Source organism: Pan paniscus, chromosome 8, assembly GCF_029289425.2.
Source record: "Pan paniscus chromosome 8, NHGRI_mPanPan1-v2.0_pri, whole genome shotgun sequence".
NCBI lineage: Eukaryota > Metazoa > Chordata > Mammalia > Primates > Hominidae > Pan > Pan paniscus.
Genome location: NC_073257.2, coordinates 60,298,971 through 60,542,763, shown reverse-complemented (window position 1 = coordinate 60,542,763; position 243,793 = coordinate 60,298,971). Strand labels below are relative to the sequence as shown.

The 243,793-nt window shown below is 41.2% G+C and overlaps 2 protein-coding genes across 41 annotated transcripts; both read left to right on the top strand.

Moving 5' to 3' along the window:
* Window positions 1-332: 332 nt before the first annotated feature.
* On the top strand, window positions 333-127,634 carry FRMPD2 (FERM and PDZ domain containing 2). 10 transcript variants are annotated; one of them, XR_010113176.1, is made up of 32 exons: window positions 333-628; window positions 23,495-23,620; window positions 25,972-26,129; window positions 30,314-30,379; window positions 32,811-33,002; window positions 34,671-34,803; window positions 35,478-35,565; window positions 37,047-37,179; window positions 38,617-38,688; window positions 42,870-43,044; window positions 51,868-52,015; window positions 52,688-52,826; window positions 63,005-63,160; window positions 68,183-68,368; window positions 73,736-73,892; window positions 82,218-82,428; window positions 87,845-87,945; window positions 89,492-89,584; window positions 90,256-90,363; window positions 90,455-90,571; window positions 94,079-94,284; window positions 96,936-97,040; window positions 99,140-99,233; window positions 100,125-100,210; window positions 101,985-102,132; window positions 103,870-104,084; window positions 106,385-106,483; window positions 111,417-111,760; window positions 117,478-117,537; window positions 118,729-119,010; window positions 119,400-121,971; window positions 124,323-127,634. XR_010113176.1 is itself a non-coding variant. In XM_063607368.1 (31 exons), the coding sequence occupies exons 1-31, from the start codon at window positions 604-606 to the stop codon at window positions 119,428-119,430; spliced, it is 4,251 nt and encodes a 1,416-aa protein (XP_063463438.1). In that variant the 5' UTR covers window positions 333-603; the 3' UTR covers window positions 119,431-124,316. The 10 variants fall into 10 exon arrangements, 9 of the variants coding, with proteins under 9 accessions (XP_063463438.1, XP_034786411.1, XP_063463439.1 ...); XM_063607368.1 differs by lacking the exon at window positions 124,323-127,634 and having other exon boundaries at window positions 63,008-63,160; window positions 119,400-124,316; XM_034930520.3 differs by lacking the exon at window positions 124,323-127,634 and having other exon boundaries at window positions 119,400-124,316.
* Window positions 127,635-134,537: 6,903 nt separating this feature from the next.
* Window positions 134,538-225,353, top strand: PTPN20 (protein tyrosine phosphatase non-receptor type 20). 31 transcript variants are annotated; one of them, XM_003809044.7, is made up of 11 exons: window positions 134,683-134,774; window positions 155,694-155,850; window positions 163,933-164,027; window positions 167,225-167,322; window positions 169,864-169,976; window positions 188,304-188,455; window positions 191,273-191,363; window positions 207,577-207,911; window positions 210,686-210,901; window positions 222,942-223,004; window positions 223,707-225,353. In XM_003809044.7, exons 2-11 carry the CDS (start codon window positions 155,817-155,819, stop codon window positions 223,770-223,772), a joined length of 1,263 nt encoding a protein of 420 aa, XP_003809092.1. In that variant the 5' UTR covers window positions 134,683-134,774; window positions 155,694-155,816; the 3' UTR covers window positions 223,773-225,353. The 31 variants fall into 31 exon arrangements, with proteins under 31 accessions (XP_063463753.1, XP_063463751.1, XP_063463752.1 ...); XM_055092751.2 differs by lacking the exon at window positions 134,683-134,774 and adding an exon at window positions 145,647-148,629; XM_055092752.2 differs by lacking the exon at window positions 134,683-134,774 and adding an exon at window positions 145,647-148,629 and having other exon boundaries at window positions 223,605-225,353.
* The last annotated feature ends 18,440 nt before the right edge of the window (window positions 225,354-243,793 follow it).

The window sequence follows — 243,793 nt, the reverse complement described above, 5'->3', positions numbered from 1 at the left end:
AATTCCTTTCCCCCTTTCTCTAACCACATTTTTCTTGCTTTCTCACAGACAGATCCAGGTTATCATTTCCTCCTGCTGCTTTCACATGGTTCCCTGTCCTGTTGGTTGCAGGTCCAATGTCTGACACTATGAAAGGGCATGGAGGACTCTTGAGTTGATGACACTAAGCCTCTGCTCTGGGGCTGCCCCCAGTTCCTTACAGAGCTCTTTCTTTTGATTGGGCCAGGAGATAAAGAGACATCAGCGTAAAAGCCCTGCTGAGCAGCAATCCCATTGCCCTCAGTGGCACCTAATCCACTTGAGCTCTTCCTGGCTCTCTCACGGGTCACTGGCTTTGAGGACGCAGGCTGCTGGGGTGGCAGTGCCTGCTAACAGGCCAGAGACTGCGCAGGACCCAGGGAATGAGAGTGGTGGCAGGAAAGGGAAGGGGCCTTGTTGACTCACTCGCTGGGCAGCAAGTGCTTAGTGACAAGCAGTAAACAAAGACAGCGGCAACAGTGCTGGTGGCAGGGAGCTCCGCGGACAGACTTGCAAGAGACCCCTGCTCCTTGTTGGAAAGTTGTCCCATGATGAAGGCCTAGACCTGGTCACGGAGACTTTTGGATGCAGCCTTTAACGAAGGATGCAGGTATTCCTTGGCATCATTCAGTTTTCTCCTATAAATCTGGTCAGGGAAAGGGCAAACTTCTTACTGGGTCTAGGTATCCGGAATAAGAAGAACACAGCTGGGCAAGGACCTGTGTCAGTGCCCTTTGTGGTATTATTTGGAGTATTATTTGTTCCAGGCCATTGGCTAAGCCTGATAGACATTGTATTTGTTTTTTAGCAATAAAGAATGGGCTCAGAAGAGAAAACATGGACTTTAGAATCAGACCACCCCTTGTTTGAATCACTGCTTTGCTATTCAGCATCTGTGCAAATTCAAATGACTCTTTTAACTTTCCTAAGACTCGTTTTTCTTACCTGTAAAATGGGGATAATAATGCCCCATGCGTTACGATGTTGCTGAGGATTCATGGGGTGACACGCGTAAGGCACTTAGAACATACTTGGAGCATTTGAGTAGCCCAGTAAATCATGGCTGTCACTATCTTTCAGAAGCAAGTGTTTTGGTTATTGCTTAAAGAGTATCAGTGGTTTAAAGTAAGAAGACTCAGGGTATGCCTAGCTGACTTCCAGAAAACAATGGAAAAGAAATGATTCACCTGGCTTTATTTGTATGCTTAAAGGAAAGAAAAAACTCAGTTGAGGTTTTCAACAGTGTAAACAACTTTTTTTTTTTTTTTAAAGCAACAATTGAGTTCAGAGATGAGTCATGTCTATTTCTCCTGGCTAAATCCTGTGATTTGCCATAGGCTGTAGCTGAAACCAATTAAGTAGTTCATTAATTCAACGAGAACTTACTTGGTATCTCCTGGGGCCACATGCCAAATGCTGGGGATGTCTCCCCCAGCCCAGAGGATCTTCCGGGTTGTAGGACAGTGGGGGTTGGGGGGCAGAATGCTGGACCTGCATGAAAACTGGCGGTGATAGCAAGTGCCGAAATGGAGGTGGCACGGGCTCCTGGGAGAGGTGTTGCTTGAGCATGGCTTTAATGCTAAGCGAACACTAGCAGGAGTTGGGAGCAAGGGGATTGGAAAAGGCATCCCAAGCAGAGAAAAGCACATGCAAAGGCCCAGTGGCATGAATAAGTAAAGCATACTCTGGGAACAGCAGGCAGTTTGGCCTAACTTTAGTAAAGTGGGAACAGGGGAATCTGATAAGAAAGGAGGCTGCAGAGGTGAACAGGGGAGAGCAAGGAAGGCCTTCTATGGCCCAGAGTTCACTCAGAAGGTCCCAGATAGGCACTGGTAGTTTTAATGAAGGATGTGTCGTGTCTGCATTTAATATTAAGAAGATTAATCTAGTAGCAATATGGGTGTGGGATTGGAGAGGATGAAACCTGGAATGATGACAGATGGCCTAACCTAAGAAAACAACAGTGGGATGTAGAGAAGGGGAGGTCTCCAAGCTGGTGCTGCCAGCACTGTGAGCAAAAACAAATACATATGCATCTAATAAGTTCATTATAAATTTTACTGATATGAAGGATGTATATTGCACAATTTATAAGTAATAAAATATAAAATACTCTTTATTACAAATTCTATATAGCCATTTGATTCTCACAGCATGCATTTGTTGATTTTTGCTGAACTCTTATACCCTTGGTCAGCCTGTTTGCAATTGACCACCGAATGTAGTTCCAATATGAATGTTGGTTGATATTTTTGTTTACATTGACAAGTAAGAAGAAAGTGAAACAATGAAGATGATTGTCTTAACTTCACTCATCTGTCAATGACATGAGTGACTGCTGGATCAGATCATAGTTTTTGAATTTGGAAGAGTGTTTTCCCAATTTTTGTGTTATTCACAATGTAACAACTATGGACACGACACACTTTTAGGTTTAATCTGCATGAACATTTTCTCCATCACTTTCTTAGTTTTCTTAGGGAATGAAAAAACAGCAAACCAAGCCCTAATTTGTAGCTTTTCCCAATTTTTGTGGTATAAATACTACCACCATGGCCAATCACAAGCTCCCAATGTGATATCGCTGAACACAAAGGTGGAAGGGCTGTGCACCAGCACACCATTACACAGTATTTCCATCATAGAAATGTATTTCATTTAAATAAGTTCCAAAGCACAGACAACAGTAAAATGCAGTAAAATAATTTGGAAATGGTGAGTTTCAACATATTGTTAATATAACTTATTTAATTGGAGATTTTTATAATACTTTTTGGTAATGGCTGTGTTTAATGACCAGCTTGCAAAATTTCTGGAAATTTAACAATTGGCTCTCACAGGCCAGTAGGAGCCTTCTTCAGCATATCACAGAATCCAAGAAAGGTTTAAGGAGCAGAATACAGAGTGGTGAGAAAATGACTCATGGGTGCAAATGAAGGGGGCACGAAAGGAAGAATTAGGAAGAATACTTCCTTCTCTCTGGGGATGAAGCTGTCACTCACCAAAATGTTGGACTTATTAAAAAGAACACCATGAATAGATGACTATGAATTCAACTGCTTAGGAATAGCAAGGGCTGGGGTGTGCAGCCCAGGACAATGCTACCTGCAGCTCCATTAGTGAAGTCATTTCTGGTCTGAAACCCCAGTTTTGCTGGCTTGTCTCTAGCCTATTCCCTGCCCTCTCCATATACTCAGTGTTCATAATATGAATAGCTAGGATTTATTGAAAAACTGCCATATGCCAGACACAATAACTCATGGTATAAACGAGTAAAGAGAGGAAGTAACTTGCCCACGGTGAGGTGGGATCAATCCAGCTCTGACCTCGGAGCCTGCTCTTCCAGCCAGTATGCTTTTCTATTCTCATTCCCCTCCTGAGTTGTATTCACCCTGAGATGTCAGTGTTTTTAGCTGCTTTCCTGGCAGAGGTCTGCTTTCGAGGCTGATTCCTATTCCTCAGGCTTCTTTTTACTGGTCGCTGGCAGCTCTATTGTTAACTGCCCTCCCTTTTTTTTTCTTGCCTTGGCTGTAAGCCCCCTTATTCCTGTATTTGCTTGAGCTATCATAGCCCAACATTGTTGGAAATAGAGTAGGTAGTGAAGGGAGGCAGGAAGGAGATGTGTAGAATGGTGCACAGGAACCAGTTCCAGGAGGGCTGGTGCCAGGCAGGAGGCAGATCAAGTCTGAGCTGTCAGAACTCACTCTTCCATAGATTCAAGATGGGTTAAACAGTGTCTGGCTAGAGAGTAAATGTATTAGACATTTTTAAAAAGTGCCATCTAGGAATTTCTTTTGTTTCTTCTATCAGTATCATTTTTGTATGATGCCAGTCCAGAGTGCAGGCAGCATCTGAAGTATTCACCTGTTAATTTACTGAGTCATTCAGCCAGTGGGGGAAGAAGGAGCTCCAGATGCGAGTGTCCCCACAGAACCTGCAGAAGGACAGGAGGCAAGGGAGGTGTGGTGCATCTAAGGCTGGAAAAAGGCCATGGGGGAAAGAGGAAGCTGCTAGAGATCCATCCAAAGCGGTGGGCCTGAGGTCCTGTAAACCTTGCTCAGGATCTGAGCTGATCCTTTGGAAAACAGAAAGTGGCTGAAGGTTTTCACGAGGTGTGACATGGTCAGATTTGTGTTTTAGGAAGAGGACTCTGCAAGACAGAGAATGGATCAGGGCAGGGGCAAGGTATGGTTGTAGGAAACCATTTTGTATAATTTACATTTCAGTGGTCATTCAGGGGAGGGTGCTGGTGGCTTAGACCAGGTCAGTGGTGGTGGGGTTGGAGAGAAACAGGCAGATTTTAGAGAGATTTTGGAGATGGTGATTAAAGGGCTGGGAAGTTGAGGGATGGGAAGGAGACAAAAATGTTGTCTGAATGTTTGGCTTGAGGGGTTAGGTGGTGGGAATGCCATTTGCTGTATTCAAATAAGAGAGGTTGAAAGAGGAGGAGGTGGGGGGAAGGTGAATTCAGCTCTGTACATCCAAGGGGGTTGTCTAAAGGACATCCTGGGATCACCAAGCGGGAGCTCAAGAAACGGGTCTGAGCTTAAGACATGGCTGTGGAGGGGATGGACTGACGGTTGGTAGCTTTGGAGCATGTAGAGTGATTTGAAGAGGGGGCCAGGGCAGAGAGAAACCCAAAGACCACTGACATTTGGCATTGCCTTTATTCATTGTTACAAATAATACCATGGCAAATATCTTTGAATATACATCTTTGTCAATTATGTTCTTGGCATGAATTCCCAGAAGAGGAAGACCCTGATGGCAGGAATGGACATCCCTTGGCTTTTGATACAGATTGCCAAACTGCTTTACAAATCAGCTGTCGCAAATTGGCCACACATGAGTAAGGTCTCTGAGAGGAACAGTGTCATTGCCACCTCATGGGCACTGAGCGCTCATCATCGAAGCCCACTTGAGGGATGAAAATGGGCCTCGAGACCACGTCCACTAGCAGCTCCTTGGATTATAGGCAGGAGTGGACAGTTTTTCCATATTGTTTAATAAGGAATCACCGTTTCTTTTATGACTTTTCTTAGTCTCACTTTCTCAATTATCTACTGCTGTTGGGCCCATAAGATTTTTCTCTCTGATTCTTTGCACGGAAATAGTTACTTTCGGTTTGACCTTCATCCCTTATCCCAGCTGGCTGTATAGCTCTTTGTAGATATCACTGTGGGAAGCAACTTCCTGACTCAGGGCCTGAGGAGGGGTATGTGGTAAATAAAGCCCAGGAGAAGAGCTTGAGACCAGAGTCCTCTCCCTGAAACCACTCGGAGTGGGATTCTGGGCAAGCCTCCACCCTCACACCTTGGCTGTCTCCCATTTCCCATCTGTGCTACAGCAGGTCTCCTGGGTCTGTCAAGTGTGAGTTAAGGACCCCCACTTCACTAACCAGTATTTTTAATGGTCTGCTCTGGATGGATTAATTTGACTGAATGAAGCTGCTTCACTTCTAGAGGAAAATTTTTAAACAAAGCATTCACCCAGTGGGGTTTGTGACAGGGCGAGCCACTTCTCAACCTGCATTAGGCTGGGAACCCACGGACGGCCTGGCCCTGCCTGAGTCCCATCAGCCAGAGGTTTATCCCTCAATCATCACTGCAGGAGGAGAGCACTGCTGTGCTCTCCGTGAAGGGGGAACTCTCAGGCCTGTTCAGCTTCTGCATCCCTCTGAAGGCTGCATTTCAGTGACCCTGGCCAACCTTGTATAGGTACCACCTGCCCCACCAGCAACATCCACATGCAACACGCCTCTGTGCATCCTATTTCCTATATGCTTAGAAATGTTCCCTAGGAGGCAGAGAATTGGCATTACTGGGACTTGGCAAATACATGTTCTCAATTTTGATAGATGGCTCTGAAAAATCTATACCAATTTAATTCCCATGTTAATGGGTGTTATGAGAGGGCCTGGTCTGCAGCCCCCACCTTGCTAACATCAAATATTTAAATTTTTGACCCTCTTGATAAATTCTCATTGCTGTTTTGTTTTCCCTGATTTACTAGAAACATAGCAAATCTTTTCAAATATTTATTGAGTAGTTGTATTTTTTCACCTGTTTATTTCTTAAATTAAAGAGTTGTTTTTTTTCTGATTGATGAGTAAATAGTAATCCTTTTGCCATTATATATATTTTCTCCTAATCTGTTGCATATTTTTGTTTACATTTAATTTTCATATATGGTCAGATAAGAAGTTGCAAAGAAGTTGCAAAGAGCACAGAGAAGTCCCTATACTCTTCCTCCAGTGTCCCCCAGTGATTATATCTTACCTAACTACAGCACAATGGCAAACCCAGACATTTGACATTGGTACAATATGTGTGTAAAGTACTATGCCACTGTAATACTTGTGTAGATTTATGTAACCACTACCACAATCAAGATACAAAACTATTCTATCACCACAAAGATCTCCCCCAGCTCCCATTCTACTCCCTACCACTCTGCTCCTACTATCTCTGAGATCAGTCTCACAAGCTGTGACCTTTTGATACTGGTTTTTCTCATTCAGCCTAATGCCCTTGAGATCTAACCAAGCTGTTGCACGTATCAATAGTTTGCTCTTTATTGCTGAGTAGTATTCCATGGTATGAATACACCACAATTTGTTTAACCATTCGCCAAATGAAAGACATTTTGACTTAACAGTTTTTGGCTATCACAAATAAAGCTGCTATTACAAATAAAACACACACGTTCACATGCAGCTTTCTGTGTGGATATTCATTTTTTTTCCTCTGGGATAAGTGCACAGAAGCACAATTGCTCAGTTGTATAGTAAGAGTATGTTTAGTTTTTCTCTTTTTTAAAAAGAAACTGACAAACTCTTTTCTGAAGTGGCTGTACCACTTACATTCCCACCATCAACTTAGAAGAGATCCAGTTTCTCTGTATCCTCATAAGCATTTGGTATTGTCACTTTATTTTTTTTTCCTGTCATATAGGTGGGGAGGGATATCTCATTATAGACTTCATTTGCCTTCCCCTTATGGCCAGTGATGTTGAACATCTTGTCATGTGCTTATCTGCCATGTGTGTATCTTCAGTGAAATGTCTTTCCATGCCATTTGCTCATTTTTCTAATTGGATTGTTTGCTTTCTGCTGTTAAGTTTTGAAACTTCTTTGTAGACATCCTACATGTGAGTACTCCATATTAAGCATGGCACCTAAACCTACTTTCTGCCTCTATGGATTTGTTTATTCTGGATATTTCATATAAATGGAATTACACAATATGTAGGCTTTTACATCTGGCTTCTTTCACTTTAGCATAACGTGTTCAAGGTTCATGCATGCTGTAGCATGTATCAGTACTTGATTTCTTTTTATGGTTGAGGAATGTTCCATTGTATGGATGGACCACATTGTGTTTATCCATTCATCCCTTGATCGACACTGAGTTGTTTCCACTTTTTGGTTATAAATAATGTTGCTATGAACATTCACATATATTATTTGTAGAAATATCTATTTGAGTCCTTTGCCCATTTTGAAATTGGATTGTTGGTGTTTTTGTTATGGAATTGTAGGAGTTCTTCATATATTCCAGTTGCTAGACCCTTATCAGATTGATGATTTGCCAATATTTAATATTTTCTGCCATTCCGTGGATTGTCTTTTCAGTTTCTTGATAATGCCCTTTGATACAGAAATGTCTTTTGATGTCTGTTGTCCGATTGGGTCATTTCTCTTGTTCTCTTCTCAATCCGTGGATTCTCTACTCAGTCTTCTCCATTCTGCTGCTCTGCTCAGTCTTCTCCATTCTGCTGTTGAGCCCACCCATAGTGTTTCTAATGTTGGTTACTGTATTTTTCAGTTCTAAAATTTCCGTTTGGTTCTTTATATTTCTTTGTTGAGCCTTTCTATATCTTTGTTTTAATTGTGCTTGTCATTGCTCACGAAAATCCTGGTCAGATAATTCTGACATCTGAATCATCTTGGTACTGGCTTCTGTTGTCTTTTTTTACTCAAGTTGAGATTTTCCTGGTTCTTGATATGATGAGAAATAGCGACTGAATCCAAGATGTTTGGGTACTATGATATGAGACTCTGGACCTTACTTAGAGCTTCATTTTTAGCAGATGTTCCCTGATACTGTATGGACAGAAGGGCTCTGCTTCATTACTTCCGGGTAAAAATGGAAGTCTAGACCCCCCACTCAGTCTCTCTTGATAACCTTGAGGGCAACTTGTTGTGACTGTTCTGGCTTCCCTCTAGTCCTCTGCTGACACCACCCTTGCTAGGAGGGTCGGGGACACCTTATTACTGCTCCTCATGCAACACGTCAGGGGATGCCTTGTTACCACTGCATGGTGGTAAAAGTACTGACCCTCTCTTACACCTTCCCTGGCACCACCCCCGTGGGGAGGCCAAGGGGCATCTTGTTATCACCAGAGGAAGGTGGAAGTCTAGGATGTGATGCAAGTCACCACTAGGTGGGAATGAGAGTTTCAGCTCCCACTTGGCCTTCTCTGAACTGACTGTGTGGAAGAAATGACTGTGCCTCATTATAGCTGGATGAATGTAATGTCTGGGCTCTCCCTAGGCCCTTGCTGACTATTTGTTGAAAAGACTATCTCAAGACTAATTGCCTTTGCTCCTTTGTCAAAGATCAGTTAAATGTATATGTATTGGTCTATTTTTTGACTCTGTTTTGTCCCTTTAATCTATTCGTGTATTCTTTCACCAACATCATATTGTCTTGATTAATATACCCTATAATAACTCTTTTTTCTCTTTTTTAAATTGAAGAATGCATATTAGAAGTTTTTATTTTTTATTTTACTTTTTAAACTTTTATTTTAGGTACAGGGGTACATGTGCAGGCTTGTTATATGGGAAATCTCGTGTCACCAGGGTTTGTTGTACAGATTATATTATCAACCTGGTACTAAGCCTAGGACACAATAGTTATTTTTTGTGCTCCTCTCCCTTCTCTCAGTCTTCATCCTCAAGTAGGACCCAGTGTCTGTTGTTTCCCACTTTGTGTCCATATGTTCTCATCATTTAGCTCCCATTTATAAGTGAGAACATGCAGTATTTGATTTTCTGTTCCTGTGTTAGTTTGCTAAGGATAATGGTCTCCTGCTCCAACCATGTTCCTGAAAGGGACATTATCTCATTCTTTTTTATGGCTGCATAATATTCCATGGTGTATATATACTACATTTTCTTTATCCAGTCTACCATTGATGGGCATTTAGATTGATCCCATGTCTTTGCCACTGTGAATACTGCTGCAATGAATATACACATGCATATTTCTTTATGATACAACGATTTATATTTCTTTGGGTATATACCCAGTAGTGGGATTGCTGGGTCAAATGGTAGTTTTGGTTTTGGCTCTTTGAGGAATTTCTACACTGATTTCCACAATGGTTGAACTAATTTACACTCCCACCAACAGTGTATTAATATTCCCTTTTCTCTGCAACCTCACCAGCATCTGTTATTTTTTCTTTTTATTAATAGCCATTCTGACCAGTGTGAGATGGTATCTCATTGTGGTTTTGATTTGCATGTCTCTAATGATCAGTGATATTGAGCTTTTCTTCATATGCTTATTGGTTGCATGTATGTCTTCTTTTGAAAAGTGTCTGTTCATATCCTTTGCCCACTTTTTAATGGGGTTGTTTGTTTTTTTCTTATGAATTTCCTTAAGTTTCTTATAAATGCTGGATATTAGACCTTTGCCAGATGCATATTTTACAAATATTTTCCCCTACTCTGTAGGTTGTCTGTTTACTGTACTAATAGTTTATTTTGCTGTGCAGAAGCTCTTTAGTTTAATTAGATTCCATTTTTCAAGTTTTGCTTTTGTTGCAATTGCTTTTGGCATCGTCGTAATAAAATCTTTGCCAGTGCCTGTGTCCAGAATGGTATTGCCTAGGTTTTGTCTTCCAGAGTTTTTATAGTTTTGGGTCTTACATTTAAGTTTTTAATCCATTTTGAGTTTATTTTTATATAATTGTTTAAGGAAGGAGTTTTGTTTTAATCTTCTGCATATGGCTAGCCATTATCCCAGCACCATTTACTGAATAAGAAGTCCTTTCCTCATTGCTTGTTTTTGTCAGCTTTGTTGAAGATCAGATAGTTGTAGGTGTGTGGCCTTATTTCTGGGCTGTCTATTCTGTTCCATTGGTTTATGTGTCTGTTTTTGTACCAGTACCAAGCTGTTTTGGTTACTGTAGCCCAGTAGTGTAGTTTAAAGTTGGGTAGCTTGATGCCTCCTGCTTTGTTCTTTTTGTATAGGATTGCCTTGGTATAGTAACTCTTGAAGTTGGATAGTTGGATCAGTCCTACAACTTTGTTTCTCTTCTTCAGTATTGTGTTGTCTGTTCTAGGTGACTTGTTTTCCCTTTTCATTTAAACTTTAGAATTAGTTGTTGATATTCACAAAATAAATTTCTGGGATTAAATCTACAGACCGAGTTGAGAATAAATGACATTTTAACAATATTGAGTCTTCTCTCAGTGAACATAGAATACTCTTCCTTTATTTAGATTTTAAAAATATTTAAAACAAATATTTTTATTTCTTTCATCAGAATATTGTAGTTTTCCTTATAGGGATCTTATACATATTTTGTTAGGTTTATTTCTACATACTTCATAATTTTTTGGTGTTAATATAATAATTGATATTGTGTTTATAATTTCACATTTCAGTTGTCATTGCTGATGTTAATTAAAGTCAAAACAGTTGAGTTTTGTGTATTAGCCTTTTGTCCTGCAATGTTTCTATAATCACTTATTAGTTTTAGGAGGTTTTTTGTTCATTATTTGAGATTTCATACATGGACAATCATATCATCTCGGAACAGAGATAACTTTATTTCTTTTTTTCTAATTTATATACCTTTTATTTCCTTTTCTTGTCTGATTACATTAGCTAGGACTTCCAATGGTGAGAGGGGACATCTTTGTATTTTTCCTGATCTTAGCAGGAATACATCTAGTTTCACACCCTTAGGTCATGTGTTGGCCGTAGATTTTTTTTTTTTACATATTTTAAAAAGATTAAGTCGAAGAAATTTCTTTCTATTCCTGGTTAGCAGAGAGTTTTTAATCATGATTTGCTGTTGGATTTTGTTAAATGCTTTTTCTGTATTAATAAATTTGATTATATAATTTTTCTCTTTAGTCCATGAAAGTGGTGGGTTACATTAATAAATTTTCAAACCAGCCTTGCATACCTGAATTAAATTTCACTTGGTCATGGTGTATGATTATATTTATACATTGTTGGATTTGATTTGCTAATATTTTGAAGAGTTTTGCATCCTTGTTCATGAAAACTATTGATCTGTAGTTTTACTTTCTTGCAAGATTTTTATCTGGTTTTGGTATTGGGACAATTATGGCCTCATAGAATGAATTAAGAAATGTTCCCTCTGCTTCTATTTTCTGGAAGAGATTGCAGATAATTAGTGTCATCTTTTCCTTAAATGTTTGGTAGACTTTAACAGTGAAATCCTTTGGGCCTGGTGCTTTATGTTTTGGAAGGCCATTAATTATTAATTCAATTTATGTAATACGTATAGGCATACTTAGATGATCTATTTCTCTTTGTATGAATTTTGATAGATTTTCACTTTCAAGGAATTGGTCCGTTTCGTCTAAGTCATTACATTTGTGGGCATATTATCCTTTTTAATATCCATGGGATCAGTAGTGATGGCCCTTATTTCATTTGTGATTTTAGTTATTTACATCTTCTCTCTTTTTTTTTCTCTCTTGGTTACTTGGCTATGGGTTTATCAGTTTTGTTGTTGTTTTCAGATAATCTGCTTTTAGTTTTGTTGATTTTCTCTATTGTTTTTCTGTTTTCAATTTTATTGATTTCTGTTCTAATTTGTTATTATTTGCTTTCTTTTATTCAGGTTCATGCTGTTATTTTTTCTGTAGTTTACTAAAGGTGGAAGGTTAGATTATTAATTTTAGATCTTTCTTCTATTCTAATATATGCATTTAATGTTAGAAGTCTCTGTATAAGTGCTTCCTTCATTGCATCTCACAAATTTTGGTAACTTGTATTTTCATTTTTGTTTAGTTAAAAATATTTTTTATTTTATCTTGAGATTTCCTTTTTGACCCATTTGCTGTTTAGAAGTGTGTTGTTTAATCTCCAAATAGTTGAGGATATTCTGGCTATCCTTCTGTTATTGATTTGCAGTTTGGTTCTACTGACAGAACCAAATCTCCATGAGAGAAATCATACTTTGTATGATTTCTGTACTTTTAAACTTGTAATCTCAGCTACTTGGGAGGCTGAGGCATGAGAATTGCTTGAACCCAGGAGGTGGAGGTTACTAGTGAGCCAAGATTGCACCACTGTACTCCAGGCTGGGCAACAGGGCGAGAACCTGTCTCAAAAATAAATACATAAATAAACATAAATAAATAAATCAATAAAGTTTATGGCCCAAACTGTGATATATCTTGGTGAATGTTCCATGTGAAACTGCAAAGAATATGCATTCTGTTGTTGTTGGATAAAATAGCCTACAGCCATCAACTAGATCCAGTTCTTTGGCAGTGTGTCTAGTTTAACTACGTCTTTACTGATTTTCTGTCTGCTGGATCTGTTAATCCCTGATAGAGGGGTGCTGAAGTCTCCAGGTGTAATAATAGATTGTTTATTCCTCCTTGGCAGTTCTACCAGTTTTTACGTCATGTATTCTGATGCTCTGTTGTTAAGTGCATATGCATCAGAGATTGTTATGTCTTCTTGGAGTATTGACCTCTATCATTATGTAATGCCCCTTTGTATTCCTGATAATTTATTCTGAAGTCTGCTTTGTCTGAAGTTAAGATAGTTACTTCAGCTTTCTTTTAATTTGTGTTAGCATAGTATATCTTTCTACATCCTTTTAGTTTTCTTAAAATTAATCTTTTTATTCTTCCCTTTACTTTTAACCTATTTGTGCCTTTCATATTTAAAGGGGATTTCTTCTAGACAACATAACTGGGTTTTATTTTTTAATCTACTCTGTCAGTTTCTGTCTTTTAACTGGCATACTTAGACCTTTATATTTAAAGTGATTATTGATGTTGTTAGATTAATATCCACTATATTTATAACTGTTTTCTATTTGTTGCAATTGGTTTTTGTTTCTTTTTAAGATCTTCCCGTGTTTTTCTGCCTTCTCTAGTTGTAATTGAGCATTTTATATTATTTTGGCATGTAAGTTATACTTCTTTTAAAAAAATATTTCTAGTAGTTGCTCTAGAGTTTGCAGTATACATTTACAACAAATTTAAATCCACTTTCAAATAGCTCATGTGTAGTACAGGTACATATTACAGAGTAATACCCGTTTCTCCCTTCCAGCCTTTATAACTGACTGGCATTTATTTTACTTATTTATAAGGCATAATCACCCAAGATGTTGTTGCTATTATAATTTGAAAAACAGTTATCTGTTAGATCAATTAAGAATAAGGGAAATAAATGGCTTAAGATCTGAGTTTCTCTTCTGTATCATTTTCCTTCTCTCTGAAGAACTTTTAAAATTTCTTGCAAGGCAAGCCTACTGGTGACCAATATACTCAAGAAGTTTTGTTTGTCTGAGAAAGTCTTATTTCTTTTCACTTTGAATGGTAACTTTGCAGTATACAGAGTTCTAGATTGGTAGTTTTTTTACTTTTACACTTTAAATATTACGTTCTACAATCTTTTTACTTGAACAGTTTGTGAAGAGAAGTCCATTGTAATTCTTATCCTTTTTCTGCCATATATGTAAGTTACATTTCTCTCTCTCTCACTTTTTTTTGCTGGGGAATATTAATTTACCATTATTTTTGCTTTTTTAAGTTTAGGGTTACATGTGTTTTTTTTATTTATCTTGCTTGATGCTTTCCAAGCTTCCTAGATCTGTGATTTGGTGTCTGTTATCAATTTTGAAATATTCTCAGCCATTATTCAAATTTTTTCTATTCTTTTCCACCTTCTCCTTCTGGTATTCCCTTACACATATGTCACACCTTTTGAAATTGTTCCACAGTTCTTGGATATTCTGTTCCATTTTTCTTCATTCTTTGTTTTCTTCACATTTCCATTTGGGAAGTTTCTACTGACACATCTTTAAGCTCCTTGATTCTTTCCTTGAAGGTGTCCAATCTACTGGATGAGCCCACCAAAGGCATTCTTCATTTCTCTTGCAATGCTGTTGATTTCTAACTTTTAAGAAATTTTCTATTTTTAGAATTTCCATGTCTCTGCTTACATTTTACCCATCTATTCTTGCATCTTGCCCACCTTTTCCATTTGAACACTTAGCATATTAATCATAGTTATTTTACATTTCTGGTATGATAATCCCAAGATTTCTGCTATATCAGAGTCTGGTTCTTTCACTTGTTTTATCTCTTTAAACTGAGTTTTTTGTTGTTTTTATACATGACTTGTAATTTTTTGTTGAAAGCTGGACATGATGTATGGGGTAATAGGAACTGAGATAAACAGACCTTTAGTGAGAGCATTTATGATTATCTGGCTAGTAGTAGTGCTGTGTTTACTGTTTGCTATAGCTGTAGGTATTATAATTAATTTTATGTGTCAATTTTAATGAAGCCATGGGCTGCCCAGATGAAATGTTATTTTGGAACGTGTCTGTGAGGGTATTTCTGGGAGAGATCAGAGTTTGAATTGTGCTATGGGCAGGCATCATATAATCTATTCAGGGCTGTAATAGAACAAAAACACAGGAAGGAGACACTCATCCCTTTTTCCCTACCCAGCTTGAGCTGGGACATCTCATCTCATCTCCTGCCCTTGGACTGGGATTTACATCATTGGCTTCTGTGGTTGTTAGGCCTTCAGACTTGGACTGAATTATACCATTGCGTTTCCTGGGTCTTCAGCTTGTAGATAGCAGATTGTAAAACTTCTCAGCCTCTATAATATATATCTATCTATATCTATCTATACATATATGTATATAGATCTATCTATCCATATATATATATAGATCTATCTATCTATCAATCTATCCATCTATCTATTCTTAGCCATTATTACCTTAAATGTTTCACATATTTTTCTACTCTTTTCCATTTTCTCCTTCCGGTGTCCTTTTACACATATGTTATACCTTTTGTAATTGTTCCACAGTTCTTGGATATCCTGTCCAATATTATATATTGGTTACATCTATATCTATATCTATACATCTTATTGGTTCTGTCTTTCTGGAGAACCCTAATACAGTAGGTATCTGAGACTTCAATTTTTTCTGTTGTTCTTGTTTTTCTCTCCCTTCTTGTCTTTACCTTTTCCTAGAAACTCCTTCTTAAGTAGAATCTGGGCCTTGCTGTTCTTTAGCTGTCGTCTGCTGTTCTTATGCAGGAGTCCTGGTGATGAGGTGATAAGGTGGGAGAAAAGGGTATGTACTTGCTCTATAAGTCTATGAATAGTGAGTCTATTACCCCAGGCTATGATCTTAGCTTCCTTCTTCTTAAGATTAAAAAAAAAATGTGTATGTGTGTATACTCACACACACACACACACACACACACTTACACACACACATTCATGTACTACTGGTTCTGTTTCTCTGGAGATCACCAACAGATTATGAATACATTACATATTAATCAAACATCATGTGAAATCGTTCTTCTTATATACAAGTCACTAGATTAATAGCGCATAATACTTTAAATTTAAAGGTTCGAGACAAAGTTGCTTTTTAAATTCAGAACTTTAATAAATTGAAGACCAATTTAAACCCATATAGCTTTAATTAGTCTTGTTAGCTCAAAACCCCAGCCTTCCACTTTTGCAGAAATTTAAATTTACTAGCTGTGTGGCTTTTGTGACCTTAAGTCAATTAAATTCTTAGTTTACTCATCTGGAAGTGGGGATCGTTTTTGCCTTTTTATTTTTAAGGATTTTTGTGTGAATCACAGAAGTTTATGAAAACTCTGTAAGCTGTAAAGGGCTACTCTCCTTAGAAGTAATTATCATCAAGTATAATTGGTGAGGATTCAACTAATTCACACTGCGGTCACATTACATTGTAACTGGCCCTGAAGCCTTAGAGAAGGACAGGTGGGGCCATGGAACCCAGGTGGAACATGACTGCATTAATAACATTGAATGATGCTCTTGACATTTTACTTCAATTTTTCAGATTATGTCAAGAAGACAGTCTGCTCAGAAATAGACTTTACATGTTTCTAAAACTAATTGCTTCTTTCATAATGAAAAATCATGCCCAGGCTCAGAGCCTTTTGAAGGCAATTTTATTTGGCAATAATTCAATAATTTTTATAAAATAGTTATAATTACCTTCTATTTACATCTGATGATACTAACTTTCCATTTACTATAATGATATGTAGTATCCTTTTAAAATAAATGCATTTAAATGAAAAAACTTGTCTTAATTGTACAAGTGAGATGGGAATGTGGCAAACACTGGGAAAACGGGATGTAAAAGATTGAAGATGGGAGAAACACTACTCTAAAATGCTCTGAATGCTGAAAAATATTTCTCTGTACTAGTGTGCATCCTCTCATCTACGAATGCAAGATGCCACCTTGGAATCCTGAAGAGTGGTAGGGTGTTCTCTAGTTGCCTTTCTTGCATTAGCTTGTTCTGTTTTTCACACCCACCTTGTAAGGTAGGAGTCAACATCTCCGTTTTGTAGATGGGGAAATGAGATGTGAAGAGTGTCCTTGTTCAAGGTCATACTGTGTCAGTGCTGTAGCCACTATTTAAATCAGGGGCTGTGGGGTAGAAAACAGAGCAGGGAAGGGTCTGTGTGGAGAAGGTGATAGTGATGCAATCTCAGCATCACTCACTCACTCAAGGTCAGGCTCTGGGAAGCTGACTGTGAGAGAATTCCGGAAGATAAGAGCCTTGACACCTTTAACTCTTTAACTAGGGCCTAGCAGAGGCAGGATAGTCTTTTCCTCCTTCGGGGGAAAAATGCAGTTTGCCTTCTGGCAAGTTTTCTTCAGATCTCTGGTTCTGACTGTGGGCAGATGGTTTTTAATAAATGTCCAGAGGGAGAAGGAATGAAGAGAGACCGAAGGAACAAAAGGAGAAGAGAGGAAAAGATCACTCTGAGAGCTTCGATTCCTTGGGAGTCCCACATTCTTCCTGGTTCCTTCCTAGGGTGTCATGGAGATATTTGAGGCATTTTGCTAAGGTTGAAAATGGGATGTTTATAGCATCTCAACCCTGGCAGACAGATGGAAACAATTAACACCATATCTTAAAAATCCCATAGTTGGAAGCTGCTCAGCAGTCCTGATGTTTAAAATCCCTTTCTGGATGGTTGGAGCAGAGACAAAAAGAGACAGGAAATATGATGTGCTCATCACCTTTTATGTGCTGAGCACTTGGGCAGTTCCATGAGGTCGCTGCTGCTGTTAGCCCTATTTACCAGATGATAAGACTGAGGCTCAGAGAGGTAAGTATGTGCCCTGTGCCCAGGGTCAAGGAGCTAAGAATTCAACCTCCCAAAGCTCATGTCTTTTTCAGGCAAACAGGTAGAGAATGTTGAAAGACAAAGAGCCTGGGGTGGTCTGAATAAAGCCTCCCTCTAAAAAAAGATAAAGGTTGGCAGGGTGTGGTGACTCACACCTGCAATCCCAGCACTTTGGGAGGCTGAGGAGAGCAGATCACTTGAGGTGAGGAGTTAGAGACTAGCCTGGCCAACATGGCGAAACCCCATCTCTACTAAAAATATAAAAATTAGCCTGGAGTGGTGGTGGGAGCCTGTAATCCCAGCTACTCAGGAGGTTGAGGCAGGATAATTGCTTGAACCTGGGAGGCGGAGGTTGCAGAGAGCCGAGATCACGCCACTACACTCCAGCCTGGGCGAGAGAATGAAACTCTGCCTCAAATAATAATAATAATAAGTAAATAAAAAAAAAAAAAAACCGTAAAGGTATCCACATCCTGATTTGTGGAACCTGTGAATGTTACAGGCAGAAAAAAAAAAAAAAAAGACTGGGAGATTTAAAACAGAAGAGGAGAAGGCGATGTGACCACAGAGGCAGAGACTGGAGTGATGTGGCCACAGCTGAGGAATGCGGGCAGATGGCAGAAGCTGGAGGAGGCCTGGGAAGGATTCTCCGTCAGAGCCTGTGGAGGGACCATAGTCCTGCGGACACCCTGACTTCAGCCCAGTCAAACTGATTTTGGATTTCTTGTTCCTGGAACTGTGAGATAATAAATTTCTGTTGTGTTAGTCTGCGAGGTTTGTGGTAATTTGTTATAGAAGGCACAGGAAACCATACAGGGCCTCAAATAGAATCCTGAGGGACAACATTTCAGGGACCATGAGAGGGAGAAAGAATGCCGAGGAGGTGAGGACAAACCAGGAGTTTGGAGAAACAAGGAGTGTTCCAAGGACAGACAGTGGCCTGGTCCCCTGACCCATGAGGCCAGGAGTTGTGTGACTCATCCCCATCCTGCAAGGCCTCCTCTGCTTCCCTTGGTTCCATGCCTTCTCTTCCTGGGCAGTGGCACCTTCGGCTCCAGAGCTGAGAAGGTCCTTAGGGACCTCTGAGACCTTGGTCCAACCTCTGTCCCAATGCAGGAGTGTCTCCAGGGCATTCCAGAGGGTTGTCAATCTCGCTAACCAGCCACAGATGAAGGCCAGAGGTCATGGATGGTGTCTTGATGGAGAGTTGGGGAGGGGAGATGAATGAAGGCAAAATACCGAAATGTGACCAAAATCTCACAGTTCAAAAGCCACTATATAGTCAGTCAATCAATATACAATTAGGGATAACAGAGATCCTTACTTCTTCAGAAGCCAGCACTTTACAAATGCTGCAAAATATCTTGGCAACTAATGCATACGGTGTGCCGCCCGGGTGAGGTGGCTGATCCCTGCAGCTGACACTCGGGGATTGACTGGGCAGCTGTCTAGGGGACAGGGACCCAAGGGTTCTTCCTGGGTTGGGGGGCAGGGAGCAGATGCGAGCTTTGCCCTTGATTAAAACCATCCCCACTTACAGGACTGGTGAAGATCAGATAAGCTAAGGTGTTTGCAGTCAGCCCTCTGGAACTCTCCCTTCCTTCTAGTTAATACTCAGCCACAGGCCAGTGTCAAAAGGCTTCTCCCTGGCTTTGCAGTGTGGGTTGCACGTGCTCTGCAAACTAGCAGGTAGGCCAAGATTCATACTGCTCCTACGCCAAAATGCAAACTCTTTTTCTTGGCCTAAGAGATCTGCAGGCAGATGGGACCCGCCCACCTCTCCAACTCCACCTCCCACCTCCCTAACCCTGGCTTACCGCCCTCACCTCCCTCACCATGAGCAGGCTTCTCTCAGTTCTTGGAATCTGCCAAACTCTGTTGTGCTTGCTCTTCCCTCTACCTGGGAAGTTTTTCCCATGGCTGGTGCCTTCTCAACTTCCAAATCTCAGCTTCAGTGACACCTCCTGGAAGTGCCTTCCTTGACCACTTCAGCTAAGATGTCCCCCACACCAAAAGCTTGTTATCGTGCATTGCCTTTTCTTACTTCATTAGTCTATCACTCTACAGAATTATTTTATTTGCTTACCTTCTCGTTGGCTGTCTCCCTCTGCCCATCCCCATGACTCTCAGGGTAGGTTGTTAACATTGTTCCTCATTCTACTGGTAGTACAGAGCTTGAAATATACCAGATCCTTGACGAGTATTTATTAAATGTGGTAATGGCTGAGGGAAGGCTGTAGGGATAGCCTCACAGATGAAGCTCAGGGCTGCTGTTGCCATGGCACATGGGAGAGGGAGGCCCAAGTGGAAGCACTAAAGATCAAGGGCAGGGGAAAAGATTCTAGCCCAAGGCATGCCAGGGAGAGGGGCTGCTACAGGCTAAGGCCAATAAAAGCAAGTCCTGGCAAACAGGATGCTCCTCAGCCTGGAAACTCATTGGAAGGGGCCCAAAGAAGCTTCTGGATGGCCTAGTGGGATCTCCAATGGCAAAGAAGACTTCTATGCTACTAGATGAGCCCGGAAGCCTTCAGATAGTGGAGTCAGTATAGAGGGTCAGTCTATGTAGGTGAGATCTGAGAAGGTGTATGAGAGATAAGGGTAGTGGAGGGGCCCCCCCAAAATGCCCATTGACTGGATGCTTTCCCAGAACATCCTCAATGTCAGATCTCTCTATGCAATGGGATCCCTGCATCCTTTACATAGTTAATGATCCCCTTTTCAGTGCGTGATACAGCCCACCAGACCATGAAAAACTTGGAGAGGAGCCCAGAGGCCTCTTGGTGTGATGGCTAAAGGCTAATGACTGTTTCATAGCCTGAGATTACAGGCCCCATAAAGTGCTTCACAGCATTTCCACAGCCAGCATAATATGGTGGGGAAGAGCCCTGCCTCTGAGACCAAGAGCGTAAACCCAAGTCCAAGCTGTGTGACACTGGCCAAGTCACTTAACCTCTTTGTTCCTCATCTTTAAAATGGGCATGACGATGGCCCTATTTCAGAAGGCTGTCATGAAGCTTAAATGAGTTAGCACATAAAGCACTCTGAACAGTGCCTGGCGTACAGTAAATGCTATGGAAGTGTTTGCTTGTATTGTCATTCAAGGAAGTAGCAGTGGGCTTTGAAATAGTGTTCACAATACCACACAGAGATAACAATGTTAATTGTGAGTCCAGGCTGGTTCTTGAGGGCTGGTGGGCTAGTGTAGAGAATTATCTTACTTCATAATCTATCACAAGCCCAGTGTGATGGAACACGGTGAGGGAGGTAAGCAAGGGACAGGGAGGTGGGAAGTGGAGTCGGAGAGGTGGGCAGGGCTCATCTGCCTGCCAGACCTCTCAGGTCAAGAAAAGGAATTTGCATTTTTGCCTAGCAGCAACACAAATCTTGGCCTACCTGCTAGCTTGCAGATTATTCATAACCCACACTGTAGTCCTGAGGCCAGCCAGGGAAATTCAGAGCTCTGGATGATTCCCAGGCTTCCTGCACTCTTCAGAAACCAACTTGCCACTGCGGACATATCATAACATTCCACTGTAACACTGTGGTTGGTCAGGCAGGGAGTTGGTGCAGAAAACTGGAATGCACACATTTCCTTCTGCAGAGGGATCGTGCTTGTGCATTGGAACAAGCATGACAACTTTTTTTTTTTTTTAATTGAAAGGGTGATGAGTAATTTCCTGTCACTGACTCCTGGATCATGGTTATATTTGATATGGAAGTTGTGATCCTGACACGTCCAATAACAAAAACAGCAACTTCAAGCCTCTAGTGACTCTTAGCTTTAACAAAAAGAAGGGTGCTTGATTGGCAAACCCGATCAGTTATGTGCTTTTCCAGATGTTGGATGCTCCTTTTAAAAAAATTCTGATAGGAGAAAAAAGGGTTCCAATCAAAATACATTTTTATTGTCTTTTACATTTACCTATGTTATTATCTTTACGGGTGCTCCCATTTCTTCATGTGGATTTGAGTTACTGTCTAGTGTCTTTACATTTCAATCTGAAGGACTCCATTAGGATTTCTCGGAGGGAAGGGTGTGCTAGCAACAAATTTGCACAATTTTTGTTTATGTGAATAGGTCTTAATTTCTCTTTCAGTTTTGAAGGATTGATTGCTTTGTTGTCTACCAAATTCTTGTTTGACAGTCTCCCCTCCAAGTATTTTGATATTGGGTGGGGTTTTTCTAACTGCTTTGTGCCTTGAAAAAAATGCATTAAGTGTTTGAGGCTGGTGTGGCTAGTTAAGACCATACGTCATCCAACTGCCTTTTGGTCTCCATGGTTTTTGATGAGAAATCAGCTGTTCATTTTATTGGGGAGTCCTTGTTTGTGATGAGTCCTAAATATTTTCTCCCATTTTCCTCCATGAAAGTTTGTAGTTTTATGTTCTATATTAAATCTATGATTCATTTTGAAGTAATTTTTGCATAAGGTGCAAGATTTAGGACCATGTTCAGCGTTTTTCCATGATGGATCCAGAACTATTTGTTGAAAAGTTTGTCCTCCCTCCATTGAATTATTGTACTGAAATAATGGTCTTCACTATCCACACCAGCCTAGAAGACTTTTAATGCATTTTTGTCTAGTCATAAAGCAATTTAAAAAACCCCACCCATTCAATATTTTATTTTGGGATTTAGAGATTTTTTGTAAGAATCATGGTCTTCTTCTTCCCCCTTCTTATCTTTAATAAGCAACCTTTCACTGTGGCTATAGAGAGTTAGAAAAATGTGGTGGAATAGGAATGCCTAGTCCATAAGTCTCAAACAGTTTCTAAAGAGAGAGGAGAGATAAAAAAACGAAAGAAAAGGAAAGGAAAAGGAAGGAAAGGAAAGAAAAAAGAAAAGAAATAGTAAAGAAAAAGAGAGAGGGCCTGGAGTTCAGCTTCGAATTCATCACTTTTTACCTGATTACCTTGGACTTATTTCCTGTCTGTAAATGGAAACAATAGTCCCTTCTTCACAGACTCCTTGTGATAAGTGACGGCTCACAGGTCAAGCTTTCTGAGGGGGTCCTGCTGCGGCTCCCTTTCTGCCCCAGGGAGAGGTAGCAGACCAAGCCTCTTTCTCCTGAAACCAGCCTCTCTTCCTGAGGCTGGAGGAGGCTGGTAGCAGAGGTGTCTGCAGGGAGCTGGGCAGCTGGGGAGTAGATCTTGGATTAGTGTGCCAATGGGGGATGGGGGTGCCTCTATGTGCTCCCCATCTAGCGCCCGACACTGCACACCCGCCCTGCTTGAGCTCTGGCTGTAGAGAAAGATCAGTGAGGATGTAAATGGATTAGGAAAAGTCCGCCTGGCTTCTTCCAGTGCCACTCAGCGCCTGGGTCTCTGGAGATTAGTGGGTGGCAGCTTTGTCAGGGAGATAGACATTTAAACATCAGCTTTGGTCTAAAGGCCCTGCTTACCAGAAGAGAGGGAATAGAAGACTAGCCCTCTTGAGCCTCCTCCAGTTTCTCTGTGAGGCTGCCACTTTCTGAAACGTGGGGCTTATACTTCTGTCTAGTGAGTCGCTCTGGCACTTCAGGCAGGTGCTGGAGAAAGGGGTGGTACTGGCACCAAATCTGACTCTGCATGTGGCAGCCAGAGATGAAAGATGTGAATCATGTACAGCAGGCAAAAATGTTAGCTAACTTCTCCAGAGAGAGAAGGAGAGGAGGCCACACACTACCCAGGTGTGGGTTACTCTCTGCAACAGCTCGCACCCAGCTGGGAGGTGCTGTTCTCATGTTTCATTTGGTTGTTCATTTATTTATTCATTTAACCTTTCATTTGGGAGTTTTATTGTTTGTTTACTCATTCACTGAGAACCGACCAGCCAACCTGGTCAGTCCTCCAATTAACATTTCTTTAACTCCTCTGTGTGCTTGGCTCTGTGCCTGACCCCAGGGACCCAGGTGCTGAAAACACAGTGCCGGTGTGCAGTAGTGGCCGGACCATGCCTGGCTGCGCCAGAGTGGCGAGTACGGGCCTGGACATGTTCCTGGACATTGCAGAGGCCCTGTCACATGCATGTCTTTATTGTAGGCATGAACCTGTCCTCTGTGACGCTGGCCAGCGCCCTACAGGTCAGGGGTGAAGCTCTGTCTGAGGAGGAAATCTGGTCCCTCCTCTTCCTGGCCGCTGAGCAGCTCCTGGAAGACCTCCGCAACGGTAAGAGAGTGTTTGGGGGCAGTCAAATCACAGGGAGTTGTATGTGAAGCTTCCCACACAAACACAGTTCTGGCTGCTGCTGCTTTTTTAAAAAAAATTTTTTTCTTATCAACCTCTGAGAGCACAGAACAAGGTTGCTGCTGCTTGATCTGTGATTACTCTGAGGTATTAGAATGAGTAGAAGAATAGCACCTATCCTTGGAGCTGCACTGGGAGGGCAGGCCTGACTCTTGGACCCATGCCATGTGGCAGAGTCAAAAGAAAGGCTTTGCTTCTGCCTTGGTGTTGCAGCATTTCCAGGCATGCAAAGCTGGGAGGATTTAGGAAGAGAGTGGCTGCAGTGCTATGGGCGTCTAACAGCACATGGGCTGTCTCTGGGCATAACCAGAGATTAGAGGCAGGGGGTGGTCACCCAGGACACCCCTACACTCTGTCCACCAGATGTTGCACTAGTCTGTGCCCCATCAGAAGGCAGACCTGGCCGGGCACGGTGGCTCACACCTGTAATCCCAGCACTTTGGGAGGCCAAGGTGGGCAGATTACCTGAGGTCAGGGTTTTGGGACCAGCCTGGCCAACATGGTGAAACTCCATCTCTATTAAAAATACCAAAAAAAAAAAAAATTTGCCCGGTATGGTTGCGCTCGCCTATAATCTCAGCTACTCGGGAGGCGGAGACAGGAGAATTTCCTGAACCCAGGAGGCAGAGGTTGTAGTGAGCCAAGATTGTGCCACTGCCCTCCAGCCTGGGCAACAGAGCAAGACTCATCTCAAAAAAAAAAAAAAAAAAAAAAAAGGCAGACCTACTCTATGTTCTAAACAGGGGAGGTTAATAGAAAGAATTACTAAACAGTGTTTGAAGAGCAACTGTAAGGCATAAGAAAATGCTGGTAGGGTGTGGTGGCTCACTCATGTAATCCCAGCACTTTGGGAGACTGAGGCGGGTGGATCACCTGAGGTCAAGAGTTCAGTACCAGCCTGGCCAACATGGTGAAACCCTGTTTCTACTAAAAATACACACACAAAATATTAGCCGGGCGTGGTGGCGTGCACTTATAATCCCAGCTACTCGGGAGGCTGAGGCAGGAGAATCGCTTGAACCCGGGAGGCAGAGATTGCACTGAGCTGAGATCGCGCTATTGCACTCCAGCCTGGGCGACAAGAGCGCGAAACTCTGTCTCAAAAAAAGAAAAAGAAAAAGAAAATGCTAGTGGGTCTCCTAAGGCTGAGGGCGGGTACCCAGTGAGGGATAAACTTTGAAGGGAAGCCCCCTTCCCTGTTTGGGGTTCAGATCTGTGGGAGGAGCTGTGCTTGCAGCCCATGATGATGGTAGAATTTGCTGGTGTGCCCTGCCAGAGGTGGTCTGCAGTCATGGCCCAGGCAATAGCCACCGGTGGCCAGGTAGGGAGCACGCACTGCAGGTGGGGGTTGGGGCGACCCTTTGGGGTGTAGGTGGGCTCAGGCGAGTCACCTCTCTGGAGGTTGGTGTGGGCAGGAGGGCCGCTAGAGTCCTGTGTAGATTTGAGAAGGTGGTCACATGTCAAGTTCCAGCCTTGAGGTGGCCAAGTGACCTCACATCCTGGGCATGTGTTCTGTACAGAGCCCGACCTCCAGGTGGCCTCACACTTGCACTAAACTCCAGACACTGCGGGAGAGATAAGGCCTCCTGTAGTGTCTCTTCAGAGCCCTCTAATGAGAAAGCTGCACACTGTGCTCTCAGTACAGGAGAGACCTAAGGAAGCGGTATCCAAGGATGACTATGGGGCTCCTAGGCATTAAGCTCCAGAACAAATGCTGAGTACCCACACTCAGGTGTCAACTCACAGGTCACACGTGCTTGGGGGCTTCAGTGCATACAGCAGAGGCTCCTGGAGTGAAAGATCACACATGTTCTGTGAGGGCGATGGGTCCCAGCGTGGGCCTATGGAGGAGGCTGTGCACCTGTGCCTTCAGCGTCATCTTCTCCCTCTTCCCCACCGTGGAGGTTCTGATGAACAGCTATGGAGCTCCCAGAAGACCAGCTGCCTTGGATCCTGGTCTGTCTCTAGAGAACTCAGGCTTGTGCTAAATTCCAGGTGTGCCTGACCCTCTCTTTACCTTTTACCTTGAGACTCTTGGGCCACAGATGAATTTAGGTGCAGGTGCTAACTTCCTGGCCATGGCCACAGTCACCTTTTATTATACATGTTCCCATGCATCAGGGTTGAATTTATTCTGTTCCATATCTCCTCTGGGTCTTGCTCACATTCAGTCCCAGAGATGGGTACTGCCAGGCACCTGCTGGGCACAGTCCCATGCTGGCACCCCAGATGGAAGCTCTGTCTCTACAGCTGCATCACTGGCTTGGTTTCAGATTCCTCGGACTATGTGGTCTGCCCCTGGTCAGCCCTGCTTTCTGCGGCTGGAAGCCTTTCTTTCCAAGGCCGTGTTTCTCACATAGAGGCTGCTCCTTTCAAGGCCCCTGAACTGCTACAGGGACAGAGTGAGGATGAGCAGCCTGATGCGTCTCAGGTAAGCTGTGCAGCTACTCTGCAACTCCTGAGTCCTGTGCCCTGGGAAAGGCCTGTCCCAGCGGCAGCCTCCCCAGCTCCCAGCTCAGCCTTGCAGAGCTTGGTTCTCAACACCAAGCCAGAGTGGGTTTCAAGAGTTTTATTCCCAGGATTTCTTGTCAACAACTTACTAGCTCATGGACAAGGGCAAGTCCACTTCTCTGAGCCCCAATTTCTACATTGGTAAAATGGGGTTAATGTGGCTTAATTGATCAGGTTATTATCAATATTCAAAAAGAAGTGTTGAAAAGCTGTGGTTAAGTGGTCTGGCACATTGTTACCATTGGCAGTATGTAGCAAGACACCTCAAAATGACCCAACACATCCTCAACTAGGAATTTATTCTAAGGCACAAGTAAAGATAAATTTAGCTGCAGCAATGCTGATTATTGTATTGCTGACATTAGTGATAAATTGAAAACAAGCTAAATAGTGAGTGGGAGAGGACATGAGACAAAACACCATTAAAATGAGGCTGTAGAAGCTTATTTAATGTATTGAAAAGAAATTCAATGTATGTGCACATAATATTATCCAAGTTTGGTTAGAGAGGAGGAAAGAGAGAGAGAGAGGAAGTTCTAAAAATACATACACCAAAGTGTCTGCGGTGATTGTTTCTGGATGGCAACATCAGTGGAGGTTTTTGGTTTTTCAACAATGGACATGTTTTGCTTCTGAACAGCAGAAGTTTCCAGTAAACATCATTTTTAATTTCAAAGAGAATTTTAATTCTCTCGAAGGAGAGAATGGTGCAAGGCAGCCACACAACACTGGATGGGGGCATGGTGGGTGTTTCCGCAGAGAGTTCTGTTTCTTCTTCCTCGCCCTTTCATGAGAAAAGTGCAGATGTGAAAACGCTGCTACCCTCGGGAGGCATCCTGGAATGGGAGCTGCTTTCCCTCCAGGCTCTGAAAGGCAGAGAATGGGGATGTGGTGGTTTCCAGATTTGGTTTGTCTGGGTCCACATGTCTGTAAGTCAGCCCACAAAAGTGAAAGCATAAGAGTTCCAGTTCCAGTGACCCCAGCTCCAGCACCCCCTCCCCCCTGCAATCCTGGAAGTCACTCTGGCATCCAGGCCCACATACCTTCTTACACTGCCAGGACCCCAGGGGTGAATCACTGATTCCTGGATTGGACACAGACTTGCGTCCTCTCAGGTCTCTTTGGGACTCTTGGCTCCACCTACACCGAGTTGCCTCTTATGCCCTGGACTCAGCTAAGATGTCACATATTGACCCCTGGGACTGGGATTTCTGTGTGACGGCTAAAGGACCACGCCAATGCAACCTGAGAATGCAGGGGAGTTACCTTCTTATGGGGGAAACTTAGCCAGTGGTAAATGAGAGTCTGGAGGGGACCTAAGAGGATACGTTTTCCCTCCTCTTTCTTTTGTGGATGGCTTTGTGCTGTGCAAGCCTTGCAAGCTTTCTAGAGAAGTCCTGAGTGCTAGGAAGCCCTGTCTGCTGCACTTCAGGCTGTGCTCTGTTGCTTGTTGCAAGGAGATGGCCAGCATTTTGACCCTGCATATCACATTGGTCCCTGTCTCCCTTCCCATTTTCTCTACACTGTCATTGCCCTGGGCTTGCAGCCCCTGAGTGAAGGGTCTGCACTTAACCCTTGCCTCAGGCTCCACTTTCTGATGTACCTGAGCTAACACAGATTTGAGTGCTCCTGGGGTCCTTCCCTGACCATCCGAGTACTCACTGGTTAGGATCAGGCATCACCCTCCTGATTGCAGGTTGGCCTCCATTGAGTACCTTGTGAAGGCCCAGTCACTTCTCTGCCCAGAGCGTCTTTGAGCTGGAAAATAATATGTTCCTTCCTCCTGCACACTTTCCTCCAGGCAGAGGCACGAGGACTCCAGTAGATTCAAGACTAATAGGTTGAGTTAAGAACTGGCTAAATGTATTGCTGAGTCCTGGCCAGGAAGATGAGAGTGAGTGTGAGCTGGAAGAGATCCAGTATGAGAGGGACTGAGCTCTGAACTAACCAAACATTGGTTTAGCGCTCTAGGCATATGAAGCATGGCAAGTGGAGTGGGCTTTAAGGGGCCAAAGCTACCAGCCTCAAGCCCTGTTTATTAGGCAAGGAGGCAGAGTGACCAGGTAACTTGATCTCTTTCAGCATGTCTAACACTCAGTTCTGTTCATCACTGTTCTTTTCCATTCATTACAGGCTCCTCTCTTCATCCAATTTGGCATGGGTCCATGAGGGGTTGGTTGGGCAGCTAGGAGCTAGGAGAATGGTCCCTGGACAGGCTGTGCTCAGAATCCTCCCCCAGTCCTGGGCCTCGTTCTGGTGCTGGGAGGGTGTACCCGGACCCCTCTCCTTGGACCAACATCTGCCCTAAACAGTGCACTGACATATTTCCCCAACTACTTGGCATCTTAGCCCCAGGTGCAGGTCAGGTGGAAGGTGTGGGCAGGTCTCTAACTACAAGTCATCTGTGCTGCCAGTACCCCATCGTATGCTCATGGCAGACATCACCAATCAAACATGGTGTTCTTTCCCACTGAGCCAGGAGTTGCCTTCAAAATCCTTCTCACCAGCCTCTACTGGCAGTGTCTACCAGTGAGCTGAATTTAGAATTTTGGATGAAGCCTTTTGTCACTGTGGCCAAGGCCTTGCCCTAAGACACTTTTAGACAGAGCCCTTAGAATCCAGGTGAGCTCCCAGGTGTGGGTGGTGCCTCTGGCAGTGCTCAGGATGCTGGAACTCTGTCTGCACTTCAGTCCCTGCAGCTCCATGAGTCTCTATGCTCCATTGTGCTAACCGTGTGGGAAGACCAGCCTTGAGGGTGGCAGTCACTGCAATTGGTTCTGGGAGCTTGTTGGGTTAATGAGAAAGAAGTGGCTGTCTACCAAGCCCCTGCTCTTCGGGCCCTTTCTCTGGAAATGGGGGTGCAGCTTGTGAACTTTCTTGCATGGTATCTATGCACGTTCATCTGAGGGGTGGGAGCTGGTTTCAGGATATAATTTCAAACAAAGATGAGAACTAATGAGTTGTCACAGGTGACATTGAACACGTCTTGACCTTGAGATGTGAACAACCAAAACCAAAAACTAAAACCACTTGTATTAAACCAAGTGGGGGCCCAAATAACTGTGTGTTTTTACATGCAATGTTTCATTACCTCGTTGTTTCCTTCTAAAATCCCAAAAATCATTTCCTGAGAAGAGAGATCTTAAGGGAAATGTGCCTTGTCAGTTGTAATAGAAGCCCCACAATAAACACCAACTGACATTGATTGAGGACTGGTATAATCCAGAGGCCATGTAGACAAGTGGGGACAGTTAAAGTACCTATGTCACAGGATTGCAGTGAGGACTAAATAAGTTTATATGGGTAAAAGACTTAGAACAAGGCTTGGTATATTGTAAGTGCTCTATGTCCAATAATAATATTGGTAACAATAATAATAGTTAATATTACCACCTTCGGGTACTTTTGACTTGATCTTTATTAGAATTCAGGCAGAATACTCATTTTTAAGATGAAGAAACCGAGGGTCAGAGATGTCAAACAATGCTCTTCCCATGACATCATTTTGCTTCTTGACAAGATATGGTGCTTTGTAATCAGGCTGAACTGTAATGTGTCATGGAAACAGAAGGCCTAAAATACAATGGCCAGGGCCAACGATATGGTTGTTAGTTACTAAACAAGAGGTCTAGGGATTGGTCAGCAGCCGTTTCATGTCATCAAGGATCCAGGCTGTGTATTTCCATTCTACCTTCCCCAGTGGCTGGCTTTCTGTCCTATGCTTGCTGCCTCATTGTCACGGAATGGCTGCGAAGACTCCGTGTATCAATCACATCAATTTTGAAGGCAGGAACAAAGGGGAAAGCGTGGGGCCAGTCACATGTGTCCTTTTGTCAGTAAAGCAAAAGCCTTATCAGAAGCCCCCTAACAGATTTCTCTCACGCCTTTCACCAAAACTGAGTGTCATGGTTTCTGCTAGAAAGCAAATTTCTGGCTTTCTAGCCTCCGGAGTAGGAGGTAACAAGGGTTAAGGGAGTTGCAGATGGTGCTAGACTAGCCAGACAACAGTGTCTGTTCATGTGGAAATTGGATTGTATTTTTCTTGCAGAGCCATGGAATAACAGAGATGATTGAAATCTAATCATGTACTCTTCTTTTGGGCAGATGCATGTCTATTCTTTAGGAATGACCCTCTACTGGTCAGCAGGGTTTCATGTTCCGCCACATCAGGTTTGTAAACAAGATACTCCAAGTCTTGCCGGGCTATGTCTCTGGGTTTATTTAGTGGTTTTCTCCTGGGCAGGGACCACATTTACTGAGCACACATAATGCCACTCTCCCCTCCTCTAGGTCCTAGGCAGGCATTGAGAACTCATCACACAACTCCTTCCTGCTAGTGCAGAAACAACCTCAGAATCCCACTCAACATAGCACTCCAGGCAGCCACAATTTGGGACTGGCAAGCAGGATAAGTTTGGCCATCTCCGCTCAGAGGAAGTATTAATAGCAAGCTAGAGAATTTTATAGACACTGAAGATACAGATTTACATATATTTTAAAAAGGCTTTAAAACAGCCCTTCCCAAAGTGAGATGCTTCCCTGAAAAAGGCTTCTGGGCTCAATAGATTTGGGTAAATGCTCCCTACAATATCTCCCTCTCAAAGATTTTTTAGAGTCATTTTTTAAAAACTACAAGAAGGCTTAAAGCTTAGAAACTTAACTTTATCCTGGCTGGCCATGGTGGCTCACGCCTATAGTCCCAGCACTTTGGGAGGCTGAGGCGGGCAGACCACTTGAGCTCAGGAGTTCGAGACAAGCCTGGCCAACATGGCAAAACCCTGTCTCTACTACAAATAAAAAAATTAGCTGGGTGTGGTGGTGTATGCCTATAGTCCCAGCTACTTGGGAGGCTGAGGCATGAGAATCGCTTAAACCCCGGGGGCCGGGAGGGGAAGGTTGAAGTGAGTGGAGATCAAACCACTGCACTCCAGCCTGGGCAACAGAGCAAAACCCTGTCTCAAAAAAGAACTACATAAAAATATCCTAATATTTTACACAATTTTCAACTACAGAATGGAAGTGTTTGTGTACATTTCCATCTGATACTATAACAATTCCTTAGAGACTGGTGCCACAAGAACACATGCTGGAGAGCCCTGCCTAGCTGACCTGGCTAGACTGGATCCCTCCCTCCTGCTCCCTTCCTTCCTGCCTTTCTTTCTACTCACCCCGACCCTCTCCAATTCAACATCCGGGCTCTTCCTGGGTGGTCTTTCTAAGAGACCAGCTCACGACCACTCTCACATGCAACCTTTTGTAACGCCTCACTGGCCATGGGGTTGCCTTCTGACTTCTCAGTGAGACACACCTGGAGCCTAGGGTAGGGTTCCTGCTCCTGTCTGGTTCCCCTTTGGCACTCTGCCATAATCAGGACCGGCTTCCTGGGTGTGTGTCCTGAGTGTGTGACCCTGTGTCATAGCACAGGGTCCTGCACTTAGTTTAATGCTCTGCTATCACTGTCCTGGAATTCTTAATAATTTTGAACAAGGGACCCCACATTGCTATTTTCCCCCAGGCCCCTGTCCTGCTCATAATCCCCTTCCCTTCAGATGCATGTCAGCTCATCTGCATCTTCGTGCCTTTGTACACACGGATCCCTTCACCAGCACCTCACTCCCCACTTTCCTCTTGGTTAACTCTAGCCTTGGCTAAGCCCCTTCCTCTACATTAGTGCCATGGCCTGTGCTTCCCAAGGTCAAAGTCCTTGTCATCCTCTATGGTCTTTGTCTCTTTTAGTGACCGTCTCTCTCATCACACCATTATTTTCCTGAAGGCAGGGACTGTATCTGGTGTGGCTGTGCAGCACCAGGCACAAAAGACGCCTGGATTTACTGTGACGGCAGGACTCAGCAGCTTGGCTGTACACAGAGATAGGTGCTCACAGCTGATGCTCCCCAGCAAGAAGCCGTAGTGCAGCCTTTATCTGGAAAGTGACCTGCAGTGTGGGTTGAGCTTGAGAAAAAGTCTGATTTTGAATCTGAATTTGAGGACTTTCTCATATGAATTGTGGTCATTTAAATGCATAAGGGAAATGCTTATAAGATGCTTCTGTTTTCTTTTGCTCGATGTGTACACGTGACATAAAGTTCAACCAACAACGATTGAGCATTTGTGCTGACTGCTGGCTGTTCCGAAGTGAACAGGAATAGGCCACAGTCTGTATGTTCCAGGAGCTCACATTCCAGGGGAAAGGCCAAGTGAGACCCCCTGAGTGATTGGATACAATGACAAGCTGCGCAGGTGAACTTGAGTGAAAGGCTGACCTCTGGTTTGATTTGGGGTGCTTGGCACAGGTGGAAATCCATCTTGTCAAAGCATCTATTTTTCATGAGCATTCCAAGCATGTGCTTGGGCAGAAGGATGTTCTGGTTTAGAAAGCAGCAGACAACACAGAATTGATGCAGAGATGATTGCTCTGCACTTTGCGGCCTCAGTGATGGATCTTGTGTCTGTCCTTAAACTCTGCAGAAGGGGCAGGCATCTGCTCTGGTGCTTGTGGGAACACCCGTTTCCATGTCTCCAAGGCCTGCCTGACAAGGTGCTGGCCTCGTAGCGGCAGCTCTGGCTGCTCTCTCCTCTCACCGGCCCTGTCTGCCTCCAGCCCCTGCAGCTCTGCGAGCCCCTGCACTCCATCCTGCTGACCATGTGTGAAGACCAGCCTCACAGGCGGTGCACGTTGCAGTCGGTTCTGGAAGCTTGTCGGGTTCATGAGAAAGAAGTGTCTGTCTACCCAGCCCCTGCTGGTCTCCACATCAGAAGGCTGGTTGGCTTGGTTCTGGGTACCATTTCTGAGGTCAGTAGAGAACCGTGCTTTTCAAGCAGTAGCCGCTGGTCATGTGTGGCTATTAAAATTTGAATTAGTTATATTATCATTAACTAAAATAAAATAAAAAATTAAATTAATCAGTCACATCTGTCACATTTCAAGTGCTCAGTTGCCACTCGTAGCAGATGATGACCCTATTGAACAGGGTGGATCTAGAACATTCTTGTCATTGCAGTTCTATTGGGCAGTGCTAAGAAAGACCTTTAGGCCAGCCCCAGTTTGTCACATGGCTAAGACCGTTGACATCTTTGCAAGTGCGTCCTTACATAAAGCAATAATGTTTAGAACCCATGATTCAGTTTTCTTATCAAAATTCAACTCTAGGTTCTGCACAGAAGCCTTCCCTGACTTCGATTTTGTGGTCCCTGGGTACCCTCCCCTCTGCTATTTTATACCTATGGGGTGTCCTTTGTTGTGCTTGTCACACTGTGCTGCTTGCTGCCTTGTGCACTCCACAGAGTGCAGCAAGGGGCCTGGCACATGGGAGGCATTTGGCTTAGGTTGGATTCCCTCCAAGCTAACCCAGAGACAGGGATTCTTGTGCAAGTTATTTACTGGGGAAATGTTCCTGGGAGAGGGGAGTGATGGTAGTACAGCTGACAAGTTGAAGGATATAGTCTCAGCTGGAGACAGGCCCAGCCTGGCCCCCTGGGGAGCTCTGTTGCAGGAATGGCACCATGGAGTTGGTCCCCCATGAGACCTGAGTGGAGCTGGGATAGGATGGGCAAGTGAGGTGCCTAAGGCACAAAATGTAAGGAAGTTTGTATTTGGGAGGAACCAGAGACAGGTAAGCTAGAGGCCAGTTGAGTGGCTGCACTTGTCCAGGGACAAGTTGGAGAGCTGAGAGCAGGATTAATGAGGGCCCATGTGGATGGAGATGAGGGGACAGCAGGGTGGACCATGGCAACAGTCAATCAGAGAAGGCCTCTTCCATCAGAGAAGGCCTCCTTCTTGGACCCCTTCTCTCTTGGCATAGGAACATGTGGCTCCTATGAATTGAGCCAGAGGATTTGGTGGGGGAAATGGACTATATTTATTTGAAAGATACTGAGGTCTACCATCCACTGGTGTGCCATTGTCCTTGGATAGACACTGTAATGACCTGCAACATTTCCATCAGGGATCTGCAAGGTAGATGTCAGTCACATATGCAACATTCATTGGCCACTGCATTAGGTGTGCTACGGTGGTGCATAAAGCACACAGAGATGTTGGGGGAGACAGACAAGCAGCACACTCATGGAACATGATGCAACAGAGCCAGGTGTGAGTGCAATGATAAGGGAAGGTGATCAGAGGGCAGAGGTAGAGAGGCTTAGAAGTAGAGAGCACACAGCTCTGGGTCTTGTGGGTACAGAGGAGCTTCTGGGGAGGCTGTAGCCACAGAGGGAATGCATGAGCAAAGGCACAGATGTGTGTGAGTGTGCAGGTCTGGAATGGGGAGTGAAGTGCCTTCAGGGTGCATGCAGGGGGTGGGCACAGAGCACATTCTGGGTGCCAGAGAACACATCATTAGGTCACCGGGTAGGGCAGACAATTCCACATTGATTCAGTCTGACAGCCAGTTTGCATGTATCTGTAAAAACGCCCCCTCCTTATCTTGGGATGTGGATGTGTGATGCACTTGCCCCCCAGGTGGAGAAAAGAGTTGTGGAGGAAAGCTCCTCTGTGCAGCAGAACAGAAGCTACCTGCTCAGGAAGAGGCTGCATGGGACAAGCAGCGAGAGCCCAGCGGCACAGGCCCCGGAGTGTCTGCATCCTTGCAGAGGTGGGTACGTGCCCTAAGCAGTCCCTGCGTGGGCTGATGGTACCCATTCTATTGTTTCCTGCCCTGTATGGGCCACACATCCACATTGTGATGGCAGAGAAAGCCTATGTAAGTGCCACTCTTTCAGGAAGCCCCTGAAGGGAAGGGGCTGAGCTTAGGACTCACCTGTGTTCCCAGGAAAGTCTTATTTGGGGACACAACTTAACACAGTTATTTATATCAGATGAAAACTTTAAAAATGAGTTCTAACTGTCCAAGTTGAGAAAATCCAAACTGAAACAAACAACAAGAAAAGAAAAACTTGATTTTTTTTTCAGTTATTGTTCTGGGTGTGTTAAAAGAGTGGTTTTTGGAATAATCTTCAAATCTACTGTTCTCTACTTTTCAACTAAATCTGAGCTTTTTTTAAAAAAAAATTAATGTTATTGTTTGTTGTCTCTAAAACAAAGTGCACCTTGCCATTAGGCTTTATCTTCCCTTGTAACCCTCCCTCCAACCCTCTGTAACTGTCATTTCTGTTTTCTACATGAGGAAACAGATTCAGAGAGGCTAAGGAATTTCACCAAGGTCACACAGCTAGTAAGTCATGATGCCATTCATGCTCTGAGATGCCTGATTTAAGAAAGCCGTGATCTTGGCTTCTGCCCATACCCTCTACCATGCTTCTTGATTAGTTTCAGAAAGAAGCACGGAGACCCAGAGCTCACCAGAGCCCCATTGGAGCACCTCGACACACAGTCACTGCAGCCTCCTTGTTAACCGGTAAGCAGCAAGGCCTAAAGGGTGCTGTGAACTTGATGTGAGACATAGGTGTGGGGGCTATGGTACCTTATTTCTTTACTGATTATTAGTAAGAAGCCTCGTGCTCCTCCAGAAAATGCCAATGCTATTCCATTAACAGATGAAGAAGCCACATTTAAGCAGATCCGAAGCCAAGATAATGAGGGGCCTGGTGGCAGCTGTGCTGTCAGGGCATCCTGTTTCCTCTGGGAACCATACTCAGTCCGAGTGGCGGAGCAACAACATGCCTCAATATTGTTGCCATTATCCATTGCCATACCATGCTGCATAACAAGCAACCACAAAACACAGTGGCTAAAAGCAACAATTATGTATTTAGCTCATGATTCTGTGAGTTGGTCATTTAGGCTGTGCTCAGCTGGGAGGTCTTCTAGACTCTGCTGAAAGCCTTCCTGCCTTTGTGACTATCTTCAGCTCGGCTATCCAGCTTCTCCTGGGGGGTGAATGGCCATTGTCTGGGAAGCTCTGGCTCTCCTCCACGAGCAGGTCAGCCTAGGATTGTTCTCGTGACAATGGCAGAACTGACAGAGAGGAACTGAGAGAGAGAGAGAGAGACAGAGAGACAGAGAGAAAGAGGAGAGAGAGGAGAGAGGATGGCAAGGTGCATAAAGCCTTCAGAACTGGTCTTCCATCATTTCCACTTCATTCTGTTGGCCATATCAAGCCTAAAGGCCAGCCCCATTTCAAGGAGTAAGAAATAGACTCCATCTCTTGATGGCGGGAGGCTGCAAAGTCGGATTGCAAAGGGTGCAGATCAGGGAGAAGAACTGTGGACATTTTTGCAATTGTCTAACTTAGGATGCTTGAATCAGATCAAAACCTAGATGGGCTCATATCTTCCTGGACCTGGAACGGTGTTTATTTTGAAGTTTGGGTGATTTATTTATTCACATAGTGACTTGTTGAGGGCTGTAACAGTGTCTTGTCATAGTTGATGTCAAATCCACAGCTGGCGCCCTGATTGGATATCGTAGAGTTTATCTTGCAATACTTTTTCCTGCCATTTAAAACTTTATTTTCCCAATGAAAACAATTTTTACCCCCTGATTCCTTAAACAATATATTTTATTGTCTAAATATTTTGAACAACATATCCAATTCTAAAGAAGCCAGAACTGCTGCAGTCCCATGACCTGCTGGGTGGTTGCTCTAGACCTGGGGTCCTGGCACCACAAACAGAGAGGTAAAGCCATGGGGTGGAGAAGTCGACTGTGCCTTTTTCCTCCAACCCCACCCCACCCCAGTGGCTGTGCAGCCTGGCTTCTCCAGGCCTCAGCTTCCCCCACTTCAAAAATGGATATAACTCCCCCATAGGCGGGGGAGAAGGTGACATGCATCAGTGGGTGCACCCTGCCCAGCTGAGCCCCTGTGCGGGGGATCTTTCATGCCATGGAAGCCCTTGGCATTGCTAAGTGCTTCACCCCTTCTCAACCCCTGGCCAGCGCTCTTCCAGGAGCAGATCCCCAGGACCAGCAGGAGGGCCGGAGGCTCAGCTCTGGATCTGTGCACTCGGCAGCAGACAGCTCATGGCCAACAACTCCTTCTCAAAGGGGTTTTCTGCAGAGAAGGAGCAAGGTAAGCAAAATAAGACTGAAGGGCACTCCTCAAGGAGGCTTGAGCAGGGAGCTGTGGGTGGCTGGCACGGTGGCTGAAAATGGGCAGGGTCTTCTAGGGGACAACTTCCCTGGGCTGAGGTTTATAGGATTGGACTAACATAAACCTGAAATTTGCAACTTAGGGCATAGGCATTCACTGAGTGGCCTCACTGGGGAAGGCTCTATGGGGGACGCTGTATAAGATGTAGGGTTGAAGATGCTGGGTCCCACCCTAGAGGAAGCCACCGGTGCGCACGGTGGTGGCAGAGCATGCTACATGATTCGAGAACTGACAAGGCAGAATGTGTTTGGAAGGGGCCTTCTGCACAGGTGAAAGGCAGGAGCACAGATCCAGGGCCACAGGGAGGGCTTCTATAGGGAGGAGAGGGTTATCCTTCCAGCTGGGTAACCCTAAGAGGGTAATAGGGTTAGGGGGAATGTGCCTGTCTGTCTGTCAAAGTTAGTTAAGGTCCCTTGACTGAGCTGAGCTCCAAATAGCCTCAGGATGTCCCTCTTCCTGTTTGGCCTATGGTTCCCATACCCTGGCCTGGCCCGCACTGTCCTCCTTGGCCCTTCTCTGGCCTCCATGAACTTGGTGGAGGGCGTGAAGAGGGCTTCTGAGAGGCTTTGTCCACCTCCTTTGGCTTTTCTTCCTGATCACTCACTAGAGATACTTCTATTGGGAACTCTTGCAGGATACAAGTCACTTCTGGGCTGGAATTTTGGCCTCTTGGGACAAGAGTCCTGCTAGGTACCCTTGGGGGCACTATAGAAGCCCTACCCAACCCTATCTCTTGCTGGTTATATGACTCAGGTGAGCTTCTTAAGCTTTTTTTTTTTTTTTTAAAGGTGAGGAGCCTCAATTTCCTCACCTGTAAAATGGGTTGAGAATATGCACCCCACAGGGGGATAGCTGGGTCTAGCTAGCGATGGGTATTGCAGTGTTTTCTGGGTCAAGTGTAATACAAACACACTGAGAACAAGAGGTGCCCACTAAGCTATTGATTCAACATCTAGAGCTAGAAAACATTTCAGCTCATCTAAATCTAAAAGTATTTTTGTTTTTTCAAGTATTTTTATTGCATTTATATTTATATTATACATTTTATACTTTTGATACATACAAAAGATGGAGTTCTGTGTAAATTATGAAACTTATAATTCACCCCGAACACCCCTGTACCCAACTTAAGAGCCAGAACGTTGCTGATACCCTATACCCACCTGTAAGACTTCTGCTCCAAGATGTACCATTCAGCTGGGGCCTCAGCCCAGGTCAGCCCCATCTTGGCCTGTTTCCTGCTGGCTCTGGGGAATGCGTGCTGGTGGGGGCTGCAGAGGTGCATCATGGGGGAAGCCCAGACCCAAAGCCTGGAATCTGTTGTCTTCTCTACCATATGTGACTGTTTTCCTCCAGTTTTCCAGGCCAGAGTTCATCCTGTTGGCTGGAGAGGCCCCGATGACACTACATCTGCCGGGATCGGTTGTGGTAACTACTGGGCTAGACTGGGCAGGGATGGAGGGTGGCGAGGGAAGTGGGCAGTTGCGGGAGGCCAATTGTGTCTGAATGGGGTCTCACATGGGAACACCCCAGTGGCATTCAGTTTCCCCCAGACCTCTGCCAGAACCATCACTGCCTCCCACTGCTGCTGTTTTCCCTTCAGCCTGTTAAAGGGGCCCCACGTGACTTCCAGCTGAGTCCTGCTGGCCCTCCCAGCCTCAGCTAGGGAATGCTGTGAAACATCTACCAGGTGCCAGGCACTATTCTAGGCCCCCATCTATGCTGTGAATGAAACAAAGTCCTTTTCATGTGGAGATTACATTCTAGAAGGAGGCGGCAAAGACAGACAAAGACATAAATATAAAAGAATGCCAGGTAGTGATTTGTGCAAAAAAAAAAAAAAAAAAAAAACCAACAACGAAGAAGGGAGGAGGATGGAGCATGGCAGGTGGTAGGAGGGAGAGTATGCTCTTTTAGATAGGAAAGTGGCTCTGGGGAGGCATCTTGTGAACAAAGACTGGGTGAAGACAAGGAGTGAGCCTTGTGGGCTTTTCAGGAAGGGCAAATGCTGTGTGGGCTGTCCCTTCCCTGCCCCAGAGCCTGAGCACGTCCCCTGCAGAGCCCCATGTGTGGCTGGTCTCACCCTGAGCTCCCCAGAACATATCTGTCCATGTTCAGGCCCATATCTCTGTTGTCCAGGGCCCAGTTGGGGCCGAGAGCTTCTCAGTCAATGTTGAGTATTTGGATGTGAGCCTTTCCCATCTCCCCAACCCCCAGGGCTGGAAGCGCACACATTGTCAACTTGGCTTTCTGGGCCTCTGCTCAGGGCCTCCGGGAGGCAGGGCTTGAGTGGGGCATGGCTAGAGGCTCTCCCCTCCCAGGCTCCTGCATCGCCCTCCACTTGTCCTTCCTGCCCTGAAGAGCACCAATGAGCCCACCTCTGGCTCACTCCAGCAAAATCCCATTGAATCCCAGCTTCCATGCACCCCCCTGTCAAGGGGATGCCTGTTGCAGTGCACTGACATCATTTCCTCTACACCTGAGTCCTGAAAGTGTTGAAGCAAACTGGTCAGTGCAAGTGGGATGCCTGCCTGACCGGGGCCTCCAATTCCTATGCAATGACCACCTGCATCAATTCATGCAGCACACACTGACGGGCACCCACTGTGTGCCTGGTCCACCTGCATGGGCACAAAAAATATGAAGTGGGATGATAACTTTTACACCCCAGGTATGCAAGATTGAGTTACCCAAAGCATGAAAATGCTAAAGCTAAGGAGGCTGGTGTGTGAGGGGCTGGGGTGTCAGGGTGGCTCACTCTGGGGGTCTACAACCTTCTGAGGACACTTCCTGTATGGGGCTTGCAAGTCAGAGGGCCATGGCCTCCTCAGCCCAGTCCCACCTCTGCCCATCCCCTTCAAGCCACCTGCCCTCAGCTGAGGGGAAGAAGGGACAATTCACCCAGGGACCCCTTCCTGACATCCCTGTGGTCACATGGCTTAGGTGACTGGAGACTCCTCTACCCACCGGGTAGATGGGCCAGACCTGCTGTGATGGGGGCCAGCTTCCCCCGCTCTGCAGGGATGCTTGTGCAATGCTTAGGTACCAAGACTCCAGGCGATGGGAACAGTGCTATTGTCCCAGTTCTGTCCGGGGCGAGCATCTTGACCTACACACCAGGTCTAGGAGCCTAGTTATAATCCTCAGAGGGGACCTTGGACACTTGCCTCTAGGAAGATGCAAGAAGGGTATGAGGGTGACTGAGGGCTCCCTCAGTAAAATACTTTTTGGACCTCTGTCCCTTACCTGGGAAACAGGAGGTCCCATTCCCAGGGTTTCCTGTGTCACTCTGTCTGGCTTGGGCTGGAGCATTTGCCCCTGTTGCTTTAGCCCCTCCTTTCCTGTCCCCAGGGTTCTCAGTCAGTGTAGCTCCCTATCTCTCCCTCCAAGTGGAGTTCTTGGTACACACACCCTTTCCTTCTGCTTCCCTGTGGGAGTTGGGAACAAAACAGATTCCCCTTACAGCATGGCTGTCCCGTGGGAAACACTGGCAACTAGGCTCACTGAAACATGAAGAGGCAGCACCCTGTGTTCAAAAGCAGCCACCATAGGAACTAAAATATAAAACGTTTTCTTTTTTCTCTATATGTGCTTTCTCTGTCTCATCATGTCATGGTGTTTTTATTTTTTATTTGCTGTTTAATGTCACATTCTCTTGGGCATAGGGATATTCACAAGGTGGACAGAGACCCTTGCAGGTACCTGGGACCCTGCCCTGTGACTTTGCCACACCAGTTGCTGGATCCATGCACCATGCCCCAAGCAGGGTGAAAAAGCCCAAGCTCCCTTCCCATGACTCTGCTGTCTCAGCCCAGACAATCAGTGGTCCCCCAAGGGGTTACACCCTTTGCATGGAGATGCGTTTGGTACCTGGCTTGGGAGCTGGGTGGGTGAGAGGCTTGTCCCTGCTGAATTGCCCAGGGAAAGAGCTTTGGTGCTCCTGGCCCAGGGTGGCGACAGCCACTGTCATGGTTGCTCTGACATGCCTTGGGTGCATGTGCCTGCTTGGGACCTTTCCTCCACCAGCCCCTGAGGAAGGCATCACTAGGGGGCAGTGAGAGCCATGGCTGCCCTCAGTGGAGGGCAGCAGAGGTCACTGTGTGGGGAGGATGAAGGGGCAGGGGAGGCTGGGCAAGGCATGGGGATTCAGAGAGCAGAGGAGTTGGCAGCCAGAACCCTCCAAGGAGGAGGGGAGGCAGGACTGCTGAAAGTCAAAGCTTTGTATACTCGCTCATTGTCCTGGGGACTTCACTCAGAAAACACACACTCCAAACACAACTATTAAGAGTGTCCAGAGGGCAGCTTCAGAGCATTGGACCCAAGCAGGGGCCCATCATGGGCATACGATTCATCACTGAGGGCCTGGGCAGCCCTCTCAGGAAGCAGCTGGGATTTCTGCAAGGGAAAGAAGCGGGTCAGACCTGCCTCCCAGCCTTCCTGGCTCTCGCAAAATCACCTTGGGAAGCTTTACTAGATATTGATTTCCTAGGCCTTGTGCCAGACTGACAGAACCATCTTGGGAGTGGTCCCCTCACCTCTCAGGTGACTCAGGTGTGCAGCAAGTGTAGGAACCAAGGTGGCGTGGAGTATGCCTGTGTGATCAGCCCTGCCCAGCAGCATGTGTGAAACCCCCTCCCACAGGGTCCTCAGATCTGCTCTGGCCCCTGGAGTGCATAGGCTGCCCCTGGGTGCCAGGAGTGTCAGGGTATGACCACAGGCATGGTCTCGATGGCACTAAGGCCACATATGCTAGTGTCTGTCCATGACTGCCTTCTAGAGAGAACTTCCTGGGGGAGGTCCAGGCTGGGCTTTGGGACATGGGGTTACTCAGGAAGAGCCACAGACAAGGGCTCCAGAGCCTGACCTGACAGATCCATAAGAGTTTGCCACGTGGGGAGGGAGTGGAAGAGCCCTAGGGGCAGTGGGTATCATATGTGCAAAGACACAGGCAGAATGGCCCAGGCGGCTGCCTGGTGATGAACTATCCAGGAGGCTGAACCAAGGCAACAGTGGTCTGGGTGGGGCTGTGGTGGGAGATGAAGAGGCAGAAGGCAGACTCTGGAGGCTCTTTGGCTCTGCCGACCCATTTCTAGAGTCTAGGTAATCCCCTTGCTCCAGCTCTGTCTCTTCATTGGATCTGCACCCACCCAAATTCTCTCTGAAGTTTAGAATTAATTAACCTGTGCTGTGCTGGGACCTGGGGAGACAATGTCAGATCGACAGATTGATCCAGGGCCATATAATTCATTGATGAGGGCCCTGGGTGACCCTCTTAGGAAGCAGAGCCCAAGGGGCAGCTGGGATTTCCGCATGGGAAAGACATCAGTCAGACAGGCCTCCCAGCTTTCCTGGCCCCTGCTGAGCCTGGCAGAAGGCTCAGATTTGAGTCCAGTTCCTGCCTTACAAACTGTGCAAACCCTAGGCAAGACTCTTACCATTTCTGAGCCTTAGTTTCTCATCTGCTGCATAGGAATTGTAAATATACTTATCTTTTAGAGTTGTCAATTAAATGAGACAATGTGTGTAAAGTGCTTAGTACAGTAACCAGCGCACACTAAAGGCTCAATGACTTATAATTGTAGTATAATTGATACTATTGTTGTTTTCAGACCAAAAAAGGGAAATCCTATTTGGCTCTCAGGGACCTCTGTGTGGTCCTGCTGAACGGGCAGCACCTGGAGGTAAAATGTGATGTTGAATCAACAGTGGGAGCTGTCTTCAATGCCGTGACATCCTTTGCCAACCTTGAGGAACTCACCTACTTTGGCTTGGCGTATATGAAAAGTAAGCATCTCTTGGGCAGCTCACAGCTGGCCTGGTGCCTCTGGTAACTCGGGTATCTGGGTACCTGAGCTCTGTTTCTTCTGGGAAAACTGTTTGAGACTTGGGTGCCTCCCTTTGTATGCCTAGACATTAGTCAGCATGACGAGGGCTTCAAGTACTCATGGATAAAGCATCAAGCAAGTGCAGAAGGTTGTCAGGAAATAATGAGTGTAAGATGTGGGTTTCTGTGGCTTGCTGGATCTGGTTGATCGATCTCAGGGCACTGAAGTTAGACAAACAAGCAAATGTTAAAAGCATTTCCATCTAATGATGCAGGACTAATGGGGACTTAGTACCCTGACCCTAGGAGCTAATTAAGATTCCATTCTAAATATCCAAGAAAAAGGGTTTCTATACCCTCTTCCCTCTCTGACGTTCTATTAGAGACTCTTTATTTCTGCTGTCGACCTAAAATGACAGTGGAGAGAGACAGGCTCTCCAAAAAATGAGTGTATTTGGGAATTAGCAGGAGATTGCAATCTAGGATCCACATGCCATAGTGAACTATAGATGCATCTAAGGAGGTTGGGCAAGGGCAAGCCTTTATAGACAAAGAGAGAAGTACATGTGAGTTGTTTTGAAACAAAAAGGTGATTGGTTCCAAGGGCTTATTTCAGGAGTTGACACCAGTTCATTAGTGAAAACAGTGTCAGGCAAGTGTTCTTGTGTGAGTGGCGAGCTGTCCTTGTGCTGCTGGCTGTCCTTGTGTGACTCATGTAGCAAGCTGTGGTTTGGAAAAAGTTTCTATGGTATTTTTCATTATAGGCATAGAGCATGAGTGACCCTCCCTTATGGCCTCCCAGCTCCATTTTAGTAGGGTTAAATATAAGTGACTTATTTTGGTATTGATAATGTTTATATTTCTCCCTTTCGATCAAGTTATTGCTCTGAAAGCATCACTGTTGGATCATCCTGTGGTTAGGTTTTGATTGTTCCTCGGTGCTGGGATGGACCTTTCCTGGTTGTTCTACTCTCACATTGAAGGGAAATGACCAGCAAGTAGGAGTTGATGTAAAAACGTCTTTCAGCTTCATTTAAGCAACATGGAGGTTTGGAAGGAGTGGCTCTGAGGCTAAGTCTGTCTGGAGTTCATTGTTCTGTTTCATAGGTGTTGGTTGTCATTTCGAAGCACTAGACCAGCGTTGGGCATTTTGGTGAACTCTCTATGTAGCCTGCACATCAGGCAGGAGACTTGTTCCTAGAATTTTACATTGAGTTGTTGTTCAGCTTCAGTTTATAGGGCTTTAGGAACAGAGAAGTTCTTGTTCTTTGTTCTTCAGATACTGAAGGAAGCAAGAAGAATTCAGGGTCCAATTCAGTCTACAGGTAGATTAGAAACACACAAAAGCAATGAACAGGGCTACAGTCAGATAACAGGTGTAATACAATTTTCACCTTCCTTTAGAAGCATAATTTCTTTTCTACAGTTACCCCCATTTTTACTAAAGATAATCACAATAAGACAAATTTGTTTACTAAGTAAGTTTAGCCTCATCAAGTTTGGCCTTAATGCATAAGTGCATCAAGAATAGTGGTTGACCATGTAGGCTCCTTTGAAGCTTGTTCTGCTAGAACTTTTGATAAGAATCTCAGCCTGACTTTTAAAAGTCTCTCAAGGCTAGGAGGCCAAATCAAGACAAACCTCAGTTTGGCTGAAGTAACTTTATGTGCATTTTCAAATATGACATCCAAGTCAAAGCCTTAGTAATATAACCATTTGTAAGTATTGTATCCTGTTATAAAGAGAGCATATTTTATTGAACTTATATAAATAACTATATTATCATAAAAATAAGAATGCTTATGGATAGTTTTAGAATTCTGGTTGGATCAGGAAGGGAGAAAAAGCAAATATTTTAATTTTGTTCACAAGAGTATACTTTATTATATTGTTGTAAACTATAGATAACATACAAGGAAAAAGTTTCCTTAAATCTAGAAAACAAAACATTTAAAGAACCAGTGAAATTTCAAGTAAAAATTATAAAAACCCATTATTCTTTTTCATCCGTTCATTCAGCCTCATGTAATTAATTCTTGTTCTGCTTGATCTTTGTTAGCAGTTTCACAAACTCTGTTTCTTCTTTAGTGTCCTGGACATTTTTCCTTAGTCCAATGGTTTGATCTTGAAGTTATCAGAAACCTGTAACTTGTCAGAATTCTTTCCATCCTTTCTGTGAACCTCCTTGAATAAAAAGCAATTTTTGGACTGTAGCTGATTGCAAATGCGTTTAGAAAAGTACCAACACCATAACATTCCATGGATGATAAGGACTTAGAATGGCCATGGTTAAAAATCTGAAGAGAGTTTATTATAACCAGCAATTTACAGATAAATTTCATTGTTTCTATGGCATATATCATTTTAACATAATAACCAAATATTATACTAAGACATATCGGAATTCTAACAATTTTGTACAATTTTAGGAACATTTATATCAAAACTATATTTATAAATATAACTTAAAGATTTGGCACCACTTATTATTGGATAATGTTTCCCATGCATTTTAACATATTGAATAAACCCAATTAGTTTAACACCTCTTTTACAAGGTGAGGGACATATCCTTTGTTGCTTCCAAGGGCCCAGCTGGAAAGACCCAAAGTAAATTCAAGGTCAAAAAGACTCAATTTAGAATTTGATTTTGGGAAGCTGTCAAAACTGTCAAAAGGTTTAAAACCCTTGATCAAAGTAGAATCACTGGTCACTGTAAAATAATTGTCATTCATTTAACCAGAGTGATAATTAAAATTCTTCAAAAGGCAAATACATAATGGTCAAAACTTAGCTCTTTGAATATTGAGAAGATCACTTTTTTAAGTAATAAAAGAGCTAATAAAATACAGCACAGAGCACAAGAAACTATTCTGTTGAAACACAAAATTTTTGTTTTCTAGGCCAATTACTAAAAAGTTAAGGAAAAACATATTAATATTAACAGTAGAGGCTAATACTGTAATATAACTGTATTTTATTAACAGAGAAGACAAAATAATAGTTTTGCACAAGTATGCTATTGATATTAAGGCTCAATTTTAGAAAAACATAAATAAATACTTTTCTTCTAATTTTAATTATCTTGATCACAAAAAATTTCTTTCATAATATTCATCTTCCATAAACCTTTTGCAATTTTCTCAAACCATTTATAATGTTCTTATTCAGTTTTATTGATATCACTTTTTTCTTTATTTATTTGTTTTGAAGCAATCCTCAACTAGCCTCCAACTAGAGAAAACTACTTTTTTAAACAACAACAAATAAAAACACATTCTCATATCTTCCTTTTAACTTTTCTCACCCAAACATATCTTACATTTTTGTACACTTTGTGTACAGAATTACATTTAGTAATTGGAATTTAAAATCTCTTGGTAACTTTAATTTCTAGTGAAAACCAGAAAACTAGAAAGTAAGCAATCATAAACTGCCTTTTACAAATTTGTGAAAACATTATTTTATAACACCTAGAAATATATGCTTCCTCATAGCACATTTTTTCAGTGTAGAATAGAGCATTTTAATTAACAGACCCAAATATCTTTTGTTCCTCTACAATGAGGAGACAAAAGTATATAAGCTTAAACTTATGTTCAACAACTAATATTTCAGCATAATATCTTATTTGGAAGTGGTCTATTAAATGAATATTCATCATTTCATTTAACTTACTATAACTGTAATGTTTTAAGTAACCAAAAAGATTTTATAAACCATTTTAAGTAGATATATCTTATAAAACATAATCATTGTTGAAAAGCTTAATTATACTCTATTTCATTTATATTTACATTTATTAATTCACTTGGTTTTAACAATTATGTTTGAATTGTTTATGAAAACTCCATAAGACATGAAACAAATGTAGTCATTATCTTACGTTATTTTTATTGTTAGTAAATCAGGCAAGTATTAAAAAATACCACAGAAGCAAAGAACCTAAAAGTTAAAACATATGGCTTTTTTTAACTCTCTTTTTTCATTGTCACATTTGTCGCACATCAAGCAATTTATTTTTACTGTATGTTTTATTCTTAGGTTACATTTACAATTTTACCATCTTAAACATACATACGCTTTTGCTTGATAAATCCAGATAGAAGAAGTCGTATGTCTGTATTATGTTTAATGTTGACAAGTCTCCAAACATGACTATTTTAATTGAACCAAAAAACTTAAACTAGCTTCTATATTTACCAAAAATTATACCAGATCACCTCAACTCAAAAAACATTTAGGTTAGTTCTGTTTTTCTGAGAAAACAGTTAATTTATAAAAGTGTTTATTTTCTTCCTTCAAGCCAAATCTTCTCGCATGTACCAATAGGACAGTTGTTCATGATGAGGGCTCTCTAAAAATACTTTTAGATACAAAAGTCCAAATATCCAAAGGTATAACCACTTCAATTGTGACTCAAAGCCAATAAGCCTTTATGTCTTAACCATGGATACGAGAGGCTTCCACAAAAAGAGCGTGAAAAATGCAGTACCCCCCTCGAGATCCAACATCTCTCCCAAAGACGAAAAACAAAGACCTTACTTGTTAACAAGGTAGTGGAGGTTGAAACAATTGAGACAAATTCCCCTGGGAGCTGGCACTCTGGGACAAGGAGATGCTTCATGTTTCAGACTCCTAGCCAGCTGGCTTGCCATCTGATGCAAACCTGACAGTCTCCACCACCCAGCTGGTGGAGACCAGAGAAGATATCCTCACTGGCTACAGAGCTCTTGAGACATAAAACAAGATGAAAGGAGAGTCTTATTGTAACTTTTATTCTTGTGGTAAATCACACAGAAGACAGAGATTAAAAAACAAAAAAAAAGAGCGATTTCTGTTAGAACCTAGAACCAAATTCACAAGAGTCACAATTCAGAGAACATCCTTACAAATGTTTTTCTCCTGCCAATTCAAATTTAGAAAAGAAGGGACAAGAAAAAATTTTTACCTTCTTCTCTTAGCTAGGCACTATCCATAGATATTTGGGAAAGCTGGCTTTGGAAAGAATCCCCCCACCTTTTGCAGGCTTTTGTCAGGCCTCTCAGCATCTCATCCATAGGCTGGAGTGAGTGGGGTGTCCAGCCTCTTAGGGTCCCATCCTCATTGCCAGAAACTGTAAGGACGGAAAACTTCCACTTCTATCCTTTATCCTCACAGGCTCCAGCTGTGTCTGAGAAATAAACTAACATAAGAAAGATCAACAGGAGAAAAGCATAATAAATGTTTTATGTGGCATGGGAGCCCCCATAAGAAGATGAAGACTCCACCAAATTAGTTACTGGGTTGGACAAAAAACAGTTAATTGTGAAAATGGGACTAAATTATGAGGAGACTTAAAAGATCAGAGTTATTCCAACAAGGTCTGTATGGTATTCTGTGTCTAAACTTCTTGTCCTTGAAGATAAGGATGTTGCCTTTCCTTCCAGGAGAGGGAGGATGACTATCACATGGGAATTTCATCTTCTTTAAGAAATAACACAAAGGTCAAAGTGGCCAATTTGCACCTGCTCTTAAAAGTGCGCTTAAAAGTGCCTTTAACTTAAATAGCTGATAGGCCCAAATGGCATATTTTAACTTCTTTATTCCACCCATCTAGAACTTCCCTAGAAGATTCACATATTAAAAAATGACTTCGTGGTCATGGAGAGAAGAATTAGGTTAGTAGCTGAGCAGTTTGGAAAAAAGAGGAGTTCGGCTAGAGGAAGACAAAGAGGAGGAGGAATTGTAGATAGGGGAGGGAAGGTTCTGGAGACAAATGAGTCTCAGCTAGCTTTGAGATATTTGCATTAAGGCATTTTTGAGTCCTGAATGCGTTTTGAAGCCTCAAGATGCCAATTGAAATATGTGCCCCATTCAAACTGACCTTATAGCTGCAGTCTTCTAATTTTAATTCTAAGGAAAAAACAAGCTTGGGCAGTTCAAATGATCTCCATCTGGCCATTGGAGCTCTAAATTATCTTTGGTATAATTTGTCCATAAGCTTAAAAATTCATGGGGTGAATTATGTTTGGAAAGTCTATGTGATGCCGATTTAAATTCTGTACACAAACAACCAACACCAAAAGAGTACACATCAGAAAGGATGCCAAATCCCCTACAAAAGTGAAACCAAAAGAATACTCAGAAGAAGGACCATGTCCTTCAGACCTATAAAACCAGATCTCGAATCAAGTCAAAGCAAGCCAAAATGAGGGTGCTCAAATCCAAGGCAGAACTTAGCACCAGCAGAAAGATGATTCCTGGAAGCAGAGAGCACAATGGACTCCAGTGGGCATTGCACGTGTTCTGTGGTCACTGGTATGGGAAAAGGCTTGTCATTTTTGGATCCCACATCTCTAACACCAGGTTTTGCCAACCTAAAATAACAACAAAGAGAGACAGGCTTTCCAAAGACAGAGTTTATTCAGGAATTAGCGGGAGATTGCAATCCGGGATATGCATGTTCTAGAGGACTACAGGTGCATCCCAGGAGGCTGGGGGAAGGGGAAGCTTTTAAAGACAAAAGAGAGAAGTACATGTGAGTTGTTTTGAGACAAAAAGATGATTTTTTTCTAGGGGCTTATTGCAGGAGTTGACATCAGTTCATCAGTGGAGACAGAGTGTCAGGCAAGTGTTCTTGTTTGAGTGGCTAGCTGTCCTTGTGCGGCTGGCTGCCCTTGTGCTGCTGGCTATCCTTGTGTGACTCATGTAGCAAGCTGTAGAATGGAAAACATTTCCTGTGGTATTTTTCGGTATAGGCATATGCATGAGTGCCCCTCCCTCATGGCCTTTTGGCTGCACTTTATCAGGGTTAGACATAAATGACCTCATTTTGGTATTGATAACTTTCACATCATTACTATAAATACCATGCTGCCACAGCTGGATTTCTTTAACCACTGTGTGGAGGCTGAGCTGGGATCACACTGGCCTTCTGGCGAAATCCTCTCCCTCCCAGCCCATCTGGCTTAGGCGTCATATCTCAGTGTTCCTCTATTTTCCCATTTCCAGTAGGAAAAGCTCACGAACTTGTATGATTATTCTTTGTACCAAGCAGGGCTGGTGAGAGCATGTTCTTATCCCCATAGTTCTCATCAGACCTTCTAAAGATCTCTCTCACAAATAAGAACAACTGTTATATGCTTTGATGTGATCAATTGATATTTGTTTGACCTTTCATAAACTGTGAATGCAGGTGTCTTTGGGAATTGTGTTGTTATTGATCCATAAAATGCAATCTAATCCAATGTGCTTGCATTGTGAGTGCACCTGCACTCACAAATCCACTTATCTCCTACCTGCCTTCTCCCAATCAGGTGGCCATCCTGAGCCCCTCCCACATGGACAATTCTACACCTGCCTAGCTAGGGTCATCTTGGGGAAATCACTCAAAGGTGACTACCTCTAGGGTTTGGATATAGACCAACTTGGGAGGGTTTACCAACCAACCTTTGGTGGGGAACTGCCTATCTCTTGGGGAGAATTCATCCTAAGGGAAGGGTGAGTCCAGTGTGGGGCATCAGATTCAGCAGTAAGGGCAGAGGCAGGTGGCAGAGGGGATGGAGGTCTGAGTGTGGTGTGGTGACAGCTGTTTAAATCCTGGACACCCCCTCCCCACCCCAGCATGCATAGGCATTGGGAGAAGAGGTTGGTCACCAGTTTAAAAGTTCTGCCTTCCAAAACTGGGCAGGACTCCTGCGCCCAGGCAAGCTGCTAGAGAATGCTTTGGGCTGAAAGGGTGGAGCACTGAGAAGGAGGAGCCACTTTGAGTGTGTGGTAGAACAGGGCAGGGGCAGACCTGCAGCAGTCCCCAGGAGTGGCCGAGGGCACTGGAGGGGTTGAGCTTTGCTGTGAAGAGAGCAGAGGGGTGGGGGAGGGGCCTTCAGTGGCTGGGGCTGATTCAGTCTCCCTCCCAGGGGTACTGGAGGACACACTTGCCAGGATTTGAAGTCCTGAGCTTGGGTTGGTGGAATTTTCAATCTGGAACCACTTGGGTCAAAGGGCAAATTGACTCCACTTACACCATGCCTTAGGCAGCTGAGGCTGCTCTAACAAAATACCACAGAGGGGATGGCTCAAAAATAGACCCTTCTTTCTCACAGCTCTGGAGGTTGGAAAGTCCAAGAACAGGGTTCCAGCTGATTTCCATTCCTGGTGGGGTCCTCTTTCTGGCTTTCAGAGTTCTCCTTTTCACAGTGTCCTCACATGGCTGAGAGAGGAAGCTCTGGTGTCTTCCTCCTCTTATAAGGATGCTGATCCCATCATGGGGGCCCCACACTCATGATCTCATCTAAACATAGTTACCTCCTAAACACCCCACTTCCTAATGCCATCAGATTGGGTGTTAGGGTTTCAACATATGGATTTGGGAGGACACACATATTTGGACTGTAGGATTCCATGGCTGGGGAGGAGGGGGTTGGTACAGCTGAGGTGGAGGGTTCTGGCACATTGCACAAACTTAGTCAAACTCCTTTCCTTGGTTTTCCATTTTACACCCATGAGATGATAGCTGAAGGCAGATATTAAGCGACATCTTGTAAGATAAGATAACTAACGGTATTTTCTCCTCTTGGTGTTGAGTTTTCCTTATTTGACCCTCTCCTCTTTGTCTGCTCCTTCTTGACACCTCACGACCCCAACAAAGGTTCCTCGCTACCAGGTACGCAAAGACTTACCTCCCACTCCTGCACTCACCCAGCTCGTGTGTGACACTCTCGGTAGGGCTTAGGGCTATGAGTCTGAGAGATGGTGCAATCCCTACTGCTTCTCCTTCCACACATGCTCTATTTCCATTTCAGGCAAAGAGTTCTTTTTCCTGGACAGTGAAACCAGATTGTGCAAAATAGCTCCTGAAGGCTGGAGAGAGCAGCCTCAGAAGACCTCCATGAATACCTTCACACTCTTCCTGAGGATAAAGTTCTTTGTCAGCCACTATGGGCTGCTCCAGTGAGTGCTGCAAACCTGTTCATTTGTTCCTTAAGGGATTTATGTATGTCCAGGCTGATGGAGAGGTAATGGATCGACAAGTGCTTTGCAAACTGTAAATTACATACAAATAACAATAGCTATTGTGGTTGGTTTTCTGTTGATTGGATTCTGATCAAGATAGAACAAAGGAGGAAAATCAGTTTTTTTATGCAGGCCCTGGTCAGAATGAGAATATGCCCTTTTGTTTCAGACATACTCCACTCAAGGTCAAAATTCTCTGTCTGTGACCCCAAAATGCCCCCTCACCCCCAACACACAACTCAGTAGCCCAGTCATGAGGGTTGGAGGACAGAGACATGGGTTTGCAGTTTGATCACTGCTTCTTTATTTCTTTGTTTATTAGAAACACCACCAAACTGGTTATTAGCTTCCTCACTCAAACCAGAGCAAGAAACACCTCTGTAAGTTTGTATGAAGTGACTGGTATAGAGTGGCCCTAAACGAGGGGCAGGAGGCATGGTATAAATGCAGGAGACCACACTTGTCTTGCTGGCATTGCCTCTGAATTCTATTGAGTTGCATCTCGTCTTCCCTACTTTTCCAACTTCCCACACTGAGAAAACCCACTGGTGCTAACATTCTCCCTTTCCCTTAGCAACCCAGCCCTTTTTATTGCTACTTCTTTTCCAGGCACAGCCTGACAAGGCACCAGTTTTACCTGCAGCTTCGGAAAGATATCCTGGAGGAGAGGCTGTACTGCAATGAAGAGATACTGCTGCAGCTGGGGGTCCTTGCCTTGCAGGCTGAGTTTGGCAATTACCCTAAGGAGGTAGGCGTGAACACCAGGGGCCTTTGTGTGGGGTCACTGGAAAAACAGTTACAGGATGAGGGCATGTGTTAGTAATGTGGAGACTCTGCTTTGAGTATTGTTAGCATCTACCAGCTAGATTGGAGTAAACTACATTTATCCATCCATCCATCCATCCATCCATCCATCCATCCATCCATCCACCTATTCATTGATTCATCCATCCACTCATCTACCTATTCACCTGTCTATCATTCCATCCATCCATCCATCCACCCACCTACCTATTCATATATCCATCCATCTATCCATCCATCCATCCATCCATCCATCCATCCATCCATCCATCCACCCACCCACCCACCTATTCATCTATCCATTGATCTATCCTCCCATCCATCCATCCATCCACTCACCCACCCATCTACCCATGCATCCACCCATCCATCTACCTATCCATCCATCTACCCACCCAGCCACCCACACACCCATCCACCTATTCATCCAGAAAGCATTCACTGAGCACTCTTTGCTAGGCTCTGGGAGGCACAAAGATGAATAAATCCAGTTTATACTCAGGAATATAGTTCTAGTCTAGTTCTAGTCCAATAGGTACCTCCTAAAGACAGTAATTTACTAATTTATTGAATTCCTATCATAATCACCATCATCAATAGTAATAGCCAACCTTTATTTTTAAAATTTATTTATATTAATTTATTCATTTTATTTCAATAGGCTTTTGGAGAACAGGTGGTGTTTGGTTACATGAATAAGTTTTTTAGTGTTGATTACTGAAATTTTGGTGCATTCATCACCTGAGCAGTGTACACTGCACCCAACATGTAGTCTTTTATCCCTCATCCTCCCAACCCTTTCCCCAAGTCCCCAAAGTCCATTGTATCATTCTTATGTTTTCACATTCTCATAGCTTAGCTCCCACTTATGAGTGAGAACATATGATGTTTGGTTTCCCATTCCTGAGTTACTTCACTTAGAATAATGGTCTCTAATTCCACCTAGGCTGCTGTGAATGCCATTATGTCATTCCTTTTTATGGAATGAATGGATAAAGAAATTGTGGTATATATATACATATACCACTCATTGATTGATGGGTATTTGGGCTGGTTCCATATTTTTGCAATTGGGAATTGTGCTGCTATAAACATGCGTGTGCAAGTATCTTTTATGTATAATGACTTCTTTTCCTCTGGGTAGATACTCAGTAGTGGGATTGCTAGTTCAAATGGTAGTTCTACTTTTAGTTCTTTAAGGACTCTCCACACTGCTTTCCATAGTGGTTGTACTAGCTTACATTCCCACCAGCAGTATAAAAGTGTTCCCTTTTTACCACATCCATGCCAACATCTATCATTTTTTGATTTTTTGGTTATGGCCGTTCTTGCAGGAGTGAGGTGGTACCACATTGTGGTTTTGATTTGCATTTCCTTGATCATTAGTGATGTGGAGCATTTTTTCATATGTTTGTTGACCATTTGTATATCTTCTTTTGAGAATTGTCTATTCGTGTCCTTAGTCTACTTTCTGATTAAATCGTTTGCTTTTTTCTTGCTGATTTGTTTGAGTTCTTTATAGGTTCTGGATATTAGTCCTTTGTTGGATGTATAGATTGCAAAGATTTTCTCCTATTCTGTGGGTTGTGTTTTTACTCTGCTGATTGCTTCTTTTGCTGTGCAGAAGCTTTTTAGTTTAATTAAGACCCATCTATTTATCTTTGTTTTTGTTACATTTGCTTTTGGATTCTTGGTCATGAAGTCTTTGTCTAAGCCAATATCCAGAAGGGTTTTTCTGGTGTTATCTTCTCAAATTTTTATGTTTTCAGGTTTTAGATTTAAGTCTTTGATCCATCTTGAGTTGATTTTTGTATAAGGTGAGAGATGAGGATCCAGTTTCATTCTTCTGTGTGTGGCTAGCCAATTATCCCAGCACCATTTGTTGAATAGGGTGTCCTTTCCCCTCTTTATGTTTTTGTTTGCTTTGTCAAAAATCAATTGATTGTAAGTATTTGGCTTTATTTCTGGGATTTCTATTTTGTTCCATTGGTCTATATGCCTATTTTTATACCAGTACCATGCTGTTCTGGTGACTATGGCCTTATAGTGTAGTTTGAAGTCAGGTAATGTAATGTCTCCAGATTTGTTCTTTTTGGTTAGTCTTGCTTTGAATAGTAATAGCCAACCTTTATTAAAAGATCACTATGTACCTGGCATTTACCCAGACATTGTCGATTTATGTTAACTCACTTAGCTCTTGCAGCAACATTGTAAGTTGGTGTGATAATATCATAGAGTTGATATTATCACTCAATTTTCTAGAAGAGTGATCTGAGGTTCATGTGGGTAGTACATTGTAAAGTCTAAATTTGAGCCCAGATGTGTTACTCCAAGGCCAATACTGATTTTTCTGGGATACACTCTTCTCAAATGGCAATCCTAATCTTGGCCAAGCCCTTGCCCCTGCAGCAGAATCATATGCAAGTTTCTTTGATTTAACTGCCAATGATAGTCCTCTGTTACAATCCTCAGGGAGTTAATAGTGTTAGTAACTTGTTATTTAATTTTCAGATGCCTATTAATAGGGAAGGATTATGCTAATGTATTTACCTACCTAATTATGATTTAAAATGGGGACACAAGGCAGGAAGGAGAAACCAACCACTTGAGCTGTTATGACAGCAGTGTAATTTTGCTGTTGGGGTTTATGAAGCATTTCCCTCATCTCTTGCGCATGTTCTGGATGAAGGGAAAGGCTTGGGAACGGACCTCAACAGAGACCGAGCAGTGTGACCCAGCAGTGTGACATGACATCTGAATGTGGAGTCCATCTCTGGGTGTATCAGTAGGAGCAGAGAGGAAGGAGCAAGGGAGGGGAAGTTTCCACCAATCTCTTCCCTGGTGACCTCCCAGCCAGCATGCTGGGCTTTACCTTGGAGAGCACTCACCACTGTCATGTGACAAAAGCTGGGTGCCACTGGGGAATGCTTAGCTTGGAGAAGAGATGGTCTTCTTCAAGAGGACTGCATGAAGGAGGAATTCACTGCTAAAAAAAAAAAAAAAAGAAAGAAAGAAATGTTAACCACACGCACTCCACCCTTCTGCCCCAGAAATCTTCAAAAGGACCTTTAAATCCTTGAGATCCTAAGAACTGGCATGTTACTGAGCCTTTGAATGCCCTTTCCCATAATGTCTGCACATCCGTCTCAACCTTATATACCTTTCAAGGTCAGTACCAACCCCCTAGAGTTCCTGGCCCCACAAGTGGACCCTCTGGATACTTTTTCGCATCCTCCCATACCTTTGGCCAGCACAGCTGATTGGACAGCATTCTGTTGATTAGAAGTGATAGAAAATCAAGCTCAGGCTGGCTTGAATAAAACATGTCATTTATTGTCTTGCAAAATTGAAGGGTTCTGGTTCTTTCTCAGCCTCCCAGCATCCCTGTGACAAGCTTCCAGCCCAATCACTCTTACTTTGGAGCCTGGGTGATAGGAACTCACATGATGTCAGTAGGACTTGGGCTTCTTGTGTCTCTGAGCTGTGCTCTCCTCTGTCACATTTGCCTTTCATGGCTTTCCAATTCCACTTTCCAGGTTCCAGCCCTGTGCAAGAGAGAGAGTCTCTCCCTTGGAAATGGCATGGAAATCCTGGGCTTCTTTCCCATTGGTGCTGATAGAGTCATGTGCCCACCTGAAGCCAATCATTGTGTAGGGAGATGTTATGCTTTGATTGGTTAGACTTGAGTCTAACCCCATGGTCACCCTAGGAGGCAGGGATAGAGCTCACACTGCCAAGTGCATAGACTGAGAGGGAGGAAGGATGGTTTCCCATTTCCTCCTTCAAAAAGAAGGTGAATAGTCACATGTGGCCAGAAATACATGTCCACCACCAGTGGGCACTTAGTGGTCAGAGATGCTACATCATTGGTGAATAAAGGAGCCATGTTTACCTAAAGTTCTAGTCTGCTACGTCATCGGGGTCTGGCCTTATGTTATAGGCTGAGTCTTGAGCCCCCAAATTCATATGTAGAACCCCTAATTAACAGTATTTGGAGTTAGGGCCTTTAAAAAGGTGATTAATTTGAGATGAGGCTGTTAGGGTGGGCCCTAATCCAATCTGACTGGTGCCCTTATAAGAAGAAGAAATTTGGACACACAAAGAAACACCATGGAGGCACAAGTACAGAGGAAAGGCCATGTGAGGACACAGGGAGAAGGGGGCTTTCTGCAAGCCAAGGAGAGAGTCCTTGGGAGAAACCAAACCTGCAGAAGCCTTGGTCTTGGACTTCCAGTCCCCAGAACTATGAGAAAATGAACTTCTATTGTTTAAGCCCCCTAGTTAGTATTTGTTATGGCAACCCTAGTAGATTAGTACACCCTGAGTCTGAGAAGGAGGAACAGTAGCCACCACTGGGTGTGGACACCTTCGCAGAGTTCTGTGTCTTATTCCTCACAGGGTATGTGGGATAGAGAGGGAGGGCTGTGAGTGACCTTGGTTATAACTTGCCTGCCTTGGTTCTGGAACTGGATTAAAGAGCAAGGACAAGCCCAACAGTTAAAACAGTGAGAACAGTGGGTTGTAAAATTTTTTTTGCCATGTCCCATGGATAAATGGACATTAAAACCCAACACGTACACATGTATATAGAACAGAACTGAAGCAAAAACCTCAGGAAATAAGGAGCATCCTTTCTATATGCAATGCACATTGATATCTCCTATTATATTCTCATTCGTTTTAAAAATGCTGATTATGGGCCCCTAAATTGATTCATAGCTCACCAATTGGTTACAGACTGCGGTTTGAAAACACTTCTCAGACTCTCCCAACATTGTCTTGCTTTCCTCCCGGTACAGCTTCAGAAGGCGCTGCTGTGTCCTGGGGTCTTCAAAGTCCCCGTGTATTCCCTCACCCTGCTGGGTTTTTGTTCACAGCATTTGTCATCATGTGGGATGATGAATTCATTTTATTGGTCATTAGCATAGAAAACACCTGAGGGTAGGGGTGTTTTTGTCTGTTTGGTGTAGCCATTTCTCCAGCACCAAAGCAGTACTTGAAGCGCAGGGAGTTTGTTCAAGAGCTGTGAATGAATGGAGTTGAAACTCCCGGACTGGAAGACACTACAGATAACAGTAATCCATCAGAACATCAGCAGCTGGCTTGTCAGGGGACTGTAGTTCAATTCCCGTCTGTCCCCTCTCCTGGGACTACCCTGGTCCATGGATACTGGAACTTCACTTTCTGCCCCTGACACTGCCCCAGGGAGGCAGTGTCTCAGAGCTGGCCTGGCCCCCTTAACCTCCTCCCTGCCCTTTTGACAATCCCTGTCACTGCTTACCCTTGAACTCCTTCCTGCCCTCAGTACCCAGGCCTGGGGCCCTTTTCATGCCTAGGCCAGCTTCGGGTGGTGCTACATTGGGGAGTCCTGGGAGGAGGGTGCTCTAAGCTAGGAGTGTCCCAGTGAATCAGTTGACATTCTTGCTGTGGCCTCTGATTCAGTAGCTATATGGCCTTGGCATGTTTTCTCTCTGAGCCTTGGCTTTTTCATCTGCAAAATGGAAAATAATCATCAATCTCTTGCAAAACTGCTGTAAGGGTGAAAGATGGCAATTCATGCGTGGTATCTAGCATGTGACAACTTCTGCTTGCAAGCTTTCCTTCTACCTCCTCCAGCATTATAGTGCTCTGATATAAAATGACACAACTGCTAACCTTCAGTCTGTAGATTCAGATACAGGATGTCAAACCTGAGTTTAACTCTAGCACTTAGAGTTGTTGAGGACAGCAGGCCAGATCCACTGGAGGCAAGTGGGAGTTTGAGTAATAGTCTGTTACTCAGACCTGGAGTCAGTTCAGCAGAGTCTCTTGCCTCAGGGTTCCAGGGGCCCAGACCTGTCTCTATGAGCCTATAATAGTCTAGGTTCTCTAGAGAAACAGAACTGATAAGATATCTATCTATTTATCATCTATCTATCTATCCATCTATCTATCCATCATCTATGTATCTATCATCTGCGTATGTATCTGTCTATTATCTATCTGTCATCTATATGTCTTTCTGTCTGTCTATCTAGAGATGTATTAGAAGGCATTGGCTCATGTGGTTATGTAGGCTGAGAAGCCTCAAGCTGTGTAGTTAGCAGGCTGTAAACGCGGGAGGGCCAATGGTGCAGTTCCAGTCCAAGCCTGAATCCAAAGGCAAGAGAAGAACTGGCATGAAGAGAGTCAGGCAGAGAGGAGCTGCTTCTCTACAGGAGGGTCAGTCTTTTTGTTTAATTCAGTCCTTCAACAGATTGAATGAGGTACACTCACTTTAGGGAGGGCCATCTGCTTTACTCAGTCTATGGATTTAAGTGTCAGTCATGTCCAAAAACACCCTCACAGTCACACCCAGAATATTTGACCAAATATCTGGGCACCCCATGGCCCAGTCAAGTTGACACATAAAATGGACCAGCACCAACACTCCATTATGGTGCTTTCCTGTGCCCATCCAGTTTCTGACTGATCTCACCCTGCTTCTGGCTTAGTGTCATCTCATTCTCCTTCTGCTTCCCCATCCCCAGATCCTGCCAAGCCTTAACCTGTCTAGTGCCCTGAGGACATTTCTGAGGTGCTCTCTGCTGCCCCCATGTGGCCCCCAAAGGCAGACCTTTTTCCTTTCTCACGTATGTAAAGGCCAACAGCTTTACACAAACCCATTCATTTATACAACCACTTAGTCAGTCTTAATTTATGGGAGGCCTGCTCTGGGCTTGGCACCATTGAATTCTTAAATCAACCCGGAAAAGCCGGTGCTATTTACATTTGCCATTGAGAAAGTTGTGACTCTGTGAGGTTAGGTAAGCTAGAAAGAGCGCAACCAGGGCTCACTTCACATTGCTTTGCTATATGCCAGGTGCTGCAATGGACACTTCAAAGGTCATTGAGTGAGGCCTCAGAGAGGAGAGCCCCTCTCTGTGTCACTGAATGGGCAAGAGGAGAAGTCTGGCCTGTCCGCTGCCTGAGCCTCGGTGGCTGTGAAGCTGGGTGGGGGCCACCTGTTATATCTGGGAAGACTTAGTGTGGCCTCCTAAGGGGCTTATGTTTTGTTTGATAAATGGTTCTGGTGCTGAAAAAAAATAATTTGGAAACCACTGTTGTGAAAGATTGGGAGCCCCTGAAGAATTTTAAGCAGGGAAGCAACATGATTACATTTGCATTTTAAAAAGGGAGACAAAGACAATTTAGTATAAAAATAAATCTCCTTAATCACATCATCACAGCAGAATAACTTTCCTCTGGGTGCATTCTCTCCCTGCCTTGATCACATGCGGGGGTTTTTACACAGTTGTGAACTTCACCACATTCAATTTGCATTCTTTCTCACTCAATGGTACATGTCCTCCGGTGGCCTTCCTAGTGATCCTCTGGAGTGGCAGCCTGCCGTGCCTTCCCAGTCTTCCTTCACTTCTTCATTCTTGTATTGTGGGGTATTCACCCAGTAGCACCATGTAAGTGATAACTACTATTATTATCATTTAAATTGCATCTGATTTTTCTGTTTTATAAATGCCATAAAAATAAGTGTACTTGACCGCAGAGCTTTTTCAGTCCCATATGGACTTTTCTCTTGGATATATTCCTACCAGAAGGATCCTGGATCAAAGATCCTAAACACTTAAAAAAAGTTTTAATAGACTTTAATGTTTGGAGAATTTTTAGATTCACAGTAAATTTGAATTGAAAATACAGGGATTTTTCATATATCCCTTGCCCCTCTACATGCACAGCCTTCTCCTACAGACACCATAAAAATCCTGCACCAGAATGTACATTTGTTACAATCAATGAACATACATTGACACACCATTACCACTGAGAGCTCATAGTTTACACTGAGGTTTACTCTTGATGTTGTACATTCTATGGGTTTTGACAAATGTATAAAGACATGTATCCACCATTATGCTATTGCTGAAGTCAAATAGAATATGGAGATGAATCTCTAAATTTAAAACAATTTATTTGGGAAGCAAGAATTGCAGTTTGGGGTATACTCACAGACTGGGTGGTCTTTGGTGTGTCTCACGAACAAAGAGAAGGTTGGGATTTTTATTAGGAATAAAAATGTTATAGTTTTGAAAGAAAACTCATAAGCACTTGAGAAGCTTTTGGGAACTGAAAACTGATTGGTAAGTGACAGTGGGAGGTAAAACAAGTCTTAGAGTCCCAGCAGATCTTTTCGGCAGCTACTAGGTAAAACTGGTCTTAGGGTTACAGCAAGTCCTTTCAGTAGTTGGGCTTATGGAAAAATTTAATTCTTGGAGCAGGTGCTATGTGCCCCGAGTTCATTTTCTTCCTGGCTCCCGGTCTCTGATTTAGTTGGATATGACAAGAATTACTCAATTTGTATAACCAACTTTCAAGTATCTTACAGAGTAATTTCATGGCCCTAAAAATCCTCTGTGCTCCACTTATTTATTTCTCCCTGCCTCCAAACCCCTGATCTTTTTATACTTCCATAGTTTTGCATTTTCCAGAATATCATATAGTTATGATCATACAGTAAGTAGCCTTTACAGATCTACTTCTTTCACCTAGTAATATGCATTTCAGACTCTTCCATGTCTTTTCAAGGCTTGACAGCTCATTTTTTTTTTTTTTAGCACCGAACAATATTTCATTGTCTGGATGTAACAGTTTATTTATCCATTCACCCACTGAGGGACATCATTTGCTTCCAAGTTTTGGCAATTATGAATAAGGCTGTTATAAACATCTGTGTGCAGGTTTTTGTGTGGACATAAGTTCTCAACTCCTTTTGGTAATTACCAAGGAGCAAATTGCTCGATCATATGGTAAGCATATGTTTAGTTTTATGAAAAACAACCAAACTGTATTCTAAAATGGCTGTACCATTTTGTAATCCCACCAGCAACGACTGAGAGTTCCTGTTGTTCCACATCCTCACCAGCATGGTGTTGCCAGTGTTCTGGAATTTGGCCATGCTAAGAGCATTCTAAATGCTTTTTTATGCACTAGCCTGCTGAACAATATCTCTCTGTTTGTGGTGGAGCTGAGCTCAAAACCAGCATGGGCCAGCACCAACCTGAGGATTCTTGGTCCATGGCCACATGGGGACATGCTACATCAGGAGTGTGGGAGGTAGTGGACACTGTGCTCTTCCCTTCAGATACCCCACTCAGGCCAACTCATTCACCCCCAGCCCCAATGAGGCCAGATTCTCCCAGCTCCCACCTGCCTTCCTCATGAGTAACTGCCCTCAACTGGAGGGAAATGGCTTGCCCAGGGTTAGGCTGGGAAAGGCTTCCTGAGACCAGGACATGTTGATCTGGGAATACAAAGGCAGGGTCAGCTTCTCCCTCTGCCTGATCCTGCATTCCTCATTCTGTATAGTGGACCTCAAGATCACTCCTGCATGGACTTCTGCAGACTTTTACCTGCCCCAGAGTCTGTGTTCAGGGAACTCACCATCAAGCAGTGAGTGATTCCACCTGCCACCCTCTCCTGGGGGGATGCAGCCTCAGTCTCCCAAAGAACAGACTTGATGAAGGTGGGCTGGGGGTATCCAGTCTCCCCCTTTCCAGGGGGCTACTCCTTGAACACCTTCATGTGCAGCAATGATGCCAAAGCTAAGACCTCCTTGGTGAGAAGAGATAATGTTCTGGGAGTCCATGTAGACAGAAATGCTAAATGAATTAAAAAAAAACAACATAGAGTTTTAGGGCCAGGGTTTTGCTAGGCCTTTTGGTAAAGTGTAGCATCGTGGAAAGTGTGAGGGTTTGGGGTGAACACATCTTGTTTCTGTCACTTCCAAGTGGTGTGATCTTTGCCCTGTTGAGTGACCTCTCTCCTTGCTTGTCTTGGCAATGGCAATGACAATGCCATCTTCAGAGTATTCCTGTGAGAATCAGAAGAGCCTTATGTGTTCTGTGAACTACCTGGCATAAAAAGGGGCTCAAAAACAGCTCCTTTACTCTCTCTTTTCTGTTCATGTCCTAGGGTTTGGCCCCATTTTTAATATAGTAGAAAATAATATCCCAGGTGGGCACCTCGAGGAAGTGTCTTTCTCTGGCGCCCTCCTGGAATTGTGACTACAGATAATGTTTTCATTCCTCTCAGAGTCCCCCGGCCAGTGTCTGGATTGTGCCCTTCCCCTCTACATCTTACTTCCAGCAGGTGGAGAGTAAGCCATACTTTCACGTTGAAGATTACATCCCAGCGAGTCTGATCGAGAGGATGACCGCTCTACGGGTCCAGGTCGAAGTCTCAGAGATGCACCGGCTCAGCTCTGCACTGTGGGGAGAGGATGCTGAGCTGGAGTTCTTGAGGGTAAGGCCTTCCTGACCTGGAGAGAGGTGTTGGTCTTCAAGGGAATGCAGCCAGCAATCCCCTCCAGAGCCTTCTCAAGGGGCCCAGGTGTGTGCAGACCCACAAGGAGGCATGAGCAAGGGTGGAACTCTAGGAGGCAGGGAGGGGCAAGGAGAGGTTTCTGGAAGCAGCTGGCATTGGAAATGACCCCAAAGAGGGTAGGATTTAGTGAGCTGGGTGGGTGTGGTAGGGCTTTTCCTCATTTTTTATTTTATTTATTTATTTTTTTGAGATGGAGTCTCGCTCTGGGATTACAGGCATCTGCCACCGTACCCAGCTAATTTTTGTATTTTAGTAGAGACAGGGTTTTCCCACGTTGGCCAGGCTGGTCTCGAACTCCTGACCTCAGGTGATCCACCTGCCTTGGCCTCCCAAAGTGCTGGGACTACAGGTGGGAGCCACTGTGCCCGGACAAATCTTAGATCAGCATTCCAGACACTTTCCTCCAAGCAGGGAGACCACATTTCTTATAGTTGACACATAGGACAACGGAAGTACAAGATCAGCACTTGAGCCAGAGAAAAGCCATCACAAGACCCTAAGTTTGCAGCCCTGCAGGCAGCAGTCCTCAACATAGCACAGCTGCTGTGGCCTGTGCACAGGAGTGCAGCTTGGGCCCACCGTCTCTTCACCAGCGGGGCAAAAACAGTGGCACTGCAGTCTCCCCGTGTGGGCACACACAATGATGAATAGTCTTTGCTACTCCACAATCTCCCCTTGCTGTGGGCCAGGCACTGGGAAATGGAGACAAAAAGCACATGCTCTTTGTCCCCAGGAAGCCCTACGTCTTGTGGGGAGGATTGCGGTCTACCCACAGACACACAACTCAATAAACACTCAATGGAACAAGAACAATACCAGCTACTCTATGTCAAGATGTGGGGACCAGGGAGAGAGTGGCTACTCTGCCTGTGCAGATACAGCTGGGGGATAAGTGCGAGGACACTCGCAGCTTCCCCAGGACGGGATACAAGCTGGGCCATTTGATTGGGGGAGCAGTTTTAAAAGGAAGCTAGGAGATTTGTGTATTTCTCTGTACAGAAGTCAGGTAGAAATATTCCATCTGTGTTTTCTTGCCCTTAATTGAGATGGGTACTTGAAAACAGAACAGCCAACATGAGGTTGGGCCTTTGCTTTTCAGCTGGTCATTTTGCAGAACTATCCCTGTATCTAACATAGTGTAGCCTGCAAGCGTTTCATTTGAGAAGCACTGGCGAAGCATGATCAGGGCACTCCATAGTCCGGGCTGCACACGTGTTCCCTGTCAAGGGGACGAAGCATTCCCTTGATGAGGGACCAGTGGGGACTTCAAAGCCATCTGATAATGAGTGGTCACAGAGCCACAGAACTGCAGAACCCAATCTAGAGGCCAAGGACCCAACCCTGTGGCAGATGTCTGCAGGATGGACGCTACCTTCTGGCCTCTGCCCAGACCCTGACTTTGAGTGCTGAGCTCACTGTCAGGGTCCCTCACTTCCTGGTTGAACGATGAAAAATGATTGTAAAAGAAACTACCAGGCTGAGAAGCAAAAATACAGAAAACCATTTTTTTCCCCATTCACAGAAAGCACTGAATAGATTTGATTCCATTTACATGTAATCTTTATCGGTTTCAAGGAGCACTCTTGCTTTTGCAGTTTCCCTTGGTAAACTGGTTGGGGTTGTTAATGCTGGTGTTGCCTGCCTGTGGTACAGAGAGATAAACTAGACAGGGCTTTGTCATCATCCCCAGAGCACATTGGGAGCCTCTCATTAGGATGAGGGTTTGTTAAAGGTTTTCTCCCCCTCCCTGATTATAAAAGTAAACATTTCCTCATAATTCTGCCGCCTGGAGATAGCACAGTTACATTTAGGTATATTCATCCTTCTCTCTTTGTTCTGTGCATTCATATATATATGTATATGCATAGATATTTAAAATTAGCTTTATATTATACATGCACTTTTATGTATGTATATAATCCCATAAATCTAAACATTTGAAAACTTCTTTTGAATTAACATATATTGTACTCTAATTTTTTCTCTCAATGCTCTATTGTTTAACGTATCAATGGTTTCCAATATGGGAGTATTTAAAACAATACTGAGATTAGCATCTTTTCCATATAAATCTTAGCTGTATTTCTGCTTCATTCCTTAGGGATAGAATCTCATAAGTGGAATTACAGGGTGGAAGGTAATAAACATTTTGAACGTTGTTGATATATATTGCTAAGACACCTAGTGCAGCAGTCATTTCTGGACATTTTCCATCTCTTCTACTGGGCTATAAATGCCTGGAAGGCCGTGGATCCTCAGTGCCCATCACAGAGCCCAGTTACTACTCTACAAGCAATCACTGGATTATTTAAATATAGCTCCTCATGGCTCTTGTTTTTCATTAGAAAAAGGAGAAGACCATTATTGGGAGGCTAGCTCTTGGTCCCCAGTTCACTGATGACTAACTCTGACAGTTCAGCACCTTGTACTAGCCACATACTGGGCAAAAGTCCAGTTTGGGAAGCGCTGAATACCGTAGTCTGTCTGTAGATTCACAACTATATTAGCTTATTAATCTCAGAATAACCTGTTTAAGGTGAATTCAGTGTTTTCCTAACTTCCTCAACCATGGAGCCATTTTCCCACATAGCTGTGGGTTGTTAATATATTATTAAAATATTTTTTTCTTGCTATTGAAATCATAATGATTGTATCCTGTAGTTTCTTCCACTTAGCATTATAACAAATGCACTCTCCTGATAATTACAAATGCTTTACAAATATCCTTGGTAAAGGCTGCCTGATAATCAATTTTAAGACAGTACTGTTTTTAGGAAATCGTTTACTGCCAGGAGCTGGTTTCCCCAAATCACCCCACAAATCTGTACTGAACAGCATTATGAGAAGGGGTTGTCCTGATTATTCAGCATATTTTCTTAGGGTAGATACCCACAGGTGGAATTATAAGGTCAGAGAAGATGAATTCTGAACCCCTTGATGAATATTCAGAAATAACAATCCATTTGTTTTGAAGAATGTTCAATGCAGCAAGGGATGTGTGGCTGGCAGCCAGGAGTGCTTGGTCCCATCTCAACTTCGCTACCTGTTGTAAGGAAGACAGGCCTTGTAGTAAGATGGCCCAAAGCACATGGAGAGGAAATGACCCTCTGAAAGGACACCCAGCAATAGCAATGCAAAGGGGGCCAGGAGAAGCATCCTAGGAGACTCCCTAGCAGACAGCAAATGGAGGTAGACATCATTATTTTATTGTTTTACAGATTGAAGATGTCATTGACAACATTAAGTATGTTCACCTATGTTTCCAGGCCTTTTGGATTCCCTGTATTTCAGTTGTTAAGAGTGAAGACTCAGGAGCAAACAGGCTCATCTTTCCATATTTCCATTCCTGGCTCCAAAGCAGGAACTTGGACAGATTACTTAGAAAAAGGATAGCTTCACTATCTCTGTGATTGTTCTGAAGATTAAATAATAATGAAATTATGCTGGGAGAGGCTTAGCATGGTGCTTTACTAGTAGGAATCTTGAGGCCCAAAGAACTGAAAAGCATCATATCTCTCTTTGTATAGGTAAACAATAAATTAAAATATAAACTAATACTAAACAATTGAAGAAGTTTAAGTCTAGCAAAGCCATCTTTATCCTAATGATGACTACTTATTAATGCTTAATTTTTAAAAGAAATATCACACCGAATTCTTTAAAAGCATCCACCTAATTATCTTGTGGTGGCCCTGCTTTGTTAAACTTTAATCACATGCCCAGGCTGGCCACTGGATATTTCAGCACCAGCGCTCAATAAATATTGATTTGTATGATGATAAGGATATTGATGATAATGATGATGATGATAATGATGATGATGACGATGATGACAGGGCCTCTCCAAAGTTAAACGAAGGAGGCTTAGGGTTCAGAAATGTAATCTGAACCCTGTGTGAAGAGCTGTGGAGTCTGCAGGCAGCATAGCTGTCTGCATGGACTTCATCAACGGTGAATGGGAAAGGAGCCTGAGAGAGGAGCTCTCAAAAGCCATAATTTGTCCCTGTTTTTGTGACCTTGCCTGGGGGTGAGAGAGATTGGATAGGACATTATGCTCTCTGGTTGGGGGTAAGAATGGGATACCAGATTTCTGCAATACAACCCTTCTGAGAGGACTTCAAATGCCTGGAGCAAGAGGTCCTTGCTGTGTGTCCCAGAGACACATCAACCTTCTGATGGGGACTGGCGTCTTCCTGGTGAAGATGAAGGTGGGAAAGTTACTGCCATTCAGATGTAGAAACATTTGTGTTCATTTTATACTTCGGTCTCTTAAGAAGTTGGTGGCCTAATGCAGTCCCCAGTTCCGACTGACCCATGGCCCCTGGCAAAATTTATTCCCCTAACCTGGTAAACAGAGGCAAGACCTTGGGCTACGGGGACCCCCACGAAGGCATGGCTACATGGTGAGGAGCACCAAAATGAATGGTCATTTTCTCTGCAGGGTGGTTCACAACTAACATTGGTGATCTGGAAGGTCGCTTTCTGTGCCTTAGCCTCAGTTTTTCTATCTGTCACGTAAAGGAAGTCTATAGTATACAGAGAATACTATAGACTCTGACACAACAAGGAAAAGAAATCTCTTACCTTGAGATGTCCCAGAAGAGTATGAATTCTAAAAAACTTGTTCAGAATATTATTATTGTACTGTGTTATTTTCATAATAACTGTATTCTAAGTACTGTTTTAGGTATTCCATGAGAAAAGTATTCCTTGGGTTACAAAAAAAAAAAAAAAGGAAAATTCTATCATATCAGAGGTGCAGAGAAATTTTGTACATAGCAAATAAATCTGTTTGACCCAGTGTTTCCTAAACTTACATGACAATTCTACTTTTTCTTTTCAGAACGCCTATCAGTGTGTTTTGCATGGAGTGAATGGCGTGAGGCCCATTATTTTAAACCATGTGCCTGTCTCTTCTAAATCAGCCTTTTTCTGCTCCAGGTCACTCAGCAGCTCCCAGAATACGGTGTGCTGGTTCACCAAGTATTCTCAGAGAAGAGGAGGCCAGAAGAGGAGATGGCCCTGGGGATCTGTGCCAAGGGTGTCATAGTATATGAAGTGAAAAACAACAGCAGAATTGCAATGTTACGGTTTCAGTGGAGAGAAACCGGGAAGATTTCTACTTATGTGAGTGTAGCTCAGTTGATAAATAACCTGCACTTCATTTTCCTTTGATTTGTTGGCCGTTTAAAGGAGCAGTGGGTCATGGGTCATGTGGCTTTCTCCTGACCAAACATTCTCACAGCCTGTCTGTTTGTTAACCTGCATTCTGATGCATTGCAGGATATTTGGAAGAAGTCTGCCAAGGGATTTTGGGAGGTCCTCAGGAGGCCATTTCTTCCCTACCATTCCTTGCCTGGACCTCCACATATCCCCATGAACAGCCATTGGTCTAAAGGGCTACACTTTCCTTCTGGGTAAAGTTTTCTTAATTTGGAGACTCCATTAATGTTGAGAGCAAAGTTGGAGGTGGGAGATGGGGGTTGAGAGGGTAGTTTAGGTTGAGTGGAGCCTGAAAGGTTTTGAAACTTCTTCCCGTGTTTTAATTTTCCCTTTGCACGCAGTGTGCCAAGGCCTCTGGTCTGTCTCTGAGGACTACAGGTGTGCTACGGGACACTGAGGATTGCAAATTTTTGATAGCTCTTAAAAGTTTCAAAGTCTATTTTTGAATAGAAAATCCCCATTAAGTATACAACATTTGGAATCTACTTGAACACTATTTGCATGCATATTTCTACCTCCTGAAGTGAGTCACTCTGGCACTGTACCCTGGTGGCTGACAGCCTCTGCCTGTCCTGTGGTTGTTCTAGTCAGTACCTGTGTCACTTCAGTGACGATTTATTATAAAATATGAAGTTCTTTATCTTGCGGCCCCTGAAAAAATGTTTTTTTCCTATTTAATTTTCTCAATGGTTAAAAACATTTTCTAATTAGATCACTATTTGTATCATTATCTGATGTTAGAGTTTCCTGAGTAGAACATAATTGCTTTCATTCATTTTCAGGATGTTTCTTTTATTTCTTCCATCTTGGCTTTGAAGTTAACACATTGTCAAGATAAAATTTCATAATAAATTATTGTTTGTTTTCAGGAAAAAAGCTTACATCTAAAAATAAATAATAATTGAGCACAATTTAAGTTTGTTTGAGTTTATTCAAGTGGTCTGTATATTATCAGGAAATTGACTTTTTTTCAAATTATTTTGACCAAACTCAGATGAAACAATATTCATATTTGTGAATTTTTCAGAATTTTAATTACTCAAATTACTTTAACTAAACTGAAAGGTTATATGAAGAACTTTGTTTAATGAATTTAATACTACTACATTACTTATTTTCTTTATTGCATGTTTAATTGTTCAGATTTTTCAATGCACTATTTCAAAATATTCATAAAAATGCAGATAGCCTAAAAAGTAATTTTTTAAAATGGATTTTTTTGAAGCTGTAAAGCTCGACAGTCCCCTTAAGTAAGTACTTTATGTATACATTGGTTTAACTTTTACAGGTATTTATTTCCCCCCACCAGGGGATTTCTTGATTAAATTAGCTGATTAATGTCTTGATTAAAACTGGGAAGTCATCAGGCTCTGAAGACAAACTTAGTAGCTCAAAAAATACTTAATCAGGGTTTCCATTCTCTGATGATCATCCTCTTCCTTGGCATGAATAACTTATTTTTAAGGAACAGTCGTCAGATGAAGTAATGTCACCAGCAGTTTGCTGCAAACCAAGCATCTTACGCAGAAAATGACTTGAACTCTTTATGCTTCTGTAAGCACAAAATAGGGAATTCAGTGAACAATATGAAAATTAACTCAGGAAACTGGTTTCAATTTTGCTTTTTAATACCTGAGGCCAAAAGTCTTCAAACAATTACAGATCGTTCATCTTGCCAGCCTGCACCAAAGCAGCAAAGGAAATAGAGAAAGATGACATTTCCAAAGAATATGATTCGTAGATGTGTTGGCGTCCATGTGTGGTTTGATTGTTCAATCAAAAACCTGTTCCTTCTAGAACAATAAACCTATGCATGCTAGTAACTGTCCATAGTTATCACCACTAGTTAAATCTCTGAAGAGAAATGCATGGAAACAGAAGCAGACGCACGCTATTTAGGGCCCTCTTTATGAAAAAGAATACAAAGTTACAAAAGATGGCATGAAAGAAATATTTATTCAGAATGAGAAAAGAAATCACAAAAACTTTATGAATTTTTAAAAGCTGAACAAATCCTGCAGATATCAAAAAAGCCAGCAAGTAATATTTTTATTAACTTCCTGACAAAGTCTATAATACTTTTTTCCTTTCAAATTTTTAATGGCATAGCCTGATTATTTTTCTGTATGATGGCACTTTTGTAATATCATTTTCTCTAGAGAGGATAGAAATATAGTTTAGTTTTTCTTCTAGCATGGTGGATTGAAATCTGTTTTTATTATTGAAAGGATTAATAGGATGCATGAAACACGCAGCTTTGCACAGAAACATTTTTGCTCTTTCTAGTGCTGCAACAGAGTTATTTGCTGCAAATGCAGGAAACCTGACAAATTCTATTTCATGGGATTCCCATAAAAAAAATCGTGTCATGTATTGATAATGCGGTATACACAATTATAGAGTCTATCCCTGATAGGGAAGCATTTCAATTAGATGAGTATTTTTGAGAACTAAATTATAGTTTTTCATTTCTGATGAGTGCAAAAACTTCCTGTAGATCAGCTACTGGCTCTGTACAGCTCATGCTTCCTTCGGGGGCTGGGTATTATAGGGCATGGTCAATTTCATCTGGCTGCTGGCCCTGCACCTTTCTGCTGAGATTTTAGGTGAGTTAGACAAATGGAAGGAGTATTCTGGGATGGCTAGCAATAAAGTAACTATTCTAGAAAAGCCTTCAAATCACCTAAATAAATCCAACTAAATCTAAACCAAGTGTATCCCCATCTCAACTTCTTAAAGGGATCTGCTCTGTATCACCCAACACCACCTGGTGCGAAGGGACGTGGCAAGGAGGGTGTGTCTGAGTAGAAAGAGTCAGTGGTCTTAACCAACTGGGGTGAAAACATCTTACTTTCCGTGTATTATAAGACCATGTGAATGCATTGCCAGGGCTCCTCCCAGGAATTTAGGGCCCTGGAGCTTCAGTTTCATTAGTTTCATGACAAGTCTCCCCTGCCTAGAAAAATATTATTTGTATTTCATACAAAGATGTATGAAATACAAATAATCAAGCAGGTGAACAAATAGCAACAGAAAAAAAAGAACTCCTAGGGATGAAAATATTCAAAATGGTAAACTGATGCTTTGAAACCAACATGTTACAGAAGCACCTGCCATGAATTAGGTGGGTGCAAGAGTAATCGCGCCCACCTAATTGCAGTAATTGCACCAACCTGATGTTTCTGCTGCAACCACAGAAATGTAAAGAAAGGATTTCATGCTGGTGCTGAAAACCCAGAGACTGGAGTTATACATCATCGTATACACAGAGTAGCAGCTTGCTTATGCGAAAGTTTGCAGATAAGAATTTTCCATTAAATGATGGAAAAGACTCTTGACAGTCAAGACTCTTTTCACCTTTATGTCAAGAAATAGGATCAGCATTCCACTCTGGTGTTTGATACCTTGGAGCACTGGCATCTGAAAAGGAGAGTTTTGCTGAGAGTTTATAAGCTAAAAGAAACTTCGATGTATGTGTTTGTTTGTATGTGGGTGTGTGAATGATTCTCCCTTTTCAGATTTGTTAAAAAATAGTTATTACATTTTAAAAAGTGATTTATTCTTGCAAGGCACAGTGGCTCACCCCTGTAATCCCAGCACTTTGAGAGGCTGAGGAGGATCACTTAAGTCCAGGAGTTCGAGAGCAGCCTGGGCAACATAGCGATACCCCTGTCTCTAAAAAATACAAAAATTAGCTGGGTGTGGTGCTGCCTCACTCAGGTCCCAACTACTTGGGAGGCTGAGGTGCGAGGATTTCTTGAACCCAGCACTTCAAGGTATCAGTGAACTATGATTGTGTCACTGCACTCCAGCCTGGGTGACAGAGCGAAACCCTGTCTCAAAAAAAGAGTGACTTATTCATATAAAAAATGCTTAATATCTGAATAAACTTAATATAAAATTGTCAGGATTGCATGAAAGCCTATCAGTGTGTACTGACAAAGTGTATGGATTTCAAGCAAATATTCGACTTTGAAAAAGTGTGGATGAAATGATCAGTTGAGTAAAGAAGAATTATTATGACTGGCGGAGCAGCATCTATGAATGCTTGAGACAACACATTATTTAAAGAAATATTAGTTATAGTACAGTTCAATTGGATTCAGAATCCATTCCTATTAGCACAAGGAGGCTTAGCACTATACTTGTCAGTGAAAGTAAAGAGTATACAGAGAATGAGCAACTTATCTAAAATTAGGTTAATGGTAAAAAGGGGTTTCTCAAAGAAAAAGCAATGAATATTTATCTGCCTTTTGTTGATATCTGACATGCGTGAATGGAGTTTCTTAGAAATGGTGACTATCAGGAATTAAAAGAGATAAGCCTTAAAGAGGATCAGGGGTTTCCGGAAGCCCTTTCAAGCATAAGCCCTGTTTCTATAAAGTAATCTTTATAGGAGCAAGCTGAAGGTTCTTATTGAAATAGATAGAATATCTAGAATGAAGATTTTATTTGGAAGTTTTATATGAATTAATATTTAATATCACCTATATATATTTTATTGTTCTTATCGGAATAATATATTGCAAAAATTTGTACTTTTTTTTCATAAGGCTCTATACAGGTAGCCTCATATAGGTCATCTTCACCAGTTTAGCCCAGTGAGCTGGACAAATATTATCACTTTGTATGTGGGCCTTGAAGGTATAATGTGGGGAAGCGTTTCTTTGTGGTGTGACCTCAATTCCTGTGGCATTTTGAGGACTCTTGCTCTTTTTTTTTTATCTGTAGAATAAAAATACTGATAGAATCTCTCTTATTCTGTAGTTGTGAAGATAAAATAAATTCATACTCATAAAGCACTTAGAATAGAATCTGCTACATTATAGCCAGAAATATTATAACACACAGGTGTTTTTATCTTTTTCATAACCCAACTAGTTGAGATTTTGTCTACAACTTCTTGGAGTTTGTACAATAAAAACAATGGGATACTTAGTGGCTTGTCATAATGCACACTGAGGGTTAGGTTCCGTCCTTGCTGAGGTCAATGTACCTGACCCACTTCATATTCTTTTCACCCAGCACACTCCTTGAAAAATAGTTATTGTTTGATAAACAATTTGATTGATGAATGAAGGAAAAACTAAAAAGAGGGATTTTCTTTAAGCTAAGGAAAATATCAGGCCATAGTCAGACAGCATCTGCCATGCACCCGTGGATGCCTGCTACAGGGTGTGGAACCAAGGGACCGAGCATTTTCTTGCAGTTGTGCGTCAGTGGAGGGTTGTGGATGATCAGTGTATTAAAGTCTGTGTTTGCTTCCTTCAGCAAAAAAAGTTCACCATCACAAGCAGTGTCACTGGGAAGAAGCACACATTTGTCACAGATTCAGCCAAGACCAGTAAATACTTACTGGACCTCTGCTCAGCCCAGCATGGGTTTAATGCACAGATGGGCTCTGGGCAGCCTTCCCATGTTTTATTTGGTGAGTAGAAGCTGTATTCTCTGTATACACTTTGACAAGTTTGTTATTTCATAAAATAATTTGTATAAATAGATACAATTGATCTGGGGACCTCTAATAGAGTTGTAAATCTCTCTAATAATGACAGAAATACAATAAAAATGAAATACAGTTTTATTTTCTCATGTTGGCAAGCACTAAAATAAATAACACTGGGAGGATAAATTGATATGATCTTTTCAGAGTGCAATTGGAAATATACATCAAAAGCCTTAAAAAGTGCACGTCCTCTTGGCCCCATAATTTTACTTGTAGATAGACATTTATCCTAAGATAATCAATAGAGACATACACAAAAGTTGCTGCCCGTGGATGTCTACTAGGGTGTCATTTATGACAGTGACCATTTGAAAGAAATCTAAGTATCCAAACATAGAAGACCAGATAAATAAACCAAGAGCATCTATATAATTCAGACAGTAAAATCAGTTTTTGGACAATGATGATATGTGAAACTGTACATGATAGGGTGCTAAGTGAGGAAAAGGAAGTTCTAAGACTGTATCTAGCTAGCACCGTCCAATGACACTTTCTTCAATGATGGAAATACCTGCATTGTTCAGTGTGGGAGTCACTAGCAACACAGACCTATCATGAACAAAAGTTCTTGGAAAAGGAATTCGAAGGAAAAAGACTTTATTCCTGTCACAGTCTGCAAACCCAGAAGGCACAACCTTGGTATAAAACAAAGGTGTGTTCTGGAGAACAAAGAGAGGGTTTGGCTTTTATAGAGAAAACTCCCACCTAGGTTCCCAATCAAGTTCATTTATTCAAATGAAAGATTCAAACTTGCTTAGTTCAGATTGGTTGATGCGGTGCAGTTCTGACTAGTTGATACAGCTGAGCCCTGATTCGAGGAGGCAGGTGAGCTCTGATTGGTTGGTTCAGGTGAGCTCTGCAAGTCCCAATGTTAAACAGAAGGGTGGTTCTTCAAGGAACTCAGAGTACCTGTGTGACCTCTAGTCAGCAAATGGTTGCTTGGCTCTGTTTTATTTATTTATTTATTTATTTATTTATTTATTTATTTATTTATATTTTTTAGCTTTTAGTTTTTATTTACTTATGAAACATAAAGCAATTTTGGGCAAAAGGTAACAAATAAACCTTGAAATTTCAATGGCTTAATACAGCAAAGGTTTGTTTCTCAGGTGCTTCTTGGTCTGGCTATTTTGCAGCTCTCCTCCAGCGACATGGGGTCTCGGCTGCTTCAATGGAGAGCTCCATTATCTAGAACAATTACTCCAGAAAGGAAAGAGAGAGCTGTAAAATTGCGCAAGATGTTTTAAGAGCCAGACCCCAAAGTGACTCATATTCCTTCCATCTGCATTTCATTAACAGAACACAGTCACATGGCCACCAAGACAACTGCAAGAGGGGTTGGAAAGGGAGGACTTCCTGTGTGCCCAGGAAGAGGAAGCAGTGTAATGATACACCATGGTCCTTGCCATAACGGCTGCAGCCGTCTGCTGTATCACTCTTAATTGAGAGTTTGGTATTAAACTCATAGCAGGACCAGATTACGGAAGAGGCAGAGTTTGTCATCTGTGTTTAGATTGGAATCCTTGCAAGGAAAAACATTAAAATGTTTCTGCAATACACATAATCTAGAGATCAGGTGGACAGCATGGTGACCTGAATGCAGCACAGTTGAAGATTAACTACCAACAAGAATAACAATGAATGTCCTATTAAATAGCCCTGGAAGCACCTGTACCAATCAGGAAGCTATTTGCTGCTGCTTAGCAATTACAGTGAGAAATGTAACTCATCACATTCTCCTACTTTTGGTTGCTTAGCAGATCTGTTGCTTACTGTGCTTCTAAATTCAAAAAATATAAATACCCTTGTTTTACCAGGACCATATCTTAAAAATTTAAGGTACCTTGTATAGTAGGGTTTTTTTGTGTGTGTGCCTGAACTCATTTTTTCAGAAAAATTTCAACTTTTATTTTAGATGCAGGGGGTACATGTGCAGATTTGTTAAATGGGAATATTATGTGATGCTGAGAGGTTTGGAGTATAGATCCAGTCACCCTGGTAGTGAGCATAGTACCTGATAGGTAGTTTTCTAACCCATCTCACCTTCCTCCACCCTCTAGTAGTCCACAGTGTCTATTGTTCCCATATTTATGTCTATGTCTGATCAATGCTTAGCTCCTGCTTATAAGGAAGAACATGCAGTATTTGATTTTCTGTTCCTGCGTTAATTTGCTTAGGATTATTGCTTCCAGCTCAATCCATGTTACTGTATACAAAATCAATGTACAAACATCAGTAGCATCTCTATACACCAACAGCATCTCAGGCTGAGAGTGAAATCAAGAACACAATCCCACTTAAACAATAGCCACAAAGAAAATGAAATACCCAGGAATACAGCTAATCAGGAAGGTGAACAATCTCTACAAAGAGAACTACAAAACATTACTGAAAGAAATCAGAGATGACACAAATAAATGGAAAAACATTCTATGCTTATGGATTGGAAGAATCAATGTCGTAAAAATAACCATACTGCCCAAAGCAATTTACAGATTCAATACTATTCCTATCAAACTACCAATGTCATTCTTCACAGAATTAGAAAAAAAAACTATTCTAAAATTCATATGGGACCTGAAAAAAGCCTGAATAGCCGAAGCAATCTATTTTAAATTTGGGCCCAGTTAGCTGCTCAGAATCCATCTTGAGGGATTGGCTCTTTCAGGTTCACATTTGTTCACACTATTGGGCACTTCAAAGGTGGCAAAAAGAACTGAGGGATTAAATTTTCAATGTTATTTAATTTTCATCCATTTATATTTAAATTTAAATGGCCACATGTGCCTACTGTATTGAATAGCATAGTTATAGATAGACACACAACACTAATTTGGTTAATATTGTGTTTTAAGATAAGGAAGAGTACAGAAATGAACGGCACCAAAATGTTACTTGTTATTACCTTTGGGAGTTAGGCTTGCAGGCACGACTGTTTTCTCTGTGATACTTTTTTGATATTTATTAAACTTACAACAATGAACGTGCATTATTGTTATAACTAAGAGTAAGACTATTGGTTAAAATGGGGCACACATCACATAAGACAAGTTAATATTTATGGAGCATTTACGAAGTGCTATGGAGCTATTTACTATTGTTATTACTAATTTTTCCTGGTGTTATGCTAAGTACTTACACTAATTACCTCCCTTATGTTCATAATTTACTGTTTTCTCAAACTGCCCTGGTCAAGCAGCCCCAGGAGGCAGGTACCAGCATTATGGGGAGGAGCAAACTGAGGCTTGGAAAAGTTAAGTAATGTGCTGGCTGCTTGGTGGTGGGCCTAGCCAAGGTTTGAACCTGTGGCTGTTGGGGCCCAGTGCCTGTACTATGGCCTTTCATAACCAGCCAGAGCATGGAATTCAGTGCTAGAGAGACTTGGTTCTGCGCACTGGCTTTACCACAGCTGCTGTCAATGTCTAAGCATTAGTTCTTCTTTGGCCATAAAAGGGAGCAATATAATATAGTGGTTTACACCCTTCATGTTCAGAGCGTGGTTCCTGGAGCTGCAGCATGCGTGTCATCTGGGAGCTTGCAAAGAATGCAGAATCTCAGTCCCCACTCCAGACCATCTGAATCTGAATCTGCCTTTTAAAAAGAACCCAAGTGATTTGAATGTACATATAAGCTTCAGAAACACTGACTTGGAATGTGGCCTGTGGAGTCCAGTAGACTCAGGGGAGTGCCACTTTCTAGCTGTGTGACTTTGGGCAGCTCACTTCCCCTTTCAGAGCTGGAGTGTCCTCACTGGAGCACACAGACCGTACTGTAGGTTTGTATTGTGCTCGAGTGGGAAGGTCCGTGCGTGTAACATTTCTAGCTCAGTGTCTGGTGTTCTGTGCTCAGTGTGAGAGTAGTAATGGTGGCTCCTGCTCACGGGGGTTTTGTTCAGTGCCAGCCAATTCATATGGGAGCTGTGTCATTGGGTCCTGGGGCTGGCCCAGGAGTTGGGGTCAACTGGGAAACAAAATTGCTGAACTTTCAGATGCAGAACCAAATGCAGAAAATAATGGTAGCTTATTTTATTATTTGCAGCAGAACCAGATGAACATATAAACATTTCATTGAAACCACAGGCTGGTGGTTCCAGGATATTTCCAGGGAGCTGGAGATGACAAATGTAAATTAATTATACCTGACTTACCTGCTATTGCTGAGAACAGTGTGTGAAACACCATTGATATTGCTTTTATTGCCTGATTTCAGTGACTGTAAAATATTTATAAATATTTCATGAGCTCACTTGTAAAATTAGTCCTTTCAGGCCTATTTGGCTTGTAATAGGCTGTTTTCTCAAACTGCACATTCTACCGTCTTAGGAGTTTTTAGGAATCTAACATTTATTTGCATTGAAAGGATGAGTTTAGACAAAGTTCCCTTGCCTTTTAAAATATTTCTTCATTTTAGAAACTCTCTCTGCAGATTCATGTAACCCTTTTCAGCGATTACATGCAGCCGAGAACTGACCGCCTCCAGCTGATGGTCCCACACACCCCTCAAGCTCAGGGCATCCGTAATTGATCTCTTCCTCTCACACACCTCTCTTTGCCTTGATATGTCTTGTTCAAAGGGGGTCACCCAGCCTCCCTGCAGGAAACTGGGAGTGTCTGGGCCTGCACCCTCTCTTCCCACCCCACTTGTCACCAAAAACAGACAGAGAGAGATGTCAAAGCTGGGGGAAACCAACACATCTCATATCCTTGAAATGGAGGCACGTCACGTAATGGACTTGCTGCTGGTACTCTTGTCCTGGATAATTGTCCTTCTCAGCCTTCAGAGTGACCTTTCAAAAGGACCAATCCTGTCATTTTCTTCCATGCTGAAAACTTGTTAATGGCTCTCTGTTGTCTGCAAGGACAAGCTCAAACTTCTTCTAGAATGGCATGCCAGACACTTCCCACTCTGTCCCCAGTCCTGCCATATTCTTTGCCCTGACTCCTCCTCTCTGGTCTCTGGCTGTTTTTCATGCCAGCTTGCAGGCTGTTCAGCACACCAGGATGGCTCAGCTTCCAGGGCTTTTGTGCCCAGCATACCCTCTGCCTGCAGCACGTTCCTAACTCCTTCCTGGCTCAGACCACCAAGATAAGTCCGATCCTCTGTAAATAAGCTTAAGGGTAACCTCATCCTTGAAGGCTTTCCTGATTGACTGCCCCCAGGTGGCTCTTCCTAGGTGGATGGACCACTCCCTCTGCTGTGCAGACCTCTGTCTTCTCACCTGTATTATTCTGCCACTTTTATTTGTGGATATGCCTGCCTGCAGTCAGCAGTGGACTGGGAGTTCCACAAGAGCAGCTCCAGCACAGAACAGAGGTGTGGTGTGTCAAATGGGAAGTGGTTAATACATGTTTTTTGATGAACGAATGGATGATTTGTGTGGAATTACAATCATTTACTGAACCCTTCCCATTTTTGATATTTAGTTTACTTTTTGTTTTTAAGTATTACAAATAATATGATAAATATCACTGGAAGAAATATTTTTCTATATTTTATATCGTTTCTTTTAGCTAGATCTCAGAAGTGTAATTGTTGGGTACCAGTGCTGGGCATTTCTAAGACTATTGCTGTTTTCCCAAGTGCCATTCTCAAGCCCAGTATTGTCTTGCCTGTTTTGTTGCATCCTTGTTGGAATAAATATCATCGTGTTTATCTTTGTTCATTTGAAGGTAAAAGTGATTTCTCGCTGTGGCTTTATTTTGCAGTCCTTTGATTCTTGAGCAGTTGAGCACTTTCCAAGTGCTTCTTAGTCATTCTTCTGTGAATTATCTCAATAAGCATATTACTTTATAGTTATATTTGGTTCTGTAGGGGGAAAAGATAGATCATTGAGCTTTTACAAATGCATAATTTCAGGACTAAATAGGCAGGATCTGTCAGCCCTGTGGAGTGGGGCCCATGGGCCTTTGCTCAGCTGTTTCTCATGGGTGGTCTGGGGGCTACAGGGGTGGTCTCAGCCCTTCCACAAGAAGGCTGCAAGACTGCAGATTTGCAGTGAGCTGCCCAGAATCTTGTCCTGGGTGTCTTTTCCTTGTGGCCCTTGGCTCGGAGTATATCCTGTGTCCTTGTGACACTGTAAGTGACTTGGACTTTGCCGTTGACATCCAGATGGATTCAGCCTTATTTCCCTAGTGCCACAATTATGCTACGAGTCACCCACAGCAGGGAATAGAAACTGTCCACTGTCCTCAGCTTGCTAGTGGCTTTGGGACATTCGTGGCAATGCTTCCTTCCATTCTTGAAAGACTGTCTACTTTTGGCTCTACCACCTTCCAACAAATCCCCCCTCCACTGTTTGTCCACCCAGTCAGCCCCATGAAGCTGAGGCCTGGCGATGATACTGGCACTCACCAGCAGCCCCACCAGCCCACAGCTGTAGGCTGAGTCCCTGATGCTGAGTGCTTGACACCCAAGGTCTCATTTCCTGACCTCACTAAGCAGCCCCTCTCCTGCTAACTGAGCTTCCTCCTCAGGCTCCAGGCACTCTCCAGCATCTCACAGGCCCTTGAGCTCTCTCTCCTCTGCTAACTTTTGTGAGTCCCCTGCCTCTAAGGGATGGCTCCTTCCTGTAATCACAGTCTCTGTACAGTCTTGCTTCAAACTCGCTAAACCTTTCTGATCTGCGACCTTGCCTCCACTGTCTCTGCCTAGAATATCCGCCTGTGGGTATTAATATCCATCATGATTAAGTCTAAGGTCACTCTCCCTTTGGGCCCCGGTAAACAGAAGGCTGGGTGTGTCTCAGATAAATCTCCCCTGCTGCTGTCATTGTCTTTGTGTCCTCAGCATCCCCATTTTCCAGCGTGGACTGTGGAGTCTGCAGATTTGAGTGTGAGTCTGCCCTACCACTTACTGGCTTTGGGACCATGAGCAAATAATTAACACACTCTTAGCCCCAAGTTCCATGATCTTTAAATTGGGTATAATAATATCTACCCCATAGGGTTATTGTGAGGATTAAATGAGACAATGCAGATAATGTGCTTCCCACCACGCCTGGCACATAGTAAGCATTCAGCAAATATTAGTAGTTGATGTTGACATTACTGCTGTTGTTGCTGTTTCTGAGCAAGCCCAAGCTCTGTATGGAGTAAGATACTATGCAATTTGTGCAAAAGCTGCAGGTCACATTTAATTTACTTATATTCCTTCATTGCTTTTTGCCTACTGTATGTGAGTGATGGTACCATAATGCCTCATGCATGCAGAAAATTCTCAAAAAGTTTTTTTTTAAAAGGCTGGCTTTTTCAGTAAGCACAGCCCTGGCAGGGAACCAGACACCATTGTAGAGAAGAGAGGGGGGTCTGTTTGAAGAAATATATGCCCATGGATATCCTTGAAATGGAGGCACTTCACCAGGCTCTAGAAGTGCATGTGCACACACACACATACACACACAGAGAAACCAGGAGCCACACCACTACCATGTGTCTGACCGTTCTTTCCTTCTTGGTTTTAGCAAGGCGCAGATGGTCAGAATGTAGTCATCATTTTCCTGTCTTAAAATACTAACTTGGCTTAATGTAAAGCCTCATTAACTTAAAAGCTCTATTTTTCAAATCCCATTTTTTTTTATGATCAATGTGAATAGTGAAGTGGGGAGTTAATCACATCCATGGTCTTAAGTTCAAGACTTCATCAAAGTTATTTATTAAACATTTCTGCATGGAAGGAGAAAGGCAAGTGTCAAAGCTGGGGGGAACCCAACACATCTCATATTATATTTCAGGAAATAAGACCTTGTATTAAATATGATTACCAGGGCAAACTACACTGTGTAGAGATTAAAGGTTATACTCCACAGAGCAGAGCCTAATCTTGGGATCCCAGGAGATTTGGAGGCACATTTGCTACAAGAATGTTTGGGAGGACAGATCTGTAAAAGCAGAAAGCAGAAGGGGATGGGGCAGCTGATTTTGCAGGAGGCTCGGCTGGAGCCCGACACACCCGCAAATACTCTAGGGTTAGCACCCATTTAAACAGGCTCTTTGGCTCTGCGTCCTGTCAGCTGCAAGGGGAGAGAGAGCATCTCGTCCCTTCCTTCTTCTGTTTCTGAGGTTTCTTTCATTAGCAAGTGCTAATTAGGAGACCTTGCATTCCCAGGGATAATCACAGGAGACAAAATAGCAGCAGAAAAAGAAAGGAGGAGGAGAGCGGGGGCCCAGTGATATGTTACAACCACCAGAGCAATGGATCCAGCATCATTCTTGTGTGTGTGTATGTCTATGTTTTTCTCCCCAAATTCAGACCATGATAAGTTTGTGCAAATGGCCAATTTGAGTCCTGCACACCAGGCCCGGTCTAAGCCTCTCATTTGGATTCAGAGATTGTCATGCTCAGAAAACGAGTTGTTTGCATCCAGGCTCCAGGATGCTGCAGGAGGCCTGTTGAGTACATCAATGGATAACTTCAACGTGGACGGCAGCAAGGAGGCTGGAGCAGAAGGCATCGGGCTCAGGTGGGTGTGACACATTTGTTCTCTGGGCCCAAACCACCATGTGCTTGATGGTTTGCAGTGATCTGTACTGAAGATTTATTTTATTTTTTTTTGAGACTGAGTTTTGCTCTTGTTGCCCAGGCTGGAGGAGCGCAGTGGCGTGATCTTGGCTCACCACAACCTCAGCCTTCCGGGTTCAAGCGATTCTCCTGCCTCAGCCTCCTGAGTAGCTGGGATTACAGGCATGCACTGCCACACCCTGCTAATTTTTGTATTTTTAGTAGAGACAGGGATTCTCCATGTTGGTCAGGCTGGTCTCAACCTGCGGTCCAGACCTCAGGTGATCCACCCTCCTCGGCCTCCCAAAGTGCTAGGATTACAGGCATGAGCCACCACGCCTGGCCAAGAAATTGCTTAAACGATGTTAGATGTCTAGGAAAAGTGTATATTTATTGGGTAACTGTCAATCAATTCCACAGAGATTTACAGAAGGCCATCTATGGGCTAAGTCTATGTTAAACACTCTAGGGCCAACCTCTCATTCCTCCTTATATGATGCTCCCGTCTTTTGGTGAAGAAAGAACTAGATGACAATATGAAATTGGAGAGGACAAATAAACAAGTTGCAATAAGCCTATTTGGCCTTGTGATCAGCCAGGTGCTGTTCTGAGCATGTGTACATATCAACTAATTTAAGTCTTATGACTCTGTTAAGTGTTTCTGTTGTTCTCATCACATCACAGAGAGGAAACCCAGGGGTTAGGATTTGAACACAAGCAGCTGGCCTTAGAGTCCAGCTCCTAACCTCTACACCATGCTACCTTTCCTATTGATGAGTTTCTTATCATTTAAATTTATATGTAAAAATAGTGGGCTTATAAATGCAACTTCACATGACAAAACGATTCATAAATTTAAAAATAGCCTAGGACTTGGATTACATTTACACTGCAATTTATAGAAATAGCACAGATTCCCAGGCAGCATATGACCAATGAAGGTTGCTGCAGGAGCTGTTTTTTTGGGATGAGTTTTCCAGCTACTTCGGCAAGAGGGTATGGATGATTCATTTGAACTGAAAGTCTATGTGTGTATCTATATCTATACCTATATCTATATCCATAATTATCATCTTAAAGTAATTCTTAGAAAATTATTGCCCCCAATTCTGTTGATGCAAATGTACATTGCCGTGCACCACAAACTAAATCAACAGTGGTAAAGCAAAACGGTTTCGAGCATCTATTGCTGTGTAACAGACGACCCCAAAGCATAGTGGCTTAAAACAATGACCATTGTGTTATTCCATTTCACAATGAACTGGATTAGAAATTTCACAGTGAACTGGGTTAGAAATTCAGGCAGGACTGAGTTGAGGGATTCTTCTGGGTTTCATGTGGTATTGACTGGGGTCCAGCAGATGCTGGACTAGTCTAGAGGATGCAAGACGACTTTGTTCACAGGCTGCTTCCTTGGATGGTTGGGAGGCAGTGCTCACGGAGCCCCTCTCTCTCCATGAGTAGTCTTGACTCCTCTTCATGTGGGGTCTCCAGCAAGGTTCTGCAAGGCAGGAGGGCTCCAAGATCCCAAAAAGAAGCTGTCAGTTCTCTTCAAGTCTAAGCCTGAAGCTAGCCTGGTGTCACTCCTGCCATACTGCTGGTTAAAATAGTCACAGGTCAGCACAGATTCAAAGGGAGCAGAAATAGTCTCCACTTCTTGATGTAGGAGCGTCCAAGACCTTGTGAACATCTTTCATTTGTCACCCAACTAATGGTACCTTATAGCACTTCATTGTTTAAAAGGCAGAAGAAGCCATGACTGACTCAAGGCCATCTTGAGGATGTGTTGCCCGCAAAGCATCCTTTCTGAGAATGGTGGCCCTTCCAGCGACTGGCCAGTGGTCACGCACAGTAGGGGCTTTTCAGTGTTGCATGGTTGCTGGCCTTCTTGATACAAAGCTGAATTGGCACCCTCCGTAATATTCTGTATAACTCTAATCTTGGTTTACAAATGCCAAATTTTCATGACCCTTAATAACTCACATCAGAAGTTACCAGTAACCCGTGGGTGAAAAGGGAAACCTAATTACTAGGCTTTTGAGTTCTTGGAAGATTCCCCTCACCCCACCTCCAAGAAGCACAGCTTGAGACACTGGTTTGGGTGCGGGTATGTTTTTGTGGAGGTGATGCCAAGAAGGAGTGAGAGAGAGAGGGAGTTGGGGAAGCAGGCAAAGTGTGGTCACAGGGGTAGGGGTCACCAGGTAGCTGTTGAGGGCAATCAGGGCTCAGCTCCACAGAGGTGTGCAGAGGCCTCCTAGAACTGCAGGACAGGAGGCAAACACCATGTAATGGCTCATACTTCCCTTTGGTCAAAGGATGGGAGGCCTGGACTCTCCCATGCTTTTGGGTAAGGTGGGAATAGTGGGGGTGGAGGAGACGGCTCCCAAGATGGACAAGAATCTCTAGAGCAGAAAGAGGGCCACACCTGAGCCAGGATGCTGTCAGCTCAGCTGAGCCTGAGCTCTCATGGAACTGCCCCCCACCACTGCAGTTGAAGTCTGAGGTGGGCCAAAGTCCATGACAGTGATGCAGTTGAGACATTTAGCGTTTCTGTCATGGTACAGAGGCCATTCTGCCGGGGGCCCCTTCTGACAGGGTTCTGGATCAAGCCCCGCATCATGGAAGTCCTTTGCCAATACTTGCTCCGTGGTCTAGTGCTGTGTGACCTCAATGAAGTTATTCAACACCCCAGGCCTCAGTTTCCTCATTCATCCAGTGGTAGTAATAGTCATCCCTCCCCACTGGGTGGCTGTGGGAATTAAATCATGTTATAAAAGCTGAATATGGGTTGGTCTGTGGTGACTGCCCTGATGCTGGTCTCGAACACAGTGTTAGGCTCCATGAACGGCACAGCAATTTCCAAGGAAGGGCACCAGGGACGGCTGCTTGGGAGATGTGGCATCAGGTCTTGACTGATGAATAGGATCTGGGCACCGTGAGAGGAAGAGAAGGAATGCCATGAGCAAGGGCCTCCTTAGTCTTACTAGAAAAATGGATTGAGCACCTAATGTGTGCCAGCCCTGGGCCAGGTGTGGAGGATTCGGTGGTGAGCATGACAGATGTGGTCCCCACCTCATGAGCTCACAGGCCAGCGGAGAGGTGGCCCACATGGGGTCTGTGTGGAAAGATGTGGGTCATGCCGCTGGCCTAAGCCTGGGCATATGACCACAGGAGGGAAGGCTGACATGTGGAGGCAGGACCCCATTGCCAGTGGCATTCCTGAGCAGTTGTTTACACAGCACGTGGTGCCAGTGGCTGCCTGCCCTGAGGTACAGCTCCTGCCTGCCCTCCCACTCCTGAGAGGTGGCCTCTGACTTCACATCACTGCTTTTCTGAAGCCTTTCGCCACTGCCTCAGGTGAAGGCGTGGCTCCTCCACATCGCTGGCTCCAGTTAGGGCAGTACCCTCTGTCCCCTCCACCCTGACACCCACATGCTCCTGTCTGTGCTGTGAAACATGGAACTTCTCAAGAACAGCAATGTGCCTGGTATATCCTTGGCTCTGAGGCTGGCAGGGAAAGCTTTCAGTAAATGGATTTTTTTAAAGTTCACGTTTAAAATGTTTTTAAATGGTGGTAAAATACACATAATATAACACCTACCATCCTAACCACTTGTCAGTTCAGTAGCACGCAGTCCATTCATGATGTTGTGCTACCATCACCAAAGTCCATCCCCAGAGCTCTGTCCGTCTTCCCAAATTGAAACTGCACCCATTCGACACAACTCCCATTCCACCCACCTAGCCCCTGGCCACTGCCGTGCTCCTCCTGGTCTATGAATGTGACTGCTCCAGGTTCCTCAGATGAGTGGAATCATTCACATTTCATCCTTTTGTGACTGGCAGTGATTGGCTTTTAAGCAGTAAAGGGTTGCATGTGTGGCCCAGATCACATGGGTTATAAAAACCCAGGCCCAGAAAAGCCTTTCCTTTTCCCTAAAGACCACTTGAAGACCACCTCAGCATCATCGCCTCTCTCGGCTCCTCCCAGACTGTGGGGATTTCTCCATCCATTGAGCACACGAGCGCCCTGTCGCAGCCTCTCCCTGGGCACCTTGGTTGGCTCTAGGAGGCATGAAAGTCATCCACCTTGCATCCCACAGCAGGCTGGGGACTCCCAGAGGACAGGGCCCATGCCTGACCCACCCTTTACCCTCAGTGCCTTGGAGCTCAGGCCTGACACCTGGGGTTCTCAGTCACTGTGGGTCGATCGTGCTGCAAGGCAAGCACAAACATGAGCCAAGTCAGAGTGAGGCCTCATCTGTCGCCAGTCTCCAAAGCTACTCTGTGCTGCACCTCACTGTGAGGCTGGACTTCTCCTCCCCCCACCGCCCCTGTTCTTCCCTTTCTGGCTGCAGCCTCTTTGCATAGTGCCAAGCTCCCTGCAGAGAGCCCTGGTATCACAGCTCCAAGGGTACAGGGGGTGGATCCACGGGTAACTGTCCATGCCAGCGACCCCTGCTATAGTCCAGCTGCTTGAAGCTGTGAGATTGCTGTGGGGCTCTGAGGGGTGGGGGTCAGTCTGGGTAACCAGGGAAGCGGAATCTGCTCAGATGTTTGGCTGTCCAGGAGGCCCAGAGCTGGCTTTTTCCAGGGCTCTGAGACCCACAGCTTTACATCAATTGTTCCCTCTCACTCTAGACTTTGCTCACCTCTGAATGTAGCTTATCTCTGTGCAGAACTGACCCCGGGGCTGTGGCAACATCTCCCTTGACTCATTATTCTGCTAGGCTCTAGTACATTATTTACTAGCATGAGGCATATTCCGTCAGGGCCAGTTGAATGCCTGCATGAATGCTTCTTGTTCACAGCATGGTATGATCAGGCGGCACCCAACACAACATGTACAATGATCAAGCAGGTCAGTGACCCTGTGCAGCTCTCGAGCATGTGGTAGGTGGGGTGTGGAGGGTGCCTGGCCTGCCTGAAGGCCTCCAGCTGAAAACAGGAGCAAATGACAAAACATCAGTATCCACTAAGAGTGCTGGTGTTTGACACTTACTATCTCATTTCAGTTCCCTTAGAAGCCTGGGAAGTAGGAATATTATTCTTATTTTATGGTTGAAAAAATGGAGGTTTACAGGATCATGTATCTTGCACATAGTAGGAGGCTCATATGAAGCCAGAGTGACCTCAGTGTCCCCTCTGAGACATAAATATTCTACAGCCATTTTTCCCAGTGCCCTCCTAATAACTAGATCAGCCCTCGATGGGGTCCCTCTGAGGAGCTGCTGGATGACTGGACACAAGGCTGCCCTCCCCGGGCCATCATCCATACTCAGAAATGCCAAGAAGTTGCCTCCCTGAGCCACCTTATCTAACCTCACTGTCCTTCCCCGTGGGCCACCTTATCTAACCTCATTTTCTTTTGCCGGCAGCCCCTGCACTGGCCGGGAGCAGCTGAAGAGTGCCTGTGTGATCCAGAAGCCAATGACCTGGGACTCTCTCTCTGGGCCACCTGTTCAGAGCATGCATGCAGGTATGGGCCAGGCCACGACCAGGTCTTGGGTGGAGGAACCCCTACGCAGGAAGCTTGCTTTGAGTCTTTTACCACCACTTATTTTTGCTTCCCACACAATGTTTGTAACCTTCTTGTTTTTTGAATTGTTTTCTTTTTAAACTACTTGTGATTGGGAAGAGACGTTTAGCTTTGGCTGGGTATGTGGATCTGAAATGTGTCAGCTCTGGCGAAGACAATCCCAGCACTCTCGTCCAGAAGGAAGAATACCTGCTATGGAGGGTGGGTTCAGAAAAAGGCACCATTCACTGTAGATATGCTTCTTTATGCAGGCCAGAACATCACCTCCCAGTATTCACCAGAAAACATACACAGAGTAGATGGCAGTCCCTTCAGCCATGCATCCTCCTGGCCAGTTCCCTGTTGAATGTGAGGACAAAGAGATCCGACACTTGGAAAAATATCTCTACTCAGTGAGCTTTAAGCCTGAGGGTTGGATCAGTGTATTAGTGCGTTTTCACGCTGCTGATAAAGACATACCCAAGACTGGGAAGAAAAAGAGGTTTAATTGGACTTACAGTTCCACATGGCTGGGGAGGCCTCAGAATCACGGCGGGAGGTGAAAGGCACTTCTTACATGATGGCAGCAAGAGAAAAATGAGGAAGAAACAAAAGCGGAAACCCCTGATAAACCCATCAGATCTCGTGAGACTTATTCACTATCACGAGAATAGCATGGGAAAGACCAGCCCCCGTGATTCAGTTACTTCCCCCTGGGTCCCTCCCACAACATGCAGGAATTCTGGGAGATACAATTCAAGTTGAGATTTGGGTGGGGACACAGCCAAACCATATCAATCAGGAAAACTGCCAGGCAACTCTTTACAAGTAACTTGTCTGCCAATTTCTGCCAAGGTCCCCGGGGGAGGGAGAGACATGGAAGGACTGAAGTGGTGGGTCACCATTTGGGGATTTTCCCAAGTACACTGTGGCACACACTGAAGTACCCCACTCCAGGACTCCAGCTCTCCAGGAACAGCTTCAGGGCTCTGCCTGGGGCTCCTCCATGATCCAAGCCAGGGGAAGACCACAGGTCACACAGGCTGGGCTGCTGGCACCTTGTCACCCCTCGTTATTTGAGGCCTGGGATGGGAAGGCTTTACTGTCTCACCTCTGTTTTAGCTTTTGTTTTTGTTTTGACTCTCAGCAAGTATTAATACATCTCTGCTCATCCTCTGTCTTGTCCCAAAACCAATGCGGAAAAAAATAGCTACAGTAAGTCATACAGAAAACAAGCACCATAGCCCATCCTGTTCTTGCCTATGCTCTTTAAGCTGGAACTTGAGCAACACTGAGTGACACTCCAGAGAGGCTCATGCAAGTGTGTGTTCAGGTGTCCATTCCCAGCACTGCTGGGAGATTAAATATGAGCTACTTTTGTTTTCAGGATTGTGTGCGTGTGAATGTGTGTGCGCGCATGTGTGTGAAATGCTGTTTACTCCTTTTGTATTAGCTCCCAAATAATTTGGGGGAAAAGCACAATGTGGTGCTCTGATTCTACCTCTAGGCTCAAAGAATAATAGGAGGAAGAGCTTTACAGCTGAACCGGGCCGAGAAATCGTACGTGTGACACTGAAACGTGACCCACATCGTGGTTTTGGTAAGAGGGCTCCCTGCAGGTGAGGCCCAGTCTCTACTGCTGGGCAAAGTGGGGAGGTGGGTACTGTTTTCCCTTTCAACTTGCCTACTCCCCTTTCCTATCCCTCCTCTCCCAGTCTGCCTTTTCTAGTAATCACTTCTGTTTTTTTTCTCCCTTTAATTGTCCCTAAAGAGCAATGGGACTTTTGTTTCCAAGTTTTTCTTTTTGGGGTGCATCTAAGTACAATGCAGAAAAAGATTTTTTCCCCTAATACCATGTAACAACATTCCTCTAGTCAGCTATGGGGAAGAAGAGTCAATTTATCTCACCTCTTACTAGTGACCACTTTCTAAGACCCTAAAAACTGTAGAAGAAACAAGGTACGGAGACAAGGTACTTGATTAAAAATCATTTCTTTCCTATGTCTCATTATCTACTGGAGCAAAATCCAGTGCATATTGGTGGTTTGTGTTCCTAGCTTTAGCTGTGCTTACTAATGGGGAACAATCCACCTTTCTCCAAGTATCATGGTAGAGTAGAAAAGATCCTCTATTTGAGGATCAGAAGACCTGACTGTAACTATCAGCTAATGCCACTTGGTAGCTGTGTGATATCAGGGAAATAACCTAACCTCTCTGAACAGCAAAATCACTAAGTATCATCTTATCATGGACTATCATCTTGGATTACAGGTTTTGTCATTAATGAGGGAGAGTATTCAGGCCAAGCTGACCCTGGCATTTTTATATCTTCTATTATACCTGGAGGACCAGCAGAAAAAGCAAAAACGATCAAACCAGGTACATCTTTTTAAATTACTAGAGATGCTGTTTTAAGAAACCACTCTTTTTTATTTCCTTGAAGGATTATTGAGATGTTTTATTTTTCTAGGAGGGCAGATACTAGCCCTGAATCACATCAGTCTGGAGGGCTTCACATTCAACATGGCTGTTAGGATGATCCAGAATTCCCCTGACAACATAGAATTAATTATTTCTCAGTCAAAAGGTATGTTTTAACCCACTCTTGGGAGCTTAAGAGCCTCCCCTGTTTTCAGGAGTACATGATTACTGAAAGGTACTAGACCTTGAAGTCCACGTAGGTCTTCTGTATTGCTTTCCTCATGGTGTTGGCTTGCAAAGAAGCAGTGTAGTGGCACAAATTAATAAGCTTTGCAATTTCAGGGGCAGAATGGGCGTTACCATGCTTGTCTTGCTGAAAGGGAGTAACCTACTCTAATTTTGTTAGACACGGCTGGATACAACCAGTCTTTTTTTTTCTGTCAACTCTCCTTGCATGGCAGGGAGGACCTTTTTATTGCCACCCAAAGTCCTTGTTGATAGGGTCGGCTCCAGGATTTCTATATTTTGGGTTTAGGTATAGCAATCAGCTGGGGAGGAGACAAGCACTGTTCTTTGTTAATCTTTTGTTTTGGGTTTAGGGCTACACGTGTAGGTTTGTTATTACAGGCAAACTCGTGTCACAGGGGTTGCTATACAGACCATTTCATCACCTAGGTGCTCAGCATAGTGCCCAATAGTTATTTTTCCTGATCCTCTCTCTCCTCCCATCCTCCTCCCTCAAGTAGTCTCTGGTGTCTGTTGTTCCCCTCTTTGTGACCATGGGTTCTCATTATTTAGCTCCCACTTATAAATGAGAACATGCGGTATTTGATTTTCCTTTTTTTTTTTATTTTTTATTTTTTTTTTGAGATGGAGTCTCACTCTTTCACCCAGGATGGAGTGCAATGGCACGATCTTGGCTTTCTGCAGGCTCCATCTCCTGGGTTCAAGCAATTCTCCTGCCTCAGCCTCCTGAGTAGCTGGGATTACAGGCACGCGCTGCCACACCCGGCTAATTTTTGTATTTTTTAGTAGAGACGGGGTTTCAATATGTTGGCCAGGCTGGTCTGGAACTCCTGAACTCAAGTGATCTGCCCGCCTCAGCCTCCCAAAGTGCTGGGATTACAGGCATGAGCCACTGCACCTGGCCTTTTCTTAAAGCTGAATTTTCGTGGCAAGCTCGCTCTTCTTACTTGATGTGCATGTTCCTGATCAACCTAAAGAGTAAAGTACTTTTTGATGATGCTTTTCTTCATCCTTTAGATAAGAATGAGAGAGCAACAACTGCCTATATCAAAGGAAAATACTATTGTTTTTATTGGGACCAAGCTTGAGGAGCCTGGAGGAAGTAATGGGAGGAGGCTCACATCCCTTCTCCCTAGTTTCCTGAGACCAATGCTGCTTTTTGGTTGGGTGATCCTGTAAACTAACAGCAGACCGCCTGCAAATTCAGGCTCAACACTTGAGGGGTGTTGTACAGTTTTCCCTTGTATACAGGAGAACTTCCTGTCACACCAGCCAGCATTTTCTAGGTCCTAAATGCAGGCACTGCATTTGCCTTGCCTTCTGAACATTGTGCATGCTCTCTCACTCTTGTACCTGTACACAGTGCCAGGCAGCTCCCCCGTCCAGAAGCTATGGGTGGTGGAAGGTGGCCATGCTGGGGTCTCAGCCCCACACCCTTCATCCTGGGGTTGAAGCCTTCTCAGGGACTGGCCTCAGTACGTCCCCAATGCCAGTCTCTGGCTTGCTCTCTCTGTCGGATTTCCCAGCACCACTGCTCTCCTTTCTGCAGTGGTTCAGCAATCCCTGTGTTTTCTTCCACATCCTCCACTGATAGGAGCAGTCAAACCATCCCATGTGTTGTCAGGAAACACAATGCAGGTGACCAAATCACAATTCAGCATAGTCCAAGGATGGCCTGCTGTGATGGAGGTTGTCAAAAAGCAGTACTCGAGGTCTGCTATTCTCAAACCACAACCTCACATTAGAATTCCAGACAATGAGTTTCCCACAATGGCTGGGAATAAAATGTCCTTTCACTGTGGCACCCCAGCCACCTTTTGGCAATGCTGCTTTCATCATGGTGGGGTTTCCTCATAGCTGGGCCACTGCCAGAGGAAGACATTTCCTTGGTGATGCTGGCTGGGTCTCCGTGGCAGAGACTTGACTACCATGACTTTCTTCTATCTCTTTAGGCTGCTGTTAAGGCAGCTGGGCTAGATTGGAGATCAGGATCAGACAGATAAAATGTCCATCATGAGCATCTGTCATGGTCTACAGTAAATTGAGTTTCATTTACCAAAAAAGGTCTCCCAGCTCATATGTCTACTAGGCAGGACACCAGTTGCAGCATGGTTTGACTTTTCATTTCAATCGTAAGTCCCATCCTCACCTCTCATGGAGGATGTGGAAGAGAATGAGCCGATGCTTATGATACTGTCAGAAGGACAATGATGACAGAATCTGTGAATGAAATGGCCAGAAATACAGCATTATGAAACAGTGGCCCTGCCACTCCCTGCTGGATACCTTTAGATTTGAATAACTTCAAATCAAATTCATTAAATCAGATTTATTTAAATTGAATTCATTCAGCATGTGAGTTTGGGCACTTCCCTGAGTGTTAATGAGTCTGTATCAAAAGTAGTAAATCTACTTGTATCCAGGTCTAAAGAAAATCTAACTGTTATTCATTCCTCCCACATATATTTGTTGAGCAGCTAATAATAACATGTTAACAGTAGATACATTTATTGAGGCTCTACCATGTACTAAGCTGTGCATGTCTGTGTGTGTGTGTGTGTGTATGAGAGCCATATATATATATATATATATATGAGGGAATATATATTCTTTCATATATACATATATATTTTTATCTTTCTTTACATATGTAAAATCTTTTCTGTATGTATAATCTCTAAGCCTCACCAACTCTACAATATTATTGATATTGATATTATCTCTACTTTAGATACAGGAAAATTTAGGTTCAGTTATGTTAAGTACCTTGCCCAAGGTTTTTCTACTGATTCACAACCTCACGTTCTTTTCTTTGTTCTATGCCAGGTCACGAGTCAGACACAGGGTGAGCAGGAATCAGTGGCCTAGCTTTCACTCACAGGGGCCTGCAGTTTGGTTATTACCAAGCCTCCCAAAAGGACCTGATACGTTGGTTTTTGGATCACATGGTGGTTGCAGATGTGCTCAGTGGGGTGTCCAGGAGAGGCTGGGTTTAAGACAGTTCCCACATGCTGGCTGTAGCATTTGGGGCAGGACACTTAATAGCTTTGACTCTATTTTCTCATGTTTGAACTGGGATTACACCTTCCTGGTGGGTTTGCTGAGAAGATGGGAAGATGTCCATATCTTCCTATATGTATATCTAAGGTGCCCATCACATGGCTAGAGCTTAATAAGGGATAGCTGGCCTTATGAACTTCTTTTGAGCCTACGCATTCATAGTTGGGTCACGTAAGCTCTATCTAGGTTTCTAAATCCCATGTAGAATCTTCCCTTTCTCTAATCTAAATGTAACATCTTTCAGGAGGAGCTAAATTCATATTGTACCCGAGCAGCTATAAACGATCACTCTGTCACTGGAGGAAAACGCTGTGCCCACATAGAGATGCCACCAAGAAACCGACTTTTTCTTGGCTTGTTTTTATAGGTGTTGGTGGAAATAACCCAGATGAAGAAAAGAATAGCACAGCCAATTCTGGGGTCTCCTCTACAGACATCCTGAGCTTCGGGTACCAGGGAAGTTTGTTGTCACACACACAAGACCAGGACAGAAATACTGAAGAACTAGACATGGCTGGGGTGCAGAGCTTAGTGCCCAGGCTGAGACATCAGCTTTCCTTTCTGCCATTAAAGGTAATCATCCCTTGGTTTACCTTCTAGATCTGGATGAAAGAGAACAGACTGTGAAGCCCAACAGCCTGGCCCCTAGGCCCTTCCTGTTCTCTGTTTTCCATGTCAGGTGGATGGAAGTTACTTAGCCCCTTTGAGCCACAGCTTCCTCATTTGCATACAGAAGCAAATGCCTGCATGGCATGGTTGTTGAGAAAAACGCATAGAAGAAGGCAGAGTTCTAGGACAGTGTCTGGGCACAGGCTCAGTGTGGGTGCCTCTGGAGTCCTTAGTCACTAATTATAATTGTTGTGATAATAGCACCATGAGGAAATTGATTGCTGCCAATGGCAAGGCGTGGGCAACCAGGCACCTCCTATTCTTGTCCTTGAATTGGTCCTCAAGCTGGGAACTCAGTGGCTTTGCTCTTGACCATACCCCATGGAGGAAGAAGATGGGATCTGGAGTAGGTGTATGGAGGGCTGTGTGCTTCAGTCCCAGCTCTGCTGTCCTCTGCCGTCTCTTTGGACTCCCAGTGGTGTTGTCTTCTTAGGCCCCGCCAGACCCATGCCCCAGCCTCTCCATTGTGCTCTGGGCCCTGCACAGCTGGTGCTCATGGACTGAGTCACCTTGCTGTGTTCTGCTTGGTTCTGCCCAGTCGAAGCCTCAGCAGGAGCCTGCAGTTGTGGGATGAGTGAGGACAGGGTGGCAGTGCTGGAGTCTCAGTTGCACACCCTTCATTCCACTCTCTCCCTGTGCTGACACAGGTTGGCTGTGCCCCTCTACAAACAGCACAGCTCCTATCAGGGTCCATCGACCACTCCCTTCTCTCGCCCTTCAGGCTCAGGGGTGGTCACAGCACCCAGTGTTTCCAGCCCCAGGTGCTGAACTGATATTACTGGTTTCTCCAAAGGCTGGCAAGACCTTTGAAAACAGGTCCCCCACGACCTATCCTCCCTTACTCAGGCTGAGTGTATGCCCTTCTCATTCTTGCTGGGACAACTTGCTGGTTGAAACAGGCAGGTTATTGCACCTCTTTCAACCTCGCTTCTCTTTTTATGATGGAGATAATGATGTCTGTCCACAGCCGTGGAAACTAAGGTACTATGCCCAGTGTCGGGAATAAAACCCATATCTTTCTTCTACTCATCTTAGCTTCATCAGCTGGGACCCCTGTAACTAAAGACAGATTAATGAGAGAAAAGCATCCACGTGTATTTACTATAAGTTTTATGTGACATGTGAGCCTTCTTATGGAAATGACCTGAAGAAACAGTTCTCCCTGAGTATATTTGATGAAGAATGGAGAGTCATGGAGAAATGAGATAAGACAAAAAGCAGGAGTATGTAAGGTGGGAGGAACTCAGCAAGGCCTGCTTGTTCAGATTCCTCTCTCAGTCCCTGTGTCTTCCCACATAAGATGCTCCATTTTTCCAGATATAGGGAGGGCATTCTCACTTGAGGGTCTTGTGCCCTGCTTCGGGGGAAGATTAGAAAATCCTTCCTAGGTTTTAGGGCCTGCTTCAGAAGAGAAGGGCAGGGGAAGGTCAGAGAAACCTTCCCGCATGTGCTGTTTCTCCAATTCCTCCAATGTGCCAAGGTGCCCTATTTTGGGGTAGTGTGTCTTGACCTCTGTCACAAGGATCTGGCATGCAATAGGGCTCCATGAATGACAGTGCCTTCCTAATTGGCCATGGTGCTCACCTGGACAGAACATCCCATGAGGAACTGGATGCAGGAGGCCAGCGGAAGAACGACGATAGTAACTGCCATTAATTGAGTGCTTAGCTGTGTGCCAGGCAGTGTCCTGAGCACTTTATATGTATTAGCTCATGGAAGCTCCATGGTAACCCAATGAGATCATTCCTATTATCAACCCCTTTTATGGGTTGGGTACCTGAGACAGAAAGAGCAAAGGAGCACACCCAAGCTCTCTCAGGGAGCAGGGGACAGAGCTGGGATTCGGATTGGCCTCCAGAGCAGAAACCTTCACCCCAGGCCTTCCTCTGGTAGGTCCTCTCTGGCAGGAAGCAGAGCAGAGAGGCCTTCACACTGGGGCTTCTTTGGTGGCAAACCTGAGAGTTGGTTTCCTGGGGCTGGGGGCCGTTGAGGGGAGCAAGGGAGCTCTAAGGCCACGTTGACCATGGTGCAGGCTGTAGGACCCAACCCAGATGCTGCAGGCTCTTCTGGGTCTCTTGGCCAACTTTGTGGCCAGATGATCCTCTGTGGTATGGTGGACTTTAGATTCTCACTTCAGGTCTCAACCTCAGCAGTTGAGGCTTCGTTGTTCAGCTTCCTCCAGCTTGTTTATTTTCCTGCGTGTCATTAGAATTTTCTAACATTCATGGTGATTAGAAAGCATTAAGTAAAGGGGGAAGATAGGACAAAAGACCCCATCTTCTAGGCAGAGGGACAGCGGAACATGAACAGTGACCCAAGCATTCTCTGCCTAGAAGTGGCATCAGCCCAGCCCATCACTCCCTCATCTTCCTCCTGCTTTGTCTGAGGTCACATGGAGAAGGCCTGATGAAGCTGGAAATGAATCCCCTGCTGGCCCAGTCCAAAGCTCATGATCTTTCTGAGGTGCAATGCTGCCTGCTCCTGAGAGCAGTGAGAGCTAAGAGGTGACATCTTCCTTCATCCCATCTTTATTTTTGTTTGTTTGTTTATGGCAGGGTGCTGGTTCTTCTTGTCCTCCATCACCTCCAGAAATCAGTGCTGGTGAAATCTACTTTGTGGAACTGGTTAAAGAAGATGGGACACTTGGATTCAGCGTAACTGTAAGAGTTTTTAGGAGAGCTTGAAAAGCAGTTAACAAGATGTCCGTCTAGAACCTGGTGGCCATTCCACCCAGATGGCAACCTCTGACAGTGTGCTTAGTTTGCACAAATGTAAGGGGTAAATAAAAAAGCCAATGGGGGCCTGCACTGGGGGATGAGTTCAGAGACAAACAGAGGTACTGGGGAACCTCAGGATGAGCAGGGCATGCACTAGGGGACTCCAAACTCATGAGGAGGCAGTGTGGGCAGAGTTGGTTGATGTGTCCTGACTCTGAGGTCAAGCTGGACTCCAGAGAGAGAGAAGCATATTGGGGCTTCAGGGACACAAGCTAAAGGTAAGAAGGGCAGTCCACTGTCATCTGGCCAAGGATGGGTGGGGCAGTCCACTGTCATCCAGCATAGAATCAGTGTGGAGCCTCTTGCTCAGACATCCCAGGGCCAGTCCTCCATCAGGACTGACACTTTCCATTTGGTTTCTGAGCTCTGCCTGGTAGACCCTTGTGAAAGGAGATTACCCATATAACTGTGTTTACCCAAGGGGTTGGGGAATGGCACACACAAAGCTGGTGAAAATCCAGAGGTCAGAGGTTGGAAGGTGCTGCTTTTATTACTGAGTATTGAAAGTGATCCATTACAGGCTGGGCTCGGTGGCTCATGACTGCAATTCCAGAACTTTGGGAGGCCGAGGCAGGTGGATCGCAAGGTCAGGAGATTGAGACTATCCTGGCTAACATGGTGAAACCCCGTCTCTACTAAAAAATTAAAAAAAAAAAATTAGCTGGATGTGATAGCGGGCACCTGTAGTCCCAGCTACTTGGGAGGCTGAGGCAGGAGAATGGCGTGAACCTGGGAGGTGGAGTTTGCAGTGAGCCGAGATCCCAGCCTGGGCGACAGAGTGAGACTCTGTCTCAAAAAAAAAAAAAAAAAAAAAAAGTGATCCATTACCTTCAGACCCTGGAATGGGTCTGGGTTTCAGGAATGTCATTGTTGGATTTAACTGTTGATGGGAAATAGAATGGCATCTCCCACCAAAGTAAGGACACTATGGCTGATGAAAATTTTCAGAGGAAATTCAAGAGATATGTGAATGGAGGGCATTCTTTGCTTTCCCCTGTGATAATGCTATGTACCTAGAGCAAGGATATGTGTTTTCTTGGACCCTAAGCCTGCAATGAATTTGTCATCAGTAGATGATTTTAAGGGACCAAGTAAGAAACCAAGCAATAAGGCTCATGAATCCACATGGAGTGAACAGGCTGATACCAAATATGGTCCATTTATTCTTGGCTTGGGGTAACAGCCTTATCAGACACCAAACATAGCTATTTTTCATCTGAAAAACTGACTAAATTTTGGGTTATTCACAAATATATATTTGCTGAGAAGAGGTTGATGATTTCCTTTGGCTGGCAAAAACTTGGATTTTCTTTGCAGATATTTAATTTCAAAAATAATTCTTGAAATGTCTCACTCAAATCCAAATGGCCATTAAACACATGAAAAACACTCAAACCCATGAAAAGCCACAGGAATACAAATTAAATTAAAATAAAATTTTAAACTTTATGTCTACCAGCTTGGCCAAATATAGCTGGTGGAATGTAGAAAAATGGTACTGTCATACAAAGCTGGTAGAAATGTGAATAAGTATATCCATATTCACATAGGGATGCAATCTGGCAACATCTATTATAATGAAAAATGCACATATCCTTTGGCCCATCAAAGCACACAAGACGTGCCAGGCACAAGCCTTCAGGCCCACAGCCATATCCACCTACGCTGGTCACTACCTATATAGAGATAGTGGTGCATCCCACGTGAGCAGTTGCTGAGCACCCGCCTTGTACCAGTGCTTGGGCTGGGGACATGCCCAGATCTCTCACATAGTTGCTATTGTTAAGCTTATGAACACCTAATCTTATTGCTCAGTGGAGAATACAATCTAAACGAACAGGTGAATACAGAAGACAGTGCCAGTCGGAGGTGAGGTCATGGGATAGAGTGGTGGGCAGGTGGGGATTCCCTTAGCTGGGGAGGTTGGGGAGGCTTCCTGGAGGAGGAAAGATGGGTGGTGAGTTTTTTGTTGTGTTTTTCAGGGTGGCATTAACACCAGTGTGCCATATGGTGGTATCTATGTGAAATCCATTGTTCCTGGAGGACCAGCTGCCAAGGAAGGGCAGATCCTACAGGGTGAGAGATGGGGATGGGTCCTCATTGGGAACTCTGTGCTCCATGGTGTAAAGAGCCCTGCACTGGGAGGGGCAGCCTCTAGGCCTTGCCCTGCTCCCATTCTGAAAACTCATGCAAATGATTGCCTCCCCAAGTCATACTTTTCTCACCTGGAAAGGAGGTGATAGAACCTGCCCTGCCCATTTGATAGGTTGGGGGGTCTGCAGTGGCACACTGGGAAGCATAGGTGATAGAAAAATAGTAGAAGACTTAAAAGACTTGTGTTGCTCTTTGGCCTCCATGGGAAAACATACTGCTTCCCTTGGAGGACAAGTGGGCCTCGGTAAACTCACTCGCACATCCGGGGAGGACACCTGAGCCTTCTGTTTGCCCTTGCTCAGCTCCCACTTCTCTGATGGAAGGGGGTGATTTTTATTGGTCTCCAAAACTGCCAGAATTGAGCCAAAAGGGGAACCTAGGATCTTACTTATCTCCATTTCCCCTAGAATTCTGGTGTCCCCAGCGTCAACCATGCCTCCCTGACCTTTTTTTGAAATAAAAAAAATACATCCTGGAGATATAAATATCTAAGTGACTTGAAAATACTTTCAAAAAACGGTTTCACAGGAAAACAGGAGGAAGGATAAGGTTGAACAGAGCTGGCTCAACCATTCTGTGAGCCAATAATAGAAAGGCTTTTATATCCCTGATCTGTGATGTGCCTGAGAAGAAGGGAGTGAGACTGCTCAGAGAGGCAGGATTCCTGTTGACTCCAGGTGGACACCTGGCACCTCAGCTTCCTTTCCCACTTCTCCAGGCTGCATGGAGGGGTGCCGGGCAGGGGCCTCCTGGAAGGGAACCTCCTGCAGCCTCAAGCACCAGGTCATGACATGACATCTATCCCTTTCCCAGGTGACCGACTCCTGCAAGTGGATGGAGTGATTCTGTGCGGCCTCACCCACAAGCAGGCTGTGCAGTGCCTGAAGGGTCCTGGGCAGGTGAGTGGACTGTTGCTGACCAGCTTCCCCTCCTTCCGGAACTTTCCTGAACAACATCAGAAGCTGAAATCGCCTCTGGGTGGGAGGGAGGCATGCAGGAAACAAGACTTTTTCTTCGTTAGTTTTTTTTTTCTCTTCCATTTCTTCTTACCCTCACTTTTCTATGGGGATGTGAAACCCAGGAGATAGCAGATAGATGTTTCTGAGTAAAAAAAATCTCACCCCCCATAGATAGCCTTAGAAACTTATTGTGGCTTGCCTGAATTCTGGAATCAGACAGCGGAATGGAGAAGGTGGAGTGAAGAGACTGCTCTAGCCTGGCTCTGGCTGCCCCAGCCCCGCTGGCCCTGTGTCCATGGGCCTTCTTACCTCCCTACGTTTGCATGGGATGACCCCACTCCATTCCCTGTTCATGCCATTCCCCCTCACCCTGTGTTGTACCCACCGGGGCGTGGGTCAGAGTGTCCTGGGATTCTTTTCCTCACAATGAGGTAGGAATTCAGGGTGCCAAGAGCAGAGCCATTCATCCTTTATGTCCCCTTTATTCCCTGCCCCGCAGTGACTCGATGTTATCCCAATGTGCCGAGTCCTCTGCCTGAGGTTAGGAGCCTCTAACTGCCTCTGTGTCCTGAGCCACAGAGCTGGCATCACCCTCTTTTGGCAACTAAAAAGTCAACAGAGACAGGAGGGATTCCTGAAGGCCCTTCCAGCAAGCTTGGGGCAATGTTCTGGCCACTTTTCGCTTTCTTTCCCAAAGCGGTTTTCTGGTGTCTGGTGAAATTTGCTTATATTAGTGACTTTGGTTGACCTATCTTGAGAACAGAGCCATAATTTATTGGCACCTTCTGATATTTAGACCTTTGCTAATGAGCATGGGTAGAGAGGGTACTTGGCTGGCCTCCTGGCAGCTTAAGCAGGTAGGAATTGTCCCTCTGGGATCCTGGGCCAGGTGCTGAGTGACAGGTGCAACAGGAAGATGAAGGCAGGGCCACATGCCCTGAATGGGAGCTTGGCATTTCTGAGAAGATTCCAGGTGATGTCTATCTGCTGGTTCTTGAATCACACTTAGGGCGACAAGGGTATATGGTGTTGTGGGGAGAAATGTGGGAAATCACATTGGAAAGAAAGGGGAGGGCAGGTGGTACAGACCTGGGGTGCATGGGTTTGGGTCTTAGGTGATGGGAAGCATTGGAGACTTTAAATCAAGAATGTTGCATGTTCAGTTTTTGTCTTAGACCAATTCACTGGCAGCCATGATGGGGTGGACCAAGAAGGGTGCAGACAGGGTCCAGCGAGCCAAGGTAACTAGAGCTTGCCACGGCCCAGCGGGTCACTGGCAGTGAGAGAGGAGGTGGAGTGGAGGGGGCACTGAGGAGCTGTTCTTGATGGGGAATGTTCACATCTTAGAAACCAGATGGGGGAGAGCTGGACCACTCCAAATGTGGCCCTTGGCAGGTTAATGGTGGGGTGAGCCAATGCGAGGGGAGGAGTGTTTTAGGAAGAACGAGGAGGGGAAGTGAGGGTGAGTGAGGGGAGGAAAATGAGTGTGGCACTGCATGTGTGAAGTGGAGGTACATGTGTTGCTTTCAGGTGCACTTGTCTAATAAGCACTGAGAAATCTGGGTCTAGATCCCAATATATAGGCTAGTTGAGAGATTCAAATGAGTCTGCTTATAGGAAGGACTCGAAAATTAAGAAGCATTTGCAGAGTCAAGGGAGTGCCTCCTGGTTGCCATATGAAGTGTAAACTGAGTTTGTTCACCTTTCCTTCTAGGTTGCAAGACTGGTCTTAGAGAGAAGAGTCCCCAGGAGTACACAGCAGTGTCCTTCTGCTAATGACAGCATGGGAGATGAACGCACGGCTGTTTCCTTGGTAACAGCCTTGCCTGGCAGGCCTTTGAGCTGTGTCTCGGTGACAGATGGTGAGAGGGGAGAGAATTGAGTGTTACTATTGTCATGTTATTGTGTGCCGCTTTTGAATTGTCAAGTCAAAAGGGAAAGGCAGGAAGGCTTCCTCTGGGTCCTGAAAAGAAAGCGAGCTGTGGTGATCATGCTGAGATCGGCTTTTTCATGCCATGGAAGCCCATCTCATGGAATAGGTTTTTGGAAACAAATGCATTTTCCCCAAATGATTTCTAGGCATCTTTCTGCCCCCAGCCTTCCTCAGTCCTTTGATCAGCTGCCAGAATGTTAATGTTTGTGTGAATATTTAGGATGAAATTGACTGAAAGGGTCATACACTTTCAGATACATTTGGCTCCACAGTCCAGCCAAGTCATTTGTAACAAAGTTATTTGAGGAATGACTAGGCAGGTTGGGAGAGAAGGTTCAGGAATCTAGCCTTGTTATTAGCATCATTTTAAAAGGCAAACGAACGATCGTTTAGAGGGACAAAACTGCACGTTTTCCGATGGGCTGCCCCTCTGCAATTCCCTTGTGATTTTGGTATTTGCCAGGAACACGCTGATTTCCTCAGTAAGAACAATTTGGACCTTAGCCATGTTTTAGTCCCTTCATAGAGATTTTCTGATTTTGCTGCAGAAGACTCAAGCCAGCCATAGGGTAGGGGTGGGGCAAAGGGGCATGCTTCTGTTTAAATCAAGTCTCCTCTGTCCTCACCCCTTTGCTCACTCCCTTGGGGCCTTTGAGAAATGGACTCCAAAGAGTGGAGGAGGCCTTAGGGCGATGGTAGAACTGGTCGTGTGACACACCTTCACATAATTGCTTCACATAATTGCTTCACATGCTTCCATTCTTGCCCTGGTGAAGTTTGCAAGTCTGTGCTCTGTCCCTCTGTGCATTGATGCCAGCGGGGCAGCCCAGAGGCCTCTTTGGTGGACAGACCATGTAGGTTGCCAGCTCTGTTCATCCTTGGTGCCCAGAGGCAACTGTTTTGTCTTATGGTCAGCCTACATGGGTAAACAAAATGGCAGCTAAAGCATTGTCCATAGAATTGGCCATAATTTTCTCCATGGTCTAATTATGCAAAATTTAGTTTCAAGTATGCTACAAATGACTAGAGTTCTAAAGGAGTAATAGGAATGTATGTGATACAAGTTTTATTAAATGCCAAGAGCATGTTGTGTATGCCTAGCAGCTATATCTTTCTGTATAAACATAGTTGAGTTATCTATAATTGTGCTATTCAATATGGTAGCCACTTGCCACATGTGGTTATTGAGGACTTGAAATGTGACCAATCTAAATGGATAAAATATGTATTGGATTTTGAAAGCTTAGTTCGTAAGAAGAATAAAAAATATCTCGTTAATAATTTTTCATATTGATGACATGTTGAAGTGGTAATATTTTAGATATATGGGATTAAATAAGATGTATGATTATAGCGTATTTAACCTGTTTCCTTTTACTTTTTAAATTGTTTTATTTATTTTTTGTTTGCTTTTTCCTTTTATTTTAATGTAGCTATTTGAAAACTTCAAAATGACATTTGTGGTTTGTATTTATAGCTCACATTATATTTTATTGGGCAGCACTAATCTATAACATACATAATGTACTCTGTCATAAAATTAGCAAAGGAATTATTTGAACGTAAAAGAAATAATTCATCTACTTGACAATTTGCATTTTGAGACTGGTCAATTTCACTTGTAATCTACTGAAGAATTTATTTTTATCAACATCCCACACTACAGGTCCTAAGTTTGAAGTCAAACTAAAAAAGAATGCCAATGGTTTGGGATTCAGTTTCGTGCAGATGGAGAAAGAGAGCTGCAGCCATCTCAAAAGTGATCTTGTGAGGATTAAGAGGCTCTTTCCGGGGCAGCCAGCTGAGGAGAATGGGGCCATTGCAGCTGGTGACATTATCCTGGCCGTGAATGGAAGGTCCACGGAAGGCCTCATCTTCCAGGTGCCGGGGGTCATGGGCAATGCAGCTCTCTGTGCAGGCTGGCCCCAGCTTTGCCTCTTACTAGCCTGCTGCCGTGGGGAAAACTCTGGGCTCTCAAAAATCACACCAGCAGCCCGGATTTTAATCACACAAAGAGAGTAATTAGTGGTACATGCTCACATTTAATTTAAAATCTCTGTTTTTAAATATCTGACCATGAGTCAGCCTTGCTTCTCACTGGGTTCATGAGAGAAGCTGAAGATAAAGCCCTGGCCTTTGTGCTGGCTGACATCTCTTCACACACATCCTGGGAGGTGGGCATGGGGCTGAAGGGACTAGAGTGGGTCCCTTTCTGCTCTCCTTCCCATTTCTCAACACATTTACAGCTTTTCATACATTATTACACTGATTGTCCTGTCTATGATAAAAAATGCAATTTAAGAAGAGAGAGTAATGAAATACTGTATATATTAGACAGAGTCCTGGAAGAAAATGGAGTCATTTGAGGAACATTTAATAAAGGTGTGGGCAGGTTGTTAGGAAGCTCAAGGGAGCATGTTGTGGCCTAGGGCTAGGAAGAGTGGGATGCAGTTACCCCTATCCCAAGGCCAAAGGGGAAGGGAAAGAGCAGTTATTCCACCCCAGGAATAGAGAGCTGTTGGAGGGGACTCGCTGGCATGAGCTCTCACCTTGGCTGAGGTTGTAGTCATCCCATGGCAACCTGAAGGGAGGAATTTGGAAGGAGCAATGACCTCTGCTCCTCCCTGTCTCTGGTCTCATGCCGTGTTCCCCTAGCTGAGCCCAACAGGAAGCCTCATGCAGCTTTTATAAGTCAGCTCCAGAAACACAAAGCAAGATGGACAAAGGGGGACAGTGGCTCTGGGCAGGGCTTGGGGGAGGTCTCTAGAACACCATATGCTTGGGTGGGAGGGCATGCCTTCATCCATCCATCTCCGGATCCAAGAACTCTTCTCTGAGAACCACTGCTGGGCTGGCAACTCTATGAGAGACTGAAGACACAGAGGAAGACAGCTCATGCAGTTTCAGAGCTCATGGACAGAAAACAGCGGTGATGGCAGGAGATATGTATCCTGGGAGATGAAAGCCCATGCTGCAGTGCTCACACCAGTGAGCCAGGAAAGAAGTGCACCCCTTGGAAGTCCTGCGTGGCTGATGCAGGGACTGGGGAGTGTCTTGATCAGCAGTTCTTAAGCAGGGATTATTTCCTTCTCATGGGATATTTGATTAAGTCCAGAGACATTTGTGGTTGTCACAACTGATGAGTGCTTCTGGCATCTAGTGAGTAGAGATCAGAGATGCTGCTAAACACCCTACAATGCACAGGACAGGCATTCGCATAAGGAATTGTCCAGCCTGAGAGGTCAATAGTGCCAAGAGTTTGAGAAATCCTGGTCTAAATAGGAAACAGGAGCTATCAAGGCAACCTTGAACCCTGGACATTGAGAGGGTGGCTTGGAGCAACAGATTCAGCATGGCAGGGGCTTAGGACATGGGTGCAGAGGGGAGTAGATGGGAGAGAGGGAACTGTGGTGAGAGGCAGAGGCAGGCAGAAACGGGGTCTATGTGCTATGCCTTGGAGCTTACATTGAGGGAAAAGTGAGTCAGCCCGGGTGTGCAGTGGGGGAAGGACTCAGTTATATCTGCATTGTGGAAAACTACCCTTGAGCATTGCAGAGGGAGGCAGGTGGGTGACACTGGAGAAGGCAGCAAGCAGTGAGGAGGTCACTGCAATACTACAGGTGAGAGGTTCCCAGAGCCCAAGCCGAGCCCTGATAGGAAGCTCAGAGCCAAGGGTCAGGCTTCAGAGATTCAGATGGTGGAGGCTGCACAATTGGTGGCCCAAGATGAGGGCAGGTTGGGGGGAAAGGGCAATTGAGACGAACAGCTATTTGTTGGAGTCATTCTTTCTCTCTCTGAAGAAAAGGCATTGGTATTGGCAGATATTGCCATTCCCTTGAGCAATGTGGAAGGAGGCAGGTGGGTGAGACTGGTGAAGGCAGGGAGCGGAGAGGAGGTTACTGCAATATTACAGATGAGAGGTTCCCAGAACCCGAGCTGCACAAAGGTGATGCACAACCCAGCATCTTGCATCAACTTTGTGGAAGCTGCAGGCCACTGACCTTGGTTCCTTGCACTTTGAAAAGTCAGGCCCACAGCAGGGTTCTCCTGAGTTCTCTGGAGTGACAAATAGATCAAGGTGCAGGGAGGAGGAGCTAGTGCCTGGGACTCAGTGGGGAGAACATCACTGCATCCCCAGCAATGCAAGCCCAAATCTAACAGTGAATCTTGGTTTCTCGCAGGAGGTGCTGCATTTACTGAGAGGGGCCCCACAGGAAGTCACGCTCCTCCTTTGCCGACCCCCTCCAGGTGCGCTGCCTGAGATGGAGCAGGAATGGCAGGTAGGCTGCAGTGTCTTCTACTCTCTCTACCTGGCTCTGGTTGGGCCCCCCTTTTCCAGACTCTAGGGTCCTAAGAGGGTTGTAGGTAGGTTCAGTGCCACCTCCTTTCACAGGGGTAGGAAAATAGCTGGCCCCCAAACCTCAGTAGGTCTCCTTCCTCTCCCTGATTCTGCCTCTTCTGACATTTGGGTCTTCTTGTAGATGTTTACATGTTTAGACTTTGGCTGTGAAACTTTTAGGGCCAGGCTCTCTGGAAGCTCAGGCATCAGAGAGGGAAGCCTGAGAAGAAGGAGAGTAGACACAGAAGCAGATCAAGGGAATTTCCAATAAGAATTTCCATTCTGAGAGATGATGTGGAAAATAGGATATATGATTACCCTCCTAAAGCATGAAATAGGCACGTGCAGTCTAGTGCAAAGAAGAGAGCCATTGGAATCAGGAAAATAGGGATTTTTACCTTAACACATATATTAGTCAGGTTCTCAGAGAAATAGAACAGATAGAATGAGTGTGTGTGTGTGTGTTTATGTGTGTGTTTATATATGAAGAGAGTGAGAGAAAGAGAAAGAGATTTATTATAGGAATTGGTTCATGTGATTATGAGGGCTGGCCAGTCCAATTCTACAGGGGAGGCCAGCAGGCTGGAGACCCAGAGAATAATTGATGGAGATCAAGCCCAAAGGTGGTCTGGAGGCAGAACTCCCTCCTCCTCAGAGAGGTCAGTCTTTCCTCTTAAGGGCTTCAGCTGACAGCATGAAGCCCACTACATTATGGAAGACAATCTGTTTTACTCAAAGTTTGCTGATTTAAATGTCAAATCACATCTAAAAAAAAATACCTTCACAGTGACATCTAGATGGTATGTGACCGCCTATCTGTGTACCATGGCCTAGCCAAGTTGACAGATACAATTACCCATTGCCATGCCTTCTGTGGGGTTCCTAGGAAACAGATTTTGCAGCAGAGATGTGAGCGTGGGAGGTTTTATGGGGCCTGCGCTTGAGAACATCCCCTGTGAGGGTGACTGAGGTGGGGTGGGACAGAAGGAGAGATCAATGTGCAGCTATAAACAGGGCCTCAGCTGATCCTGGAGGGAGCCCTGGAGCAGAGATGGCCCCTTGGAGCTGCCATGAATTGGGACAAGAGAACCTGTGCCTTTGCTTGTTGCCCTAACCAGCAGTGTGGGCTGCCCCAAGGGAGGGGAGATGAGGCAGTAGGATGCGAATCTCAGTCCTGGAAGGGGATCTGGGTGGGTACCTGGATCACCTGTACCTGCTGTGCTGCATGGGCCTTGGGCAGTTGCCTGTCCTCTCTAGGCCCCATGATTCCTCATCTCTAGGATGTGGATACAAGTGATCACTTATTGTGCCTGAGGGTGACACCATCACTAGGACAACATAAAGGACTTGATGTCCCAGATCCTGTTGATGCTTAGACTCCAAGAGGTCATTTGACATAGCCTCTAGGGAGGGAAGAGCTATGGGAAAGATATCCAAAAGTTGCTGGGTTGGAAAAGAAAGTAGACAACAGCAATTGTGTTAAGAATCCTGAACCAGGTGAGAGAGGGCCAAATTTCACACACACCAATTCAGGCCAAGGTGCTGGGACCCTGTGTTTTTGTTGAAATATCTAGGAAATCCCAGGGGAAAAAGGTGGTATTTCCATCCTGGAGAATAGCTCCTCCCAGGAGAGCCCATAAAGATCTAGCAGGAAGGGTCCAGGTGAAGTGTGGGGGTGAGCTTTCCCTCCTCATACCCGAAGGCCAAGTGGGAGGATTGTGATTTGCTTGGGTGGCTCCAGTGGTCAGATTGCAGAACAAGGGTCAGCAGCTCTGGGGAGCAAGCATTTAGTCCATAAAGTAAAGCACCTCTGAGAAGGAGGCAGCCATGCCCACATTTGGGGTAAGGGCATTCCAGGCAGAAGGAACGGCATGAACAAAGGCCCTGAGATGGGAACCCACTTGGATGTTTGAGGGACAAAAATACAAGTGTGCTTGGGCCATCGTTAATGAAGCAGAAGTGGAGGAAGTTGTGGAGGTGGCAGGGACCCTGGAGGGCCTTGGGGATCAGAGGAGCATGATGCCACCATCCTGCATGCAGTGGGAAGCCACTGGGCTGGCATGGAGGGTTAAGCAGGAAATGCCCTCCTCCGTTCTTCAGAGGGGCCACTCGGGTTACTGGTGCACAGGGACTAAAGGAGGTCAAGCAGCAGTCATTCAGGTCAAACATGATGTGGCTTGGACTCAGGCTGTAGCTGAAGTGTTAAGAAGCAGCCAGATTTGGGATACATCTGGGAGGCGGAGTTCAGGAGACTACTTTGGGATTAGAAACAGGCATGAGGAAAGAGAGCAATCAAGCTTTGGCATGAGGAAGCCTTGGGGAAATGGTGGTACCACCAATGCAGGGTGAAGGAGGGGTAAGAAGGTAAAAAGCCTGATTTTCCTGATTCCAATACCTCTCTTCTTTGCACTAGATCACATATACCTATTTCATGCTTTAGGAGGGTAATCATAGATCCTATTTTCCACTTCATCTCTCTTGGTACCAGTTCCCAAGAGAGGGACTGCTTACAGGGGCTGGGGAAGGCCATCTGGGGTGCATGGAAGAGAAACAATAGTTCTTGGTATCATTTAAAACTGAGATGTTTATAGGCTATCCAGTGAAGAGTCTATTAGGCAGTTGTGGAGAATAGGCATGAGATCAGGGCTGGGAAAAGTGAATTTGGGAGTTGTCAGCATATATAGAGGTCGTGTAAAGCCATGAAATGGTTGAGATCACCTTGGGAAAGAGTGCAGATAAGTTCAAGGAGAGGACTGAGAAGTCAGCACAGAGCATAACAACATTGAGAGGCCTGGTACAGAGATGGGACAACATATGAGATTAAGATGGGGCCTGGGAATTGGTGGAAAAACCAAGCAAGGGTGGGGCTCACGGTCAACTCCATGTAAGTAGGGCTAATGAGCAAGGAAGCTCTCAGGAAGGAGGGAGGGACACACTTTGTTGAACGTTGCTGAGAGAGAGAGTGAAAGGACAAAATATTGTTCTTCAGCTTTAGAAAGATAGAGGTCGCTGGGGACCCTGATGTGGGCTCCTTCCCTTGGGTGGTAAGGACAGAAGGCTGGTGCTAGTGGGTGCAAGAAAGAAGGAGGGAGGCGTGGAAACGGTGAGAAGAGACACTCATCTAAGAGGCTGCCATGAAGTAGAGCACAGAAATGGGTGGCAAGAGGTGGAAGCTGAAGTTGGGGTAGGGGCACAGGCTGCTCAGTGGAATTTGCTGTGGGAAGATGAAGAGTTCTCATCCGAACGTGTCCATTCTCACTGTGAGGTCACAGGCAAGGTCAGGGTGGAGTTGTTAGAAACTTGAAGAGAGAGACAAGATGAGAAATAATTTAGAGAGCAGAGGTAGAAAACTGAATTGATTAAGGACACAGAGAAAGATTATCTGGAAGTCTTGACTGCCCATTTGACATCTGCAGTCACACACTTGAAGCTAATCTAGTCAGAGGCTCAGAAGCAGGGGTGAGGTTCACACAGTTTGAGTAGGAATTAAAATGGAAACTCAGAATCTGCAAGTGACACGTGATGGAGGAAGAGAGGGGCAAGGAGGTGGGAGCTCAGGGTCTTCCTTGTCTGTAAGTGAGCATCTAGGGGCAGAGCCATGGAATCTAAGCAGAATAAGAGGCACACCGAGGACATGTGTGACAGGGAAGGGGAGTGGGGGTAATGATGAAAAGCAGCAGCTCCACAGACTGGAGGTCTTGGAGTGGGGAAGGATTGCTGGAGAGCATGTCCAGGGATAATGAGCTAGAAGGAGAGGATAGGTTAGAAAACAGATTTTGGAGGTCTCTCCAAAGAGTATGAAAATGTGATAAAATATGGTCTTCTTAAAATTTTGATTTTTGGTGTATCCTTTATAATGTCCAGTCTATCAGAAGAGTAGTAAATGTTTATGATTTATAATTAAATAAATGTGCACATTTGGAGGTGTATCCCTCTCATTGTTAGGGATGTACAATCAGAAATGTGGGGAGACCACTCATTGGGGTGGTTCTTCTTTTGTAGGTGAGGGCAGGGGTGGGAACCCAGGCATGGGCTCTATTACATCAGGTATGGAGATCATGGGGTGGAAGTGCTGGAAGATAATTTTCAGGAAAAGGTAAAATCATGATTCCTACAGATATAAAAATGAACACATGTTAAAGATTTTATTTAACTCATTCAGTGAGGGAACCAGGCAGATGTTAAAACTGGCTCAAAAGAGATTTCAAAGGACCTGTTTATTTATAGAGTTGTAAAATAGCTCAAAGACAGTGGAGACAGCCAGAATCAGAGAACCCAGCAGGTTCTGCTGTAGATAAAAACAGTTTTCTACTGAAACACAGATTGTTTTTCTGTAGAAGGTCAAGCAGTGGCAGCAAGACATAGCACATCATCAAAACCAGAACCTAAAAGGCTGACAGGGAGGTGAGCAATTGAGACGAAGCAAGTCATGTCTGGGAAAGTGAGGAGGAGACCCAGGAAAGAACATCACCTTGATGGGGGTGGAGACAGGGAGACAAGCCCTGAGATGACAGATGAAGATGAAAAACTTAAAAAGAAAACATTTCTTATCGGAAAGTGGAATAGAGTCATTGTTTTGCATATTTATCTTCCATTTTTATCTTTGTCTAAATTTTGCAAATATTTTTTATTTAAAAATAAGGCTCACATTTATGGAGAGCTTCCAAAGCCCCCTAAGCTAAGGTGCCTGAGTGTGTTGCCCAGTGTCCAGCCGGGAGCATGTGGAGGAGCTGGGATGCTATGGTGATAGACAGACCTCAAAGCCCATCTTGTAACTACTCTGATCTATAATCACATGGGGGAAAAAAGCTTTGTATTTTTAAAAAAACAATGTGTATCCCGCAGCCAGTAATCAGTAGCATTTCTTTTAATAGACACCTGAACTCTCAGCTGACAAAGAATTCACCAGGGCAACATGTACTGACTCATGTACCAGCCCCATCCTGGATCAAGAGGACAGCTGGAGGGACAGTGCCTCCCCAGATGCAGGGGAAGGCCTGGGTCTCAGGCCAGAGTCTTCCCAAAAGGCCATCAGAGAGGCACAATGGGGCCAAAACAGAGAGAGACCTTGGGCCAGTTCCTTGACACATTCTCCTGAGTCCCACCCTCATTTATGCAAACTTCACCAAGAAAGGGATGAATCAACATTGGCGACCTCTTTGGAAAAGGATGTGAGGCAAAACTGCTATTCAGTTTGTGATATGATGAGACTTGGAAGGTAAGAATCACCACATTTGCAGACATTTTGTAAACTGTGTGCATCTCATTGCTAGGAAATTGTAATCAAGCCATCAATAACTATGCTTGGATGATTTTGTGCCCAGCACTGTTCCAGGCATTTAGAAGAGAGGTTGCAACAAGAGAAGCATAAGGTCTGGTGCTGCTGTGACCACCTGTGAGCTTTTGGGAAAGCAAACCCTACCCAGACCACAATTGTCCCCAATATGTCTTGGAAGCTATAGGTGGCAGGCCTCAGGTTTTCTCCTGGCACACAAACCTTTCTCTTGTATCTTCCATGGCCTGTTAAAGCTTTGTAGTAAGAAGGAAGTTCCTACATGCATCCTCGTTTCTATTGCTAGTATAATGCTTTATTATCAACATCAGCTTTTTTTTTTTTTTTTTAAAGATGGGGTCTTACTATGTTGCCCAGGCTGAATTCAAAATCCTGGGCTCAAGTGATCCTCCCACCTCAGCCGGTCAATAGCTGAGTCTACAGGCACCAGCCATCATGCCTGGCTACACCAGCTTTTGTTTTCTGAACACATCTATATCTTCAAGACCACCCTGCAACATTCATTTTCACAGTGATTTTAAATTTAGTCTGCATTTTTGTGTCCATCCATCTGTAAGTATTTCCGATTCTCAGTCCTATGCTGAGGGAACACATAGTCTTTGATTCAGTTTGACAAGTACTTATTACACAAGGTGCTTGGAAACCTGTTGGGAGCAGACAGAGGGCTGCACATGTAGGGTAAGACCTGCTTCTAGCATTTGCCAGCCAGAGGCATGGGCACAAAGCAGGTAAATAACAAGGGGCAATTGTTTGTGTTTGACACTCTGTAAACCCACTGAGGTTAAATGGCTCTCATTTGGTAGCCATCCTAGAAGACTGTCAAAGGTAGATCCATAGGAAATGATAGTCTCTGTGAAGTGTGAAGCAGTCGTGTAATACCGTTGGACCCGATGAGAGCTGTGACAAGCAGGAGCCAGGCATGCATTCCCTAAAAGTACCCTGCTACAATTTTTTGAAGAATGCTGTGTCAGCCAAACAAAAGCTAACTGGTTTGCAAAGTAGAACAGGGTGAACAAGCACATTCATCAATGATATTTACTTTCGTTGTCTGATAATGTATAACATAAGTGTATTTATAGTTCTTTACAATTGCAGTCTAGGCAGTAATTGACATACTTGATAAAATAATAAAGAAAGTAACCTACAGAGACTTGTCCAAGGACAACTATTACCATGATCTTAAAGGACATATTAAAGGAACGGTACTTTCCTGTAGGGAGGAGGCACTTGTTTGGATATTGCAAGGTTTTGCTGCCAGATAGCTTGGGATAATGAACAGGGACCCTGAGAGCTGAATTATAAAGTGACCCTGGGTATAGGTACAAGCTGGGAATTTGACTTGCCAAGTGCCTTTAATTTAATATAGCCAATAGTTATTTAAAATGGTATTTTAAACTATTAGTATAGGCAGTCACTGTTTCATTCATTAAACTACAGAAAATCAGCCTGTTCAATATAAAAATGATCTAGTCTAGCCTCAAACTCCATGCTGGAATCTGCTCCATAACATTCCTGAAGAAGGGGTCCCAGCTTTTGCTGGAATATCTGCAGGGATGCGGAACTTGCTACCTCTTGAATGACCCATTTTATCATCATCTAGTTACTGATCAGAAGGTTCTTCCTTATATTAAGGTGAAATCTTTATGCTGTTATGCTGTTCTTATGGGGCCAGCATTTAAAGTTACACATTTTGCATACAGCTTGGCTCATAAATTCAAGCCTCCTAACTTCATCTGAAGCTCAACCAAAGAAAAAGTGATTTGCTCCCACATCTTCCACATCTTTATGCCTCTTTATGTCTTCTACTTCCAAGTCCGGATACCTATTTCTGCCTATCTGTTAGCATTTGCTGTTTTGTTTTTTTTTTTTTGCATCAAACATCACATTATTCTGTTTTTCTGAACCAAATTAAATTTGGCTTAGTGGCCCTATTTGCAAGGGTATACCAGATGTCCAAAATCTGTCATTCTTGGAGGGACTGCTCCTTTTAGAGCCACACGAGAGTCCCAAGGGCTTGTCCAGAGCATTCCAGGGGAGTCTCCTATCTTCAGTCTGTTGTGAACGCCCATCAACCATCATACTCACTGCCGGGCCCACATGGTCCATGTACCCATGGATGAACTGTGGGCAGGCAGCTTTACTGTTCTCAGTATCCTGGCTCTCTCAATGGCCAACCGCTCCCCCTTTTTCTCTTGCCTCCCTGTGGTGGTTCTGTTGATGAATGCTTTCTGCCTCCTCACATTTCCTGGCTTTATTTTTACTTCGTTTTCCCTCCCTCACTTAGGAACCTTTCCTCCCCTCTGAAAGAACTCAAACCAAGTCCACCTCTCCTCCAATAGGACGTCAGTTTGCATTTAATGCACACAGAGTGGCTGCCCCCTACAGGAAGAAAAGAGGGGCGCATGCCCAGCGACCCCTGGACACAGTTCCCCCAGCTCCTGGATAGGGTCTGAATCAGGATTCCAAAGTGGAATTGTGACTCTGCAGAAGCCTTAGAAGTGTTTGCAGCTCAGTTCTGAGGTGACTGTCGCAGGCCACTGCCTCTTAAGTGTCTGGCATCTGTGAGTTAAACTCTTCAACAAAAAGAGCATGGATTTCTGTATCCTATTATGTGGTTTCAGCGTTGCCACTTACTAGTATGCCTGGAGCGTTGCCTTCCCTAAGCTGGAGGCTTCCCAAATGTAAATGGGGACCATGACAGTTCCACAGGGTACTGTGCAGGTCAAAAGAAATAGCACGCTCAGGGTGCTGTCACAGTGCCTGGCATGCGGTAAGAACTCAATGCAAGTCTGTTTTCCTTCCCTTTCCTGAGCTATTTCCAGCTAAAGAACAGGTCCCTTCAATTGAAATTCCCAGCAAATTGCCGGAACTTACCATCTGCCAGGTGGCAACTTCCTACAGCCAGATGGCTGCCAGCACCACAGCAAACCCAAAGTGTTCATGGACAAGATTCGATTTCACTTTCTTTCCCTGTTCTCTTTTCTCACACTCTATATCTAGAGATTTTACCGTCTAGTAGTAGATCTTTATAAAAATATCTTGTAATAAAGCAGTACAGTACATTTTTATGAAGGAGAATTGGATTACATGCCTATCAGAGGGAAAGCTTGGCTGGAGTCATGTTTTTTATAAGGTTAGTTCCTAAAGGTAGGCAGAAGGCAACAATCACATCAAGTCTCATTACCCTTGAAACATCACTTTGGAAGGAGTGATGTTATTTGCCCCTTGGTGTGGGAGCAAATCACTTTTTGTTTGGTCGAGCCTCAGATGAAGTTAGGAGGCTTGCATTTATGGGCCATGCTGTATGCAAAATGTTTGTCTTTAAATGCTGGCCCAATAGAAACAGAGACAGATTGAGAGGATGAAAGATTTAGTTCTCCCATTCATGTGCACTTCAAGGCTTACACTCATCGGTTGGAAAGTTGGTCTTTGCAGAATGTTTAAGGTTATCTTTCTCTTTCTCTTTTTGCCTAGCACATATCATTAAACTCATGTAAGTAAAATGCACGTAAGTTCAACAAGCATCACTTTGTGAAAGTGATGGTATAAATCTTGATGGTCATTTATTTAAGAAAGCAAAATGAAGCAGGACTCCTGGAAATGAACCTAAAGTTATGATATACCTTCTGGGGAAGGGCACTGCCTGGAATAGCAAAAGATAATTAGGAGGCCAGAGATCTCATTCAACTGCAGGGCCAGGCCAGGTGTGATGTCAGAGTAGTTAGGGAGGGATGCAGTTGCCAGGTGAGGGAGATGTCATGCCTGCTCTTGGGTTGGAGTGTGGCTGAGGGGAGTGAGGGAGGCGGCAGAGCCTGGGCTGGATCCTGGGTGCTGCCTCTAGCAGGATTCTCTTTACACCTTACAGGCTCCCAGGGCTATCCTTGTGTATCCCCAGATACCCAGGGGTATCTGTCCACACTACTGTGACAAATCCTAAGTATTGTACTTCAGCTCAGATTTATCATCTGAGCTTCAAATCTGGCAGTCCGTTGAACTTGTTTACTTTGATGTCTTAGAGATACTGTAAATCCAACCTGCCAAAACTAAATGTAGTTGTCAGGAGCAGAGACCTGGGGCTCCCAGCTGTGTCATCAGGGCTAATGGAGACATCAATATGGGGCCTGATGTTGGAGAACTGGAGACATGAAGGGACACAAACCCCAAACTTTGTTGTGAGTTTAACCGTAAGTAAATAGGACAATTATAATACCTTCATATTTCAAGCCTGAAATGCCCAATCTGCTTCTATGAATTTCCTCCTGAAAGGCAGAGATGAATTTGGTGGCCCAAGTCTTTAAAGGACAGCTGTCCAGAAAAGTTGGGCACAGTGTCTTTTCTCAGTAAACATTCTGTAGCAAGCAGAGCCTTCAGAATGGTTTCACTGACTTCAGAGCTAAACTGGGATTCCTCTTAAAAATACCTACTGAAGAGTTTCAGGACTTGGTGGGGACCCTGGTTCTGGGGTCCTGCTGGTTTGTGTGGGAGACATGGCTGGCCAGGAAGCCCACGTGAAATCTCCAGATTCTCCTCTAGTTATCATCTGTCTATAAAAGCCTCCTTCTGTTGGACAGCTTGGTGGGCAGAGAGTGAGGGCAGGAAGAAGCTGAGGTCATTACACAGAATCAGGGGGTGAGCAGAGAGCCCCGTGTACTCCGACAGCATCAGGGTCTTGCTGAAAGTCCTGCTACATTAGCCATGAGCTGGCCGGCCTTGAACCCTGGGTGAAGAACTCCACCTCTTTACCCATCATGTTCACATGCAAAACATGAGGCTTGCTGTGAAAGAATGTCCCTATCTTAATGAAATTCTCCAAATTTCCAAGTCTTGCCCTTTCCGTGAAATAGGCATACAGGCTTCTGGTGCCTCTTTATTCCCTATTCACCCTTTCCCTATGTCCATAGTTGAGCCCCAGGTCAAATCTCCAAGGGCAGCCTGATGGCACGTGCAAAAGGATAGAAGGAAAGGCAGTCATTCTCCCAACTTGTGGTGGGATGATGGCCAAGATTTCACCCTTGGGACCACCAAGTCCCCCTGGACAAGTGGGGAGCAAATCGCTTTTTCTTTGGTTGAACCTCAGATGAAGCCTTGCCTCTTGCCTCTCAGGCTGATGGCTTCCCTAGGTCTCTGTCCAGGCAGAGCCAGTAGCTGGAGCTCCGAATCAAAACCAGAGGGCAAGGAGCTTATTAGAAGAGGTGGAGGGAGTCTACTGGTGGGAGGTGAGGTGTGGACACTGAGGCAGCTGCAGTGGCCAATGGACACATACAGCTGCCATCTTCCACTCCTCAACAAGGCTTAGTGAGCTCAGAACGGAGGGAAGGGGGTGCTGCTTGAGGTGGTGGGGACAGTGGTGAGCCTAGGCCTGGTTAATAGGCTAGATTTCCCATTCTTTGATAAAACTTCTTGAATGTTTCTTTCCCATGTTTATAAGAAAACACAGTTTCTACATGATTTAGCCAAGCTTAAAGTCAATTTTCCCTGCAAATGCTCAAGAATTAAAAATGTCTTTTGACAGTGAGTGTTCCTCTTCAGTCTTTGTAGAATAATTTCTTTTTTATACACTTGAGTGTGCATATATTTACATGAAATTCACTATTTCACATACCTTGTAGCTCTCATGAGTGGAAATAATGTCTCTTTCACAGTGAAGCTCAGTTTGGGACAGATGCTTCCGGCTCTACTGGGGAGGAGGACGTGCTCTCTGGGTATCTAAGGGTTTGTAGCTATTGGGGTGCACCAGAGCCAATTTTAAGAGAAAGAGGCAATGCAGGAAAGGAGAAGGAGAGCAGCAGCACATAACAAAGCCAACCCATTGATTTGGGTGGGGGTAAGGAGGCTGAGAAATGAGGATCCATGTATTTGGTAAAAAGCTAAATCTTTGTGCTTTTCTCTTAGATATTCCTTCTCATCTCCTCTAACCAGACTTTCGACAGATATTTTCTGAGCACCTTCTCTGCATGTCTGCAGTGCTGTGTAAAATGCCCTACCTTTGCATGGACTATTCTTTCTAATCAAGAGGCGTGTGTGGCGAACTTGGGGCAGCCCCTGGAAGTCTTGTTCTTTGACCATTACGTCTGCGGCTGCATCACCAGATAATGAGCTTCACCACTCGTCTGCCTCCTGTGTCCTTCCGCGGGGAGTAAATGTCACTTCAGCTTGCCGCCTCTCTAAATAGGCAAATTTTCAGTGCTCAGAAAAGGACCTGATCTTTGCACAAAGTGCTTTGATGGTTGCCTGCTTGAGTCACTCCCAATCCTTTCCTGAAGCCCTTTCTTTATAATTCTTCTGTTGAAATAGCCATCATATTCACAGTACTAATCACAGCACCTCACATTTACTAAAAACTTACCCCATACCAGGAACCCAGAGTTGGGGGGGCTGTGTCAGAATTATGTAATTTACGTGTCCCAATAATCCTAGATGCTTCTTGACCATCTAGTTTTGTCAAATGAGAAAACTGAGGTTCCAAAGAAGTCAATAAACTTGTCCAAAGTCTGACCGACTCTGCTTGCCATGTGACGAGTCTGTCTTAGAACTGGGTCATTGCCCTGCTTGCAATGCTGTGCCCTCTGACAAGCCCCCCCCTCCAACCCCCCTGTTCTCCTGAGCTCGGTAAGGTGCTTCAGCTGCCTCTATCATAGCACTTCCTACATGGACTGTAACATTTCTTTACTGCTCCAACTTCTCATTAAACTGGGGGCTCCTCAAAGCCAGGGTTGGTGCCTTATAAGTTTCTTGCTTCCTGGTGCCCAGAGCAGCCTCTGGCATGAGCTGTTTGAACACTGGCTGAGTCTCATGGGCCTGCATCATGCAGAGTATTCTAAAAGGCAAGGGGAAGGTGGGGTGAGGAATTTTTTTTATCAAGGCTGGAAGAAACATGGGCTTCTGTTTTCTAGTCCTGAATTGGATGGGGAGGATGGGGAAGGTGACATGTACCATCCATGTGGAGCCCCTTCTCCCACCTCGGAGGATGAAGAGTATCTTACCATCAACTCTACATGCCAAGGCCAGCTACCCTGTGAAGAATGTTTGGAGGCAGATTCTGGGACCATTCCCTTGCCACAGTTCTGCTCTTGGGGCACTGTCCCAGAGTCTTTGCCTCCAGAAGAGTCCCCAGAGAGTGGGAGTGAATGGGAAGACCTGGAGGAGCCTGTGGCCCTGGAATACGGTGCCCTCAGGTGGGTATCACTCTGGCTGGGTGGACTGGGGCTGAGCTCTGACCAGAGCAGGGCTCAGTGCTATCAAGCCACTTCAAGTGGGGGTGGGGGATGGTCTGTGGGCATTGCCCAGTTTCCCCTGCATCTTCTTTGGGGGTCATGTGTCATTGTAATGGCCATTTTCACAGAACACTTACCATGGCCCTTGCACCATGACAACGACCTACAACATGGGGACTGTCATCACCCCCATTTCACACATGACACATTTGGGGCTTTCCCAAGGTTATCCAATAAGTAAGTGACAGAACTAGAATTCAAACCTGATCGGTTCCCCACTCCACGGCCCACCTGTCGAGCACCCATCTGTTCTGCCTCCTATGTACAGGAGTGTGCATCTCTCTCCTCAGGTCTCTCTCTTTTGGGGGTCTGAATGTCTAGTGCTGATTCCTGTTTTGCCTGCTCCTACCTGCCCCTCTGCTGGATGTACTGCAGAGAAGAGTCTTGGTGTCCTGTCATAGGGCCCATCTTGTTGGACTGCTGTGGCTGAGTATAGACCAGCATCAGGAAAGTCTCACTGTTAATGCAAGGAGCCACCAGAAGCTGACCTGGTCACCAGGCAGGGTCAGAACATATTGATGAGGACACAGAAAGAGTAAGGGCAACAGAAACTGTCACACTGGGAGGAAGGGAGGTTAAATTCTGGGCAGGTCTGTAACCACCCAACATTCTGTTAAAGTACTTACAGTGTATATTTAAAAATGCTGAATGTTCCAAAAACTTTCACATAAACACAGTTTCAAGGTCCACTGAAACTTAACGAGACGACAGTTTGAGAAGTTTCAAGTATAATTGAAACCCACTCCTTAACTTTCCTCCTATTGTGTCCCAGCTCCATTTTCCTGGCTGTACATAAGGAAGCTCAGCCACCACAAATGATTGAGCTGGAGCCTCAGAGGACAGTGGTGGGCCAGCTGATAAGGAGAGTGGATATTTGAAATTAAAATATAACAAAAGGGCTGGTTCTTATCTGAAATAGGAAGCAACAAGTTAATAGAGTGGAAGATTCAGAGGCTTTGAAGACTGTGCATGTTCATTTATGGGGAAGTACAACACTTTACAGCATTGGGAGTGTACGTTATGGATTCACAGAAGTGTGGGCAAGCAGGAAGCAGCTTATATGCAGGGGGCAGTCTTCTTGGAGCTGGCTCCGCAGGGCTGGGAAACAGAAAGAAGAAGGCTGAGCAATTGGTGGGGACCACAAGGGCCAGTCCACTGAGATCTGCAGTGTGTCTGAGCCAGCTGGGAAGAGAAAGGCAGAAGGTGTGGCATTGTGGTTGGGGGAGCTCAGATTTGAAGCCTGGCCCTGCCACTCACTGGCTGGGAGACCTGCAGCACATGACTTTTAAACCATTCAATATGCAGCTGACTGCCAGATAACCAAACCCACTTCATGTGGTTATGACAACGCCAGATGTGTAGTGGTAAGCGCTTAAAAAACATTAGCTATTTTTATCATCAATCACAAAGGAGAGAATTACTCCAGTGAGAGGATATAAGCTTTTTAATGCATTCAATCCTGTTGGGTTTTTTCCATGTAGTCAAAGAAACTAGACAGTTGGACTTGTGCCCTAACATGTGGTATGGGTCTGGGTGGGGAGAAGCACTCACCTATGGCAAGGGTGCCAGGCTCTACCATGCCCTCATCTATGTATGGACTGTAGCATGGGCTGTGCTCAGGGTGAGTCCTGTTAGAATCACTGATCCTGCACAAAAAGGAGAACAGGTCTCACCCTCCCCTGCAGACAGAGGATGGGTGTGCCAACATGAGTGCCCAAGGCATGAGTTCTTAGTTTGGCTCCATGCAGCAGCCCACAGGTGTTCTTCATGGCATCTATGGGCTATTGCACCTAGAATGTTGACTTGTGTGCTTCTTTTGGGAAATACAGGTCTTAACAGCCTTTAAATTCTCCAAAGTGTCTATAACCCCTATAAGCTGAACCCCCTCCACTGTATATATTATCTCATTTATAAAGAGGACTTTGCCTACAGAGCAGTGCAGCCTTTAAACCTAATCACCAATTATTTCGTTTGGTCCTTTTAGACATTAAGACAGTCATAGTGCGTAAGATAGTTTCTACATGTGATTTAACTTAATCCTTATGTCAGTTTTGAGTGATATTCTTATTTCTGTTTTTAAAGGGGGCTTAGGGCCGGGTGCGGTGGCTCACGCCTGTAATCCCAGCACTTTGGGAGGCTGAGGTGGGTGGATCACGAGGTCAGGAGATCGAGACCATCCTGGCTAACACGGTGAAACCCCGTCTCTACTAAAAATACAAAAAATTAGCTGGGCGTGGTGGTGGGTGCCTGTAGTCCCAGCTACTTGGGAGGCTGAGGCAGGAGAATGGCGTGAACCAAGGAGGCAGAGCTTGCAGTGAGCCAAGATAGTGCCACTACACTCCGGCCTGGGCAAAAGAGCGAGACTCTGTCTCAAAAAAAAAAAAAAAAAAAAATTAAGGGGGCTTAGAAGATTTAATTTCCTGAGCTCATACAGGTAGGACGGGTGGATTCACACTACATCTGTCTGCTTCTACTTTTGGTGGCTTTTCACATTTCCCCTAGAATGTGTCTTTCATGTGAATTTGTGTAACACAGGTCTTTCCATAAAGTGGCATGAGTCCTACTTTTCCTTCACAAAATATTTCTCTTTTATGAGGCTAAGGAAAACTCCCTTGCTCAGTGGGATTAAGAAGAGGATGGAACTGTTCTGTTTAGGGAAGGCTACTGGCAAAATGACGAGGTCACCCATTAAAAGCTGCTTATTGTTTTAGATAAACACAGAGAACAGCCGTCTTCCGAGGCAGAGACTGAGGGTTTCTGCATGGAGGTCCTTTGGACAGAAGAGCCCTCAGGTGACCTTGGTCCAAAGAGTGTACCCACCAGCTCTGCCACTGGGAAAGAAACCTGTAGGCTCCTGCAAAGGTGACCTGGGATGAAGGGCCTGGCCCAGTTGTTAAGAGCTCACTTCAAGAAGAGCATGCTTGTCAATTCCAAGACTCATTTTGAATCATGGCTGTTGCCTCTCTTCAGTTCTGGGGTTTACGTCCAGCAAAGCTTTGCGTGTGTGTGTGTGTGTGTGTGTGTGTGTGTGCGCGTGTGGGAAGGGGAGGTGGTGAGAAGGGGGTGGGGGCTTCCCTTTGTGAAAGGAATTGAGAACCAATCTCCTCCTCCAAGATACCCCAGGCAGGGTGAAGTCTTGCTGCAGCACTGGCACACACTCTCCGGGACAGATACAGTGTTGCAGGGTGCACTTCATAGTTCACCTTGGAACAAAGGATTTTTATGGTTATCACAGTGGAAGGACTCTGTTAAGGGGCTTGGCTCCAAGGTTATGGGTGTAATATGTTTTGATATCTTTCTGTATCTTTTCTATACAACTCCACATAGCTACACATTCTTTTAAAAGGACTTTCCTTTTGGACTTTATACCTGATTCTACAAAGCATATGAAGGAAAAATAAGATGGGGATATCTAGTAAAGAAAGCAGAGTGATGTGTTAGATCCAGCATTACCCCATATTAGGACAAAGAACTAAAGACACATGGATTAGCAAATGCACAAAAGAAACACTGGGGGACCACAGGCAGGCCCAGGAGCATACCTGGTACTGTGTAACAGAGAAAGCAGGGCAAAGTTGGGGTCTCAGCATAGGGGAAGGGGAGACAACTTCATTGATACAACTGGGAGAGCTGGAAAAATGATTCAGTTTCAAAGCCCACTTCATCTACTAGAATCACATAAAACACACACACACACACACACACACACACACACACACACACATCAGAGAAAGACTGGTAGGAAACAGGCTCTCGTTTTATCAGATCTGCAGAGGAATGATCACTCTTCCAGCTTACTGCAGTAGACCAAAAGTATAACAACAGAAAACCTACAAAGCTGACAATATTGAAAAAGTTTAAACTTCCATACAATAATAATGACAAAACTCATGTAAAAAGAATAGCAATGGGTTGGGAAAGCATTTACATAATTGTGAACAAAGATTAATATTTTTAATATTTAGAAAGCCCATTTTAATTTATAATAGATCAATACAGGATTTCAATAGACAAAATATACGATAAAATACAAATGGCCAACAAACACACAAAATATTCTAACCAAAACAATGTCAATATACTGATTTGCATTCATTACATTCATAAAATTTAAAAAAACTGTCCAATGCTGGCAAAATTTTGCTGAAGCTGGCATATTCAGAAATATCAAAAGCTATAAAAATGGGTATACCCACTGACCCAACAATGAAATCCCTGAGAATTATCCCACAGAAATAATCCAGAATAAGAAAAAAATCAATTTATTTAAAAATGTTCACTGTAGTGCTCTTGATAAAAACAACAAATTGGAATTGGCTGAAATGCATTAGAATAATGATAACATTAGAGAAAATGATGGTACAATAGCATAATAGAATACTGCACTGCCAAGAAAGTAATATAACTACGAAGAACTCGCAACTTAGTAAAGTGTTTGATATAATAACTCAGAATTACATGCTGGTTACAACTATGGAATGCCTCGCAGGCACAAGGAGAAGCACTGTGAACAGAGGGGAGGCTCAGCAATGGAACAGAAATTGACCAAAGTTTGGGTGATGGGATTAGGAGAATACACTTTATTTTGTTAAAAATTACCTTTATATATCTATTACTTATATAATAAATTTTACATTGAAAATAAAGAGACTGAAACTGCAAAATAAGAGAAGGAAAGCAACAATAACCAACCAAACAAAAACAAAGACTAAGGTTAAAAAAGCCTGTGCTCTAAAATCTAATTCATGAACTATCCTCTATGTGCTTTTGTTTCTAATTTTTCTGTTCTCCTTATGACAGAAAAATCTTATGGGTCATTTGGCTTCTTCTGCTATTAATGAAAAAGATGTTTCCAGGGATCTGAACAGCCTTGTTCTAAATTCTCTCAGAGCTGAGGCCAGCTCCCCTGGTGCATCATTACAGTTTCACAGGCCTCAAGGTTAGGGAACTAATCAAGTATGCAATGAAGTGATTAAATAACAGTATTTACAATTTTGGAACTGCTCACATTCTGCTGAACATTGGTTTCTTATTTCCTCTTTGGAAAAGAAATTGGTGGATACAGGCTCAAAATACATCTGGTCCTCCTCCTTGTAGGAAAGGACCACCCTTGACTCCCAGGCTGCTATACTCATTTTGAGCCATATATCAGGAAGAACATGTTAATTTGTCTTAGGTGGACTCAATTGCAGCTACCACTTGCTTTGTTTCAGGGCAAATGTCAGAAAGAACAGCTAATTCCTAGGAGACTCAGCTCAGCGCCTGCACACTGCTTCCATTGTTGGCTGCTACATGCTACAAACCTGGCTGTGCTTGAGGATCAACTATAGCAGGTGTTCAAAATACAGATTCACTGGCCTCATCCCTGGAGATTCTGAATCAGTAGGGCTGAGATGAAGCCCAGAAATCTGTACTTTTACCAAGCTCAGCAGATGGTTGTTTCTGTGGCCAGATTTAAGGACAACTGATCCAAACTCTTCAAGACTTCACTTGGCCTTCCCATCCTTCCTCCCTGCCATAAATATTTATGAAGCTCCTATTATGTGCCAGCACACCGTTGTTATGAGGTTGCTAAAGCATATACATATTCAGCACTAAATTGTAGTGCAAAAGTGGGCTTCCAAACTCAACATAGTAAAGGCATCAATTCTCCCCAAGTTAATTTTATAGGTCCAATGCAATTCTTACCAAAATCCTAGCAAGGTATTTTGTAATCATAGATGAGTTTATTCTGAAATTAATTTTATAAATTTTATTGTATATTCATAATGTAATTTACATTATACAAATAAAAATATCTTCTGAAACTTATTTGAAAATGCACAAGCACTAGAATAGCTATAATCTTCAAAAAGTAGAGTGGAGTGGGAGGAATCACTGTAATTAATATTAAGGCTTACTATATAGCTACAGTAATAGTGAGACAGAAAGATGGACACATAGATCAATGGAACAGAATAGATAATCCAGAAATAGACCCACACAAATATTCCCAACTGATATTTGACAAAATGCAGGAGAAATTCAATGAGGAAAGAATTGCTTTTTCAATAAATGGTGCTGGAACAATAGGACATCCGTAGACGAAAAAAAAAAAAAAAGATCATTGACATTAAACCTCACACCTTGTACAAAAATGAACTCCATATGGATCCTGGACTTACATGTCAATGCAAAACTATATGATTTTTAGGGAAAAAAAGGGGAAGAAAATCATTGGGATCTAAGGCTAGGCAAAGAGTTCTCAGACTTGACACCAAAAGCATGATCTGTAAAAAGAAAAGGAAAACTTGACAAATTGTTTTTTGTTTATTCTTTTTCTCTGTAAAAAGTCTCTGTTAAGAGGATAAAAGATCCAAGCAACAAATGAGGAGGAAGTATCTGGAACAAAGGACTAGTATTTAGAATACATAAAGAACTCACAAAACTCAACCTTGACAAAAGAAAAAAATCCCATTAGAAAATAAGAAAAATACATGAATGGATATTTCACTGAAGATAATATACAGATGGCAAATAAGCACATGAAAAGATGCTCAACTTCAATTAGCCACTGGGGAAATGCAAACTAAACTACAATAAGATATCTCCACATATGTATCAGGATGGTCAAATAAAAAATAAGGACAGCACCTAATGCTGCTGAGGACATGGAGAAAGGGGATTGCTCATACATTGCTCATGGGAATGTAAAATAGTGTATACATTGTGGAAAATGGTTTGATTGGGTCTTACGAAACTAAACACATGATCACCACAAGACCCAGCAATTGCACCTTGGGTATTTATCCTAGAGAAATTAAGATTTGTGTTTATACAAAAACCTTTACAAAAATATTCATAGCAACTTAACTTGTAATGACCCCAAATGAGAAAGAACCCAGATATCCTTCAAATAAGTGAATGGCTAAGTAACATGTGGTAATCCATATCAAAAGAAATAACTATTGATACTCACAACAACTTCTATGAAACTCCAGAGAGTTATGTGGAATGAGAAAATGCCAATCCCCAAAGGTAGTACAAGTATGATTCAATTTATAGAACATTCTTAAAATGACAAAATTATGGAAATGGAGAATGGATTAGTGGTTACAAGAAGTTAAGGAGAGGTGGGGGAGAAGGGAAGGCCCAATTGGCTTTAAGGCAACCCTTCTTGCTAGGGACAGAAGTCATAGTTAAATTTAAGCCAGTGAAACACACAAATATTTCATAGGGACTTTTAGAAAAGTGCCCACACATCTTTAGGGAAAATTTCCAGAAGCAATTATTTATCTACCCCACTGTATAGCTTCTGACAGCCTTTCCATGACCTTAAAAGGGATCTGTTTTCAAAGGAAGCCAAGCGAAATCAACACTCTGGATGCCAGAGCAGGAAGAATGGCGAGAGCTGGGGTCCCAGTTGTTATAACTGAATCAACCAACTGAACCCTGTCATGCAGCGGGACTTGGAGCTCCTGTGGCAATCAGTCTATGCATGCTTAAGCCAGCTTAAGTTGCTCTGCCTGTTTCTTGCAAATGAAAACTTTCTTACACAAGACATTATCAACCATCTTTCCTCAAATTTTGTCCTTGGAGCCCTCTCTGTCTATAACTCGAAGATAGAGACATTTATCAATCCTGATCTTTGGGATTTCTGTTTCCCAAGTGGTTTTCCTTCACTGGACTTTTCAGATTTCCTTTTACCATTTTGAAATAATTTTAAAGTGAAAAGCTCTGGCCAGGCACAGTGGCTCATGCCTGCAATCCCAGCACTTTAGGAGGCCAAGGTGGGTGGATCACCTGAGGTCAGGAGTTCGAGAGCAGCCTGGCCAACATGGTGAAACCCCATCTCTACTAAAAATACAAAAATTAGCCAGACATGATGGTGGGCACCTGTAATTCCAGCTACTCGGGAGGCTGAGGCGGGAGAATCGCTTGAACCCGGGAGGCGGAGGTTGCAGTGAGCTGAGATCACACCATTGCACTCCAGCCTGAGCAACAAGAGCAAAACTCTGTCTCAAAAATAAATAAATAAGTCTCCATGCTTAGCAGTGTTACTGTAGACAGTATGCTTTTTCTAAAGTACTTGCCAGTGCGAATCTGGTAGTCTTGACCACAGCTGTGGGTGGAGGCTGCTCTTCCTAGAAGAGTTTTGTCAGAACCTGCCAGCCTTCAAGCCCTGCACCAGGCTCTTTGTGTTGTAGCCCATGTAACCCTCACCCTACACCTGTGGAGTAGGCATCTGTGGTAGTCACACAGGACCCCTTTGTGGTGGAGCAGGGCCATGTGATTTCCAACCACGGAGCTGTGAGGAGAGGCATGGATTGCCAATTCCATGCCGGTGTATTTAATTGCAGGTGGAGGACCCACCAGAGTGCTCCTTCCATCTGTCACCAAGATCCTAATGTGATCACAGACAGTGGGCATGCCATCAGCCTGTGTGCTAAGTCAGGGAGCAGGGAGCAGAGTGGCCAGCTGACCCTCACTGCATATGCACTGAGAGCAAGAAGGAAACCTTTACTGATACAGGTGGCTAAGATTCAGGGTTTATCTATTACAGCAGCATAATCTAGTTTATTCTGACTCGTACACTGCAAGGGTCATTTTTATAGATGAGGAAATTGAGACCCAGAGAAGTTCAATAATTTGTCTGAGGCCACAAGTAGATAAAGGCACTGAAATAAAACCCAGGCCTATGCCCTTCTCACTCAATCATGCTGCCCACCTAAGGACCTGGCAAGCTGTTTTGTATTCTTTTATGATGTGGTCAGTCAGGTGTGGCCACAAGAAGAGACCCAGGACAGGCTCAGGAAAATAAAGTTTATGATACACACAGGTCCTAGAAACAGGAGGCATTCCATGCCACTCCACATGGGAAAGACATCAGGGTGGTCAGGAGGCAGAAGACAGGTGAGGGGGCCACCTAAGCCATAGCTTTTACCGGGTTTCCATGGGAAAGGCAAGGCAAGGCAGGGTGAACAGCTTAGGACTAGCTAGTTTGAATCATTCCAGCAGGCTTTGGCTCTAGGCACAGTTTCTAGTTGTCTTGTACCTGGCCCTGGGATGATTAAGGAGAGGAATATGGTCTCTGGAGCGTAGGGCCAGATAGAGATGTAGCTCTGTGCTGGTTAGTTTGTATATCAAATGCATGCTCCTGTCTTCAGTCTCCTGGCCACCCTGGTGTCTTCCCCATGTGGTCCTGTGTGGCCTGCTGTGCCTGCTGTCTCTAGGACCCAAGAGTATAATAGATTTTGTGTTCCTGAGCACTAAGTCTCCCCTTGTGGCCTCACCTGATTGATGAACTCATAAAAGAATACAAAACCCAAACCAAGAAGAATGTCTGGCTCTCAAGACCGAATTAGAAACCACCTTGAGAAATGAGAAAAAAAGGTGAGAAATTTTTTTACTTTGAATGGAAGATTCTCTGAACATTGCTTATTAACCTACTTAGTGCACACCAAAGAGGTCTCCACTTTCATCATGCCTCTCCACCCAGCATGCTCAGAGGCAAATAAGACCAGGTACTCTCCTGCTGAATATCGTTCACCTGCAATCCTATGGGATAAAGTTCAAATTTCTTAGCATGGCATGTGAAACTCTCCAGTATCTGGCTATAACCTAGTTCTCCAATTCCAATCCCAGCTCTTGGACCATCTCCAAACTCTCTCTTGCAGTCATTTGGAGCTCCTGGTAGGTAGCTAGTCAGGCAGGAGCAGAGCAGGAGAGGGCTACCCCCACCAACAAGAAATGTCAGGCAACCATCAGGTGATGGTCAGGCAATTGTCACATTGCCTCTCTAAAAGAATAATTGGTCACAGCCAGCACCAGAGAGAGGCAGCTTCCCAACAGATAAAAACATCTGTAACCGGCAGCTTTCAGGAATTGGGCAAGTGGGCTCAAGCATGCACATTAAGGGGCAAAATGGCAGAGTATGACCTTCCAGAGGCATTCCACCAGGAAAGGGAAGAAAGCCTCAGGTGAACATGTGTACAGCTCCACTAAACACACTGCCCATGCTCACCTCCCAGGTGCTAGTAGGCCACTGTGCATGTGGGTAGCTCACCCTGAGAGAAAAATCAAGGGAAATGGGGCGCAAAATGCTGGAAGTCGGTCAGCATATGAAATCCTAGGTTCAAGGTCAAATGGGGCACTTGTCCTTCAAGTTGCCCACCTGGGCCTCTTCCAAGTGTACTTTCTTTCCTTTTGTTCCTGCTCTAAAGCCTTTTAATGAACTTTCACTCCTGCTCTAACACTTGTCTTGGCCTCTCCTTCTGCCTTATGCACCTCAGATTCTTTCTTCTGAGGAGGCAAGAGTTGAGATTGCTGCAGACCCGTACAGGTTTGCCACCGATAACCTAGATAACTTCCACCACTAACACACCCATGAGGGTTTATAAAAAATTGAGGCCAGGAGTAGAAAATTCCTCTGAAAAGATTTGTTGGAATGCTATGACATTTCCCCTTCCATACCTCTTTCCCCTCCTTGTGGAGGGGAGAGGAATGAGGTACCTCTCCTTTCCCTCCAGCCACATGAGAAAGACTGCTCAAATCATATACAGGGTTTGACATGTGTCTTCTGAAAGGGCTTGGTGTCTGGAACATCCCTGAGCAATCTCATGGTGAGAGGTGATGACGGCAACAACATGCCTGGTGGGAGAGCAAAGAGAAAGAGGATGGCGCTAGGAGTGAACCGCCAATCCCTGTGTCAGGGCAAGGGCGCGGATGCCCTTTTTATGTAGGCAAGTAAGCTGCAGGCAGGTCATAGCCTGTAAAGCAAGCAGGGGTGATGTTGACCCCAGCAGAGAGAGAGCCAGAGCCTCAGCTCACACAGAGCATGCATTAGGGGGAATCACAAAAAGGCATCCACCTGTAGCTTATGAATTACACAAAGGTGGCCCTTCCTTTCCTGTGCAGCCCATTATTGGGGCACAAAACCATGCCTACAACTCAGCCTCCACTTACTCATTTGTCTGGTACCTTTATTCATGGCACAAATTACATAAACAGATTGGTAGCCCTGGATGGGCCGAGGAATGGTCTTGTAAGTAGCTGGGCAGAGGCAACATCACTGGGCATGGGTTTGTACTCAGAGGTCTTCTGCAGGGGAATTCCTGAGAAAACACAAGATTGTCTCACAGAAGAAATGGCCAGCTCAAAATATCTGCTGAGCCCAGGGGGCCCATTGCTGAAGGACTCCAGCTGTAGAGGTGTCAGACACCCGCTGAGTCTGGAGGGCCTGGGTGTGAAGCTGGGTGAGAAAGGAGAAATTGATGGTACCCATTTCTCAGGCTGAAGGTGAAGAGAGCCTAACAATTAGATAAGTCAGAGGGAATCTTAAACTGAAATGGGAATATTCTGGGTGTTCAAAGTTATAAACCAGCCCAAGATTTCATCTGCACAGGCCCAGGGGAAAAAAGCATCTGGGCATTGAGTTCAAATGGCATTGGAAAGAAATTTGCACTCTGTTAGGTCCAGCTAATGAGATGCAGTTCAATGAAGACATCTGTATTCTTGCTGTAAAGCACAGGGCTTGGCGCAGACCAAGGAATGACTCATAAGGATTAAAAGGCATGAAACCAGGTTCTTTCTTAGAATTTGGCAGTCTTTGCACTTCACTTTCTGCCACATCTTTATTTTACAGTTAGTACGTAGAGCTGGAAGTGGAGGGCAGGACATTTATGTTCAAGGGTTTGTGGCAGGCTCTCCTGCCAGCTGAGCAGCTCTCTCCTGTCGAAGTCTATGGATTCTCTCTCCTTGTGGTGTGTGCACGCAGAGCCATGGGCTGGCTGAAGCTGCAAATGGATGAGCAGCCAACAAATTGATCAATCTATTAATATTTATTGGGCATCTGCCGTGTGTCAGGCTCAGGGACCAGGCAGCCGGGGATTCACAACAAGATAAATGTATGTCCTTGTGCTCTTTAAATAGTTTTCTACCTCCACTGGGATTTTTATTGGCATTGAAATCTCCACAATTTATTTTTATAGAGTCTTTTATGTGAAGTGTCTCAAAGCAGGGCAGAGAGAAACACACAGAGAGGCCCCCACGGCTTCTTCCAAGCTCATGGTCCTCATCAACTCACACTTAACAGGGCTGGGTGTGAAGCATACCATTCCCAAATGAACCAGGCTGCAAAGCACAGGCCTGAAGCAGGCGGTCCTGTGAAGGGTAATGTCAATGAAGTGATTATTTTTTTCTGTCAGTATTGTTCTTAGTTATCTTCTGTTCCTGGGCTCCAAGCCTGAATTAGAAAACTCTGAACTCGAGCATAGGCCTTGGGATCTCTCCTGAGGTCCTGAGTTCCAGCTATCCACTGGGGTCCTCCTGACTGTATCTGGGGACCCATGGCTTGGAGGAGGGTATGTTTTGCAGTAAGTTCTTATACTTGTAAGGAGTAGATGAGCCCTACCTCAGCAGAGAGCAGACATTGGCATGGCCCTCAAGGTCCATCTCAGAGGGCGTCTGGGTATCCGGATCAAGGCCAAGGACTGCAAAGACAAAAATTCCAAAACCAGCATTACCTCCCTGTGCTGGCCAATTCTGCTCCTCCAGCTGAGCCTTCCCAGTGTGATGATTTGAATGTTTGTCCCCTCCCACACTCATGTATTAATATTAAAAGAAATTTGGTTGCTGCTGTGGCAGTGTTAGGAGGTGGGACCTTTGGGAGGTGAAAGGACCATGAGGACTCTGTCCTTCTGGGTGAGATTAATGCTATTAGAAGAGGGTGAGTTTGCCTTCCTTTTTCCTATTTGCTCTCTGCCTTCTGCCACATGAGGACACAATGTTCCTCTCCTCTGGAGGATGCAGCAAGAAGACTCACACCAGATGCTGGCACCTGATCTTGGACTTCCCATTCTCCAGAACTGTGAGAAAAAAATGTTTTGTTCTTTACAAATTATCCAGGCTAAGGAATTCTGTTATAGCAGCACAAAACAGACTAAGACACCCAGGGATTAGCATTGAGCCTCGGACCATGCAGGAAATAAGGAGGCGGTGTCTGGGGGCTGTGGTGCAGCAGGCAGGCAACAACCAAGCGACTTCCCAGCCCTGTTGGAAAGTGGATCTGGAGGGATGGACTAAAAGAGGCAGAACTGAGGCCTGGGCTGGAGGACCTGAGAGTGAAACTGGGCCTGCACTGGGGAGTAAGGAGGACATGAAGCTGCAATGGGAAGCCCTGTGTGGCTGAATCCTAGAGCCATGAGGAGAGGCAACATTAGCAACTAGATCTCTGGCCTCTGCTTTTGGAATCACTTTTGGATTCACTTTTGGATGAGTGGTGCATGAACTCATCCAGACTGATGTGTGAAGGGCATCCAGCCTTACCCCTAAAGTATGGAGACTGCAGTGGGTCTGTTGCTCACAGAGGAACTCCCAGAAACTCTGGGAGAGTCACAGACCTAGAGAAGCGTATGGCTCAAACCTCTTGAGCAAGAAAAGCAGTGTTCACTGCCAGGCGCGGTGATGAATGCTTCTGTTTTTTGTCTCATTAAACACTTGCAACTGTGTCTCCTTTTTTTAAAAAAGGAAAACTGAGACACAAGTTGGGAAGTAACCTGCCAAAGGTCACCAACTATTCAGTAGCAAAGCAGGGACTTAAGGCCAGGCTTGCAAAGCTCCTAGTGCTACTGGTAATTGGTAAGACTCAAGGGTTTAAAGAGGCCTCCAAAGAAGGGTAGTAAACTGTGATGGGCCCTAAACTTTATAGTTCTTCGAATTTTTCACAGGTAAAAGGACAGAAAGCCAAGAAGAGCCTTCTGGGTCACTGGCTTCTGGGAATATTGTGTGGTCAAGCAGGAAGTCTGGGGGAGATGGAATGACACCTCAGGGTCCACTCTTACCAACTGTTCATTTAGCCTCCATGCAAGGATTTCCTGGTGATGTGAATGGGGGTTATTCCCTCTGTGTGTCTTGGAGCAGCCATGCTGCTCATGTTTGTGAAATGATGACCAGCGCAGAATCTTGATGTTAGGCACTATGAAGAAACATTAGACATGGGGTCCATCTTTAAAGGGGAATCTTACCCTGGTGATATAGTTTGGATATTTTTCCCATCTAAATCTAATGTTGGGCTGGGTGCATTGGCTCATGCCTGTAATCCCAGCACTTTGGGAGGCTGAGGCGGGTGGATCACCTGAGGTCAGGTGTTCAAGACCAGCCTGGCCAACACAGTGAAACCTCGTCTCTACTAAAAATACAAAAATTAGCCAGGCATGGTGGCATGCTCCTGTAGTCCCAGCTACTGGGGAGGCTGAGGCAGGAGAATCACTTGAACTGGGGAGGTGGAGGTTACAGTGAGCTGAGATCACGCCACTGCACTCCAGCCTGGGTGACAGAGCGAGACTCCATCTCAAAATAAATAAATAAATAAATAAATAAATAAATAAATAAATAAATAAAATCTAGTGTTGAAATTTGATCCCCAATGTTGGAGGTGGGGCCTGGTGGGAAGTGTCTGGGTCATGTGGGTAGATCCTTTATGAATGACTTGGTGCTAGTCTCATGGAACTGAGTGAGTTCTTAGTCTTTGTTCTCATGAGAACTGGTCATGGAAAAGAGCCTGGCACCTCCCACCTCTCTCTCTTCCTCTGTCTTGCACACATTGGCTCTCCTTTGTCTTCTGCCATGAGTGGAAGCTTCCTGAGGCCCTCATCAAAAGCGGGTGGTGGTGCCATGTTTCTTTTACAGCCTGTGAAACTGTGAAACAAACAAACCTCTTTTCTTTATAAATTACCCAGCCTCAGGTATTGCTTTATAGCAACACAAACAAACTAAGACATATGGCAATGGCGTGGGTTGCTTGCAGGGTACCTTGGCTGCTACAGAAAGAAAAAGTCTCTGTAGAGACTCACTGTCAGTGACTCACGGAGCAGAAAGCTGGCCTCAGAGCCTGGACAGAGGGTAGCTGTCACTGCTTAACTGCAGTTCAGCTCAAGCATATGGCTCTCTGTGGGACCAGCACTGAAGGCTGGGGGATAAGTGAGGCAGGTCTTGTCACACCTTCAGGGTATCTGGATTCACCAAAGTGGCTCAGGTCAGGACCAATGAATAGAGGTTTGTTCGTCAAGATAAAAAGATTCTGGCTTCCTGTTTTCAGGCAATGCCAACGATTGAATTCCCTCTACATTGACCACCCTTGCTGAAGTTGTCTTAATTGACCTAGCAGCCAACTGACCTCATATTCTGGCACAGGCTCTGACTCCTTTTGCCTATCTGCCCTGCTCTGATACTACAAAGAGACCCCCCCACCCCAGCCCTCTGGGGCCTCATTAGGGGCTTAGAGGGCAGGTGTGGGTCAGGCGAGCATTCCTGGAGAACACAGTCCTCAGTGGTTCAGGATATGAGCATAGCTCAGAGAGCTGTTAGCATTATCAGCCTGGCCTGGGAGAGGGGGACGCGCACAGGGTGGTGCACAGGGCCCGCAGGGAATTTACAGCGGCGTCCGCGGCGATGGGCTCTCAGTGCCTTGGAAGACCGGTAGAGGCAGGTTCTGTCTCTCCCGGCCTGGCAGGCAGAGGGCCGCGGCGCAGGGCAGAGGGCCGCGGCGCAGGGCAAAGCTCCAGTGCGCAGGCTCGCGGGCGCAGGTGGGATTGGATAGCGACGAAAGCCGGCAGGCTAGGCGTGGACCCAACTGGCGAGGCTGCTGGGGTTGCAGCGGGACAGTTGGGGCGGCCCCGCAGGCCCAGGTGAGGAAAGGTGGCTGGGGGCCAGGTGGGCAGGGGGCGTGCGGGAGGCCGCTGCGCCGGGCTGTGGGAGGGCGGGCGTGAAGAAGGAAGATGCCGTTGACGTGCAGGGATCACAAGGCGTGGGTCGTGGCCCTGGCCCGGGAGACTGCCCGGGTGGGCCTGAGCTGTGAAGTAGTGTCGCTGCAGCCAGAGGGCAGGACCTGATTCTGGCCGTGTGATGCCAGCTGCACTGTGACGCGTGTTGGGGCGCCTATGCGAGACGGGACCGGGACAGGAACCCTGTGGCTCTGTGGTAGGGGAAGGCCACCAACTCCCTGAGGAGCAGCCGTGTGGTATGATTGGTAAGAAGCCATCATCAGGCGCTGAGACAGCCCAGAACTTCCCAATGACTCAAGGGCGGGTGGAGGTCGAGGGACCTAGAAAGAAAGAACATGAATTCATCAATCCATTCAGCAGCTATTTTGAACGCCTCCTGTGTGCCAGATGCTGTTCTGGAAGCTCAGAATATCTATGAACGCGATAGGCAATGCCCCCATATGCCAAGGCCCTCATATGCTAGCCTTGACTCAAGGAAAACTGTAGGATGGGGTAGGTTTCATTTTTGGAAGTTGTGGAATCAGTACTTATGTTTTGAATGTGTTAGGTTTGAGATGCCCAGTAGGTTTTTCCCAATAGAAGACATAAGCATAGCTCGGAAGAATTTTGCAGAGGACTCTGACCACCTACCACCTAAGGTGCCATGAATATTTAGCACATTTGATTTTTCACATTACCTATTCACCTTCTCTCCATTTATCAGTCACCTGGTAGTTTTTTTTAGTATGGTGAAATATACACACATAAATTATCTAGTAGATATTTGGGTTGAGATATCAAATGTGCTTTTTAGAAATTTAAATCTGAAGTTCTGGAGGATGTCAGGCTAGAGTTAACCTTTGGAATCGGCATCATATACTGTACATAGTATTTAAAATATATGGGACTGGTGAAGACATCTAGTTTAATAGTGTACACAAAGAAGAGGAGGCGAAGCCAAAAAAGGGAGGGAGGTAGTGGTCAACCATGTTGAATGTTACCGTATAAGATGACTTTGGTAATTAGGAGGATTTTAATCATTTTGACAAGAACAACTTTAATGGGGAAGAGGGGCCTTAAGGTTGGGTAGAGTTTTTTTCAAGATAGAAGAAAGCAGAATGTTTATATGGCAATGTGATTAAACTCGTAGAAAGGAAAAACTGCTGCAGATGAAAGAGGGGAACATTGTAAAGGGTAGTTGTTGAATACCTGAGAAAGGAGAAGACCCTAAGCAGGTGAGTAGTTGGTTTTGAAATGAGCAGGGACACTTACTCTGTTGTAACTAGAGGGGAAGCTGAGATAACAGGTGCAAATACAGTGGGTGGTGGGAAAAGAGTCTACTGGTATAGGCATCCATCAGCTTAGAGGGAGGGCAGCAGGGGAGAGGAAAGGTGTGGGAACTTGGAGGAGAGATATGTGACAGAGTCCTAGAGAGGGTGAAAGTGAGTGTACTAGAGAAATAGAGTTGGATTCCCAGGCAGTGCTCAGGGCCCATTTGAGACGTGTAGTCTTACATTTAAAGTGATATAAACCAGTGTGGTTTTTTCATGTTCAACTTTGGAAGGGTGTTGTGAGGATTAAAGAAGGTAATGCATGAAAAACATTTAATAGAGTGTCAGGCGTTTAATGAATGCTAACGCTTTTTATTTGAGCCGTCCTTTTGTTTTTCTTTTCTGTTTATACATATGTGACTGAGGATGGCTGGCAATTACCACTCGACAGGCTGTTCTGGGGCATGTTCTCCCATCACAGAGAACTGCAGTTTGCAGCTACTCAGAAGTCTGGTTTCTGTTGTGTTTACATGTACACAGCTTGATAATTGAAGATGTTTGCTTTTTAGAGCCATTGTCCTGGACTGTTTGGGCTGGAGTTTGTCACAGTGACAGTCCTTAAGTTTTTGTGAAAATCTTTTATGACTGCATTTCATATTGGATCTGATGTACTGGTAATCTACAGAATCTACAAATCTAAGATTGGCAGGAAAATTTTCAGTTTAATAGATTTTCATTTCTCCCTGACCACTTGAGCTGTTTTAAAATACAAATAATAATAATGGCTGACAGAAAGCTCTTAAAAGTGCCAAGTACTTTTCTAAGCACATCACATGCCTAATCTTGTTTAATCATCACCTCAGCTCTACAAGGCAGGTACAATTATTATCCTGATTTTTCAGATGCAAAAATAGGCTCCAAGAGGTTAAGTAATTTGCCCAAGGTACCCATACCCTGACCTCCAGTTTCTACTGCAGACAATAACTTTTTCTTTTTTTTTAAACTGCTTGGCCATCACTCATCTGCATTGCAGTGGAGTACTTAAGATGTTGGACTCCAAAGCCAGATTGCCTGGTTTCAGAAAACTGCCACTTAGTAGCTATGGGACTTTGGGTAAATCATCTAACTTCTGTGTGCCTTTGTTTCTTTTTTGACAAAATGGAAATAATAATAGTACCTGCCTGATAGGGCTATTATCATCGCAGTTGAGAATCACATGAGTTAATATATTTAATATGCCTAATATAGTGCCTGGTTGTTTAAATGCTACTATTATCACCTGCCTGGTAGTACCACCATGGTGCTGTATATACTGATTGGTTTGATCTATCAAAATAAGATTCCAAGTGTCCTGTTATTGTCTAAGCAGAGTTTTAAAATTGCAGCCCACTATATTATTCCCACCTCAGGTATCACTCCTGTTTCCTCTGAGTTTATCTCTCTGAGGGAAACAAATAGATAACAGTTTGCTTCCAGGAGCAGACAACAACTCAGATTTCATTCAGACTCATTTGACCAATAGAGTTCATTTCATTAATCCTGGCATTACATACCACTTAGCAAAGGGGAATAAGGCTTGGGGAGTAATGTGATTCCATGTTGCTTTTCCCAGATCAGCAGCCCATTTAGAGGAATTTGGTTAGAAATACCAACGGACTACATAGCCAGTATTTGGCACAGCATAGGGTAGGTGATGTGGGTCAGTGGGCTGGACATAAAAGTGTTCTGAAAAGATCTGTAAAGTCATTGGAGTTACTGTGATGTGTTGTGTCAGTTACTGATTAAAAGTAACTGGCAGGCTTGGCATTTGAGACCACTGAAAGTTTTAAATGATCTTTCTGATATACAACACGTAGAGTAAATGTATGATACAAAGTAGTGGTTCTCAGTGAGTTTGCATCAGAATCACCAGTGGGGAGCTTTATGAAGATTTGCACAATGACAGGCTCCACTTCCACAGATTCTGAATCAGTAAGTCTCGGTAGGGTTCTGGAATCAATCAACTTTTTTAAGAGCTCCCCAAGTGACTGTGATGTGCAGTTAGCATGGCATATCGTTAGTACAAATAAGTGCTTTTAAGCCCTGACTGTGTTTTACAATTCCCTTTCTATCAGCTTTTTAAAAAAATACTGATATTCTGGAGCCACCCCAGGGATTCTGATTTAATTTGGCCTGGTGAGTTCTGGACATACGTGTGTTTCTTTAAAAAAATTTCTGAGATGATTCTAATGTACAGCTAGGTTTGAGATTCACTGGCATAGTCAGCTAGATTTCCCGCCATAGTTTATTTACTCTTGAAAATTTAAACATAGCTTCAGGCAGCATCTTACCACCAGGAAAGTGGAAAAATGAGCATTTCTGAATTTCCTCAATGTAAATGTTCAATAAAATAATCAGCTAACAATGAAAAATGTGAATTGCTGGTAGAATTAGCATTTCTTACCCTAAGCTATGAAGATTTGATCAAGTTTCCCTTGGGGATGAGAATTTACATTTCCTGAGAGCCTTATATAGAATCTCAATATTTCAGCAACTCTGGGAGGTACATATATTTCCCATGTTGTAGATGAGAATTTTGAGGCTAAGGGAGGTTAAGTAGCTTGCACACTCAGTTGTGTACATTTCCAAGGTCTAGGTTCCATTTTTTCAGTGATTCTCAACTTTGAGTGCACACTGGGATCACCTGGGAACTTTAAAATTACCAGTGCTTGGCTGGGTGTGGTGGCTCACGCCTGTAATCCCAGCACTTTGGGAGGCTGAGGCGGGCGGATCATGAGGTCAAGAGATCAAGACCATCCTGGCCAGCATGGTGAAGCCCCATTTCTACTAAAAATACAAAAATTAGCTGGGCGTGGTGGCATGCACCTGTAGTTCCAGTTACTTGGGAGGCTGAGGCAGGAGAATCACTGGAATCTGGGAGGTGGGTGTTGTAGTGAGCCAAGATGGCGCCACTGCACTCCAGCGTGACAACAGAGCAAGACTCCGTCTAAAAAAAAAAAAAAAAAAAAAATGACCAGTGCTGGTGTTCCATTCTCAGAGATTCAGATTTTGTTGGTCTGGTGTGGCCTGGAATTGGGATTTTGCAAAGCTCTCCAGCTAATTCTAATGTGCAGCTGAAATTGGGAATCATGCATTACAACATGCAGCTTCCTGGTGGTCTAAATTAATTTTCTCTTAACGCTCCTCTGTAGATGGCTGTGACTAGGTTCCTTGCCTTCATATATTCACTTATAGATGTCTTAGTGTCTTTTCTTTCCACCCCTTCCTCACTTTTAATAAATATGTAAAGATTGCCAGACACTGTTCTTGGTGCCAGAATGACACAGTGATGACAGGACAGACCAAGTTGCCAGCCTCATAGTACTTATATTGGGGAAGATAGACAATAAACATGTGAGAAGATACATATGGACTTACATGGGTAAGCAGACTTTAAGGTAATAAAAAGTGCTTTTGGGAAAAATAAAGCAAGATGATGAGTAGAGATCCCAGCAGCAATGCATGAGATTCCATTTGCTCCACATCCTCACCAGAATCACTTTGTATTGGATTGTGTGTGTGTGCTTGATTTTAGCATTTCTAGTAGGTATGTAGCAGTATTTCGTTATGGTTTTCCTTTGCATTTTTATGTTGACCAGTTGTCTTAATCATGTTTTCATATATTTATTTGCCATCTATGTTTCTTCTTTGGTGAAGTATCTGTTCACATCTTTTGACTATTTAAAATTGGGTCATCCTCTTTTTGAGTTATAAGGGTCTATATATTTAGGATATAAGTCCTTCCTCAGATATGTGTTTTGCAAATATCTTCTCCCAGACTGGGACTTGACTTTGCATTTTCTTAATGCTGTTTTCTGAAGAGCAGAAGCTTTTGATTTTTTCAAAGTCAAGTTATCAATTATTTCTTTTGTGGTTTGTGCTTAGTGTCTTAAGAAATCTTTGTGTAATCCAGTGTCACAAAAGCTTTCCCCTAAGCTTTAATCTAGAAGTTTTATAGGTTTAGAGTTTGCATTTAGGTCTGTCATCTATTTTGAGTGGATTTTTGTACATAATATGAGTATGGGGTGAAGTTCATAATTCTGTATGTGGATGTCTCATTTTCCCAACACACTTGTTGAAAGCACTATCCTATCCCCATTATATTATCTTGGCACCTTTCCCCTCCTAAATCAATTGTTGCTATGTGTGAATTATTTCTAATCTCTCTGTTCTTTCCTGCTGAGGTATATGTCTATTCTTATACCAGCACCACATTGCATGTTCCATTCACAATTTCTGTTCGTTATAGGGAGGTCCTAGTCAGTGAAATAAAGGAAGGAAAAGATATAAATATACACAGATAAAAAAGGAAGAAATAAAATTGTCTTTATTTGCAGACAACATGATTGTTTATGTAGAAGCCCGAGGAATCTACAAAAAAGCAACTAGAAATAACATGACTTTGGCAAAGACACAGGATGTGAGGCCAATATACAAAAATCAATTGTATTTAGCACTGGCAATGAACAATTGGAAATTAAAACTTAGAAATACAGTTTACAATGGTATCAAAAACATGAAAAACTGAGGGATAAATCTAATGATGTTCTGTAATATTTGAATACTAAAAACTATAAAACATTGAAGAGAGAAAACCAAATAAATGGAGAAATAAATCTATTCTACTTGATAATATTCTGTTAAGGGTTTTTTTGCATATATATTCATGAGGGATATTGATGTGTAAAGATATTGGTCTGTAATATTCTTGATTTTGGTATCAAGGTTAATGGTGGTCTCATAAATTAGTTTGGAGTGTTCTCTTTTCTATTTTCTGGAACATTTTGTATAGGATTGTTATTCGTCCTTAAAGGTTTGGTAGAGTTCAACAGGGAGGTATCTGGGCCTAGAGTTTCCTTGTGTTAGTTTTATACCATGGACTCAAGTTTTTAAAACTATATATGGCTATTCAGATTTTATATGCTACTCAGTTCGTTTTGAGTGAACTTTAGTACTTTGTGTCTTTCAAGGAATTAGTTTTTTTCATCTATGTTATCAACTTTGGCATACAGTTGTTTGTAATACTTTCTTATTATCCTTTTAATGGCACTAACATTAGGATCTGTAGTGAAGTCCTCTTTTTCATTTCATTTCCGATTTTGGTTATTTGTGTATCTCATCTTCTCTGCCTCCCTCTTTCTCTCCCTCCTTTATCTCTTCCTCTTCCTCTTTCCTTCCCACCCCTTCCTTTCTTTCAGTAGTCAATTCTAGAGCTGCACTGTTCAATAGTTATCCCTAGTCACATGTGTCTATTTAAATGTAAATTAATTTCAATAAAATTACATTAAAAATTGAGTTCCTCAGTCACACTGGCCACATTTTAAGTGATCAGTAGTCACAAGTGGCTTCCACATTGGAGGGTGCTGCTATATAGAATGTTTTCATCATTATACAAAGTTCTACTGGACATTGAGGGTCTAGAGGTTAGCAATTTTTAAAAAAATCTTTTCACGGACCTGTTTTGGGTTTCATTGATTTTTCTCTGTTATTTTTTTATTTTCCATTTCATTGATTTTTTTTCCTCTTTATTATTTCCCTCTTTTTGCTTGCCTTGGATTTAATTTCTTTTTTAATTTCTTAAGGTAAGAACTTAGATTACTCATTTGAGGCCTCTATTATTTCCCAATATAAATATTTAATGCTATAAATTTCTCTATCAGCACTGTTTTAGCTGCATCCACTAATTTTGATGTTGTATTTTTACCTTCATTCAATTCAGAATATTGTATAATTTCCTTTGTCACTTCTTTGAATTGGGAGTTATTTAGAAATATATTGTTTAATTTCCAAATATTTGAGAATTTTAAAGATTTATTTCTGTTGATTTCTATTTTAATTCCATTTTAAAAAAAATATTTTGTATTTCAGTTTAATGTTTTATGGTTTGTTTTTAGGCCCAGAATATGGACTATCCTTGTGAATGTTCCGTGTCCACTTTAATACTTATTTTGTTGTTGGCTGGGATGCCCTATAAAAGTTAGGCCAAATTGCTTCATAATGTTGTTCAGGTTTTCTGTGTCCTTATTATCTGCCTACTTGTCTCCAACATTGTTGTAGATTTTTCTGTTTTTTTCATTTCAGTTTTCATTTTATCACTTTGGAAGCTATGTTGTTGGATACACACACATTTAGAATTCCTATGTATTATGTAATGCCCCTTTTCATTTCGGGAAATGTTTATCATTTTTTAAAGTCTATGTTGTCGATGTTAATATGGCCATTCTACCTTCTTTTGATTAGTGTTTACATGGGTTATCTTTTTTCCATTTTTTTAGTTTATCAATGTCTTTATATGTACAGTGGGTTTCTTGTAGACAGTATATAATTGGATCTCACTTTTTTAATCCAGTCAGACAATCCCTGACTTTTAATTTGGATGGCCAGACCATTTACATTTAATATAATTATTGATATGATTAGATCTTAATCTATCATCTTGCCAGGTTTGCACTTGCCTTACCTGTTCTTTAATCTAGTCCCTTCTTTTCCCATACCCTTTTGGCTTAAATGAGGCTTTCTTTAATTACTCAATTTTTTACTCCATTTTATCTCCACTCTGCCTTTATGTTGCTTCTGCTTTTGTCTCCTCCATGCTTCTTCTCCTTCTTTTTATTCTTTTCTTAGTGGTTACTCTAGGCTGTATAAGTTTGTCACAGTCTACCTTCAAATAATATATCATTTCACATATAGTATAATATATATACCTTACAACAGTGTGCTTCCATTATTTCCCACCCATACTTTGTGTTATGATTGCCATACATTTTACATCTACATATCTTATAAAGTGCACCATATAATTGTCATTATTTGTGCTTCAGACAATTATCTTTTAAAATTCTTGTTCTGTTTGCTCTTAAAAATCTTATTTTATAGACTACTTTTAGAACAGTTTTAGATTTATTAAAAAATTGAGTAGATAGTACAGAAAGTTACCCTATACCCCCTCAGCCCCACGGTTTTCCCTGTTATTAATATGTTGTGTTTGTTTGGTACATTTGTTATAGTTAATAAGCCAATATCTATAGATTAGTATTAACTGAAGTCTGTAGTTTACATTAAGGTTCACTAGTTATATTGTACATTTCTATGGGTTTTGACAAATGTATAATGTCATGTATCCACAATTATAGTATCATATAAAATAGTTTCATTGCCCTAAAAGTCTTCTGTGCTTCATCTGTTCATTATTCTAGCTCAACCCCTGAACCCCTGCTTACCACTGATCTTTTTGCTGTCTCAAAAGTTTTGCTTTTCCTAGTGTCATATAGTTGGAATTATATAGTATGCAGCCTTTCAAATTGGCTTCTTTTCTTTAGAAACATTGATTTAAGCTTTCTCCATATCTTATTATAGCTTGATAGCTTATTGTTTTATCTTTATATAGATAGATATTCCTTGAAAGGGCCATATATGCAAAATAACCTCCAAATACAGAAGGAGCCAAGAAATCAAAGAATGAGGCAGGCATATCTAGTTTATTGGCAGAGGGTGATTTTTAGGGGAAACTTATGGACAGAAATGTGTTCTTGGGCAGAAATGTGTTCGTGTAAGACAGGTAGATGTTCACACCATTACTCCCCAGACCCAGGGCTTATATACCATAGGGAAAGAGTATATATATATGCTCCATAGACAATTAAAGACAACCCTCCAGAGCAGAGGGTGCTGGGGGCAGGGTTCAGGGGATGAAGCTCCCCAGAGTTTCTATGTTTTGTGTTAGGCTACCAGGGCAGGTAGGGAAATGCCATCAGGTGGCAGCAGGGTTAGGCAGGTCTGGTTAGGCAGCAGGGTTAGGCAAGCTCCTTGGGCGGGGCTTGCTGAGGCCACTGTGGGGGCTGGGGGTTGGTTCTCCGGCCAATGGGGTTATGTTCCATAGGGGATCTTGGCCGCCTCTACTGTATTATATAGTTTGCCAGGGAAGTCAGGGATAGCCAGTAGCAAGAGGCCTGACTCAACTCCCATGCAGTTGGCAAGCCCGCATATCCTGCAATGCCCCGCCCAGACCTTGCCCCTGCTCTGTTGGTGGCAGTTCTTGTACTCCTGTACTTGCTTGTATCTGTAGCAGCTCCTGCTCCTTCCTCAGACTCCACTCCAGAAAATGTGTGCCCAGTCGAAACCACTACCAATTTCATCTGGGAGCTTTCTTCACCCCACAACACTTCCGCAGTTCTGCTGGTTGTCTTCCACAAGGGCCCCAGTGAGATATAGTCAGGGATGGCGTCCCTGTGCTCGAGCTGGAGACTGGGAGTGCATACAAGGCACTTCCTGCTGCTACTTCTACTTTCATGTTTTGTGTGACTCTCTAAATCCCTTCCATCTCTAGGTAAGGTTAAATTCTTCTCCTGTGATCTGGATTTTCAGATTCCCAGCAGGGATGTGTGTTTGGAGGTCGGTTTTCTCCCTCTTACACTTTGGGAACTCACAGTTTTTCTCCTGTTTCACGGAATTTGCAGTGGCATGCCTATTTTGCCAATTTTTAAATGAGGTTGTTTGTTTTCTCATTGTTGAGCTTTAAGAGTTCTTTGTTTATTTTTTATTAGAAATTTTCTGTCAGATATGTGCTTTCTCAAACATTTTCTCCTGGTCTGTAGCTTGTCTTTGTAGTCTCTTAACAGTGTATTTTGCAGAAAAGAAGTTTTTAATTTTAATAAAGTCCAGCTTATCAACTTTGTTTCCTGGATTATCCTTTTGGTGTTGTATTTAAAATCTCATTGCCAAAACCAAGGTCACATAGATTTTCTCTTTTATTATTGTTGTGTGGTTGAATTTTATACCCCAAGAGAATATTTTGAAGTCCTAACCCCAGATACCTGTGAGTCCAACCTTACTTAGAAATAGGATCTTTGCAAATGTTAAACAAGTTAAGCTGAGGTCCTAATGCAATAACTGGTGTCCCTGTAAAACAAGGGAAATTTGGACACAGAGGGAGAAATTCATGTAACAGCAGAGGCTGAAATTGGAGTGGGATGTCTATAACCAGGGAACATCAAGGATTACTGAAACCACCAAAAGTTAGGAAGAGACAATAAAACATCCTTCCCTGGGGCCTAAGAGAGGGCATGGCCTTGCTGCCACCCTCAGACTTCTGCCCCCAGAACTGTGAGAGAATACATTTCTGCGTTTTTAAGCCATCCAATTTGTGGCACTTTGTTATGGCAGCCATAGGAAATGAATACATATTTTGATACCAGGAAATCTTTTTCTGTTGGAATAACTACCTAAAAAACATGTAAGTGGCTTTGGAATTGTGTATAGACTGGAATAATTTTTAGATGCATAATATAAAAAGCCTAGACTGCTTTGAAAAGACTATTGGTAGAAATACAGATATTAAAGGTGATTCTGGTGAAGGCTCAGTAGAGAGGGGAATTTTAGAAAAAGCATCTATCATAGATTCTTTGCATCTTAGAGAATACATATGTTGTCATGAACAGAATGTTACTAGAAATGTGAACTTTAAAGGTGCTTCTTGTGAGGCCTTAGAAAGGAAGTGGTGAATATATTATCAGACACTGGAGGAAAAGTGATCCTTATTACAGAGTGGCAGAAATTTGGGTGAACTGTGTTTTACCTGTGGGTGGAAAGCAGAACTTGTAGGCAGTGAGCTGAGGAGATTTCTAAGTAAAGCGTGAAAGATGGGGCCATGGTTTCTCCTTGCTGCTTATAGTGAAATGCAAAAGGAAAGAGATAACTTGAGGAAGGAATTGTTAAGCAAAGGAATCAGCACTTGATGGGTTTGAAAGTTCTCAGCCAATCCAGGAAACATACTCCTGAAACAGGACCAAGGGTGTGGCTGAACAACCATTCACTGAAAAGATTACCTGTGTGACTCATGGATCCAGACAGCCCTCTCAGGCCCTGGAAACCTAATGAAAATTTCCCTGCCATGTTTTGGACTTGTTTGAGACCTGTGACCCACTTTTTCCTTCCAGTTTCTCCCTTTTGGAAGGTGACTGTCTGTCCTATGCCTGTTGTATTTTGGAAGCAGATAACTTGTTTTGTGGATTTCAGTGTCCATAGGAGAGAAACTTTGCCCCAGGCTGGACCATACCCAGGATCTCACACATACTTGACTTAGATGATTTAGGAGATGAGATTTGGGACATTACAGTTGATATTTAGAGGCAATTTTGACTTAGAGTTGATGCTGGAATGGGTCAAGGCTCCTGGAGATGTTGAAATGGGGTGAATGTATTTTGCATACAGTAAGGATATGACTTTTGGGGGATTGGAGAGAAGACTGTTGTGGTTTAAATTGTGTGAGACAGTTGAATCGTGCTGTCCAAGGATTTCTGGCAACCACCAAAAGACAGGAAGAGACAAGGAAGTATACTCCCCTAGAGCCTTCAGATAGAGTGCAGCCCTGCTGACACCTTGATTTAAGGCTTCTAATTTCCAGATTTGTTTTCCCTTCTTTTAAGCCACCCAGTTTGTGGTACCATGTTATAGCATCTCTTGGGCACCAATACAGTTATCTTCTAGAAGTTTGAGAGTTTTTGTGTTTTACATTTAGGTCTGTGATTCACTTTGAGTTATTTTTTTGTGAAAGGTGTAAGGTCTGTTCCATTATCATTTTTTGAAAAAGAATATTCTTTCTTCACTGAATTTTCTTTGCTTCTTTACTAAAGATCAGTTGACTACATTTGTGTGGATATATTTATATGGATACTGTATTCTGTTCCATTGATCTATTTGTCTATTCTTTCAACAGTACCTTGTGGTCTTGATTATTGTAGCTTTATAGTAAGTCTTGAAATCTTGTATTATCTGTCTTCCAACTTTGTTCTTCTTTAGTATTTTGTTGATTATTTTGGGTTTTCTGCGTTTTCATATAGGCTTCAGAATGAATTTGTTGATACCCATGAAACAATTTGCTGGTATTTTTGTTGGAATTACATTGGCTTTATAAACCATATTGGGAAGAATTGAGGTCTTAAAAATATTGAGTGTTTCTATACATGAACATGAAATATCTCTCCATTTGTTTAGATATTTGCTTTCCTTTGTCAAAGTTTGGTAGAGTTTCTCATATAGATCCTGTATGTATTTTGTTATATTTATACCTGTATATTTCAGTTTTGGGGAGCAGCTAATGTAAATGATACTGTGTTTTATATTTCCAATTCCAATTGTTAATTGCTGGTTTATAGAAAAGGAATTGACTTTTGCATATTAACTTTGTATTCTGCAACCTTGCTGTAATTGCTTATTAAGTTCCAGGAGTTTTTATTTATTTATTTATTTTTTATTTATTTTTTTTTTTGAGACGGAGTCTCGCTCTGTCACCCAGGCTGGAGTGCAATGGCGCGATCTCAGGTCACTGCAACCTCTGCCTCCCGGGTTCAAGAGAATCTCCTGCCTCAGCCTCTCGAGTAGCTGAGATTACAGGTGCACGGCACCATGCCTGGCTAATTTTTTGTATTTTTAGTAGAGATGGCACTTCACCATCTTGGTCAGGCTGGTCTCAAACTCCTGACCTCAAGTGATCCGCATGCCTCAGCCTCCCAAGGTGCTGGGATTATAGGTGTGAACCACCATGCCCAGCTAAGTTCCAGGTCTTTAGTGTTTGAAGGAGAAAGTTTATGGACTTAAAAAATTTTGTACCTGCAAAAGATCCATATTGCCCATAGCCCTTTTCTAAATCTTTTATTTTATAGATTAAGTGGCTAATTGTTTTTGTTTATTCTTTGAGATATTTTATATAGACATTCATGTCATCTGAGAAGCAAGGCAGTTTTATTTTTTCCTTTTCAACTGTATGCCTTTTCTTACTGAATTAGTCAGAAGTTGTATAAGATGTTGAATAGGAGTGGTAAAAGAGAACATCCTTGCCTTGTTACCTATCTTAGGGGAAAGCCTCTAGATTCTCCCTGTAGATTTTTTTTGTAGATATTTTTTATCAAGTTGAGAAAGTTTGCCTCTAGTCCTAGTTTTCTAAGAATTTTTTTTTTAAATCAAGGATGGAATTTGGATTTTGTCAAATGCTTTTTTGCATCTATTGATATGATTATATGAATTGTCAAGAATCATTGAGTACTTTGCCAGATGTCCACTAAACTATGAGCTCCTTGGAGGCAGAAGTTATTGCATCATCCCTGGATCCACATCTCTGATACAGTGACTAGCACATTGTAGACACTCAAAGCCTGCTGAATTGATTTAGCGTTTTACTTTTCACAGTCAAGAGATCACACACCTGAAAGACATATTTGTGACATACTCGGTACATGGAAGGTGTGGTTGCCAGGCAACCACACCCCAGCCTGGGTTGTTTGGTGACTGGATAAGGTATGGGGCTGGTGGTCTCCGAACCATCCTAATCACTTTCTTAGAACTACCTGATTGAGGCTAAGGGCATGCCTCTTTCTGTTTATTTTTCTGTTTGTCCTTTTCTTCTGTTTGTTCTTGAATTAGTCACCGTGCAACTTTAGCCACTCGCTTCTAAGTAGCATAGAGTCCCCCAAAACGTGAGTACCATTTGCTATTCTTTAGGAACAGCTTTCTTACCAGAAGTGGGTGGCTCAGGCATCACTGCCTTATCACAGGGAAGTATTTTCCACCTATTACCTCATATCTGACTGTGAGGACCACAAAGGAGTGAGAAGGTGGGGAAGGTGAGCTAGGAGAGGGAAGAATTTCAGATGAGGAGAACTTGCTGCTGCTGCTGCTGCTTCCTCTTTTTTTTTTTTTTCCAGGCTGCAGAAACTCAGGGTTCAAACCATTAAATGATGAGAAAGCTAGAAGGTTGGTTTTCTCTTCTCATTATTAACTTATCACGGAGAAGATGTCTACAGAGGATAGAGGAGTAGGAACATGCCTTTTCTTTTTTCTCTGTTCATGGCAGGGCTTCTAAAAGGAGCCTGACTATAGCTCTCAGTTCAGACAAGAATATTATAACCATCACTAATGGTCTTCAGTGTTTTAAGGAGAAAGTTTATGGACTTAAAAAATTTTGTACCTGCAAAAGATCCATATTGCCCATAGCCCTTTTCTAAATCTTTTATTTTATAGATTGAGGTACTAAAGATTAAGGACAAGGTTGGCCTTTAGGCATATGTGGACCCATGGATATATAATCTGAGTAAGTCAGGAAGTTCTCTCTCTGACTTCTTTTCATTTTCTTAGTGTAGATGCCTTCCTTGTCCTTTAGGTGGCATATTGGTTTTTCTGGAATCCGTTGCGAAACTGTTCTTATCTACTTAAAGGGAACTCATTTGAAGTCTGAGTCTTGAGGGAATAGGCAGAACAGGCATGTTGGAAGGAAAGTATGAGTCTCAGGTGAGTCTCAGGTGGGAGGGACAACTGTGTATTATAATTTTACTTGGAGTTTTCCCTGGTTTGATGATCTTTTATTGAGCCTGTAATTTTAGTCCTTATTTATATAAGCCCATTGACTGCACATTATGAGACATTTGTCTGGAATTCCTCTTTTCATGATAGCAGAACAAGTTAAATTTTGTTGGACATGTATATTTTTATATTAAGAAGATATTAGCTTGTTACTTTAAAAAAGCATTTAGTGCAAAAATGGTCAATTGTAGGTAAGCCTTGTATGCAAAATTATTTGCAGTTAAAAATATTGCAACATTACACAGTTCATTTTTCCTTCTTTTGCGGAGATGGCTGTTCTGTGATTACCCTGGGATGATGTTCAGGTAATGCTGTGTAGTTTTTTCTCTCCTAGGAAGTGTAAGGCAGGAACTTAGAAAGTGAGATATAACTAAGAAGGGTCTGTTAATGAGGAAGACAACGTATTTTCCCATGCTAGCCTTTGTCAGAGCTCTCCCAGGTTCAGCGATTGGATAGAAGGATTCATGGGGTTCAGCAGGTAGTCACATTCATGGCTAAGATACGGTAGACTGAAAAGGTAGAAAGCAAAATCAACAAGGGAAATCAGATACAAACTCCCCAGAATATTCTCCTTGTAGAGTCACATAGGATGCACTTAATTTTCTGAATAACAAGGTATGGAAACTTGTGTGAAGTGTTGTCTATCAGGGAAGCTCGTCTGAGCTTAAGAGTTTAGGGTTTTTATCAGGGGTTAATCATGAGCACAGACTGTCAGTGTGACTGATAGCAGTCACTGAAATTCCAGATACCTAGAAGGAAAGCAGATGTTTTAGGAGAAGTGAGCTACTTTTCTCATTTAGAAAAAATTTATATTAGTGTAGGCAATGATTTTACCAGCCAAGTTCCCAGACACCAGCCAAGGGCCAGGCTTGTATGCAGGCATTCCTAAGGAGACTCATCTTGGACCTGGTAGGTGAAGTCATGAACTTTTGTCTGCACACATGTGTAATGTGTATACATTCCTGACTTACATGATCTCAGTTATGGAAATGGTTCAGCTGCACCCAGTAGATAAGTAGTTCTTTGGAGTATGGAGGCCAAGGTCTACTAATGAAACTGTGCCCCAAAGAGTTAACCAGTGGCAAAGAGAAATTCTTGAATTTATAGGATTGGTTGATAAAAATAAAAAGAAAAACAACTTTCTGAAACACTGAAATTCTCTCTGCTTTTAAGATAACAAAACTGGCTGAAATCAGTTGGAACCAATACAGCAAACTAGAATCTACACAGAATGAGCTTGCTGACGCCACAGCCCAAATTTCCACTGCATGTTTCATACTAACTCCCCCTGAATTTATATATGTGACCCATGAGATAGCATGAAGAGATACTGCACATGCCCAAAGCCTTTTCAGACCCCCCTTTCCTTCTACCAATCTCCTACTATCCCCAAATTCACTCCCTAAACATTTTCTAATAAAAATACTGCCTTAAAAACAGTACAGGAAGACAGATTTGAGCTAGACTCCTGTCTCCTTGTTGGTTGACCTACAAAAAAGTCTTTCTTTTCTCAAAAACCCAGTGCCATAGTATTGGCTTCTAACACATTGAACAGTGAACTCTTTTGCTTGGTAACAGTGATTGGAGGTACAGGAATTGTGTCTTCTGAAATAAAGCACCCTCTTATAATTACTGATACACTTCCAAAAGAGAGGGAGAGGAACGTAGGAAGGAGGGAAGAAAAGAAGTGTAAACAGACAGATGGACAAACAGATGGACCTGAGGTTCAGGAGGTTGGAGGGAATATGCCAAAGAAATTTATATCATGAATGAAACAAACAGTAGAAGGTTGTTTGCCTTGCACCCTAATAGCAGAGGCATCCAGATAACAGAGTCATTTCAGAAAGATGTCTTAAGTCATTCATTACTTTTACTTGAACCATTCTAATAATTGATAAAGTATTTACTCAGAATGTAGCTCATGGCAACTGTATCATCATCAGTCCCTGGGTTTCAAGGGTGAAGCATTGTTGATATAGGGTTCCAGTGCCTTTGGAACCTTGAGTCTTCCATTGTTCCAATGAATGCTCACAGTAATCCTTAATGAGCTTGCTGCTCATGTCTATGATGGGTGGGTAGCAACTATTTTTTAATGTTTAAACTTGCATTAATAACTTGATATTATCTTTATACTAGAGTTTCTGTATTTTATTTTAATTGAAATACATTATCTTTTTGTGGCTTTTTAAAAATCAACTTTATTGAGGTGTAATTATGTATAAAGTTTTTAACCTTGCAAGTAAAGATGGTTTTCTTTCTTCCTTCCCAATATGAATCCTTTTATTTTATTTTTCTTGTTTTGCCTGATTGCATTGGGCAGAACTGTCAGTGGCTCTGGAGGTAGCACTTTAGCACTTCACTTCTCCCTGCTTCTCTCTGAGCCCCCAGCCCTATACTCACACACTACAGGGAATGATTGATTAAGAAACCACGGAATGACATTTCTTAATGGTTATGTTTATAATCAGAAAAAGCAATACCACCATTCCTTATAGAAAACTAAGAGCCATTATTAAAAGGCATAAAACATGCCAAATAATTACTAGTAGTCTAAGAAGCTTGTACTGAGAATTTAGTCACAGGAAATACAGATTTCAGAGGAAGAAACTCATATCCCTGGGGTGCCTACAGGTAGGGCAAGAGTAAGTCACTATTGAACATTTGAGACTTCTTTCATTCCCTTCTCTTCAGGCTAGTATAGGTCTCAGGGAGTAGTGTATGATAGAACTTTCACAAGAATTAGAAGTAGCCCCAGCCCTGGTGCTAAGAATTGCCAGAGGCCCAAGGTGCTGAGCATGTCATTTTAAATTGTCTATTTTGGCATCTTGCACCCAACCCAAAGTCCACTGTGAAGAAATAGTCTTTGTTAGCACCTGCTTCAGTTTTGAGAGAGTTTGAGATAGACTGAAAATAGTGTCCCAGCTGAGAATTTGAGAATATGTACAGTATTCAGTGACTCTCCAATTATGTCACCCTGCCACCTGAGGAAAGGTGTTTTGCTTTTGTTTCCTGAGCAAACCAAACACTTGTAGTTTTTCTTTTATTTATGATTAGATGGGATCACTTTGTTTCATATTGGAGCTTTTGTTCCTCTTTCCTCAGTGCTCTATCACAGAATAAGTAATACTTTTTTAAGGATTTCTCTTTTATCAGGGCTAATTCTCTATTTTCTATACTATTGCACCTTCCCCAGGAGTTGGAGGGAAACCTTTATCTTACGAACCTGACCACTGGTCCCTCAATATCTTTCACAATGTTTCCCTAAGGGACCGAGTGCCTATCACTCAAGTGATACCTCTGTGACTTCTCAGAGTTCTTGATGTGGACATGCAGATTAGTTACCTGGTGATACATACACATTCTTTATGGAATTAACTAATTAGTCCCTCAAACGTTTCTTGCCATGTCTCCAATGTGTTAGTCTAGTGGCTGGAGAATCAAAAGTGAAAATGTTACAGTTTCTGTCCTCAAGATGCTTATGGTCCAATCTGAGGAGATGAGTCTAGAAATCATTATAAAACATGGAGCTTATAGGGGAAGCACTTGCAGGGGCTTACTTAGCCAAGCTTGAGGGGAGGTGGGAAATATGGTAAAAGCTTGCACTATATTTTCTGAAAGGTTTTCTTCTGCAAATGAAGATTTTGTTTTTATCATATAGTTTACTTTTCTAGGCTGCCTAAAATTTCAGTACACGTGTTGATGTTGACTTGTATGATCTTATTACTGATTTACTACAGTAGCTGCAACTCAAAATTGAATTAAATGTTAATGATTTTAATATTGCTTTGTTTTGTCTATTTTAAGATATACTAGAAAACATGCCAGGAAAGGGAAATTTATCCAGTTTAATTCTTGTGTTTCTGTAGGGTTATCTGTGACTCACTGCACTGTTGTTTATTAAAATACTAGGATTAGGCATGCATTTCTGATCAAAGCTGTTCTGATGGAAGGTTTGAACAACTGACTGTTGGTATGGTTTGATATGAATTTTAGTCTATTCATCTGTGCACTGGAGAGGTCTTAATAATATGTGTGTGTATTTCTATAAAGAGGATAAGTCATTGGGGTAAAGGACCATTCACATATTTATTTGTGGAATGCAAGGTATAGCATGTTTAAACCCTAGTATTTGAATTAGTAAGAGTGTCTCCAGTTATCAAGGAGTGTCTTGAAATTACTTGATAAAATTCGAAACAAAATTTATTTTGTCTTTAATTAAAATTGTACTATTTTGTATCTTTTCAATAACATAGTTGGTAGGCAGAAGCTTAGGTGTCATTCTTAGAGGTTCTTAGTTAATTCTGAGGTCCTTAAGATCTCATGTCTGCTTCCAGGGAAGGCTCCTTACTGAAATCTGTTACCTCACTGCCAGTCACAAGAACACTGCCATCCTTTTGTTTTTGTTTTTAATTGAGACAGAGTCTTGCTCTGTTGCATAGGCTGGAGTACAGTGGCACAATCATAGCTTATTGCAGCCTCCATCTTGCAGGCTCAAGTGATCCTCCTGCCTTAGCCGCCCAAGTAGCTGGGACTACAGGTGAGTGCCACCACACCTGGCTATCTTTTTCTTTTTTTTAATTTTTGGTAGAGATGAGGTCTCACTGGGTTGCTCAGGCTGGCCTCGAACTCTTGAGCTCAAGTGATCTTCCCACCTCGGCCTCCCAAAGTGCTGGGATTACGGGTGTGAGCCACTGTGCCTAGCCCTCCTCCTATTTAAAAAAGATATTCTTCCCCTTGTCAAAGCAGAGTTTTTTAAAAATTATAAATGTGACTCACAAATTTGAAATGAAACCAGGTTAAACATTTTACTCAATGTATTAATTAGTGAAGAAACCAGGAAGATGGCAAAGGTAGTTCAAAGAACAGTTTGAGGATCTAGGTTTTTCACTGGCATTCTGAACCAATGTTAGAGTAAGAATGCTAGATTAGATTAAGAAAACCTGGTTAATGCCAGACAGAAATAAATTATAATCTTTAGTGTTACCTTATCAGACAGAAATTATTTGTATCACTGCTGGACAGAAATCTATAGGTTACGTTGTAATTGCATTAAGTCTAGGACTTTTAATCAGTAGTAAACAATGAACTGAATAAAGTACAATTTCCCCACATAAGTAATCTTTGGGATGGCCTGTCATTATTTTATGACATTGAAGTGACATTCCACTTATCTTTTGCCTTACTTTCACATTTTAATTTAATTTAATTTTATTTTTTCTGCCACAGGGTCTGGCTCTGTTGCCCAGGCTAGACTGCAGTGGCATGATCTCGGCTCACTGTATCCTCCTCCCAGGCTCAAGCCATTCTCCTACCTCAGCTTTTCAAGTAGCTGGGACCACAGGTGTGTGCCACCACACCCATCTAATTTTTGTAGAGACAGGGTTTCACCCAATTGCCCCAGCTGGTCTCAAACTCCTGAGCTCAAGCGATCCTCCTGCCTTGGCCTCCCAAAGTGCTAGGATTGTAGGCATGAGCCACTACACCTAGTCTTAAATAATTTTTTAACACCTATATCTCAAAGATTTTAAAATAAATCTGTTTCACACATTAACTTTAGATTCAGATTATAGTAATACCATTTTATTTGCAGGTAGTTAATGGAAAGATGTCCAGATAAAAGTATTCTTGGTTTTAACCAATGGGAGCAATGTAACATGGCCTTACAGGCCCTTTATGGCAAGAATTAGAAAAGAAAAAAGATTTATTCTGTGCGAGAACTTTTTATAGATTGAATGAACAAGAACTCCTTGAAGATGGTCTCTGTAATTAATTCTTATTTATTCAGTACTGAATTCTCAGCACCTAATTTAGCTTAGGTGTGGCATTTAAATAATTGAGTTTCCATTGAGTGACATTGATTGAATTTGTGTGTGTGTGTGTGTGTGTGTGTGTGTTTATATAAAGAGATACCTCATTGGAGTGGAGGGGCCATTCACATATTTATTTGTGGAATGCAAGGTATAGCATATTTAAGCTCTGGTATTTGAATAAATAAGCGTATCTCCAGTTCTCAAGGAATATCCTGAAATTATTTGATAAAATTTCAAATGAAATTTATTTTAATTGTCTTTAATTAAAATTGCAGTTTTAAATATTTTGAATTGATGAGTAGTAATATGTCAAAGCTGTGATAGCTCCAGTTGTGTAACAGAAAAATCTTTGGCTTTGTGTGTTTTACCAGGTGAACAAAAATTGTTTGCTGGCCCCCAGGATACTAACTAGACCTTTGGCCTGACTCACAGGACACTAAGGCTCCTTTTCTGAAGAAGCCTTTTACCAGTCTCATTTAGGGGATGGGAACAACATGTCTTCACCTAGGGACTTTAGAGCAGAGTCTGGTAGGTGCATCATCTACTTTTGTGGGTATGGGATCAGGAGGAGCTACAGGAGTGCCTCTCAGACTGTAGATTTGCATAGGGACCACCTGTGGATTATTATCCTGCATATTCTGATCCTCTGGGTCTTGGTGGGGTGGGGTGGGGGGCAAGACTCTGCATTTCTAATAAGCCATCACGCTTAGAGTAACAACAGTTAAACTCTAGTGTTTTACTTTACCCTTTTCAAATGGCATTTTTTTTCCTGATTATAAATGTAATATAGGTTTATTGTGAAGAATTTGGGAAGTACAAAAAAGCACCAAAACACAAAGAAAACAACAAGACAATAAAAACAACCTGTAATCTGCCACAAAGCTGTTTGTTTCCATAATTTTGTTAGCTGTGAACTCAGGGCATATACATTTCTAAGGTTTTTGATACATCTACTAATGCAGTGTTTTAGTTAAATGTCAGCTGTCTCCCAGCCGACCCATATTGCCATTGTCTTGCTTAAAACATTAGTAGCTTGCCATCATTTTTCAGTATGTCTTTTATGCCTTTTCTCATTCCTTCCACCTTCAGCCCAGCTTCTATTCCCTCTTCTATCCACCCTCCTTGTCATTATTATTGCTCTCTCCCTAGAAGTGTTTTTCCAATCCTTATCAGGTATAATTGACAAAAATTGTGTATACATAAGGTGTGCAACTTGATGTTTTGATTTGTCTATATACTGTGAAATGATTACCACAATTAAGCTAACATATCCACCACCTCACAGTTACCATTTTCTTTCTTTGTGTGTATGTGTGTATTACAAACATAAGATCTACCCTCTTAGCAAATATCATTACAATACAGTATTGTATGTATTTTGCTATACATCAGATCTTCAGAACATATTCATCTTGTGTAACTGTTACTTGATACCATCTGACCAACAGCTCCCCATTTCCTCCTTCCTCTATCCCCTGGCAACCACCATTCTGCTATCCGCTTTTGTGAGCCTGGATTCCATCTGTAAGTCAGATTATGTGTAAGATGAGGGATAGGAGTCTAAGTTTATTCTGCATAGGAATATCCAGTTTTTTCCAGGACCATTTATAGAAGAGACTTTCTTGTCCCCAATATATGTTCTTTGTGCCTTGTCATAAAAGAGTTGGCTATAAACATATGGAATTATTTCTGGGTTCTCTATTCTATTCCACTGGTATATGTGTCTGTTTTTATACCAGTATCATGATTTTGTGGTTACTATAGATTTGTAGTGTATTTTGAAGTCAGGTAGTGTAATACCCCAAGCTTTGTTCTTGTTTTTTTTTTGTTGTTGTTGTTTGTTTGTTTTTATTTTGTTTTTGTTTTTCTTGGCTCAGAATTGCTTTGGCTATTTGGAGTATTTTTTGTACTTCCATATGAATTTTATGATTTTAAAATTTCTCTGAAGAATGTCATTGGTATTTTGATAGGAATTGCATTGAGCTCTCAGATTCTTTGGTTATATTGTCATTTTAAAAATATTTATTCTTTTATTCCATGAACATGCGATGCGATGTCTTTCCATTGGTTTGTGTCTTCCTCAATTTATTTCATCAATTTTTTATAGTTCTTATTCTAGAGATCTTTAATCTCTGGTTAAATTTATTCCTAGGTATTATTTTTTGTAGTTATTGTAAATGAGATTGCTTACTTGATTTCTTTTTCAGGTAGTTTGTTATTGTTTTATAGAAATGCTACTGATTTTTGCATGTTGATTTTGTATCCTGCAACTTTACTTAATTTGTTTATCAGTTCTAAGAGTTTTTTGGTGGATTCTTCAGGTTTTTGCATTTGTAAGAGCATGTCATCTCTAAACAGGGACAAATTTGACTTCCTCCTTTTCAATTTGGCTACCTTTTATTTGTTTCTGTTGCCTAATTGTTCCTTCTTTTCAATTTGGATGCCTTTTGTTTGTTTTTCTTGCCTAATTGCTCTGGCAAGGACTTCCTGTATGGTATAGTTTGGATGTTTATCTCTTCAAATCATGTTGAAAGGTAATCCCCCACCTGGTGGGAGATGTTGGATCCTTCGTGAATGGCTTGGTGTTATCCCCCTGGTGATGAGTGAGTGCTCCCTCAGTTCATGTGAGATCTGATTGTTCAAAGGAGTCTGGAACCTCCCCTTCTCTCTTGCTTTGTCTCTCACCATGTGATTTGCTGGCTCCTCATTCACTTTTTGCCATGACTATAAGCCTCCTGAGGTTAGATACTAGAAGCAGATACCAGCACCATGCTTCCTGTACAGCCTGCAGAACCACGAGCCAGAACAAACCTCTTTTCTTTATAAATTACCCAGCCTTAGACATTCCTATGTAGTGATGCTAACAGACTAACACACAGTATTATGGGTTTTTTAAAAAAAAATTTAAAAATAACATCTGCCTGATTCCCTCACTGATTAATGAATATAATAAAGTAACATGTGCATTTATATGTCTGTATGAGAGCCGTGATTTTCTTTTTCTGAAAACTATCCTTTAACAGTTGCAAACTTTTATGAAAAAGCCCATTTTAATGCTAAATCAGTTATGCTAGAATATGCGAAAACATGGAAAGCTACCCAAACTTTTTTGTAGACTAGTTCTTTCCAAATTTTATTTTAGGCTTGGGGGTACATAGGAAGGTTTGTTACATGGGCAAATTGCTTGTTGCTGTGGTTTGGTGAACAAATGATCTCATCACCCAGGTAGTGATTCACTTAAGATAATGGCCTCCAGCTACATCCATGTTGCAGCAAAGGACATGATTTCATTCTGGTTTTTTTTTTTTTTTTTATTGATGTTGTTGTTTTTGTTTGAGACAGAGTCTCGCTCTGTCAGCCAGGTGGAGTGCAGTGGCACGATCTCGGCTCACTGCAACCTCCATCTCCCAGGCTCAAGCAATTCTTCTGCCTCAGCCTCCCGAGTAGCTGGGATTACAGGCGTGTGCCACCATGCCCGGCTAATTTTTGTATTTTTAGTAGAGACAGGGTTTCATCATGTTGGCCAGGCTGGTCTCAAACTCCTGACCTCAGGTAATTCATCCGCCTTGGCCTCCCAAACTGCTGGGATTACAGGCATGAGCCGCCGCACCCAGCCATGATTTCATTCTTTTTATGGTTGTGTAATAGTCCATGGTGTTTTTGCACCACATTTTCTTTATCCATTCCACTGTTGACAGGCATGTAGGTTGATTCCATGTCTTTGCTATTGTGAAAAGTTCTGTGATGAACATACATGTGCATATGTCTTTATGACGGAACAACTTATATCCCTTCATATAGCCAGTAATGTGATTGCTGAATCAAATGGTAGTTCTGTTTTATGTTCTTTGAGAAATCTCCAAACCACATTCCACAGTGGTTGAACTTAAATTCCCATCAGCAGTGTATAAGTGTTCCCTTTTCTCTGTAACCTCACAAACATTTTTTTTTTTAATTTTTACTTTTTAATAATAGCCTTTCTGGCTTGTGTAAGATGGTATCTCATTGTGGTTTTCATTTGCATTTCTCTGATGATTAGTGATATTGAGCATTTTTTCATATGCTTCTTGGCTATGTGTATGTCTCCTTTTGAAAAGGGTCTGTTCATGTCCTTTGCCCATTTTTTAACGGGGTTGTTTGATTCTTGCTTTTTCATTTATAAGTTCATTATAAGTTCTGGATATTAGACCATGTGTTCTGCCAGGTTTTGGTATCAGAACGATGCTGGCCTTATGGAATGAGATAGGGAGGAGTCCCTCTTCCTAATTATTTGAAATAGTTTCAGTAGGATTGATACCACCTCTTGTTTATACATCTGGTAGAATTTGACTGTGAATCCTTCTGGCCCGCCCGGGCTCTTTCTGATTGGTAGGTTTTTTTAAATTACTGATTTAGTTCCTGATTTAGTATCTATTCCATAGCCTAGAAATCAATGAGTAATTTTGAGTTTCATGTCTCATTATTTAAGAAACATTTTGTAAGGCTGTAGCTGCCATAGATAGTGATTCTTCTGATGGCTCTGGGCAAAGTAAATTGAAAACCTTTTGGAAATAACTCCCCATTCTAGATGCCATTAAGAACATTTGTGATTTATGGGAGGAGGTCAAAATGTCAACATTAATGGGAGTTTGGGAAAAACTGATTTTAACCCTCATGGATGACTTTGAGGGATTTAAGACTTCAGTGCAGGAAGTACTATCCTAAGTTTTCGGCATCCACTGGGGGTCTTGGAACTAGGCATTCCCTGTGGGTAAGCGGGAACTGCTTTACCATTTCACATATAGTTGTAGGAACATAAGATACTTCCATTTCCTCCCATTTGCCTTTCATGCTATTATTGATACCAATTTTATTGTGAGTGTTGTATACCCTACAATAGATTATTATTTTTCCTTATAATTGAGTTATCTTTTAAAGAAATTAGAACATGTGAAAGAGTATGTTTTATGTGCTCATGTATTTTCCAGTTTTGCCACTCTTCATTCCTTTGGATAGGTCTACATTTTCATATTTTATCCTTTTCCTTGTGCCTGAAAAACTTCCTTTAACTTTTGTTTTTGTTGTTTAGTGCAGGCTGGATATAATCTTAGTTTTTATTGGTCTACAGAAGTCTTATTTTTTGAAATATATATTTTCAGGGTATAGAATTCTATATTGACATTCTATAAGAATTCTATGTTCTTTCAATACTTTAAAATGTCTCACCATTATCTTCTAGCATGCATGATTTCTGATGAGAAACCCATCATTCTTATCTTTGTTTTTCTATATTTAATGTGTCTGTTTTCTCTGGCATTTTTTCTTTTCAGTGATTTGAATATGACATACATGAATGTGATTTTTCTATAAGCTCATATATTACACTTGTATTTTATTGACCTTCTTTGGTCTGTTGGTTTATAGTTTTCATCTAGTTTGGTAACATTTCAGCTATTATTTCTTCATATTTGTTTTGGCATTCCAGTTACAGGAATTTTAGTTCACTTGATGTTGTCCCAGTTTGCTGAGTCTGTTCAGTCTCTTTTTTTTGCTACGGTGCGCTTCATTTTGGATATACTCTTGCTGTATGTTGACAGACACTGATTTTTTTCCTTCTGCCTTATCTGCTGTTAATTTATTTTAGTTCATACATTGTCTCTAGAAATTTCAGTAGGTCTTATTTTTACATGATTTATATCTCTTTTCATTGTATCATGTTTTTCTTTATTTCCTTGAGCACCTTTTAAAAACTTATAATAGTTAAAAGTTCTTTTTTCTGAATTTTATCATCTGTCATTTCTAAGTACACTTCTGTTGACTGATTGATTTGGCTGTGGGTTATACTTTTCTATTCCTTGGTATACCTGTTAATTGTTTACTACACATTGTGAATTATATGATTTTGGTGCTGGATTTTTTCTTTTTCTTTTCTTTTTTTCTTCTTTTTTCTTTTTCTTTTCTTTTCTTTTTTTTTCTTAGACAGAGTCTTGCTCTGTCTCATAGGCTGGAGTGCAGTGGTGCAATCTTGGCTCACTGCAACCTTCTGCCTCCTGGGTTCAAGTGATTCTCCTGCCTCAGCCTCCTGAGTAGCTGGGATTGCAGGTGCGCGCCACCATGCCCAGCTAATTTTTGTATTTTTAGTAGAGATGGGGTTTCACCATGTTTGTCAGGCTGATCTCGAACTCCTGACCTCGTGATCCACCCTCTTCAGCCTCCCAAAGTGCTGGGATTACAGGCGTGAGCCACCACACCTGGCCTTGATTTTTCTTTAAAGAATGTTGGGTTTTTCTGCCTTGTAGTTATGTTACTTGAAGTTTAACCTGATCCTGTCTGAGGCTTGCTCTTCACCTTTTTTATAGGTGGCCCTAAGGAGCTTCTGTTCCAAGGATAGTTTTAGTACTAAGAGGTATCTCTTCTGTGCACTATCCTCAGCGCCCCCTGTGTTACAGGGTCTCCTCATTCTGGCTCATATGAACTGTTCCTAGGAATTGTGTGGCTTGCTACTTTCCGGTGGTCCTTCCTGAGTGTCAGAGATTGTCCTCCTTCATATAAGCATATCCATATTCTGCAAAGGACATGAGAGGGTTTCTTTGCAGCTACTTAGACTTCTCTTGTTCTGTATAGCTCCCTCCTCCCTGGTACTCTGCCCTACAAATTCTGGCTGCCTCAGCCTCTCCTAACTTTGATCTTTTTCTTCTCAACTCATTGAATCACTGGACTCGTTGATTCCTTTCCTGAGCTATAGCCTGCAAACTTCTGGAGGCCATAATCTGGAGCAACCAGAAGGCTCACCCCCTTCTCTCTGGGATCACAGTCTGTTGTTTAAGGTCTGAAAATTATTGTTTTATATATTTTGTCCTATTTTCTGGTTGGTTGTGGTTAAGTCCTATTACAGTAAATCTCTCATAAGCATAAATGAAAGTCAATTGTAGGTTGTTTTACTTTTCATTTTTTGTTTGTCAGGTGAGGCTGGACTTTTTCTGAATATATTATTGGCCTGTAAGTCGCCTTCTATGAGTTGCTTGTTTACAATTCTCATAGACTTTTTTTTCCTGTTAATTTTTTTTCTAGCACTTGAAGCTCCTTCCTAGGTTTGCGGAATTTCCTATTTTCAGAACCGTTTGCATGAGAGATTTTTTTCATTGAAAGTGTGATAAAATCCCATCTGGAAACCTGTTTGGGCCCAGATGCTTTTTCCTCTTGGGAGTGATATTTTTGATTATTGGTTTGACTTTTTAAATGGTTATTACACTATTTAGGCTTTCTACATCTTCTGGAGTAAATTTTCATAACTTATAATTCTCTTATAAAAGTTTCCATTTCATCAGATTTCCCTGAAGTTTCTCATAGTATTTGCTTATTACCTTTAAAAATGAGAGTTGCATCTGTAGCTGTGCCCTTTCTCATTTTTACACTTGATCTTAGCCAAAAGGCCGAGAAGCGATCCTTTTTCATTTTTAATGTTATTTGTGCACTTACTCTCCATTGATTTGTAGTGAAAGAGGTTTGCATATTTTTAAGTTTTTTTTTTCAAAGAACTAGTTTATTGGATTTTGCTGATTATTCTTTAGGCTTATTTTCTGTTATTATATTTTTCTTTATGATTTTCTCCTTTGTAGTTTCTCTGGGTTTCCTCAGTTTTTCTTTGGCTTCTATGATTGAATACAAAACTCATTTATATCAGCTTTTTTTTTCTGCCTTTTTTGTAAACACATTTAAACCTATACATTTTCCCTCTATCTAAATACTCCTTTAGCTACTTCACATTAGTTTTGATATGTTGTCCCTTCATTGATATTTCTTAATGTTTTAATTTATAAAATTAATTCATGTGTTATAAAGGTTCATAATTTCTATTAGATTTCCTTTTTAACACACATTCAGGAACACACTTTTTCATTTCCATAGTACTTGTTTACTATATTTTTATTGATTTTGTAATATGCCATGCCACAGAATTTCTAAATCATAATATTTAAGGCTCCCATGGTATGAGAAACAGTACTCTGAGTGCTCAGTACTGAGATCAGAGAAAATTTTCTCTCGGCTTCTTATCTGAAAGAGTCTGTGCAGTAAAATTAACACAGTAATTAGGAATAATCATATAAGAAACCCAGAGTTTCCTTGGGATGATTCATATTACATTATTCAACAAAGCCGAAAACAATTTTCTATATAATTTAACATATTACTAACTTATTAATTATAAATAATACAAGAAGTTAAAGTGCGACATTTGTAACACAGTATTCTTTATTCAAGAAATAGACTCTGAAACACAGAAGACTGTATTCTGTAGATCCCAATGCATAGGTTCTGCAGGTTGTAAATATCTAGGATTTACTTGAAGAGTACTTTCTTGAATAATATGGCAATGAGGAACAAGGGAACCGCTCAAAAGTCAACTCCCTGAGGATAATCCTAGAAGAAGGATCAGCTTTGCTATGTTGATTTTTTCAAAGCAGGGGAGAAAGAGATGATTACCATAGGAGATAAAGATGGGGTGTTTGGAAAACAGGAAAAGTAGATGAAAATTCCCCTCATGTAGCTTGTTTTTTCTCATTAAGGCTCCATTTTTCCTTCTGTGTAGTGTTTTCTATTTGATCAGTTTTTCCCCCCGCCTTTGTTCAGTAAACGATTATGAGGGAAATGACTCTGAAGCAGAAGACCTGAATTTCAGGGAGACTTTGCCTTCATCAAGTCAGGAAAACACACCTAGATCAAAGGTAAGACTAAAAGGAGAGGGATCTCTACTAATTTTGGCTAATACCTAAATTGCTGACTATGCTCTCTGGGAAATGGGTATCTATTTGGTTCTCACCAAAATGATTTCTTAATTTTTTGTCACTGTAGTGTTGACAGTGACCAAAATGGGGATTTGAAAGAGTGGAACTTTTTGCAAAGTTTCTAATGAATTGCATTTTCTAATGCTACTCTGGAAATTTTACAGGCACTAGTTTTGTGTTACTAATGAAGATACAAAATAAATGTCACATGAAGTATGAAGCACCTTTAGATGTATTGATTGTGGACTTTTTCATTGTTTGAGACAGCATGATTGGGTGTCTCCGAACTATGGAAAAGTAGAGGGCTGTGAAAAGTCTGTGACAAAACCTCTTACTTCAACACATTACCCCATTTGTGGAGATAGTGCTAGGGTTAGAGCACAAAAAAAGGGAAATGCATTTTAGTCTGGTGGGTGCTTTGCATTTTTTTTTCTCTTACCTAGTCAACTGGAGCTTTGGAACTGCGATGATGATGCTGGCCTTGTGTTCATTTCCTGTAAGTTACAGGAGTAATAGAGATAAAGTCAGTACATAGACCAAAAACTGCTCCTACCACTTCCCCTGTTCAATTGCCACCTCCACCCCAGGTGGGCAGGAGTGCAGCTTTTAAGAACAGTGTTGTAACTTGATTATTATCTCCTGTCCATTCTCTGCTATACTTAAGTTGGCCACATCAAGGCTACCATCACATCTTTGGCTGGGAATCTCTGGCTGTTAGTGCCGTGTTGGGCTCTCCGCTCACTCTTGATTCTTTTCTCTGATCAGAATGGTTTTCTCTTTGAAGCAGAGACGATTTGAAAGGGAGCACCTTCACAGAATGGCCCACGTATATCCTTTATATAGTCTTATAGTCTTATTTGACTTCTTCTAGAACTGAGCACATTTTGTGATTTTGTTTATATTTTTACTTTGGGTTTTTTTTGCTTGTTTGTTTGTTTGTTTGTTTTTTTGCTAAGTTATAGCTTGGCCTATCTAGGGTGAATTCTGATATGCTTTAAAGTTTCCTTTCATAAAAAAGGATCTTAGAACATTCCTGGATGGTTTTTATAGTGTTGGGAAAATTACCTGATTTTATTAGAACTTGCTTTTCTTATGTTTCATGAAACAATTTGATACTGTAGCCATTTTTATGTCCTTTCAGATATGATGCTGTCCCCTAGAAATTGTCTAGACTCATAGACTTGAAGTTGGTTAGATTTGGAGCATAAAGAAATTTTTTTTTTGAAACAGGCTAATTTATTTTTTGGATTTTTGGTAGAGACAGGGTTTCACCACGTTGGCCAGGCTGGTCTTGAGCTCCTGGCCTCAGGCGATCCACCCGTCTTGGCCTCCCAAAGTGCTGGGATTATAGGCATAAGCCACTACACCTGGCCTGTTAAAGACATTTTTATGCCAGCACTCATTTTAGAGGTGAAAGCTGAAGCGATTTGTCTATGATCATATAACTCTTGAGTCACAGACTAGAAACCAGGCTCCTATCTGTGTTACGGTTTTCACTTTGTCCTCATAAATCCTTGCTGCATGGAGTACAGAAAAGCTAACTTAGGCTCCTCAGAAAACATTTTCTAACATTTAAAAAATTTGATATTAATTTGATTCCGTGAGCAATCTCCAAAAGTCCTGCCGTCTTGATAATTTATTATATTTCTCCTTGTTAGTTCTTGGTATTGTTAGCAAAATCACATTTCACTCAATCAGAAATATGTTAGTCAGCCTTAAATTTGAATTGCAGCCATCTGGAACAGTCTGCTTCTTTAAAAAATAAATATAATCAATTTGATTTTGAATCATGAGCTGAAAGATGTCTCAGGTTTAAATTGTGTTAGGACTTCCAGATATCACTTTTTCTAAGTAAATGAATTGTACTCAAATGACTTTTAAGCATGTCTCATAGGAGGGAAGTGGGATCATGTTGTGTAATAGCATGTGTCCCACTTCTTTTCCTCCATCCCACTGGAGCCACACTTTCTGCATTTCAATTTTAATTATCCTGAAATTAATTTTTAGGGATTTGCCAATCAGTGCTGATTTCAAAACTAGTTCAATTCTGTGAAGCTCATTTCATTTCGTGTATTGTAGCTACATAGTTTAATGAGAAGGAATCTTAGGTGGACATTTTCCTGTGATTTTAAAGTAAAAATTAAACATACACCAAGCAAACACTAACAAACTCATTAGTCAAAGAAGAAATCATAATGGAAGTTTAAAGTATTTAGAATGGAATGTACACAAAAATACTAGATGTAAAAACATGTGGTTTGTGGATTGAGCAGTGTGTATCAAATAAAAGGTCTGCTCTATGACATTACATTTACAATTGTGCCACTTAAGGTGTTTAGGAGTAAATCTAAGAAAAGGTATACATTGTCTTTATTGAGAATATTTTATAATGTTTTTGCTGGATAGCTATATCATATTAGTGGATAATGATACTTAATATATAAATACTTCACTTATTTCCAATTTAAATTAAAAAATTCATATTACTTAATTTCAATAATAGTCCCAAAGTTATTTCTGTGTGTGAATGAGATTTGATCAGCTGATTCAGAAGATGTTCTTGAGAAAATAGAAGGCCAAGTATGGCAAGACAGTATTAGACAAGGAAGGAAGGAAACGTGTATGTGGTGGCTGGGGCACTGGCACTGCGAGTTATCAAGACTGAAGTCCACTGCCCAGTGCAAAATTGGGCAGTGGAATGTGGAGAAATACTTAGTAGATTAGATGGTGCAAGTACTAAAGTAAAGATAAATTTAGTGGCAGGAATTTTATATTCACAGTAAACAAAACATGGTAAACACTTATAAGAAAATCTCTTCTGGGCTGAAGTAATAAATCTATTTTTTCTCAAATGAAGCTTTTTAAAAATTTAGTTTTGAAAAATCACTTGAGCAATTCAATATAAATAACTTCTGTTTACATAGTACTCTACACTGTTTTGACAGATTGGAAGATATTTAATAGGGAGATATACAATTAAGTGATTTTCTAGGAGCAGACATTCTACTATGTGATTGTGGTTATAATTCCATTATTGCAGATCTTTTTGCTCTTCTTAAGTAGCTATAGAAATCACGTTTTAAACCATATTTTTCTAAAACCAGTGCTATAATTTGTTTCCTTTCTTATGTCTGTAGGTTTTTGAAAATAAAGTTAATTCAGAGAAGGTAAAACTTTCTCTTCGGAATTTCCCACATAATGATTATGAGGATGTTTTTGAAGAGCCTTCAGAAAGGTATAACTAATATGCTTATTTACTGGGTTTTCTGTTTATGCTACTTATATTCATAGCTAGCCCTCTGCATGGAGACAGTGAATAATGGCCCTGAAATGTTTAATTTTTCAAGATATAGCTTTTTATAAACTTGATTTAGCTTTCTTAGAAATATGTTTATGATCTCAAAAATATGGTAATTAACATAAGAGAAAAGTATTCTTGAAGGATTCGATTTCTCTATCCTCTCAATAGTTACATGGCGTCAAAGCTTTTGCAAATATGCTTGGAGCTTTTGAAGTGGTCAGTGTACTTGAGGTAGCATGAAGCTCACGGTACAGCACTAAATGTTATTAGAAATGTGATCTGTTTTCAGAAAGAAAATTATATGGTATAAACAACAGGATTATTAGTATGGTGAATTTCTGGTAGTATATATTTAAAAAATTTAAAGTACCTGAAGAACAGTAAATTTCCATTAGGAAAACAAAGAAACAAGTTTTCATGCTTATAAAATGTTCAAATTTAGGTGTTATAAGCAAAAACATCAAATGAGGTAACATTTTGTTAAGCCATATTTTCTTAGAGATTTATCAGTAATATTAGCTACCCTCACTGGAATAGCACTGTATAAGAATGTGTATATTCTTTATGTGTTTTTGTATGCGTATTGTATGAAATTTATATGTACAACTTTCAGAAGTGCATTAAACAAATAATAGTAATTCCAAAGACATTTTGAGATTCTATGATACACTAAGCACTGTACACAAATACAAACTACTATATATTTTTTGCTCTTTAGTTCACAGTTTAATTAGGGAAACAGACATATAAAAGACAAATTGATGTACAACATAGTAAATATTATTTTAGAGTAAAAATCCAAAGATTGTGGGTACAGAAGATTGACTATGCATGAGGGAGGTTTCCCACAAGCTTCTTTGGAGAAAAGATATTTTGGTTGAATTTAGGATTTAATTAAATAGAAACCTAGCAGGTGAAAAAGAGAAGAACATTTCAGGCAAGAGGAAGAAGTTTGAGCGAGGGTAAGGAGTTGTGAAAATATCTTAGGGGTAATGGGGAGAAATATTAGGTGCCAAGAGTCGTAGGGTGTATGTGAGGTGGAATGCTAGGAAGCTGCAGAAGATGAGAGGTGGAGCCCAAAATACAGTGTGGGCTGGAGAGGGAAGTAATGCCATATATGTGAAGCTGAGTATACATTTTATTCAGTCTGTTAAAATCAAAAGGATGCATACGGAGGGTCTTTTTGTTTTATTCATGCAACTATCTATTTATCCATCCAGAAGGAGGAATGCTGGTGGCAAGGTGAGGATAGCTGGAAGTGGCAGTCAGTGGAGATTAATTAAATGTTTACAGTAATCCAAGAAAAAAATTAGAAGGAGAAAAGAGTAAGAAACCCGAATTTCCTTACAGAAGTAAAAGAAAAAGGCATTTATTTTGCTAAGGTTAAAGCATACAGTGCATGTAGGAAATCAGTGGAGATGGTGATGGAAAAATAGACAGAGGCCACCTGGCCAATATCCTAAACTTATGTGTCTGATAAGGGTCCTTGATTTATCCTGATATTGGTGGGCAGGTGTAATTAAGTTTGTATTTTAGGAAGAATTTTCTCTAAACATTGAAGGTTAGATGCAGAGGTCAAATTAGGAGGATTTTGCTAGGTAGGGTTGCAAATGAAAGTGCAACAAGAGCCAAGTTAATAGCATTAGCGAGTCAGTTGAGTATGGAGACGTTGCAAAGGAAACAAAGTGGGTATGGGCTAGGATTTGAAAAATCTGTTAACAATTAGTAGCTAGACAGAGTTTAAAGCATTTCCTATTTTTAAGATACAGAAAATTGTGTATTCTTATGATATGAAAGAATTTGTAGATAGGGAGAAATTCACGATATGTTAAAAAAAATAAGTTATAGAAAAATACCTTAGAGGAGGCAGAAGGAATCTGGTTAAGAACACGGAAGGAGGAATTTTGAACAGGCAGAAAGCAAGGAATAAGAAAGACATTGATGCATCTAAGTAAATGTTTTAAAAGATAATAAATTGAAAGAATTTCTATTTTCTGGCTTGCATTTTCTAGAAGAAGTTACATTTTTACTAAGTCAGAGAGAGTATTAAAATAAGGACTATAACAAGATGGTGGCTTGGAATTAGCTGCCATGGAAGAGTGGTACAGGAAACCAACCAGGGACATGCTGGTATTTTCCAAACGGCTCTCTGCCGATATTAGAAAGCCCAATGACCCGAGTACTTCCCTCCCACAGTCTAGGTAAAGGAGGGGAGAAGGTAAATAAGTGGATGGATCTGAGGCGACTAGTTTGCAAGGTGAAAGTAGTAGGAGGAGATGGAGTTTGTGATCAGACATTGGGATTTGGGAATTATTTCACAAGTGGGCCAGTTTCAGGTGATGACAATGGGAGTGGGTGGCTGAATTGAAATGGAAATGAATGTCAATTAAATAATCAATGAAGATGATTAGAAAGTATTTCTCAAATGTATATATTCTTTGAAACCATGGGCAAATATATACATTTCTTTTCTAGTGGCAGTGATCCCAGCATGTGGACAGCCAGAGGCCCCTTCAGAAGAGACAGGTGGAGCAGTGAGGATGAGGAGGCTGCAGGGCCATCACAGGCTCTCTCCCCTCTACTTTCTGGTATGACATCATCCTATTTGTAGTAGCAAGTTGAGGCTCTATTTTAGAGATATGCACAAAGATATTTCTAATACAAATGAAAGAAAGAGCTAGAGAAAACTTCAAATAATGGGAAAATATGGTTTTCTAGGATTTTCTTTTAAAAATAAAAAAATGCAATTAAAAAAATGCTCCACACCCCATATTCACAATGGCTAATTCCTGTCCTTTCTTCAAGTATTTTAAAGTATTAAATATGTCAGTTTAGTAAAATCCATTTTTTTAAAGCTAGGTATTTTATAGATTTGAAAAATAACAACCTGCTTCCTTATTTCCTTTTTAAAAATTTGTTGCACAATATATGCTTTGTAAGTAAAATAATAACATTTTTGGATTACAAATTATCACATGTTTATAGTGGAAAAAAAGAAAATAACAAATATATAATAAATTATAATACTGAAGAATATTTCAGAACTTTTTGTGTATACGTATTTACATGTATATATAATATAAATGTAATTAGAACTATGAATATATACTTAACATATATGTGTATGTGTATATATATATATATATTTATAAAATTTGTGTTTGTAAACTTGGGGGATCACATGCACACCTCAAAAACCTTGGAGTTGGAGAGGATCTTAGAGGTCATCCATAACCAACATCCCATCAAATGTTGGAAACATCTTCTCTAATGACTTTATTTGAAAAACGTCAAACCCAGTTAAGAAAATATCACCTTATGCAATTATTAAAATGCAGATCTCCTACAAAAATAGTTTATAAGAATATGCTTTTATAAAACGAGCCATAATTTTTAATTAATTAAAACATGCTTAATTAAACTGAGGCATACAGTAAAATTCACCCTTTTAGCATACAGTTCTATGAGGTTTGACCAAGGTTTACCACCACAATCAAGGTATAGTACATTTCTATCTCCCCCCAAATTTCTCTTGTATTTTTTTATAGTTAACCCTTTACCCTACCACCGGTGCCTAGCAACCAGTAATCTATTTTCATTCTCTTTACTTTTGTCTTTTTCAAGGTATTGTATAAATGGAATCATAAATATGTAGCCTTTTGAGTCCAACTTCTTTCACTTAGCATAATTCTTTTGATATTCATCTGTGTCATTGCATTTATCAGTATTTAATTTCTTTTTTATTGAATAGTATTCCATTCACCAGTTGAAGGACACTGGGTTGTTTCCAGATTTTGGCAATTATGGATAAAAGTACTACAGATATTCACAAACTTTGTGTAAACATAAGTTTCCATTACTTTAAGGTAAATATCTAGGAGTGGGATTGCTGGGTCATAAGTGTATAACAGACAAACTGTATTCCAAAGAAGCTGTACTAACATTATTTGTTGCTTTTTACTTTTTTTTTCTCCTACTCTTCTTACTCTTTGTATTTCAGTTAGGTAATTTCTGTCAACTTTTCTTCAAGTTTACTGATTCCTTTCTTGGTTGTGTCAAGTCTACTAATGAACCCATTGAAAGCACACAGTGTTTTTTATGTACAACATTTCCATTTGACACCTTCTTACAGATTCCGTCTCTGTTGTTAATGCGTTTTGTTTGCATTTTTCATAGAGCTTAACATGTTAATGATAGTTATTTAAAATTCCCTGGTGGATAACTCTGACAGATGGGTTGTTGCTGATATTTTTTTCTGTGATTGCTTTGCTTTTTGACACTGGCTTCTGTTGTTGCAGCTGCTGCAGCTTCATTATGTGTCTATATATCTGATTGAGTGTTGGTACTGGGTGTAGAAAAAAAGAGACTAAAGTAAATAGAATTTATGCCTAGAAATAGTCATGCCTATTCCTCTGGTAGGCCATTTAGGACATGAGCTGGGTTTTGGTTTTGTGTTGCTCTCATTACCTATAGTGAACCATTGGCTTAGAATTCCTTAGGATTTAGCTTGTGCGCAGGGTGGCAGCTGGGGTGCTAAGGAGTTTTTATTTTTGGTCTCTTCCTGTTTCGTCCTCAGCTTTAGGCCTCCCCTGTGTGCCTGTGCTTTAGAAGGGCTTTCTTTCCTTCTCCTGCCTATCTTCCAGCAGTAGACTGGTGCTTGCTTGCCTGGGGAGGGAGGGCCAAGTCATTCTTTGTTGTCCTATTCCATTCTCAGCCTTGGGCAGGTCCTCTGTCCCTGGTCCTCAGTGACAGGCTTGGTTAGTGATACTACCCCTTCTCATGGCATCCAGACTCTGCCTGACACCTTTGGCAAGTCTGCAGTTGAGAAGGTTTCCTCCCCTTCACTTAGTGTAGTGGTAGGAGTTTTGTAATAATAATGGCATTAAATCCTGGGCTTAGGACTGTTTTCTGCACCTTCTCCAGGAATAGATGGATTTTGTTTGCTCTGTTTCCAACTGCAGTGGGTATACACTTATACAAAGCAGGGATTGCTGCTCCTCCTCCTGCAGTGTAAGGCTTTTGTTCTGGGAGAAATAGGTCTAAGTGGGGCTTTATGCATTTTCGACCATGACAGTAGCTCCCCTCCTCCAAGCCTACCCTTCTGAGGGAATGGTTCTTCCCGTTTCCTGCTCTGCTCTCAGTCTTTCTTATGAGCACCTGTTGGAGGTCTGTGAACTTGAGTCTGTGAATGTGTGCAAGTTCTTTTTGTGTCTGTGGCTTTACGCTGTTCTGTACTGTCACACTGGCCCACATCCAGCTATCAGCAGTGCATTACATTTTATGTCTGAATACTTCTTTCCCATTTGTATAGTGCCTGGTATCTCTTTCTCCCTTGAACTGCCACAGGGAGCCAGTGTTCATGTCCTGTCACTCCTTAGGAGAGTCTGTCTTTCCTTAGATTTCAGACTACTTGGTTGCCCTGCAACCTCAGCTCTCTAATGGGTTCAATAAAATTTTGATTTAGTGTTTTTTTTTTCAACTTATGTATATTGTTAGGGTAGGAGTGATGCTCATACTAGCTTTCTATATTTAGGCAGAAGTGGAATTTTGAATATAAATATATTTTTAAAATAAAAATAAGAACACATTACTTTGCAAACAGGAAATACCATTTCTTAGCTGTTAGAGTAAGGCCAGTTCCTAGGGAAAAGTAGATGGACACTGCTTTTTTCTTTCTTAGTACCCTCCTTTTCAGTTTCAGTTTAGGACTATGGTTAGGCTCCTCCTAGGGTCTGTTACTGAGGTCTATGCTCACAAAGGATTAATGCCTAGAAGATATAAGAAACTGCATATTAGTAAGTAAAAGATAACCAAATAGAAAAATGGGCAAAACACATTAACAAACATTTCACAGAAGAGAAAATATGAAAAAGTGGTCCAACCTAATTTCGAATCAGGGAAGTGAAAATTAAATCATAGTGAAATAATAATTTACACTGACTAGATTGTTTCCATTTTTAAAAATGTGATAATAGTTGATATTGGTGAGTATGTGGCTTGATGGAAACCATTTTGGAAAATAATTTGGTATTTTTTTAGTGTGCACATGCCATATGTCCTAGCAATTTCCTTCCTGGTTATTTAGCTTAGAGAAACTCTTTCCCTTTTCTACCAGAAGACATATGCAAGAATGTCCATACTAGGCTTGTTTTTAATAGACTTCAACTGTAAACAACTCAGATATCTGTCAACACCAGCACGTATGAATTAGATATTGTATTTTGTTTAATGTGAAGATGAATAAACCCAGATGCAGTCTTAGCAAAAAAGTCAAGATTTAAAACAAAATAATGTAATCTATATAAATTTGTGAAATATGCAAAACAGCATAAAGGGTAAACAAAACAAACAAAAGGAATGATAGTACAATTCAGAATAGTGATTATTCCCTGAGGGAGGAGGACAAGGAATGAGGTCTGGGAAGGGGACACAGGAGCATCAGGGGCTAATGTTCTGTTTTAAATTGGGTATGTATTGTTCTTAAAGATATTTTACTTAACTATTATTTTGTACCTATTTAACATTTAATAAAATATTTTAAAAGCCAAAATTTTAAAAAATTAAATTATAAAGTTAATATATGCTAATATTTTAGTGAAAATCAATATAGAATGATATAGAGAAAAAGTTAATAATTTGCTCCCATCATCCTGAATCCTGATTCAGAGACAACCAATATAATAGTTTATCTAAGAATACACAAAGATATAAAAACAGATTTTCTGTTTAAAGTTTAAATAAAAATTGATGTGTGCTCTGCAACTCTACAATTACCCTGCAACCATAGTTTTTAAAATTTAAACTATATTATTATATAGGTTAAGACATATTCTGACATAGGATTAATAGTTGTCTAATATTTCATTGTATGGAAATACCATAATATATTCACCCATTCTCCAGTTGACTTTTTCTGCAATATATATATTTACATGTATTTCCTAAGTACTGGTACTTTGATTTTGGTTAGATTCCCTAAAGTAAGATAGTTAAGTCAAAGTTTATGTTCGTTTTATATTTTAATGGGCAATACCAGATTCCTTTCCAAAAGCTTAGCCACCATGCCCGGCTAATTTTTGTATTTTTAATAGAGTCCAGGTTTCCCCATGTTGGCCAGGCTGGTCTCGAACTCCTGACATTGTGATCCACCTGTCTTGGTCTCCCAAAGTGCTGGGATTACAGGCATGAGCCACTGTGCCCAGCTAGGATCAAGTATCTTAACATATGTTTATTAACTTCTTCTTGGATTTGCATATTTATAAACTTTGTTCATTGTTTTTCTTTTCTTATTAATTTGTAGGAACTCTTCACATGTTGGAAATCTTAACATGTTGTCTGTCTGACAAATGTGCTATAAATTGTAACCCTCAATTCTATACCTTAAGAAGGGAGACTTTCATGAACATTCTTAATTTCTAAAATGTTTAAAAAGGTCTTCTTTACAGGAAAAACATGCAAATATTCTCCTAAATTTTCTTCAGAATTTTTATTCATTTATTTTGCTTAGATCACGAATCTATCTGCAGTTTATTGCTAAATATTATAGGGGTATAGAAAACTATATTTTCTTTCATATGACTGGACAGTTATACCAGCACTATTCACTAAGTAAACCACATTTCCCAAATGAATTTATATATACTTTTATCACATATTAAGTTTCCAAAAATGTTTGATCCTTTTGTATTCTCTAAATTTTTTTTTTACTAACTGACTTGTTTGTTCCTGTGGACATATTATATTATTCTGTTTTGATTCTACTTATTCTAAATATATCTGGAAAGGAAAATCCTCCCTCTAATTTTTTAAAAAATACATTTTTGTAGCTATTTGGGCAAGTTTTTGCTGCATCGGTGATTTTAAATTATTTTGTTCATTCCTGTGTAAACTTGTTTGAAATTTAGACAGAATGACATGCCAGTTATATTCATTCAGGTAGGATTGGCACTGTTGTGATTTTAAGTTCTTCCTTCCACATATAGAATGAGGGGAGTCAGAAGATCATCCATAGTGCATCTGAGCACAGAATAGCTGCTGCCCCATGTTCACCTTCCAGATCTGACATGAGAACCTCGCTTGTGCCCTGTTTTAGCTGGAAACATTCAGGGAACAGAATTCTGGGAAAAGTGGTCCAGCCTAGCCATGTCAACATATTATAAAGCTATCACAGTTCACCCTATATCAGCCTGGCACCTATATACACCCTTTTAAATGTTACTTAATATCCAAATAAGGACAACCTTATGCTTGCATCTACAGTGATAAAACTAATCTGTGTACAACTGAAAACATTCTCTCCCCTTCTCCAAAAGTGTCTCTTTTTTGTCTTGAGTGATATTCTTTCTTTTCCAACTGATTCACATTCCCTTTAATATTTTTAAAAGAAAACAAAAATATGATATATATATATGTATAAAATATGCATATCAAAAAAGAAAGAAAAATTCACAATATTTTATCCCTGTTTATGCAGCTGGTCACATGGTTGTATCTGGTTTTGATCACTGCCATCTTACACCTGTCTGGTATTCTCTTTCAGCTCAGCAAACATCCCATTTGGTTGTGGTTCCTTGTCTGATAGGGTGACCCACACATTCATTCCTCAAGATCTAAGTCATTAGTAGTTCTGCCTAGATTGGGTGGTTCTAGTTTTCTGTTTACTTAATCACCTTGACACACCCTAGAGGATCACCTGCATTGCAGACGTATTCCTCGTTACTCCATTGGACAGCAGCAGCCCAGTTTCCCCTTAATACTTGGAATCCAGCACACTAGGCAGTGTAGTAATCCCCCTTTCCCTGATGATTCAGTAGCATATGAGGAACCCAAAATGTCCTGGTGGCGTTCTCAAATTCCACTTCAACGGATTTGTTGTTGTTTCTCCTGATGGAAGCATTCCTCACTCTGTTTAGGTCTGCATTGATTTCTTTCATCAGTGTTTGTTTGTTTTGCAGTCTTAACATATAGATTGTATATATGTTTTGATAGATTTATATCTAATATTTCACATGTTTTGGTGCTATTGTAAATGAGACTTATGAAAAATATTTTAACTTCTATTGTTCATTGATAGTAGATAGAAATATGATTGATTTTTGTATATTACCAATGTGTCCTTCAACCTTCCTAAATGCTCATTAATTCTAGGGCCTTTTAAATATATTTTCTGGAATTTTTTTAAGTAGATACTCATGTTGGTGAATAAACACAGTTTTATTTTTCTACCTTTCCAATGTATATGCCTTTCATTTCTTTTCTTTCTTTCTTTCTTTTTTTTTGACTTACTAACTTATTGCATTCGCTAGGACTTTTGGTTCAATGTTGAATAAGAGGAAAGGGAGTGGACATCCTTTCCAGATTCTCCATTTTAGGGAGAAAGCATTCTGTTTTTCATCATAAAGTATAATGTTCGCTGTAGTATTTTTGTGAATGCCATTTATCAGATTAAGGGAGCCTTCCTATTATCCTAGTTTCCCGGAGTTGTTATGAATGGACTCTTACTTTTGTTAAATGCTTTTTCTGCATCTATTCAGATGATCATATAGTTTTTCTTTTTTTGCCTGTTGATATACCATGAGTTACTTTGGTTGATTTCCAAATATCTCACCTGCTTTGCATTCCTGGGATAAGCCCAACTTTGTGATGGTGTAATATTGTTTTTATGTTTTACGATTTGATTTGCTAGTATTTTCCTGAAGACTTTTTTTGTGTTTATGTTCATGACAGATATTCATCTGTAATTTTCTTTTTTTGTGATATCTTTTTCCGGTTTTAGTATCAGAGTAATGCTTCCCTTATAAAATTATTTGGGAAGTGTTTTCTCCTCTTCAATATTCTGGAAAAGTTTGTATAAAATTGGTAGTATTGCTTCCTTAAATGTTTGCTAAAATTCACCAGTGAGGCCAACTGGACCCAGAATTTGTGAGGTTTCTAAATACATATTTGTGTTAGTTTTTAGTTTTTAGTTTTTTTTTTTGGGGGGGGGTGCTTTTATAACAAAATATCCAAGAATGGATCTTACAGTTCTGTGGGCTAGCAGTCAAACATCAAGATGTCAGCAAAGTTGATTTCTTCTGAGGCCTCTCTCCTTGACTTGCAGATGGCCGTCTTTCCTCTGTGTCTTCACATGGTCTTCCCACTGTGTATATCTGTGTCTTAATCTCTTCTTATAAGGATATCAGTTATATTACATTAAGGGCTATTCTAATGACTTCATTTTAACTTAATCACCTCTTTATAGACCCTATCTCCAAATACGGCCACATTTAGAGTTACTGGGAGTTAGGACTTAGTACATATGTGTTTTTTTGGGGGGTGACACAATTCAGCCCATAACAATATTCAATTTATTTAATTGATATAGGACTATTTAGGTGTCTCTCTTTTTTTTAATGAGCTTTGGCAGTTTGTATTTTTCAGTGAATTTGTCCCATTCATGTAAATTGTCTAACTTATGGGACTAGAGTTGTTGGTAATATTCCCTCATTAACTTTTTAATGTCTTATCTTAACTGATCACCTCTCTTTTTTTTCAATTTCATAAAATGTGTCTTTGTTCTGTGTTTCTTGATCAGTTTGGCTAGAGACTGTATCAATTCTATTGATATTTTCCAAGAACTAGCTTTTAGTTTCCCTTACTTTCTCATTGATTTCAATTTCATTGATTTCTGCTCTTTATTATTTCCTTTTTCCTTCTTGCTTTGGATTTTATTTTATCTTTTCTTAATTTATTAAAGTGGAAACTTAGATTATTGATATATTTCTTTTTCATAAATACAACTGGCCCTCCATATCTGTAGATTCTGCATCTACAAATTCAACCAACTATGGATCAAAGATATTTTAGGAACAAAGATAACAATACAACAACAAAAAATTACAAATTTTAAAAATATAGTATAACAACTATTTACATGGCATTTATGTTGTATTAGGTATTATAAGTAATCTAGACATAATTTAAAGTATTTGAGAGAGAGGATGTGCTTAGATTATATGCAAATACTATGCTATTTTGTGTAAAGGACTTGAGCATCTGAGGATTTTGGTATCCGTGGGAGGTCCTGGAACCAATTCCTTGCAAATACAGAGGGACAACAGTAGTACAAGTATTTAATACAACAAATCTTCCTATAAGTACTGCTTTAGTTGCATCCCACACATTTTGAGGTGTTTTTATTTTCATTCAATTTATAATGTTTTCTCATTCTAAGTAGCAAAAGGTGGAACAATTTGAACAACAATCTAATGTAGCAGTGGATTATAGTATGAAGTATAAAATCATCATCCATGAGTTCATACTGATATAAATAAATGATTAAATATGTTAATAAATGGGGAAGAAGATACAAATCTCCCATGCAGAAGAATTCCTGATAAATTATGTTAATATTCAATTTTAAAGGAAGTGGATCATAATTTCCCACCTCTTAAGTGTGGGTTGCATATATTGACTTTCTTTCAAAGAGTACAGTATGGCCAGAGGAGTATAAAGAATAACTGCATAGTAGAGAAACCTAATAAACACTACTGCAGCCATGTGATCAAGGTCACCATCAACTGTCATACATCATGTTGATATAATATACCCTTGATAATATGGATAAATATGGCACTCTACCTCTGTGATCTTATTCCTGAAAACCCATAACCCCAGTCTTAATCATGAGAAAAAATTAGACAAATTTCAATAGTAAGGCATTGAAGAATACACCTGGCCAGTACTCTTCAAACCTATCAAGGTCATCAAAAACAAGGAAAATCTGAGAAGCCATCATAGCCAAAAGTTGCCCAAGGAGACTTGACAACTAAATGTAATATTTTATCCTAGATGGGCTCCTGAAACAGTAAAAAGATATTAAGGAAATCTAAGAAAACCAAAATACAGGATGGACTTTAGTTAACAAAAATGTATCAATATTGGTTCAATACTAATGAATGTACCATCCAAATGTAAAACATTAATAATAAGTGAAACTTTGGCAGGGGATATATGGGAATTCTAAGTGCTCATGTTTTTTTCATGTAAAACTTTTCTAAAAAATACAATCTACACATTTTTAACAAAATGTCTCCCTATTTCTCTTATGACTTCCCCTTTGATCTGTGGGTTACTTAGAGGTATTTTCTCCAAATTATTTTTATTGTTGTAAATCTTACATAACATAACATTTACTATCTTATCCATTTTAAGTGTATATTTCAGTATTATTAATTATATTTTTTAAAATTTGTTTGTACCTTTGGAATCATTGCCAGATCCAATGTCTTGAAGTTATTGCCATGCTTTCTTGTAAGAGTTTTATAGTTTTAGCTTTTACATTTAGGTAATGGATCCATTTCGAGTTAATTTTTGTATATGGCGTTCGGTAAAGATCCAATTTTATTATTTTGCATGTGGATATCCAGCTTCCCAGCACCATTTGTTGTAAAGACTGTGTTTTTCCCATTAAATGGCCTTGACAACTTTTTTGAAAATAATTTGGGTTTTATTTCTGGACTCTTTCTTCTATTCCTTTGGCCTATATGTCTGTCTATGCCTGTACCAGACTGTTTTGATTACTGTAGTATTGTAGTAAGTTTTGAAATCAAGAAGTGTGAGTCTTTTTTCCCCATATTTTTCAGGATTGTTTTAGCTATTTGGGGTCCTTTGAAATTCCATATGAATTTTAGGATGAGTTTTTCTATTTCTGCAGAAGGAGTCATTGGGATTTTGATAAGGATTACGTTGAATCTGTAGATCGTTTTGGGTAGTACTGATATCTTAATGATATTAAATCTTCCAAACCATGAACATGAGATATATTTGTTTAATTCTTTTTTCAGCAATGTTTTGTAGGTCTCTTTGTACAAATCTTTCCCTTCCCCTTCTTGGCTAAGTTAATTTCAAAGTATTTTATTTCTTTTTATATATTATTGTAAATGAAATTGTTTTCTTAATTTCATTTTCAGATTGTTCATCTGAGTGTATATAAATGCAACTGATTTTTGTGTGTGACTTTGTATCCTGCTACTTTACTGAATTTATTTTTTTAACTCTGTGTGTGTGTGAATATGTGTGTGTAAAATCCAGTAATCTTTAGGATTTTCTACATATAATATCATATCATTGGCAAACAGAGATGTTTACTTTTTGCTTTCCCCAGTTTGGATGGCTTTTATTTCTTTTTTTTCCTAATTTCTCTGACTAGGACTTCCAATATTATGTCAAATAGAAGTGGCAAAAGTGGCATCCGTGCCTTGTTTCTGATCTTAGGGGAAAAGCTTTTACTCTTTCAACATTGAGTATATTTGCTGTGGGTTTTCCATACATAACTTTTATATGTTTAGGTATTTTTCTTATGTTCCTAGTTTGTTGAATTTTTTTTCTACAAACAAATAGGCCAGGCATGGTGGCTCATGCCTGTAATCTCAGCACTTTGGGAGGCCAAGGCAGGCAGATCACCTGAGGTCGGGGAGTTCACGACCACCCTAGGCAACATGTCTCTACTAAAGAAAAAGTACAAAAATTAGCCGGACGTGGTAGCAGTTGCCTGTAATCCCAGCTACTTGGGAGGCTGAGGCTGAGGCAGAGCAGGAGAGTCACTTGAACCCAGGAGGCAGAGGTTGCAGTGATCTGGGATCACACCACTGTACTTCAGCCTGCGCAACAGTGAAACTCTGTCTCAAAAAAAAAAAAAAAAAAAAGAATATATTCTTGAAAGGATGTTGAATTTTGTCAAATACTCTCTCTGCATCAACTGAGATAAGCATGCCTTTTTTTCTGTTAGTGTATTGTATTACCTTGATTTTTGTATGTTAAGTCATCTTTGCATTCCAGTAATAAATCCCACATAGTCATGGTGTATGATCTTTTTAATATGCCGCTAAATATTTGCTTTGCTACTATTTTGTTGAGGATTTTTACATCAATGTTTAAGATGGATATTGGCCTTTAGTTTTCTTTTCATGTAGGATAATTGTCTGACTTTGATATTGGGATAATGCTGGCCTCATAGATTAAGTTAGGGAGTGTTCCCTACTCTTTAATTTTTTTAAACAGTTTGACAAGTATTGGTGTTAGTTCTCCTTTAAATGTTTGGTAGAATTTACCAGTGAAGGCATTGGATCCAGGGCTTACTTTTTTGGGATAGTTTTGATAACTTATTCAATCACCTTACTAGTCATAGGTCTGTTCAGATTTTCTGTTTCTTTGTGGTTTGGTTTTGGTAGGTTTTGTGTTTCTATAAATTTGTCTATTTCATTGAGGTTATCCAGTTTTTTTGCATACAATTGCTCATAGTACTCCCTTATAATCTTTTTTATTTCTTTAGAATTGGTAGTAATGTCCTCATTTTTATTTCTGATTTTAGTAGTTTGAGTCTTTTCTCTTTTTATCTTAGTTTATCTAATTAAAGGTTCATCACATCATTTTGTTGATATTTTTGAAGAACTTGCTTTTGGTTTCATTGATTTTTCTCTTTTTTATATTTTATATTTTGATCTCTGCTCTAATCTTTACTATTTCCTTCCTTTTGTTAGCTTTAGGTTTAGTTTGTTCTTCTTTTTGTAATTCCTTACGTTGTAAAGCTAGTTTATTTATTCGAGGCCTTGTTTCTTTCATGTAAGCATTTATAGCTATAAATTTCCCCCTTAACCCTGCTTTTGCTGTGTCCCATAGTTTTGATATGTTGTGTTATATTTTCACTCATTTCTAAATGTTTCTAATTTCCCTTGTAATTCCTTCTTTGATCCATTGGTGTTTTAAAATTATGTCGTTCAATTTTCACAAATCTGTAAGTTTATCAGTTTTTCTTATATTTGATTTCTAACTTTATCTCTTGTATTTTGAGAAGATACTCTTTGTGATACCAGTGTTTTAAAATTGACTGATACTTAGTTTATAGCCTAACACATGCAAAATATTCCATGTGTTCTTGAATATGTGGTCTGTTGTTGCACAGAGGATTCTGTATGTATCTGTTAGATATACTTCGTTTATTATATTGTTCAAGTCCTCCCTTTTCTTACTTCTGTCTGATTGTTCTATCCACTAATGAAAATGGGATATTGAAATCTTCAATTGTTATTGTAAAACTGTTTCTCTCTTCATTTCTGCCAATTTTTGCTTTGTGTATTTTGATTGTTACTAGGCGTGTAAATGTTTATAACTGTTATATGTTCTTGCTGTATTGAACCTTTTATGATATATAATGTCCTTCTTTGTTATTTTTAACTTTTTAAAATTAAAATCGATTTTATCTGATATTAATATAGCTATTCATGCTCTGTTTTGGTTCCTGTTTGCATGGAATATTTCTTTTACTTTTAACCTATTCGTGTCTTTGGATCTAAAGTGAGTCCTTTGTAGACAGTGTATAGTTGGATCATGTTTTTATTTTTTAATCCATTCTGCCAATCTTTCTTTCCATTGGCGAGTTTAATTCATTTATATCTAAAGTAATTACTGATAAGGAGAGACTTCTGTCATTTTGCTATTTTAAAAAAATATTTCTTGTAGCTTTTTTGTTCCTCATTTTTTTTGCCTTACTGTCTCCTTTTGTATTTAGTTGCCTTTTGTAATGAAATATTTAAATTCTTTAAAAATTTCCTTTATGTATTGTTTTTAGCTATTTTCTTTGTGGTTACCATGGGCATTATATTTAACATCCTAAACTTATCACTCTAATTTGAATTTATGCCAGCCTAATTCAGTAAAATACAAAAAAAAAAACTGTGGACCTTTGACAGTTTTGACCCCATCTCTTTCATTTGTTGTCACAAAATTACATTTTTATATATTATGTGTTCCAAAACATAAAATAATGTTTTTAATGCTTTAGTTTCTCATGTAGAAAACAAAATGTTGATTTACAATCTAAAGTTATGATAATTTTTTTATTTTTAGGCTAATAAATTTAGGAAAAAGTCATCTCTTAAATCATGTAGAAAAGAAAAAGTGAAGTTACACATTATTGTTACAAGAATACTAGCTTTTATAATTAGTCATGTATTTACTGAAATCTTAATTTCTTTATTTTGATTTTTTCTTTGATTACATTAAAGTTGTCACTCAATTGTCTTCTGGCTTATATTGTTTTTGATGAGCTTTTGGATCTGAGGCTTGGTGTCTTTCATTCATTTTGGAAAAAATTCTCAGTTATTATCTTTTCAAATATTTCTTCTGCCCAATTCTCCTTCTCTTCTATTTTGGGATTCCATTTACAGGTATAATATATTAGTCTGTTTGATATTGGTTTGTAGTTCTTGGATGGTCTCTTCTTATCTGCCTCTGCCCCTCATCTACCTTTTTTCTCTGTGTTCTAATTTGGATAATTCCTCTTGATCTATTTTGTAATTCATGAATTCTTTTCTTGCCTCTGTGAAATCTACTGATGAGCTTATCAATAACATGCTTAATTTCTTACAATATTTTTTTACTTTAAGCATTTCCACTTTATTATTTTTATGGCTTCCATCTCTCCATTGAAATTCTCCATTTGTTCATGTATATTGTCTACTTTTCCCACTGCCTTTTCACACATTGATTATCACTATTTTAAATTCATCACTTGACAGTTTTAACATATGTTATATCTCTGTCTGGTTCTGTTGATTGCTTTGTCTCTTGGCAACTTTTTTCTCTTTTTCTTACTTCTGTGTGTACTCTATAATTTTTTGGTTGAAAACTGAATATTGTGTAGTCTAGAGATAGAAGTAAAAATGTCTTATCCATGGTTTCACTCTTCATAGTTTCAGTTACCTGCAGTCAACCACAGACTAAAAATGTTAAGTGGACAATTCCAGATATAAACAATAAGTTTTAAATTGCACACTGTTCTGAGTAGTGTGATGAAACCTCACACTGTCCTGCTCTGTCCTGCCTGGGAGTGAATCATTCCTTTGCCCAGCATATTCATGCCCTATATGCTACCTGTCTATTAGTCAACTAGTAGTCATCTTGGTTATCAGATCTACTGTTTTGGCCTCACAGTGCTTGTGTTCAAGTAACCCTTATTTTACTTAGTAATGGCCCCAAAGAGTAGTGATGCTGGCAATTTGGATATGCCAAAGGGAAGCTGTAAAGTGCTTTCTTTACATGAAAAGGTGAAAGTTCTTGACTTAATAAGGAAAGAAAAAAATCATATGCTAAAGTTGTGTAGACCTATGGTAAGAATGAATCTTCTATCCAAGTTTTGCTGTTGCACATCAGAGTGCCAAAGTTATGGCCACAGTGCATGATACATGCTTACTTAAGATGGAAAAGGCATTAAATTTATGGGTGGAAGACATGAACAAAAATATGTTTCAGTTGATGACGATCAGGTTCAATACTATCCAGAGTTTCAGGCATTCACTGGGGGTCTTGGAACATATCCCCGGCAGATAAGGGGGAGCTATTGTAGTATTTCTTAGCTAAGTTCTAGACGCTGAGGTAAATAGGGATGGACATGACTCTTTTGTTGGTAGGCCTTCAGTGTGAGGAGTTGCATCAATTTACTCAGTAATGCAGCAGGGCTTGGGTTTGATGTTGCTATGGTTACCCTTAGTGCACCACCAGCTTCAAATTCCTCCAGTGTTACCTTACATGTAGAGGATTTGCCTCAGTGTTTACTCCACCCTCTGCTTTAGCTCTTCCCATTGTACATGCACCTCAGAGAAGGTCTTCTCCATGATCTTCTCTAATTCCCAGCAGTAGAGAGCTCTTACTTATGATTACCTTGCTTGCCAACCTGGTTGGGGTGACATTCTCTGCTGTCTTTGTTCAGTCTCAGTCTTAGGAAGGCCTCAGACGGTACCTCCTTTGTTATTTTGTCCATTCTGCAGGTTTAGGGAATATCTTATGGCCTGGGTCCAGGATGCTCTTCTCTCTTCCCTACCCCCAATGTTAATGAGTCTTCATTTGTGCCTTGAGGATGACAGAGTTTCATGCGTTTTCTCAGGTTCTTATGCTTTTGGTCCATTAGGGAAATAGGGAAAAGCATTCTGGGCATGCTTTGTGCCATTCCTGTGGATGCTGTTTTTCCCCTTCCCAAGCTTGCCCCACGAAGGAGGATTTCTCAAGTTCCTCACCCTGTCTGCAGCTTTTCTCCTGAGCCTCTGATGAGGTCCTCACATGCATTATCTTTTCACTGTTGGTTTTTAAACCTTTCTTGTCTTCATTACTGTATGTATACATGCCTTTGTCCTATGGCAATAAGTTGATTTTCAACTGTCTGCTTTGTTTCTTGCAGAATTCGATTTAATTATAAATTATTGCTGTAATTATGTACTTTTGAGTTTTACCTTTATTTTCTTAGGTTTATAAACTAATTTTTTTAAACCTCATTCTATTGTTTTCTTATCTCCTTGTGAACTCTTATTTAAAATAATTTTTCTTTTTCTTTCGACAGATGTTGCATACACAGTTCATTTTCCTTTTTAAGCTTATCTTCCATTTTAGAATAGATTTTAAAAATTATTCTGCATGCTATATTATTATTTTTTCTGTGTTTCACATTTTATTCCATTTTGTTATGAACATGTATAGCTTTTTCTGTCTCTTCGGTTTTGTTGATTGAGCAGGAATGAATTCTTCCTGATTTCCATTTTTATTTGGATCTCATCATCTTCCCTTGTAAACTGTATTTTGGAGGGCTGCATTGTTTATTTTGACCGAGGACAATGATAAGTGTGCTGAAGGGATAGGGGCCAAGGAGCAGGATACTCAAAGGGCATGGTGTAGCTGAAATGTGAAGCAGATATCACAGATGCCCTTACTCAATATCAGTCACACCTTTCTTCTAGTGTACCTTCCTGTATGGCCCAGGCAGAAAAATGAAAAATTACATTTTCAAGACTTCCTGGTAGCTTATTTGGGCTTTGCCGATCATATGCACTTAGCCAAGATGTAAATGTGTAGAGAGGCATCCATTTTATTGCTATGCATCATAGCAGGCTTGGCGTTCCTGGTCCTCATTATAGGTAAGGTGATGTGTTACTAGAGCCAACAGTTGTGGTAGTGACTTTCTTATTTCTCCATTGTTGCTGAAGTGGTGTCATCTAGGAGCCAGTGGCTAGAAAAAATGGTCTCCAACTTCCTCAGTTTCCTAATTGTGGCAAAGACAGAACTTTTCTTGGCAGACCATTATGCAGTGTTGTTCTTGGATCATAATGAGAGAGGCATCTGTTCTTCAAGCCCACACAATGGTGATACAACACCAAATAGCTAGATCAAATCCCTTTCTGTAAACTGGCTGAAATGATTCCCATGATCTACAGCTGAAACCTCACCTTTATACTTTGATTGGAATTCTTGGACCAGGCTACAAGAAAAAGAGACCAAATTCAGAATGATGTTAATGATAAAGATATATATATTTTCTACCATAATGGAAGCCCAGAGATAGGAAGGATTCCAGGTTCAATATGATCAGTTGCTAATGTCATCAAGAACATACTTTCTTTATGTTTTTCACATTTGCTATACTCCTTCCTCTTATGGCCATAAGAGGGCAGACTATGATAATTAGGTCCTTATACGTCTTTGTTTATGTCTGTACAGAGGGATGAGGGTAGAAGAGAGGTTTGCTTCTCTTTTTTACAAGACCAGCCTATTTCTATGGTTGGCGCAAATCTCCTACCTATTTCTGAATTATTCACTGGAAGGATCTTACTATGGAATGATCACAAATGGCTTTAACTAACCAGAGGGGTAGAATCAGTGTTGGGGAGTCAACACCAGTGTTTGTTACAGTCATTCTACATTTTCATTTTTTTCTCTCTTCATTCTCCCAGCTTTTGTACTAGCAAAGGTGGAACACAATGGGAAGATCTAAGAGTTTTTCTGTTGGGCATCAAAGATGATCAAAATGGCTTCTACGCTTGTGGGAATTTTATCTCCCCTTCCAGCCTGCTTAGACCTCCTCTCATACTAAGGTTAGGGATATTTGTGAGAAATTTTAGGATTTCTGTGCCTGTCTATCCCAACCAAGAGCCCTCACTTCCAACCCTACAAAGAGCCTCTGGATGTAGTGGAGTACCAAGATAAGATGTGCTTCCCAGGAATGTGCAGATTCTTAGAAATTTCCACCTCTTTCTTTTGCTATATTGTTTTGTATATATCTTTTTGCTGGTATTAACTTGATTATTGTTCACATTATTTGGCTTTGCAAAGAGATTATGAGAACTTGTTTTACTTGAACATCTTACCTCAAAATTTTGAAGCTTTTAAAATACTCTTTTACTGTTGACTTCTAGATTTATTGCATTTTGGCCAGTGGACATAATGTATAAAATTTCAGATGTTTGGAACCTTGACTGTCAACATTACCTAAAAGATCATAATTAAAAATAAAAAGATTGTATGTGTGCTATTAAATATTAATAGAATGTTCTCCCCAATTATTGGTTGCAAGTGTCCATATGTATCCATTATTCCGTCTTATTAATTATATTGCATAGATCCTCTCCATCCTTGGTGTGTGTGCACGTGTGTGCGTTCATGTTCAATCTGTTTCAGAGTAATGAAACAGGACGTGAACTCTCCACATCACCACATCTCAGACTCTAGGAACTTCCAAACACTTGGTCCCAGGGAGGGCAAAAGTTCTCTTTCCTAATCCAAGCCTTGTACGTTCTTGCCTTGGCATAATTTTCAATCCATATACCCAATTCACATTATAAAACTGAACACTTCTCAATCCACAGCATTCGTTATGTTTATGGCACTGAACAGTTTTCTCCAAGGACAGTGGATTTTGTATAATTTCAAGGTGTAAATAGCCATGATTTTTCCAAAGGAAGCCTCTTTCAAAGTAGTAGACTCTTCACCTGTGGAAAAATAAACTTCTGTTTACCCTTAAATGGCTGTGTCTTTAAGAGAAACAGAAACAAAAATAAAATCTCCCTTCACATATATACCAGTAACTTACATATGTGAATTTTTCTCTTCCTTAGATACGCGCAAAATTGTTTCTGAAGGAGAACTAGATCAGTTGGCTCAGATTCGGCCATTAATATTCAATTTTCATGAGCAGACAGCCATCAAGGATTGTTTGAAAATCCTTGAGGAAAAAACAGCAGCATATGATATCATGCAGGAATTTATGGTAAATATTTTCTTAATGAAAGTCTATATGTGATTTCTTTTTTTATATCATTGCCAGAGGGTTTCTTTTCTTTTCTTTCTTTATTTGGTTTTAGTACATTGTTTTTACTTTTAAATATTATATATATTTTAAAGTAATAGATGTACATGGTTAAAAAAAAAGCCAAATAGCATAAAAGGATATAAAATAGAAAGTCTCTCTCTTTCTCTCAAGACTTTCTAGGGCCCCTTTACACTATTCATTTTGTCATTTTGTCATGCAAACTTTTAAAAAAATTTGTTGGAATGCACTTTACATCCTTAAATTTGTTTTCCTCCTAGATACAATTTCCAAGTATATTATCAGCATGTATAGCAGTATCTCATTTTTTTAAGTGTTGCATGGTAATTATATGGATAAGTACCTTAATTTATTTAATATTTAATTTCTGAAATTAGGGTACTTATCCATATAATTAACTACCATGGAACATTTGGACATTTAGGTTGTTCTAGTCTTTGCTATTATGAACAGCGGTCATCTCTCTTCATATACTGTATGCATATATTTAAATATTTTTTGAACAAATTCCTACAAAGACAATATTAATATTTTGGGCTATCAATTTTTTGGATCTTTTCTCATCTCTTAAATGACAAATTATTTCTTATTGATTACTTAATTGGTATTTATTTGAGAACAAAAGAATATCTTTCCATATGTTTTTAAGCCTTTTATATTTTCAGTGAACTGCTAGTTTCAATTCTTTGCCCCATTTTCCTTTTTTTTTTTTTCTTATTGGTTACTCTTTTTTTTTTTTTGAGATGAGTCTTGCTCTTGTCCCCCAGGCTGGAGTGCAGTGGTGCGATCTCGGCTCACTGCAACCTCCGCCTCCCAGGTTCAAGCGATTCTCCTGCCTCAGCCTCCCAAGTAGCTGGGATTACAGGTGCCTGCCACCATACCTGGCTAATTTTTGTATTTTTAGTAGAGACAGGGTTTCACCATGTTGGCCAGGCTGCTCTCAAACTCCTGAGCTAAGGTGATCAACCCACCTTGGCCTCCCAAAGTGCTGGGATTACAGGCGTGAGCCACTGCGCCTGGCCAATTACTAACTCTTTAAGGAAAAAATTATGCCTTTGTATGTCTTACACGTAGTATTTTTTCTGCTGTTGTTTGTGTTACACACAGGTGCACATGCATGTGCACACACATGCCTATTTACCATGAAGAAATAGCTGATTTTTAGTGGTCAAATATGGCAATCTTTGCTTTTGGGGCTTCTGGGTTTGGGGCTTTCTGTGCTCTTTAGGAATGCTTCTTTTACTCTAGGATTGTAATAATTACTTCATGTTTTTTTCTAGTACCTTTATGATTTTTAAGCATTTAAATCTTTGATGCAGCTAGAATTTAATTTGGTATAAGATGTTTGATAGGGACTCAGCATTATATAACTATTCAATTGTCCCAAGACTCTCCTGGAATTTCTCTTGAGTGAGGTAAAATGCCACTTTTATCATATACTAGAGCCTTACATATATTTTAATTTATTCTTGGACTTTTTCTACTGATTTTCTTATTCCTTTATTGGTATTGTTCTATTAATTAGCATAGCTTCATATTATCTTTTAACATCTAATGAGACTCATCTGCCATCATTATTCATTCATAAATGAATTTTTTCTCATTCTTCCTACAGAATTTTTTCCAGATTAATTTTAAAATTGATTTTCAGAAAGACTTGATCATTTTATTGTACTACTTAAAACCTTCACAGGCTCCTTGTTCCCCATGGCAGTGGTTGCTAGGTTGGCTACCCAAGAGTTACCCAAGAGCTTTGAAAATGTATAGATTCTCAGGCTTTCTCCACAAATATTCTAATAAAGTATGACTAGCTACCTCCTAATTTCATTTATATATGAAACAAGATATTTTATAGTTTTAGTCTGTTGTTGGACTACATCATGTGCTTTGTGCTCTTATTACCGTATTAGTCACAGTTTCCCAAAGGGACATGTATGCCTCCATTATTTCCACCCCTTCACCTTCTCTCCTCTTTCCTTCTAAGTACACACTGTTTTTCATATGCTAACTTCCAGTGACTCACTAAGGCCCAGTTCAAGGGCTGTTTCCCTTTGAGGAGCTTTTCTTCTTGACTTTTAGGTGCAATCTAGTGCTGTCATTTATTCTACTGTCTCCATACATTGGTCACATGGTATTTGATTACATGTCCTCTAACTACTCTGTTCACTCCTTAAGGATGAGGCCATTATCCAATTCATCCCTGTATTCCAGTGTCTGAAACAGGGCCAGGTACTTACTAAATGCATAATAAGTGTTTGTTGAATTCACACTTGGTAAAGAAATTTTTTGAAAGGAAGGATTCTTAGGGTCCTAACTATAATTTCTTCAAAGGGGAAGGGTAAATTGTGAGACTGTTTGTATATATTTTTTGTTTATATGTTTTTGTTGTTGTTATTTTATTTTTATTTATAAAATGATAGATCTGTGGGTAGGTTCTGAGAAATGAATAGCTTGTATTTCCTTTTTTATGAAAGAAGAACAAAATGAAGTTCAAGTGGAAAGTATCTCCAGAAAGTTTAACATTTTCTTATTAACCAACTCATTGATTGGCATGTGAAACTTGAGATATTTTATATAGCACTTTTTAAATGGGGATCTAGCTTCACTTATCATACAACACATTAAATAGCAGGTCATGTCATATAGGGATTTAAGGATCATGAGCACTAAACAAAGGCATATTTTTTTCTTTTTTATTGGTTATAGTAAATACATAATTTATTATTTATTTATTTATTCATTTTTAACCTTTTAAAGGCTTTAGAACTTAAGAATCTGCCTGGTGAGTTCAACTCTGGGAATCAACCAAGCAACAGAGAAAAAAACAGATACCGAGATATTCTTCCATGTAAGCTAAAAATGGTTTTGATTATTTTCCTGTTTACATTTAGAAAAAGTGCAAAGGGCACTGTATGGCTTTTTGTATGAGACATTTTGGCCTGTGACCATGATAAAGGGTTCTGGTACATAGCACTGGGTGATCTGGGCATATTCTAAGATATGTGCTAGATATGAGAGAGTCAGGTCCTCTGTTTTCTGGTACATCCTTCAGCAACTGTTACAGGGTCCTTTACAGCAGTCCTTCAGCCTTGTTCTCATATATTGCTGCTTCTCAGAGCATGAGCCTTCCAAAACATAAAATCCAATAGTCTGAGTCATACACCACTTTTGGTACCCGAAGCCTTAACCACCTTCTCTGGCTATTTTGTTTAGACACGCGAAAAAAGAGCTATTTGCATCCTTCATCCTGGACAATAAAGCTGTTAATCTGCTCTCCAACAGGAGGCTGCCTTTTGATTGTCTCCACAGAGCCTTAACATTGCTTCCCTGTGTTGGATGGGAGGGTAGTGGCACCTTCTGTCCTCCTCACTCAGTTACTCTTAGGAGTTATCCATCTCAGGCCATTCAAAGAGCAGAATCAAAACACAGCAATGCAATTTTAATCTTAGGCAGGATATCTCATTCCATAACTCACATTCCTTTCAAAGTCAAAGTTTTTCAAAACTAAATTTACTATTTTACTTCCTCCAACTTGACCCTCTTCTTATATTCTATATCTTATGTAATCACCAAGTTCAAACCAGAAAACAGGGAGTCAGTTGATTCTACCTCCATAATACCTCTGGGGTCCTCCCCCATCTCTCAGTTCCCACTGCTGCTGACTTAGACTGAGCCCATTTTACCTCTCAGCTGGTTACGTTCTTCTTTACTGCCTCCCTTTCTGATCATTCACAAAAGCTACTGAGATTTTCTTAAAATGCAAGTCAGAACATGTAGCTCTTCTTTTAAAGCTCTTTCTTGGCTCTTTGTTACTATCATGGTACAGTTGTTTAACATGGCCTAAGAATTTCACTTGTTTGCCTCTCTAGCCTTAGCTCTCCCACAAAACTTCTTTTGGTATCTAGAATTCATAATTCTTTTCTTATTTGTTGGTTTTTATGCCTCTTAACGCAGTTCTTGAAAGAACTACTCATCCCTTCTTTGCCGAGGCAGTTCCTGCTATCTTTCTTAACCAGCTCCAATAGGCTTTTCTTATTTTCCTCAAAGCTAGGTTTGGTGTTTTTCCAGTAGTCTCACAGCATCTTGTAACCACTCTCCCCTTCTACCAAACCATATTTTAATTATTTTCACTTTTGTTTCTCCTACTAGACTTGAGATAGTTATTATAAAAACCAGAGTGGAACACAGTGACTGCGGTCACTAGATAAATACCTTCATGTTTAGTTGGTTTATTAGAATTGAAACTAACTTTATGATGATAAAAAACAAGTACATATCCAACATGGTTAAAATAAGCTATTCTGTTATCTTCTGTGGGGAGAGTGTGGAGAAGTGCATTGATGAATGCTTCTGAAATCAGAATAATGAACCATGATTAGACATTTTAATAAATAATACTAATAATTTGTTGCTTCTCCAAAATGTCAAAGGTCCAAATTTTATAATTTCTATTTCTGCATGTGCAGTTTGCCCTCAAGGAGACTAAAAGCAAACATGCCTTAAAAATTAGCCTCTCGGGATTGTAAGAAGCTCATTTTACAATAGAAGGTACACATAATATTTGATCTGACTTGAAGTTTTTATTCTGGATATCAAAAGAGTTACAACTAAGAAATTCAAAGATAATAAAAATAATGTTAAATCATTAAAGTAAGGGAAGTTATATAAAACTTTTGGCTTTTCATAAAAGAAAAGAAACTATAATTCAACCATGTTCTTTTCAAAGGCCCATTGGTATATCTACCTCATAACGCAGTGTAATCTAATCTGAAACTCAGCCAACTTAAGTGGCCATCATAGAAAGCTCTGTGGTTTTTTTAATCACACATTTCTTGACTTTATAGAAGAGGTTCCTGAAGACTCATATTAAGAAAGCTAAAGAAGTAATTTATTTGTCGTCTTCAAATGCTGAGAACACTAAATAGATGAATTCACACACCTTTGAACACTGCACATATAGGGAGCCTTCACTTTGCATGGCCCCAATATGCTCAAATATCAGTTACTGTGTTTAGCTAAATAACACCAGTCCCACAATACAATTCACATTTTAGTTACCACAATATATTCACTGCAAGTAATTGCCTAAAGTAGTAAGCATCTTTGCTGGCACTTTAGTCCACAAGTCCCTATGTAAATAACAGATGTGCATCATGACCAGTGACTAATAAATGTTACTTCTTTCAAAATATGTCAGTGATAGGTAACTGTGAGCCTCTTATTCAGTTCACACACAGCAAAGCATGTGATTGTGTTGTCTCCTTGTCTCTCAATGGTAAACCCCTATGACCTTTTACCAAAATGTATAATCAAGAGAGAGATTTGGCTGAGAGAGATGAAACTGCAATAAAGAGATAAAAAGTGATAATGTTGGAAATGAAATTTGAATGGAGTTATAGAAGAACTAGCTGACCAGGGACATGCTGACACTGCTACTGCTCAAAAGACCCTAGAGCTGCAGCCTAAGGCACCTGTGGAAGGGGAACTTACCGACATGAATGACCAAAGTGCTTGTGAGGAAAAGGATAAAGGCAACCTAGGGGAAGCAATGATGGTAGAAAACTTGACATTAAAGAAACTTTGGAGCTATTTCACAACAATATAAGTGCCAAGGATAAAAGGTGGAAACTGAGCCAGACTTGGAAGTTAGCCTAGACATAGAAAAAATGCTCACTCTGTATTGTAAGTTATAACAACAAAAAGAAGAGGCAAACACTGTTCAAACTACTCTGGGTAAGTTTTTTTTTTTTTTTTTTTTTTAACAAATTAAATGCTTTAATTCCCAATATTTCTAATGTTTTAAATTACAATGTTCTAAATAAATATTAGTCTTGCTATTTTTTGCTTCTCTATATATGTATAGCCAGCAATAAGTGAGTTTTTAATGATTTCACAAAAAATGTTAAGAGCCATGAAACAAGAATAATATTTCCTATTGATTACTAAGATCCTTTTGTGACTGGGCGCGGTGGCTCATGCCTGTAATCCCAGCACTTTGGGAGGCCGAGGCGGGCAGATCAGGAGGTCAGGAGATCGAGACCATCCTGGCTAACACGGTGAAACCCTGTCTGTACTAAAAATACAAAAAAATTAGCTGGGCGTGGTGGAGGCCCCTGTAGTCCCAGCTACTCAGGAGGCTGAGGCAGGAGAATGGCGTGAACCCAGGAGGCAGAGCTTGCAGTGAGCCGAGCTGAGATAGCGCCACTGCACTCCAGCCCGGGCGACAGAGCAAGACTCCGTCTCAACAACAACAACAACAACAACAACAACAACAACAACAACAACAACAACAACAAAGGTCCTTTTGCATGGTTTCAACTTGCATGGTCATATTTATGGCCCTGTACCATCATGCCAAGCAAGAATGGCCTTTATTATGTAGTATAGGAATTTTTAGGTATAAAGACAATATCTTCCATTTCTTTACCATTTCACAACTTACAAAGCAGTTTGAAGGCTAATAAAAGAGCGAGTCACACAGGTTCTCCAACTCCTGGCCTAATATTTTTTCTGTTACTTATCTATCAGGGACCTACTCAGAACTAATAAAGGTAGTGACTTAGGTTTCTGTTAGCTTCTCACTTTTCAGAGCATGCTTACATATTTCTCATTGAGTGTTCTGTATGATCATGTGAGAAGAACAGAGAAGATGATAATATCTAAATTTAATGCAAGACAATAAGGAAGGGATGATCTTTCAACAAATCTTCTGGACAGTTGCATATTCATGTACCAAAAATGAACTTTGATTCTTACCTCACAACTTATATAAAAATTAACTCAAAATAGATTATAGACCTATCATTAGAGTTAAAAACATAAAACTTCTGAAAGAAACCCTAGGAGAAAATGTTACTGCCCTTGGCTTTGGCAAATTTTTCCTAAATAGGACACAAAACCCTCAAATTGTAAAAGAAAAAAAATAAATTGGACTTCATCAAATTAAAAAAAAAACCCTGCTCTTCAAAGCATATTATTATAAAACCAAAAAGGAAAGCAACAGGCTAGAAGAAAAATACAGGCAAAATATTTATCTCACAAAAACTTATATTTATAATCTATAATTACTACAAATCAAGAAGAGGACAAATAACCCAACACTAAATGAGCAAAAAATTTGAGCAGACACTTCTCAAGGAAGATATAAGGATGGCAAATAAATGCATGAAATGATATTCACCATTGTAAATCATTAGGAAAATGCAAATTAAAACCATAACGAGATACCATTTTACACTCACTGCAATGAAATGGAGTTTGTTTCTAATAAAGTTAAACATGTACCTACCATATGATTTAGCAGTTCTATTCATATGTTTTACCTAAGAGAAATTAAAGCATATGTCTGCATAAAGACTTATATACTAATGTTCATATCAGCTTTACTTATAATAGCCAAAAACTGGAAACAGTGCAAATGCCCATCAACGGAAGAGTGAATAAACAAATTGTGGTATGTCTACATAATAGAATGCAACTAGGCAATAAAAAATGACTAACAATGCATTGAACAACATGAATGAATCTTAAAATAATTTTACTCAGTGAAATAAGCCAGTCAAAAGAGTATATACTGTGTTTTATGAGCCAAATTAAATTCTCCCAAAATTTGTATGTTGAAGTTCCAACCCTTTGTACCTCAGAATGTGACCGGATTTGGAGATAGGGCCTTTAAAGTAGTAATTAATATAAAATGAGGTTCTTAGAGTGTGCCCAATCCAATCCATCAGGTGTCCTTATATAAAGAAGAAATTGGGACACACAAGAGACATCAGGGATCCAAAGGCACAGAGAAAGGTCCATGTGAAGACACAGCAAGAAGGCAGCCATTGGCAGGCCAAGGAGAGAGGCCTCAGGAAAAACCAAGCCTGCTGCCACCTTGATCTTTGTCTTAGTTTGTTTGTGTTGCTATAAAGGAATAATTTATGAAGGAAAGGGATTTAGTTAGCTCATAGTTCCGCAGACCGGAAGGTTCAAGAGTGGGCATCTGGTGAGGGCTACGGGCTGCTTCCACTCATGGTGGAAAGTGAAGTAAAACCAGCATATGCAGAGATCACATGGTGAGAGAGGAAGCAGGAGAGAAATGGGGAGGTACCAGGCTCTTGCAGAACGAATAGAGTGAGAGCTCACTCATGCCATTAATCTATTAATGAGGGATGTGCCCTTGTGACTCAAACACCTCCCATTAGGCTCCACTTCCAACATTGGGAATCAAGTTTCAACATGAGGTTTAGAAGGGCCAAACATCTAAATCATAACATTTTGCCCCCGGCCCTTTAAAACTTATGTTCTTACCACATTGCAAAATACAATTATTCCTTCCCAATAGTCCCTAAAAGTCAACTTGTTTCAGCACCAACTTAAAAGTTCAAAGTCACATCTGAGACTCAAAGTAAGTTCTTTCCAGTTGTAAGCCTGTAAAATCAAAAAAGAGATTATTTACCTCCAAGGTACAATGGTGGTACAGGCACTGGGTAAACGTTTCCATTCCAAAAAGGAAAAATTGGTCAAAAGAAAGGGATAATAGGCCCCATGCAAGTCCAAAACACAGCAGGGCACACTTTAAATCTTAAAGCTCCAAAATAATCTCCTTTGACTCTATCTCCTACATATTGGTCACAGTGGTGTGTGGGGTGGGCTCCCAAGGCCTTGAGTAGCCCTTCCCCCATAGCTTTGCTGGGCGTAGACCACTGTCTGCTTCCATGGGTTGTAATAATGCTGCAGCTTTTTCAGGCTGAGGTGGAATGCTGTGGATAGCTCTACTATTGTGGGGTTCCAGCACCTTTGTGAGTCCACTAAGAGTTGCCCTGGTGGGGACTCTAAGGAAACTCCAACCCAACATTTCCACTAAAGATTGCCTTGGTAGGGGCTCTCTTTGGTGGCTCCACTCCTGCAATAGGCATCTGTCTGCTCTCCCAGGCTTTTTAATATATTCTCTGAAATTTAGGTTAAAGCTGCCAAGCCTCCATGTCCCTTGCATTCTGGATGCCTGCAGACTTAACACCACATGAATGCCACCAAGGCTTACCACTTAGCCCCTCAGGAGCAGTGGCCCAAACCCTACCTGGGGCCATTTGACCCACTGCTGGAGCCAGAGCAGCCAGGATGTGGGGAGCAGCATCCTGAGGTGGCCAAGGGCAGTGGTGCTCCAGGTCTGTCCCCAGAAGACCTTGGGGCCTATTAGGGAAGGGGTGGCCCCAAATATTTCTGAAGTGCCTTTGGGCACTTTTTCCAGACACTCTCTCATATTATTGTCTTTTTCTGAGCCTTCCACACACTTCCAACCTCCGCTCATCACCCAGTTCCAAAACTGCTTCCACATTTTCAGGTATCTTTATAGCAACACCCCAATTCTCAGTACCAATTTTCTGTCTTATTCCATTTTGTATTGCTATAAAGGAATACTTGGGGCTGGTTAATTTATAAATAAAAGAGGTTTATTTAATTCCCAGTTCTGCTGGCTGGAAGGTTCAAGATTGGGCCTCTAGTGAGGGCCTCAGGCTACTTCCACTCATGGTAGAAGGTGAAGTGGAATCAGCATGTGCAGAGATTACATGGTGAAAGAGGACACAAGAGGGAGAGAGAGAGGTGCCTGGTCCTTTTTAATAATCGGTTTTTGCAGCAGTGAATAGAGTGAGAACTCACTCAACCCCGAGGAAGGGCATCAATCTATTCATGAGTGATTTGTCTCCATGACTCAAAACCTCCCATTAGGCCCCACTTCCAATGTTGGGGATCAGTTTTCAACATAAGGTTTGGAGAGGACAAACATCCAAACCATAATAATACTGGACTTCCAGCCTCCAGAATGTGAAAATAAATTTCAAACCTAGAAAACTAATATACTGTATGCTTCCACATATATAAAATGTTAGAAAATTTAAACTAATTTGTATTGACAGAACGTCTCCGTGGTTGCCTTGGGGCAAGATGAGAGCAAGAAGGATAGATTATAAAGAGGCATGAGGATAGTTTTGCACTGATGGAGATGTTTAATTATCTTTATTGTGGTGGTGGTCTCATGGGTGCACATGTATGACAGTTTTACCTCCATAAACTGTTAAAAAGGTGGTTTGTGAGTGCAAAAGGTATATTACACTTTTAAAAAATTTTCATACACTTCAGCATTATAATATAGATAGATGGGAAAACAAGCTCTTTAAGGCAGAGATTTAACAAGCTTCTTTCTGTACTTCTTGAGGTTGCTCTATGTTTGTTTCTGCTACTACCACCCACTAATAATAATAGTAGTAGTAACACTAATATGTTTATTACTATTGCTTATTACTAATTTAAGTCTGTTATAGGTAGTAATGTTTAATCCCCACAACAACCTACCTCTGAGGTGTCAGTATGTTAGTGTCCGTGTTTACAGAAAGGCTAAAAGAGATAAGTAATTTTCTCACATTCACACTGCAAATAGGAGAGAGATCTGGGATTCAAACCCAGGCCTAACCACCACTGTATTTATTGTACATTGTTTTCTTTCCTATTTCAAGAAACCTTTTTTTTTTTCTCCTTTTGAGATGGAGTCTCGCTGTCGCCCAGGCTGGAGTGCAGTGGCATAGTCTCAGCTCACCGCAACCTTTGCCTCCTGGATTCAAGCGATTTTCCTGCCTCAGCCTCCTGAGTAGCTGGGATTACAGGCATGTGCCACCACACCCGGCTAATTTTGTATTTTTAGTAGAGATGGGTTTTCTCCATGTTGGTCAGGCTGGTCTCGAACTCCTGACCTCAGGTGATCCACCCACCTCGGCCTCCCAAAGTGCTGGGATTATAAGCATGAGCCACCGCACCCAGCTGTTTTGTTTCTTTAAGAATCAGAGTCTACTTGGAGTGCAGTAGCATAATCATAGCTCACCGAAACCTCAAACTCCTGAGCTCAAGCAATCCTCCCACCTCAGCTTCCCAAGTAGTTGGGACTATGGGGATGGGCATGTGCCACCATACCCAGCTAATTTTTTATTCATTTATTTTTTTTTAGAAACAGGGACTCACGCTTTTGCTTAGGCTGGTCTCAAACTCTTGGCTTCAAGTGATCCTTCTGTCTCAGCCTCCCAAGTAGCTGGAATGCCTGGCTCTCGTCATTCTTCTTATAGATATGAAACTATGTTTTGTAGTATTTGTTGCTATTACTTCATTTTCTTTCCCATTTCCCTTAATTTGAAATCACTGTTCTGATGAATTAATTGTTTGATTGGAGATGGGTATAAGTAGTCGATGCAGTCTCAAGCTCTACTTTTTTTTTTTTTTTTTTTTTATCCTGATAAACGAATATCCTTGTTGGTTTTAGGAATCTTGGGTTTTAGTTCTTTTTTTTCTCATTTTTTTTCCCTGAGTGTTACTTCACTGTCCTCTTCCTTCCAGTGTTTTAGATGAGAACTGTAATGGCCATCTGACTCCTTTTCTTCATGAGAAATATGCTCTTTTATTTCAAAATCTTTAACTGGTTTCCTGGAATTAAATAATGTTACCAGGTATGCTTCATTTCCATCATTCTTACCTAGACAAATAAACCCTTTAATTGATCTTCCTTTAGCTGTAATTTCTACTCTTCAGTCTACTCTTGTCTTTTTTTTTTTTTTTTAAGTTTCTATGAATTTTAGGGTTGCCCCTTGGTTCTATCTTATAAAACCTTTTCTCGTTACTTCTTCTACCTCTGTAGTTTTGCAAGTACTTTATCTCTCTCTCTCTCTCTCTCGTTTTTATTCTTATTTTTTTCTTTCACTTGGTTTTATAGGAAACTAATATAAATTTTTAAAAAATTTCCTCCTTCAAATCATCTACTAAAATTTTTAGCTTGTTTAATGGTTAATTTCATGTGTCAACTAGGCTAGGCTATGATACTCAGCTATTTGGTCAAATATTAGTCTAGATGTTGGTGTGAAGGTATTTTTTAAAAGATGTAATTAACATTTAGATTAGCAGACTTTGAGTAAAGCTGATTAGCCTCCATAATGAGAGTGGGCCTTATTCAGTCAGTTGAAGTCATTAAGAAAAAAACGCTAAAATTTCCAGAGGAAGAAGGAATTCTACCTCCAGACTGCCTTTGCACTCAAGACTACAATGTCAGCTTTTCCCTGGGGTCTAACCTGCTGGCCTGCCCTGAAGATATTGACTTGCCAGTCCCCACAATCATGAGTCAGTTCTTTAAAATAAATCTTTCTCACTGTATATATACAGCCTATTGATTCTATTTATCTAGAGAATCTAGAGTAACAGAATTTGGTACTGAGAGCAATTCTAGAGGAACAGAATTTTAAGGATGAGTTTTATGAATTACTTCCCTAATCTGATAAGATGTAAAGGCATTAATGACTTTTCAGTAGTGAATAGAGTATTAATAATTCATAGTGTAATGTGACAGTAGAGATATGCAAAGTATTGCCATTAGGTAATCCTATTCAGACATTTACAAGAAGCAAGGTTCTGGGTGTCTGTATTTGATACCTTAGAACATTTTTGAGTTCTCATGAGAACAATGAGATTGGCTAGTTACTCCTAATGTAGAGAAGGAAAGGATGATCTTAGGGATTCAATTTCCCAGCTCAAGTGCCACGTGAATAACCCAAAAGTTTATCTTTCTGCCCTGAAAGAAACTCTTATATTTTATAACAACAAAACTGAGATTATTGAAAACCAAACCCAAAATCTCATCCTGAAAATGGCTGAATTACAGTGCAAATTGAATCCCCACCCTTTTAGGGTGTCTGCTGTTAAAATGAGGGCATTGACTGAGAAGGAATGGGATCTTGAAAACTGGAGTGGAGACATATATGAAGAGCCTTATAAAGCTGGGTGTATCGAACCCCTTGACCCTGATGAGTCTTCGTTGCCAGTAAAAGCAGCCATGCCACCCCCATCTGAGGAGATTAATGCTACTTTACCTGAGGAAACTTTTATTACCTCCCCTGAGTTTGTTGCCTTGCAAGACATTGCTGATTCTTCTCAAGACTCACAGCCACCATCCTTCATTGCTTCTAGACCTATAACTAGACTCAAGTCCCAGCAGGCCCTTAAGGGTAAGGTACAAAGTGTGACCCATGGGGAGGTATGTTACACTACAAAAGAGCTACATGATTTTTCCAATTTATACTGACAGAAATCTGGGAAATATTTGTGGGGAGGGATTTTAAGGGTGTGGGACAATGGTGGAAGGAACTTAGTGTTTGATCAGGCTGAATTTATTGAAATGGGACCACAAAGAAGAGATTCTGGACTTAATATGTGGATTAGGGAGTTAGAAAGAGCTCTTACAGTTTATTTGGTTGGTTGTATTAAATGGACCAAAAGGTGGCCCAGTCTAAATGAAGATAAAATGCCAGAACTGCCTCGATATACTATCTACTGTGATCCAAAGGATTAGGGAGATTGGAATATTAGATTAGGTTTATCATTTAAGACCTGCCAACCCACCCCAGGAGGTCCAGAGGATGTACTTTTCTCATAACTGTGAGAAATATATTTGTGAGGTGAGTCCCAGAATCCTTGAAGAATACTGTGATTGTTCTTCTCTGTAGTTCAGATATTGCAGTGGAAATTGCTGCCACTGAGTTGGGAAACCTGAATGCAGTGGGTATAATTGGATCCCAGAGAGATAAGGGCCAGGTGGTGGCACTTGATAGCCAAAGGCAAGGTGAGCATGATATGGTAATAGCAGAGTCAAAGCAGCAATCAGAACAGTCTGACCTGTAGAGACCTATGGTGTTGATTAGTTGATCATGGTGTTCCTAGAAGTGAACTAGATGGGACGTCTACTAAATTCTTCCCTGATAGGTGTAAGCAGAAGAGTTCTAGGTCAAGTGAGCAAAATTCTAACCTGAACCTTAGGAACAGAGAATCACAACCAGTCAATAACTTCCCAGACTTGAGCCAGTTTACACACAGAGAACACCTTGAATGAAAGGGAGGACCCTGGCACACTGCTAAAAATGTATACTGTTAATCTTTCAGCCTTCCCCAAAGGGACCTATAGCCTTTTGCCAGGGTGACTGTACATTTGGAAAAAGAAAATAGTCAGAACTTTCAGAAACTACTGGACACTGGCTCTGAACTGACACCAATTCCAGGAGACCCAAAACATCACTGTGGTCTACAAATCAAAGCAGGGGCTTATGGAGGTCAGATAGTCAATGGAGCTTTAGTTCAAGTTCATTTCACAGTGGACTCAGTAGGTCCCTAAAACCATCTTGTGATTATTTTCCAAGCCCTGGAATGAATAATTGGAATAAACATACTCAGCAACTGGTAGAATCCCCACATTGCTTCTCTGACCTGTGGAGTGAGGAATATTATGGCAGGAAAGGGCCAGTGGAAGCCAGTAGAACTGATTCTACCTAGGAAAATAGTAAAAAAGCAAAAGCAATACTACATTCCTGAAGAGATTACTGATATTAATGCCTCCATCAAGGACTTTAAGGATGAAGTGATGTTGATATCTATCACATCCCATTCAACTCACCTATTTGACCTACACAAAAAAGAGATGGAATTTGGAGAATGACAGTGGATTATTGTAAGCTTCCTCAGATGGTGACTCTAGTTGCAGCTGCTATACCAGATATAGTTTCATTGCCTTAGAAAATCAGCACATCTCTTCATACCTGCTATGTAGCTATTGATCTGGGAAATGCTTTTTTCTCTATACCTATTAATCAAGAACACCAAAAGTAGTTTACTTTCAGCTGGCAGGGCCAACAATACACCCTCACTGTCCTACCTCAGGGGTGTATTAACTCTTCAGCTCTATGTTGTAATTTAGTTCTCAGGGATCTCAGTCACCTTTCCCTTCCACAGGATATTACAGAGGTTTATTACATTGATGACATTGTGCTGATTGGATCTAGTGAACAAGAAGTAGCAAATGCTTTAGTCTTATTTGTCTGTCAGAGGGTAGGAGATATATCCAACAAAAATTCAGTGGCCTTCTACTTCAGTGAAATTTCTAGAGGTCCAGTGTTGTGGGACATGTGGAGATAATCATAAGGTGAAGGATAAATTGTATCTGGCTCTTCCTACAAGCAAAAAAGAGGCACAATGGCTAGTGAACCAGGGCGTTTTGGAGGAAACATTCCTTATTTGGATGTGCTACTCTGGTCCATTTACTAAGTGATGTGAAAAGCTGCTAGTTTTGAGTGGGGCCCAAAACAAGAGAAGGCTCTGAAACAGGATCAGTCTGCCATGCAAGCCTCTCTGCCACGTGGGCTGTATGATCTAGCAGATCCAGTGGTGCTTGAAGTGTCATTGGCAGATAAGGGTGCTGTTTGGACCTTTGGCAGACCCCTTTAGATGAATCACAGTGCAGGCACGTAGGATTTCAGAGCAAATTCCTGCCACCCTCTCTGGACTCTCTTTTTGAGAAACAGCTTTTGGCCTGCTACTGGGCCTTGGTAGAGACTGCTTCGTAGAGAACTAAGTAGAGAATGCTTAACTATGGGCCACCAAGCCATAAAGTTGGGCATACACAGCAGCACTCCACCATCAAATGAAAGTGGTAGATACAACATTGGGCTTGAGCAGATCCTGAAGGCACAAATAAGTTACACGAAGAAGCTGCCCAAATGCTCACTGTTCCCACCCCTGCTACATTACCTGCTCTCTTCAGCCAGCACCTGTTGTCTCATGAGGAGTTGCCTATGATCAGCTGACAGAAGAAGAGAAGACTTGGACCTGGTCTACAGAAGGTTCTGCGTGACATAAAGGTACCAACCAGAAGAGGACAGCTATAGCACTACAGCCCCTTTTTTGAGACATCTCTGAAGGACAGTGGTGAAGAGAAATAACTCCCAGTGGGCAGAACATTGGGTAGTGCACTTGGTGTTTTTTGTTTTTTTGTTTTTTGCTTGGAGAAATGGCCAGACGTATAAATGTGTACTGATTCATGGGCTATGTTTAATGGCTTAGCTGGATGGTCAGGGAATTTGAAGGAACATGGTTGGAAAAATTGGTGACAATAAGGTCTGGGGAAGAGGCACGTGAATAGATCTTGCTAGATAGGCACAAACACAAAGATATTTGTATCCCATGTGAATGCTCACCAAAGGTTGATCTCAGCAGGGGCAGACTTTAATAATCAAGTGAGTAGAGTGACATGCTCTATGAATATCAGCTAGACCATTCCCCCAGTCACCCCTGTCATTGTGTCATTGCCCATAGGTCTCATGAACAAAGTGGCCATAATGGCAGGGATGGAGGTTATGTATGAGCTCAGCAACATGGACTTCCACTCACCAAGGCTGACCTGGCTACAGCTGCTACTGAGTGTCCAATCTGCCAGCAACAGAGACCAACACTGAGTACCTGATGGGCACTATTCCATGGGATGATCAGCCAGCTAGCTGATGGCAGGTTGATTACACTGGGACCACTTCCATAATTCAAGGAGCAGTGCTTTTTTCTTACTAGAATAGACAGTAACTCTGGGTATGGATTTGCCTTCCCTGCACACAGTGCTCCCACCAATTTACCATCTGTGGACCTACAGAATGCCTTATCCACCATCATGGTATTCCATACAGCATTGCTGTAATCAAAGAACTCACTTTGTGGCAAATACCTTGTGGCAATGGCCTCATTGCCACTATGTTACCATATTCCTTATCCTCTCAAAGCAGCTGGCTTGATAGAATGGATTAATGGCCTTTTGAAGACTCAATTACAGTGAAAGCTAGGTGGCAGTACCTTGCAGGGCTGGGGTAATGTTCTTCAGGAGATTATACATGCCCCATGTCAGCAACCAATATATGATGCTGTTTCTACCATAGCCAGGATTCAAGAATCAAGGGGTGGAAATGGGAGTGGCACCAGTCGCCATTACCCCTAGTCATCCATTAGCATAATTTTTGCTTCCTGTTCCTGTTCCTGTGGCCTTATGCTCTGCTGGTCTGGGGGTCTTAGTGGCTCTCTTCATTAATGTTGTCTGACACTTAGGCCTTTCTGTCTGCAAACTTGAGTCTTCCTTGATGGACAACAGAGCATGGAATTATTTTTGGACCAGAGTCTAGATTTACCTCGTCTGTGGAGTCTAGAAGATTGCTGCGTAATATGGAACAAGTTACTTTGTACAGATTCTTTATTTGAAAAGTATGAATATAATAGCACCTCCCTCAAAGGTTTGTTTTGGAGTTGACAAGGTGATACATGTAGCGTATCATGCTGCTTGAACCTGGTATGCATGTTTCACTGCATTCTGTTAGTACTCCTGCTTCTGTTTAGGGAGCTTTCCTATGATCACTTGAATTATTTCTTTTCTGCAGTGAATTCCACAGTTTGCTTCTGAAATTCATTTTTTATATTCCCCTTGTATGCGCTGTGTCTTTTACCATTTTAATCATTATTGTAGGTTTTTTTAATCTTTTTTTTCTGAGTTCTGGGAAAATTTTTTAAGCTGATTTTCTAAACATAAATTTGTTTTTCTGTTCAATTCCTGCTTTAGGAGTTTGAGTTGAATGATTGTGACTTTTATATGAAATCAAGCTTTTATTATTTTAGATTATTTAATTTTCACATATTTAATCTCATTTCAAAATTTAAAAAATGCTTTTTTTACTATGAAGTAATTTATATGGTTTAGATACTGTAATAACTACTGCTAACATTGTGATGAACACTTGCCAGGCTTATTATTATTATATGACATATATCATCATATACCTACATAAATATGATGAAAGATCTCCCTACAAAGCCATTGTTATCACCTTTATAATTTAGTAATATAACATATTTGTTAGTAAACATAGGTATAAAGTATTGTTTTAAATAATTATTGCTCTCTTGAATTTTATTTAATATACAAATAGGAGTTTTTAAGGTGTTATCATCTTTTATAGAAAGGAGAATATTTGTTGTGATTTTTTAGAATGGTCTCCCTTTTTGAAATACCGGGTATCTTTATATATCTAGCATTTTTTTTTTTTTTTTGAGATGGAGTCTCACTCATTCTGTCACCCAGGCTGAAGTACAGTGGCGCGGTCTCAGATCACTGCAGCCTCCGCCTCCCTGGTTCAAGCGATTCTCCTGCCTCAGTCTCCTGAGTAACTGGGATTATAGATGTGAGCCACCGCGCCTGGCTGTTTTTTTCTGTTCATTCATATTTACAAGGGAAAGTTTCTGTGTGCTATGTTAAAATTTGAGAAGAGTTCTGCCAGATATTATATAAATGCCTGTTCAGATCTTGTCAGCATATTTACTAGATAAGTGGTCCATGTGATTCTGAGTAGTAAGGAGAGGTTATTGGTGAGAGAGCTGCATGGCAGAGAAGGGCCTCCTTTGCTGTGTGTGTTTCTGCTCTCAGTGTGGGGATGGTGGTGGAACCAGAGCTTCAGATGTCTGTGTCAGGTGAAGAAGGAACTCCTGGAGCAGTGAAGGTTAGTAGGCCAAATAGCTGGTTTTCCCTCTCGTATTTGTTATAACAGTCCATGTTAGATGAGTCCCATATTACTTGGAGCAATTCCCCTTGGTAGCATCCTTTTGCCACAATATCTTTGCTTTGAATAACATGTCCTATCACCAGATGAAGGCTGAGAATGGACATAAAATATGGCTGTCTAGTTTGGGGACAGTGGTGGAATTCCGTTAATCCTAGAATTTGTCTGCAGTCAACTATCAGATTTTTTTTTTCCCCTGGCCCCTGCTGCTCTGGGTTTGCAGGTTTCAGATTTGCAGGATAATATCACTCATTTACTCCCACAAAGAGTTTCTCCTCTGTTGTGTTCAGTTGCAAACTATAGGATACTTCCCTTGACTTAACCTTGCCCATGCCACTTCTAGCAGAAATTTCCAAAAGTACCTGGATGCTAATGATATCATTCTGCATTTATTAAAAACTGATCTGAAAAATAAACATCCCATAATTGTATATTTCTTAGGTCATGCCAATAGTTTTCAGGGAGGAAATAATTTAAACTCATGGACTCAACCATTTTGAAAAGAAACTCCTAGGCCATCTTCTCTATTGGTCAAAGAGATATATGGATTTACATGTGTGAAATCCTTTCGTGAAGTCTGGGTGTGATGTATCTCCCACCTTTATCTACCAGATGTTTCTGTTTCTGTAATAGATGATTCAACACGCGTTCCTCTTGGAAAAAGCAAGGACTACATCAATGCTAGTTATATTAGAATAGTCAATTGTGGAGAAGAGTATTTTTATATCGCTACTCAAGGACCACTGCTGAGCACCATAGATGACTTTTGGCAAATGGTGTTGGAAAATAATTCGAATGTTATTGCCATGATAACCAGAGAGATAGAAGGTGGAATTATCAAATGCTACCATTACTGGCCCATTTCTCTGAAGAAGCCATTGGAATTGAAACACTTCCGTGTATTCCTGGAGAACTACCAGATACTTCAATATTTCATCATTCGAATGTTTCAAGTTGTGGAGAAGTCCGTAAGTTTTTAAACATCAGTATTAGATATATGTTTCACCACATAAGCAGATGTCTTAGAACTAGAAGTTAGGAGTAGGATGGAAAATCGATCGATGATACTTCTTAAGTAACTTTTTACTTGTCCCTGGTACCAGAAGCCACCACCACTTCTACTTCTCCTCAACCAGATTCTGTGGAGAAGAAAAAATTGGAAAAGAGAGGTGGGGCAGGGAGAGTGACTGTTGAAGTTGTCTGATTCTGGGTTATACCTGCCTCTGCCAAATGTAGCAGATAGGTATTGAGTCCTTAAAGTATGCTAATCACTGGGCCAAGCACTATCAGTACTTACCGAATAGTGGAGAGGTTGGTACACTCACTGATAGATACCTAACTTACCGTGTTCAGTGATAATGTTGAGATATGTCTTGGGCACTTTGGGGCTCAGAAGGTAAACACTTGGCTTTACTTGGGGTTTTGAGACAGGTTTACTGGAGGAGGTGGCATTTGTTTTGAGAATTATGGAAATGAAAAAGATGGAGGGAGAAAGTAGATGATCAAAATATAAAATAGCATAAGGTGTGTGTAGAGACAAATATAAGTAGTTAAGTGTTTCTGAAATGTAAAAGTTCAGTGCCAGGGAGTAATAAAAGATGAGATGAGGTTCTCAAAAGTAAGCAGGGGCCAGCTAGAATGTGAAATGTCTTAAATTTCAGCTAAGTAGCATGAACTTTATTATGAAGATAATTGGGAGACATTGAAGAATTTTAGTAAGTGACATGATCAACTACGGCTGTTGGCATGGGGGTGGAAAGCACAGACGCAAGTGTTTTGCAGATAAAATTGGGAGACATACGTGACTTATGACTTATGATTTATAAGTGACAGAGGAGGGGCTGAAAATATATTCAATACAGTAACCACATGTGGATATTTAAGTTTAAATTTAAGTTATTTAAATTTATGTAAAATAACAAATTGAGTTCCTCACCTGCAAGTAGCCACATTTTAGGGCTTATTAGTCGCATGTTGATAGTGGCTACTGTATTGCCACTATTTAAGACATTTGCTTCAGTATAGGAAGTTCTGTTGAGAAGCATTGGTCTAGAATAATTCATGGATTCCTTGGTCTAATAGACTTAGAAAACAGAAAAGGAATGGTTTATAGGAGAAAGCAATGAGTTAGATTGCTCTAGTGGATTCAGTTGGCAGGTAGGTGATACATGTGTTAACACGAGTGAAGGGAATAGGAGTTGAACAGGAAACTTGCAGAGAATGGTGAGTTTTGGAGTCATCACCAAAGAAGTTGATTGGAGCACAATCACCAGGAAAAGGGTTGCTGAGTGATGCTGAGGTTTGACCCATACATTTGTAGTAGCAACAAAATATGTGATTATGTGTATTTTTCTAGCAGTATAACATTGAGATCCCTGAATACAGGTTATGGGACTGATCCAGAGAGAGAGATTAATTTTAAGGAGTTGGTTCAAGTGATTGTGGAGGGTTGGCAAATCTGCAGGGTGGGAAAGTAGGCTGAAGACCCAGGGAAGAATTGGAGTTTGAGTCCAAAAGCAATCTGCTGGTAGAATTCCTTCTTGCTCATGGGAGGTCAGTTTTTGTTCTCTTAAGGCCTTCAGCTGATTAGATGAAGCCAACCCACTTTATGGAGAATAACCTGCTTTACTCAAATTCTACCAATTTAAATGTTACTCTCACCTAAAAAATACCTTCACAGAGGCACAAAATAATATTTGGCCTAGTATCTGGATACCAGGGCTCAGCCAAGTTGACACATAAAATTAACTATCACAAATTTCAGTCGACACTGTGGATTAGAATAGAGCTCTGAGCACTAGCATCTTTATTCAGGAAGCTTAGGAAAAAGAGGTGCATTCGGGAGAAGCATAGGAGAAGTGAGAAACTCATTTTGAGTTCTTCCATTAGGGTCCCATGTGTGATAAAATAAGGGCCCCACACTGAGGAAAGGGTCATGATCCCTTTGGATGAGATATAGGTAAATTCAAAGTGCTTTATCTGACAATGCTGGGAAGAGTTTCATGACTCCACTTCAAGGGGGCTCAGCACAATAGTGGGACCCACAATCTACTCTCATGGTCATTGACTACCCTGTCTTCATCGCTGGAAGAGATTGGTGCCTCTCTTGTCAGACACCTATATGTCTTAATTAAATTTCATATGTCATTTCTAAACTAAGATACTTTGCCTTTTGGTCTTATTCCTAACATGACAGTCCATCTCTCACTCTAAGCATTTTGAAATCTTGGTTTTCCTGCAGCCTCATGGTACAGAAGAATGATGGTAGATTAGAATTCAAGACACCTACATTACAGTTCCAGCTCTAAACGTGTGAACCTTCTGACCTAGCATACATCTCTCGTCCCCCTCATCCTTAAATTTTCATCTGTAAAATGGAGATAAAATGGTGCCTATCTCACATGGTTGGTGTGAAGATTAAAGGAGAGAATTCATGTGAAGCCCCTAGCATAGTAACTGCCACATAGCAAGTGCTTAATTTTTGTTACCTGTTAATACTGGTATTTTTATTGTTGTTACTGTGCTCTCCTTTGTAAAATGGAGAAAACCTCTATTCCTAGCAACTTCCAGAATTCTTATAAACATCAAAAAGAGGTTTGAGTACTTTTTGAAAGTTCTATATAATACCAAGGTAATACCATATAGCCATTATTATTATCATTTGAATATTAGAAGTTGGCGTGAGGTCTCTAATATAAGAAATCAATAAATGTCTTTCTCGCTCTGTTTCTTTCTCTAACAGACGGGAACTAGTCACGCTGTAAAACAGTTGCAGTTCACCAAGTGGCCAGACCATGGCACTCCTGCTTCAGCAGATAGCTTCATAAAATATATTCGTTATGCAAGGAAGAGCCACCTTACAGGACCCATGGTTGTTCACTGCAGTGCCGGCATAGGCCGGACAGGGGTGTTCCTATGTGTGGATGTCGTGTTCTGTGCCATCGTAAAGAACTGTTCAGTAAGTGTGTGAATCAAGCAGATACACTGATGCTGTTGATGTTTACACACTACATTTAATAGCCTGATCATTTGGAAGACTAATATTTGGTCTTCAAAAGCAACTTAGTAAATCAAAAGCACATGAGCTTTGGATACCTGATTCTCACCGAACTTGCTGCAGGTTCCTGGGGGTGTTTGTGAGGATTAAAGTATGTATTGTAAATAATGGCTTAGGACAGTGTCTGGAACATAATAGATACACAGAAAATGTGAGTTCCATTTCCTTTTCCTTCCCTGTATCTTACACGGGGTGTTTAGACTCTTACTAGAGAATGTTGATGGAATGTGCCTGTTTTTAATGAATATAAGTGACAAGCACATAAGAATGTGAGAAAAAATGTAGACTTCTGAGTTAATGAGGGGTCCCTGTTTGACTGCCTGTTTTGCCACATACTTTAGATTTTGGTGACTTTGGGTAAATTGCTCATCCTCTCTCAAATCTAGTTTTCTCATTTGCAAAATAAACATAATAATATAATTGAGTTTGAGTCAATAATTCACAATCCTTTACTTTTGTTTTTAATTTCGAACTAGCTAAGAGATAGACACAGGAATCAGATGTGATGATCACAATATTTCCTTTATGATTATTTTTATTCTCAAGTTTTATCTGTTAAAATGATTCCATCTATGTTGTTTTTCCTTTTATTTTTAGTTGACATGTAATAATTGTACATATTTGTGGGGTACAGAGAGTGATATTTAGATATATGTATACAATGTGTAGTGATCAGATCAAGGTAGTTAACATATCCATCACCTCAAACATTTGTCATTTCTTTGTGTTGTGAACATCAAAAATCTTCTCTCCTAGCTCTTTAAATATATACAATAAATTATAATTAACCATATTTGCCCTACAGTGATGCAGAACACCAGAGCTCATTCCTCCTATCTAGCTTAATTTTGTATTTGTTAGCCAACCTTTCCTTATCATCTTTAATACCCACAGTTCTACTCTTGACTTCCATGAGTTTGATTTTTTAGCTCTCATATATAAATGAGAACATGCAGTATTTATCTTTCTGTGCCTGCCTTGTTTTGCTTAATGCAATGTTCTCCAGACTTGTCCATATTGCTGTGAATGACAGGATGTCACTCTTTTTTTATGGCTGCATAGTATTCCATTTTCCAATTCATTAGCGTAGGATTATTTCCATTTGTTTCTGTCCTCTTTGTTTCTTTCATCAGTGTTTTATAGTTTTCCTCATAGAAGTCTTTTACTTTTTTGGTTAAATTTATCCTAGGTGTTTTTTTTTTTAATAGCTATTGTAAGTAAGATCACCTTCTTTATTTCCTTTCAGCTAGTTCGTTATTGGCGTCTAGAAATATCACTGATTTTTGTATGTCGACTTTGTATCCTGCAACTGTACTGAATTAGTTTATTAGTTCTTAGAGTGTTTTGGTAGAGTCATTAGTTTTGGGGGATATATATATATATATACATATGTATATGAATATATGAATATATAGTCATGTTACATGCAAAGAAGGACAATTTAATTTCCTTTTTTCCAATTTGGATGCCCCTTATTTCTTTCTCTTGACTAATTGCAATGGCTAGGACATCCAACATTATACTGAATAAGAGTGGTAAAAGTGGGCATTCTTGACCTGTTTTCCAGTTCTTAGAAGAAAGGCTTTGAGCTTTTCCCCATTCAGTATGATCTTAGCTGTGTGTTTGTCATATATCGTCTTTATTGTGTTTAGATATGTTCCTTCTATGCCTCATTTGTTTAGAGTTTTTTTTTTTATCATGAAAGCATGTTGAATTTTATCAAATGCTTCTTCTACATCTATTAAGATTCTCATATGGTTTTTGTCATTCATTCTGTTGATATATCACATTTATTGATTTGCATATGTCAAATTATACTTGCATTCTGGGGATAAATCCCACTTGGTCATAGTGCATTATCTTTTTGATGTGTCGTTACATTTGTTTTGCTAGTATTTTGTTGAGGATTTTTTTTTTCTTGCCTCTATGTTCATCGGGGATATTGGCTTGAACTTTTTTTTCATTGTGTCTCTGTCAGATTTTGGTATCAAGTTGATAATGGCTTCATAGAATGAGTTAGAGAGGAGTCCCTCCTCCTTGAATTTTTTGGAATGGTTTCAGTAGGATTGGTAGCAGTTCTTCTTTGTACATGTGGTAGAATTTAGCTGTGAATCCGTCTGGTCCAGGGCTTTTTTTGGTTGGTAGGATTTTTATTACTGATTCACTTTTGGAATTCATTATTGGTCTGTTCAGGTTTTCTTGAACAGGAATTTCTTCCTGGTTGAATCTTGGGAGTTTTCAGGAATTTACTCCTTTCCTCTAGATTTTCTATTTTTCGTGTGCATAGATATTTATAATAATCTCTGAAGATCTTTTATATTTCTGTGGGATTAGTTGTAATGTCATCTTTGTCATTTCTGATTGGGCTTAGATTTTCCTTTTTTTGTTGTTTAGCTAGCAGTCTATCAATTTTGTTTATTCTTTCAAAAAACAGACCAGGCGCGGTGGCTCATGCCTGTGATCCCAGCACTTTGGGAGGCCGAGGCGGGTGGATCACCTGCTGTCAGGAGTTCGAGACCAGCCTGATCAATATGGCAAAACCCCGTCTCTACTAAAAATACAAAAATTAGCCAGGTGTGATGGCATGCACCTGCAGTCCCAGCTACTTGGGAAGCTGAGACAGGAGAATTGCTTGAACCCAAGAGGCAGAGGTTGCAGTGAGCTGAGATTGTGTCACTGCACTCCAGCCTGGGAGACAGAGCGAGACTCCATCTCAAAAAAAAAAAAATTGTTTGTTGATCTTTCGTATACATTTTTCCATCTTAATTTCATTCAGTTCTGCTCTGATTTTGGTTATTTGTTTTCTTCTGCTAGTTTGGGATTGATTCGTTCTTTTTTTCTAGTTTCTCTAGGTGAGACATCAGGTTGTTCATTTAAGATCTTCCTAACTTCTTTGATGTAGGCATTTAGCACTATAAACTATACTCTTAGCACTGCTTTAGCTGCATCCCAAAGATTTTGATTTGTTTTGTCTCTGTTTTCATTAATTTCAAAGAATTTTTTTGATTTCTGAATTCATTTGTTTACCCAAAAGTCATTTAGGAGCAAGTTGTTTAATTTCCAAGTAATTGTGTAGTTTTGGGAGATCTTCTTGGTAGTAATTTCTGTTTTTATTGTACTGTGGTCTGAGAGTATGCTTGAGATGATTTCAGTGTTTTTAAACTTTTTCAGATTTGCTTTATGGCTGAGCATATAGTTGATCTTAGAGTATATTCCATGTGCAGATAAGAAGACTGTATATCCTATGGTTTTGGAGTGGACTAGTCTTTAGATATTTATTGAGTCCAATTGGTCAAGTGTTGAATTTAAGACCAGAATTTCTTTATTAATTTTTCACTTTGATGATCTCTCTAATCCTGCCAGTTGGGTATTGAAGGCTCCCAATATTATTGTGTGACTAAGTCTTTTCATAGGTCCAGAAGAACTTGTTTTATGAATCTGGGTGCTCCAATGTTAGCTGTGTGTATATTTAAGATAGTTAACTCTTCTTTTTGAATTTTTCCCTTTGTCACTGTGTAATGCCCTTCTTTGTCCTTTTAGATCATTGTTGGTTTAAAGTCTGTTTTATCTGATATAAGAATAGTGACCCCTGCTTTCCTTTTGTTTTCCATTTGCATGATAGATCTTTCTCCATCCCTTTACTTTGAGCCTGTGGGTGTTCTTACATGTGAGATGGGTCTCTTGAAGACAGAATATGGTTGGGCCTTATTTTTTTAATCCAATTTGCCATCCTAAGCCTTTTAAGTTGGGTATTTAGACCATTTGCCTTCAAGGTTTATATCAATATGTGAGATTTTGATGCTGTCATCACATTGTTGGCTGGTTGCTTTGTAGATTTGATTGTGTATTTCCTTTGTGGTGTCTGTGGGCCATGTACTTGTGTTTTTGTGGTGCCAGGTACTGTTCTTTCATTTCCACGTTTAGCACTTCCTTAAGGACTTCTTGTAAGACTGGTCTAGTGCTCATGAATTGCCTTAGCTTTGATTGTCTGAAAAGGATTTTATTTCTCCTTTGCTTATGAAGCTTTCTTTGGCAGAATATCAGATTATTGTTTGGAGTTTATTTTATTTAATAATGCTGAAAATAGGTCCACAGTTTCTTCTCACTTGTAAGTTTCTGCTGAGAGGTCTACTCCTAGCCTGATGGGATTTCCTTTGTAAGTAAGCTGACCTTTCTCTCTAGCTGCCTTTAAGATTTTTTCTTTTGCATTGACCTTGGTGAATCTGTTAAGTATATGTCTTGAGGATGGTCATCTTGTATGGTATCTCACAGGACTTTGCTGAATTTCTTAAATTTGCCTATTGACTTCTGTAGTGAGATTGGGAAAAGTTTTGCGCACTACTATATTTTCAAATATGTTTTCCAAGTTGTTTACTCTTCTTCTGTTTCAGAAATGCCAGTGAGTCATAGGTTTGGTCTCTTTACATACTCTCTTATTTCTTGGAGGTTTTGTTCATTTTCAATTTTTTTTTTTTTTTTGAGACAGAGTCTTGGTCTGTCGCCCAGGCTGGAGTGCAGTGGCGTGATCTCAGCTCACTACATCCTCCACCTCTCAGGTTCAAGCAATTTTCATGCCTCAGCCTCCTGAGTAACTGGGACTACAAGCGCGTGCCACCAAGCCTCACTAGTTTTTGTATTTTTGGTAGAGATGGGGTTTCACCATGTTGGCCAGGCAGGTCTCAAACTCCTGGCCCCAAGAGATCCTCCCACCTCAGCCTCCCAAAGTGCTGGGATCATAGGCATGAGCCACCACCCCCGGCCCGAAATTCTTTTTTCTTTATTTTTGTCTGACTGAATTGATTTGAAGGACCAATCTTTGAGCTCTGAGATTCTTTCCTCATCTTGGTCTATTCCGTTGTTAATGCTTCCAACTGTATTATGAAATTTCTGTAGTGAATTTTTCAATTCCAGAAGGTCAGTTTGTTTGTTTCTTAAAATGGCTTTGTCAACTTTTTAACTCTTGGATCATTTTACCAAATTCCTTGGATTAGGTTTCAGCTGTCTCCTGAATCTCATTAAGCTTCCTTACCACCCAGATTCTGAGTTCTATGTTTGTCATTTCAGCCATCTCAATTTAGTTAAGAACAATTTCTGGCAAGCTAGTACTATTGTTTGGCGATAAGGAGGCACTGACTTTTTGAATTGCCAAAGTTCTTGCATTAAATCTTTCTCTTCTGAGAGGGCAGGTGTTCTTTTATCTTGTTGAATTTGCTATCATTTCGATGAGGCTTTTTGTTTTTATATTCTTTGTATCCCTTGAGGGTTTGACTGTAGCGTAAGCTGAGTATAGTCAGTTGGCTTTATTTCTGGGTGCTTTCAGAGGGCCAACACTCTGTATGGGATATTTATTAATACTTGTGGCTAGATTCTGGCACTGGATTTCACAGGCAGTGTATACTGGAAGAGTTTGGGGTGTTGTAATTTAGGCTTCAATCCAGTAGGTGGTGCTTGAGAATAATGGCCGGCAAATAGACTCTCAGTCACACGGCTCTTCTGTATTTCAGCACATTTGCAGCAGTGGGGGTGGTGGGAAGAGGTAGCGATGATCCCCTGCCAGGTCCATTTCCAGGCCTTAGGGGAGCCCCCTCCAGTCACTGGCACCATGCCCACATCTCTTTAACCCCAAGGGGAACCCTGGCAGCCTGTGCTCTCTCCTCCCTTGGGGCAGCTCGAGCCAAAGATTAGGTCATCAGGAGATCCACAGCACACTGGAGGCCTGCTGATCCTCTGTGCTTGGGAGTCAGAGCTAATTGTGCAGTAGACCTACAGATGGTTTGTTGATGCAGTAGATCAAGGGTGTGAGATCTCCAGGCAGGGCGGTGTTGCCGTGGGTGTACAGCTGATGTGGCACCCATAGCCTAGGGTTTTCTGCCCAGCAGACAGCTGTGGGGACTTGCCAGTTCTTTTTGCCTTGAGTGGATCTCAAGAAGCTATTTTAAAGAAGTGACAACTTATCTTAGATCACAAAGTAAAGAATAGAAACAAAGAAAAAATTTAAAAAAAAATCTCTATGCTTTAACTCCATCCCCACCACATTTCAACTGCTTATTATCTAAATTTGTGTATTTTTATATTACCTTTCTCTTAATAGGTTGCTGTAGCTATTACGGCTTTTTATGAGTTTATCTTTCAGCTTCATACCAGAGTTAGGCATGGATTGCACACCATCATTACAATAATAGAATATTCTGGTTTTGTCCATGTTGTTAATGTTACCAGTGGATTTTATGCCTTGAAAAGTTTTCTTTTTGAATGTGTATGTGGTTTTTTGTATTTTTTTATTTTCCTTCTGAAGAACTCGCTTTAGCATTTCTTGTAAGTCAGGTCTGCTGGTGTTGAATCCTCAGATTTTGTTTATCTGAAAAATACTTTATCATTCCTTCATATTTGAAAGTACCTTTGCTGAATATAGTGTTCTTGGATAACAGGTTTTTTTTTTTCTTTCAACACTTTGAAAATTTATCCCACTTCCTCCTGGCCTATATGATTTCTGTTGAGAGTCAATTGTCAGATCAATTGGAGCTCTTTTATATGTTAATTACTTCTTTTCTCCTGCTACTTTTTAGGATCCTCTCTTTATCCTTGAGCTTTGAGAGTTTTATTATTTTATGCTTTGGTGTAGCCTTATTTGGGTTGAATATGTTTGGTGTTCTCTGACGCTCTTATACCTGAATATTTATATCTGTTGCATTTTGGAAAGTTTTGTTATTATTTCTTTGAATAAGCTTCCTACCCCTTGCTCTTGTTCAACTCCCTCTTGAACACCAGTAATTTTTGGATTTGGTCTTTTGAGGTAATTGTCTATATTTGGTGATGATCTTCATTCTTTTTTATTCTTTTTCCACCTATGACTGTATTTTCAAGTAGCCGGTTTTCAAGCTCACTGATTCGTTCCTCTGCTTGATTCATTCTGCTATTGTGAGGCCGTAATGAATTTTTCAGTTCAGCTAATATATTTCTCAGCTCCAAGATTTCTATTTGATTTTTAAATTATTTCAATCTCTTTGTTAAGTTTGTCTAATAAATTTTTGAATTGGTGTTCTGTTACCTTGGAGATCTCTGAGTTTCCTCAAAGCTATTAATACTAGTTTGAATTTTTGATCAGGGAGCTCTTATATGGCTATCTCATGAGGGTCAGTCACTGGTTCCTTGCTTTATCCATTTGGGGAGGTCATGGTTTTGTGTTGACTGCAGTTTCTTCTGGATGTGCAAGAAATATATATCTTGTATTGATGTCTTTGAATGAAGGATTAGTTATTTATTCCAGTGTTCTCTGTCTGGCTTATTTTTGTTTTTTATTGAATGTATTTGGTTATAGATTCTATGTAATTTACCTGTCGAATTTTTTTTTTCTTTTTTTTTTTTTTTGGTGAGGGGCTAAGTTGCTGCCTTCTTTTTGGCACTAGATGTCACCTTACGACCAAGTTTGCCTTGGCTCCAGTAAACAATAAGAGAGCTGCTCATTCCAATTAGGGAAAGTCTCAAAGGAGATATCATGGCAGTGTGGGAAAGGTGGCTAGAGATTCATGCCCAGGGGTCCTGTGCAATGTATCTTCTGCAATGTGGTGCTACTGAACAACCACTCTGGTTTGGCATCTCCTTTAGCTGAGTTACAGACCAGAGTTTCCAGGGCTAGGGATGGTAGTCCCACCTCACCTGTTTGTTTCTGACTGTTCTCAGGATATTTCTTTCTTCAGGCACATGTAGTGCTTCCTGTGGGTTGAGGTAGGGACAGGTTTCCTGCCAGGTAACCCAGATGGTGGGAAACCTGGATGTCACCTTTTCTGGTATAGAAATCATGAATCAGGTGGAGATTTTTTGCACTCTTGGTGCTGGGCAAATTGGAGGAATGGGCATTGCAGATGTGGAAACCCAATTCTCTTACTGCCTACTTAGAGTTTTTTTCCCATCTCTGTGGATCCAGGAACTGTCTTCTCCTTGTATTTGATTTCTGGGATATTGTTGGTGATAATTTCAGTGCTGTATATTTGGTTTTGGTTTTCTTTGTAAAGAAGTGAAGCCAGCTTGCTTCTACACTGTTATTTTGGAACCAGAAGTCCTCTCTTGTCTTTTTAATCTAATTCTCTTTAAGATAATTATTTTATCTTTGAATTAATTATTTTTTATGTAAATTACAAATAAGTCTTAATGGTTCCTTTGCTTTGTTAACCAGTACATCTTTGGAAATAACACAAGTGTAGTTTTAGAGCTTCACAATCAATAATGACTATAAAACTCAATATATGAGGAATCATAACTCCAAGTGAAAATTATATAACTCTTTGTCTTCATTTCATTGCAGTCACTTCCATCTTCATTATTTGGTTAACCACTACAGCCACATTTGGAAAGCTGTGTCTTTTCTTAACTGAACAGTCCAGTCATGCTTGTTTTATAGTCAGTAAACTGATTAAAAATTAGTAATTCAAATGTGTTTCCATAATTTGCCTAATCTTAAATTATAATTTAAAAAAATGCTTTTAAAGAAGTTACAGTTTTTAATTCTGATGAGATTGTATTTTATTAGTTTTTCCTTTTATGGATCATGTTTTGATATCAAGTCTAACAGCTCATGACTTAGCTGAGGGCCTGAATAATTTTTTTGTGTTCTTTTATGAAAATTCTGTAAGTTCATATTTGACATTTAAGTCCATAGTACATTTTGAGTTAACAAATTATGAAATTTAGGTGAAGATTCATTTTTTGGCCTATTGATGGCTAGTTGTTTCAATATCATTTATTGAAAATTCTATTATTCCTCTATTGAATTATTGTTGTACCTTTGTCAAAAATTATTGGGCATATTTGTATGGGCCTATTTCTGGTTCCGTATTCTGTTCTATTGATTAGTGTGTCTATCCTTCTGCCAGTACCACCCTTTGGATTATTGTAGTGATATAGTAAGCTTTAACGTCAGATAGAATGATTCCTCCCACGTTATTCTCCTTTTTCAAAATTGTTTGAGCTATCCTAGGGTCTGTGCTTTCTCTAATAAATTTTAGAATTAGTTTGGCTACATCTACACAAAACTTGCTGGGATTTGGATGGAAATTACTTTAAATCTGTAGTTTAATTGGAGAGAGCTGATATCTTTACTGTATTGAATCTTCCAATCCATGAACATGGTAAGTGTATTTATTTAGGTCTTCTTTGAATTCTTTCATCAGCATTTTGTCATTTTCAGTGTATAGATCTTGTATCTGTTTTGTTAAATTTACCCTATTCATTTTCTTTGGAGCAATTGTAAATGGTATTGTGTTTGTACTTTCAGTTTCCACATATTCATTGCTAGTATGTAGAAATTTAATTGATTTTCATTTGTTGATCTTGTACCCTGTGATCTTGTTGAAATTACTTATTAGCTCTTAGAGGTTTTGTAGGTTTTTTTTTTTTTTTTAGATTCTTTAGTGTGTTCTACATAGACAGTCATGCCATGTGCATATAGATTTGTCTCATCCTTTTAGATCTGTATACATCCTACTTATTTTCTGGTCTTATTGCTGTACTAAAATGTCAAGTGCTATATTGAATAAGAGTGGTGAGAGCAGGCATTGTTGCCATCACTGATCTCAGAGGGAAAGCAAACTAAAATTTTATGTTTTGTGAAAGACCCAATGAAGAGGATAAAAAAAAAAAAACAAGCTAGAGAGTAACTATATGCAGGGCACATATCCAACAAAGGCCTTGGATCTAGAATTTATAAGGAACCCTCAAAAATCAATAGTTAAAAAAAAAGAAAAACAGAAATGGGTAAAAGACATGAACAGACAGTTCACCAAAGAGAACATACAGATGACAAGCACGTGAAAAGATGCTCAGTTTCATTAGCCCTTGGGGAAATGCTAATTAAAACCAGGATGGAGTAGCATTACACACCTATCAGAAAGGCTTATGTAAAAATAGTGACAGCACCCCATGCTGATGGAGATTTGGAAATGCTGGTGAGGATTTGGAGAATTACGTGAAGATTTGGAGAAACTGTATTGCTCATACATTACCCATATGTATGAGACATTGGGAATGTAGACTGGTACCAGCTACTGCGGAAAACAATTGAGCAGTTTCTTGGAAAGAAAACAAAAACAAAACTAACTAAAGTTGACATATAACCCAGCAATAGCACTCTTGGGGCATTTATCCCAGATTAATCAAAATTTATGTTCATACAGAAACCTGTATGTAAATGTTCATAGCAGATTATATTCACAATAGCCAAAAACCAGAACAACCCAGATGTCCTTCAACAAATTAATGGTTAAATAAAGTGGCACATATCCACATCATGGAATATTATTTAGCAATAAAAGGAAGCAAACTATTGTTACACCAACAACTTGGATGGATCTCCAAGTTATTCTGGGTGGGAAAAAAGTCAATCACAAAAGGTTAGCTATTGTGCAATTTTATTCATATAGTGAATTTTGCTATTTCTTCATGAAATAGCAAAAGCATAGAGAAGGAGAACAGATTACTATTTGCCAAGGGTTAGAGATTGGGGTGGGTGAGTGTGACTCTATAGGGATAGCAGGAGGAAGTCTTGTGGTGGAACAGCTCTGTATCTGGACTGTGGTTATAGTTACATGAATCTTCACATATGATATAATTGCATGGAGCTCTGTGCATGCACACATGCACACATACACACTCTCACACACTCACTAACAGTTGCATGTAAAACTGGTGAAATCTGAATTAAGCTTTGTGGATTGTCCCAGTGTCAGTTTCCTGGTTTTGATATTATATCTTGTTAAACAAGATGACACCATCTGGGAAACTGGGTGAAAGATACACAGGGCCACCCTGTACAACTTCCTGTATATCTGTATTATAAAATAAAATGTTTTTTATGGCAGATATGGTGGCTGACGCCTATAATCCCAGCACCTTAGGAGGCCAAGGCTGAGGATCACTTTAGGCCAGGAGTTTGAAACCAGCCTGGGTAACATAGTGAGACCCCATCTCTACAAAAATAAAAATAAAAAAGTTAGCTGGGCATGGTGGCACGCACCTATAGTTCTTGCTACTCAGGAGGTTGAGGAGGGAGGATTGTAGTTTGAGATTGCAGTGAAATATGATGACACCGCTGTACTCCAGCAGCTGAGACAACAGAGCAAGACCCTGTCTCTAAAAAACAAAAAGTTTTTTCAAAGGGTTAATTAAAAATTTTAATTATAAAAATGATAAGCTATGAAAATAAAGGAATGCTTATTGTTTTCTATTTTTATATGCTTTGGGGTTACAGTTGACAACATTTACATGTGTCCACAATGTCTTGCTGAAACGACTCATTCTCAGCTTGTCCCACATGTGATTCTCCAGGCAAGTTCAGCAACACCTGAGTTGGTCTATATCCTGTTCAGCTGAGCACACTTCTCAGTGCTGTGCCAGTGTCAAATTGCCATAAGAGTTTCTGAGCACTTACTCCCAGTTTCTTGACTCATTGTGGACCAGCAACAGACCTTTGTAGGCCTGCACCAACTCAATGACCACACCCAGCTGTACTGGTGTCCACACACAGTCTGGAATCTAGTGTTGGGTCGACTGTTGCTCCCAGTTTCCGTGTGAGTTGACAGGGATCTTCATATAAGAAACAGATATGCTACTGTTGGGGTCAGAGAAAGTCTTCTGTGCCTTTCCAGAATTACAGTGCTGCTTTAAGTTCTGCCTTTGGATAACAAACAGGGACACACAAGGGCAAATTTATTACTTATTTTGGAGAGCATTTCTTATTATGAATGATTGCTTCCTGCTTTCTCCTGAAAACCTATTAAAACAGTCTTCCTTATCCATTGGGCTAAGTTAAAAATAGTAGATTTTCTTGTGAGTGAAAATGAGATCTTTCTGATTAAATCTTGACATCTCTTTCACCCTTTTTGGCAATCTGTGAATTTGTGTTTTTCCCCCATTTGGATCATACAAAATTACTGTCATCTTATTACAGTTCAACATCATGGATATAGTGGCCCAAATGAGAGAACAACGTTCTGGCATGGTTCAAACGAAGGTAAGCTTTCACCACATACATAATAATAAGAATAATGAATATAAAGATTAACATTGCATAACACTTTACCACTTAAAAGCTCTTTTATTGACATAATCTCATTGAATTCCTACTGTTTGAGGTAGACATTAGTTTTGCTCTGGTTCTCTGGTATTCCTGACCAAGTACTTCAAATTCAGAGCAATAAAGCCTGCTCCATGGGGTCACTCAGATAGAAGGGGAGGAGCCAAGCCTGAAGTTGAGGTCTCCTCGTGTCGAAACACATGCCTTGTCCATAATGCTGTGCTATTTAAGTAACATCTGAAGTTATTTTTAAAACATTTCTGGATAGCAGTTTGAGATATTTACTTGCCACTAAACTGTCAAGGTTATCAGGAGGTCATAAAAAGACATCATTTATGTCACAGATTTGTTAGTAGTCATTGGGAGGGTAGATTAATAGAATATGGATAATGATTAAAAAAAACAGTTATGTTAAGCCTTAAGGTAACTAGTTCTAGGCCAAGAGCTATATTTTGATCATTTATCTTCCTCATAGTTTTAAAAATGTATTCGCATAAAGTTCTTAAGTGTTTATAGTTAAATGTTTGCTCTTTTTAGGAACTTTCCAGTGTGGCTGAAAATTACAAATGTGTTTTCTGAAAATGGATTCTGTTATTCAATTACTTAACATTCTGTTGTTTTTTATATATATGTATATAGGAGCAGTATCACTTTTGTTACGATATTGTGCTTGAAGTTCTTCGGAAACTTCTGACTTTGGATTAAGAAAGACTTCTGTTGCCTCTCACTTGAAATTACCAAGTGGGTTTGCACCTCCTCATAAAGAACATGTTTGCACTGTGCTGAAGGGCTTTGCTATGCATACAATCTGCTTTCTTGGTTTATCAGTTTATTTTCTTTCTAAAAGCTCCCTGAAGGGCAATATCATTTGGCTTGGGGTGAACAGTGTTTACTTATTGATCTTGCTAGACAATATCAAAATAACTTCCCACATTTTCCAGTGAAACAGATGTTACATAAAACGATTGCAGCTTGGCTATTTGGTTGAAGGGATTACAGAGCCCAATAAAGGATTTAAAATATATTCATTAAGATTTTATTTGGAAAGGTGGCTGGAGAGAGCTGAGGATTTCCAGGACTTTATAAGTTCTTATTCTGGGAGAACATAAGGCCAATAATCATGACCTCTTCCAGGCATTTTTAAGACAGATGTCTATTCATGTTCTTTAGCTAAAGCCTGTACTTTTTGCTGGCATTTGAATAACCCAGTTTAAAAAGAGTCCAGTTAGGGTGTACTAACTTTGGACACAAATTGGCTTCCATTTCCTACATTTTCACACTGCTGCCTTCCTACAGCTACTAGACCAAGACCTGTTGGTCTGGGAAGCATTTCATGGATAGGGAGAGCTCCTCTCAGTGAACAGTCCAAAACTAAAATAGATGTTTATATAGAAAGCCCAAGAGGCGATTTTTGCCATGCCTGAGTTCTTTCCTATCCCACCCTAACACTTAACATATTACTTAGTCTGCTTTGTTAAAAGCAAGTATTACCTTTAACTTGCCTCTTACTCTTTGCCCTTTAGCTAACTAATAAAGTTTGATATAGGCATTATTATAAAATTCTGAGTCATTCATGGTATCTCTCATGTTTGATGTATTTTTCAAACTAAGATCTATGATAGTTTTTTTTCCAGAGTTCCATTAAATCATTTATTTCCTTTACTTTCTCACCTCTGTTGAAACATTTAGAAACTGGATTTGGGAACCCAATTTTGGAAAACCAGATTCATAGTCATGAAAATGGAAACTTCCATATTCTGTTTTTGAAAAGATGTGGCCATTATTACAGTAATTTTATTATAGGACTTTGCCTCGTACAATTAATAGTGATATTTTGGACAAGGAGTTCTGGTGACAAGCTATACCTAATTATAAGCTATAAAACAATAGATATGAGTGTTTGTACAGTTTAACTCAATGGAGATCAGAATATTCTATGTATTGAGAAAATGTTTAATATCAATCTATAAATCTTGAATTTCTAAGAGGCTTATTTTGTTCTTTTGGCTGAATGAGTATATTTGAATTGGTTGAATAATTAATAATTCTCATTGTAAAAATAATTATATGCCAAAAATATATTTGATGTTAAATCAAATAGATGATTCTGTTTACATTGTTCTTATGAATAATAATCTGTGTTAATTTCATTTTGATAATTGGCCTTTAATATTTGTATCTCTAATTTTATTTTCTCTCTGTTACTGTAAAATAATAGCTATAATGTATAACAATTTTCTTCAGAAGAATTCTATGCTATTATTAAAATAAAATATTTACTGTGTATTGCCTGAAGTATTTTTATTTATCTGGGCCTTGAAATCATCTTGTAAAGAAAAATTCCACAATGCTTGATGTTAAACATGTCTCTTCTTTAATGTGTGCCTCATATTTTTACAGCTGGACTAATTTTTAGTTTTCCAGGGAAATTAAAGGAGTGAATATGGAAATACTAATTGCATTTGTTTTCACTTCATTCTTGGAAGGTGAATGCCAAAGTGAAAACTTTTGACTGATTGAAATAATTTTATATCAATAATGAATCAATTTCTGCCTGCAATGTGAACATGAAATTTTCATTGACACCTTTGTGAGAATATGAATGCTAATTTAAAGGAAGTTTTAAAATATTTAAATTTAAGCATATATACATTTATTAACTTTCAATTTTAAATACATATTTTTAAAGTTGTATGTTCTTGAGGCTTACATGTTAGACCAAAGCTTTTCAGAAATAAACATCTTAGATTTTTTTCTTCCATATTAGAGTTAGTAATTTATCTTCCTTTGGACCTTTTACCCCCAATCTCCTTAGAACATTATTGAATTTTCAGCTAAATTTACCTTTAGCACTCAAAAGTTATTTTAGTGATTTATTTTTATTGAAAACCTCAAAGGAAAACACCTTTAAAAAGTCTAAAGCAAAATACTTTTATTTCCTACTTAATTTTTTTCTAATTCCTCAGAAGAATTCGTTTTCTTCTGTATTGTCTTGAGGTTCATGTAATTGAACAAGAAGATTCAGAAGGTCTCTATTAAGTAAAAACAAGTCATTGGTATTCAATGGGGGTGATGGATTGCTCACTGGAACACTCATTTGTCTATAGCCTCAATCAAAAACCGGTAATTACTTCATAATTAAACAATTTGAATTAGAAGGGATCTTAAAAGATTGAATACAAACATTGTATCTGAAACTTGAACGTGATAACATTTTTTAGAAACCAACAGCAACATCAAATTTGTAGGTGAAAAACAGAGCCCCCCTATTAACAAAACAATACCTCCTGTTAGCACAGTAGCTGAGTATTGCTCCAGAGTTATCTAGCCAATGCAGTAAGATTACAAAAGTGGAATAATTGCTGTAAATATTGGAAAGCTAGAACAAAATGATCTTTTGTTCATACGTTGTTCACATAGAAATAATAGACTCAACTCAAAAATAGTATTAGCAAACTTATTATGAAGTTAAGATACAAGATAACTATGTAAAAATTAATCTTTCTCTATATCTATTAGTCTGTCTCTTTATCTACAACCAGCAAACTATGGCCCACAGGCCATATCTGACTTCTTGCCTTTTTTTGTAAATAAAATTTTATGCCCATTTGTTTACATATTGTCTGTGGCTGCTTTTGTATTATGGCGATGACTGAGTGAATAGTATCAGCAGAGATCATATGTCTTATAAAGCCTACAATTTTTACCACCTGGCCCTTTAAAGAAAATTTTTGCCAATCCCTGTTCTGTATCTTCAACAGGAAAAATATCTTTGAGCAACAGGCATATATAAAATGTATATTTTATAAAATATGTGAAATACTTAAGATTAAACTTAACAAGAACGTGCGCAGATGATGCTTACATTCTAAATGAACAGTAAATGTATGAAAAGAGCTAAGATATTTTTGAGAAAGAAAAATTAACTGGAGGAAAGGGAAAAGGTTTGCCTTAACGATAGTCAAAGTATTATCTAAAGTCACAGTAATTAAAACAATCTGATTCTGGCACATGGATATATAGATAGATAAGTGGAACAAAATAGAGTTGAGCATTACAGACTCATTTATATTTGTGAATTTACTGTATGCTAAGGATAGCATTTCAAATACAGAGCTTCAAATACATGAAACAAAAATGGATATATAAGATCAAACTGGAAAAATATGCAAATCCATAATGAGAGTTTGAGGTTTCAGCATTTGTCTCTAAGTAATTGATAGAACAAGTAAACAGAAAATAAGACGTAAAAGATTTGAATAACCCTACCAACCTGCTTGACCTAACTGATACTTACAGAACACTAAACTACAGCAGAATACACATTCTTTTCAAGCGGACATAGAACATTCACCAAAAGAGATTGTATTTTGGGTCATTAGTCTCACTATATTTCAGAAGAATGTAACTATATAAAGTATGATTATGGAATTAACTAGAAATCAATAATGTGAAGATATTTTTAAAATTCCAAAATATTTGGAAATTAAACAGCATACTTCTAAATAACTTATGAGTCAGAGAAAAAATTAGAAGTTACAAAATATTTGGAACTGAACGAAAATAAAAACGCAACAAAACTTTTGAGATTCATTGACAAAACTTGGGGAGAAAGTCATGCACTTGTTTGGTTCATGCTGAATTCATTATACCTATGCAAGTGTCTCTACAAGTTTCATGTTAAAAAAGATTCCTGAGCTGAAAACTCAGGTCTGGAGGAATGCTTGCCTTGAAAGTGATGTTTGAGGGCATGGGAATGGATAAGCTCCACAAACAAAGTGAGATGGAGGCCAAGGGCAGAGCACTGAGGAACTTCAACATTCACTTCAACCCTGATTGCCCTCCAGGGCCTGGCCTAAGAACTGTCTCTTCTATGAAGCCTTCTAACACTCATCTCTCCCTCTGCTGATTCCTTCAGCAATGCTTCTCAAACTCTGGTGAAGGACCCGTTTTATTTACCAACTGATAGACCTGAACACAGCCTAAAGATCCAACAGATATTTACTAGGAGGTGTGGTGGGGCTAAGCTGAGGATGGCGTCTGAAACTGGATGGGCATTGCTCACTTTCTTTCTTTTTTTTTTTAATTTCATTATTATTATACTTTATGTTTTAGGGTACATGTGCACAATGTGCAGGTTAGTTACATATGTATACATGTGCCATGCTGGTGTGCTGCACCCATTAACTCGTCATTTAGCATTAGGTTTATCTCCTAATGCTATCCCTCCCCCCTCCCCCCTCCCCCCACCCCACCACAGTCCCCAGAGTGTGATGTTCCCCTTCCTGTGTCCATGTGTTCTCATTGTTCAATTCCCACCTATGAGTGAGAACATGCGGTGTTTGGTTTTTTGTCCTTGCGATAGTTTACTGAGAATGATGATTTCCAGTTTCATCCATGTCCCTACAAAGGACATGAACTCATCATTTTTTATGGCCGCATACTATCCCATGGTGTATATGTGCCACATTTTCTTAATCCGGTCTATCATTGTTGGACATTTGGGTTGGTTCCAAGTCTTTGCTATTGTGAATAGTGCTGCAATAAACATACATGTGCATGTGTCTTTATAGCAGCATGATTTCTAGTCCTTTGGGTATATACCCAGTAATGGGATGGCTGGGTCAAATGGTATTTCTAGTTCTAGATCCCTGAGGAATCGCCACACTGACTTCCACAATGGTTGAACTAGTTTACAGTCCCACCAACAGTGTAAAAGTGTTCCTATTTCTCCACATCCTCTCCAGCACCTGTTGTTTCCTGACTTTTTAATGATCGCCATTCTAACTGGTGTGAGATGGTATCTCATTGTGGTTTTGATTTGCATTTCTCTGATGGCCAGTGATGGTGAGCATTTTTTCATGTGTTTTTTGGCTGCATAAATGTCTTCTTTTGAGAAGTGTCTGTTCATGTCCTTCGCCCACTTTTTGATGGGGTTGTTTGTTTTTTTCTTGTAAATTTGTTTGAGTTCATTGTAGATTCTGGATGTTAGCCCTTTGTCAGATGAGTAGGTTGCAAAAATTTTCTCCCATTTTGTAGGTTGCCTGTTCACTCTGATGGTAGTTTCTTTTGCTCTGCAGAAGCTCTTTAGTTTAATTAGAGCCCATTTGTCAATTTTGGCTTTTGTTGCCATTGCTTTTGGTGTTTTAGACATGAAGTCCTTGCCCATGCCTATGTCCTGAATGGTAATGCCTAGGTTTTCTTCTAGGGTTTTTATGGTTTTAGGTCTAATGTTTAAGTCTTTAATCCATCTTGAATTAATTTTTTTTTTTTTTATTATACTTTAAGTTTTAGGGTACATGTGCACATTGTGCAGGTTAGTTACATATGTATACATGTGCCATGCTGGTGCGCTGCACCCACTAACTTGTCATCTAGCATTAGGTATATCTCCCAATGCTATCCCTCCCCCCTCCCCCCTCCCCACCACAGTCCCCAGAGTATGATATTCCCCTTCCTGTGTCCATGTGATCTCATTGTTCAATTCCCACCTATGAGTGAGAATATGCGGTGTTTGGTTTTTTGTTCTTGCGATAGTTTACTGAGAATGATGGTTTCCAATTTCATCCATGTCCCTACAAAGGATATGAACTCATCATTTTTTATGGCTGCATAGTATTCCATGGTGTATATGTGCCACATTTTCTTAATCCAGTCTATCATTGTTGGACATTTGGGTTGGTTCCAAGTCTTTGCTATTGTGAATAATGCCGCAATAAACATACGTGTGCATGTGTCTTTATAGCAGCATGATTTATAGTCATTTGGGTATATACCCAGTAATGGGATGGCTGGGTCAAATGGTATTTCTAGTTCTAGATCCCTGAGGAATCGCCACACTGACTTCCACAATGGTTGAACTAGTTTACAGTCCCACCAACAGTGTAAAAGTGTTCCTATTTCTCCACATCCTCTCCAGCACCTGTTGTTTCCTGACTTTTTAATGATTGCCATTCTAACTGGTGTGAGATGATATCTCATAGTGGTTTTGATTTGCATTTCTCTGATGGCCAGTGATGATGAGCATTTTTTCATGTGTTTTTTGGCTGCATAAATGTCTTCTTTTGAGAAGTGCCTGTTCATGTCCTTCGCCCACTTTTTGATGGGGTTGTTTGTTTTTTTCTTGTAAATTTGTTTGAGTTCACTGTAGATTCTGGATATTAGCCCTTTGTCAGATGAGTAGGTTGCAAAAATTTTCTCCCATGTTGTAGGTTGCCTATTCACTCTGATGGTAGTTTCTTTTGCTGTGCAGAAGCTCTTCAGTTTAATTAGATCCCATTTGTCAATTTTGGCTTTTGTTGCCATTGCTTTTGGTGTTTTGGACATGAAGTCCTTGCCCACGCCTATGTCCTGAATGGTAATGCCCAGGTTTTCTTCTAGGGTTTTTATGGTTTTAGGTCTAACGTTTAAATCTTTAATCCATCTTGAATTGATTTTTGTATAAGGTGTAAGGAAGGGATCCAGTTTCAGCTTTCTACATATGGCTAGCCAGTTTTCCCAGCACCATTTATTAAATAGGGAATCCTTTCCCCATTGCTTGTTTTTCTCAGGTTTGTCAAAGATCAGATAGTTGTAGGTAAACGGCGTTATTTCTGAGGGCTCTGTTCTGTTCCATTGATCTATATTTCTGTTTTGGTACCAGTACCATGCTGCTTTGGTTACTGTAGCCTTGTAGTATAGTTTGAAGTCAGGTAGTGTGATGCCTCCAGCTTTGTTCTTTTGGCTTAGGATTGACTTGGCGATGCGGGCTCTCTTTTGGTTCCATATGAACTTTAAAGTAGTTTTTTCCAATTCTGTGAAGAAAGTCATTGGAAGCTTGATGGGGATGGCATTGAATCTGTAAATTACCTTGGGCAGTATGGCCATTTTCACGATATTGATTCTTCCTACCCATGAGCAAGGAATGTTCTTCCATTTGTTTGTATCCTCTTTTATTTCCTTGAGCAGTGGTTTGTAGTTCTCCTTGAAGAGGTGCTTCACATCCCTTGTAAGTTGGATTCCTAGGTATTTTATTCTCTTTGAAGCAATTGTGAATGGGAGTTCACTCATGATTTGGCTCTCTGTTTGTCTGTTGTTGGTGTATAAGAATGCTTGTGATTTTTGTACATTGATTTTGTATCCTGAGACTTTGCTGAAGTTGCTTATCAGCTTAAGGAGATTTTGGGCTGAGACGATGGGGTTTTCTAGATAAACAATCATGTCGTCTGCAAACAGGGACAATTTGACTTCCTCTTTTCCTAATTGAATACCCTTTATTTCCTTCTCCTGCCTGATTGCCCTGGCCAGAACTTCCAACACTATGTTGAATAGGAGCGGTGAGAGAGGGCATCCCTGTCTTGTGCCAGTTTTCAAAGGGAATGCTTCCAGTTTTTGCCCATTCAGTATGATATTGGCTGTGGGTTTGTCATAGATAGCTCTTATTATTTTGAAATATGTCCCATCAATACCTAATTTATTGAGAGTTTTTAGCATGAAGGGTTGTTGAATTTTGTCAAAGGCTTTTTCTGCATCTATTGAGATAATCATGTGGTTTTTGTCTTTGGCTCTGTTTATATGCTGGATTACATTTATTGATTTGCGTATGTTGAACCAGCCTTGCATCCCAGGGATGAAGCCCACTTGATCATGGTGGATAAGCTTTTTGATGTGCTGCTGGATTCGGTTTGCCAGTATTTTATTGAGGATTTTTGCATCAATGTTCATCAAGGATATTGGTCTAAAATTCTCTTTTTTGGTTGTGTCTCTGCCAGGCTTTGGTATCAGAATGATGCTGGCCTCATAAAATGAGTTAGGGAGGATTCCCTCTTTTTCTATTGATTGGAATAGTTTCAGAAGGAATGGTACCAGTTCCTCCTTGTACCTCTGGTAGAATTCGGCTGTGAATCCATCTGGTCCTGGACTCTTTTTGGTTGGTAAACTATTGATTATTGCCACAATTTCAGCTCCTGTTATTGGTCTATTCAGAGATTCAACTTCTTCCTGGTTTAGTCTTGGGAGAGTGTAGGTGTCGAGGAATGTATCCATTTCTTCTAGATTTTCTAGTTTATTTGCGTAGAGGTGTTTGTAGTATTCTCTGATGGTAGTTTGTATTTCTGTGGGATCGGTGGTTATATCCCCTTTATCATTTTTTATTGCATCTATTTGATTCTTCTCTCTTTTTTTCTTTATTAGTCTTGCTAGCGGTCTATCAATTTTGTTGATCCTTTCAAAAAACCAGCTCCTGGATTCATTAATTTTTTGAAGGGTTTTTTGTGTCTCTATTTCCTTCAGTTCTGCTCTGATTTTAGTTATTTCTTGCCTTATGCTAACTTTTGAATGTGTTTGCTCTTGCTTTTCTAGTTCTTTTAATTGTGATGTTAGGGTGTCAATTTTAGATCTTTCCTGCTTTCTCTTGTGGGCATTTAGTGCTATAAATTTCCCTCTGCACACTGCTTTGAATGCGTCCCAGAGATTCTGGTATGTTGTGTCTTTGTTCTCATTGGTTTCAAAGAACATCTTTATTTCTGCCTTCATTTCGTTATGTACCCAGCAGTCATTCAGGAGCAGGTTATTCAGTTTCCATGTAGTTGAGCGGCTTTGAGTGAGATTCTTAATCCTGAGTTCTAGTTTGATTGCACTGTGGTCTGAGAGATAGTTTGTTATAATTTCTGTTCTTTTACATTTGCTGAGGAGAGCTTTACTTCCAACTATGTGGTCAATTTTGGAATAGGTGTGGTGTGGTGCTGAAAAAAATGTATATTCTGTTGATTTGGGGTGGAGAGTTCTGTAGATGTCTATTAGGTCCGCTTGGTGCAGAGCTGAGTTCAATTCCTGGGTATCCTTGTTGACTTTCTGTCTCGTTGATCTGTCTAATGTTGACAGTGGGGTGTTAAAGTCTCCCATTATTAATGTGTGGGAGTCTAAGTCTCTTTGTAGGTCACTCAGGACTTGCTTTATGAATCTGGGTGCTCCTGTATTGGGTGCATAAATATTTAGGATAGTTAGCTCCTCTTGTTGAATTGATCCCTTTACCATTATGTAATGGCCTTCTTTGTCTCTTTTGATCTTTGTTGGTTTAAAGTCTGTTTTATCAGAGACTAGGATTGCAACCCCTGCCGTTTTTTGTTTTCCATTTGCTTGGTAGATCTTCCTCCATCCTTTTATTTTGAGCCTATGTGTGTCTCTGCACGTGAGATGGGTTTCCTGAATACAGCACACTGATGGGTCTTGACTCTTTATCCAACTTGCCAGTCTGTGTCTTTTAATTGGAGAATTTAGTCCATTTACATTTAAAGTTAATATTGTTATGTGTGAATTTGTTCCTGTCATTATGATGTTAGCTGGTGATTTTGCTCGTTAGTTGATGCAGTTTCTTCCTAGTCTTGATGGTCTTTACATTTTGGCATGATTTTGCAGCAGCTGGTACCGGTTGTTCCTTTCCATATTTAGCGCTTCCTTCAGGAGCTCTTTTAGGGCAGGCCTGGTGGTGACAAAATCGGTCAGCATTTGCTTGTCTGTAAAGTATTTTATTTCTCCTTCACTTATGAAGCTTAGTTTGGCTGGATATGAAATTCTGGGTTGAAAATTCTTTTCTTTAAGAATGTTGAATATTGGCCCCCACTCTCTTCTGGCTTTTAGGGTTTCTGCCGAGAGATCCGCTGTTAGTCTGATGGGCTTCCCTTTGAGGGTAACCCGACCTTTCTGTCTGGCTGCCCTTAACATTTTTTCCTTCATTTCAACTTTGGTGAATCTGACAATTATGTGTCTTGGAGTTGCTCTTCTCGAGGAGTATCTTTGTGGCGTTCTCTGTATTTCCTGAATCTGAACGTTGGCCTGCCTTGCTAGATTGGGGAAGTTCTCCTGGATAATATCCTGCAGAGTGTTTTCCAACTTGGTTTCATTCTCCGCATCACTTTCAGGTACACCAATCAGACGTAGATTTGGTCTTTTCACATAGTCCCATATTTCTTGGAGGCTTTGCTCATTTCTTTTTATTCTTTTTTCTCTAGACTTCCCTTCTCGCTTCGTTTCATTCATTTCATCTTCCATTGCTGATACCCTTTCTTCCAGTTGATCGCATCGGCTCCTGAGGCTTCTGCATTCTTCACGTAGTTCTCGAGCCTTGGTTTTCAGCTCCATCAGCTCCTTTAAGCACTTCTCTGTATTGGTTATTCTAGTTATACATTCTTCTAAATTTTTTTCAAAGTTTTCAACTTCTTTGCCTTTGGTTTGAATGTCCTCCCGTAGCTCAGAGTAATTTGATCGTCTGAAGCCTTCTTCTCTCAGCTCGTCAAAATCATTCTCCATCCAGCTTTGTTCCGTTGCTGGTGAGGAACTGCGTTCCTTTGGAGGAGGAGAGGCGCTCTGCATTTTAGAGTTTCCTGTTTTTCTGTTCTGTTTTCTCCCCATCTTTGTGGTTTTATCTACTTTTGGTCTTTGATGATGGTGATGTACAGATGGGTTTTTGGTGTGGATGTCCTTTCTGTTTGTTAGTTTTCCTTCTAACAGACAGGACCCTCAGCTGCAGGTCTGTTGGAATACCCTGCCGTGTGAGGTGTCAGTGTGCCCCTGCTGGGGGGTGCCTCCCAGTTAGGCTGCTCGGGGGTCAGGGGTTAGGGACCCACTTGAGGAGGCAGTCTGCCCGTTCTCAGATCTCCAGCTGCGTGCTGGGAGAACCACTGCTCTCTTCAAAGCTGTCAGACAGGGACATTTAAGTCTGCAGAGGTTACTGCTGTCTTTTTGTTTGTCTGTGCCCTGCCCCCAGAGGTGGAGCCTACAGAGGCAGGCAGGCCTCCTTGAGCTGTGGTGGGCTCCACCCAGTTCGAGCTTCCTGGCTGCTTTGTTTACCTAAGCAAGCCTGGGCAATGGCGGGTGCCCCTCCCCCAGCCTCGCTGCCGCCTTGCAGTTTGATCTCAGACTGCTGTGCTAGCAATCAGCGAGATTCCAAGGGCGTAGGACCCTCCGAGCCAGGTGTGGGATATAGTCTCGTGGTGCGCCGTTTTTTAAGCCGGTCTGAAACGCGCAATATTCGGGTGGGAGTGACCCGAGTTTTCCAGGTGCGTCCGTCACCCCTTTCTTTGACTCAGAAAGGGAACTCCCTGACCCCTTGCGCTTCCCAGGTGAGGCAATGCCTCGCCCTGCTTCGGCTCGCGCACGGTGCACGCACCCACTGGCCTGCGCCCACTGTCTGGCACTCCCTAGTGAGATGAACCCGGTACCTCAGATGGAAATGCAGAAATCACCCGTCTTCTGCGTCGCTCACACTGGGAGCTGTAGACCGGAGCTGTTCCTATTCGGCCATCTTGGCTCCTCCCCTCCATCTTGAATTAATTTTTGTATAAGGTGTAAGGAAGGGATCCAGTTTCAGCTTTCCACATATGGCTAGCCAGTTTTCCCAGCACCATTTATTAAATAGGGAATCCTTTCCCCATTGCTTGTTTTTCTCAGGTTTGTCAAAGATCAGATAGTTGTAGATATGTGGCGTTATTTCTGAGGGCTCTGTTCTGTTCCATTGATCTATATCTCTGTTTTGGTACCAGTACCATGCTGTTTTGGTTACTGTAGCCTTGTAGCATAGTTTGAAGTCAGGTAGCGTGATGCCTCCAGCTTTGTTCTTTTGGCTTAGGATTGACTTGGCGATGTGGGCTCTTTTTTGGTTCCATATGAACTTTAAAGTAGTTTTTTCCAATTCTGTGAAGAAAGTCATTGGTAGCTTGATGGGGATGGCATTGAATCTATAAATTACCTTGGGCAGTATGGCCATTTTCACGATATTGATTCTTCCTACCCATGAGCATGGAATGTTCTTCCATTTCTTTGTATCCTCTTTAATTTCACCTTCAAAGTGGAAAAGTGCGAGGAGTACATGGTAGGGCCTGAAGGGGTTAGAGCAGTGTAGCTCTTATCTGCTCTAAAAGGTGACCAGCCAGGGCTCCTTTCCAGAACAGAGTCACACTGAGGAGAAACCTTAGAATCAAAGTTGAGGAGAGAATGGAGAGAATGGGATAAAGAAAAGAGAAGATCCTATAAAAGTGATTGAGGAGAATAGAGCCAGAAAACCTCAGAAAGCAAGCTCAGTGAACTTATAAGAGCTGTCTGTCCAAGTCAAGTTTAGTTCAGGAAAACCAAATTCACATGGAAACAAGCACTAGAAAATATTATGATCAAATCCCGTACAAGTTACCATAAGAAAAAAAAAAAGACCGAGGAGCTGAATAGCATCCCTTACAAACAATGAAGGTACACCAGAAAGATACACTCAAAACACAGTTCTCAATGGCAAGCAGCTCGGGAAGTCACAGAAAATGATATCCTACTATTTCAAAATGAGCTTAAAGACAATAGGAGAATTGCATAAAACAGGATGGAATAACAAAAATCAGAACTAGAAAAATTTAAAGCAGTATGAAAATCAAGAGTTAGAAACAAAAATTAGAAATAAAATCTATAAACTAGAAGGAACACAAAAAATTGATAACTGATGCTTTACAATAAATAGAAAGCTTAAGAGGAATAATTTCAAAACAAAATGGAGAAAGAAAACAGGATTTAAGAGCATAAGAAGGATCAATGATAGGTAAAGAAGACTAGTAGATAGATAACAGAAAGTTTAAAGAAGAAAAACCAAAGCAAGGGTTCAGAACAAATTCACTAATTCAAGAAATATTTAGAGTAATAATTAAAGAAAATTTTCCTGAAATAATTGTTTTTAAAATTATATGTTGAAATATAGTACATACCTGAAACCATCAAATGGGTATGACCAATACCAAGGTTTAATAAATTTTAAGTAAAATTGCTGCAGTTTGAAGAAAGAAAATGGGGCGGGGGGAGGATTTATGCAAAAGAATATGAGGAAAAGAAAATTAGATGATTATCAGATTTTTAAGAGTAATGCTTTAATACAAAAGAAGATGGAATAATATAGTTAAGATGTCCAAGGAAAGATTTTTATGAGCCAATATGTTATGTCTAGAAAAACTGACCTTGATGCACAGGGTGAAAATTGAAATCAACATGCAAGAGCTCAGAAAATATTGTTCCCAAGAGCCATTCCTCAATAGATGCAGAAAAAAAATTCGAATCAAATTTGATATCCATTCTATATTTTAAAAATAAAAAATTTTAGTAAACTTGGAATAGAAGGGAATTACCTTAATCTGCTAGGGCATAGCTACAGCAAACTTACAACAGAAGCACATTTTATGGTAAAACACTGTTTCTCTCCTATAAGTTAAGTACTGTCTTGGACTGGTCTGAAGAATGGATTGGAATGCAACTGGGGAAACTGAGTCCACCACACAGCCAGGCTTGGAAATAATAACCCCAGGGAAACAACTAAACGTCTCTTTATGCAAAAGAACCTATCTTCCTCACTGGTAACACTGCCAGAATTCTTTTTCAGATATGGAGGGGGAGTGGATTTGGTTAATTATACTCCATAGAGCACCTTTAAAATTCTGTCAAGCCTTTCTCCTCAGGATCACCACTGAGATGTTAGCGATCAGAACCATCTCTCTTACAAATCAGATGTATAGAAGGCATTTCACAGTCCAAACTGAAATATGTATGTTCACAGTATTTCATTCTCCAAGCATATACATCTCCAGCAGAGCACAAGACTCTACGGTTGCTGAAGGGCTTATTTACCAGTAATTCTGGCTGCATGAAGCAGAAAATGAGGTAAACATTAAAGCGAGTAGCAACAAAGGACTGAATCAAAGAGGCTGGCTTTCCAAGAGCCTGAGCTTTACTGAATGGCCTTACAAAACTAAATGGTGCCTGGGTCCTTTCGGTACTTCCCGAGCTGCTTGCCGTTAAGAACTGGGGCATGCTGGGGCCTCACCAGGATGTCTGGGCTGGCATACCTGTGGGGTCAACTTATTTCTATGAGAGTTCTTATGGCCTCTAGGGAAGACAATGACAGGGCCTCTGGCACCGACTGCCACCCCCAGAGCTAGGTGGCATGCCACTTGCTATGACATTAGAGCACAATGATCATTCCTGACTTCTCAGGTCACATACTGTGTGGGAGAATCATCCAGGCATGAAGAGACTGCCTAAGCTCTGGACAGAGCCAAAGACTATGAATAAGGGGTTTGTAATTATGTTAGGGAGGCCAAGTGTTGAGAAGGGTTGCTCATATTTTTGTCTGGATTTAGATCTTCAGGGAAAGTGTGTTAAGTTGAGGCTGGGTGAATGGCATGACAAAGCCAAACATTATGAGTATGATAAGAACAGATAGCCTGGGGATATCCTGTTGTTGGGGGGCGTTCCTCAGGGGATTCAATTAAAAGAAAAGAGCCCTCAGCTCTTCGCTGTAATGATGGGAGCACAGGAACCTGTTGCTTTGAGGCTGGGACAGGAGCCACACCTGCAGCCAGGAGGGTGTTCTGCCAGGGGAATCAGAGTTTGAGGAGTCCAGAGACCCATGGAGCAGCTGCCTCAAGGGGGTGAGGAGGAACTTCAGAGTGCCACACAACAGTTGGAGATGGGCTGGGGGCTCCTAAATCAGTGCTGGGGGAGGCACCTCTGGGTTTGGAGGCTGTGGTTTTGCTCTAGCCTGGCTCTATTGGGACTATTGGTTCAGGAAAGTCACAGAAGTAGCCCTTCTCATTCTCATGTGCACTCTGGTTGCCCACACCCAGATACATGGACATTCGTGCAGGTGTGTATCTCCTGGCACTATGCCACTTGCCCTGTGACACACTTGCCCTGTGACACACTTGCCCTTTTGACACACCTGTATAATAAGTAGGACAGGCAGGAACATGGTCATATTCCAATTGTCGACAAAAACAAACCCTATAAAATATTTGAAGAGATTTAAGCATATTAGCACCTGAAGAGCCTGGAGAGGAACTTACATGGATAAAATGACATCACTTCAGCTTCTGGTTATGAAATTAGGAATATAAGGATAAGGAGGAGTGAATTAAATATCCGAAGAGCATAATGTAGTGACAAATTTGTTTTGTCTCTTTAGCTAGTATATAGAAATTTCATTACGCATAACTTGGCTGATGACAGTTCATCCTCCAAAAGGTTTTCCAAGATGGGCTCACAAGTTCTATTGTCCTTGATTTCTGGCATTCTTTCAATTAATTGAAGTTCTTTATATGTATGTGACATTTTGGCTCTGTATAAAATTCATGTGTCATTTTTTTCTCACTTGGAGGGCTTGTAGACATTGTTTCACTTGCTTTCTCTTAACATTCAGTGTTGTTATGGAGGAATCTATTGTGTTGGAAACATAATTCTCATACACAGAGGGAGTGAGCACATTTTATTGTTTCATTTAACTGTTTAATGACTAGCCAGCTGGAAGGCAAAAGAGCTGGGTTGGAGGGTATTAACAAACAAGAATTGTTTTCCCCAAGCACCGTTGTCGACTCATTTATCTTTTATTTTTGAAAGTTTTAAATTTTATTACGTAAAAGTGAAGAAAATGGACATATATTCCACTAGAGTTTGTCATTAATATAAAGTCTTTCATTGACATGCTAAGTAATTTCTCTCTTTTTTAAAAAATTTCAACTTTTATTTTAGATTCAGGGGATACATGTGCAGGTTTGTTACATGGGTATATTACGTGATGCTGAGGTTTGGCATATGACTGATCCCACCACCCAGGTAATCAGCATAGTACTCAATAGGTAATTTTTGAACTCTTGCCTCCCTCCCTCTCTCCCCACTGTAGGAGTTCCCAGTGTTTATTGTTTCCATCTTTATGTCCATGAGTATCCAATATTTAGCTCCCACTTATAAGTGAGAGCATGCAGTATTTGTTTTATTTTGTTCCTGCATTAATTCATTTAAGATAATGGCATCCAGCTGCATCCATGTTGCTGCAAAGGACATGATTTCGTTCTCTTTATATGGCTGTGTAGTATTCCCTGGTGTATATGTACCACATTTTCTTTATCCAGTCCACCACTGATGGGAACCCAGGTTGATTCCATGTCTTCACTATTGTAAATTGTGCTGAGATGCACATACAAGTGCATGTGTCTTTTTGGTAGAATAATTTATTTTTCTTTGGATATATACCCAGTAATGGGATTGCTGGGTTAAATGGTAGCTCTGTTTTAAGTTCTTTGAGAAATATCCAAACTGCTTTCCACAGTGGCTGAACTAATTACACTCCCACCAATAATGTATGAGCATGCCCTTTTCTCCACAGCCTCATCAGCATCTGTTATTTTTTGACTTTTTAATAATAGCCATTCTGATTGGTGTGAGATGGTATCTCATTGTGGCTGCATTTCTCTAATGATTAGTGATGTGGAGCATTTTCTCATATGTTTTTTGGTTGCATGTATGTCTTGTTTTGGGAAGTGTCTGTTCATGCCCATACCCATTAACTTCTCTTCAACATAGTCCTGGAAGTCCTAGCCAGAGCAATCAGGCAAGAAAAAGAAATAAGAGATAATATAATTCTAAACCAAAAAACCCCTAAAGACCCCACTAGAAGGCTTCTAGAAATGGTAAACAACTTCTGTAAAGTTTCAACAGACAAAATCAAGGTACAAAAATCAGTAGCATTTCTATACACCAATAATGTTCAATCTGAGAGTCAAATCAAGAATACAATCCTATTGACAACAGCCACAAAAATATCTAGGAATACATCTAACCAAGGAGGTGAAAGATCTCTACATGGAGAATTAATTACACGCTGAAAGAAATCACAGATAATGCAAACAAATGGAAGAACATTCCATGCTCATGATTGGAAGAATCAATATCATTAAAATGGTCAACTCACTTTTAAACTCTTCTTGTAACCTTTTTTTGAGGGCCTCTCTCCTTTAGCTCTTCCTGTGTGGAAGCTGTAGTTTTCATCTACTGCGTATTCTTGAGCTGACTGTTGCTTTCTTTTCTACTATCTTCGAATGGCTTCCTTGATTGTTCTTTTCGTCTTTGGAAGCCACTTTTCCTCCTCTCTGCCAGCTGATGTTGACAGCTGGTGTTGAATCAGGGCAGGGGGCAACTCGGATTTTGCTCTGTTGTCTTTAAATCCATCCTCACCAACACTGTCCTGTAGGGGCAGGGGATGTCTCTGCTCCTCAGTTTCCAGCAGTACATAGTTTCTAAGGAGTGAATGAATGCAAATACCTGACTTTCACTGTGTGATCTCCTAGCATTTGGGTGAAGTAGGCCACCATAATGTCCTTTCGCTTTTAGAGAAACTGAGTGCCACCACAGGACCAAGAATAAGTAGCATAAGTATTGTCACAGAGAACCCTCAGGAGCTTTCCTTTTTCATGGAATGAGAAGAGACACATTTGAGTTTTCATTCTGCAGTGCCAACTAGGATGATTACATAGATCACATTTGACAGATAGAACAGCACCTCTGGCCCATTCTTTCCCAGGCCATTTTTTGAGAGAGGCAAGCTAGACATGATGAATGCATAGTGATCATGGGGGTCACATTTTAACTCATGTTGCTGTCCAAGGTGTTTGGGAAATCTGTCAAGCTAATCCTCCTGAATTTTGGAATTCTTGTTTTGCTTAGAAGCTTCTGCTAATAACAGATAGACCCAAGACTTACTGGTTAAAAATGAAATAAGTCATAGTATATGTCAGCTGTGTCTAGGATTCAGCCCTCTATGTATACAGTTGCTCAAAGATTTTAAAGCCCCCTGCCCTGACTGTCTCAGGGAGCTGGAGAAGCTGCCAATGATGATCAAAGGTGACATGAGACTCAGGCCCTGCTGACCCTGGTAGCAGGCCAGGGACAGTTCACTCACCGAGCACAATCTCAACCAAGGAAACAAAGGGACAAAGGGAGGACAAAAAGAAATAGACAGTCTTTGAATCAAAATAGTGACTCAGCTGTGCAAGGCTCCCTTCACAATACTGCAGTTGGGCTAAGACACTTTTCCTCTTTGGCCTGACTTGATTTTATGTTGGCCTTGCACCACCCTGTACACAGGGTCCTCTGCGGGGTGCAGTTCATGTGCATGTTCTGCCCATGATGGGAAGTGGGATTGTGGGCATTTCTTTAAGTAGAAGTGGCTGTCCGTCCTTTCCCAGATACCAGTAAGAATCTGAAACCCATTCGGTATAATGTCTTTCCTAGGCCAGAATCATTCTGCTCCATCTGGAACACATGCTATTCTTGTGTTCCAGGCTGTGAGAGCAAGCCTCAACCCTGCAGGGCTGCTGGGAAGGAAAGGTGTGGGTACCCAGATGGGTCCTGGTTGCTGAGATCAACTTTCATTTGTTTCTTTCTCGAGAGAAAGACACTGGGGAGACCAGCACCAGGCTGGGCTTAGAACAGCCACATCTCCTTTCAGAACTGTTATTCTCCAATAATTCATGTAGAGCTTCCTCTTACCAGCACCCTCGCAAAAATAATTCAACCCCTCTTGAAAAAAAAAAAAAAAAAAGGAAAGAAAACAGACCGCTGTTTTACAAGCTGATTGTTGGGTTGAAACTTTCAATACCTACCTCTGATATTAACCTTGGTTCAAACGTATTTCAATCTTTGCCATATTCATTTTGTATTATCAGTACCTAAGGTATTTTCTAGTCCCCAGAAACTTTGTTAAATGAGTGAATAAATAAATATTATGCAAGTTGGTAGCAGAGTGAGCTCATCCTGATTCTGAATATTAGCTGCATGCCTGTTCCATGCACAACTTGGGCTTGGAGACAGCTCCAGCATGCTGGAAACCGGGAACCCACAAAGGAGGCAGCTCCACCCGGAGGGCCTCAACGGCCCTGGCCCTGCAGCACCCCGGACAGGCGCCCCTCTCACAGAGCCCAGCATGCGGTTCATGCCCAGAGATTATAAATCAAATCCCTGGAATGCCTTCAGATGGGATCACACCACAGCTGGAGGAATTTTCTTTTCTCCCCCGCAAACTTAGCACATCATAAAACATAGCCATTTGGGGAAGGAGAACAGCCAGGAGGTGTTTTCACCTTGGAAGCTCTGTTCTGGGAAGGCTGGGAGGGTGCGGTCAAGACTGTGATACAGCCACACAGCCCAGGCAGCTTGGCCAGCAAGCACCCGGAGGGCCTCGCTCCACATTCTAGACTCCCCCTGGACCGATGGGCTGGCTGCTGTGGCCCAGGGCTAGCCCAAACTAGCAGAAAAAGGCCGTGGCTTCCTCTACAGGGCCACCTTGGATTTGTGACATGCAGGCTTACTGTAAGCGAGTGTAGGTTAGTCCTGGATCTCACTAATCCCTACAACTGTTTCTGAGTCCGTCAGCACCTGTACCTGGCCCAGGTAGGTATAATGCACTTCCGGTCCATGATGCCACAGGTGTCCAATACCTGCTTCCTGGCCTCAGTGAGCAGAATCCCTACCAGGTCCCCGTCCCGGGTCAGGGCAGGCAGTAGATGGTCTCCATCAATTCCTCCCCTCCCTATGCAGGAACACTGCCCTACTTTCAAGAAGTGGAGTCTTTTCCTGCCCCTTGAATTGGGGGCAAAGCTTTGACACTCCCTGACCAATAAAATGTAGACAAAGTGATGATTTTTAAGCCAGTCTTGATTCTGGCCCTTAAGAAGACCAGCAGCTTCTGCTACCCTGGGGAAGCCACCATCATGCTATAAAGAAGCTAGGGCTAGACTAATGCCAAGAGGCCAGGTGAAGAGAAGCCACATGGATGAGCACCCAGGTGTGAAACAGTGATGATATCTGCCCAAGCAGGTTGCTGGCAAGATTGCGTGAGGCCACACGGACAGAGTGCTTAGCATGAACCAGGCAGGCACTAGCAGTTGAGCCAG

Coding starts and splice junctions, on each gene's coding strand:
- FRMPD2 (XM_034930520.3), top strand. CDS start 604: ATGCAGCCTTTAACGAAGGATGCAG. Junction 52,827..63,004: donor TTGGCAATTACCCTAAGGAG/GTAGGCGTGAAC, acceptor TCTTACTTCCAG/CAGGTGGAGAGTAAGCCATA. Junction 68,369..73,735: donor CCGGGAAGATTTCTACTTAT/GTGAGTGTAGCT, acceptor TGCTTCCTTCAG/CAAAAAAAGTTCACCATCAC.
- PTPN20 (XM_003809044.7), top strand. CDS start 155,817: ATGTCTTCACCTAGGGACTTTAGAGCAGAGTCTG. Junction 169,977..188,303: donor TCTCTCCCCTCTACTTTCTG/GTATGACATCAT, acceptor TCTCTTCCTTAG/ATACGCGCAAAATTGTTTCT. Junction 210,902..222,941: donor CCATCGTAAAGAACTGTTCA/GTAAGTGTGTGA, acceptor ATCTTATTACAG/TTCAACATCATGGATATAGT.